This window comes from Odocoileus virginianus, chromosome 6 (genome assembly GCF_023699985.2).
Source record: "Odocoileus virginianus isolate 20LAN1187 ecotype Illinois chromosome 6, Ovbor_1.2, whole genome shotgun sequence".
Classification (NCBI taxonomy): Eukaryota; Metazoa; Chordata; class Mammalia; order Artiodactyla; family Cervidae; genus Odocoileus; species Odocoileus virginianus.
In genome coordinates this window covers 71,794,496-72,015,103 of record NC_069679.1, presented here as the reverse complement: position 1 = coordinate 72,015,103, position 220,608 = coordinate 71,794,496, and the positions used below count along the sequence as shown (strand labels likewise).

The window sequence follows — 220,608 nt, the reverse complement described above, 5'->3', positions numbered from 1 at the left end:
CCATGTCACAGGACTTTCATAAGAAAGCAGAGTCAGTACAATATTTCCCGCCTTGTATTGTGTGCATGGGTGTGAACACTTTTAGATCGCTGTGAAGCATTGCTGCAGTTTCACAAGGCTGATCAGCAATTCTTACAAGCCTCAGTGTAGTCAATGCTTGAAAGATTTAGATATCATGGGAGAGTTACAAACTGTATCTGTATCCTAAGCTGGGATCCTCTAAGAGCACACAGTACCCCTAAACTTGCCATGGAAGAGGAAAGATCCAGAATTCACAGTAGTGTGAATCCAGCTTTCTTTCCAAAATATTGATTGCTATTTACACCCTAAATAGCTTTGGGACATTCAGTGATTATTGTAAAATAAAGGCAATATGAATCTCACTCTATTTTTCTTCTGATCAGATCCTCTCTTCTGGTGCATTATTATAATCAGAAATATGAAAAGCAATAATTTCCACTATGAACCCCTAGCAGCTATGGAACATGGAGGGAAAAAAGAACTTTGGGGAATGTCAGTTAAGTATGAAAAAGAAAATCTTCCCTTTTCTGGTTTCATGTAACCCATGTTTTTATTTGTTAATTTACACACTTCATTCCAGTGAAACACTAATCCATTAAGCACAACCACATATAGCAAATTCATTTCTACATCTATCAAATCTGAAGATCCCAAGATCTGGCTGCCATGAGACATTTGAGACAATAAATAATTCTGTATGAGTACTTTTTTAGCCCCTGTATCTCTGACTTTCACTTCATAATGAAAGGACTTTATTGTGCCCTCTGCATCACTGGCAGGAACCAGAGGACAGAACTGAACTCTTCAGTAGGTCAGCAAGGCCAAACAGAGGGTCTATTAGGTTATCTGTACTGTGGGAAGGGCAGCAGCAGAAATCACCCTTGTCTTTGAGTGATTTTACAACATACATTGAAGAACCTTTCACAGACAATATGTTTAGTCTAGTAGGAACTGTGTCGTACACTGCAGATGTGCGGTGGGAGGCCAGGGGAGGCGGCTGCTGCCATAGTCTTGGATCTCAGAGACAGCAAGAGCCTTAGAGAGGGGACAAGATCCTCCAGGCTGCGGAAAGGACAGGAGAAAGGCTGGAGGAAGGAACTTGGCAGGGGTGCTTGAAGACTCCATTTTCAGCTCCTGTCTCCAAATCGGTTCACTTGTTACTTCACAGTTAAGAAGCTGGACATCCATCTCCTTACCCTTGTACTTTGTGTGTGTGTGTGTTAGTTGCTCAGTTGTGTCGGATTCTTTGTGACCCCTTGGGGACTCTAGCCCACCAGGCTCCTCTGTCCATGGAATTCTCCAGGCAAGAATACTGGAGTGGGTTGCCATGCCTTCCTCCAGGGGATCTTTCTGACCCAGGGATCGAACCTGGGTCTCCTGCATTGCAGGCAGATTCTTTACTGTCTGAGCCACCAGGGAAACTGAATCTAATCATATTAATAAAATGTTATAATGACAAAATACTCCAGAGGTCCCACAAATCCTTGCCTGTCCTTCCAGACTGAGGCTGTTGTAAGACTCTCTTCCCAACCAGAATGTCTCGGCTGTCTCCTTTCCATTGCTCCCATTTTCATCTTTCCTCTCCTTTCTTCTGCCACAAACATTCACTAACTCCATAGGTTGAATTAGACAAAGGACTGCTGCCAATCCTACTGTAAAAGGAAGCTTCTGCTTAGTCCAGCTTGTTCAAGAAACACCATGCTGACCTTCTCCTGGCCAAGATCTAGAGAAATTTTCCATTTTTCCATCAAGATTCATGTCTTTACTAGTTTACACATACCATCTGTTAGCATTCCTAGTGAACTACATCAACAGAAATTTCCTGAGCAGTGAAAAGGGGTTGGTGACTCAGAAAGAAAACACCTGTGTTAGAATTTATTCTCTTGCCTCCCACAGCCTCCCACTGATTATCACTTAATCCTCCCACTCCACCCTATCATTTCTAGAACTATACTGTCAGCAAATAGTTACCAAATGCATGTATTATTGAGGCATCATGGATATCCCAAGAAGTACAAGACAGTTTTTCTGACTCTGAGAAATTTGTTGTCTTGGTTGATAAAATGAGCTCATTTGTTGGAGGCAGCATCAGAGCCTCTCAGAAGTCAAGAGTGAGCTGGATACTCCCACTTTTTTGATACTTCAGCTATATTTTTAAAAATTAAGTACCAGAATGATATTTTTTAAAATATGGTAGACTTTTAAAGTGTACACTTAAACTATTGTTTTTTAACACAAAATTTACAATGACAAACTTTTGAAACAATGTCAAAAATCTAAATTGACATGAATGTTTTAGCAATACTATTCATAATAGCCAAGAAGTGGAAACAACCCAAATGTCCATCAACTGACAGATGGATAAATAAACTTTGATTTATCCATACAATAAAATATTACTCGTCAATAAAATGTAGTGAAGTACTAGTGCGATGACAGATGAATGGATAAAGAAGATTGAGATATGCATGCACATACATATACATACAATGGAATATTACTCAGCCATAAAAAGAATGAAATGATCCATTTGCAGCAATATGGATGGACCTAGAGATTATCATACTAAATGAAGTTCGGAAGACAGAAAAATCAAATATCATATGATATCACTTATATGTGGAACCTAAAAAAAAAATGATACAAATGAACTTATTTATAAAACAGAAATAGACTCACCAGACATTGAAAACAAACTGATGGTAACCAAAGGGGAACGGAGGTGGCGAGGAATTAGTTCAGAATCTGGCATTAGCAGATACACACTACTATATATAAAATGATTCCCTGATAACTCAGTTGGTAAAGAATCCACCCACAATGCAGGAGACCCTGGTTCAATTCCTGGGTCAAGAAGATCCTCTGGAGAAGGGATAGGCTACCCACTCCAGTATACTGGCCTAGACTATTCATGGACTATACAGACCAAGGGGTCACAAAGAGTCAGACACATCTGAGCAACTTTCACTCACTCACTCACATATATAAAATAGACAATAAAAACTTATATAGCACAGGGAACTATATTCAATATCATTAATAACCTATAATGAAAAAGAATCTGAAAAAGGATATATATATGTATAATTAATTGACTTAGCTGTATACTTGAAACAAACACATTATAAATCAATATACTTCAATGTTTAAAAAATGATGAAGTACTGATAAATGCTACAACCTGGCTGAAACTTATGCTAAGTGAAAGAAGCAAGTTACAAAAGACCATATATTGTATGATTTCATTTATATGAAATTTTCAAAATAGACAAATTTTGTGTGTGTGTGTGTGTGTTCCTTCTTAAACCAGTTGTTTGCTGAAGGGCACTTGGGTTATTTCCATGTCCTGGCTATTGTAAATTGTGCTGCTATGAACACTGGAGTGCATGTATATTTTTGAATCAGTTTTCAACTTTTCAGTTGCACACCCAGAAGTGGAATTGCTGGATCTCGTGGCTGCTTTATTTTGAGCTTTTTGAGGAACCTCCATACTGTTTTCCATAGCAGCTACACCAATTTACATTCCCACCAGTAGTGCAGGGGGGCTTCCCAGGTGGCGCTAGTGGCACAAATGGTAAAGAACCTGCTTGCCAATGCTGGACACGTAAGAGACGAAGGTTCAGTCCCTGGGTTGGGAAGATCCCCTGGAGGAGGGCATGGCAACCCACTCCAGTATTCTTGCCTGGAGAATCCCACGGACAGACGAGCCTGGTGAGTTACAGTCCGCAGGTTCACACAGAGTCAGACATGACTGAAGCGACTTAGCATGCATGTGTAGTGTAGGAGAGATCCCCTTTCTCCAACTCTCTCCAGCGTTTGTTTTTTTACAGACTTTTTGATGATAGCCATGCTGGTCAGTATGTGGTTTTGATTTGTATTTCTCTAATACTTATCAGTGTTGAACATCTTTTCATGTGCCTGTCGGCCATCTGCATTTCTTCTTTGGAGTAGTGTTTCTTTAGGTCTTCTGCCCATTTTTTGATTGGGTTGTGTTTTTTTTTTTTTTTTTTTTAATGCATTGTATAAGCTGTTTGTACATTTTGGATGTTAACCTCTTGTCAATTGTATCATTTGCAAATATTTTTTCCCAGTTCATAGGTTGCCTTGTCATTTTGTTGATGGTTTCCTTTGCTATGCAAAAGCTTGCAAGTTTGACTAAGAACCATTTGTTTATTTTTGCTTTTGTTTCCTTTGCCTTAGGAGACAGGTCCAAAAAATATTGCTATGATTTAAGTAAGAGAGTGTTTTGCCTATTTCTCTTCTAGAAGTTTTATGGTATCATGTCTTATATTTAGGTATTTTAATCATTTTAGTTTATTTTTGTGTATAGTGAGGGAGTGTTCTAATTTCATTCTTTTATATGTAGCTGTCCAGTTTTCCCAGGACCACTTGCTAAAGAGACTATCTTTTCTCCATTGTATATTCTCCTCTCCTTTGTGGTAGATTACATAATAAGCAGTTTATAGAAACAGAAAGTAGATTACAGATTATTTATGACTGGGAGAGGTAGGATTTAGGGAGGGAGGGTTGGAGAAGGGAACAGGAATTGACTGTTAATGGGTGTTTTTTAGGGGGAACAAATACATTCTAAAAATACCTTGGTGTGGTGATTGTGCAACCTTTTGAATATACCAAAAAACATTGCATTATACATTTTTTTTGACCACACCTCGAGGCCTGTTGGATCTTAGTTCCCTGAACACGGATTAAATCTGTTCCCCCTGTAGGGGAATCTCATAGAGCCTTAGCCACTGGACCACATCATACACTTTAAATGGGTAAATTGTATAGTATGTTAATCATATCTCAATTAAGCTGTTTTTAAAATTTAAACCGAAATGGCTTCATGACTGTGAAAGGCTCACCAATGTAGGATGCTGGGCAGTGTGGAGCAGTGACCAGAACATTGATTTGAAAGTCGACATGCTTGAGCCAAATATTTTGCTGCTTATCAATTATGTGACCTTAGGTGAATTACTTAGTTCTCTGAGGTTTATTTTATTTGTTGTAAAATGGTGACAATAATTCCTAATTCATAGGTTTTTTTTTAAGAAATATAAATTTTAAAAAAATTAAAGAGTTATTCTGTTCCAGGCACTGTTCTAGATTCTGGGATAATAGTTGTAACCAGGACAGTCAAGGCATAAAACTTCTCCAGCGTAAAATATTGGCCATTAACTTAAAAATATTAAAGATTCTGAAAGCTAACACTGTGCCAAACACATTTATGAGCTAAATTTAGCCCTTGGGCTGACAGTTTGTGATCCCTGGTATAGGCTTTTCAGATGGTGAGTTTCTAGACTATTGCCCACTTGACTGAACCTCAGCACCCTCAGCCTGCTCCCATATGCTTCCAACACCAACTGAAGAAATAATCCTCATAAAGTCCAGGGAAATCATCCTAGCAAGTAATTGAGCCAGCTCTATAAGATGCTGCAGGCTTCCTCAATGAGCCCATTCATTTTCCAGGCTTGGACTGAGCTGGCACTTTCTACAGGGTAGGTTTGGAAAGGACATGTGCTTCCCATGCCTTTCAAAACCATCTGTCCTCTGAGAACCTCTTTGGGAGGCCAGTTCAGGACACCATCTCAGATGTTTGGATTTAACCCTTTCATTCTTCTTTACCTGCTGATGCCTAATACCTTGACTGTTTTTGGCCAGACATGTTAAGTGTGCAGTAGCTGCCTAGGAGGCTGTTTCCTGGAATGCAATAATGGATGATTAAACTGTTTCACTTCTCTAACATATCCCAGACCTCAGAAAAGAAAGAAAGCCTTAAATGTATCTTGTAGCTTTTCAATTCAGAATCAAGCAACCTCACATTGTTCATTTATCCATCAACAGAGAAGTAGAGTTTAAAGCTCTTGAGAAGAGGAATTCTATAGAGAGTATTTGGGAAGTCAGTGCCTTCATTGGGGTAATATTACCCCTTCAACAGCAAACTGTTTTTTGGAATGCTTCACCCTCATAGGGTCATGGAATTCCACAGGACCTCTGAATTTGAGTCTTTCATGGGCAGAAGCTAAGTGGAACACACCAGACTTCCAAAAGCCTCTGCCAAGTCAATGTGATGTAGAGAAAAATGGTAGACTCGTGTTCAAATTCCCTTCTGCTACACTAGTAACCATGTGACTCTGTGAAAATTACTTTATCATTCTGAATTTTACTTTCACATTTGTAAAATAGGAAGAATAATACAATCTCAAGGGTCTTTTGCAGTGGTTCTCAACCCAATTACATACTAACATTGCTTTTTAAAAATGTGACAGCCTGTCCTACAAATCCAGTCAGAATCTCTGAGGGTGAAATCAATAGCAATATATTATAAAAGGTCCACAGATTATTCTAACATACAGTCAGGATTGAAAAGTCACTGGTGAGGATTAAATGTTACTTGTGTGTAAAAAAAAAAAAAGGTTACTTGTAAAGCAGTTCGTATTAGTTCCTAGTTACTCCCTAACTTAAGTGTCAAACCAGCAATTGACTATCCTTTTGGTATAGGTTCTAAATCTGCACCACCAGGTGTCAGTCTGACCATACAAGTTGGTCCCTAGAAATTTTTATTTCCCTGTTCTCTTAACAACAGCCATGTACCGTCCCCATGAGCACTTGTTGAGTAGCTGCCTGTCTTATGCCAGCTACAGTGCTAGTGACCATGTGATTTCGAATCATATGACAAGTAGTCAGGGTAGTTATTGCCTCAACTATGAGGAATCAGAGGGTCAGAAAGATTCCTTTTCAGGATGTACAATAAGCAGCAGAACTGAGATTCAAGCTTTGTTCATTCACTCACTCAGAAACACTGACCCTTACTCGGCACAAGGTACTGTATGTGGTAATTCGGATCCAAAGGTGAACAAAACATAATTTTTATCTTCTGGAGGTTCATTTTATTCTTTACTTGTAGGTACATTTGGAAAAAAGGGGGCGTTTTATTTTATAGTTGTTTTTAGCCTCAGGTGAGCTCTATCTAGAACTGAAATGTTCTATTCCTAAGAGTAAAATTGCCCTCATAGGATTTCCCGGGATGGCTGTTCCACTGTACCCAGCCATTATAATAAAAAAATTTTTTTTGGCTATATGAAACTTTTAGTATTTTATTCATTTTCATAGTTTTACAGTATTAGTAAAAATAATGCCCATTATAAATAAGTATAAAATGGAAGTTGATGAAAAAATAACCCCAAGTCTTCCTTGACTCCCACCCTCCCACCAAAAAACTAGCTAGTATATGGCAAATATCCTTTTCACACATTATCTTTAGGCATATATTCACTTTGTAGTGGTGGATGGTTTAGTCGCTAAGTCGTGTCTGACTCTTGTGATCCCACGGACTGTAGCCTGCCAGGCTCCTCTGTCCATGGGGTTTTCCAGGCAAGATTACCGGAGTGGGTTGCCATTTCCTTCTCCAATAATGAGATTTTAAAAGTTAAGAGCTTCTTAGTTACTAATGAAGCTAGAGACCACGTTTGTTTCACATTTGTTTTACTACTCTCTCGTTAGCTTATTTATATCCTCAGCTTTCCTGGTGGCTCAGATGGTAAAGAATCTGCCTGCAATGTGAGAGACCTGGGTTTGATCCCTGGGTTGGGAAGGTCCCCTGGAGAAGGGAAAGGCTACCCACTCCAGTATTCGTGCCTGGAGAATCCCCTCCGACAGAGGAGCCTGGTGGGCTGCAGTCCATGGGGTCGCAGAGAGTCAGACACAACTGAGCTACTAAACACACATTAGCTTACTTACATCCTCAGCAGGAAACTATTAGCATAGATTATGTGTCTTAAGTTTTAGTAAATGGATATTTACTGAATGAATGAATGCCTAGTATTCTAAGCACTATGCATAAAAAAACCACAAGGGAAATGTTTAAAGAAGTCTGCATTATATAGTGGTAAGTAGATTTGAATATTTCCTTCCAAAGTTTGTTCTAAAAGTCTCCAGTTAATTCATCTCTGAGGTGGGAAATTCTCGAAAATCTTAAGGTTCTAAACGAGCCAGGGACTAGAGGACTATTATATTAGTACATTTGAACTGTGGCTCGAGTCTAACTGCTACTCTGGAGCTTGCTCCGTGTCACAAAGACATCAGCTGTTATCCGTCTCAGAGTTGTCATTCACTAACCAAGGAGTTTGACAGTTAGGACCATAAGGATTACCAGGGTGGCTCAGACCTATAGTCCATTTAATAGCCTCTTACCTTGGATGAAAGGTTATTCAAGTAGTGTTTCTTAAACCTGGTTAGGAATCAGAATCACTTGGCGGAGCTTTGCAAAAATAAAATACACCTACTCCAATCTAATGAAGTAGAATCCCTGAAACTAGGAGAGGACCCTGGGACATTGATATAGGACTGCCTGGTTCACTCATGTGTGCTTCTGCACTTCACAAGTTTGCTCTAATTGTTTCTGTATTCTGACTATATTCCTTCATTGGATATTGAGTTCCATGCGCTTCTTGCCTATAGCTTGAAATATTCTTTTTCTTTTGATCAGTCCTCATCTTAACAGTACTGAAAATTTGTCAGTTACATTGTAATCCTAGGATTTGGGAATTTGAGAGCAGAGTTCCTGTTGGTCTTACCCATGCTGTTTGTGATACTGTAGACTTAGCTTACCCCCTAAAGTATGCCTAGCAGTCACATGCCCATTCTTGAGATTTTTTGGTTTACAAGCAGCTCTAGCTTTATTGAGTGATCCTTCTGCATGAGTAAGACAGCCTTTGTCCACATAGTGCAACAGCAGAAAAATAATATCTGTTTCTGTGATGATTGTGACCTGGGATTATTGCTGCTTAGGTCATTCAGGGCAAGGAAAGCACTGTTGAAGGTTTTGGGTTAAAGTCCTGTTATGAGTCTAGTCAGCCTGTTAGCGTTGGAGACGCCAGGAAGGAGAATATGCTTTCATTTAAGAACTCAATGACTAACATAACCCTTTGGAACGGAGGTAGGGGGGCAGGAGTATTTACGTAAAGTGTACAAGGGAATGAATAGAGAAGTAGAATACCAGGGTCACAGACCAGCCAAGTAGAATGATAAAGGGTCTGGTTTGACCACTTCCTGAAAAAAGTGTGTGCGGGGCTGCTAAATGGTTATGTGGAGAACCACAATTGGTGTGTTAATTTTGGAATCTCTATAAATATTCTTTGATAAGTCAAAGTTTCCAAGTAGCCTTATGCACATGTAAAAAAGAACAAAGGAAAAAAAAAAAGAAGAGGAGAAAGAAGCTTAGGAGAGTGACAGGGAAGGAGAAGAGTTACCACGTCATAGCCTATGCATGCCTCCAGGCAAGTTAGGTCTGGCCAGGATCTGTTTGCCCAGAAAACTTACTGGGGCTTGGTTGGAAATTTGTAATACTCCAATGATGAGATTTTTGGTTGGATTCCTTGCGGACTTCAACAATGAACTTGCTCTCAGTTGAAGTTCTTAGAAAACAGATCTCCAGGGACTGCTCCACCCAAGATGAAAACACTGAGGCCTCTGATTCCAATACAGGAGCTCAAAGATGAGCTGGCTCCTCTATGAATCAACACTCAAAATAATGATAGCTTTTCCTGCCATTTCTTTTCATCTAGAGATTTCAAAGCATCTCATAAATATGTGCCCATTCCATGGTTAAGCTATTAAGCCACATCTCTGACAGTCATCTTAGGCGTGGGATCCTTCCATCAGTTGATGGCTGAGCTGGAAATAGAGTGTGGGCCTCCTGATTCAAGGTCTCATGCTAAACATTCACTCCCTGTCTTCACTACCCTGCCTGCAGCTGTCTGTGGTGCTCCCTTGGGGCACAGCTCTTTGTAGGGGCTGGGGTGTTGGATCTGCTCGCTTCTTTGCTGTCATCACCACCCGCTGATTGCATTTCTGGTTCCCTGTGTCCTGGCAACTGGGCTGTGCCTTGGTTATTTGGAATGTGAGAATTGTTGAAGAATCTCTAGGGATTCTTCATGTCTTAACAATCCTTCATCCAAATTCACAGCTCCCTGACAATCTCAGGCCCATCAAAGTGCTGTGTCCTGTGGTATTCCTCCCCTCTGTCTTCATCCTCACGTCCCCTCTGCAGAACAAGAGGAAGCCACAGACCAAGAGCTTTTGAGGTAGGAAAGAATGAGAAGGAAAAGTCTTGTCTTTCCTTTCAGCTTCTCCTCTTTGTTCCCAAGCAGGCTGCCGAGGCCATGAACCTTGACCCACAATGGGAAGATTAGCAGGCTGCGTCCATGTTTCCATCACTCACCCTGAGGGAGCTGACTTTTTAATTTTTTTTTATCTGGAGCAAGGGTGACTCAGTGCAGACCTGTGATGGGGAAATCCATCTCAGAACCTGAGAGGGAAGTAGCAGAGGGCCACTACTGGCCCAGCATTTTCATTTAATTTTCAGACCAGAATGGTTTTGCTCAATCAGAGGAAACTGAGTTCTCCCTCTCCCCATGGTTGGCAACTGAAGGAATGACCCTGTCTCTCTATGCGTCCAATGGAGACTGGAAATGAGATTTCAAATTCATAATGCAGGGAAGGCTCTGTACACACTGGTGGAATGTTTTATTTAGTCATATACCACCACTGTGCTTTTACCTACGAATTACTACTAACCACTAGTGATCATTACATGATAATTAACACACTTTTTTTTTTTTACAACTCCCATAGCACCACCCCAAAATAAATGATGGTGCAGGGAAGGAAGGCAGCTCTTAGAGACAACTCCTGACTCATTCATTCACTGAACATTAAGTGAACTACTTTGGGTCAGGCCCCATGCTAGGAACTGTGAGCAGGATGGATGGGTTCCTGATATCACAGTGCTGTAGGAGGATGAGTTCCATGCAAATTTACTCATGGGATGTGTGTATCCAAAATGGAAGTGCAATATATATAAGAGCCCAACCCAGTGGTGCCTGGGAGAGGAGACGTCAGCAGGCCCCGCTGTAGTTATCACTTTGAAAGTGAGATCTGTAGAATGAGTAGGACCCAGTAAAGGGAACCTAACTTAGGGTGTGTGTATGCTCAGTGTGTGTGCTCAGTCACACCCGACTCTTCATGACCCCATGGACTGCAGCACGCCAGGCTTCCCTGTATATCACCATCTCCCAGAGCTTGCTCAAACTGATGTCCGTCAAGTTGGTGATGCCATCCAGCCATTTCATCCTACTTAGAGTAAACCTATACGATTGGTATATGATTTCCCCTTTACATAATAGTAACCCTCCAAAGTAAATCCCAGTCTCCATCAAATACAGTGCCTCCGACTCAGCTTCTGTATAGTGTGATGCTTACCTTGGTAAAGTGTGAAATTCTACATAAGTGGAAGATGTAATTATTGTTACACTAGAGAGTATTTCAGGGAGGAAGATGGCATGAGGGAAATGGGAGTGAAAATCAGGTTCTTCTATTTCCATAGCCCAGGCTGCACCTTCTGGACCCTGGGGATGATCTAGGTCTGACTCGGGAAATACGCTTGTCTGCCTTCCCTTGAGCAATAACATCCTTTCCTATCAGCTGTGGCTCTGAGAAGACACTGATGTTCTTTTGCAGGAAACTAACAGGAAAAGAAAGAAAGCCTACTACTAAATACACTTCCTGAGGGCAAAATGAAATGACTGCTGCTCTGGCTGCCTGGAGGAAAAGGCTGAATAAATAAACACACCATCCCTATTGTGTAGATAGGTTTCCTGGGGGGCAAGTCTTCATCTTCTCAGCCCTTCTTTCCCTTCTAAAATTGGCCATCCTGCAAAACAGCAGACAGAGATCTTCTCTGGCTACTGAGAAGTGTTGAGACTTATAATTCTCCTCTTTCTCAAACCCAGAGGAAACACAGAGTTAGAAGAAGAGGAGACAAGTGACAGGAAGAGGAACTTGATGTTGCTACATACCTCTCCTTTAACCTCACAGATCTTTCCCCACGACTTCTGCTTTGAGCTCTTCTGTGCACAAATCTGGAAACACCTAGGAACATGCCCAGAGAAGCAGAGGCATCACAGAAAATCAAGGGGCCTGTTTAAATCCCACCTACACAGGTGTCTTGATTTGAAGGCAGAAGTGTAACTGTTATTATCTGTGAGTATTTACTGAGCGCTTATGGTCTAGCACCACAGAAAAACTGCTTAAGATGGTGACTTTGGATCAGAAAACAGCTCCAGTTGAAAAGATCCTAAGGCATTTCCTTGTAAGGATAGTTTTTTCTTCTGCCTGGAACACTGACAAAAGGAAAGAACCTGTACAAATGTAAAGAGAGTGGAGGGAGGAAGGGGGAGAGAATATTTGAGTAGATATTCCTGGCCTGAAAAGATGGGATGAGGTGAGCTATGCATTTGGACCTTTGTGTTTCTACAATGTTTTTGGTTTAAAGATCATTTATGCTTTAGGAGTTCTCGCCCTGCCCCTCCACCCCTTGCCACCACCACATTTTTCTTATAATATAATCATGTGTGAGCCCTGAGAAATGACTCAAAGCCAAAATAATGGGGTTTCCTTGATAATAGTTCCTCATTTTCTCTGGCTACAGGCCAGTCCTCAATATCCTCCTTCTTTATAAGGAAGCCACTCAACCCAGCCCTGCTGGTCACTCTAACCTCATAGTGATCTTTCGTTCATGTTGTAAACTGGGCTTTCTACTTCCAACTTTCTAATTGCAAAATTGCTATCTCTTCAGCCTCTTGATTCTGACTGCTCCCAGTTCAGGGATGCCATCTGCCCTTTGGATGCCCTCATGCCATCCACAGAGCCTGGTAGGATCCCCCTTTCTCTCATCCTGTTAGGGATTGACAGGAGACTGCAGAGTGACCAGTGAAAGGGGCAAAAGTCACACAGCCATGTCCTTGCTCATTCTGGGTACACCCCCTCTCTGTGGAACTTTAATGGAGCCAGGTTCAGACTTCTGAAAATTGGAGGTGCTGCCTTAATTACCTGATCTTGCTGGTTTTGAGCATGCCTTGCTTAATAAAAGGCAGGGAGGAAATTAGACTGGTCATGGCTTTGTTGCTCATATTTTCTGAGCCCCAAATCTGGAATTGTGGTCTGGCAAGTATAGGGTACATGTGGATAAATGAGACAAAATATTTGAAAATAAGACCATTCTGGACATTGCATATCTGCCCAGTAGCTTGGCAAGGGAACCAGATATCACACACTCATATAATGTTAATAACAATTAACATTAATAATAATTAATAAGAATTTACCATGCATCAGGTCCTTCCTGAACTATGTAGATTATTTCACTTATTGCTCATAAAAGTTCCCTCTGAGTAGCTAGAAGGGAGAGAAAACCAATCATTATATACTCAATAATGAAATTAATAGAATAGTATTGTATACACTAGGTACATAATACATGCCAGGCTCTGAATTGAACACATTCTCTGCTTTAACTTTTAAACAAAATCTGTAAGTAGGCATTACTATTATTATCATCATATGGTAGGCTGCTTCTGAAGTGACTCCAATAATCCCCCTCCTGGTATTTGCACCATTGTGCAATCCCCTTTCCTTGAGTGTGGGCTGGACCCAATGACTTGCTTTTGACTAACAGAATGTGGCAAGAATACTGGGATGTCACTTCTGTGATTAGATTGCAAAAGACTGACTTCTGTCTTTTTAGCAGTCTCTCTCTCATTGGCCCTCTCTTTTTCCCTCGTGCTGGCTTGCTGTGATGAAGTAAGCTGCTATATTTTGAGATGCTCTATGGAGAGATTCACAGGTAAGGCATACAGAGGTTCTGAGCCAACAGCTCATGAGGATCTAAGGCCTTAGGCTAAAGCTTGTGAGCTAAGGAATCCTGCCGACAATGATATGACTGAGCTAGGATGCAGGTTCATCCTAATTGAGCCTTGAGGTGACCGCACCCTTGTGGAACACCCAGAGCCAGAGGACCTAGTTAAGTTACACCAGGATTTCTGACCCACAGAGACAGAGGTAATAAATGTTGTTTTAAGTTACTAAATTTTGGGATAATTGGTTACCAGCAAGATATAGCTAATATATATTCCACTTTGTAGATGAAGAAACTGAAGTTTAGGTAAATGAATCAACTTTCCCAGAGTCACACGGCTAGAAATAGCAGAGCCAGGATCTGAACACATTTAGTTTCAGGGTCTGAGTTCAAGTCTACTTTCTTATGAGATTCCAAGTGATTAGGAAACTGGAGTTCTAGAAGGCATTTTACTCTCTGAAATCCTTGGAAGACAGCCAGGTTTCCAGGAAACTCTTTGTGTGTGTGTGTACGTGTAAAACTGGGATGGACAAAAGTTTAAACGGTGCTAAGTGCTTTGAGTGGTCCACTCCCTGTTGCAGAAGAATGGCTGGTCCACCCATAGATCTGGTGATAGTAACCAGGGGCTCCATTCAATAGAACAATGGCAGAGCTAACAGCTGCAACCTGTCCATTTTACAAGCACTCAAGCCATCTTACCTATGCTATGCAAGGTGGATAGAGGATGGGTAGAGGACTTTTCTTGAGGATGAAAATGCCTGCATTGAGTAATGAGATGGTATGGTGTGCTACTTAGAAATCACATGAGCCCTAGAATTGGAAATCAAATGGTTCTGCCTGAGAAGACACCCTTTTCCACTGACTTTTAAAAATTTTTTTGCTTCTTCCCATGCAAGGAACAGAGTCTTGAATTTTGAAACCACAGTGCTTTGTTCCAGTGTGGAAAACAACTTGGCACGTCCCTTTGTTGGAAGCTCCCCAGTTTGGGATGGCAAAAACATCTTCTTCCAGAAAATTTCCCTTTGTTTACCCAGAGCTTCATGCCAGTGGTCACCTTTATGAAATCAAAAGAAGATGCATTCACTGGCTGACTGCAGGAATCTAGCCTTCCTTGTCGGCTTTGCCTGGTGCCAAAGCAGCAGGCTTTGAGCTCAGGGCTATTTCCAGGTGGCAACAGAGCAATGATGCCATAGGGTAGAGTTCTGGCCCCATTCTCCTTTCAACCAGTGGCAGAGGCTGCACTTTGTTGGTTCCATTGTGCAACCTGGTGTAAAGTCCATATCTGGTTGAGGGTAGGACTCTAAGCTGTCTCAGCACTCTGACTGTGGTCTCTAGACGCTCTCATGTTCATTACCCTCTTCTCCAAGGGCTTTCTCTCTCTCAGCTCTCATTCTCTCTGTCTCTGTCTCACTTTTGTCTCTTTCCTCCCTTCTCTCCAACCCCTATATCCCTGTCAACCTCCACTTTCAGGGATCCTAAACTCACAGAACCATCTCTTGTCAAATATTATGACTTTGCCCCTAACTGCTAGCAGCAGGCAGCTCTGGCCCTCGTCTGTTTATCTGACTGATTTTCTTTTCCACTGTCTGTTTGCTTCTCTAATCCATTTGGAATTGTGTGCAGAAACCAGGGAGGAAAAAAAAAAATCCCCCCCAAAGCAAACAAAAACAGCCAAATGGAATTTTCATAGTTTGTCCTTCTGGACTAAAATAGAAATGTAAAGATACTTGGGTTTTGCTCTGTTGAAAAGTGGTATGATCAGAGAGGAGTAGCAAAGAAAAGAGAGCAAAATGCACCAGCACGTATGACAGCCCAAGGCAAACCCTACCACTCAGATATTGGGCCATCACTCTGAGTCCATCATTTCCCACTTAATCAGGATTTATAAAGGCTATTTTTGCCTTTAATACACCTGCCATGCTGGTTTTGCTCAAGTGGTTCTGCACAGATACCATCTGTACCACCTCCACAACCAGCCACGCAACACAGAGTTGCAGACTCCCTGACTCCAGTGTCCTTGCTTTTTAAGAGCGGGCCTTGAGAGTGGTGGAGAAGCACCTAACACAGGAAAGAAAAGAGAAGTTGGATGGAGTAATTGCATTATAAGATTACTTTGTGGACACAAAATCAAAATGTAGGGTACAAGCAATAACTTTTCCAGTTACTGCATGGGCTTCAATAACAGAATAGCCTTCTGCTGCATCAAAGAATGTTCCTTAAAACCTTCCTTCTTTAAGGTTTTCTCTCTTGTTTTGTATGTGTTTATATTACATTTTCCCTCTTAACTGATTTTCACAAGGAATGGGAGTGATAGAAGTGTATATGCACATATGAACAAAAACATATATGAATGCCTTTTTTTTTTCAGCTCAGCTGCTCAGTCGTGTCTGACTCTTTGTGACCCCGTAGACTGCAGCATGCCAAGCTTCCCTGTCCATCACCAATTCTCAGAGCTTACTCAAACCCATGTCCATCGAGTTGGTGATGCCATCCAACCATCTCATCCTCTGTCACCCCCTTCTCCTTCTGCCTTCAATCTTTCCCAGCATTAGGGTCTTTTCCAATGAGTCAGTTCTTCACACGAGGTGGCCAAAGTATTGGAGTTTCAGCTTCAGCTCCAGTCCTTCCAGAGAACATTTAGGACTGGTTTCCTTTAGGATTGACTGGTTGGATCTCCTTGCAGTCCAAGAGACTCTCAAGAGTCTTCTCCAACACCACAGACCAAAAGCATCAATTCTTTGGTGCTCAGTTTTCTTTATAGTCTAACTCTTACATCCATACATGACTACTGGAAAAACCATAGCTTTGACTAGACAGACCTTTGTTGGCAAAGTAATGTCTCTGCTTTTTAACATACTGTCTAGGTTGGTCATAGCTTTTCTTTCAAGGAGCAAGGGTCTTTCAATGTTAAGATTGAAGTCACCATCTGCAGTTATTTTGGAGCCCAAGAAAATAAAGTCTGTCACTGTTTCCATTGTTTCCCCATGTATTTGCCATGAAGTGATGTGACCGGATGCCATGATCTTAATTTTCTGAATGTTGAGTTTTAAGCCAAGTTTTTTACTCTAGTATATGCAATAGAAGGGTGACTTCCCTGGTGGTCCAATGGTTAAGACCTCATGCTTCCACTATAGTGGATGCAGGTTCCATCCCTGGTGGAGGAATTAAGATCCCACATGCTATCTTGTGTGGTGAAAATAAATAAATAGATACAATGAAATAAAAGGAATAGCTGGACTTTGTGGCAATTTTCCTAGTTTTGTGATAATAATTTTGTTGAGTTCCTGAACTTCCATGGCAAGTACTCTTAGTAAGGCTGGCCTAATTCTATGTTCAGAGTCACTATGACTGTGAAAGAGCCATTATTACCCAAAGTACCATAATAATGGTCATGCCCTCCTATGACGTTATTGTTTTCTATCTGCCAGGACATTAATTGCCTTCTAACTTGCTCTAAAATTGGTAGGTAGGACACACTGCCAAGACTAGAGAGAAGAAAGCTGCTGGTAATACATTCAAAAGCTTCGGACATACTGCTACCTCCTTTTCACTGGAGCATCTTCACATTTACATGTTACTTCTTTTGTACTGGGATGTTAGTTAAGGCTTACCTTATGTCTTGAATGCCATCTTATCATGGTCAATGTCTGATCTTTCCTTCAATTGAATGATTCAGACATTTCTGCAGTTATTTTGGCTTTTCCGCTTTCCTTTCACAGTCTTTTTATGAGTCATTGAATTGAAGGGGAGGTTATTTCTAAATTGGAAGGTGAGGATGAGAGAAGGGGGAGGAAAGTTCTGGGAAAAAACTAGGAAAAGACACCTTACTGTTATGTAGAGTTACTGGAGGAATAATTTCCGCTTAGTTTGGTGATAGAAGTATATAGTTTATTTAAATGACTAAAAATACATGTTAGAAAATAGACAACTTTTTCTTTGGTGGGGGGAAAATGAACCACACAGTTTTACACTTCTTGTAGCTTGCTGAAATAGGACAGAAGGGTAAATAGAAGATATATGGAACAAAGAGCAGGAATAAGAAAGGGGCAAGGTCTAGTCTTGGTGCCACAGGAAGTCCCCAGTCATAAAGGGATGCTTAAGGGGGAAGTACCCTTGAACTTTCCCAATCCATTCTTGAGTGTATGTTTCATGACCCATTGAGTTTATGTATGCTGGGTGGAGTTGTGAGGAAGGTACATTTATTAAAATCTGATTTAGAAATTCAAAGAGTAATTAGGCCATCATTTTGCCATTCAGGAGCAGGAACAGTGGGTGGAAGTGAAAAAGAAAAGCAAAAAGCTGAAATGAAAAAAAAAAATGGATATATATTTCTAGGAGCTCAAGTTTTTATAGCAACATCAAATTTCTCAAGAGTGCCTACTGTGATTTGTACCCAAATGAATAAAAACGCAATCATTTATTCTAGTGCATTGTGCCAATATGAGAAAAGAACTGCAATTCATTCAACGGTCCTAATTTAGACGGCTAGGAAGAGAGGTTTAGAAAAAAAGACAAATTGTTAAGTATCTGACACACATCTAGTAGGGTTATTTAAGAACTGCTGAGCATAAAAATCAAGTTGCAGAGAGCCGAATTCTCTTTTCCAGAGCATCACAAGGGTAATCTGTGGCCCATTTAGTCCAAACTTGCTGTTGGCTGCCTGGTCATTTCGCAGAAGACAGCCATGAGTGAGTCTGGAAGGGGGAGACCTCGTAACACGCCACCGCAATTTATTAACTGCAACCAAAGTGGACTGACTTCTGCTAAATAAACGGTTGTGCTTTGCCCTTTAGCATGGAGACTTCTGGAAAGAACGTCAAGGAAATTGGGCACCATAGGACCTCAAGGGAAAATTTTAATCTATATAGAGCGTTTCTCTCACCGAGTTGTAATCGATTTTTATACACAAATTCTAATGTTGCTGTTTTGTCTAAGTACTACCCTCTGAGTAAGCTGGCAGTGATAAGCTTCTCCTTATTGGGAGAAAGTTGGAGAAAGGCACGAGTTTACAGTCACCTCTACCACAAAGAGTTAATCCTTCCCGTCGGATTTGAGCGTCAGTCCCTTCCTCGCTTTCTACTGCGCAACCAAACTGTGCCCAAGCTCGAACCAACCGGAGCCGACCATCCTTTGCCAGTTGACTTAACAGATACTTGCGGTAGCCTATCAGAACTTTGAACTGTCCAACCATCAACCAATTACAACTAAAGTTTGGTCTAGGACGCTCCAGGTCCGGGAGGGGGCTAATACCGGGTCAGGAAAAGGGGCGGTAAGGAAGCGTTGACGGACGGGTAAACTAAACCAATAAGAGCAGAGAGCTGCCGCCCCACTATCCAATCGCGAGGTAGGAACTGTGAAACGGGGTGGGACTGTTGTCATGGGGGAGGTGGAGGCGCTAGGTGGCTACTGGCGCCCGAGGTAGAGAGGCAGGGACGCTGGAGTTGGTCGGCGGCAGCTGCAGGTGAGTTCGGATAATGCGGGCCTGAGGTCTGGGGGCCGTCGCGGCGGGGTTGGGGGTAGAAACTCCATCTCGGCGCTCCCGAGGCGGAAGCCAGCGGGAGGGGGGCCTCGACTGCGGGTCCAGCCCGGCCCCGGCGGGGGCCAGGGCGGGGGCGGCGGCGGCGACGGCGGCGAGTTCGCCCTGACTGGGCTGGTGCGAGAGCCGCCCGGCTCCTGCGGCAGAGTTCGTAGTGTGGCAAGGTAGGCTGCGGGGCCGGACCCAAGCGGGTCAGGCCAGCAGGTCCCTCGGGACGCCTAGCTGGTCGGGTATGGGACACTGACCGGCGACCGGTGCGTGTGAGGGGTAGTTTCTTGGGGGAGATAGGAGCATCTGGGGTCCCGGAGAAGGGGGTGACCGGCTACCACCTGGCCCGAGGGACGCGGTGACTCGGGAATACTCCGGACACCTTTAGGTGTGCGGAAGAAGTGGGGGAACCCGGGAAGTCCGGGAGCGGCCCGAGCGGAGAAAGCTGGGGAAGGCGTGGGGCGGGGGCGGGGGGGGGGGCGGTGACTGGGAGTGGCCCGGGTCCGAGGGAGAAGGGAGGCCTTGGGTGACAGGGATCCCCAGTGGGGGCATCGAGGAAAGAGGCAGGGAGGGGGCTGGGGGTTCTCCTGAGAAAGGCGGCCATCCGCGAGAGCAGCGCTGTGGGAGCGCTGTGGGAGCTCTGGCGGGGCTTCGGTTGGTCGGACCGCTGGAGACCTTGAACAGCCTGGGGAGGGACGGGAGCGCCCTGCCCCCCACCGCTGGTCTGCGATGGGAGATACTGGACTGGAACTGGGTGTGAGGATCCCCGGGAGAGCAGAGTTCTGGGGGGAAAAAACCACCAACAAAACCTCGAGGGGGTAGCTCGGGTTTGAGAAGTGAGAGGTTTAGCCGAGTGAAGTCCTCTCAGTTGAGGATTAGTCAAGCAAAATGACTCGGGGGGTAGGCGGGAGAAGTAGTTTCCTTGTAGGAAGGGAGTAGGAGATAGGGCTTCGTAGGAGGGAGCGAGAAAGTTGCTCAGGAAGAGACTAGTGGTCTTGCGGAACCTGACCAGGACAGTAGGTAACGAGGAATAACATGGGGGCCTTTAATAGGGTCTAATAACTTCAGAAATAGAAGAAACTTCAGCTGCATAATAATACTAACATGCCATCTAGGGCCAGAGAAAGGGTTCTCAAAGCAAGGTTGTGACTTGCATTCCAGTGCTTTAGGAAAGAAATGTTTAGGACGAGAGCAATCATGTTAGAAAATAAGGACATGGACAAGATGGGGAATTTGAATGGGAAAAAGGGAGTAGCTGAACTAAAGGAGTAGGACCGGGACTTGATCAGGAAGAGGAGAGGCATGAAGAGGGGGGCAGGCTTACTTTCTCCAAATTAGAAATAAGTTTGAATTCTGGTTCCACCACCTAGCTTAGATAGCTTAACCTCTCAGTGAAGAAGTTTCATCTGTATAATAAGGATAAGGATACTTCCTACTTCTTAGGGTTTTTTTTTTTTAATTCACGTGAATTAATATCTGTGGAACTTTGAGAATAGTAACTGGCAAAGAATAAGTCCTATATACTGGATTTTTTACAAATGTGTAGAGAATGAAGAAAGGCTTGAATTCTTTAATGTGTCGTTCTGGAACTTGAACTGGAATCACCTGGAGGACTTGCTAAAATACAGACTGCTGGTTCCATCCAGAATTTCTGATACTGTAGGTATCAGGTACTGTAGGTATCTGGTACTGTAGGGCCTGAGAGTTTGAATTTCTCTCAGGTGATGCTTATGTTGGTCAGGGGAACATTTTAAGAACCACTTGCTTTATTGAAAGTAGTAATAATGTAGCAGGGGATTCCTTGGTGGCTCAGTGATAAAGAATCCACCTGCCAATTCTGGAGACACACGTTGCCATCCCTGGGTGGGGAAGATCTCCTGGAGAAGGAAATGGCAACCCTCTCTGGTATTCTTGCCTGGGAAATCCCATGGAGAGAGGAGCCTGGCGGGCTACAGCCCATGGGGTCGGAAAAGAATCAGACACGACTCAGCGAATAAAACAACAAAATAATGTAGCAGCCTTAAAATACCTGTCTACCTGCTAGACAGGTAGAAGCAAATTGCAAAAAAAAAAAAAAAGTCCTAATACTCTGTAAGGGATACCCTGTTTTTTTTGTTGTTTAGTTGCTAAGCCGAGTCCAACTCTTTTCGACACCGTGGACTGCAGCATGCCATACTCCTCTGTCCTCCACTATCCCCCAGAGTTTGCACAGATTCATGTCCATTGAGTTGATGATGCTTGCTATCTAACCATCTCATCCTTTGCTGCCCCCTTCTCCTTTTGCTTACCCTATTTTAAGCCTGTGTTTTTTGAACTGGATGATACTTTATTAGTAACTATAAAGTCAATTTAGTGGATTACCACCAGCATTACAAATAAATGAAATAGGACAGAATTGACTACTATTGCACATGGCAAGGAAAAATATTGTTTTGGGAAATTTTGCTCATACATGTGTGTTAGTCGCTCAGTCGTGTCCAACTCTTTGTGACCCCATGGACAGGAGCCCGCCAGGCTCCTCTGTCCATGAAATTCTCCAGGTAAGAATACTGGAGTGGGTCGCCATTTCCTTCTCCAGGGGATCTTCCTGACCCAGGGATCGAACCCGGGTCTCCTGCATTGCAGGTGGATTCTTTACCATCTGAGCTACCAGGATGACGTACATGTGTGTACTAGGTTACAATGTAAAATGTATTTCTTACACTAAAAAGAGTTTGTAAAACTGTTTTGATCTGTGGAGTGCAGTAAAAGTGATGTTTCAGTAGGACATCCAGGAACTGGGTTTATTATTTGTTTTTCTTTTTGTGGTATTTCTTTCTCAGGTGGTGATACATTCTGTTAAATTTCTTAGAGTTGATGCTTTGGTTTCTCCTGTGTTTGCTTTATCATACTGTGTTGTGCTTCTTTTTAGAAATTAAGAATATTTGGCATGAGTACTGAAGGGTATTTGAGGCAGAGAGTTGAAATTGAATGGTGTTTCTCAGATGTGGTCCACTTTTGTTTCACTCATGCCCTCTTCTTTAGCTTTTCTTACCAGTATACTGTAAAGCACAGTCTATAAAAAACCTAAGTATACACAGACATATTGACAGTAAACAACTAATACTGAAAGAGACTGGTTTGAGAAAAGTTCATGTGTAGAAAGTAAGTAAAAACCAAATAAGACACATTTCAAAAGAGAAAAGCAAAAAGGTGTTTCCTTTTTAGAGAGTAAAGGAATTTTTAAGTTTTTCATGGCCATTCATACAAAATATATACTATAAAAGCATTTTTAAGAGAACCAAATATACTTGTGTATTTTAGATTTCTAGGTTTTTGAAGAAAAATGGTGATAATACTGGACAATTAAATGTACCTGGGATAGAGTTTTAACTACAAAGTAGTTTATTAAGTGGGAGCTTTTGTTCCGATGGTTTTTTCCCTTGAGAATTATCTTGATGTGGCATATGTTGTAAGTTTAACTTGTTTGAGGGACCTAAATGTAATCTACATACTTATTTAAAGCTATATTGAGAATATATACGTATATATTTTGCTGTTCTTGGTTTGATGTTTTTTCTATAAGACTAGATGATTTATATTTAGAAAGAGTTAATTTATATCTGTTTTAATGGATGTAAGAACAGAGAAAGCAGTATTGAAAACAGAGATTCTTACATCTCTCTTTATGATTTTTATTCCAGGAGATTTATGTAACCCTTTCATTAATGTTTTATGAAACTGTGAATAAACTTTTGGAGTAGCTTTGCATCAGGAATTTTAGATTTTTCTCTCTCCGAAAAATTTTTATTTGTATTTCATTTTTTAAATGTTTTATTAAAATTTCAATCTTTGAAAAAAATTTCAATCTTTGGAAAGTCACAAAACATGTAATCATTGCATATTTGAGTTGAAACACATAGGCACTCTTTTCATAAAACAAATTTACTAATTTTTGTGACAAAGGTTGCAAGGATGAAAGCTTTTAAATTCCTTGCATTGAGTTAAATGAAGTATCCCTGCCACCAGAATGGTTGTTCTTTAAGTTATTGTACAGTTGGTAGGCACTTTTATATAGATCATTTGGTTCTTTACTAACTGATGAAGAATGTAAAATCTTTAATAGAGTGTGGGAAAAATGTAAAATTCATTCTTCATAGTTGTGGACATTAGTTTGATTACTTGCTTTTTGATAAATGGACTTTATTCAGTTGACTTACTGTTTACCCATAATTTAATCATACTTATCTACAAATTGCTCTCATTGCTCAACCCTTTTTACAGTGAGATTTGTTAATCTGTTGTTGAAAAAAATGATGGTTTTTAAATCCCAAAGAAACTGCTTTTGACTGTACAATTTAGTGAGGCTCTTTTTCCCATTTCAAAGAATATTCATGTAAATTATTTTTACAAGTGGAAGTTCAATTAACACTAGTTAATTAAGTTCATTTTCTATTTCAGTAAAGTTTTGTCTTTTATATGTAGCTTATGATCTGTTTTCTCTGCTTTTTGCTCTCCAAATACTGATACAATAAATCCCAATGGAGATGTGCTACCTGAAAATCTGGAGTTCTGTGAAAGTGCAAAAATCCCAGTGTCTGGTTGCTGGTTTGCTGGGAGAATTCCTTTTATCAGAAAAGTTCCCTAGGTAAACTTACTGACTTAAAAAGAGGTCTTTTAATAGAGTACTTGGAAAGCTGCATTTTATTTTGGGCTTGCCAAAATACGTATGTTGTGTTTAATAAATTTTGATTTGTATGGAATGGATCTGAAATTCTGCCAATTTCTGAACCCTGATATATGTTTCATTGGTGGGGCTGGGGAGAAAGGATATAGTTGTACTCCTTACATTGAAAAACATTTTTTTTGCTATCATATTTCTTTATCTTGATATAATGATAAATCTTTTATTTACAAAGAAATACAATTTTTTGAAAATAAAGACCAATTTATTTGCAAAGAAAATTTATCTTCAGTAATTTAACGTATTAGAAATCTCATTAAAGGCAAATTCTGTATAAGGCATTTTAGGCTGTTTGTTCAGCTATGAAATAAAAGTACTGATAAATAGGATGTCTTATCATATTGCCATATATTTTTGAGAATATAAAATATGCACTTGGAAATCTTAGGGCAAAAGGAGGTTTGAGACTAAGCAGAATGAGGAGAATACTGACGTGTTTGAGGAGGAGTCTGGTGGATCTGCAGGAAGTGTGTCTAGAGGAGTGAGCCATTCTTGGCAGTTTTCCTAGCGTGACATATGTAAAGGAGGTTGATCCTATTTGCAACACTCTCGCATGGACATATTTTTTGTCCTGCTTGTTAGAACTCTTCCTTTGTTGTGTTCCACTCAGGAAAGCATGTCAGAATACAAATGAACACCCTGAGAATTGCTAGTCCTAGGATGGGAACCTGGGCAGGGCCATGTAGATTTAGCAGGCAGGATACTCGACTCTGCTTTCTGGCTCTTGGGAGTAGGGGCCCAGCCACACTGGGCCATGCCTTCCCACTCGTCCTTTCTGATGGAGCCTGGGCTTAGGCAGGAGAAGACTCCAGTCGTCTTAAATGGGTCAACCAAGGAGTTGCTTAGTGATTGACTTTCAGCGCCTTCCCTTTTTCTCCCTACCCAAACTCTTTCTCCCTGCTTGCTTGTTGCTACCTTACATTCACGAGCAAAGTCTCGAGTTTTCTGATTAGATAGCAAAATATTAATTATGGTAACCTGTTTATGTCAAAGTTATATAGTTAATTAGAAAAATGATTATCATCAGATTTTTCCAGTTTAGTTAGGGAGGAAAAGGGATTTAAAGCTGTAGAACACTTGCTTGGCTCCTGAATAAAGACGAAGTCAGGAACACAGAAAAAAGGCAAAATTCACATCTTTCAAGATTGACTGCCTTTGTCTTCAGAAAAGTAAAAGATGCTTCTGACTTTTTTGATCAGGAATTTTAGCTCCCAGTATTATTTAATAAACTTTTTTCAACCTAGAATCTCCCAGAATAGCCTGATGATCACAGAAGTACATTTGTAACTACCATATAGAGAAATTGAAAAAAGTATCATTTGTGTTCCGAGGAAGAATGATAGAATAGAGAAAACCCAAATTCTGTGATTGTTTGACCATGCTTTTGAACCCTGGCTCTGTCCTTTGCTAATTGACTAATTAGGCAGTAAGCATTTTATGAAATCTTTCATAGCCTTAGTTTTGTCATCTATAAAGTGGAGCTTGTAATATCCTCCTTAACCTGATAATGAGAATTAAACAAAAAGCATTTTATGTGGGCATAAAATGCATATATTATATGCATATAGTGGGCACTCAACACATGATAATGTTAATAATTAGTAATTATAGCAATCTTAGCCCTTTATTAATATCCCAGATACTGTGATTATAAGCAATGTGGTAGTTAGAAAAACAGGAATTGATTTTACAATTTTACATGTGTTTTAAGTATTTACAATCTTTGTTTTTGTGGTTGGTTTACATGGGGTAAAAGGCTAATATTTACATAGGGTAATGAGGCTAATATTTTTTTATGTGGTCACAGGTTGTATCTCCAAGCATATCATCTGATCTTCTTCTGTCTGAGTTTTGCTAACATTGTTGTTCAGCTGCCTGGTCGGTCTGACTCTTTGCGACCCCATGGACTGCAGCATGCCAGGCCTCCCTGTCCCTCACCATCTCCCAGAGTTTGTCCAAGTTCATGTTCATTGCATCGGTGATGCAGGCCAGCCATCTCATCCTCTGATGCCCTCTTCTTCTGCCCTCAGTCTTTCCCAGCATCAGGGATTTTTCCTAATAGTGGGTGCCATTAACCCTGCTACTGGAAAAAAAAGGTGAATGTTGTAGATTTAATGACTTAAAATTTGTTCTAAATGCTTGTTAGAAAGGATCAGTTTATCTTCCCTTATAGTTAATAACATTACTCTTCATGATTCAAGTTGAAGTAGATTTTATTTAAGTTAAGCCCTGTACCTTCCTTAGTTAAGGATTTGGTCAAAGGGAAAGAAAAATCTTTTTTCACATGTAGAAAGCTGTTAAAAGCTATATTATCTCTTAAATTGTCTCTGATGAAAGCAACTGTATAATTTCCATAACTTTCATGATGTTATAGGCTTTATTTTAATCTCATTAGTGAATATAGTTTTTGAATAGTTAACTGTTTTAAAGAGTAGCTTCATTCTTTTTTCTTTTTTTTGGCAGGGGGAGTTGGGGGGCTTGCAGGATCTTAATTCCCTGACCAGAGATTGAATCTAGGCCACGGCAGTGAAAGCACTGAGTCCTAGCTCCTGGATAGTCAGATTCATTCTTATCTTTGAAAATTATTTATTATTTGTAGTATGAAGGGATGTTTCCTATGATAGCAGAGTCTTTCTTACTCTTGCAGCGATTATAGTACTAAATACTGTATTGGGTATATTGGCAAGAAAATGAACCATAAATATCTATTTATATGACTGGTGGGACTTCCCTGGCAGTCCAGTGGTTTAAGACACTAGACTTCCACTGCTGGGGGTGTGGTTTTGATGCCTGTTCGGGAAATTAAGATCCCACATGCTGCACAGCATGGCCAAAAAAAAAAAATTTTTTTTTATGACTGGTCATCGTTTCTAAAAATGTTAACATATTTTATCAAAAGCTGTTGATTTCTTAATGATCCCTTCCTTGATATTCTAGCTTAATTTTAGAAACCATACGGCTTGGTATGTTATCATATTGGTGAGGATTTTTAAAAAATTTATTTTGTGATATTAATCTTCATAAAGTTGTAAAGTTTTTGAAGTCACAACTTTATCATTTTTGCTATTCTCTGGGATACAAATATACTGAGTGAATGATGGGGAGACTCTGACTGCGAGTTGAATTTATAACATCAATTAAATTAACTTTGGCCGAGTTCAAATCCAACTCTTACTTCCTTAGGCAAGTTAATTTAGCTTCGGTTTTCTCATCTGTAAAATAAATCACTTTGAGAATTATGAGATAATTTGTGTAAAGCATTTAGCAGTACTTAGCTCATAGTAAATACTTAGCAAACCACAGCTACTGTTGTAAGGATACAGGATTGCAGATAGGAGGTAAAGTGAACAAAGCAGATAGGAGGCAAAAGATTTTTCTTTTTTTTGCATGTACTGTAAAAGAATCATATATTGAATTGAACTATGAAACTTAAAACTTCGTTTAGACATTAAAAGCAATCTTGAATTCTTGGCTCTGTTGTCTTATTTTTAGTTCCGTCAACCTGTGGAAAAATTTGAATCTTTATTTTAAATCAGCTGTATTTTTTGCCATTATTATGGCACCCAGATTAGCATTGTTTTAACTAATCCCTAAATTTTTTGGATTATGAAGTGTAGCTAAGGAACCAATTAGACACATTTTTCATTAGACTTAAGTTTAAGATAACATTTAAATACTTTATCTCCTTGGCATTGAATTTTTTTTTTTTTTGACATTGAATATTTTTATTAGCAGTTCTTAATCTGTTGCCTGCAACTCTTTGGATTGAGGGGTGGGTGTTTTCTGTAGTTAGTAAAGTGCTCTCAAATCCATTTGCTCATCAAATATTATCTGTAGACAAAAGTAATAAGTTCTAAATACCTATATGCATTATACTTACATGTGCTGTGTACTAAGTCACTTCAGTCGTGTCTGACTCTTTGCAACCCTGTGGACTGTAGCCCACCATACTCCTCTGTCCTTGGGATTATCCCAGGCAGGAATACTGGAGTGGGTTACCATTTCCTCCTCCAGGGGATCTTCGTGATCCAGGGATTGAACCCAAGTCTCTTATGCATCCTGCATTGGCAGGCGGGTCTTTTACCACTAGTGCCACCTGGGAAGCCTTACATTTATACATATGTTTAACATTTATTACTTTGTATATCTATACATATGCATATACATTATATTTGAAGAATTGTTCTTCAGTAGCAAAATCGGACTCTTTGCGACCCCATGGACTGCAGCACACCAGCTTTCCCTGTCCTTCAGTCTCTGCTGGAGTTTGCTTAAACTCATGTTCATTGTGTCAGTGATGCCATCCAACCATCTTATCCTCTGTCGCCCCCTTCTCTTGCCTTCAGTCTTTCCCAGCATCAGGGTCTTTTTCAATGAGTTGGCCCTTTGAATCAGGTGGCCAAAGGATTAGAGCTTCAGCAACAGTCCTTCCAGTGAACATTCAAGGTTGATTTCCTTTACGATTGACTGTTTTGATCTCCTTGCAGTTCAAGGGACTCTCAGGAGTCTTACCCAGCACCACAATTCGAAAACATCAATTCTTCATCACTCAGCCTTCTTTATGGTCCAACTCTTCTATCTGTACATGACTACTGGAAAAACCATAGCTTTGACTCTATGAACTTTTGTGGGCAAAGTGATGTCTCTCGTTTTAATACACTGACTAGGTTTGTCATAGCTTTTCTTCCAAGGAGCAAGTGTTTTTCAATTTCATGGCTGCAGTCACCATTAGCAGTGATTTGGGAGCCCAAGAAAATAAAATCTGTCACTCTTTCCACTTTTTCCCCTTCTGTTTGCTATGAAGTGATGGGACTGGATGCCATGATCTTCGTAGTTTGAATGTTGATTGAGCTTAAGCCAGCTTTTTCACTCTTCCTTTATCACTCTCATTTAAGAGGCTTTTAGTTCCTCTTTGCTTTTCTAGAGTGGTATCATCTGCATATCTGAAGTTGTTGATATTTCTCCTGCAGTCTTGATTCCAGCTTGTCATTGATCCAGCCTGGCATTTTGCTTCATGTACCCTGCTTGTAAGTTAAATTAGCATGGTGACAATATACAACCTTGGCAAACTCCTTTTCAGTTTTGAAGCAGTCTGTTGTTCTATGACCAATTCTGACCATTGCTTCTTGACCTTAATAGAGGTTTCTCGGGAGACAGGTAAGGTGGTCTAGTGTTTCCCTCTCTTTGAGAATTTTCCACAGTTTGTTATGATCCACATAGTCAAAGGCTGTAATGTAGTCAATGAAGCAGAAATAGATGTTTTTCCGGAAACCTCTTGCTTAATTTGTGATCCAACGGATGTTAGAAGTTTGATCTCTGGTTCCTCTGCCTTTTCTAAATCCAGCTTGTACATCTGGACATTCTTGGTTCACATACTTTTGAAGCCTGGCTTGAAGGATTTTGAGCATTACCTTGCTAGCTTGTGAAAATGAGTGCAGTTGTACAATAGTTTGAATATTCTTTGGCATTGCCCTTCTTTGGGATTGGAATGAAAATTGACCTTTTCCAGTCTTGTGGCCACTGCTAAGTTTTCCAAATTTGCTTGACATACTGAGTGCAGCACTTTTAACAGTGTCATCTTTTAAGATTTTTAAATAGCTTAGCTGGAATTTTGTCACCTCCACTAGCTTTGTTCATAATAATGCTTCTAAGGCCTGCTTCATTTCACACTCCACGTTGTTGGCTTTAGGTGAGTGAACACATCATTGTTGTTATCTGAGTCATTAAGGCCTTTTTTGTGTTTTTTATGTTATTTTATGTATTCTTATGTGTATTCTTGCTACCCCTTCTTAATCTCTTCTGATTCTGTTAGGTCCTTGACATTCTGTCATTTACTGTGCCCATCCTTGTGTGAAATGTTCCCTTGGTATGTCCAGTTTTCTTGAAGAGCTCTCTAGTCTTTCCTATTCTACTGTTTTCCTCTATTTCTTTGCATTGTTCACATAAAGAAGGCTTTCTTATCTCTCCTTGCTATTCTCTGTAACTCTGTATCAGTTGGGTATATCTTTCCCATCTTTCCCTTTCTCCTTTGCCTTTCACTTCTCTTCTGAGTTATTTGTAATGCTTCCTCAGACAACCACTTTGCCTTCTTTCATTCCTTTTTCTTGGTCACTGCTTCCTGTACAGTGGTATGAGCCTCCGTTCATAGTTCTTCAGGCACTTCGTCTACCAGATCTAATCCCTTGAATCTATTTGTCACTTCTACCATATAATCATAAGGGATTTGATTTAGGTCATACCTGAATGGCCTAATGGTTTTCCCTCCTTTCTTCAATTTAAGTCTGACTTTTGCAATAAGGAGCTCATGATCCACAGTCAGCTCCAGGTCTTGTTTTTGCTGACTATATAAAGCTTTTCCATCTTCGGTTGCAGAAAATAAATCGGTCTGATTACAATATTGACCATCTGCTGATGTCCATGTGTAGAGTCATCTCTTGTGTTGTTGAAAGAGGGTGTTTGCTATGACCAGTGCGTTCTCTTGGCAAAACTCTGTTAGCCTTTGCCCTGCTTTATTTTGGGCTTCCCGGTAGCTCAGCTAGTAAAGAATCCACCTGCAATGCAGAAAAACCTGGTTCAATTCCTGGGTCTGGAAGATCCCCTGGAGAAGAGATAGGCTACCCACTCCAGTATTCTTGGGCATTCCTGGTGGCTCAGTTGGTAAAGAATCCGCCTGCAATTCGGGAGACCCGGTTCTATCCCTGGGTTGTGGGAAGATCCCCTGGAGGAAGGCATGGCAACCCATTCCAGTATTCTTGCCTGGAGAATCCCCATGGACAGAGGAGCCTGGCAGGCTATAGTCCATGGAGTTGCAAAGAGTCGGACATGACTTCAGTAACTGAGCACAGTGCAGCATTTTGTACTTTGAGGCCAAACTTGCCAGTTACTCCAGGTATCTCTTGACTTCCTACTTTTGCATTCCAATCCCTTATGATGAAAAGGACTTCTTTTTTGGTGTTAGTTCTAGAAGATCTTGTAGGTCTTCGTAGAACCATTCAGCTTCTTTAGCATCAGTGGGCATAGACTTGGATACTGTGGTGTTGAATGATTTGCCTTGGAAACGAACCAAGATCATTCTGTCATTTTTGAGATTGCACCGAAGTAGTGTGTCTCAGACTGTTTTGTTGACTATAAGGGCTACTCCATTCTATGGGATTCTTGCCCATAGGAGTAGATGTAATGGTCATTTGAATTCAGTTTCCTACTCCCGTCCATTTTAGTTCACAGAGTCCTAAAATTACATCCAATTTGAAGAATAGTAGTGAAAGTAGTGTAGTCAAAGTGTTAGTCTCTCAGTCGTGTCTGAGAGTCGTGTGACACCATGGACTGTATCCCATCAGGCTCCTCCGTCCGTGGAATTCTCCAGGCAGGAATACTGGAGTGGGTAGCCAGCCATTCCCTTCTCCAAGTGATCTTCCCAACCCAGGGATTGAACTTGGGTCTCCAGCATTGCAGGCATATTCTTTATCGTCTGAGCCACCAGGGAAGCCTAATTTGAAGAATATGTATATTCAAATAAATGTTGAGATGAATTTTTAAAATTTTCACTTTATAAGCCTAGAGTGAATTCATAGGTAGCCTTGGTTATTTTGACTCCTCCATTTTCTGGCTAAAAATTCAGGTATTACCAGGTAGGGATCAGTTAATATTTTGACTTTTAAAAAACTGCCATCATACTAAAAGCTCTCAGCCTACTTTTTCTACCCTTTTCTTACCCAAATATAGCATTTCAGAAACTTCTCTTCCCCCAAAATGGCATACACCTTTTAAAAAATACAGGTGTAATTGACATGTAATGAAATTGCATATATTTAAAGTAATAGTTTCATGAGTTTTTATCTATTTACATACTACAATCAAGATAAGGACTATACCAGTTTAAAAGTTTCCTTGTGCCCTATGGGTAAGGTTTACCCTTTGGTAAACCATCTCTCCCTTTCCACACTCAGAATAATAATCTGCTGTCAGTATAGTTTGCATTTTCTAGAATTTTATGCAAAGAGAATTGCATGGTGTATACTCTTTAAGAGGGAGGTCTGGTGTCTTTCACTTTGTCTAGTTAACTTGAGGTTTATCTATGTTATTTTTTGTGTATCAGCAATGTGTTCGTTTTTGTTCCTTAGTAGTGTTCCAATATGTGTCACAATTTTTAAATTATTCTGCTGTTGATAAGACATGGGATTGTTTCCAGTTTCTGGCTATTCAAATATAACTGTGAACATTCATGTACAGATTTTTGTTTTAGGAACATGTGTTTTCGTTTCTCTTGGGTGTATACCTAATAGTGGAGTTGATGGGTCATATGTTCAGTCAGTTTCCAAAGCTTCTATAATTTACATTCCCACTGGTAGTGGGAATGAGCATTCTGACTTCACATCCTCACCAGCACTTGTTATTATCTCTTTTTTGTAGTCATTCTAGTAGATGTGAAGTAATAATTCATTGTGGTTTTGTTTTGCATTTTCCCAATGGCTGTTGATACTGAGAATTTTTTTTGTGGGTTTATTGGACATTTGTATATCTTCTTTGAAATATTATCTATTTGGATCTCCTGCACATGTTAAAAAATGGAATTGTCTTTTGTTATTGTGTTTTTAGTTATGAAAAACTTTTATATTTTCTCCCAATATGGCTTGTATTTTCACTTTCTTAGTGGTGGCCATTGAAGCGCAGACCTTTTTCATTTTGATACAGCCCTGTCTTTGTGCTTTTGGTATAATAATCTAAGAAACAATCGCCCAATTCCAGGTCATGAGTATTTATGCCTGTGTTTTCTTCTCAGAGTTTATATAAATTTTAGCCCTTATATTTAGTTCCATTTTGGGTTAATTTTTGTGTATGGTATGGGGAAGGGGCCCAACTTAATTTTTTTACTTATGGTTATCCAGTTGTCTCAGCACCCTTTGTTGAGACCATTACTTTTTGTTTATTGGCTTGTTAGAAAAGTTTAATAAAACTTTCTGCTTTGTTACTAATTCTTCAAAATAGCAATTTGTTGACTTTTTGGTCTAGTGGGGCAGAGGGAAGCAGCTTAAAGTTGTAAGAATGGGTTATAAATGAACCCGCTAACTTAAATATATGATTGTCACTTTCATCCTTTCATTACTTTATACTTGAGTATTAAATGAAATTCAGCTGCCATTTTTCTGCTTACTGGGCAATTTTGTGCACAAAGTTCTACAGAAACTTCGGTGCTGGACCATTTAATGGAAATCGGGGTTAGATTTCAAACACGTGACATAAAGGAAGAAAAGCTTCTGTTACACCTTTTCCTTCTTTAACTCTCCTATTCTGTTGCCTTTTTTATCTTAAGAAGACTCTTCTTTTGGATTATTAACACATAGCCTTTTTCTGAGGGAAGATCAAGTACTAAGGCTTTTTTTTTTTTAAGTTGGAGATCGAAGGAATGTTCTATAATGACGATTGAAAACACTATAGAGAAATTATAAGTATTTTTATTAGCCTTGGTAAATTTAAAATTCAGAATTAACATTAGAATCCAAGTTTCCTTTTCCACGTAATCCTAGTTGAAGGTTAGAAACAACATGGTATTTTTCTTTCATTTAAAAAATCATGAAAATACAGTTATTTTACAACTTGTGAGATTACTTAGTGTTTTGAAAGAAGCTTATTCGTTACTTATAGAACATTTGACTCTAAACTGGGTTTTTAAGTTTTTCCCCTATGTTTTAAGAGGCATTAATTATTCTCTTTTGGAAGTCTTACAAGCAAAGGGAAAAGTATACATCTTTTACAGAGTATTTAAATATTACGTGTCTCATCTCTATTTGTAGAGTTGTGTTTCTTTAGAATATGAGGCCAGTATTTTGCCAAGTAAGAGCTAATTTCCTGGGAAATCTGGTTGCTGGCTTGACTTCTTGCTGTGCCTTTCCCTTTTTTGTTGTTTTATAAAAGAGCAGAACCCAGTCCTGTGGAAAATCACTAAATCATCGAATTATTTTCCCGAGTTCAAATTAAGCATGATTGATATATATCTGTATTGTATTGAATTCTGTAACTTTTTCTTGTTAGGGATTTGTTAGCATACCTTGAAGGACTTTGACTTCATTTAATGAGTTGGCTGCTCATATCTGAAATAACACTTATCAGTGTGTTCTTTTAACGAATGTTCTTATCCTTCTGTTCGGTTTTTTTTTTTCCTCTCTCTCCAGTAGACATAGTTAGTGAGGGGTAACACTGGTGTTCTTATAATAAAATCCAAACAGTTATGAACTGTAATAGTAGTTTCTATGATGTTGGCCTCTAATTATGATTTTTTAATGACATTGTTTCTAATTTTTCCTCATTGCATATTTTACTGTATACATACATTTGTAAGCTGCTTTCATTAACATACATTTTAATATTATTAGAATAATTTGAAAACAGTTTAAAACAGCTGAAGAATATTCTAATAATGGATGCATTTGTCATTTATGCAACCAGTTTCCATAGTGTTCACATTTAGCTTGCTTGTTGATTTCCAATTATTATAAACAAAACTTCAGTGAATATTGCTAAACCCAAATCTTTGTCCACATTTCTATATTTTTAAGATAAATACATTTGAATGGAATTATTAGGTCAAGTTATACATTTCTTAGAGCTTTTAGGAAAGCAAAACATTGCATTTTTGCTCTCCAGAAAGGTTGTACCGATTTACATTCCCCTTAGCAGTATGAGACTGAGGTACGGATTTGCCAGCATTGTTATTATTTTAAAATATTTTAAAGTATTTAAAATGTTAATGTAAGGAGAAAATAGTAACCGGTTTCTTAAATTTGTATTTATTTGATCTCTAGTAGACTATTTTAAATGTGATCGTTAGCTTTTAAGTATCTCCTTTAAGTGCAGTTATATTACTGTTCTTTGTCTTCTTTATTTTTTTCATTTTCTGAGTGGGCTCCAGTTTTTACATGGAATCTAGGAATAATATTCAAAGCAGGATAATTATTCAAAGCTGTGACTTAATTTATATAAATGATCAGTGAAAGTTGTTTAGTGCCCTTTCAGTTTAGTTTTACCCTGTGACTACTTTCTGATTTTGCCTGTTTTTGAATTTCATATAAATGGAATAATACCATATGTACTCTTTTTATCTGGCTTCTTTTGTTTAATGTGTTTTTGAGATTCATTTTGTTTTGTACGCTTTTATTATTAAGAAAACCATAACCAATAGAAAATTACAGCAGTGGTATACCCTTTTAAATAAAATGTCATTAAAGCATTCTCTAAAGCGCAATTTGTTAGCTATTTAATTTACCTCAAGTCCAGGTTGTATCTAAGACATCATTTCCATCACAGTAGCCATTTAAAGCCAGTCTTCTTTCTTCTTTTTTCCCTATTTATTTTTATTAGTTGGAGGCTAATTACTTTACAGTATTGTAGTGGTTTTTGCCATACATTGACATGAATCAGCCATGGATTTACATGTGTCCCCCATCCCTATCCCCCCTCCCGCCTCCCTCCCCATTCCATCCCTCTGGGTCTTCCCACTGCACCAGCCCTGAGCACTTGTCTCATGCATCCAACCTGGGCTGGTGATCTGTTTCACCCTTGATAGTATACTTGTTTCAATGCTGTTCTCTCTGAACATCCCACCCTCATCTTCTCCCACAGAGTCTAAAAGTTTGTTCTGTACATCTGTGTCTCTTTTTCTGTTTTGCATATAGGGTTATCGTTACCATCTTTTAAAATTCCATATATATGTGTTAGTATACTGTATTGGTCTTTATTTCTCTGGCTTACTTCACTCGGTATAATGGGCTCCAGTTTCATCCATCTCATTAGAACTGATTCAAATGAATTCTTTTTAATGGCTGAGTAATATTCCATTGTGTATCTGTACCACAGCTTCCTTATCCGTTTGTCTGCTGATGGGCATCTAGGTTGCTTCCATGTCCTGGCTATTATAAACAGTGCTGTGATGAAAATTGGGGTACACGTGTCTCTTTCAGATCTGGTTTCCTCCGTGTGTATGCCCAGGAGTGGGATTGCTGGGTCATATAAAGCCAGTCTTATTTCTATATGTGGGTAATTTCTGGAGGAGTACTCTACTCAGGATGAACATGCACCAAGAATGCATAAGAAAAAAGATTTATATGTGCAGCTACACTTAAGAGTTTCCATAGGAGTATCACTTAGTAAAACCCTGGGATTTATTTTCCTTTTAAAAGCAAGCAATGAAAAAATTTCTCAAAAAAGTTTATATTGTGGCAAGAAAACTCAAGAGAGTTATTAAAAAAAGTGAGGTTATTTTCAGAATAAAAATTATCTTCAACTAGGGATTGTTTAAAATGCAGTTTGAAATGAAACAGAATTTGAAGAAAATAAAAATAAGACATTCTGTATGCTATAGCTCCCTCAGTCATGTCTCGCTCTTTGTGACCCCATGGACTGTAGCCTGCCTCTGTCCATGGGACTTCCCAGGCAAGAATACTGGAGTGGGTTGCTATTTCCTACTTAAGGGAATCTTCCCAACCCAAAGATTGAACCCTGGTCTCCTGCATTGGCAGGTGGATTCTTTACCACTGAGCCACCACATGCTTTACATGCACTAATTTAATCCTCATATTAATCCCTGCTAGAGTAGGTACTGTTATTATCCTTACTTTCCAGTTGAGGAATCTGAAGCACAGAAGTTAAGCAACTTGCCACAAATCATAGAGCAAGTGGTGGACTCATATTCTTACCCTCAGTGCTAAAGAAATTAAATCAAATGCAGTGAATTTTGCATTCTTTATAGAATGTGTGGTAGTGTTGGTCAGAATTTAAACTGGGATTTCTAAGTTTGCAAATAGACTCTTCACCAGTCTCTCTTTCTTCACTGTCAGTACTCCTGTCATGTATCCCAGGAGGGTGATTTATGGAAGGAAAGTATTATCTGAATAAACAGATGGTGGACAACCCTAGTAACCTGAGATTGAGTGCTTTCCTAGAGAAGATGCCATTTCTCTCTGTACCTTAATTGAGTCTTGGAATTGGAGCAACTATTTTTGGATGGTTTTCAGCAGTGTTTGTTTAACTGGTCTTTGTGAAAATCTCTAAATGTAAATGTTTAACATCCTCTGGAAACAAACCGAGAAAGATATGAGGTAGATGGAACTTGTGCTTGAAAAATGTTGGGCCTAATAACAGTACTATTTAAAATACTTGATATTCATAGATATTTATGATATGTTGACACCAGAATCGCAGTTCTTAAAATTGTTTTCTTTCTTTCTGAATCCCTTGCATACTGACCCATGTAACTTTTCCTTGAACTCTTCTTTGTCATTGGTTTGGGTTTAGACAAGGTTAATCTTTGAGTGGAGGGCTGTATTTTTAGCCAGTTACCTTGAAAGGAGGTTTGGAGATGGAAGAAGATGAAAGAAGTATTGTTTTTTTCCTTCACTTCATCTTTTGTGGCTTCCTCCACTTTTGGCTTGTGTCTGTTGATATCATGGATAACTTGAAGTTGGATTAGATGGGAACTGTTTTGGTGTATTAAATGAGAGAATGTAAATTCTTGAATGAATAAATCATTAGATACAAGTTTTAATTCCTGTGTTACCACACTCTGTGATTTGGCTGCATTTTAATTTTTCTAGGTCTTTGTTTTCTTCTTTAATAAATTGAAGGCATTGAGGAATTCCCAGGTGGTCCAGTTGTTAAGATGCCTCACTTCCAAAGCAAGGTTTAGTCCCTGGTCGGGGAACTAGGATCCCACATTCTCCCGCCCCCACACCAAAAAAAAGTGAAGACATTGGACTAGATGCTCTGTAAAGTTTTTTTTTTTTTTTTGGGTGCTGAAATATTTAAATTATTCTAAAAATTACACCAAAGGACTTCTCTGGTGTTCCAGTGGCTAGGACTCTCTGCTCCTAATGCATGGGACCTGGGTTCGATCCCTTATCCGGGGACTAGATCCCACATGCCCCAGCTAAGACCTGGTACAGCCAAATAAATAAATAAAAAATAAAATTATAGTGAATAATACAAAGATTATAATTCAGTTTTTTCATATAGAAAATTAGTAGTACCAACACCACTTACTGAGTAGCATCCATTCTTCATTGATCTGTAGTGAGGGTCTTTTTATTCTTTGGCTATTCCTGGCAACCTGTGGGATCTTCGTTCCCCAACCTGGGATTGAACCTTGCCCTCGGCAGTGAAAATGCCGAGTCCTGACCACTGGACTGCCAAGGAATTCCCTACAGTGAAGATCTTTGAGTCATATGTAATGTTCTGTATATACATGGGCCTGTTTTTATACTCTATTTGCCTATCCCTGAGCCAGTACCACTCTGTCTATATTCACTGTAGTTTTGTAATAAATTTAGATATCTGGGATGGTGAGGCACCATAATTCTCCCACTTTATTATTCTTTAAAATTATCTTGATTCTTCTTCTCTCTGTTAGTGTTTAAAATTCTTTGATTTTTTGTATAGTACTGTGATAGACTTCCCTGGTGGTAATACTCTTGGTAATCAGTACCTTCATACTGAATGTGTGAAATGAACAACAGCCAGTTACATGCTATAAAGCTTACGGATAACAGTGTCACAAGTTAATGTCAGTAAAAATAATGACTCTTGACTTTTGAGACTTATAAATAAAATACTTGGCGTTTCCTTGTAGAAATGTTTAATTAAATTACTTTGAAATTTAGTCTAGGTCTAGTATTAAATATCTTGGATACTCCCCTCAACTTCCTGCCCCATTCCATGCTCCTTTTGATTACAGTTTTGAAAGAGTAAGCAAAATTTTTGAAAAATTGTTGTTTAGACAAATAGTTTAAAACCACTTTTAAAAAATCATAAATTTCGCATGAAATTGATAAAATATGCTTTATGAGCGCCTTTTACTTTAAAACTAATGTCTATATAAGCTCCATCATTTTGAATTAGTTTTCATTTACTTGAAAATGCTTCATATTTTCATTTTATAGTGGATAAAGTTGAGTTCTGTATCACACACTGAAAATTTTGTTTCTGTTTCCTAACTACCATCATCAAACATTGCAATAGAACTCTAGTTCCTCATGCTCTTAATCTCCTCTCTTTATATACTCTTTACTTTCTCCTTTTTTCTCTTTTCATTGAGGTGGTTTCGTTTGTTTTGTGTGCTTTTTCTCTGTTATCCTTCCAAGCCTAGTAGAGCCATCTTCTTACCTAAGGGCTTTCTTATGCATCACCTTCTCTACATTATATCTCTTCCTCTTTTGATTCTATAGCACTTTGTACCAGTGTTGTATGGCATATTGTCTGCTTTGCATTATAGTTTGGTATACAGTCCCCTCCTCCTACGCCCAGTTAGATTATGTACATATTGGGAACAGGATCCTAGTTACTTTGACTTACTCTTTGTAAGTCCCACAGTTTCCTATCATAGTTTCTTTTGTGTAGTGTGTCCTTAGTAGTGTTGGAATTGAATTAATTCAATAATCTGTGCTTTTGTGGAGCTTATGGAGTAGTAGAAGGAGGTGCACAATAAGAAGATAGATAAATACATAGAAAAATTGCCATTTGAAAATAATGAATAGTATGTTATTATGAGAGAATAATAGGGGAACCAGTTTTGGTCTTGTTGGTAAAGGCCACACTTAGGGTTGACATTTAAGTTGATATGAAGAATTCAAAGGAGCCACCATGAGGAGAGTTGGAGGAAGAGCATTTTGTACATGTGGGAAGACTAAAGCAGGAAGGAACTTGAATTTTTGAGAAACTGAAGTGAGGCTGGAACTTAATGAATGTGAGGAAGAATAGTTTGTAAGATGAAGTTAGACATAAAGAAGTCAGCTTGCAGAGTGCCTTGTAGGTTGCTGTAGGAGGGTTTGAATTTGTTCTAAATGAAATGGGATGCCACTGAAGGATTTTAAGCAGAGGATAATATAAATATGCTTTACACTTTAAAAAGATCCTTACGGCTACTATCTGATAATTGGATTGTAGAGGAAGGGAGCAAGAGGGAAAGCAGGAAGAGCAATTAGAATGGTGGTGGAAGTATAGTTAGAAGTGGATGGATTTAAGATAACATTAGAATTTTTAAGATTTACCAATGGGTTACATGTGAAGGAGAAAAGGGAATAAGACTCGAGGGTTATTCCAGATTTCTGGCTTGGTATTTGAGATAGAAGAGGAGTGGGAAAACAACTTTTTTTAGAAAAAATTATTAAGAGGATGAGAATCATTGTTATGGACCTGTAAAATTTCAAGAGACACCTAAATGATAACTTTGGGATATTGGAAACTGGAGTTTAGAGAGAGGTGCTAGTGGAAATTTGTATAGATGAAATTTAGAGCTGTGAGGAAAGGGTGAGATCAACTGTCTGGTTCTCAGCTTGAAGGAACTCCAAATTTAGCTATCTGGTAAAGAAGAAAAAGTGATTGTTATGTAGGGGGAAACCAGGATTTGTCATGTCATAGAAACCAAGAGAGGAGAGATTTAGTGCTCATTTGAATTACCAGAATGGAAATGATTGGTGATCTTGTGTTTCTTGTTCTCTGTATGTCCCTCCAGATTCACTCTTGCGTTTTTCTTTCCTGCTTTGTGCCTCAGAAGGCTGCCCTCTATTAATTGCATTACTCAGGCTTCTTTGCCTTCTGATTGCAGGTTGCATTCAACCAGGAGATGACTGGGTTCAGTTTGGTGGAATGTTACAAATTTGATTTTGGAAAGAACAGGAAGCTTTCATCTGATAGCTTCCATTTTCTTACTAAAATTGTCAAAAGAGTTGGGAAGAAATGGAGAGAAAGGGAGAAATGTTTAAGAACTGAGGAAAAAGTGTAAAGCAGCAACCCCAGCGAACTTTCAGAGCAAAATTGAAACTGGACAGGACCCTGCGGGGCCCTGTCAGGTGCAGAGGCCTGCCTGCCTGTGTCCCCGTTTCTTCTTTGTAGAAAAAAAAGCTTTTAGCCTGCTCAACCTTTCCTGTGTTCCAAAGGGCAGATTCAAACAGTTGCTATTTGGGGGATGAAGAAATGCAGAAAGAAGCCACAGTGCAGCAACGGGGCAGGGTCCTGGTTCCTCCTCAGGAGATGTGCATAGCATTTAGATCCATCTTATGTCTGAGTTCTGCAGGAACTAAGGTCCTCCACCCAGTGGAGTGTGTTAACTTCAGTCTAAGCGTAAGCACGTGGACCCCAGACTGATTGGAGCCAGAGGCTGATGACTGAGATTTGTGGAACACCACCCTGTTACGTCATCACCAACGAGTCAGAAGAAGTTCACATACCTGACAGCCTTTCCTTGTAAATTTTACTTACAAAAATTCTTCCTTGAAAACCATCAGGGAGTTCAGGCCTCTTGGGCATGAGCCACCCCATCCTCCTTGTTCAGTCCTTGCAATAAACCTTTCTTCACTCCAAACTCTGACATTTTGGTTTGTTTGACTTTTCTGTTTGTCAGGCACACCAACTTGGTTGAGGTTGTTAAGTGTAAATTTATGACAGTAACCATTCTGCCTGGATATATGATTTTCTTCAGTATTCCATTGCTCTGCTGCAATCACAGAGAAAGCTGGAGTTTTGCTAGGAGAGTGTGAAGGAGAGAGAGATCTGACGAACACTGAATTGAGTTCAGGGAGTGATTATATTGATGGACTGTGAAATCTAAGATAGATTAAAAAAAAAAAGAGGGACTTGCCTGGAGGTCTGGTGGTTAAGCCTCCACGCTTCCATTCTAGAGGGCGTGGATTTGTTTCATGGTTGAGGGCGCTAAGATGCTGCATGCTGCACAGTGTGGCCACACAACAAACAGAGCGTGAAGACAGGAGATTGATAGGGAGAAACTGGTGGGTTTTATGAATAGGTTCTCTTATTAATAACTAAGAATTATTTCTGATGGCCAGTTGAACAAGTGAGTTGGGAAGAGCAAATTTTTTTATTGTGTCTTTCTCATTTACGTTCCAAATGACCAGAATTTGTGCAGACTTAACCACTTGGAACCTTTTATTCTGTTTTAAAATATTTACTAATTTATTTGGTTGCACCAGGTCTTAGTTGTGGCACACAGGATCTTTGATCTCCGTCGTGGCTGCGGGATCTTTAGTTGTGGCTGCGGGATCTTTAGTTGTGGCATGCATGATCTAGTTCCCTAACCAGGGGTCGAACCGAGGCCCCCTGCATTGAGAGCATCAGGTCTTAGTCACTGGACTACCAGGAAAATCCCTGGAACCTTTCGTTCTAGGTAGACAGTTTAAACCTGCATTCTAGCCAGATTAAAGTATGTGCGCACGCACACACACACACACACACGTACACAGAGTTACTGACCTATGGAGCTTATGAATATGATTTCAAACATGACATATTTTAAAGTTTTTAAAATATCTTTTTTGTCTATTTGAGAAGTACAGATATTTTTCAATATGAATAATACTTATCAAATTAACTTCCTTTGTTTACTTCTACTTTCTATAAATAGGACACAGGAAGATACTTTTCCTCTGGTAAACATCTGAATCTATTTAGAATCTTTCTATGAAATTTGTGACATAAGATCTAAACTTACTTTTCCTTAAAACCTTTAAAAAACATATTCATTATTGGTATTTGTTTAGATGCTAAATTGTGACCAACTCTTTTGCGATCCCATGGACTGTATAGCCCTCCAGGCTCCTCTGTCCATGGGTTTTCCCAGTCAAGAATACTGGAGTGGGTTTTCATTTCCTTCTCAGGGGATCTTCCTGATCCAGGGGTTGAACCCACATCTCCTGCGTTAGCAGGCAGATTCTTTACCACTGAGCCACCTGCGAAGCCATTATTGATACATACTTTTGAAAAATAGTTTGGCAGGTTCTTTTTGTTCAAGCTCTAGGTCGTGTCTGACTCTGCCACCTTATGGACTGCAGCACAGCAGGCCTCCCTGTCCTTCACTGTCTCCTGAAGTTTGCTCAGACGCATGTCCATTGAGTCAGTGATGCCATCCAACCATCTCATCTTCTGTCATCCCCTTCTCCTCCTTCCTTTAATCTTTCCTGTATCAGGGTCTTTTCCAGTGAGTCAGCTCTTCACATCATGTGACCAAAGTATTGGGAGCTTCAGCTTTAGCCTCAGTCTTTCTAATGAATATTTCCTTAAGGATTGACTGGTTTGATCTCCTTGCTGTCCAAGGGATTCTTAAACATCTCCTCCAGCACCACAGTTCAGAAGCATCAATGCTTTGTCACTCAGCGTTCTTTATGGTCCAGTTTTTATATCCATACATGACTACTGGAGGCTCTTAATATATAGTTAAACTTACACCTACCATAATGATCCAATAGTTCCACTCCTAGGTATTTATTCAAGTGAAATAAAAGCTTATAGTCATGGAAACCTATATGTGAATGCCCCAAACTAGAAACAAACCCAAATGCACCAAATGTGAATTGATAAACTTTGGCACATTCATAAAAATGAAATACTATTTGGTAGTGCATACATCACCATGAATGGGTACCAGATACATTATGACCTTATGCTAAATGAAAGAAGCCAGACTCAAGGCAATATACTGTATGATTCCATTTTAATGATATCTTAGAATAAAAATAACTAAAGGGACAGAAAACTGACTAGTGGTTGCCAGGGTGTGGGGGGACAGTTTGACTGCAAAGGACAGAAGGGAGTTTTTGTGGTGGTCTCTATTGTCTGTGTATGTTAGTCACTCAGTGACTGACTGTGTCTGCCTCTTTGTGATCCCATGAACTGTAGCCCGCCAGGCTCCTCTGTCCATTGAATTATCCAGCCAAGAATACTGGAGTGGGTTGCCATTTTCTCCTCCGGGGATCTTCCAGACCCAGGAATCAGACCCAGATCTCCTGCATTGCAGGCAGATTCTTTACCATCTGAGCTACCAGGGAAGTCCACATTGTCTGTATCTGTTCTATATCTTGTTTGTGGTGGTGGTTACATGCCTATGTGTTTTTCAAACTCAGAAGTGCACACTCAGAAGTGAATTTTAGTATATATAAATTATACCTTAGTTAAACTTTTAGCATGTAAAATGTCACCATATTAACAGATACTTTGGAGAATATCTCAAGAAAATGTAGTTTGTTTTTAAGAGTTTGCTTATGTAACTTTTTGGGAGTAGAGAGTGGTGGACAGGCATCATTGGTATTTGTAAACTTATTTGAAGCTCTAGGAAACATGTACATGCTGAATTTGCATTTAGCAAACATTCTTACTGTAAGTGTAAAAGAATGAATGTTATAACTAGTAAAGCCTAAGGGACTTAGAGTGTCTTTGCTTTACAGATAAAGAACCTGAAGCCTTGTTTAGGTAGCTAAAGTCACACAGCTGCTTAGTGGCAGAGGCAGGTCTAGAATTTAAGTGGTGCGTTACTAATTTGATGCTTGTTTTACTAAAACACTTTTTATTCTGAGTTATTTTTTCTAGAGACTATTTTAAATTCCCTTTCAGAACCTTTCAATTGTGTCATCTTTGAGCTGGAAACCACTCCCTTCCTAGTGGTAGGAAAATCCTGTATCTGGTTGATAATAGGAAGGCTAAGTTTGAGGGATACTACATCGCTTAAAAGTTTTGTGTAGACATAGCAAACAGATTTAGTTATAAAGACACTTTGCTTTAACTGTGGGAAACTGGATGTAGATTTTGGGGTTTCAGGGACTACCGTTTAGAAATTGATTTTTGTAACCTCATTACATAAAACATTTTAAAAAATTACTATGATTATTGGTTTGTTGGGAAGTAGCAAAAGGTTTAAGAGTGTTAGGTTCCTTCTTGTTACCTTAAGTAATGAAGATTTATAAATACTGAGATGTAGGTGGAAGCCCTGGAGATGGTCTTAATAGTTACATTCAGGAAATGGATAATGGAATATCCTTCAGAATGTAACAGCAGGTTTAGTTGTTTTTTATTCTTGAGACTCAGCTAACTTTCATTGTCTGTCTTGTGTTTACCTCCCTACTTGTATAGTAGTTTCACATTTGCCACTGGATCTCAGTTCTAGAACCAGACTTAGAGTTCCTGCCCCTCAGAGATACTGGTGATATTGTAGGTATTGCAGACTCAGTCACAGACCTAGCAGGTGATTTCTTTCTTGATTTTGAAGCTGTGTCTGTATCCTGCAACCTTCCTAGGGATTATTTCCGGCCAGCCATAGCTCCAGGCGGAGTTGGCCATTGTTTTCTTTACACGGGAGCCCTAACCAGCCTTAGCTCTGCCCTAGCTCTGCTAAGTCCTCTTTCTGAAATGGAGTGCTTTTAGACCCTGATCCCCAGGGAAGCCAAACTCCCATCTGCCTCTGCTTGTTTATAGATCAGGAACCCAGTGGGCCCCTGGCTTCAGCCTCATGTCATTTTGCATCTGTGTTCCTTATCACTGCCTGAGACACATTATTTTTTGAGCCAGCATTGCATTGTTTTTTATATATTTGATACATTCATATGTTAATTGTTATTTGGATGAATTTACTGTACCATCTTGACTAGAAGCCTTTTACTTGTTGTTCAGTGGCTAAGTTGTGTCTGACTATTTGCCACCCCATGGATTGCAGTACATGAGGCTCCTCTGTCCTCCGCTGTCTCCTGGAGTTTGCTCATATTGGTCATTTGTCCATTGGTCGATGATGCCATCCAACCATCTCATCCTCTGCTACCTCCTCCTGTTGCCTTCAATCTTTCCGAGCATCAAAGTCTTTTCCAGTGAGTTGGCTCTTTGCATCAGGTGACCAAAGTACTGGAGCTTCAGCTTCAGCAACAGTCCTTCCAGTGAATATTCAGGATTGATGTCCTTTAGGGTTGACTAGTTTGATCTCCTTGCAGTCCCAGGGACTCAAGAGTCTTTTCCATCACCACAGTTTGAAAGTATTCATTGTTTGGTGCTCAGGCTTCTTTATGATCCCTCTCACATCTGTACATGACTACTGGACAAACCATAGCTTTGACTATATGGATTTTTGTTGACACAGTGATGTCTCTGCTTTTCAACATGCTGTTTAGATTTGTCATAGCTTTCCTTTCAGGGAACAAGCGTCTTTTAATTTAATGGCTGCAGTCACCATCTGCAGTGTTTTTGGAGCCCAAGAAAATAAAATCTGGGGGCTTCTCTGGTGGCTCAGTGGTAAAGAATCTGCCTGACAATGCAAGACACTCAAGTTCGATTCCTTACCCAGGAAGATCCCACATGCTAGAGAAACTTAGCTGAATTTTTCTACAGCTAAACAAGGCTCACCTGTGACCTGAGCACTACAAATCTAGCACTTAGAAAACAGCTTTGAAAAAGTGTCCAGACAGCCTATCACACAATTATACACAGCAGCTCTACTTGTTACAGCTAAAAAAAATAAAAATAAAATCTGTCACTCATTCCACTTTTTCCCCTTCTATTTGCCATGAAGTGATGGGACCAGATGCCATGGTCTTAGTTTTGTCAATGTTGAGTTTCAAACCAGCTTTTTCACTCTCCTCTTTCACCCTCATCAGGAGGCTCTTTAGTTCCTCTTCACTTTCTGCCATTAGAGTGGTATCGTCTGCATATCTGAGGTTGTTGATATTTCTCCCAGCAATCTTGATTCCAGCTTGTGATTGATCCAGCCTGGCATTTTGCATGATGTACTCTGCATATAAATTAAATAAGCAGGGAGACAATATGTAGCCTTTTTGTACTCCTTTCCCAGTTTTGAACCAATCCATTGTTCCATGGCCAGTTCTAACTGTTGCTTCTCAACGCACATGTAGGTTTCGGTGTCTCAGGAGATAGGCAAGGTGGTCTGGTACTCTGATCTCTAAGAATTTTCCATAGTTTGTTGTGAACCACACAGTCAAAGACTTTAATGTAGTCAGTGAAGCAGAAGTAGGTGTTTTCTGGAACTCCCTTGTTTTCTCCATGATCCAATGAATGTTGGCATTTTGATCTCTGATTCCTCTGCCTTTGTTTTTTTTTTTAGACATTCATATTTTATTGAAGTATAGTTTACTTACAGTGTTTCAGGTGCACAGCAAGGTGATTCATTTATACAGATACACATATAATATTTTTTAAATTATTTTCCATTATAATTATTAGAAGATATTGACTGTAGTTTCCTATGATATACAGTAGACCTTTGTTGCTTGTTGCATATACATTTTTTAATCAGAAATCTAGCATTTTATTCATACTAAGTAACACAAGTAGAATCAAAATGTCATAATTTTTTTAGTTAGGCAAAAATTCATAAGTTTTCTAACATATCTATATTATACATATTTATATGATGTATAGTTGCTAAGCCATGTTGACTCATGCGACCCATGGACTGTCGTCAACTAGGCTCCTCTGTCTGTGGGGTTTCCCAAGCAGGAATGCTGGAGTGGGTTGCCATTTCCTTCTTCAGGGTGTCTTTTGTATACATATATATTTCTACTTTTCTACTTTTGTAGTTTTCGTACTACACTTGATAAAGACTTGAGAAAGAACATAAAAAAAGAGAGCTGGAGAAATTGTGGAACATAAACTAAATGAGTTCTGAGCACTGAATATGAAATAGAAATAGTGAAACAAGCTAGATAAAAGATCATCATATAGTCCAGTTTTTTTTTTTTTTTTTTTTTATGAGATGGCCAGGGAAATACCAAGGCTGTGTATTGGATGACATTAAGGAGCTGTAGTTAATTTTTTGTTTCTTTTATTCGCTAAAGTGTGTCCAACTCTTTTGCGATCCAGTGGACTGTAGCCTGCCACAGGCTTCTCTGTCCATGGGATTCTCTAGGCAAGAATACTGGAGTAGGTTGCCATTTCCTTCTCCATAGTCCAGTTGTTTTTTAACATGAATGCTCATTAGAAACTTGTTTGGAGCTCTGGAGAAAAAAAGCAATACCTGAGCATTTGTATTTTTCAAAAAGTTTCAAGATAATTGTGATATGCATCTGAATTTTAAAAGTGGTTACAGATTTTTCTTTTAGATCCTAGTTTTGGTGATACAGAGTTCTGTTATTTTTCTGTTGACCAATCATGATATAGTGGTATTAAGTGAGTAATAGTTACATAATCACAATAGTGAGAGTTGAACCATAAAGAAAGCTGAGTGCTGAAGAATTGATGCTTTTGAACTGTGGTGTTGGAGAAGACACTTGAGAGTCCCTTGGACTGCAAGGAGATCAAACCAGTCAGTCCTATAGGAAATCAGTCCTGAATATTCATTGGAAGCACTGATGCTGAAGCTGAAACTCCAGTACTTTGGCCACCTGATGCAAAGAACTGACTCATTTGAAAAGACTCTGATGCTGGGCAAGATTGAAGGCAGGAGGAGAAGGGGATGACAGAGGATGAGATGGCTGGATGGCATCCCTTACTCGATGGACATGAGTTTGAGCAAGCTTTGTGAGTTGGCGATGGACAGGGAAGTGTGGCATGCTGCAGTCTGTGGGGTTGCGAAGAGTCGGACACGACTTAGCAACTGAACTGAACTGAATCAAGATCGTGAAAAGATGTTTATCAATTTTTGCAATCAATAGCCAGACAAGGGGGTCAAGCAGAGTGATGTGGTAAGTGGAAGTGCATACATGCTCATATTTTCATCCATCTAGCCAGTCTATGTTGGTTGGTGCATTTAATCCATTTACATTTAAGGTAATGATTGATATATATGATGCTATTACTGTTTTCTTGTATGGGGTTTATTTTCTGTAGCTCTTTTCTTTATCTTGTGTTTCCTGCCTAGGGACATTTCTTTAACATTTGTTATAAAGCTGGTTTGATGGTGCTGAATTCTCTTAACTTTTGTTTGTCTGGAAAGCTTTTGATTTTCCCATCAAATCTAAAGGAGAGTCTTGCTGGGTGTAGAGTATTCTTGGTTTTAAGTTCTTCCCTTTCATCACTTTAAATATATCATGCCATTCCCTTCTGGCTTGTAGAGTTTCTGTTGAGAAATCAGCTGATAGCCTGATGGGAGTTCCCTTGTATGTTATTTGTCATTTTTTCCCTGTTGCTTTAAATATTTTATCTCTGTCTTTAATTTTTGTCAGTTTGATTACTGTGTGTCTCGGTGTGTCCCTCCTTGGGTTTATCCTGCCTGGGACTCTCTGTGCTTCCTGGACTTGGTTGACTATTTCTTTTGCTGTTATCTCCAAATATTTTCTCGGGTCCTTTCTCTCTCTCTCCTCCTTCCAGGACCCCTATACTGCAAATGGTGTGTTTAATGTTGTCCCAGAGGTCTCTTAGGCTGTCTTCATTTCTTTTCATTCTTTTTCCTATATTCTGATCTGTGGCAGTAATTTCCACCATTCTGTCTTCTAGGTTATTTATCTCTTCTTCTGCCTCAGTTATTCTGCTATGGATTCCTTCTAGTTTATTGTTCATCTCTGTCTGTCTGTTCTTAGTTCTTGTAGATCTTTGGTAAACATTTCTTGCATCTTCTCAGTCTTTACCTCCATTCTTTTCCCAAGATTCTGGATCATCTTCACTATCATTATTCTGAATTCTTTTTCTGGAAGGTTGCCTGTCTCCATTTAGTTTTTTTTCTGAGATTTTATTATGTCCCTTCATCTGGGACATAACTTTGCTTTTTCATCATAATTAACTTTCTGAAATAGGATTTTTGTGTTGGCCACTGTGAGACTGTGCTTCTTGATCTTCTGTCTGCCTTCTGAGGGCTGAAGCTAAGAGACTTGTGTAAGCTTCTTTTTTTTTTTTTCTTTTCTTTTTTTTTTCTGTATTCATTGTGTAAGCTTCTTGATGGGAGGGACTGGCTATAGGAAAAACTGGGTCTTGCTTTGGTGGGCAGGGCCTTGTTCAGTAAAGCTTTAATTCAATTATCTGCTGATGGCTGGGGTTGCACTCCCTCCCTGGTAGTTGTTTGGCCTGAGGGGACCCAGCCCTGAGGTCTAAGGGCTCTGTGTTAGGGTTAATGGTGAACTCCAGGAGGGTTTATGCCAAGGGGGAGCTTCCAGTGCCTGTGTCCCTGTGGTGAGTCCCTGCCAACCCACACCTCCACAGGTGACCCTCCATAACTTGCAGGTAGTTTTGGATCCATCTCCTGTGGGGTCACTGCTCCTCTCCTTTGGGTATTGGTGTGTGCTAAATTTTGTTTGTGCCCTCCAAGACTGAAGTCTCTGTTTCTCACAGTCCTCTGGAAGTCCTTTAATCAAATCCTGTAGGCCCTCAAGGCCAGATTGCCTGGGAATTCCTCGTCCATTTGTCAGATCCCCAGACAGGGAAGCCTAATGTGGGGTACAGAACCTTCACAGCAGTGTGGGAACTTCTTTTGTAATACTGTCTAGGCTGTGGGTCACCCACCTGGTTGATATGGGATTTTATTTTACTGTGGATGTGCCCCTCCTACCATCTCGCTGCGGCTTCTTTCTTTGGATGTGGGTTATCTTTTTTTTTGGTGGGTTTCAGTGTCCTCCTGTCAGTGGTTGTTCAACAGCTAGGTGCAATCTTGGTGCTCTTGCAGGATGAGATTCCTCTGCCTTTTCTAAACCCAGCTTGTACATCTGGAAGTTCTCAGTTCACGTACTGCTGAAGGCTATCTTGAAGGATTTTGAGCATAACCTTTTGGGGAAGGAAATGGCAACCCACTCCAGTATTCTTGCCTGGAGAATCCCATGGACAGAGGAGCCTGGTGGGCTACAGTCCACAGGGTCGCAAAGAGTCGGACACGACTGAGCGACTTAACTAACTTTTGCTAGCATGTGAAATGAGCGCAGTAGTATGGTAGTTTCAGCATTCTTTGGCATTGCCCTTCTTTGGGATTGGAATGAAAACTGACTTGAGTTTTCCAAATTTGCTGACATACTGAGTGCAGCACTTTAACAGCATCATCTTTAAGGATATTAAATATCAACTGGAATTCCATCACCTCCGCTAGCTTTGTTTGTAGTAATCCTTCCTAAGGCCCACTTCAGGTCACACTCCAGGATGTCAGCTCTAGGTTAGTGACCACACCGTTGTGGCTAAATTCTTAGAACGATACCTAGCATAAAGTCAGTTCTCTATATATGGCAACTGTTGTATTTTCAATGAGTCCTAGAATTTCTTGTTGTATTCTGTGTTTAGATAGTATGGATAGATAAATAGATGTATGTACTTGTGCGTGCTAAGTCACTTCAGTCGTGTCTGACTCTCTGACCCTATGGACCGAACCCTGCTAGGCTGCTCTGTCCATGGGATTCTCCATACAAGAATACTGGAGTGGGTTGCTGTGCCTTCCTCAAATAAATGTCTACTTGTGTGTGTGTGTGTGTGTGTGTGTGTGTGTGTGTGTGTATTTATATACATGTGCACTATATATATCCACACTATTTAGATAGATATCTGTTTATAGTGTGCATATATGTATAGTATGTGTGTGTGGATATATTTGTGTATCTATATAGTGACCCCAAAACACTAGTTAGTCTTTATTTGAAATTTTAGCAAATGTGTCTGGGGGTTATGGCATGTATGGAGGCTTTGAGATGGGACATATTTTTGTTGTTGTTTTCATTTTTTCTTTATTATTACTATTATTATTACTGTTTTTTACAAACCCTTGTGTCAAGGTGGGTGGAACATTTAAACTGAATTTCAGTCTATGTCCTGGAAACCTTTAATTGGAAAATTTTCAGGAGAAATTGGAATTTTTTTTCAATATTGTAAAGTGCTGAGGCGCTTTGTTCTTTGTGGTATTCCAGTAATTGATAATTCTTTTAAGCTGTATTGCATGTACTTTACATTAGCTACTAATTAAAAAAAATCAGTGCAGTTTGTGTGGATATCATAAGAAATTATGGACATTGTAATGGAGTGGATTTTAAGTCAGGAAAATGGAATGTTGAAAGTATACATGAGGGGCTCCTGGGTGTCTCAGTGGTGAGAAGTCCACCTGCCGATGCAGGAGACACGGATTGTGGGAAGATCTCTCATGCCGCGGGCGGCTGAGCCCATGTGCCACAGCTGTTGAGCCTGTTCTCTAGAGCCTGGAGCCACAACTAGTGAGCCTCCACGCCACAGCTGCTTGAAGCTTGCGCGCCCTGGAACCCATGCTCTGCAGCAAGGGCAGCCGCCACCACGAGAGAGCAGCCCCCCTCGCCGCCACTAGAGAAAAGCCCGAACATCGACGAAGACCCAGCACAGCCAAAAATTAGTTAAATAAATACATAGTTTTAAAGGGTACATGAGTGGGGAGGAAAGGTGGTTTTGGGGTAGAGGTTTTGGCTTCAACAACCATAGTTATGCTGAGGTAAAAATCTTCTTTGGGAAAGAGGCACAAAAAAGAGGAATAAAGTATTTGACAAACTTCCAGTTTGTGTTTTAGTTTTCATATGCTTGTGTATTGTAACCCCTAAAGACTTCACTCTAGTCTGTTAAAGTTTACCCATTAATTCAGAAGTGTAAATTAAAATTTTTTCTTTTAAAATAGAAATGTCAAAAAATAAAATAGAAATGTCAACTATTCTTGGATGTTGGCCTTGAATTAGTGGAGGGATGAGTCTGATAGCTTATCATCTACTACTGTTTTTAAGGGGATCCTGAATCGATTATTCTACTGTTTAGAGAGATTGCTCTTAGTAATAAATGATCTTACTTTATTTCTTTGACTGAAATAATAAGATACACTACTTCCTTTTTCCTCTTACCTCAAGCCCTGAGTATGCCTTTGCTTTTATTTTTGTCTTATATTGTAAACTGCTGTGTTTGTCTAGGTGTTTGGAACCATGAAGGTGTATTATCAAGTAAGAAGCATGGCATAATGCCATTTAGAGTTTTAAAGTTAATCTACCAGTCATGAATAATAACTAATTCAATATGTCATCCCATCAGGTAGTCATTTTCAGGTGAACTTTAGATGTTCAGAGAGTACTGATCCATCCATCTAATGACTACATTCGTGCTACTTTGCTTAAGTTGATAAGATTTTAATGGTTGTGCATTTCTCCCCAAACTGAAAGGTTTTTTAAAAATACTTTGTTAACTCTTTAATTGTCAGAATCTGTGGTGGGATTCTTAATTTAAGTAGAGGATTCATTAGGATTCTGATCCAGAATCTTTCTGATATGAGGAAATAATTAGACACTATTTATCATGATAATTGTTAAAATTTTACTTTTTTATTATTTTTCTTCCTTTTTCAATGTGAGATGAGACTTTTAACATTTTAAATTTATTGAGAAATAACTGATATATGTAGTATAAGTACAACTGGTTGTCATCTATCAAAATAGATGGAAGCTTTATATTGAGCCTTTGCCGTTGACATTTTTGTTATACTGACTGGCAAATTTCCTTTGATCTGTATTGCCCTTTATTGGGCCTTTGTGAAGCAAATAGAGTTTGAGGGAAAGATCACAGTATTTGAAATCAGAGGATTTAAAGTCCTGTCTCTGTCAATTTATTTGCTCTGTGACTTCCACCTGTTGAGATTATTCTTTTCAAATTACTTGTAAAGAAAATAATGATATCTGTCTCATAGCATTGTTGTCAATATTAAAATTAAATAAAATACTTTGTGACCTGTATCATAACTCTTAAGGGTATTACAGGGTGTTTTTCAGTTGTGACGTTTGTTGTATTTTAGCAAAATAGCAGTGCTACGTGCTTAGTCACTCAGTCGTGTCTGACTCTTTGCGACCCCATGGACTGTAGCCTGCCAGGCTCCTCTGTCCATGGGGATTCTCCAGGCAAGAAGACTGGACTGGGTTGCCATTCCCTCCTCCAGGGGATCTTCCCAATCCAGGGGTTGATTGAACGTAGGTTTCCCTCATTACTGTTTGCGCCACCAGGGAAGCCCAAAATAGCAATACTGTCCTTAAGGATTTCCATTGTATGGGTGGTATACCAACTTTTGATTTGATGTATCAGTTTTATTTAGGGTGAATATCCCTTGGTTTTTGTCTGCCTTTATATTTTCCCTGGTGGTAAATTTCTTCACTGTGTGAGGATTCTTCCTTTGCCAAAGTTATAAATTGGTTAGACTTTATCATTACATTCAGCTTCATGATGTCATGAAAAATAAGGCCTGTCTAGAGTCTAAACTGGGACCCAGCCTTCCTTGAAGTCACTGGTTCTCAGTGGGGTCAGTACCTGCCTGTGTTGTGCTTGGATCTTTGAGGTGCCCTTGGCTGCCACAGTGACTAAGGTGGGGTAGGTTCAGCACTGGCGTCTGGTGAGCAGGAGTCACGCATGCCATACATCCCACAAGATACGAGGCGGTTCTGCATGGGTTTTGAACATTTCCCCAGACCTTCTTGTGGGTGAAACACCTGTTTGTACTCATCTGATTCTAATTTGCTTTTACATTTAAACACGAAGTGGTCTTTTGCCTGGCTTTAATAGATGCTGAATTTTCCAGGAATGTAGCTTCTGAGCAAACGGAGGGCAGATTGTACTTTGTTTTGTTCAGAAGCAGGAGTTGTTAACTGTGCTGGAAAATCTCATTACCAGTGGCATTGACGCTTATGGTATTTGATTTCCCAACACAAATCGTTTGTGCCAGTCTTCATTTATAACTGTCATGTTCATGGTATTTCTGTGTGTGGGAGCAAGTGTCTATTTCCTTATTAATATGAATTCTAGGATGGTTATATTGGCATATTTATGTATTAGAATATTTTAAAAATTACTTTTTCTCCTCTTATATTAGGCATTATATTAATTTTTCAGAACCAAAGATAGGTAAGTTACCTACTTGCATTACATTTCAGATTTATGCTTTTAAAATGAAAAACTTTTGTTTTAGTGGAGTTTCAGGATGGAACCTGTATTTAATGGAAGCCTATGTCCCCTTTCCAGGGTGAGAGAAGAGGTCCATGTTGGTTTTCATTATTGATGTCTGTTCTTCTCTTTCCTTTTTTTCCTTTTCCTTTCCTTTTCTGTTTTCCTTTCCCCTTATGATCTACTTGATATATAGATAAGAATATGGTGCTGTGTTTGTAAATAATAAAGCATATAATAAAATCAATACCTGTGAACCCACCACTCAAAAGAGAAGGAACATTACCAGTGCTGTTGGTATATTTCTCTTTGGTTTCTATCTACCTGTCTTTCCACCGGGGATGAAACTGTTGAGGATTTTGTTTTGGATATATGTATTTATCAATTCCCTTCCTTTTTCTTTAATTTTACCACATTTGTATATATTTCAAAAATTTTTCATTTCGTTTTATTTTTTTAACTCTAAAAATGGAACCATGCTGTATGTATATTCTTGTTTGCTTTGGCTAGTCAACTTTATAGTTTTTAAAAATTAATTCTTATGGATATGTGTAATTGTGGTTAATTTTCTTAGATGTGTGTATGAATTGTATGACTGTTACCACAGTGTATCTCTTCTTCTCAAAATGGACATTTTTTTTTCTTCCGTTTTGTTGGTATTATAGATCTATTCCTACTTATGTCTTCAGGTACAAGTATTTCTCTACAACAGTGAATTTTAAGCATTTTTGATGGTGATCAACCCATGCCCACCTCTACTTCAGTTCAGTTCAGCCGCTCATTCGTGTCCGACTCTTTGCAACTCCATGAATCGCAGCATGCCAGGCCTCCCTATCCATCACCAACTACCGGAGTTCACCCAGACTCATGTCTATTGAGTCAGTGATGCCATCCAACCATCTCATCCTCTATCATTCCCTTCTCCTCCTGCCCTCAATTTTTCCCAGCATCAGGGTCTTTTCAACTGAGTCAGCTTTTTGTATCAGGTGGCTAGAGTATTGGAGTTTCAGCTTCAACATCAGTCCTTCCACTGAACACCCAGGACTGATCTCCTTTAGGATGGACTGGTTGGATCTCCTTGCAGTCCAAGGGACTCTCAAGAGTCTTCTCCAGCACCACAGTTCAAAAGCATCAATTCTTCGGCGCTCAGTTTTTGTAGTCCAACTCTGAAATCCATACATGACCACTGGAAAAACCATAGCCTTGACTAGATGGACCTTTGTTGACAAAATAATGTCTCTGCTTTTTAATATGCTGTCTCGGTTAGCCATAACTTTACTTCCAAGGAGTAAGTGTCTTTTAATTTCATGGCTGCAGTCACCATCAGCAGTGATTTGGGAGCCTGAAAAAAAGTGTGCCACTGTTTCCCCATCTATTTGCCGTGAGGTGATCCACTGGCTATTACACAGACAGAAAAATGAGAATCAGTATTCACCCATATTACATGTGATGCATTCCTGTTTTTCTCTCTTTTTCTCTTTTCTCTTTATGCGCTGACTGTGCCCTAAATGACTTCACAGTTCATTTTCACAGTTCAGGGTCTTTGACTTGGTTTCCTTTGGAGAACAGGTGTGTTGATCTGGTTTTCCTTTACTTATAGAGTGTTTCAGGGATAGCATTTCATGAGGTAAGAGTGCAGCTGGCTAAGCAGGAGGACTGTTCCACACCTGGAAACATCTGGCTCTTGAGCTGTATAAAGTTTCAGCTAGCACTAAATTTGGATTTAGCCCTTAAGTACCTGCTATTCCTTGATGAAATGAATTCCTTAGGTATGCCTTAACTAAATATTTTGAGTTATCCCAGTGTTACACCATTCTCTGAGATGCAAGGAGCCGGGTTGCTTCTGGCTTTCTATTCTTGATATTTACTGTGATGTCAGGCTTGGCTCCCCCTATTTTTTACCTTAACCATAAACTGTATATTCTTTAAGGCTCAAATCTTAGTAGTTGATTCTTCAGTGGCTTGCTAGTGCACATTCAGATACTTCACATATTTCCTCTTTCTTGAAGTTTTCATTCTGCTTGCAGACTAAATAGTTAGAATTTTTTTTGCTGAAGAGGAAGAGAGTTAATTTATGGGAATTTATTTGACTTTAACCTTAAGTAATTATAAAGTTAAGCAGAGAACTACGTTTTAGCTCTGATTCAGTGTTTATAGTTATTTAGAATTATTAGAATTTTAACTTACAGAGCTATGCTTTGAATCTCAGAGGAAGAATATTTGCACTTGGTACTGTTCTTGATGACTCTTAACAGGAATAACCAAGGTACTGTTATGTGTATATACATATATATAGTTTTAGCTAGCACTAAAACTGTGTATGTATATAGTTTTAAATCTTGTTTTTATGACTGTAGGACTCAAAAATAATAAATAGGCATTCATTCCATTCTAGAAGTTGTGTATGGTTTGCATTATTGTTTTTTGTAGCAAATTATATGTAACATAAAATTTACTGTTTTAATCATTTTTAAGTGTACAGTCCACTGGCATTCAGTATAGTGACATGGTTGTGCAACTATCCGCACCATCCATCTCCAGAACTTGAACTTTCCTAAATGAAGCTTTGTGTCTATTCAAGGTTAACTTTCTATGCTGCTGTCCCCTCAGCCCATAGCAACCTCCATTCTGCTCTCTGTCTCTAGGAATATGACTACTCTGAGTATCTACTGGCCACCTGGATTGTTTCCATTTTTTGGCTGTTGTGACTAATGCTACTAGAACATTGGTGTACAAATATCTGTATGAGTTCTGCCTTCAGTTCTTTTAGGTATACACTCAGTAATGGAATTGCTGGATTGCATGGTAATTCTGTGTTTAATTTTTTTGGGGGAATGCACATACTGGTTTTCTTTTGCATCTGTATTATAGATATATTTTTAATAAATAATTACAGGTCTGTTTCTGTAATTTTTAAGTGGCTGCATAGGGTTCCAGACTATGGATATGTCTTGGTTTATTTGTAGATGTTTCTATCATTAACAATTCTTGCTATAATAAACACTATTATGGTTCATTTATTCATCAGATATTTACTGAACACCTGCATATGCTTGGCATGTGTAACGGCTCTTTTGTACAGACATATTTGCACACATCCATTTACTTAGGAGAAACTTTTTAGAAGTGAGACTGTTGGGTCAAAGGATGGGCATATTTTGAAATGTGATTATTTTCCTGAAAGTTTTTATACTTATAAACTATTTAAAAATATAGTCCCAAATAATGAATAGGAATGTCAGATGCCCCATGCTTTATGAAACACTGGGTATTATCGATCTTTTTAGTATTTGTTAATCTGAGATGAGAGTAATTTGCATCTCTTTGGTCACTACTAGTGAAGTTGAACATCTTGTGCTTACAATTTTGTTTCTTCTTTTGTCAGTTGTGTATTCATGTATTTTTGCTCCTATCTCTTTCTTATTAACTGGTTAGAACTCCTTATATACTAAGGATATTAAATATTTTACATATATTTTTTATATTATAGGTATTTTCCCCAAATAGTCATTTTTGTCTCTTATTTTTTCTTCATAATCTCTTTTGCAGTGTAGCTGCTTTACTTTTTATAGCCAGTTTTATTAGTCCTTTACAATTTCTGTTTGGTCTCTTTTTTCTGGTGGTCTTGGCCGACCCTGATTTAATTCTGTGTGTGTGTGTGTATGTGTGTGTGTGTGTGTATGTATAAGGGAGTGATTTGTAGAAAAACTTTCTTAGAAATCTCTGCATGGCACTGTTTATAATAGCCAGGACATGGAAGCAACCCAGATGCCCATCAGCAGACGAATGGATGAGGAAGCTGTGGTACATATACACCATGGAATATTACTCAGACATTAAAAAGAATTCATTTGAATCATTTCTAATGAGATGGATGAAACTGGAGCCCATTATACAGAGCGAAGTAAGCCAGAAAGATAAAGACCATTACAGTATACTAACACATATATATGGAATTTAGAAAGATGGTAACAATAACCCTATATGCAAAACAGAAAAAGAGACTCAGATGTATAGAACAGACTTGTGGACTCTGGGAGAAGTCGAGGGTGGGGTGTTTCAAGAGAACAGCATTGAAACATGTATATTATCTAGGGTGAAACAGATCACCAGCCCAGGTTGGGTGCATGAGACAAGTGCTCGGGCCTGGTGCACTGGGAAGACCCAGAGGGATCGGGTGGAGAGGGAGGTGGGAGGGGGGATCGGGATGGGGAATACATGTAAATCCATGGCTAATTCATTTCAATGTATGACAAAAACTACTGTAATGATGTAAAGTAATTAGCCTCCAACTAATAAAAATAAATGGAAAAATTAAAAAAAAAAAAGAAATCTCTGCATGAACTGTTTTGAATTAAATCTGACATTGAAAGTAGTTTGGGAAAATGAAATGTAAAAGGCAGGTGAAGAATCAAAAGTTTTAACTTTTTTTTTTTAATGAAAATCTTCGTAAAGATTGATGAAAACGTTTCCAAACCAATACTTATTTGCCATAGAAAATAAGTACATATTGAACCTAATTTACTTTTTATTGATCTCTTAAGGATTCGGGAAATATTTACTTGTTAATTTAGGTATGTAGGCTATAGTAGATTGGAGAAATGGTATATTAACTTCAGGAGATATTCCACAGTTTTTTACTTGTTTTCAAAATTTCTTTCATTATGTGTTGTTAGAGGTTGTTGAAAGGATGCTGCTTCGGTTGGTATTCTTTGTCTTTGTAACTGCTTATGCCTATGTCTCATTCCTTGAAACCTTTGATTACTTTTAATCCTGATCTTTTCTGTATCTTGTTGCTCTATCTGGCTCCTGACTTTTTTGATCTTTCAATACCTTTATTCTTTTGTTCCTATTCTTGATTTCAACTTGAGCTTTATAAGGATTGAAAGAACTTAATCATACCATGTAGTCTTTAATTTTTATATACAGAGTCTTTCTAGCATTGTGTACATTTTAAACTCCCAGTGCACAACTCTTCTGGACATTTGAGTTTGCTAACTACCTGGATGTTAGTGGAGGATGTATATGTAGAGCAAATATTACAGTCATTTGACCTAGAATATAATAATGAAGAGTGAAAATATAATAATGGAGAGTGGAAAAGTTGGCTTAAAACTCAACATTCACAAAACTAAGATCATGGCATCCGGTCCCATCACTTAATGGCGAATGGAAGGGGAAAAAGTAGAATCAGTGATAGATTTTTCTCTGCCATGAAATAGAAGATGCTTGCTTCTCAGAGGAAAAGCAATGACAAACCTAGACAGCATATTAAAAAGCAAAGACAATTACTCAGCCATTAAAAAGAATACATTTGAATCAGTTCTAATGAGATGGATGAAACTGGAGCCCATTATACAGAGTGAAGTAAGCCAGAAAGATAAACGCCAATACAGTATACTAACGCATATATATGGAATTTAGAAAGATGGTAATGATAACCCTATATGCAAGACAGAAAAAGAGACACAGATGTATAGAACAGTCATTTGGACTCTATGGGAGAAGGCGAGGGTGGGATGATCTGAGAGAACAGCATCAAAACATGTATATTATCACGTGTGAAACAGATTGCCAGCCCAGGTTGGATGCATGAGACAAGTGCTCAGGGCTGGTGCACTGGGATGACCCAGAGGGATCGGGATGGGGAGGGAGGTGGGGGGGGGGGGTTCAGGATGGGGAACACATGTAAATCCATGGCTGATTCATGTCAATGCATGGCAAAAACCACTACAATACTTTAAAGTAATTGGCCTCCAACTAATAAAAATATTTGTTGCTTAAAAAAACAATAAAAAGCAAAGGCATCACTTTGCTGACAAAGGTCTGTATAGTCAAAGCCATGGCTTTTCCATTAGTAATGTATGGATGTGAGAGTTGGAGCATAAAAAAGGTGAGTGTTGAAGAATTGATGCTTTCAAATTGGTGCTAAAGAAGACTTGAGAGTCCCTTGGACTGCAAGAAGATCAAACCAGTCAGTCCTAAAGGAAATCAACCCTGAATATTCATTGGAAAGACTTAGGCTAAAGCTGAAGCTCTAATACTTTGACCACCTGATGGGAAGAGCGAATTCGTTGGAAAAGACCCTGATACTGGGAAATATTAAAAGGAGAAGAGGGCGGCAGAGGATGAGATGGTTAGATAGCATCACTGACTCAATGGACATGAACTTGAGCAAACTCCAGGTGATAGTGGAGGACAGGGATGTCTAGCTTGCTGCAGTCCATGAGGTCACAAAGAGTCGGGTACAACTTAGCTACTGAACAACAACAAATAAGAATGAAATAAAATCATACTTAGAATGATTTGATGAAAATGTTGAGCCTTATGAACTTAATCGTGAACCTGCCTTGTGACCTTGATCAAATCCTTTAAAGTGGTATAGTTTTCATTTTGTAAATTTAGATGGTTTCTTATTTTAGCTTTCTTTGCTATAGAGTTTGCTTATAGCAAATGCAAGAGCCAAAGAGTTAAGAGTTCGAGGACTTAAGGGAACATCTGCCATCTAATTTGTTCTCTCTACAAGTATTTGCTTGGCACTGTCTTGGTTTTGAGGATACAGTGAAGTCCCTGGCTTCAAGGAGTTTATAGTCTTTCATGAAACGAAGGTTATAAAGAACTCTGTGATCTTATTTAAAGAGTCCTCATTTCATTTTGGTGGGTTTTAATATGCTTAAAAGAAAAAGGATTTGGTCCCTTATATGCCAGATAGGAAATGAGGAACTGTAAAGCAAGAGTTAGGAAAAAACCCTAAAAGGATGAACAAGAACAGTGCCTCTCAGATTTTTCTGTGTGTATGAATCACATGAGGATCTTGTTAAATTGCAGATTCTGAACCAGTAATTCCAACGTCGGGCCTGGGATTTTGCATTTCTAACAAACTTCTGGATGCTGCTTGTGGTACCAGTCTATGAACCACAGTTTGAGTAGCAAGGAATTAGTATTTCATTAAGAGAAAAGAATAGCCTGTTAACCTTTTTGAGAGGAGGGATTTGGGGCCATGCAGCATAGGCTTGGAGTTCTGAGCAACACATCACTCAGAACTTGACCTTGGTGAAATGAAATTATAAGAGCTATTAATTTCATATGTAAAGAGGGAGTATTAAGGAGGTAGTCAACATCTGATTTTTTTTTGGATGGCATCTAGAACTAAGGCTGGATGGTCTTAAAGGGTCTAAAACCTTTGAAAAGATACTAGGAGGTGAAAGACATGAGGATCTTCAGGTATGATAAAAATAACTAGCCAGATAAACAAAATTTATGAGTAAAGCATCATTAGCTAGGAGGACTTAGTTTGTAATTGGGAAGATTTTCTCTCCTCTTTATACTTAATTTAACTGGCATACTGATTCTAGTTTAAAAAAAAGTAAGTGCTGGTGGTTGTTTTTTAATAAGTATATGTATATTTTCCTGTAGGCACATTCTGTGTGGAAAGTATGTCAAATTTCTTTGTTACAGGTCTGAATAAAGCTTAAGTGTGCTTAAGTTGCCCTTTTCTGATCTGTTCCTCTAGTGTTAGCTACTTGAAGCATAAATAACCTAGGAGTTCATTTATCTTCATAGAATTAGTAGAAGACTCTTAATCTTGGAAGTGGTATAAAATGCCCAGTGGATATCAAACATTTACCCATAGGAAAAAATTTGGCAAGCCAAATCTTTGAACCAGCAGGCTTTTATTTAGTTCTGTGAATTCACAATGATAGTGTTTCCAATTATGTTTTTTACATTTCCCCCCCATTCTTATACTATTTTAGAAGTAATATATATTCATATATCCTCTTAATAAACACCTAATTTGTTACAGACTGAAGATGTTGGGAAATTACTGCTAACACCCATAATTTATTATGGCTCCTGTCATTGGAATATTGGTTTCCTCTGAAAATAGGTATAATATGGTAAGGAGACTTAGTTATTGTTTGTTATACAGGCAGAAAGATGTGAAATGTAATCATGGATTACACTGAGATAAATCTCAATATTCCTTTAATTGTATTAGTTCATTATGATTAAATGAACTCCATGTAATGTGTTTTTACTAGTTATGTATCCAGTCGATTTTATTTAAATCTACTGTATTTAAATCGACATATTTAAAAAGCATTTGCTGCACCTATTGTTATTTTGGTATTTAGTTCTTTTTTAACTTAATTGTTAAAACTGAAAGTAAAACATTAAAGCATTATAGTCTGTTCTAGAATCAGGCCAAGGAAAAAATGAAGTAAAACACATTGTATGCTAAAAATATATTTTGCAACTTACATCTGAAATTGTTTTGTTAGAGCATCTATTAGAAATGAATTTCAGCTCTCCTTATTCTGTAGGTTTTTTATAATGTAATTATCTGAAAGTGGATGTCCATATAAAATAAGTTTCTAGTGTCTTCCAATTTTTAACTCAGTTTAACTTTAGAACCATATGAGCCTTTCCTATATATTCTGAAAACTCAATGTAGTAATACCTGGAAATGTAATTGAAATATAAAATAAATGAAAAAGTAAAGTAAATGAGAAAGAAATTACAGATAAGCTTAACATTGAAATAATTAAATTTAAAAGAATAAAAGGATGTGTCTTGTTAATTTACACTATTGCACTGGTGTGTGGGGCTTTTGAGGGCAGGAGCTGTGCTATATATTTGTGTTTGCACACATATTAAAGGACTTTAGTGGTTTTTTTGTTTTGTTTTTTTAAGAGTCATTAGAGCAAATGTTCCTACTTCTGGTAAAATATGTTTTGTTTTTTCTTTATTTAATTAAAGAAAAATATAAAAGAGTAGTCTGGGGTCATGCAGCCTGTTTTGTTTGTTTTTTTTAATATCAACCCTCCTGCTTAGTAGTTTTGTGATGTTGAAAGTAACTTTTCTATGCCTCAGTTTTTCTAGTTATAAAATTATAATATTAATAGTCAATTTCATAAGCATTGTTATCAGGATTAAGTGAGATAATTAATCCATGGAAAATGTTTTGAAGAGTTTTTGGCAAATAAGTACTCTCAAGAATATTTTTTAAATAAAGAAGAATATTAATTGCTGCTAGTCTTTTTATTCAGGAACACTGCTATTGGCATTGTTAATGGTGAATTTATTTGCTTTTCAAAACAGGCATACATATCCAGGTTCCAGTATCATAGGTTTGGGTGATTAATATATACACTTAAAATTAGTTTTGAATAAAAACCTTAAGAATTTTTGCTTTCAAGCTACTGTAACTTTAATTCCTATGGGGAAAAAAGAGAGAAGTCATTCATTTAATAAGTCATTTTTTCCTTATAAACTATTTGATACCTGTTCTTTACAAGGCATTGTGCTATGTGCTAGAAATAGAAAATGGAGCAAACTTGGTTGTGTCCTTCCGTTGTTTATAGGCTAGTAGAGAAAGGTACCACTGAGTGTAAATCAGTGTTGAAATAATCCCTTTTGTGCCAGATCATTAATACATGATACATTTTTATTTTGCCTTCTGGAAGGTATATAAAGCCAAACTTTTGGGTGGATTGACTCTTTGTCCTTAACATCTTATCTATTTACCATAACTCAGTGGTAGCTGTTATCATTCCTGTTTTGCAAATATGGAAATTGAGGATCAAAGAGGTAAATTCTCACACAACTACAAAGGTCAGTCCAAAATCCTGCTTATTTAAAAATGCATTCATTCTGCTAGTCTACCTCCTATGTATATGTCATAGGTGCAAAACCTCTGTTTGAAGACTTAACTCATTAAATTGTATCTGAAGTTCATGTGTTGATTTCCCTGTTACATTGGGAGATTTTTTTAGAGCAGAGATTAGTCTGAAATATTTCTAGGGCTCCTCAGCCACTAGTAGAGTACTTGTCATATATTAAGTACATAATATTAGTTGAGTAATAAATGAATATTTAGAATGTTAGAAATAAAAGGAATTTTAAATTCATGTACATAATATTAGACACTAGAATTTCTAAAAATTTTTGATCATTTACATAGGGCTGTAACTTTAGATTTTTACTCTTTAGGGTATTTAAAGCACAACTAGTACTGTCTATCACATCATCTTATAAAAGAAGCCATTTTAACACCAAAATAGTAGGAAGGACGGTTTCATAGTAAGCAGTTTGGTAACTTTAAACCCATACTTTGTCATGGCTGGCACCTATTCAAGAAATGCAGTCCTCTTGTTAAAGGTAATGTATCTCAGAGAAGTATCTTAAGTTCTTACTGCAAGGCAGAATGGTCACTGAATTTAAAATCCAGGTCTTCTAAAAAAAAAAAAAAAAAAAAAAATCCAGGTCTTCTGATTCTCAGCCCCAAATTTTGATCCTGTCCGCTCAATCTTCATCACATGATGAGATTAAGTTCAGTTCAGTTTATTTACTCAGTCGTGTCCGACTCTTTGCGACCCCATGGACTGCAGCGTCCCAGGCTTCCCTATCCATCACCAACTCCTGGAGCTTGCTCAAACTCATGTCCATCAAGTCGGTGATGCCATTGAACCATCTCATCCTCTGTCACCCCCTTCTCCTCCTGCCTTCAGTCTTTCCCAGCATCAGGGTCTTTTCCAGTGAGTCAGTTCTTTGCATCAGGTGGCCAAAGTATTGAAGCTTCAGCTTCAGCATTAGTCCTTCCAATGAATATTCAGGACTGGCACATACAATTTATGTCTTCACTAAAATCCTATAATTGTTAAGAAGTAGAGCTGGATTAAATCCATATTACCCAAATTCATTTTAGTGAAACCTGTGCATTCACTTCTGTGTGATCTTACCCTCCTCTAACAGCCCCTGTTCAGTTGTAGAGATGGACTTATAAATGATTTTAAAAAGGCATCTATATTTAACATTTTCTTTCTTTGAAAATTTCAGATTTGGGACTTAAGCAACTTCTTCCAAGGAAGAAGGCCAGTGCAGCTGCTGTTATAACCCAAGATCTTGATCCACATCCATAGATTGGAATATTGGTGGGCCAGCCATCCTCAGATACCTCACTCAGGACAGGTAAGTGAAAGAGAAATCAGGATAAGAAAAGTAGGATGAATGTTAATAGTCTTCCTTCCTATTTCTTATTAGATGCAAACAGTTGACTTCCTTTAAGAATTTAACCCTTTAAGCTGGTTAAAAACATAGCATCTGGAATCTTAGGTGGTTGGGGCAAAAGATTCTCTTGTAAAATATGTCAGATGTTAACAGTGGTGAAACTTAGGATTATTAAAGTTTTTTTCTTTCTCGTTTTGTACATTTTCCAGATTGTATTTATGAACTTGTGTTATTTATTTATTATTGCGTAACAAACCACTCAAAACTTAGTGGTTTTAGACTTGTCAGTCATTTATTTTGCTTGTGTATCTGTAATTTGGGTAAGGCTCACTTGGCGGGGACAGCTTGTCTGTGAACAAGAGGAGCGAGGTGGGGTTGCTGGAGGAAAGGGGGTAGCTCATTCCCTGGGAGCTGTAATCGTTTGAAGGCTTGCTCACTCTGTGTCTGATAGTTAATGCTGGCTGTTGGTAGGGACCTGGGTTGTAGGCCAGAACACCTATATATGACCTGTTTTTGACTTTTTGGTTTCCTCACAGCATATTGGCTGGGTTCCAAGAGAGAGCATCCCAAAAGAACAAGGTGAAGTTGTATGGCATATTTGACTTAGTTTTTGGAAGTCACGTACTGTTACTTTGCTCTCTTCTAATGGTTGAGGTAGTCATGAAGGTCTCCTCAGGTTCAGAGGAGTAGCTGGACATAGAACCCTACCACTTGGAGGGAAGAGTATTAGCATAAGATTATAAGAGCGTATGGCATGGAATCTGCCATTGTAAGATAAAAGAATATAAACATGGGTGTAATAAATGAAAAAGATGAATATTTGGAGGAAATTATGGTGTATGAGTCCAATAAGAATTTTGTGTTCTCTTCTTGTTTACTGAAATATACTCAAAATAAGATGCCTAAACAGGAAGAAGTAAAATCAATTTTGAGTTTTATTTCATATCGACAAAGCAGCATGCTGCTGTACTCAAAAGTAGAGACAAAACTTTATAAACAAGATGAAAAATAAGATTTGTAGTTCAGGTTTTTTTGTTTCTAGAAAATGCTAGTCATTTTTGTTCAAAGTCTACTTGGGTGTTTTATTTTCTTGTTTATTTTAATAATTTGAGAATTATTTGGGAAACTGGTTTCTAATATAGTAGATATGAAATGTTTAACAAAAGTATTTAAAATTGGCAAGGAAGTGATTGTCATAGCATAGAATTGACCATATTAATCTTTTTTCTTTTTTTTGGCCGCATATGACATATGGGATCTTAGTTCCTTGACCAAGGCTTGAACCCTTGCCCTTTTCTTTGAAAATATGGAGACTTAACCACTGGACTGCCATGGAAGTCCCCATATTAATCATTTTTTAACTGTACAGTTCAGTGGTAATAAATATGTTCACACTATTGTGCCACCAATCTCCTAAATCTTGCAGAACTCTTAAATCTTGCAAAATTGAAATTCTACCCAATAAACACCTCCCTATTCCCCTCTCCCTTTAGCCCCTGGCAACCAGCTTTCTATATTCTGTGTATAAATTTGATCACTCTAGGTACTTCATGTAAATGGAATTATATAGTATTTATCTTACTGTGACTGGCTTATTTCACTTAGCATGGTGTCCTTGAGGATCACACATGCTGTAGTATGTATCAGAGTTTCTTTCATTTTAAGGCTGAATGACATTCCATTGTTGGTGTATAGCACATTTTATTTATCCGTTCATCCTTTATTGGACACTTGGGTTGCTTCCACCTTTTGGCTATTGCGAATAATGCTGCTACGAGTATTGGTATGCAATATCTCTTTAAGCCCATGCTTTCAGTTCTTTTGTGTGTATGCCCAAAAGTGGCATTGTGGTGCTTTGTTTAAGTTTTGAGGAGCTGCCATACTGCTTCCATGGCTGCTGCATTGTTTCACATTCTCACTACCAGTGCAGAAAGGTTCCAGTTTCTCCACATCCTCACCAACTCTTGTTGGTTTTTCAGTAAAGGTCTTTCTAATGGGTATGAGCTGGTATCTCATTGTGGCTTTGATTTGTATTTTTCTAATGATTAGTGATATTGAGCCATCTGAGCATCTTTTCATGTGCTCGTTGGCTTTTATACAAATATAGTTTCTTTGGAGAATATCTATTCAAGTCCTTCACCTATTTTCTAACCAAGTTGTTTGGTTTTTTTGTTGTTGCTGAATTGTTGGAGCTCTAGATGTTAACTGCTTATCACATACAAGATTTGCATTCTCACTATCACTGTCTTGCATTTAGGTCTCAGTGGAGTCTTTCACCTGTCAGATAGGCCCCCAGCCAGCCTTTTTTCTTCCAGCTTTGTTTTCTAGTCTGTTAGGAAGTTACTTTGCGTAGGTATCTGCGTTCATTTTCACATTACAGTCGATGCTTACCTCAGTTTACTGTGCTCTGCAGATGCTGCATCTTTTACACATTTAAGGTTTGTGGCCACCCTGCATGGAACAAGTCTGTTATGTCATTTTTCCAACAGCATTTGCTCACTTCATGTACCTGTGTCACATTTTGGTAATTCTCACAATATTTTAGACATTTTCATTTTCCTTATATTTGTTATGGTGTTCTGTGATCAGTGATCTTTGGTCTTACTGTTGCAAAAGATTATGACTCTGAAAGCTCAGATGGTGGTTAACATTAGTCTTAAATTAAGGTATGTACTTTGTTTTCTTAGACATAATGCTATTGTACACTCTAAATATTTAGACTACAGTGTAAGCATAACTTTTCCCCAGTTTTATTGAGATATCATTTAAGTGCTGTGCTGTGCTTAGTCGCTCAGTCATGTCCGACTCTTTGCGACCCCAAGGACTGTAGCCCACTAGGCTCCTCTGTCCATGGGGATTTTCCAGGCAAAGATACTGGAGTGGGTTGCCATGCACTCCTCCAGGGGATCTTCCCAGCCCATGGATCGAACCCAGGTCTCCTGCCTTGCAGGCGGATTCTTCACGATCTGAGCCACCAGGAAGTACAGCAGTGTATAAGTTTAAGGGATACAGCATAATGATTTGACTCACATATATCATGAAGTGATTATCACAGTAAGTTTGTTCAGTCACTAAGTCATATCCGACTCTTTTCCAATCCATGAACTGCAGCACACCAGGCTTCCCTGTCCTTCACTATCTCCTGGAGTTGCTCAAACTCATTTCCATTGAGTCAGTGATGCCATCTGACCATTTCATCCTCTGCCCCCTTCTCCTCTCAGTGAAACTCATCTGTCATCTCATAGTATAACAAAAGGAAAAACTGCAGCCCTCCAGGCTCCTCTGTCCATTCTCCAAGCAAGAATACTGGAGTAGGTTGCTATGCCCTCCTCCAGGGGATCTTCCCAGCCCAGGGATTGAACCCAGGTCTCCAGCATTGCAGGTGGATTCTTAACCAACTGAACCACCAGGGAAGCCCATAGTAAAACAAAATTAAAAGGAAAAAATTTTTCCTTGTGATGAGAACTCTTAAGATTTACTTTCTTAACTCTCATTTATAGCATACAGCAGTATTCATTATATTTACCATATTGTACATTATATCCCTAGTACATACTTATAACTGGAAGTTTGGACCTTTTGATTGCCTTCATGTAATTCTCCCCTTCTCCACTCCCCTCCCTCTGGTAACCACAAATCTTTTTTTCTATAAATTTTGTTTTTGATGTGTAATTGACCTACAGTCTCCAAAATTCAGTTTTAGAATATCTTCATTACCATCCCCCCATAAAATTCCTTGTGCCCATTTGCAATTAATTCTTGTACCTATGTCTAGCCTCAGGTAGTCAGTAATCTACTTTGTGTTTTAAAAATTTGCTTTTTCTGGAGATTTCATGTAGTTGGAATCATACAATATGTGGTCTTGTGTCTGGCCTTTTTCACTTGGCTTAATTTTTTTTTAAGATTTTTTTTTTTGATGTGGACAGTTTTTAAAGTCTCTATTGAATTTGTTATGGTATTATTTCCATTGTTTATGTTCTGGTTTTTTGGCTGTGAGTCATATGGAATTTAGCTCCTTGATCAGGGATTGAGCTCACACCCCCTGCATTGGATTGCCAGGGATGTCCTTAGCTGCATTGTTCTTTTTTATTAGTGAATAGTATTCCATTGTGTGGCGATACCACATTTAAAAAATTCATCGGTTGATAGACTTTTGGATTGTTTCTCCTTTTTGACTGTTATTATATTTGTGTTATTGTATTTATCATCTCATGCTTTAAACCTTTTCTACTTATGTGATTAATATGTGCCTATAGTATTGTCCAGATACAGTTTAAATGTACACACATTGAAGGATATGCTAAAAATATTTTAGTAATGGGATATAGGATCAAAAAAGTTTGAAAGTCACTGTTCTAGTCCAGAACAGCCAGAAAACAGAAAGTAATCAGAATTATCCTAAGTCACAGGTCTGATTTACCACTCATAATTATGCTCTACTACTTGTGAAATAAATTTCTAAATGTGGTGTTTAAGGAGCCCTACGTTATGGGCCTAAACTCTTATCTGTTTTCTAGCTACCACTTCAGTTTTATAGCTCACTGCTTCCTTTTAGATTATTTTCACCAAATTCATTGTAGTTCCTTCAATACATTCTGCCTTTGAGCTTCTGCCAGCTATTCCCTTTGCCTAGAATGCTGCTTCTTGCCCACCTCTTGGGGGTACTTTGATAAATTATTTAAACTCCAGATACATTGCCTCTTTGAATCACTCTGTGGCTCACCCAAGTCAGTGTCACCACTTCATCTTCTATGATACCTCTGTATGTAGTATCTACCTTTGTTATAGCAACTCTCAAACTAAATTGCAATTATATATTAGTGTATCTGCATCCTTCACTGGACTGCTACATCCGTGAGGACAAGGAATGGACCTGTTTATCCAATATGTGTTGAGTAAATGAATGAGTAGTAGTCTCATGGGGGAGTCGCATGACCCTGAGAGTGAGCACCTTCTTCAATTCTGTGCTGGGGTACCTACCTCACTGCCTCATCCTAGTTTAGACCCTGTGGTGGTGGTTTAGTCTCAAAGTTGTGTCTGACTTTTGTGACCCACCCACCAGGCTCCTCTTTTCATGGGATTTCCCAGGCAAGAAAACTGGAGTGGGTTGCCATTTTCCTTCTCCAGGGGATCTCTTCCTGACCCAGGGACCAAACCCAGGTCTCCTGCATTGCAGGCAGATTCTTTACCATCTGAGCCACCAGGGAAGACCTGTTAAAGTAGGTTAGGTTAAATTTTTTCTTTTTAAAAATGTGTAGTTGGGTCCTTTCTCCTATCCCCTTGATATGATTGTCCTAAATCCAGAGACTGTTGAGATTTGGATAATTACTTGTTAGATGCAGATTTTTTTTTCTCTCTTTTTTTGGTGGCCCCCTGAGGCTTGTGGAATCTTAGTTCCCTGACCAGGGGTTGAACCTGTGCCTTGCTATGACAGTGCCAAGTCCTAACCACTGGACTGCCAGGGAATTCCCAAAATTTTCTAATTTTATCATTTTGGGAATCGTTTAGAAATCTAGCTTCCCTCTGTATTTTCTAAATTAAGCCTTGCCTTTTTCAAAAAAAGAAAAAAATGATGCCACACTACCTGTTAGAGATGCAAAGTTTTGCATTTTCAAAAGGGTCATTAATTTAGTTGGAAAGGATAGTAGCAATTGTTAATGAAAAGCTTTCAGGACAGTCAAGGTGATATGTTGAGACTTCTGTCATAAGTACTGTTTGTTTCTTCAAAAGGCCTGCTGATGGTTTGATCTCAGGAACAGAGAAAGAAGACTCTTGATACTGAATCATTTTAGGAATTAAAGATTTTCATTAGTAAGCAGAATGAATGATATCAGAATTTCCTATGTAAAGCAGGACAACTGTGGTTTGGAGAAGCTGAAAAAGAACTTTTTCTCAGTGGTTATGACAGTGGTGAAATGATAACAATACCAACTGCTGTTTACATTTATTTGTGTACCAGATGCTGTTTTAAGCCATGCATATACTTTCTTCTTTAATTCGGATGAGGTAGATGGTTTTACAGATGAAGAGACAGGCCTAGACTGGTTAAATGACTTTGAAAACCAGAAGGAGAATTTAAATCCAAGATTAATTCCAAAGAGTGGATGCTCTTTCCACTGCACATGGTACTGATTTGAATGTCTTTTACTTATACTGAACTATCTTATTTTTTAGGCCAAAGGATAGATGTTCAAGTGGTCTTCTGGGAGGGTAGAATGGAAAGTTGATTTTATAATCACCTTCTATTCTTGTTTTATAGGGTGGCATTGTTGTATATAGATAAGAAATTTGAGGGCCAGCAGTAACTGATAGCATAACAGCTGTTTCTTTGAAGTTGAAGGTAGTTATTACAATTTTAAGTTAATCCCATTTTAAAGGATCAGTTTTAATTGTTTTATCCTTACAAGTTATAGCTAAATTCCCTTGTGTTCTATTTGCCTGACTTTGGGGGTACTAAATTTTAATATTTCTTTTAAAAGAAACTTTTATAAGAAAAGGATTAAGGAAATGTCTCTTGCCATATTACATGTTTCTTCGTTTTTTAAAAAACTTTAGTTGGTTTACAATACTGTGTTAGCGTAGGCAAAGTGATTCAGTTATATATATGTGTGTATTTTTTTCCAAGTTATCTTCCATTATAGGTTATTACAAGAAATTGAATATAGTTTCCTGTGCTATACAGTAAATGCTTATTCATTTTTATGTGCAAAAAATTGTCATTCTGTAGATTGTGATTCATAAACTAAAACACAGAAACAAAGTTTTGATGTAGCTCAAAGTTCTCGCATACATTTTGTTTGTAAGATCTTTTAATAATTGAAGTTCAATTCAACAACTTTGTACTAATCAATTCATTGAAGATGTTGAGGTAGGTAAGAAATGGGAGCCAAAACTTCATGGTCTTAAAGAATTTTAAATCTATTAGAATAGCTCTATTAGAAGAAATCTATTAGAAAAGATGGAACTTGTAAATAACCATAAAAAAGAAATTATGTTTCTTACATAGATGCCAAATTTCCGTGTGCAACTTATAGTACTTCTTGAGCCTTATAGGTGAGAAATATTCTTACTTGCTTCATGGATATGGCATTTGATCTGTGTCCTGAAGATTGAGTAGTAGTTTACCTAAGTTGGAGCCTGAAAAAAGGTCAGTTTACATTGAGGGGTTACTTAAAGATGAGGAAGAAGAGTGGAGGTGCCCCCTGGTTCATTAAGTGAGGTGTATGGTTTCTGAATCTTTTCATTCCTGTTTGATTTTTTTTTTTTTTAGACTGAACATAGTAGTTTGATTTTTTGGAAAACATTAAAATGGAAGAGAAAGAAAAAGTATATTTTAATTCAAAGGACATTGAAATCTTATTCACAACTTTTGGTTACTTTATTTTTCAGTTCTAAAATTTCTATTTGTTCTTCTTTGTCTTCTGTTTGTTTTTTTTTTTCCTGGTGATTTCTGACTTAACATTTATTTCAAGAATGTTTGATATTTATTTGAGCATTTTTACAATAGCTGCTTTAAAGTCCTTGTGGGACAATTCCAATATCTAAGTTCGTCTCTTCATCAATGTTGTATTTTCCCACATGAGCTGGGATTTTTGTGGTTTTCAGGCTGAGTAATTTTGGTTTGTATCCTGGACGTTCAATCTGAGTATTATATAATGAGATTCTAGGTTTTGTTTACTTTCTGTGAAAAATGTTGATGTTTTTGTTTTAGCATTCTATGGGTTGTGATTCCAATGTCAGTTCAGTATTCACAGCTCTGCCCGTGCTTTTCAGATCTGTCCCATGTGTGTTCCTCTCATTGGTCAGTCAGGGATTTGGGTGTAGGTCTACTCATTTTCTCAGTTTTCAAAGATTATATTATGTTAATTGGCATCAGATTCATACCTTCACAGGTTGAGAGGGAGCTCAGAGCTCATGAACAACTTTGTGGAGACATTTTCTTGAGAATAGGGAGAGAGAAGGAAAAAACAGTGGAGTTTCGCCTGCCCACTTGGCAGCAGGGTTCTATGGGACAGAGAGTAATAGTCCCCTCAAGAGTTTTCGCTCCTGGACGTGTTCCATTCTTAGTTGATTTTTCTGTTGTTGCTTTGCATCCACCACAGAAGGCCTAGGGACTGCGACATTGAGAGTATGGAGAGAAAGGAGAATGAAAAAATACCCAAGTGATTTCCCTGCTTTCTTTGCACTTGAGGAGTTCCTTTTAGAGGAGCCATGGGCTACAAAGTTGCACATGACCAAATGACCAAACACTCCTATTTCTTGTCCTTGATACAAGTTCTGTTGCTTTTCTCAGATCTACCTGTAATGTTTACATTTCAGTCTTCACATAGCTGTTCATGCATTCTATCCAGGTTTTATAGTGTTTATTACTAAACTGTTAGAAATTCTTCCAACATTTTTGTTTTACCATTTTGTTTTGATGTAATTTTTAATTAATGGGAAGTTGTAAAAAGATGACAGGAAGGTTCCTTTACCCAGTGGTTACATCTTATATAGCTAAAACACAATACTCAAACTAGGAAATTAACATTAACACCTACTTTTTATCATGGAACTTTCAAATGCATAAGAATGTTGAAAGAATAGTACCATTATCTAATACCATTATCATACCTAGGAATATTAACAGTATTGAGTTTTTTTGGACTGTAGTCCAGGCGTCTGTTTTGACGCTTGAAAGCTTAAGTTATTGTTCACGGAGATGACTCTCCTGATGAATACACTTATTGATTAATTTGAGAGTCTGGGCTCTTCCAATGTGTGCAATTCAAAGCCGAGAGAGCTGCTTTTTTTTTTTTTTAAGAGAGCTGCTTGATTCTACATTCTTACTCTGTCTCATTCTTCCCTCAGCTCAGACTTCTTGCAGTACTCTAAACAGATACTCATTACAGTAGTCGTTATCAGAAGGTTAGAACTTTGTCAGGCTGATTTATTACTTACATAGAGTTTCTGATATGATATAAAAGGATTGTATAAAGTGTAAGTAATTGAAAATCTGACTACAAGGCTTAAACAAAGAGAAGTTTGTTTTCCTTACATAAGCCTGGAAAGGCAGTTGCTCATGTTGCTTCAGTGACTCAACTAGTGTTGGGGCCCATATCTTTGTGATTTGCTTGGCCTTCATGGTCCTAAGATAACTGCCACAGTTCCCCTACCCACAGTTACCGAGGACAGCAAAAGATCCAGGCCAAGAAAAAGCTTTCCTGGAAATGACTTGCTCAGAAGTGCTGCTAATGTCTCATGGGCCAAAATGGGTTTTATGGACACCTCTAAGTGCCCTCTATAGTGAGAGGCAAGAAGGAAGGAAGGATTGGGAGTGGCTTTTTGGGTAGCCAATAAATATTGTCTGTCCCAGTTGTATGATAACATTCATTTTACTTTAGAAACGCATTCATGTTGTTTCAGTATGCTGTTCAACACATAGGTACTTTATAGTTACATAACATCTTTCTGGGTACTGTGGGAAACATGGAAACAAAATGAATTTTAAATATAGTTGTGAGATTTTGGTTATGCAAGGTGAAACTGGCTTGAATTCTGGGACTTGGTATAATGGTTTTGTGCTGGGAATTTCAGTTATTTTTTGCTCAACATTATTTTAAGATTTAAACATAATGTGTAAATCTAGTTTATACCTACTGACTGTTGTATAATATTGCATTTTATGTGCATTTCTACATTTTACTTATTTATCTGATAACGGATTTCTAGGTGTGGCTTAAAGATTACTAATATAATAGAATTGCTCTGAACTTCCTTATGCATATCCCGTGTTGACTTGTACAAAGGCTTCTCTGTAGTCTACACTGAAGAAAGGAATTCCTGACTTATGATACATACACATACTTAATTTCACTAAATACTGCCAGATTGTTTTCCAGAATGGTTGCCCAGTTTATGCTCCCACCGGCAGTGTATTGGGGTTCCCATTTCCTTAAATTCTCACCGGCATTTGATTTTATTCATCTGTTTAGTCTCTTCAGTCTGATGGGAATAAAGTAGTATTTTATTTTAATTTACATTTCTGTGATTGTGAGGTTGAGCATCTCTTTACTTAGACATCGTTTGTCTCCCTTGCATATTGACTAAAAAAGTTACCCAAATAATACTTGTTAGTTGTATTTATTTTTGAAACTACAAATAGGCAAATATAAAAAGGTTATCTCTAATACTCTAATACAGAGGTAGTTGCTATTAATATGGCTATATCGTCCTGACCTTTAAATGATGCGTACATATACAAATTCATATATACATACACAAATGCATATTTTTGTTTATTAATAGGATCATATACACACTTTCATAACTTAAATTTTCACTTGCCGGTAATTTATGACCATTATGTTTTTCTAAATTATCAACTCACCAGAACCAGTAATTAAAGAATTATGCAAGCCCGTATTATTGGTAACTTGGTGTTAAGTATGGTGGAAGTAGTTAAACTAAAGAAACTGGCAAATGCTACAAATCAGGGCCTCCCCTTCCCTGCTCAGTACCTTCCAGAGCCATTTTATCAGCACACTACTGCTTATGTACATTATATCAGTATAAAGTCCATTTCTATGTATCAGTGGTTCTCAGTATGGTTCTTGGACCAGCGGTATCAGTGTTAACTGGGAATTTGTTAGAAATGCAAATTTTTGGCCTCTACCCAGGCTTACAAAATCAAAAACTCTCCTGTTGGGTCCCAGCTGTCTATGTCTTACAAGCTCTTTAGGTGGTTCTCATGCATGCTAAAACTTGAGAGGCACTGTGTGTGCAGATGTACTGTAAGCTACCTGATTGAGGTGATGACTTCTATATGGTCAATTCCTAGATAAATGTTCATTTAAAAGTCTTTGGATTTGTATTGCCAAATTGAATTCTAAAAAGGCTATATTGGTTTCCATTCTCACCTGAAGGCTAAATCAACTTCATTTTAGATTCTATTCCATGTAGAGAAAAGTAGCTGTATTAAAGATCTTACTTCTTTTTTAGCTGTGTTTGTATCCTTTTATACATCCTAAAACTCAACTCACCTGCATTATCATCAGCAATAAAATACCTTTTGTTATTTATACTTTAAAAGAGAACAATTGAGACAGAAAAAACAAAAACTATGCTTTTCCTGCTGCAGAACACATCTAGCATCACATATGGCTATATTGGTGAGTACCTACCTTTAATCCCTGTTGTGCATGGTTAGTTGAGGCTTCTTTCCTTACCTCTGGTACTTTACATCATTCTGAAACACAACTTTAAAATATATGAAGACTTGCTACTGATGGTGCCAAGCTGTTAAAATGGGGAAAAGATCCCAGCAAGAACTTGTGATTCTTCTTGGCCCACATAGACAGTGAGCTGCAAGTACTTTATTTTAAAGACTTTTATTAGATTTGGAGCCAGTATTGGGAATTTTTTCCTATATAGCCATTGTATATTTTGACATTCAAATTCTAAAATTTTATTCATTTACTATAAATTTTATTTTATCTACTTTTACCATCTGACATTGGGGAAGAGAATGGCTAGCTTCTTGACTGAAACTACTTTAAGAAAATAAACAATCTAGCAGTACATTTATTTCATTTCTTAAGTAAAGATGAATATGAGTGAATTTCTGGCTTTTTTCTGGAATACATATTATATCTGGAATGTTGTATATATCTAAATTTTGTTTCTAACAGTGAGTGAAATATGATAAAGTGAATGTAAATATATTTTACAGCAACATGAGTGTTGACTACAAAGCATTATTTTTTCATGTAATTTATTCCTAGGGAGCTTAAATGTGTTCCATAGTCATCAATGTAATCTAGCTTGCAGGATTTCCTCTTTTTTTCTTCTAGAATTTGTCAAAATTCTTGAAACTTTCTGGAAAACAAATTCAGTGAATAGAGTTTTTTTTAACCTTTCTTTCATTTGAACCACTGTTTTTTTTTGGCACTGTAGCTTGTGGGATCCCAGTGTCCTGACCAGGGACTGAACCCAGGCCACCGTAGAGAAAGCCCAGAATCCTAACCACTAGGCTACCAGGGAACTCCCTGAAGCACTGTCCATAATAGGAAATAGTAATCTTGCTTCTGCAGGAACTTTTGGTCTGATACAAAATAAATTAGTTGACAGAATGTGTATCTGTCAGTTTTCATTTTTAATATTTAATTTACAAATGATTAAAAATGAGTTTTCAGAGCCACAATAGACAATATTGATTTTTAAAAGAAATAAGTTAATTATGATAAATCATTTATTCTAATAAGCTTCTACCAAATTTGCTTTCGTAATAGAATCATTAAAATGTTTTAAGTCATTTCTCACTTAAAAAAAAAGTCCTCACAGGAAGTATGTCTTACAAGGGAGAAGTTTTCCATAATTTCCATTTTAGTAATAAGATTTTTTCTATTCAGTTCAGTTCAGTTACTCAGTCGTGTCTGGCTCTTTGGAACCCCACGGACTGCAGCATGCCAGGCTTCCCTGTCCATCACTAACTTCCGGAGTTTACTCAAACTCATGTCCATAGGGTCAGTGGTGCCATCCAACCATCTCATCCTCTGTCACCTCCTGTCTTTCTGCCTTCAATCTTTCCCAGCATCAGGGTCTTTTCCAGTGAGTCAGTTCTTCGCATCAGGTGGTGTTTCAGCTGGATCAGGTTGGAGTTTCAGCTTCAGCATCAGTCCTTGCAATGAATATTCAGGACTGATTTCCTTTGTGACTGACTGATTTATCTCCTTGCAGTCCAGGGGACTCTCAAGAGTCTTCTCCAATGCCACAGTTCAAAAGCATCAATTCTTCAGTGCTCAGCTTTCTTTGTAGTCCAACTCTCACGTCCATACATGACTATTGGAAAAACCATAGCTTTGACTAGATGGACCTTTGTCAGCAAGGTAATGTCTCTGCTTTTTAATATGCTGTCTAGGTTGGTCATAGCTTTTCTTCCAAGGAGCAAGGATCTTTTGATTTCATGGCTGAAGTCACCATCTGCAGTGATTTTGGAGCCCAAGAAAATAAAGTCTCTCACTGTTTCCATCGTTTTCCCATCTGTTTACCATAAAGTGATGGGACTGGATGCCATGATCTTAGTTTTTTGAATGTTGAGTTTAAGCCGGCTTTTTCACTCTCCTCTTTCACTTTAATCATGAGGCTCTTTAGTTCTTCTTCACTTTCTGCCATAAGGGTGGTGTCATCTGTGTATCTGAGGTTATTGATATTTCTCCCAGCAATCTTAATTCCAGCTGTGCTTCATCCAGCCCAGCGTTTCTCATGATGTACGCTGCATATAAGTTGAATTAGCAGGGTGAACATACACAGCCTTTACGTACTCTTTTCCCAGTTTGGAACCAGTCTATTGTTCTGTGTCTAGTTCTAACTATTGCTTCTTGACATGCATACATATTTCTCAAGAGGCAGGTCAGGTGGTCTGGTATTCCTGTCACTTGAAGAATTTTCCACAGTTTGTGGTGATCCACGCAGTCAAAGACTTTGGCATAATCAATAAAGCAGAAATAGGTGTTTTTCTATTAGACTGATTAACAAAACATCTGATAGGTTATCATTTATTACCTTTGGTTTGTAATCTCAGTAACTAGAATTGGGCTGATAATATATGTTGTTGTTCAGTCACTCATTCGTGTCTGACTCTGCGACCCCATGGACTGCAGCATGCCGGCCTTCCCTGTCCTTCACCATCTCCCGGAACTTGCTCAAACTCATGTTCTGTGAGTCGGTGATGCCATCCAACCGTCTCATCCTCTGTTGTCCTCTTCTCCTCATGCCCTCAATCTTTCCCAGCATCAGCGTCTTTTCTAATCAGTCAGCTCTTTGCTTCAGGTGGCCAAAGTTTGGAGCTTCAGATCAGGCCTTCCAATGAATATTCAGGATTGATTTCCTTTAGAATTGACTGGTTTAATCTTGCAGTCCAAGGGACTCTCAAGAGTCTTCTCCAACACCACAGTTCAAATGAGTCTCAACAGAATCTTTGTGGATTGCTAGATACTAAGGGCTTTTAAAGTATTTAGACTTCATTAGATAGGACCAATTTTGAGTTGAAATTTTCTTTACTTCTGTTTTATTTTGTTGTCAGAATTTCCTGGTAGTATTCAGTTAAGACTCGGGGATTTTCTTCTAGAGATTAGGCAGCCTTTCTTCCCTTAGGAGAGTTATTCAGTCTTTTTTTCCTTTGTGGTATGTGCTTACCAGGCAGAGTAGCCACTGTATTCTAGTAAGAAAACCTTTTGCCAAAATACCCAATAGAGCAGAAAACTGACCTACTTAATGCTGACAAGTTTAAAAAAATGGAATTGTACCAGTATTGAATCAACTTCTTCCTTCTCTTGTGGTAGATAGGGTGGGGCAAAGAAGAGGGTAAAAAAGGAGACTGAACTGCTGTAGGGGAGTAAATGAATATTTAATTACCTGAAATGATTTGATTAAAAGCTATTCATTTTGTACTATTTGAAGGCCTCTAAAATATAACAGTTCTTTATAGATCTCTTTAAACCTTAAAAAAAAAAAAGAGGCCCAGGAAATTCCTAGGGCATTCATGCTAATAATCTAGAAAAGCTCTGTAGTTAAGGTTGTCGGTCAGCATTTCCTGAATAATTGTTTGTTTTTGCAGGATATGGTAAATTTATTTAAAAATTTCTGTTATAGTTTTATCAGTATAGTACATTTCAGAATTTATAGATACTGAAATAACAAAAAAAGAATATTCAGAGTATTTATTTGTAGCAAGTGACTATGGGCATTAACTTTATCAAACTCATTTCAACTGTTATCCAATCTAATTTTAACTAGTGTCCATATCACTAGCTTTTAATTTTAGAGCTGTGCTGTTTAGTACAGAAGCCACTAGCTGATGCAGCTATTTAAGTTTAAAGTAAATGCATTAAAACCGAATACAATTTAAAAGTAGTTCCTCCATCAAAGTAGCCATATTTCAAGTGCCCAGTAGCAAATGTGTCTAGTGGCTTCTATATTGGGTAGCACAGATACAAAACATTTTCATCATGTAGAAAGTTCTGTTAGATAGGAATTGTTCTAAAGACTGCCTCATTCTATCATTCTTTACTTTTTTGCTTCCCAGTCTAGGCACTGTTGACTTTTAAGGGAGGATAATTTTTTATTGTGGAGACCTTATATGATTTTTATCAGCATCCCTGGTCTTACTATTAATAGATGCCAGTAGCACCCACTGTCACCCATTGTGACAATCAGAAATGTTTCCAGATATTGCCACATGTCCCCTGGGTGCAAAATCAGCACCAAAAAATTGTTTTGAGAACCACTGATGTCCTTACATGTATTAGCTCTATATCAGTTAGTTATCACTTCATAAAAGGCTTAGTAGCTTATAGTTTAATAGCTCATGGATTGGCAGTTTGGCTCGGGCTGTATTGGTCTCTGTAATCTGGTGGTGGTTTGGCTGGGACCAAATGGTATTATAGCATAACCTCACTTAAATGTATGTTGGTGGGCAAGCTTTTGGTCAGGGTAGGGTTGGGGAGTTTGTTCTTTTTGTGGTCTTTTTTAGCAGGCACATTCATTCACTTGATGACTAAAAGTTCTAAGAGAGGCAGAGATTGAAATATTCAAGCACTTTTCAAGTCTTTGCTGTATCACATTTTTTTAACGTCCCATTGGCCAAAGCGAGTTATATGAGCCAAAGCTCAAATTCAAGAGGTAAAGAAAATGAATTCCTCTTGATGGGAAGAGTGGAGTCTTGATAGGAAGAGTAACAAAGTCACATTGTAAAGGAGTGTGCATAAGGAATGGGAGGAATAACTGGCCATTTTTGTAGACAGTCTACTGCTGTTATTTTCTGGATAATACAAGTACCTTACAGCTCTTTGATTTCATTTACCATTCTGCTTTTGGTTTTTGTTTCTTTGTTTCGGGTTTTTTCTTTTGTTTTTATTTTATTATTGTTTTAAATAATTCATTTATTTAATTTTACTCACATTTTCTCTTTCTAGTATTCTTGAGTCTTTCCTGTGTTACTATGCTTTCATCTGAGATTATTTTCTTTCTTCACAGATAATTAAAAAAAATTTTTTTAATTGAAGTATAGTTGATTTACAATATTGTGTTAGTTCAGGTAGTGAATATTCACTTTTTGTCTGAAAGCACTTTTTATTTTGTCTTCACTTCTAAAGGACATTTTCATTGGGCACAGAATTGCGGGTTGGTAGTTATTTTCTTTCAGCATTTTGAATATATCATCCCATTACCTTTTGATTCCATTGTTTTTGTTAGAGAGGTAATGTCTTTGGTTTTCATGTTTTTATTAAGGCTTTTAGGTGGTTTTCTTTATATCTAAGGTGCTTGAGTTTCCTTTGTACTCTTGAGTCTTTTGTCAGGTTTGGCATATTTCTTCTGATATTGCTTCTGCCCCTCTCTTGCACTCACTTTCTTCTGGGAGTCTAAGTATGTATATATTAGATCTTTTATAGTTTTTCTTGCCAAGAGAATTGGTCTAGTACAATCTACTCTATAATAATTTGTAATGGATGTTAGATCTTTTTTTGCATCCCAAATATCTGTCATATGCTGTTCAGTATTTTTCATCTTTTTTTTCCCATTTGTTCTTCATCTGTTTATTTCCTATTGACCTGTTTTCTATTTCATTTAGTGTCCAATCTGTTGTTATAAGGATTTGTTTTATCATTAATTTTATATTATGTATTTTTTATTTCTAGAATTTTAGTTAGGTATTTTTCTTTTGTTACTGTAGATTCCATTTCTGGGGTGAAATTCTCATCTACTTTACTGAACATATTAGACACAGTTATTTTAAAGTCTGTGTCTAATAATTATAATATCTAGATCCCCTTTTGATCTTTTTCTCTTGTCTTTTTCTTGTGGCTTTCAGTTATTTGGTCTTGTCTCCTAGGATTCCTAGTAATATAAAAATGAATGTCAAACATTAAGTATGAGAAATGATAGAGGCTCTTAATGGTGATATTGTTCACTGGAGAGGATTTAATTTTCTTCTGGTAATAGTTAAAAGTAGGAGCAGATGACCTTGATTCAGTACAGGCTTGAGATGACTTGAGGCTTTGTTTTAGGCTTCTTGAGGGTTGGTTTAAATCCAGTTTCCCCTTAGTCCTGTCCTCCAGAGGTATCAAGTAGAGTTCTGCAGTGTTTGCCAGGGCCTTTCCGTCTTGGCAGGCTCTGAACTATAATTTTTCTTTTCCTAGTATTGTGAGACTACCAAAAGTTCTACTTACCTTTTTTGCTTTAAAATAGGCACTTTGCTTGGTTTTTGGCCTCTTGCCTCCACACAGGTTAGGATTCAGTAAATACCCTGAGGGCAAAAACAGTACAGCATGTTCAGACTTGATTTTCTGTGATTGCCTTTTCTCTGAAATCTTAGCCCCTCAAATCCTGCTTGTCTTGATAAGCCCTGAACTCTGATTTCTGTCTCTGCAGGTCTGTGAGACTGCTAAACATTTTAGCTTGCAACTAGTTGTCTCAAGAGGAAAAATTAGTGGAGAATGTTAGGCTTAACTCTGCATTTCGTTTTTTTGCCTGTATTTTGTCTTCTCACATCCTGGCTGCCTTTCTTGTTTACTTCTTGTTTTTAAATTCAATTTTTAGCTTTTCTTGCCGAGAGAATTGGTCTGATACAATCGACTCTACAATTTGTAATGGCTGTCTCTACTTATTATTAAATCATTTATCAAATAATTTATAATAATACAGCATTATTATAAACAATTTAAAGCATGTATTAATCATTGCAGTCAACTTGATGTATGAGTATCCTGCCTTTATGTACCTTATATTCTTTAGGGAGGAGAGCTACCAAGAACACATTTATTTATATTGTGATAAACAGTAGAGGAGACAAAGAAGGTATTATGAGTTTATTGTAGAGTTTTAGTTCTATAGAGTTTATTATAGGGGTTTAGTTCAGATGATATGGGTGATCAAGGATAGCTACTTTGAGAAAGTGATATTTGAGCAGAGCTCTGAAGTATGAATAGAATTGTTCAGTATCTCTGAACCAGAATTTTCTTATGTGTTAAATACCAATAATAGAAGAATTAAATGAGTTCAATAAATGAATGGTAAGTGAGCTCAATAAATGATGAATGTGCTTAATAAATGATGGGCCTTTTTTACTATTATGGGCTTCCCTGGTGGCTCAGATGGTAAAGAATCTGCCTGCAATGCAGGTGACCTGGGTTTGATCCCTGGGTCAGGAAGATAACCCTTGAAGGGAATGGCTACCCACTCCAGTATTCTTGCCTGGAGAATTTCATGAACAGAGGAGCCTGGCTAGCCACAGTCCATGGAGTTTCACAGAGTCAGACTGAGCAACCGACACTTTCACTTTTTACTATTTTACAACTGTAAACCGTGAACTTTGCTCTCAAGGTATCTGAACTCTATGGGGCACGATGTACGCCAGTAATTACAATACATAAACGGTAATAAAGGCTGTAAGCAGTGAAAAAAAGTGGTGATTCAGAGGGAGCAGATGTTACATTCAGTTTTGGAGATTAGACTGTTTAATGATGAATGTAATATATGTACTAGACTTGAAGCTAGCCATTTTCAAAAGCGAATTTAACGTATAGCTATCTCATTTGTAAACGTTTACATTTTATCAGGCATAGCAACCAAATTTCTGATTTATTCCCTTCAACCTACTCTACCTTGTGTCTTTCTGTGTCTCGGTAAACAGCAACTCTGTCCTTGCAGTTACTCACCCCAGCAACCTTAAGGTCATTTTTCATTTTTCACTTTCTCTCACAACCTTCATTCAATTCATCAGCAAAATCCTGTCACCTCCATTCTTGAGATACATCTTAAGATAACATGTCCTGGAAAATGACTGTTGCGTATTGTGAATTTATTCATTTGGTGGAAGTGTTGCAACTGCTTCTCCAGGTGTGGTCTCTTCTGGAGCTAGGGGCACAGATAGAGTGGATCACACACCTCTCTGACCTCTCTTATCTCCACTGCTATCAGTCTGGTCCAAGCCACTCTCGCCTCTTACCTGGTTTAGTTTCAGTTCAGTCGCTCAGTTGTATCTGACTCTTTGCAATCCCATGGACTGCAGTATGCCAGGCTTCCCTGTCAATCACCAATTCCCAGAGTTTACGCAAACTTATGTCCATTCAACTAGTGATGCGATCCAACCATTTCATCCTCTGTTGTCTCCTTCTCCTTCTGCCTTCAATCTTTCCCAGAAGCTTTCCCTTCATTATTTTCCCAGGGTCTTTTCAAATGAGTCAGTTCTTCCCATCAGGTGGCCTAAGTATTGGAGTTTCTGCTTCAGCTTCAGTCCTTCCAATGAATATTCAGGACTGATTTCCTTTAGGATGGCCTGGTTGGATCTTCTTGCTGTCCAGGGGACTCTCAAGAGTCTCCTCCAACACCACAGTTCAAAAGCATCAATTCTTCAGTGCTCATCTTTCTTTATAGTCTAACTCTCATATCCATACATGGCTACTGGAAAAACCATAGCTTTGACCAGACGGACCTTTGTTGGCAAAGTAATGTCTCTGCATTTTAATATGCTGTCTAGGTTGGTCATAACTTTTCTTCCAAGGAGCAAGTGTCTTTTGATTTCATGGCTGCAGTCTCCATCTGCAGTGATTTTGGAGCCCCCAAAAATAAAGTCTGACACTATTTCCACTGTTTCCCCATCTGTTTGCCAAGACGTGATGGGACCAGATGCCATGATCTTAGTTTTCTGGATGTTGAGCTTTAAGCTAACTTTTTCACTCTTCTCTTTCACTTTCATCAAGAGGCTCTTTAGTTCTTCACTTTCTGCCATAAGGGTGGTGTCATCTGCATATCTGAGGTTACTGATATTTCTCCCGGCAATCTTGATTCCAGCTTATGCTTCATCCAGCCCAGCATTTCTCATGATGTACGCTGCATATAAGTTAAAAAAGCAGGGTGACAATATACAGCCTTGACGTACTCCTTTTCCTATTTGGAACCAGTCTGTTGTTCCATGTCTGATTCTAGCTGTTGCTTCCTGACCTACATACATATTTCTCAAGAGGCAGGTCAGGTGGTCTGGTATTCCCATCTCTTGAATTTTCCAGTTTGTTGTGATCCACACAGTCAAAGGCTTTGGCATAGTCAATAAAGCAGAAGTAGATATTTTTCTGGAACTCTCTTGCTTTTTCAATGATCCAGCGGATGTCAGCAATTTGATCTCTGGTTCCTCTGCATTTTCAAAATCCAGCTTGAACATCTTGGAAGTTCACAGTTCCTGTACTATTGAAACCTGGCTTGGAGAATTTTGAGCATTACTTTACTAGTGTGTGAGATGAGTGCAATTGTGCAGTAGTTTGAACATTCTTTGCCATTGCCTTTCTTTGGGATTGGAATGAAAACTGACCTTTTCCAGTCCTGTGGCCACTGCTGAGTGTTCCAAATTTGCTGGCATATTGAGTTCAGCACTTTCACAGCATCATCTTTTAGGATGTGAAATAGCTTAAAAACTGGAATTCCATCACTTCCACTAGCTTTGTTTGTAGTGATGCTTCCTAAGGCCCACTTGACTTCACATTCCAGGATGTCTGGTTCTAGGTGAATGATCATACCATCATGATTATCTGGGTCATGAAGATCTTTTTTGTGTTGTTCTTCTGTATATTCTTGACACCTCTTAATATCTTCTTCTTCTGTTGGGTCCATACCATTTCTGTCGTTTATTGTGCCCATCTTTGCATGAAATGTTCCCTTGGTATCTCTTAATTTTCTTGAAGAGATCTCTAGTCTTTCCCATTCATTGTTTCCTCTATTTCTTTGCATTGCTCACTGAGGAAGGCTTTCTTAGCTCTCCTTGCTATTATTTGGAACTCTGCATTCAAATGTGTATATCTTTGCTTTTCTCCTTTGCCTTCAGCTTCTCTTCTTTTCTCAGCTATTTGTAAGGCCTCCTCAGACAACCATTTGCCTTTTTGCATTTCTTTTTCTTGGGAATGGTTTTGATCTCTGTCTCCTGTACAATGTCATGAACCTCTGTCCATAGTTCTTGAGGCAGTCTGAAATTTAATAGACCGAACTAGTTCCAATTTCATGATTTGTTTACCTGCAGTAGCCAAAATGATCCTTTAAAAATATAAATCTCATTATTCCTCTGGTCAGAAACTTCTAGTGGTGCTGATCTTGTTAAGAATAAAAGAATAGATTTATTGTACACCTCAAATAGACCAACTATCCTATGAACCTCTTTGAAGCACTTGACTTCTTTCTGACTTCAGTTTCTACCCTCCCTTCACTGGGGGAGCTATAGCCACATCATCTCCTTGCTGTTCCTCCTGCACATAAACATAGTCCTGCCTCCAGACTTGTGCACTTGTTCTTTTGACCTGGAATGTTCTCTCCCACCTCTCTATTTGGACTTGTCCTTTCACTAAATACCTTGAGATCTTTCTGTTCAAAGGTAGTCTAATGAGTAAAGCCTTCCTTTATTACTTTATCTAAAAGAGAGTCCTCCTTTCTACCTACCTTCCAATCTTAGCACATAACTTTCGTCTCACCCTGTTTGATTTTTCCTCATTATATATTTGTTTCCTTATTATTTTTATAGTCTCCTCAAATAGCATACACCAGAAGGGTAGGGGCTTTGTTTTGTTCTCTGCCTTATTCCATAGTCTGGAAGAGTATCTGTCCTATAGTTGGTCCTCAATCCATAATTTGTTGAGGTAATGAAGATACGTTTTCTGGTTCAAACTACAACGGTTTTTTCCACAAAGTACATTAAAAAATTCCAGAATTAAAAAAAAAATAGAATTAAGAAGCAACATATAGATATTTTTATAGATATTTTTTTCTAATATGAGAAGAGGAACTATAACTGTTTTGAGACATGTTTTTGGATAAGATTTAGAAACATGGATTTCTTTTTTTATCAAAATATAGTTGACATACAATATTACATTAGCTTCAGGTGTATTCCATTGCCATTTTATATTTGCATACATTATGAAATGATCATCACAATGAGTCTAGTCCCTATACACAGTGGTTATGTTATTGACAGTGTTCCTTATGTTGTATGTTACATCCCTGCAGCTTATATATTTTCTAACTAGAGGTTTGCACTGCTTCATCCCTTTCACTTTTTTCTCCCCCTCCATCCGTAATGTGGGTTTCCTGATAGTTCAGATAGGTGAGTTAACAACTGGCTAAAATTCTGTACACAGAGGGCAAACATGTATGTTTCCATAACCCACTTGATTCTGGAGAGAAGTCTTTTGGGCCTGTTCCCAATGTCTTTTTATGGCTTGATAGCTCATTTCTTTTTAGTGCTGAATTTTATTCCATTCTTTTGATGTATCACAGTTTACAGTAATACGATCCTTCAGGTTGCAGACTTGCAAAGATGCGAACGTGCATTCGCATGTCCAATCACGTAAGTTAGCTCCTGTGTCTAGGGCACGTTGCCATGTGTATGCATCCTCTACAGGTGGTTGTGGTTTTGTGTACCCTCCTGTACAGTACTGTTTCTGTGTAACAGGAGCTTACTAGTGAAGACCTGATGGAGTTGGAGGCACAGAGAAAGGACAGTCTGAGACAAGAGGAAGAAGTAACTGAAGGACCCAAGAGACGGACAGTGCAGGAGACGGGAAGAGGGTTTTCTGTGTTTGAGGAGGCATTGTCAGTTTCTAGGCACAGGACCTGGATGTAGAACAGTCTGTGAAGGTTGCAGCAGCCGTTCTGAATGCAGTCCAGTGCTACTGTGAGTGTCATCTGTGGTGAGAACAGGTGACACTGGATCGAGGAGGGTAGATAAAATTGGTGGCACTAGTGGTAAAGAACCCACCTGCCAGTGCAGGAGACGTAGGAGACGCCGGTTCAATCCCTGGGTCGGGAAGATCCCCTGGAGGAGGGCATGACAGCCCACTCCAGTATTCTTGCCTGGAGAATCCCATGGACAAAGGAGCCTGGTGGGCTACAGACCATAGGGTTGCAAAGAGTTGAATATGACTGAAGCGACTTAGCACAGCACAGATAGAATTGGATCCAACAAGGAACCAGAACGAGCAAGTTGCCATTATTGTCAGAATTGCAGCTTGCCCTCCATCTCCTATAGCTGAGGATCCTTCAGCTCTGTCATCTCCCACCTCCTCTCTCTCCTCCAGTCACTAACTCTTCTTGCCTGTTCACCCAGTGCCAGCCCCTGTATGCCAGTTGTTGACCTGTACTACTGTACTTTTTAGGGTGTACTATACTGTAAGATTAAAAATGTTTATTTTTGTGTGTGTGTTTTATGCATTATTTGTGTGAAAAGTATTATAAACCTATTATAATGCAGTACTGTAGAGCTGATTGTGTTAGTTGGGTACTTAGGGTGACTTTGTTGGACTTAATGAACAAATTGGACCTAGGAAAACGCTCTCAGAACTGAACTTGTTAGTGTGTAGGAGACTTAACTGTATTTATTCATTCATCTACTGAAGGACATCTTGGTTGTTTCCAAGTTTTGGCAGTTGTGTAGTAAGTTTTTATAAACAATCATGTAGGATTTTGTGTGGAGTTTTTCAGATTCTTTGGGTGAATACCTAGGATTGCAAGGTAATAGTATGTTCAGTTTTGTAAGAAACTGACAAACTCTTCCAAAATTGGCTATACCATTTTACATTCCCAGTAACAATGAGTGAAAGTTACATATCCTTGCCAGAATGTGGTGTTGTCAGTGTTGTGGATTTTAGTCATTCCGGTAGGTGTGTAGTGGTATTTCATTGTCATTTTAGCTTGTGGTTCCCCAGTGATGTGTGATTTTGAACATCTTTTCATGATCTTTTTTTTGCCATCTGTATATCTTCTTTGTTGAAATATCTGTTCAGGTCTTTTGCCCATTTTTAAATAGAGTTGTTAGTTTCAAGAGTTCTTTGTGTATTTTGGATAACAGTCCCTTTTCTGATTTGCCTTTTGGAAATATTTTCTCCCATTCTGTGGATTGTAATCTCTTGACAGTCTTATGCAGAGCGGAAGTTTTTAATTTTAATGAAGTCTTAACTCATCAGTTATTTCTTTCATGGATCATGCCTTTGGTCTATTTTTAAAGTTTTTATCACACCTAAAGTTATCTAGATTTTTTTTTGCCCCATGTTATCTTCTACAAGTTTTACAGTTTAGCATTTTACATCCAAGTCTGTGGCCCATTTTGAATTAGTTTTTGTGAAGGATGTAAAGTCTGTGTCTAAATTAATTTTATTTTTCATGTGGCTGTCCACTTGTTCTAGTGTCATTTATTGAAAAGACTGTCTTTTCTCCATTATATTGCTTTTATTCTTTGTGAAAGATCAGTTAACAATATTCATGTGGGTCCATTTTGGGCTTTGAATTTTAGAATGAGTTTGTCAGTATCTGCAAAATAACTTGCTAGAATTTTGATTGCAATTGTGTTGAATCTGTAGATGAAGTAGGGAAGAATTGATACCTTGATAATTTTGAGTATTCCTATCCATTAACATAGATTATCTCGCCATTTATTTAGTTAATCTGATTTTGTTCATCAGAGTTTTGTAGATTTCAAGATCTTTTATGTATTTTGTTAGATTTGCCATAAATTTTACCCAAGTATTTAATTTTATAGGTGCTCATGTAAAATTCGTTGTTTTTAATTTCAAATTCTTCTTTATTGCTGGTATATTAACTTTTGTACCTTGTATCCTGCAACTTTGCTATAGTTAATTGTTTATTAGTTCCAGGAATTTTTTGACCGATTCTTTTTGAATTTTCTACATAGATTATCGTATCATCTGTGAAAAGACACTTTTATTTTGTTTTTATATAATACACAGTTTTATATAGAATATAACTATTCTCTTTATCTTTTATTTCCTTCTCTTATCTTACTCCATTAACTAGCATAATGGATGCTGTTATGATATGTTAACTAAGGGTGGTGTTTTAAAAAGCAGTGGTGAGAGGAGACATCTTTCCTTTTTCTTTTTTTAAAAAATTATTTATTTTTAATTGGAGGATAATTGCTTTACAATATTGTGTTAGTATCTGCCATATATGAACATGAATCAGCTATAGGTATACGCATATCTTTTCCCTCTTGAACCTCTCTCCTACCTCCCACCTCATCCCACCCCTCTAGGTTGTCACAGAGCATCAGATTTGAGCTCCCTGTATGTTCCTAATCTTATTAGGAAGTTTTCCAGTTGCTCACAATTAAGTAAAATGTCAGCTGTAAGTTTTTTGATATTCTTGGTTAAGCTGAGGAAAGTCCTCTTTATTCCTAGTTTGCTAAGAATTTTTATCAGGAATGAGTGTTGGATTTTGTGAAATGCCTTTTCTGTATCTCTTGATATGATCATGTGCCTTTTCTTTTTAACCTCTTAATGTGATGGATTGCATTAAATAATTTTCAAATGTTGAATCAGCCTTGACTAACCTGAGATTAATCCCACTTGGTTGTGGTGTATAATTCTTATTATACATTGTTGGATTTCATTTGCTACTATTCCTAGTCACATTTTTATTAATAGTTTCATTAGACCCCTTCATGGCATACTGTTCAAGTACTCAGTTGAAGCTTTGAAAAATAGCCATATATATTAGATGACAGCATTGAGGTCAGATTTTTTTCCCCCTCCATAGGCTGAATTGGTTAAATTTAACAGGATGGAACTTAGAACACATTATGAAAGATTTTTTGAGAATCAGTTTAATATGCACAGTTAATGGCACAAACTGTTTTTTAATTCCGGCTCTGTCACTTAGACGCTGTGAAACCTTGAGCAGGTTATTTCATCTCTCCATTTCTCAGTTTCTTCATCTATAAAAGGAGGGTACTGATGGTACTTATCACGTAACGTTCTTAATGTTGTTTTGAAATCTAAAGTAATATACATTAATCATTTAAGACAATAGCTGGGACATAGTAAGGGCTGATTAACTGTTACCTGTGGTTATTATAAAGTTCTGCACTTAGGTTCAAACTCAGTTGTTTAGGATTTGAGTGGTATGATTTAGCACAACTGAGAAAGATTAGGTATCTTAGTCTTTTGTTGATTGTAAACATAGGGAAATGATAGTGTATTTAGATATGATAAAAATTAATGTACTTTTAAGTTCTAAAAGAGTGGTTAACAGCCCTGATTTTACCTCGGTCATTTTCCCACTAAAATTGTCTAAAATAAAAACAAAAGAAAAGGAAAAACAAAAAAGCCCTTTGCCAGAATCTAGGAGAAGTATGTAATTACTTACAAAGTAGAGGATCTGGATTGAGAAAAACCAATCTAAATATTGGTTAAGATTCAATGAAAGAAGGAAGGAAAATGTTTCATGACTTTTTTCTCATGTTCTGACCTGAAGACACAGTTTAGCACCAACTGAAAAATTGATCGCTGTTCTCTCTTCATGACTTCAAGCTTAAAAAATTATTCATATAAAAGTAACCTTTCCTTTCTCAGTGAGACCTAAACTGAACATGCTATCTAATACTGCAAACCATTTTGATGAATTATTTCTATAACTTTTGTTTTGTAAGTGACTATACAGTTTCCGTAGGTTTATAGTTTCTCTCTCCCACAACTAGAATTCTAAGTCTCATAAAGTCTTTTTTCACTGAAGCACCTAGAACAGTGTGTGGGACAACATAGTTACTCAGTAAATGTTTGCTGAATTAGTTAGATGAACAAAATCTCAGACTGATGCTCAATATATTATACTAGTAAAAGCAATAGCAACTTTAATTCAAGTCAGGGCAGGGGCCTGGAGTTCTGCCTCCAGGTCCTGCCCTTTTCCACCCTGTGGCATCTCTCTAAGTAGCATGGTTTGAAAACTGTTTTGCAAGTAATGATCTATGAAGTTGCTGGAGTAGGAGTTGCCCATTTCATTTTATCCTTCTTTCTATATCTTGAAATAGTAATTCCCAGAAAACATCTGGCCTCAGTGGAATGGTGGTAGATACATGTGATTGGCTACAGAATGGCTCATTTCCTATGGGAAATATACTTTCTAAAATATAAAGCTCTATTACAGCCACTGGTTGAGAGAACTCCTGGTAACTTTGCATACGACATCAATTCAGAATATCAGAGAACATTATCATGCTAACGTTTTAGATACTAAATAAAAGAAAACAAAAAATCAGCAAAGAAAATCAATAAAGTTGGGCTAAAACCCTAAAATATAAATAGAAACAAATCTAGAGTGCTTCAAATTAATAGCATAAACACTCTGACGGGGGAAAAATAAGTATAAACACAATGAAGGGGGGGAAATAAGTAACCCAAGTAACTTTTGAGCATCCTGTACTTTGAAATTCAAAATTAAAAGAGCTGTAAACAAATAATAAACCCTAATTTGTAGGCTATTTTTTGTAATGATATGAATTGGCAACTTTGAAATGATATTTTCTATCTATATTAGGACTCAACAAATGAATAAGTGTACTGAGGATCATGGGAGCCAGGTTTTTCAGTTGTTGGAGAAGGTAGTTTTATATATATGGAAGAAAAGACTCCAGTAAAATCCTGTGATGTTGGATTTAAATGGGAAGTTATGAACTCATGGTTTTTAACATTTATTTATATAAAGACAAATATACATCTTTGCATGTATACACTTACGTATCTTTCTCTTAGGGATGTGTATAATTGTATGTATACATATATGTGTATGCATATGTGTATATGCATACACAGACATGTATATATGTGTCTATAATTCCAGCTTTGTTTGCTAAGAGGCCTTGAAGCAATTGCAGTGAACACACCTAACTCCCACATGCTGGTTTCTAAACCATTCTCTACTTAAAGGAAACCAGAGCTCCTTGGAGAAATGGCTAATCCCAGGAAGAACTGGGTCAGAGAAAGTACAAGAGGAGTCTGGAACATACTGTTGTTTCAAAAAGGAAGGAAGGAGGTAGTCAAAGAATGGTGGGGATGTGTCGAAAGGAGCAGGAACCAGCGTGGAGAAGCATCCACGGGCCAAATGAATGACGATAGTTATAGATTATAACCTATTGAAAAAATAAGAACCATACAAATAAGTAAGTGAATGAATAAATGACTTAAGTTGGGGAGAAGGGAAAGTACTTCATTAAAATGGTTAATAAGTATAGAACTATTGGAATTAGAACAATTAAAATAGTACTTTTGGAACAATTTGGGACAATTAAAATAGTACTTTCACACAAGAATCCTCTGCAGTTACCAAAACTGTGGAGTAGAGTTTGATGAGGAGTATGATATTTACATAGTCTTGAGGCAATTCCTAACAATGTATTTACTTATTACAAAGAGAAAAGCAGTAACTTCAAGGTGGAGAATCTTGGCAGATACTCATTAACCAAGTGACCAAAGTTAGTATCACTGGTAATAGAACCCATAACTTCTTGCAGCTTCTCATGTGATGCAGTGAGAAGCACCCAACATTAGTTTGTGACATTCCTACAAAAAAATGCATAGCCTGAATTTAAACATGAGAGACCATCAGACAAACCTAAATTGAGGAACATTATACAAAATAAATGGTCTGTGTTCTTTAAAAATATCAGTCTTATAAGACACAGGCTAAGAAACTGTTCCAGTTGGTAGCATTCTGAAAGAGACATTACCAGTAAATGCAGTGCATGATTCTGAATTGACTTCTGGACTGGGGAAATAGGTAGCTTTAAAAGACATTTTTTAAAGCAGTTAATAATATTTGAATATGGGCTGTAATTATATAGTAGCAATTTTAACATTGACACAGTACTGATTTGGTTAGGTATACTGTAGTTATCTAAGTGAATGTCTGTGTTCCTGGGAAACTATATGAAAAAAAAATATTGAGGGCTGAAATGCTAAGTGTCTACAGCTCACTCTCATGTGGTTCAGAAAAAAAATTTGTGAGGAAGAAAGAGACTGACAAAGCAAATGGGGTAAAATGTAAATAGTGATATTTGCAAGTTTTCTTGAAGTTACATAAATTTACCTAAAAATTCCTGAATTAAAATACTTGAGTTGTGATTGAACTGACTTGATCTTATTAATGATTTGTAGAATTCATGAAAAGGACAAAAAGTTATTCTCATCGTTTAGAGAAAGTAGTGAAGCAAATGCTGATCAAGTAGAAAAAAAACTCTAAATTATTAGGATATAGAACAGAAGGATTTTTTGGTTTGGGTTTTTGTCATGGCTTAGTAACCTTGGGCATCTCACGTCCTATGTTCATTTCCTTGAGCTTTTATTTATGAACTAGGTACTTTAAGGACTTCTTAAATATCTCCTATTTGCTAATAAGTTTTCTTTAAAAAAGTGCTTTGTAAAAAGTAAATGACCTTTGTTCCAGACAGATCATTTTATAATTTTATTAAGAAAAATTGAAGGCCATTTTTGCCGTTATTTGTTAAAAGGGGGTATTTGGGGGGATAGAAGTTGTTTCTTTATTAAATCTTTGAGCTACAATGAATGCAGTCTTTTTAATAATTATTTTTATGTAATGTACCATTTTAATAATATAATTTACTTTTTAAACTAATAACATTCATAGAAATGCACCTTGGTGATAGTATTGATGAACTGTTTTAACAAAATTATCCTGTAGGATTTTATCCTGTATAATTATCCTGTAAAATTATCCTGTATAATTTCTATTTTTCCTATTTTAAATTGATTTTTGTGTTGTGTTGCTAAAATCACCCCTTCAAAGAAACACCTAACCTTATCACAGATAGATGTATTATTGGCAAATGCAGGTATTGATAGAAATCTCATTATTCATTGTAAAATTATTTTATTGAGATTCTAAAGACAGCCATAGTGACAGTTTCAGTTGTTTTGACTAGTGTAAAATTCCAGGTGTAAACGGATGCAATTATTCTTCAGTGGTAATGGTAGTTCTAACCTATTTTGATGATGTGTCTGCTTCTATTTTTCTCTTATAAAAATTCCTTTCTACTATTGGTGGGAATCATTCTTTCTTGACACCCCTCTTCCTGTTTTGGGCCCCTTGAATATTACTGGTCTTAGAAAGTGTATGCCTGCAATGGGATTCACGGGAGTTGTTGTCAGTAGACAACAGTGTCTTTTCTGTTTGTCTCTTTCTCTATGTACATATGGTATTTTATATTTCAGAGGTTCAGTAGTGTACCTTTAAGCATTTGACTGCTATTCAGAGGAATGATTTATTATTAATTAGAGGAGATTATGTTTCTGTTTGTGTGTGGATCTTAACAGTTGCCGTGGTGACTTGAAGTGGTCATCTTTGTTATATCATCATAATAAAGCTCTGATTCCTGGGGGAAGTTATGAGCTTCCTCTTTTTATTTTGTGTATCTGTCTTTTGATTTATCATATCCATGTAATGTAGCAATAATTATGTTACTAACAACAATTTTGTGAGATGTTTATTATTCTCATTTTACAGATGAGGAAACTGAGGCTTGGTGAAGTTACGAAAGTTGTCCAAAGTCACACAGCTTGTAAAGGGCACAGTCAAGATTCAGAGCCAGGTCTGTCCAATTTCAAAACTCTTAATCATGGCCATGAAACTTTGCAAGAGCTGTGAAGTATCAACCTGTGATAAATTGTATTGATATTAATATTGCTTAACTGTCATTTAACTCATTGATAATTTTTGATGGTTTTTTCATCTATAATAATTTTGTGTATCTTTTTAACTATCATGAAAAGAAATACAACATAGTAATGTGGGTCTGGGCTCTGGAGACAGCTACCTGGGTATGAATCACTAAGCTTCTCCACTTAACTTGTGTGACGCTGGGAAAGTTACTTAACTTTTCTGTACCTCAGTTTTCCTATCTGTAAAATGGTGATAGTAACATAGTCCGCCTGATGTGGGTTGTTGTGAAGATTAAATGATAAAGTATGCAAAGCACTTAGGCTTCCCTTGTGGCTCAACTGGTAAAGAATCTGCCTGCAGTGTGGGATCCCTGGGTTTGATCCCTGGGTTGGAAAGATCCCCTGGAGAAAGGAAAGGCTACTCACTTCAGTATTCTGGCCTGGAGAATTCCATGGACTCTATAGTCCATGGTGTCGCAAAGAGTCGGACATGACTGAGCAACTTTCGCTTTCACTTTTCATACAAAGCACTTGTAACAGTGCCTGGCACACACTAAGCATTCAATAAATATTAACTACTAGTATTATCATCTCTGAGCAACGAATAAAACAGATGATCATTATTTCTAATTCTCTGTTAGGAAATTTAGATGAAGCAAAGTTTAAGCAGCACATGAAACCTACATAAACCAAAATTAAATTGAATAAATTAGACCTAAAGACCTAAAGAAAAAAAAGACAAAAAGGAAAAAAAAATTTGATCAAATTCAGATCCATGGTAAAGCCGACTGGGAAACTGCTTCTAGGTCTTACATGTATAAGGACCACATACAGGTCCATAGGGGCTCAATATGACCATTGTGTCATGAATGTTTTGTCTGTTTTCCTCTTGTAAGTGAAATTTGTATTCAAAATAAATGTTTACGATTTTAGGTGACTTAAGGAGATTGTGTTTTGGCAGTGTTCACAGATAATTATGAAGAATGAAAACTTTACATGTTGTGTAAAATGTTGGCAACGTTTCATCACTTGCAGGAGTGGTTGTTAGAACTTACACTGTGGTGATTGTCCGCACCGATTGAGCTTTGAACCAGTGGGAGCGCAGCACATTCACCCAGAACTGAGCCTTGTACTGATCACATGCTCTTCACTCTTACTTATTCCTTGTAGCTGTCAGAATTCTGAAGTGTGATAGCAACTCTTGCTACAATTTAGTAAAGTAAAATACCTGTAATTAGTACCTAGTAAGTTTATACCAATTGCAAAAATATCTGTCAAAGGGAGTAATTTGAGTCACGTTACATAAAAGTTCAAAAGCTCTTATTAAAAATAGGACTTGCTTTGTATATGAGCCCAATACTTTAGAGGCTTTAATCTACACATGCATTTAATTTATTCTTTTTATTATATTGAGCCTTCCTCTCCTCAACCATAGTGTCTCTTTCTAGCTAATTAGATATTTTTATTTATTTATGGCCGTGCTGGTTCTTCATTGCCGCTCGCACTTTCTCCAGCTGCAGTGGCCGGGAGCTACTCTAGTTGCGGTGCGCAGACTGCCTGCTGTGATGGCTTCTCTTGTTGCAGAGCGTGGGCTCTGCGGTGCGAGGGCCTCAGCAGTTGCAGCCTGTGGGCCCGGCAGCTGCAGTCCCCAGGCCCTGGAGCACAGGCTTGATAGTTGTGGGCATGGGCTTAGTTGTTCCAGGGCATGTGGATCATCTTGGAACAGGGCTCCAACCTGTGTCTCCTGCATTGGCAGGTGGGTTCTTTACCATTGAGCCATTAGGAAAGTCCCTTAGATATTTAAAAATGTCTTTCAATAGTTTCTTTTTCTCATAAGTCTCTCAAATCTTCTCTTAAATTTAATTATTATTGTTGTTAAAATTTTAAATAGTAAGTTTTTCCTCTTTTTTTTACATTTTCAGTTTACTGATAGCAACTGTTTTGGTGTATCCTCTGTTCAGCCACCTTAGCTGAAGTATGATGATTGCAGTTGTGTCTTTCTTTCCAGTGCTTATATAGTTTCTTTCTCTTGCCTTGCTATGCTAGTTAGGACTTTTGAGTACAGTGTTCAATACAAGTGTTAAAGAGTGGGCATTCTTATATTGCACTTAGCTTTTAAAAAGAAGTGGTCCATTAATAATAACACAACAAAGATCCTGCATACTGCATCTAAGACCTGAGGCAGCCAAATAAGTAAATAAATATCTTTAAAAAAATAAAAGTAGTTGCATTTTAAAAAAAGAAAAAGAAAAGGGATGAGTGAAGATATACAAGGCAAATGGAAACAAAGCAATCACAGAAGAAAGTGTTGCTGTGTGACCACTCCTTTCAGTGACTGATTTTTCTCCCTTTCCTGATAGCAAACTTTAGTAAAGAACTGATATTCCATATTATTGAGGTGTTTTGAGGAAGTCTCAAAAAGATTGATTTTGTGTTAATCATAGAATAGTCATTTTCTTTTTTTCCCCTTCTCTTCCTCCTTTTTCTTTTCCTTCTTTTCTTCTCCCTTCTCCTCTTTCTTTTTCTTCATTCTTGAATAGGGATATATCTGTCATATTGGGGTGCTTGTTACTTTTGATATTTCACAGTTAATGAACAATTATTAACAATTTTGGCAGCATTTCTGTTTTGGAACATAAAATAATGATATATCTTGCCATCAGTTGATGGCATCTTAGCTTTGATGAAACATACATTTTTACATACATACCATGACTCTGTCCTACCCCATCCTCTACGAAATGCCCTGTTTTGTTTTGTTTTTTGTCTCTCTCATCCTGTGCTTATATCATTCAAGATCTTAATGGAAGAAATAATCCTTATTTTGTCATCCTGGCTCCTCTTCATGCAGCACTTAGCACAATACTTTGTTGGGCACAGGGTTGTATTTAACAATTAAGGGAAGCATGTAGATATACTGAATCATAGCACAGACTGTGACACGTTTATATTAGTGACTGGTTTTTTAGCTTCTTGGTGAGAAGAGATTAATACCTACATTAGTTAAGATTATTTTAAATATAAAGAACAGAGCCCAGTGCTTCCTACATTAAGCAAGTTAAAGAATTTAGTGGATGGATATTTAGTCATCTGATGATGTTCAAGAAAGTTTAACCGATAAAGGAAACAAAAAAAGTGATTAAAGGAAATTCCCTCATGGTCCAGTGGTTAGGACTCCACACTTCCACTGTAGGGGGCATGGGTTCGACCCTTGTTGAGGAACTAAGATCCTTACAAGCTACACAGGGCACAGCAAGAAAAAGAAAGGAAGAAAGACAGTTTAAAAACAGAAAGCACTGTGAAGGAAAATGAAAAGACTAATAACAGTAAAGAATTAAGGGGACTTCTCTGGTGGCCCAGTGGCTAAGACTCCGAGCTCCCAATGCAGGGGGTGATCCCCCGTTGGAGAAATAGATTCCACATGCCACGACTGAAGAGTTCACATGCCACAACTAGAAGATCCTGTATACCACAACTAAAGATACCCCGTGCTTCATCTAAGACCTGACACAGCCAAATAAATAAAAATTAAAAAATAAGCTATACTGAGATATTTTTTAAAAAGAATTATAGAGGATGGTATTTAGAGAGGAAAAGAAAGCCTCATGAATGGAGGTAACATTTAGGTTGAGACTTGAAGTGTGAATGGAAGACAGGCGTTGTTGAAGTTTTTGAGAGAAAAGCATTTTAGACAGAGGGAAATAGCAGGCCCGGAGTGGGAAAGAGCTTGCAGTTAACTGAAAGAGAATATTGGTTAGTTGAGGAGAATGTCCCTTTGAGGTAGGAGAGGCAGGCAGGGGCTGTACCATAACATGTTAGTATCTGCTCTGCATTTGTGACAAGCTGGCCACTGTTCGAAGCACTTCCCAAGCAGTGTTAGTTATTATGCCATATTGACTCTCTGAATGCTGAGAGTTTGGGTTTAACTTGAAGATGCATCGGGAAGCCATGGAACTATTATTCAGTGCCCTGATCCATTTTTAAAGATTACACTGAATGCTTTGTTCACAGTTGGATCAGAGGGGGACAGCAGAGGAAATTGAAATAAATATTAGTCGATGGCTTATACTAGTTCAGGTAGGAGATGTAGTAATCTTGGACCATGGTCCTTTATGGTAGAGTTGGAGAGCAGTGGACAGATTTAAGGTACATTTACAAGTCTTGCTGATGGCTTAGATAAAGGGAGAGGGTTGTGAGGGGAAGGAAGGAGTCAGATTGGAGAAAGTTAAAGAGCTGAAGAGATGATGTGTGTAGATAATTTGTAGTTATTTGTCAGAAAAGGAGAGCAGAACTGTTTTTAACCTTCTTATTTCCATCATTTTTCCAGTGCCATTTCTGTCTTTCTTTTTTAAATTCTTGGAACCAAATATATTTTTATTCTAGTCTGCCTCTCCAGATTGCAGCACCTTTTTCTCATCCCACACTTGACAGATGCTTAGAGGAGGAAAGTCAGTTAAAAAGTAGGCTAGCATTCTCAGCAGTTCTGCCCTTTTTCATCAAGATGTTCCTTGCTAAATCAGTCCTTGCTATATCAGAGCAAAACCATTTTGTTCTATAAGTAAAGGTTTAATTCTTGAAGGAACAGCATCTTAGGAAGTCAGTCTCTGTATATATGTGTTGCGGGATTAGGGGTGATGGTCCTACGTACTTTAACTGTTGAGTCTCAACATACCTTAAAAGATAAAGTTGAGAATAGCTGAATCACCAATTCAGTTCAGCGGTTGTTTTCTCAGTTGAAAGGCAACTGATAAACTAAAAGATAAAATTGGTTGTGTAACTGAAAAAAACTCTCAGAAGAAATAACCTTTTTTTTTTTTTTATGTTTCTTAAATATATATAGGCTCAGCTTTTGAAACCACTTTTGACTGCAATTTTAAGTAGACAGAGTCTTTCCTTATTTTTTGAAGCTCTAGTTTTCCATTATTTTTAAGAAGTGAATAAAGAAGCCATGTATCAAAACAAAAGAATTTTGTGGATAAGATGAAAATTAGTAAGGCAGAAATCTTAAAGTCAGATAATAGATAAGGATCATAGAGTACTATTTAAATAAGTGTTTCTAAGTTTTTAGGATTAATAGTTACAGAATCCTTTGAGATTCCAAAGGAAATTGAAGAATCTGGCCTCAGAAAATGCACAGACACATGAGCATTCAGATTTGAACATAATCTTAGGGCATCGCTAAATCTGAAGAGCCTGTGGGGGTACATGCTGCCCTGGTCGAGAGCGTGTGGTCCGAGTCAGGGCTGAGGAGTGGTGGCTAAGCATCAGCACTCAAACTGTGGCAGTCATCTCTTCTCAGATACCAGCCTTTCAGGCAGCCTGATTTGCTGTTGTTTTTTAAACTTTTGGTCTGACAGCTGATAAAATAATTTTTAGTTTTAGCTGTTGAAACTCTATTATTAAATTTTTTCTTTGAAAATGCTTTAGAAAAGCAGTTACTGTATATGTGTAATCTAGAAAAATGATGTAGGTGAACTTATCTGCAAAGCAGCAATAGAGACACAGACACAGAGAACAAACATATGATACTGTATGTGGTGGTGGTGGTGGTGGTAGGATGAATTGGCAGATTGGAATTGGCATATATACACTACTATGTGTAAAATATATAGCTAATGAGAATCGACTGTGTTGCACAGGGAACTCTACCCAATGTTCTCTGGTGACCTAAATGGGAAGGAAATCCAGAAAAGAGGGGTATATCTATATATACTTATATGTGGCTGATCCACTTTGCTGTACAGCGGAAACTAACACAACATCGTCAAGCAACTACACTTGAATAAAAATTAATTAAAAAAAAAGAAAAAAAAGTCATAGATGGCAGGGTTTTCTGAAATAAGGCAATATAGTATTCAGGATACCCTAAGAAATGAAACTTACTAATAAAGTCAAGGTGAAATATAGACAAATTTCAAATGTACTGATACCTAAGATTATACAGAAGCTGAATAAATGTTTCCTTTTAGAACTAGATTTTTAAAAGCAAACAAACCAACTCTTTGTTCTCTCTCTTTTTCCACGAATCTGTTTGTAACATAACTTTCTCACAAAACTGACCATGAACTTTTAAAATGAACTTTATTAGTCCTATAGGTTAAGTATTGGACCTATTTCCTTCACTGTTGGTGATGAAGCTGTACTTTGTTACTTTTCGTTTGGCTCAGGGCCTAAGTGGAACAATAAGCTAGTGATACAACTTAATTAGTTATAAATTATTTTCTGTTAGGCACATTATGCCAATTAGACCAATATTTAATGAAATCCAAAATTCTTAGGATTCATTGATTGAGTAGGGGATTGACTAGATGACCTACCTCTAAGTCTTTTGGCCATGCTGAGAGTCTAGGATTCCTTACATTTTTTCACTTGATCAAATAAAAGGGTTTTTTCCATCACTAAATCTTGAAAGCAAGTTCCACATCATAAGAAAAAGTAGAAATCAAGGAAAGAAAATGCAAAAACAAAATACTTTGTCTGGAGTATAGTATTGTAGTTGTTTGGTTGCTAATTCTTGTCTGACTCTTTTGTGACCCCATGGATTGTAGCCTGCCAGACTGCCCTGTGCATGGGATTTCCCAGGCAAGAATATGGAGTGGGGTTACCATTTCCTTCTCCAGGGGATCTTCCTGACTCAAGAATTGAACCTGTATCTCCTGCCATTGGCAGGTGAATTCTTTTCCACTGTTCAGTTCAGTAACTCAGTCGTGTCCAACTCTTTGCAACCCCATGGACTGCAGCCAAGTCAGGCTTCCCTGTCCATCACCAACTCCCAGAGCTTACTCAAACTCATGTCCATTGAGTCAGTGATGCCATCCAACCATCTCATCCTCTGTCGTCCCCTTCTCCTCCTACCTTCAGTCTTTCCCAGCATCAGGGTCTTTTCAAATGAGTCAGTTCTTCCCATCAGGTGGCCAAAGTATTGGAGTTTCAGCTTCAGCATCAGTCCTTGCAATGAATATTCAGGACTGATTTCCTTTAGGAGTGACTGGTTGGATCTCCTTGCAGTCCAAGAGACTCTCAAGAGTCTTCTTCAACACCACAGTTCAAAAGCATTAATTCTTCGGCACTCAGCTTTCTTTATAGTTCAACTCTCACATCCATACATGACTACTGGAAAAACGATAGCTTTGACTGGACGGACTTTGGTTGGTAAAATAATGTCTCTGCTTTTTAATATGCTGTCTAGGTTGGTCATAGCTTTTCTTCCAATGAGCAAGCATCTTTTAACTTCATGGCTGCATTCACCATCTGCAGTGATTTTGGAGCCCCCAAAAATAGTCTCTCAGTATTTTCATCTGTTTGCCATGAGGTGAAGGGACATGATGCCATGATCTTAGTTTTCTGAATGTTGAGTTTTAAGCCAACTTTACCGCTGAGCCATATAATGTTATACTTTAAATGATCACTTGATATATGGCATTTTTAGCTTAGATTTTTTAGTGATGGAACAAATTATTGTTATTAAGATTATTGTTAGCAGGTGTACAGTCAGAACATTTTTTTCTTGTCCCTGATAGCTCAGTTGGTAAAGAATCTGCCTGCAATTCAGGAGACCCTGGTTTGATTCCTGGGTCAGGAAGATCTGCTGGAGAAGGGATAGGCTACCCACTCCAGTATTCTTGGGCTTCCCTTGTAGCTCAGCTGTTAAAAGAATCCGCCTGCAATGTGGGAGACCTAGGTTCAATCCCTGGGTTGGAAAAATCCCCTGGAGAAGGGAACAGCTACCCACTCTAGTATTCTGGCCTGGAGAATCCCAGGGACAGAGGAGCCTGGTGGGCTGCTGTCTATGGGGTCACAAAGAGTTGGACACGACTGAAGCGTCTTAGCAGCAGCAGCAGCATACACAGTGTGAGCTTACTGTGTAGTTCTAGTTCTGGGTATTAATGCTAACAACAGTGAACACTCAGGAAACACCGCCTGTGTACTGGGCGCCATGTGTACTGTACACCATGCAGTTTGCATATAATGATTCATTTCATTCTCACAGTAGCCCTATCACGTAGATTCTATTTTTAATCTGTGTTTCTTGGATAAGGAAACAGGCACTGAAAAGTTAAACAATTTGTCCCAATTACACGGTTAATAAGTGGCAGATTTGCCTGGTACTAGAATCTGTGCACTTAGTCCCTCACATTACCTCTCAAAAATATGCCACACTAAGCATAATAACATTTAGGCATATGTGTATAATTAACGGGCTCCCCTGGTGACTCAGATGGTAAGGAATCTGCCTGCAATGCGGGAGACCCAGGTTTGATCCCTGGGTCGGGAAGATCCCCTGGAAAAGGGCATGGCAACCCCAAACAAGAAAGAAAACCAAGAGAACGATAAACATAATTAAGGTTAGTGTTACTTCCGGGGGAAAAGAAAGGGGGACGTAATCAGCAAAGGTTCACATGGGGACTTCGAAAGGTTTAGTAATGCTCTAATTCTTAAGCTAAGTAGAAGATACACAAGTTTTCATTTCATTATGTTCTGTAACCTACATATGAATGCGTATATTCTTTTGTATACATCAGCTATTTTATAATTTAATTATGTGGAAAGCAAGTCACCTAAAATCCTTCTGAGGGTAGAGATGGGGAGTGTAGAAATATAAATACATACATGTATAATTATGAGACATCTAATTAAGGGGTAAGAAAAATAAGTTACATTTAATTATAAAATTTATATCTCACTTTTTGGTCAACACCAGATGGTCAACATCAAAATCAGATTGATTATATTCTTTGCAGCCAAAGATGGAGAAGCTCTATACAGTCAGCAAAAACAAGCCCAGGAGCTGACTGTGGCTCAGATCATGATTTCCTTATTGCCAAATTCAGACTTAAATGGAAGAAGGTAAAGAAAACCACTAGACTATTCAAGTATGACCTAAATCAGATCTCTTATGATTATACAGTGGAAGTGACAAACAGATTCAAGAGATTAGATCTGATAGACTGCCTGAAGAACTATGAACAGAGGTTCGTTACACTGTACAGGACACAGTAATCAAAACCATCCCCAAGAAAAAGGAGTGCAGAAAGGCAAAATGGTTGTCTGAGGAGCCTTACAAATAGTTGAGAAAAGAAAGACGCTAACGGCAAAGGAGAAAAGGAAAGATATACCCATCTGAATGCAGAGTTTGAAAGAATAGCAAGGAGAGATAAGAAAGCCTTTCTCAGTGATCAATGCAAAGAAATAGAGGAAAACAATAGAATGGAAAAGACTAGAGATGTCTTCAAGAAAACTAGAGATACCAAGGGAACATTTCATGCAAAGATGGGCACAATAAAGAACAGAAATGGTATGAACCTAAGAGAAGCAGAAGATATTAAGAAGAGGTGGCAAGAGTATGGAGAACTATACAAAAAAGATCTCCATAACCCAGATAACCACGATGGTGGGGTTACTTGCCTAGAGCCAAACATCCAGGGATGTGAAGTCAAGTGGGCCTTAGGAAGCATCACTACAAACAAAGCTATTGGAGGTGACGGAATTCCAGTTGAGCTATTTCAAATCCTGGAAGATGACGCTGTGAAAGTGCTGAACTGAATATGCCAGCAAATTTGGAAAACTCAGCAGTGGCCACAGGACTGGAAAAGGTCAGTTTTCATTCCAATCCCAAAGAAAGGCATTGCCAAAGAATGTTCAAACTACCGCACAACTGCACTCATCTCACACGCTAGCAAAGTAATGCTCAAAATTCTCCAAGCCAGAGTTCAACAGAACATGAACCGAGAACTTCAGATGTTCAAGCTGGATTTAGAAAAGGCAGAGGAACCCGAGATCAAATTGCCAACATCCGCTGGATCATTGAAAAAGCAAGAGAGTTGGAGAAAACCATCTACTTCTGCTTTATTGACTATGCCAAAGCCTTTGACTGTGTGGATCACAACAAACTGTGGAATGTTCTTAAAGAGATGGAAATACCAGACCACCTTACCTGCCTCCCAAGAAATTTGTATGCAGGTCAAGAAGCAACAGTTAGAACTGAATATGCAACAACTGACTGGTTCCAAATTGGGAAAGGAGTACATCAAGGCTGTATATTGTCACCCTGCTTATTTAACTTATATGCAGAGTACATCATGAGAAATGCTGGGCTGGATGAAGCACAAGCTGGAATCAAGATTGCCAGGAGAAAGATCAATAACCTCAGACATGCAGATGACACCACCCTTATGTCAGAAAGCAAAGAGGAACTACAGAGCCTCTTGATGAAAGTGCAAGAGGAGAGTTAAAAAGCTGGCTTAAAATTCAACCTTTAGAAAACAAGGATCATGGCATCCGGTCCCATCACTTCATGGCAAATAGACGGGGAAACAATGAAAACAGTGACAGACTTTATTTTGTTGGGCTCCAAAATCATTGCAGATGGTGACTGCAGCCATGAAATTAAAAGACGTTTGCTCCTTGAAAGAAAAGCTATGACCGACCTAGACAGCATATTAAAAAGCAGAGACATTACTTTGCCAACAAAGGTCCATCTAGTCAAAGCTATGGTTTTTCCAATAGTCTTGTATGGATGTGAGAGTTGGACTATAAGGAAAGCTGAACGCCAGAGAATTGATGCTTTTGAATTGTGGTGCTGGAGAAGACTCTTGAGAGTCCCTTGGATTCCAGGGAGATCAAAGTCAATCCTAAAGGACATCAGTCCTGAATATTCATTGGAAGGGCTGATGCTGAAGCTGAAACTCCAATACTTTGGCCATCTGATTCGAAGAACTGACTCTTTGGAAAAGACCCTGATGCTAGGAGAGATTGAAGGCAGGCGGAAAAGGGGATGACAGAGGATGAGATGGTTGAATGGCATCACTGACTCGATGGACATGAGTTTGAGAAAGCTCAGGGATTTGGTGTTGGACAGGGAAGCCTGGCATGCTGCAATCCATGAGGTCGCAAAGAGTCAGACATGACTGACTGACTGGGGAAGCCTGGCATGCTGCAATCCATGGGGTTGCAAAGAGTCAGACACGACTGACCGACTGAACTAAGTCTCATTGTTACTGAAGAGAATAAAGTTATTAAAAATTTAGTTTGTCCAACCCAATCCAAAATGAACCAGATGTGAATTCCCTGGCAGACCAGTGGTTAGGACTCCACGCTTTCACTGCTGAGGGCACAGGTTCAGTCCCTCATTGGGAAACTAAGATTCTGCAAGCCGCGCAGCACAGCCAAAAAATAAAATGGACCAAGAAAGAAAGAGAAGGAAAGAAAGGGAGGAAGAAAAGAGAAAGAAAATAATTTTAAAAAGAGAAATTTTAAATGAACCAGAGGCTTTTGTAAGGACATTAGAGAGCTACAACTCTTAGGAAAGTGGGGACTTGTCTCTCCAGAGTTTTTTTTGTTTCTAAATTATGCTTGTTTGCTTTACTTTTTTCTCTTGTCACAATTGCACCTCTAACTTTAGGCCCCTCTTGTATGTAAATTATAAGGAAGATTGGATAAGACAATGCTTTAGAAAACTCACTGTGAGGAAAAAAAATTCACAAACACTATATAGCACACACATGATGTACATAGGATATAGACACATTCAGAAAACTTGACCTTGACACTTAATTATGAGTTTCCCCTTAAGAAAGAAAAAGAAATATCAAAGTTAGCAAAAATGGTAAAATTACTTACAACAATATTAGTTGGTTCTGAATGTAATAATATATAAACTAAAATCTGAAACCATGAGTACCATTCTGAATAGCTGAAAAAAATTAGTAAACTCACAGATTTCTTTAGTTTAGCTAAAGAGTCCTTTTCCAAGAGACTCTAATCTCATTAAAAGTGAAAAATCACATCATTTCAAAATAACATTGGGAGTACTTTAAATCATCCACAAAGTACAGTAGTATACTATCTTGCAATAAATCCAGCACAGCCAAGCATATTTTATAATGTGGAACAGTTCGCTGTTTTCAGCTGAAATCAGTTGAAGTAGCTTGCTTATATTTAGGAACCATGCTGTGAGAAAAATATCTATAATATTTGTATAAAGAAATCATAGACAATTTGCTTCCCTCCTCCCTCAGCATTACAAGATTCATCCTTGTTGATTGTTATAACTGTAGATGATTCACTTTTATGTTTTCTCTTGATTATTTTTTATTTTTAAAAGTGTGTAATTTGAGGTATTATTTTTATTTCTGCATGGTATTCTAATGTGTGAATATACTGTATTGTGTTGATGGATAATTAGATTCTGGTGTTTGTTATTTTATTGTTACAAATACTAAACAATGCTGCACAGATACTATCTTGTATACCTTCTTGTAACTTTCCTAGACAATGGTAAATTATTTATTAAAATGGTTGCACCAGTTTATGCTCCTTTAAGGGTATGAATGCTTGATGCCCCATATTTTATTGTCTGATTTTTTAATATTTGCTAAACTGACAGATGTAAAATGGTATACAGTGTCTTGATTTGCATTTTCCTGATTACTAATGGGTTGCGCATTTTTTTCACATTGTTGGCTGTTTCTGTTCCTTTGTAAAGTATTTGCTCTGTTTTGCCCATTTTCTATTGATATTTTATTTTAAACTAATGTTTGTTTTGCTTGTTGATTTTTAGAAATTCTTTAAAACTAGGGTACTAATAGTTTGTTTATGGTATGTAGCATATATACTCCTAGTTTGTGCCTTATCTTCATTTTCAGATGAGTGATTTTTCATAAGCATTTAAAGATTAGGGGAAATGTTTTTGTTAGACCAGTTTCTTATTTGGAGTAGATAAAATATAATTTCCAGAATCTTTAAACTATACTTTAAAAAAGTGAGATTTTTATAGTCTTTCTTAAGTAATCCATTCCAATGTAAATAACCACTATGAAGAAAAAGTTTTGTTATAGAGTTATTGACCAAAAACTCTTATTAAAGCTTTACTATTAAAATAATCCAATTTTATAACCATAAACCTAACTGCATGGGCTACATTGATTAGCCATTTTAAGAAATGGTACTTTTTGTCCCACTAATTCTTGATTCTTTTAGTTTTATTATGTTTTTCCAACAAGAAGGACCATTTTCAGTTTGTAGCTTACCATATGAAACATGTTTATTGTTTTTTACTTTTTACTAGAGAATTTTTGTTTGTTTCAAGGCACGGTAGTAGTACACCCTACAGTGACTGAATAGGCCGCATGTGGAAGGAGCTTCTTTCAGGGACTTCAGCCTCCTTAGTTGGTGAATGTAACAAATCAGATACACTTTTTAGAGAGATTTCGTTTAGAAAGCTTTACTTTATTTGGAGTTGTATTTTGCCATTTTTTGTAGTGTATTATATATATGTGTGTGTGTGTATATATATATACATATATATACATACATTTATACATATATATACATATATACACACATATATACACACATATATACACACATATATACATACATATATATATATGTAGCATTTAGGAACTGACCCTAAATTGGTTGTCTTTTCCCTTAGATGTGGGCTTCCTGTGGCTGGGGGCAGTTATTTCTTAGACGTCTGTAGACTCCTGTTAAAGTACCATTCATGGTAAATGCCTAATACTTATTATTCTTGTTCTTTTTTTGTTCTTTCCTTGGTAGAGCAATCCATGTGTGTTTGTAATCCTTCTTACACTCATATACTTAGGCAGTGTTCAATAAATCTATGTCTTGTCAAGAATTAGTTTAATTACCATGAAAGTATGATAATTTAGCTGACTTTTTGATTAATTTTATAGATAAGATTTTCTATTTGAAACAGTTGAGCCAAATACTTTGAGTAAAAACTGTCTTTAATTCCAGCAGTGGAATTTAATACACTTTTCTCCTATTTAAATACTCTAAATCTGATTTCAACAGATATTATATCAGCAAGTAGTGCATTCTCTAGAGCAGGTATGAAAAAATTCAGGAGCATTTCTAGTATTAAGTGTCTGAATCCAGTTCACTATCATTTGCTAGATTATTGTAATAGCCTCCTAATTGTCTCCCTGCTTCATTCTTGTTACCTTCAATCCTTTCTTAAAACCAGCTGCCAAAAGTAAAATGTTAAGTGCGTTCTTTTAGAATCCTCCAGGAATCCTCCAGATTCCCCATTTCTCTCAGAGGAAAATTGAAGTGTTTGGCCTACAAGGTTCTTTATTAACTTGTTCTGTGTTACCCATGTGGTCTCATCTCTCCTAGTCTCTTGTCTTCATTTTGCACTGAACACACTGACCTCCTTTCTGTTTGTCAGACACTCTAGGTAAGACCTTTAGGACCTTTGCATTGATTATTTTCTTTTTCTGGGACATTTATCCTACAACATGACTCAACTTTTTTACCTACTTCAATTATTTGCTCAAATGATTCTTTCTTAATTTAAAATTTTATCCCTGCCTCAGTACTTCTAATCCCCCTCTTAACCCTATTCATGTTTTTCTCTATAGCATTTACCATCTGCTAATATACCATAGAGTTGGTGGTGTTCAGGTAAATGCTTTACAATTAGTTTTCCAGATACAGTTCCTACATGAATGATGGTTGATATTTTTGCTTGTTTAGTGAGTAAGATGAAAGTGAAGCAATGAAGTGTGTGTCAGAATTTCAGTCATTTGTCAATGACATGAGAGGCTTCTTTGCTGAATTGGATAATAGTTTTCAAATAGTAGAAGAGTATTTTCTCAAAATTCTTGTGCTATTCATAAGGTAGTGCTTTAGACACCACACACTTTTAAGTTCAGTCTGCATTGTAACATTTTCTCCATCGGTTTCTTAGATCTGGACAAGCACAAAACAATAAATCAAGCAGTAATTGGTAATTTTTGCCAGATTTCACAGTGTAAATATTTCCACTGTGGCCAATTTCAGGTTACCAACATGAAGTCACTGAATACGATATTTGGAAGAGATGTACAGTAGCCCAGCATTAGGCATTATTTCTACCATACAGATACAAAATCAATAACAGCAAGAGCACAGATGATAGTATAATGTAATGTAAAAATAGGAAGTAAGATTTTAGTATTTATCTTTGTTTTAAAATAACTATGTTTATATAATTTAATTTGTAACAAAGGTTATGTTTGACACCAAGTTCACAAACTTCCTGAAAATTTAACAGTTGTATCTTGTCAGTCAGCACGTAGCTATGAATAATCTGGCTATTTATTTTCTGTTTATCTCCTTCATAGAGGCAGAGGTTTTGCTCTGTATTGTTTACTGCAGGCTGGAATGGTAGGCAGTCAATGAATACTTGTTAAGTGAATTTTAATTAAAATAAATGTACTAGATACTGAATGAAAAATAAATTTTGTCTTCAAATAAATTGAAACCTTTTTCATCTTTTAGTATGAAATTTTGATTATAACAATAGCATAATATTCTTACCTCTCTGAATTATTGACCTAGATTATAAATAAAAGCATGCTACTCTGAAAGGGATAGAAGATTTTTAAATTTTCCTTGCTGAAAGAAAGATAATCAATCATGTGACCTCTCTTTTATAAAAAGAAAAATATGAAGCATATATGCACAGGAAAAACCAAAGGAAAAAAACTCTGAAGTGTTGATGGAGGTTATTTCTGTTTGGGATTACAGGTCATTTGTATTTCATTCTCCAGATTTTTCTGTTTTTCCTGTTCTTTACAAGTCACATCTATTATATGATAAAATTATTTTAAAATCAGCTTCTTTATCATACCCTGGTATATAGGATTTTAGTTGAAAGAGGAGGAAAGTAAAATATTACAAGTAGAATATACAGGGTAAAGAAAGAGAAAGAAGTGAGAAAGCCATTGCATATTTGAAAGGCCTGATCGTCATAAGATTATGCAGGGAAGTACTGGGAGATAAGGCTGGAAAATGTTGGGTTCAAGTTGTAGAGGCTTCTGAATGCCAGACTCAGACATCTTTAGAATCTTCAACAGGTTTTGAAGATAGTCAAGGGAAAATTCTAGGAATTTAATCTGGCACAACTCTGTAGGAAGATTATAGGAAAGAGGGCTTGGAGTCCAGGGGTTGTTGCAGAGGTCATGGATGAAGTGATTTTTCTACCAGGGCAATTAGGAATAGAAGTGCTGAATGGCTGAATACCAGAGATAACTGATACCTGTTCCCATCCAGTAGCATCTATTGATGAACTTTGTACGGAAGAATTATAGAAAAGTGTCAGAGATGAACCTTAGAGTATGCTGTTGGCATTTTAAAGCTTTGATGGGTGTAAAGGTGTTTTGTAGAAATACGAAAGTCAGGAAGAAGAGTTTATTTGAAAGGAAGAAGATAAATGGATTTGGAGATATTTGAATTGGAGTTGGAAGTACAAGACTAGAATTCACAAAGAAGTCAGGACTAGATACGAGCTCTTTATGGGAGATAGAAAAAGAAGAAATGTATGTTTATAATTAGTTGAATTTTAACCCATTTTAAAAAAACTGAGTTCAGTATGTAATCTTTTCGTGAATTCAAAGAAGGAAAAGTACAGTTCATCATGAACTATAAACTTACTTATTGACAGGGACATTTTTAGTTTACTAATAAGGTGACTTAACGATTCATTTTCGAATGTTAGCTAAAGTGAAGTTGCTCAGTCGTGTCCAACTCTCTGTGACCCCATGGACTGTAACCTACCAGGCTTCTCCGTCCATGGGATTTTCCAGGCAAGAATACTGGAGTGGGTTGCCATTTCCTTCTCCAGGGGATATTCCTGATCCAGGGGTCGAACCCAGGTCTCCTGCTTTGCAGGCAGACCCTTTACCGGCTGAGCCACCATCATTTTTTTTTTTTTAACCCTGCATTTATTAGAAAAGCTCCATGTGGTCATGATATATTTTTAATATATTGTTTGGTTTGATTTGCTAAATTTTTGTTTAGAATTTATGTATGTTCATCAGAGATATTGGTCTGTCGATTTAAAAACCATAAATAGTGTCTTTGGTTTTAGTATCAGGTAATATTAGCCTGATACAATGGTTTAGGAAATGTTCCCTCCTCTTCAGTTTTTTGGGAAGAGTTTGTAGAACTGGTATGATTTCTTCCTTAAATGTTAGGCGGAATTCACCAGTGAATCCATGTAGCCCAGGAGTTGTGGAAAGATTTTAAACTATAAATTGAATTTCATTAATAGATATAGAACTATTGTGCTGTGCTGTGTTTAGTCGCTCAGTCGTGTCCTACTCTTTGCAGCCCCATGAACTGCAGCCTGCCAGGCTCCTTTGTACATGGGGATTCTCCGGGCAGGGATACTGGAGTGGGTTGCCATGCCTTCCTCCAGGGGATCTTCCAAACCCAGGGTTCAAACCCAGGTCTCCCACATTGCAGGCAGATTCTTTACCAACTGAGCCACCAGGGAAGCCCAAGAATACTGAAGTGGGGAGCTTGTATCTTCTCCAGGGGATCTTCTGATCCAGGAATTGAACCAGGGTCTCCTGCATTGCAGGCAGATTCTTTACCAGCTGAGCTACCAGAGAAGCCCATAGGACTGTTAAGGTTATCTATTTCTTCTTGAATAAGCTGTGAAAGTTTGTACCTTGAAAGGAATTTTTCCATTCCATCTGAGTTGAATTTATTGGCATAAACTTGTTTATAATATTCCCTTATTATTTTTAATATCTATAGAATCTTTTAGAGATAACACCTCTGTCATTCTTTTTATTTATTTTTGGCTGTACTGAGTCTTCGTTGCTGCCCTTGGGCTTTCTCTAGTTGCAGCGAGTGGGGGCTACTGTGCAGTTGTGGTGCATGGGCTTCTCATTGCAGTGCTGTTGCAGAGCATGGGCTCTGGAGTTCGTGGGCTCGGTGGTTATGGTGCCCAGTCTTAGTTGCCCCTCAGCAAGTGGAATCTTCCAGGATCATGGATTGAACTTGAGTCCTCTGCATTAGCAGGAGGATTCTTAACCACTGGACTATCACAGAAATCCTCTCATTCTTGACATTGGTAATTTGTATCATTTTTCCCCCCCTAAATAGTCCAGCTATAGGTTTATCAGTTTTTCTTCAATCTTCTCCAAGAGCTAGCTTTTGGTTTCCTTTTTTTCTATATTTATATTTTCCTACTTTACTGCTTTCTGCTTTGATTCCTACTGTTTCCTTTTTTTCTGCTTGCTTTGCATTTCTTTGTCCTTTAGTTTCTGTAGGTAGAAGCTAAGGTCATTGTTTTAAGTTAAGACCCTTCTTGTTTTCTAATATAGATGTTCAGTGCAGGGTCTCTCAATGGTGCACTATTGGCGTTCTAAGCTGGACAATTCTTTCTTGTCAGGGGCTGGCCTGTGTGTTACAGGATGCTTAGCAGTATCTCTGGCCACTATCCATGAGATGCCTGTAGCATCTCCCCTAGTGACAGCCAAAAATGTCTTCTCCAGGTATTGCCAAATGCACAGGATTCCTCCCCACACCTGGTTGAGAACCACTGGTTTAGTGCTATAAGTTTCTAAGTTCTGCTTTTGTGAAATCCCATAAATTTTGATATATTATGTTTTCATTCAGTTCAAAATACTTTCTGAATTCCTTTTTTATTTCTACTTTGACACATGGGCTATTTTGAAATGCATTATCTAGTTTCCAAGTATTTGGTAATTTAATTCCTTTGTGGTCAGAGATCATATTTTGCATAACTTGAAACCTTCTAAATTTGAGACTTGTTCTATGGCCCAGAATATGGTCTATATTGGTAAATGTTCCATATGCACTTGAGAAGAATGTGTACTCTGTTATCATTGGGTAGAATGTTCTATAAATGTCAATCAGGTCTTGTTGATTGATACTATTGTTCAAGTCTTACTGTACATCTCCTTGTTGATTTTCTTCCTACTTATTCTGTTAATTATTGTGATGGGAGTATATAGCCACTCCAACTTTCTTTTGATTTGTATTAATATGGTATATTGTTTTCTATCATTATACTTTTAACCTGTTTGTGTCTTTGTGTTTTAAGTAGGTTTATTACAGGCAGCATGTTGTTGGGTCTTGTTTTTTTATCCAGTCTAATGAGCTAGTTACTCTCTTTGACTACTGGGGCAGCTAGTGTCACTAATAAAGGTGCTGCCTCCCCTAACAAGTCTATTCCAGATCTCATTGGGGGAACATTGTGGCCATGAAGCCAGCCTGCAGGACTGTGGTGGACAGGGTGGAGGGCTGGTGAATATGGTTATACCATCCTTCCTGTGCCTATCTAGGACCAGGCAGAGGCACATGAAGGCAGACCAACCCTCTGGGGACCCTGGAGGAAGCCAACAACTGTGCCTGAGAGAGATGGAACTTTTGGAATTTGACTTGCATTGTTACTGACCAATCAGAATGTTCACTAGCCTTCAGTTCAGTTTAGTTCAGTTGCTCAGTCGTGTCCGACTCTTTGTGACCCCATGAACTGCAGCATGCCAGGCCTCCCGGAGTTTATTCAAACTCATCTCCATTGAGTCGGTAATGCCATCCAACCATCTCATCCTCTGTTGTCCCGTTCTCCTCCTGCCTTCAGTATTTCCCAGCATCAGGGTCTTTTCCAATGAATCAGTTCTTCACATCAGGTGGCCAAAGTATTGGAGTTTCAGCTTCAGCATCAGTCCTTCCAATGAATATTCAGGACTGACTACCTTTAGGATTGACTGGTTGGATCTCCTGGCAGCCCCAGGGCCTCTCCTGAATCTTCTCCAACACCACAGCTCAAGAGCATCAGTTCTTTGGTGCTCAGGTTTCTTAATAGTCCAGCCCTCACATCCATACAAGACTACTAGAAAAACCGTAGCTTTGATTAGATGGACCTTTGTTGGCAAAGTAATGTCTCTGCATTTTAATATGCTGTCTTGGTTGGTCATAACTTTCCTTCTAAGGAGTAAGTGTCTTTATTTCATGGCTGCAGTCACCATTTGCAGTGATTTTGGAGCCCCCCCTAAAATAAAGTCTGCTACTGTTTCCACTGTTTCTCCATGTATTTGCCATGAAGTGATGGGACTGGATACCATGATCTTTGTTTTCTGAATGTTGAGCTTTAAAGCCAACTTTTTCACTGTCCTCTTTCACTTTCATCAAGAGACTCTCTAGTTCTTCTTCACTTTCTGCCATAAGGGTGGTGTCATCTGCATATCTGAGATTATTGATATTTTTCCCAGCAATCTTGATTTCAGCTTGTGCTTCCTCCAGCCCAGCGTTTCTCATGATGTATGCTGCATATAAGTTAAATAAGCAGCGTGACAATATACAGCCTTGACGTACTCCTTTTCCTATTTGGAACCAGTCTGTTGTTCCATGTCCAGTTCTAACTGTTGCTTCCTGACCTGCATACATATTTCTCAAGAGGCAGGTCAGGTGGTCTGGTATTCCCATCTCTTTAAGAATTTTCCACAGTTTGTTGTGATCCACACAAAGGCTTTGGCATAGTCAATAAAGCAGAAATAGATGTTTTTCTGGAACTCTCTTGCTTTTTCAGTGATCCAGCGGATGTTGGTAATTTGATCTCGGGTTCCTCTGCCTTTTCTAAAACTAGCTTGAACATCTGGAAATTGTCAGTTCAGGTACTGTTGAAACCTGGCTTGGAGAATTTTGAGCATTACTATTTTAGTGTGTTAGATGAATGCAATTGTGCAGTAGTTTGAACATTCTTTGGCATTACCTTTCTTTGGGATTGGAATGAAAACTGACCTTTTCCAGTCCTGTGGCCACTGCTGAGTTTTCCAAATTTGCTGACATTGAGTGCAGCATTTTCACAGCATCATCTTTCAGGATTTGAAATAGCCTAAAAACTGGAATTCCGTCAACTCCACTAGCTTTGTTTGTAGTGATGCTTCCTAAGGCCCACTTGACTTCACATTCCAGGATGTCTGGCTCTAGCTGAGTGATCACACCATCGTGATTATCTGGGTCGTGAAGATCTTTTTTGTATAGTTCTGTGTATTCTTGCCACCTCTTAATATCTTCTGCTTCTGTTGGGTTTATACCATATCTGTCCTTCATTGTGCCCATCTTTGCATGAAATGTTCCCTTGGTATCTCTAATTTTCTTGAAGAGATCTCTAGCCTTCCCCATTCTATTGTTTTCCCCTATTTCTTTGCACTGATCACTGGCCTTACTACTTTGTTAAACCAGTTGTTAGATTGTGGAAGGTCACGGATTGGATCCTAGGCAAGGAACTTAGCACAATGAATGTTTACTATCTAGAATGTAAGCATCGCAAAAACTTATCACTGGTATGGCTATATCAAGTACATACTGGCCAATTACATGGTGTGTGTTTCTCTATTCATGTTTGAATGTGCTGGGTTTAATTCTGTTTATTATATACTAATACCTATTAGAAAAATTTAGGAAAATAAAGAGATCATCACGGGAAAATTTTCACCTATCCTAACTGCTTATGATTGCCCTGGTCTTTCCCTGAATTTCAAGCTTATACACATCTCCGCCTGGCATCCTGATAAACAGACCCCTCAAATTCAACAATTTGGTTCGCTGAATTCTTCTATCCAGCTTACTGAGGCCTAAAACTTAGGAGTCATATTTTTATTTCATTCTCTTCCTCACCTTTTATAATCAATTCCTGCTCTTGACTTTCCCCACAAAGAAAATTCTGTTGATCAACCAAAACTGAGTCTATTAAACTTACTGCAGCAAGGGAGAGCACCACTATGATAGAGTCTTACCAGTTAGGGGAAGTTAGGAAAGGTTATTTCTGGGGTTTTGAGATCTGGACTCAAGATGGTTTAAGGCAGGTCCTTGAAGGTGGGGAACTGGTTGGGATGGGCAAAGTTTGCAACACAGCATTTAAAATTAATGGACATAGCAAGAAGAGCAATCTGTTACCATGTCAGGAGAACTGTTTGCCCTGATGCACAAATTGTTTGTCCAGATAAATTAGTTAAACTTTCCTGACAAAGTGTAGCTAATTCTTGGCTTACAGTCTTATCCTCTTAGGCAGAATGCTTTCCTGAAGCACAGTTACATCATGTTGACTCAGTTAATTCATAGATTTCCTGAATCTATGTTTTGTTGATGTTGTTGCCTCTGCCTGAAATAATCTTTTCCCTCCTATTTCCCACAGTATGTGACTGTTTTTTGTTCTTTAAAAACCTAACTCAGGCAGTGTCTCCTATAGGCAATGTTTCCTGAACCTAGACTGCTTCTAGGTGATACTGTATATAGTGCTATTATTACATTCTCCATGTTGTGCAGAAATGAAACTTTTATAAAGGGAGAGAGCCATCTAAAGGCTGGTTGTCTTATTAATTTCTGTATCCACTAGCATTCATAACAGGGCCCAGCACATGGTACATTTTCAGTTTTTACTCACCCAAACAAATTGGGTCAGAGGAGGAAGACCAAAGGAATAGGAGATAAGAGGTGATGATATAACTTTAAATTAATGTGATTGAGGCAGTATCAGTGCCCCCAAATACAGAAATTTAAGTAAGAGAGGAAGAGGTAAGAGTACATTTAGGAAGTGCTCCTAATTGGGATAATAGTTTGTGTTGATTATTTCTCCAAGAGTGATAATGCAAAGAGAACACCAATGGAGGATTAATATTTGAGGAGTATCTACAGTGGGTGGGAGAAAGTAGAAGAAGCCCTCAAAGGCATTGGTAGAAACAGAGATGAGGAGGATAAACCAGAGGATTTCCTGATTTGGGCAATTAAGTTGTACACAGTGACCTCTGAAAATCTGGTAGAATAGGGATATCATTTTTAAAAAATTTAGTTTGTAGGACAAAATAAGTTTGTTCTCAGGTTTTATACTTAGAAAAATATATTTTTCACCTGTATTCAACCAGGACTTCCACAGAGGGTGTGGTTTTCTTTATTTGGGAGTCAAGTTTAACTTTATTGAGGACCAGTAGGAAACATTACTTTGAATTAACATTTTCTATTTTTTCTTGTTATCTTTTTTTTTCGGTAAGCAAAATCATTATACATAGATTACCTGAAAATAGAATGTTTGGTCTCCCTTGTATTAATTATTATCTTAATTGCTAGATTATTTTGTAGGCCAGTGGCAGCAAGCAAGATATTATGATTATGTATTTTCTTTTTACCAAGTTCATTTTAGAACAGTTACAGATATATCACTAATTTTCAAAAAATTTCCAGCTGTGAAACCTTTTCCTTAAACTTGAACATGGAGCCCCAACATGTAAATCAGAGAAAGAGAAGCTTGTCTGTTTGAAGCTGTGACAGGAACTGAAATGCCTCCTGAGAGTTGTGTTGGTCTTCTAACCTCCTCCTCTTTCCTTCCAAACACCTGTGGTACCAGGGACTCCTCTGTGGAAATTCTAGGGCCAGCTAAAGCATAGTTCAAAAGTCACCGATATGTAATTCTCCTTGTAGAAACGCTGATGTCAAGCCATTTTAATACTGAAAGTGACATGATATTTAGACCCCCAAATCAGATGATACTTTCAGTCTGCTATCCTTATTGGTCAGTAGAATGGTACAACAACAAAGAGCAAATAAATTTGTACTGGTGCTATTTAGACAGAGGTTGGATATCAGGGCTTCCCTGATAGCTCAGTTGGTAGAGAATCCACCTGCAATGCAGGAGACCCTGATTCGATTCCTGAGTTGGGAAGATGTGCTGGAGAAGGAATAGGCTACCCACTCCAGTATTCTTGGGCTTCCCTTGTGGCTCAGCTGGTAAAGAATCCGCTTGCAATGTGGGAGACCTGGGTTGGGAAGATCTCCTGGAGAAGGGAAGGGTTACCGACTCCAGTGTTCTGGCCTGGAGAATTCCATGGACTGTATAGTCCATGGTCTCGCAAAGAGTCAGACACGACTGAGAGACTTTCACTTCACTTCACTGGGTGTCTTCCTTTCAGGGAAGTTGTCCAAGTAGTTCCTTTGTCAGTAGGAGGTTGGCCTACTATTAAATGCAGTCTCTTCCAACATCGATGATTCTCTGGTCTTACTGTCTACATTTATCCTACCTTGCAAATACCATCTAATAGGATGGGATCTATTGTATCTTTCATTTCTTCAACTTTGTAGTGTGCTGTATATATGACAGGCACTGTATTAGGATGCAAGGGTACTATGTAAACAAGTAAGTGTAAACAAATTAAGATACAACTTTCCATAAAGGAAATAGAAAATTGCTGTAAGGTTTGAGGAGTACAGTTATAGAGGTAAGCAGAGGGTATTCATGGGACTCATGAAATGAAAGGACCCGGACCAGATAGGGGCTTTTCAGAAAAAAAATGCTAGCTTCTATGAAGACTGAGCTAACTCTTCGAAAATGAGTAAACTTGAACCAGAAGCAAATAGAGAAAGGTCTTTCTAAGCAGAGGAAGGAACATGTACAGAAGCTCTGAAAGATAGCCAGCCTTGTTTGAAGAGCTCTGAGTAGTTGAGTATGCCTGTGGCTTAGCATGTATTGAATGGAGCTGGTGGGTGAAGCCAGGAGAAAAAGAATATTTGCACCATACTTGGGAATTTGGACTTTACCTTAAAAGTGATGTGAAGCAATTGAAGGAATTTAAGCAGAGTAATGGTCAGATTTGTGTTCTAGAAAGCACTCTGGCATTAGTCAGGAGAACAGATTGGAGTAGACCTCTCTTGGAAGCAGAGAGACCATTAAGTTATTAAGCTTTTGCAATGATCCAAGCAAAAATGAGGATAGTAGAACTTACATCGTGGGTGGGGAAATTAATTCAGGATATACTAAGGAAATAAAATCCATAGTTATTAGTCAGATAAAGAATAAAAGTAGAGGTGACTTTCAGGTGTTTGGCTTGGCCAGCTGGGTAAGTGTATAGCCTTTTTTTGCTAAGAGAAAGAAATTAAAAAGAAAGGCATCATACAGACTTTTGCCTCAAGATTCTTAGAGTGCCACCTTAAGCAAGGATATGGATGCTTTTTATTTTCTTATATGTGTATTTGTATGAATTTTTGAAATGTGATATGAAAGTATATAACAGAATATATTATCAAGGAAGGTAAAGGAATTGTTTTTGGAAGTCTATTGAATTACGGTAGACTCTCATTTAAAGTAGTTTAGGAATAAGTGATCTACTTAAAAGCAAAGGAATGGATTACCTTTTGTCCATCCAGTCCTTTGATTATTTAATATCCACCTTACCTACTCTATAAATCAACTTTGAATTGAGAAATAATAAATTCATTTTTAGAAAATCCAGAGATTTTTATCATTCATCTCTCAGAATTTTTACCTTTTAAGAAAATGTGTGGTAAGATTGGCCTGTCTGTGTGAATTAGCTAATTTGGTAATAGTTCTGCTGTGGCATTATGCACTTTAAAATACAAAATGATTTGCCTCTGAATGCAGACTTTGATTTTCAAGTCTTTCATCGGTGTTATGTGGGAATTAATGTTCCATCCCTTGTTATTTAACATTCCTGGCAGAGATGTTTCCTTTATATAGCTTTGTCACATCGTTTTCTCAAGTTAAGATCTCCTTTTAGGCTGGTTGAAGTGCTTAAATCCCTTATGGAAAGAATGAGCAATGCTTCTTAACAGAAAACTGAGGTATTGGTTTCAGATTTTGAGATTTTCTCTATAAAGGGATACATTCATTATATTTATTCACTGACTCTTAAATGCTCCATTGTTTCTTACTAGGTAAGTCTTCCTTCTCTGTAGTTTTGTGATTTCTTCTGTACCTTTGAAAGCATTAGAGAAGTGCCTCTTCCAGTAACAAAACAAAAACACTGACTGTAGTTTAAACCAAAAAGATTCCCAAATTTCAGTGTTTCAGAATGATTTTTTCTTGATGAAGATCAAAGTTTTCAGAATATTTTCAGAAATTGTTAGCAGTGTATAATTTGGCCTACATGTACAAATTCCTTATTCAGTAGTTAAAATGGATTTGAGAGGTAGATCAGTAGAAATAGTCATTGGTTTATTACAATTAAAGTGCTTGAAAGTTCTTAGAATAACATATCTTCAGATCCTACAAGAGGTTATTGTTGTTTTACTAGAACTAGTATTATAATTGTCCTTGCAAAAAGTGAAATGATTTGTTTGAACTTAGGGTTACTCTAAAAGGAAGTATGTTAATTGCTCATTTCCCCCTAAAACAAAACCTTTGATTTGGGATAACAGTTTTTTTATTAGTATCGTAATCTAAACTTTAAATATGTGAGAAGGTAGTAACTTCCTTTTCATATTTCTTTTACAGCTTGTAAAAATTAAAATGAATAAACTACGGCAAAGTTTCAGGAGAAAGAAAGATGTTTATGTTCCAGAGGCCAGTCGTCCACATCAGTGGCAGACAGATGAAGAAGGAGTTCGTACTGGAAAATGCAGCTTCCCAGTCAAGGTCAGACCTCATGTTTCTATAAATCTAGATGTGGAAAAGAACTGACAGTTTATTGTATGTGAAATTCCATTAATTAGGACAGTTAAAAGAATACACTTCAAAAGCGAATCTCTTTATATTCTTCTTCAATGACAGAATTAGTAAGAAGAAAAATAGATTATAATTAATGATTTTTCTCCTTGTATTTATTTATTTTTAAATATATGTGTTTTATTGACTTACATTGTTTCAGGTACACAGCAAGGTGGTTCAGTTATACAAATATGCATATAGATCTCTAATAGATCCTAGTTTTGGTGATACAGAATTCTATTATTTTTCTGTTGACGAATCATGATACAGTAGTATTAAGTGAGTAATAATTATATAATCACAGTAGTAAAAGATTTGTTTATCAGTTTTCACAATCAGTTAAGTTAAGTCGCTCAGTCGTGTCCGACTCTTTGCGACCCCACGGACTGTAGCATGCCAGGCCTCCCTGTCTATCACCAACTCCCGGAGTTTACTCAAACTCATCTCCATGGAATCGGTGATGCCATCCAACCACCGCATCCTCTGTCATCCCCTTCTCCTGCCATCAATCTTCCCAGCATCAGGGTCTTTTCAAATGAGTCAGCTCTTCGCACAGGTGGTCAAAGTATTGGAGTTTCAACTTCAACATCAGTCCTTCCAATGAACACTCAGGACTGATCTCCTTTAGGATGGACTGGTTGGATCTCCTTGCTGTCCAAGGGACTCTCAAGAGTCTTCTCCAACACCACTATGCAAAAGCATCAATTCTTCGGCGCTCAGCTTTCTTTATAGTCCAACTCTCACATCCATACATGACTACTGGAAAAACCATAGCTTTGACTAGATGGACCTGTGTCAGCAAAGTAATGTCTCTGCTTTTTAATATGCTGTCTCAGTTAGTCATAACTTTCCTTCCAAAGAGTAAGCGTCTTTTAGTATATGTGCTGCCGAAGCGAGCACAGAGTAAGCGTCTTTTAATTTCATGGTCACCTGAAATTGGAGTCACCTGCAGTGATTTTGTGAACCCAAAAAGATAAAGTCTCTCACTGTTCCCATTGTTTCCCCCATCTGTTTGCCATGAAGTGATGGGACCAGATGCCATCATCTTTGTATTTTTAATGTTGAGTTTTAAGCCAGCTGTTTCACCCTCCTTTTTCACTTTCTTCAAGAGGCGCTTCTGCCATAATGGTGGTATCATCAACATATCTGAGATTATTGATATTTCTCCCGGCAATGTTGATTTCAGCTTGTGCTTCATCCAGCCTGGCATTTCTCATGATGTACTCTGTATATAAGTTACATAAGCAGGGTGACAGTATACAGCCTTGACATACTCCTTTCCCAATTTGGAACCAGTCAGTTGATCTTTTGAACTGCATTCAAATGGGTATATCTTTCCTTTGCCTTTAGCTTCTCTTCTTTTCTCAGCTCTTTGTAAGGCCTTCTGAGACAACCATTTTGCCTTTTTGCATTTCTTTTTCTTGGGGATGGTCTTGATCACTGCCTCCTGTACAATGTCATGAACCTCAGTCCATAGTTCTTCAGTCATTCTATCAGATCTAATCCCTTGAGTTTATTTGTGACTTTCACTGTATAATCATAAGGGATTTGATTTAGGTCATACCTGAATGGTCTAATGGTTTTCCCTACTTTCCTCAATTTAAATCTGAATTTTGCAAGAAGGAGTTCATGATCTGAGCCACAGTTAGCTCCCAGTCTCGTTTTTATTGACTGTAAAAACAAGTCCTGTAATCAAGGAAATCCTATAATCAAATCCAGTTGCCCTTAAGACCAGTTTACCTGGGGATTCCCAGTCTCTGTCAGATCCCCAGGCTGTAAAGCCTTAAGTGGGGGTTTACAACCTTCACAGTGGTGGGAGAATTTCTTTGGAATTATTGTTCTGCAGTCTGTGGTCACCCACCCATAGGATATGGGATTTGATTTTATTGTGATTGTGCCCCTCCTACCATCTTGCTGTGGCTTCTTCTTTGTCTTTGGATGTAGATTATCTTTTTTTTTAGTTTCAGTGTCCTCCTGTTATGGTTGTTCAACAGCTAGTTGCAGTTTTGGTGCTCTCGAAGGAGAAGATGAGCACATGTCCTTCTACTCTACCATCTTGCACCAGAAGCCTTCTCATTATATTTAAATAAGAATTTCTGGTATATAACCTGAAATCACTACAAGTAAGACCACTTCTGATGAAAATACTAATCCTGAAATACCTAAAAATTCTGAATTATCAAGAATCAAGTAATCAACTTTTTTTCAGCAGAACATGCTTACTAATGGTGGAACAAAGGAAGTGGATGTCTGCTTTCTTAAATACAGGCCTGGTATCTTCTATAAAATCTTAAATCAGAAGAGTTAAATCAAAAGGGATTTTATCCTTAATCTTTTTTTTTCTATTTGAATAGATGTTTTTATTTATTTTTTTTTAATTGGAGGCTAATTACTTTACAATATTGTAGTGGTATCCTTAATCTTGTAACTTTTGAGTTCATTTAAACTAATGCCTTCATTTGTCACATCAGAAAATGGAAGCTTTAAGAGGTTAAGAACATAGTGAAGATCTGGAGAAGGGGGTGCCTTGTAGGTGCTTTTTGTTACTGCTACTTGAGACTGAAGAAGAATCCTCTGTATTCAAGGTCATAGAAGAAATAAATGTACGTGCTACACTGTTTAATGAGAAGAAGCAATTAATAGTTATATATGCTATGAGATGTGTGAGGAGGAAAAAATGGAACTACACCAAAATGTTAATATCTTGAAGAAGAAACTAGTTTAATTTGAAGTGTTAGCATTTTTCTCTATTTTTTTGTATATTCTTACTTTTTTTTTTTGTATATTCCTATGTGTGAATATTTTTATTGTGATTTTTTTCTCCTCCTTTTTTACTGCCTTGGTACTATGCATGAAACATGGACTAAAGCCTCAGAATGAAAAATAGTCAATATGATTGGAAAAGTGATTTTGAGAATCTTTGGGAACTTAATACATGACTCTTAAAATACACAAATTTTCCACAGTCTGTCAATGATGAAACATTTTCCTAATCACTTAGCTTTGTCTATGCAACTCATTTGCTGAAACTTCTTTTATAGCAATAGTAAACTTAATGTTTAATTTTAAGTGCTTAGTATGATATTAAGATACAAAAAAAAAAATACAACCCCACTTCTCTTACATAAAACCTGACACTCTACTGCCCCACACCCAGCCAAACAGTAGATTATGATTATATAAATCAAGTATTAAGTATTGGGTTCCTTAACGTCTTACAGAAAAACCCAAATGAACTTTTTGGCCAACCTGATATGTTGAAGTGGGTCCTCTTACACATTGCTGATTGCTTGGAGGATACTTTGCAACCTCTTAGGAGGGCAGTTTGGAAAATATCAGTTAAAAATTTCAGTGCACTTTTCATTTGACTAGCAGTTTTACATTTGAGAATTACATCTATAGATATATACTGGCATGAGTGATCATTCTAGCAATTTGTTTATAATAGTGAAAATCTGGAAACTCAGTTAAACATCATTCTGAGATTAGATAAAGAAATTATGACATCTGTTGAGGGGAATTCTTTGACACTTAAGGTAGATCTATCTTCACATATTTATAAATTATTTTGAACTCCTGCTATGTGCCAGACAGATGTTAAGTGGTAAGCAAATAAGACATAGTTCTTGCTCTGTGGCGTTTATAGTCTCCTTGTGGGGGAGAGAGTTTAATTTGATATCTGTGTTAATAATACATGATTACAGACTGAGATAAGTGCTTTTTATTTACTTTTTCTCTCTTTTCAAAGAGTTTTTTTTTTGAAATATAGCTGATACACAATGTTATGTTGGTTTCAAGGTGTACATCTATGTGATTCAGCTATACATTCTTTGTTTACATTCTATTCTATTATAGGTTATTACAAGATGCTGAATATAGTTCCTTGTGCTATATATACAGTAGGTCCTTGTTGTTATCTGTTTTATATATAGTAGTGTGTATATGTTGATCCCAAACTCCCAACTTTTCTCCCCTTCCCCTTTCCCCTTTGGTAACGCTGTTATGGCAGAGTAATACTCCATTGTGTGTAAATATCACATCTTCTTTATCCATTCATCTTTCGATGGAACTTGGGTTATTTCCATGTCTTGGCTATTGTAAATAGTGCTTCTATGAACATTAGGGTGCATGTATCTTTTTGAATTATAGTTTTCTCCTTATATGTGCCTAGGAGTGGAATTGCAGGATCATGTGGTAGCTCTGATTCTAGTTTTTTAAGAAACCTCCATGCTATTCTCCATACTGGCTGCACCAGTTTACATTCCCACTAACAGTGTAGGGTGGTTCCATTTTCTTGTGCCCTTTCCAGCATTTATTATTTGTAGACTTTTTGACATGGCTGTTAACCAGATTTAGAAAAGGCAGAGGAACCCGAGATCAGATTGCCAACATCCATTGGATCATCGAAAAAGCAGGAGAGTTCCAGAAAAACATCTACTTCTGTTTTATTGATTATGCCAAAGCCTTTGTGTGGATCACAACAAACTGTGGAAAATTCTTCAACAGATGACAATATCAGACCACCTTACCTGCCTCCTGAGAAATCTGTATGCAAGTCAAGAAGCAACAGGTTAGAACTGGATGTGGAACAACAGACTGGTTCCAAATCAGAAAAGGAATACATCAAGGATGTATATTGTCACCCTGCTTATTTAAGTTATATGCAGAATACATCATGCAAAATGCAGGGCTGGATGAAGCACAAGCTGGAATCAAGATTGCTAGAAGAAATATCAATAACCTCAGATAGGCAGATGACACCACCCTCATGGCAGAAAGCGAAGAACTAAAGAGCCTCTTGATGAAAGCAGAAGAGGAGAGTGAAAAAGTTGGCTTAAAACTCAAAATTGAGAAAACAAAGATCATGGCATCCCATCACTTCATGGCAAATAGATGGGGAAACAGTGAGAGACTTTATTTTTGGGGGCTCCAAAATCACTGCAGATCATGACTACAGCCATGAAATTAGAAGGCGCCTGCTCCTTGGAAGAAAAGCTATGACCAACCTAGACAGCATATTAAAAAGCATTACTTTGCCAACAAAGGTCCATCTAGTCAAAGCTATGGTTTTTTCCAGTAGTCATGTATGGATGTGAGAGTTGGACTATAAAGAAAGCTGAGCTCCAAAGAATTGATCTTTTTGAACTGTGGTTTTGGAAAAGACTCTTGAGAGTTCCTTAGACTGCAGGGAGATCCAACCAGACCATCCTAAAGGAGATGAGTCCTGAATGATCATTGGGTAGACTCATGCTGAAGCTGAAGCTCCAATACTTTGGCCACCTGATGTGAAGAACTGACTCATTGAAAAAGACCCTTGATGCTGGGAAAGATTGAAGGCAGGAGGAGAAGGGGATGATAGAGGATGAGATGGTTGGATGGCATCACCGACTCTATGGACATTAGTTTGAGTAAGCTCCAGGAGTTGGTGATGTACAGGGAAGCCTGGTATGCTGCAGTCCATGGGGTTGGAAAGAGTCAGACACAACTGAGCAATTGAACTGAACTGAATTGAGTCTAACCGGTGTAAGGTAATACTTCATTGTAGTTTTGATTTGCATTTCTCTAATAGCTAGTGATGTTGACCATCTTTTCATGTGGCTTTTGGACATCTGTATGTCTTTGGAGAAATGTCTGTTTAGGTCATCTGCTCATTTTTGATTGGGTTGTTTGATTTTTGATATTGAGCTGTACAAGCTATTCGTATATTTTGGAGATTAGTCCCTTGTCGGTTGTACTGTTTGCAAATATTTTCTCCCATTCTGTAGGTTGTCTTTTTTTTGTTGTTATCTGTGGTTTTCTTTTCTGTGCAGAAGTGTTTTTAGTTTACCTAGGTCACATTTGTTTGAGATAAGTGCTCTTTAAAAAGGGAATCTGGTTCTGTAATAGCACATAACAGAGCAACATGACCCAGACTGTAGGATTAGGGAAGGCTTCCTTGAGAAAGTAAAGTTTGACCTGATATCTAAAGGGTTTAGTAGGAATGAATTAGGTGCGAAGATAGGCAGAACATTTCAGAATGATGGAAAGTATATGTACATAGGCATTGGTGGTGGGAGGAAAGAATGATATCAAGAAACTAAAGGAAAACTATAGTGTTGGAAGTTTAGATGATCCTGGAAAAAAGGAGGGCAAAGATTTGTAGGCCATGTTAAGGATTTGGGACTTCTAGAGTAATGGAATTTTTAAAAAATTAAAAGATGCTAGTTCCTTGAAAGAAAAGCTATGATAGACCTAGACAGTATATTAAAAACCAGAGACATCACTTTGCCGACAAAAGGTCTGTATAGTCAAAGCTGTGGTTTTTCTGGTAGTCTGGAAACTGTGGTTTTTCCAGTAGTCTGGAGACTGTGGTTTTCCAGCAGTATATGGATATGAGAGTTGGACCATAAAGAAGGCTGAGTGCCAAAGAATTGATGCTTTTGAACTGTGGTGCTAAAGGAAATCAATCCTGAATATTATTGGAAGGACTGATGCTGAAGCTGAGGCTCCAATATTTTGGCCACCTGATGCGAAGAGCCAACTCATTGGAAAAGACCCTGATGCTGGGAATGACTGAAGACAGGAGGGGAAGGGGACGACAGAGAATGAGATGGTTGGATGTCATCACCAATTCATGAATGTACATGAGTTTAAGCAAACTCTTGGAAATGATGAAGGACAAGGAAGCCTGGCGTTCTGCAGTCCATGGGGTCACAAAGAGTCAGACACAACTGAGCCATTGAACAACATAGTGTTTACAAAGAGTCTGGTGAAAGATTACTAATCCGGAGGGTAGATAATGGTAGGCTGGACTAGGGTAGTGACTGCTGAGATGAAAAGAAAAGTAAATTGAAAGATAATTGAGATAAAGTCAGCAGGAATGGGAGACAGATTGCATCTAGGAAATGAAAAGGGGTAATATTAAAGAGGATACCTAGTATCTTGTCTCAAACTGATAGAGGTGGTGATCATTGATACAGGAAATACTGAAAGAATGTTCTGTGCATGTGCTTATGCAGAATATTTTAGGCTATCATTAAGTGATAAAGGCAAGGTACAGAACAGTTTATATGGAATGATTCTATTTATAGTTAAATAGAAAAAAAATTAAAACTTCCCTGGTGGTCCAGTGGTTAAGAATCCACCTTCCAATGCGGGGGACGTGGGTTGGATTCCTGGTTGAGTAACGAGGCTCCCATGTGCCGTGAGGTAACTAAGCCCATTTGCCACAACTAGAGAACCCATGTGCTGCAACTAAAACCCAGTGCAGCCAAAAATGATTAATTAATTAGTTTTAAGAAAAGAAAATATGTATATGCTGACATATATGTAAGAAATATCTGTAAGACGATGACACAGGTGATTCAGAACTCTGGTAGTAAAGAACTGGTGATTTGTTCACTTTTGAATATATGTCCTTTGGAATTAGTGGCATTTTTTTATCATGAACATGTATATCATATTTATAATTAGCATATATATATATTTTAAACCTCATTCATAGGATTCTGAGAGGTTAAAATAATCACAGTAAAGTTAATTGAAGCACTTTTAATTGGCTACAGAATACATAGCTTTAAAATATTTTATGTAAGGTAAATAAGGCTCAGTATCTTTCCGTGTAGTTATTATTTATCATAAGAAATTGCTGGTTGGGATGTATTTTAGAGGTAAGCACAGAAGATATAAAATTTATATCTTAGAAGGACTTCCCAAGTGGCGCTAGTGGTAAATAACCCACCTGCCAGCAGGAGACAATCCCTGGGTCGGGAAGACCCCCTGGAGGAGGAAGTGGCCACCGTCTGCGGTATTCTTGCCTGGGAAATGCCATGGACAGAGGAGCCTGGCAGGTTACGGTCCTTAAGGTCACAGTCTTACACGGCTGAAGCAACCTAACATGCACACACAATATCTTACACAGGTAGGGCAGCTTATTTAGAGTGCTCTTGTTTGGTCTTTTTCAAATGGCTTTTTGAAATCCTTTCAAGATATTCATCTTCTCTGCTGTGTGTGCCTCCCTTACCTGCCTTCCTTCCAACCCATCCCATCCCACCCTATCCCACGCACTTACATGCAGGTGACCCAGGGTAGAATGGGAGAATCAAAACCTAAAATTTTTCCCCCTATCTATTTCTAACCTAGAAATAGATGCATTTTCTCAGTCAGATACAACTGGGCAAATGATATCTGGGCTTGCCTTAGAAACCGTGAATTCTAAACTAGGATTGGTATGAAAAGTTTCCCATGTAGGCAGCTAGTAGGGTGGTGGGCATGTTCACTGAGAGAGAACGTATTTGGGGGTAGAGGTCAGTTCCTTTTGAGGTACATATGGGAGATGTACATGCAGATCCCCACTGACCAAAAGCACCATGAGCTTTGATTTTGAGGTTACAAATTTTAGTGAGTAGGTGAGTTTGCAAATATGGAATCCTGAAATTATATATATATAGCTATATATAGCTATATATAAATTATCATTAGAATCATGTGTCAGTGAGATTGCCTAAGTGAAAAGAGAAGGGGGCCTGGGACAAATATAGAAAGGACAGGCAGTATAAATGAGTATCTTTAAAGGAAAATAAGAATGAGAAGCCAGAGTGAGAGACGAGAAACCAGGATAATGTAGTCTCAGACACCAAGATTTTCAAGGAAGAAAAAAGTGGTCAAATGCTGTAAAGAAATCAAGTACGAAATGAAACTTCATTAGATTAAATATTTGAAAGTGTTGGTGAGTTAGAATGGAGTCATGGGGATGGAATCTATGTTGAGTGGGCAGATGCAAAATAAGGAGACAACAAATCTAGAGATTACTAATCCCAGAAGTTTGTCAGACAAGGTTCTGTGATGGGAGAAAGGTTCAAGGGGGAAGTATTGCAAGAGATAGAAGAGAACTTTTGATGGGAATGGCTGATTGTGATGATGGTTTCTCAGTTATATATATGATTAAAAGACTCAGCAGATTGTGTACTTTAAATGTGTGTATTTTGTTGTATGTCTGTTATACCTCAGTAAGGCAGTTAAATTTTGTTTTTAAGGAAATTTGTCGTCAAAGGAGACTAGAAAGGCAGTAACAAAAGGAGTGTGAGGTTGAAAAACTATGTGTGTGTATTTTGTTTTGATTTTTTAAAACAGATTTATTAGGTATAATTTGCATAAAGTGAAGTTTACTCATTTAAAGTGTGTAAATCACCAGTGGCTTGATTTTGTGTTGAATTTTGTTTTTAAAATGGTAGAGACGTGAGCATAAAGGTCTCTACAAAGAAGCACGGAGAAGAGTGGATTAGTTCTAGAGTAGAGGAAGGATACTGCTTCTGTTTTAACAGTAGCAAAGGTAGAAAAGAGGGCAAGTGCACTTAAATTTATGGTGTTGGTGGCCTGAGATTGATGAGATTCTATTCTAAAGATATATTTTCTCAAATAAGAAGTGAAGGCATCTGTAGAAGAGGGAGAGAGAGATTATAGAATTAGATTTTGAAGACTGGCATAGCTACTCTAGAGAACAGGCAATACAGACTATGCAATTACTCGAAATAGAAATGCAGTTACTATACATTAGTCAAATGAAGCTCCAGCTGGTTTGATCTCTGCCATGTGTTTTTAAATATACTAGTGCCTGTGAAAGTGTAATAATATTAGAGTAGTGATTAAAGTAGGTTTCAAAGCTTGTCTTACAATTCTATCTGCTAATAAAATAAAGATACTATTAATAAACAGAACCCAGCAACCAAATTAAAGAATAACTTATGTCCTCGCTCATTATTATCAAACAGTAAAGACTGAGGGAACAAATGCATTTTGTATCAGAATAGAAAGGCTCTTTACAGACAGATACATGGAGACTTCCCATTACTTTCCATTGGCTAAGATGGAATCAAGTCAAATCTATAGTTGAAAGTCAAGAAAACAATTATTTGGTATTTCCAGCCTGTACCAAGGAGGCAAGCTCTTGCAGGGAAACCAGTTGAAAGGATGGCTGTCATGTAGGCAACTAACAGTGTCAGCCACAGTCACTATATCGTATATGATCTTCACTATCCTCTCATTTTGTGTTATTTTTTCTTACTGCCACTGCTTTAATCAAGTCCTCATCTTTGTTTTCTCCCTCAGACCATAATAAGAGCTCTTGACTTTTTTTTTTTTTACTTTGGATCTTGTTTCCCTTCCAAACTATTGTCTTAGTACATAGTAGTGATCTTTCTAAATTGTAAATATAGTTATGTCACTTTCCTGCTTCCTGTGCTTCAGTGGCTCTGTAATAAAATTCTGGAGAGCTATCTAGCCTTTTGTAAAAGTGTGCATTTTAAAGCCAAACTACCTGAATTTGTGTTTGATCTATGCCAGTAATTATTAACTGTGTGATCTCTCTTAAAAATTACTTACCCTGTGATGAATGGATAAAGAAGATGTGGTATGTATATACAGTGGAATATTAGCCATAAAAAAGAATGAAATAGGGACTTCCCTGGTTGGCCCAGTGGCTAAGACTCCACGTTCCCAATGCAATGAGCCTAGGTTTGATCCCTTGTCAAGAAACTAGATCCCACGTGCCACAAATTAGAGTTCATGTGCTGCAAGTAAGACCTGGTACAGCCAAATTAAAAAGAAAGAAAGAAAGAGAAGTTACCTGTTGACACAATGGATAAGAATCCGCCTGCCATTGTAGGAGGCACAGGTTCGATCCCTGATCCAGGAAGAGCCCAAATGCCTCGGAGCAGCTTAGCCTGTATGCCACAACTTCTGAAGCCTATGTGCTATAACATCTGAAGCCTGTGAGCAGAGAGCCTGTGTTCCACAGCAAGAGAAGCCACTGTGATGAGAAGCCCTTGCCCCACTCACTGCTCCTGGAGAAGGCACATGCATAGCAATGAAGACCCAGCACAGCCATAAATAAATAAAGAATGAAATAATGCCATTGGCAGCAACATGGATGGACCTGGAAATTATCACACTAAGCCAGAAGTAAGCCAGAAAGAAAAAGACAAATAACATATTATATTGCTTATATATGGAATCTTTAAAAAAAAATGTTTTTTAATGAACTTATGCATCAGTGCAAACTAGAAGTAGAAGCACAGATACAGGTAACAGATTTAAAGTTACCAGGGGAAGTGGGCACAAGGTAGACGAGGAGTTTGGGATTAGCATATATACACTACTGTATATTAATATAAGAAAGATAACCAACAAGGACCTGCTTTACAGCTCAGAGAACTATACTCAGTATTTTGCAATAACCTATGAGGGAGAAGAATCTGAAAAAGAATATATGGGGGTGTGTGTGTGCGTGCACATGCACACACAAAGTCATTTCACTTGTGTCCGACTCTGGACTGCAACCCGCCAGGCTCTATGGGCTTCTCCAGGCAAGAATACTGGAGTGGTTGCCATGCCCTCTTCCAAGGGATCTTGCTGACCCAGGGATCAAACCAGCATCTCTTACATCTAACCTTCATTGGCAGGCAGGTTCTTTACCACTAGTGCCACCTGGAAAACTGGGAGGCCAGGAAGCCCCCATATGTGTGTGTGTGTGTGCGTGTAAACTGAATCACTTTGTACTGCACCTGAAACAGTTTAAATCAACTATCTGTCAATAAACAATTTAAAAAGAAATTACTTAACCTCCCTGTGCCTTAGTTTTTTCATCTATAAAATTAGAACTGGAATTAGTCTAGGTTATGAAAATTAAGTTAGGGCTTCCCAGGTAGTGCCGGTGGTAAAGAACCCGCCTGCCAATGCAGGAGACGTAAGAGATGTGGGTTCGATTCCTGGGTCGGGAAGATCCCCTGAAGCAGGGCACAGCAATCCACTCCAGTATTCTTGCCTGGAGAATCCCATGGACCAAGGGGCCTGGTAGGCTACAGTCCATGGGGTCACAAAGAGTCGGACAGGACTGAAGCGACTTAGCACACGTGCAAATTAAATGAGTAGATACATTATATGAAAAACACACCACTAGCACATAGTGCTGCTGCTGCTGCTGCTAAGTCGCTTCAGTCGTGTCTGACTCTGTGCAACCTCATAGACGGCAGCCCACCAGGCTCCCCCTTCCTGGGGATTCTCCAGGCAAGAACACTGGAGTGGGTTGCCACTTCCTTCTCCAGTGCATGAAAGTGAGAAGTGAAAGTGAAGTTGCTCAGTTGTGTCTGACTCTTTGCGACCCCATGGACTGCCGCTTACCAGGCTCCTCCATCCATGGGATTTTCCAGGCAAGAGTACTGGAGTGGTTTGTCATTGCCTTCTCCAAGCACATAAGAGTACACAATAAATACTTGCTGCTGCTCTTGTTGTTGGTTAGATAACTACTGAATGTTGAATTTTTTAATCTGCATTTCTTATTTCTTGGGTGTTTTCCTTAATTGACACTGCAAGTTAAATATCTTCTCTTGAAAAGGAGTCAAGTTTTTGATAGATGTTTGGTGCCTGAGGACTTACACATTGGTCATACCAACCTCTCTTAGCTGTAAAAATTCTATCTATCCCAGGAGATGAGCTATTTTCTGTTGCTTACAATTTTACTGCCTGAGTGTGACAGTCTTCTGCATACTCAATGTTCCATTTCAAAGCTGATTCACACTGTAAAATTTAATGTTCAATCATGTATGATACCAATGAAATAAATCAACTGAAGTGACAGTTGGTTGAACAGATACATTATATTCACATATAAGCTTGCTAGGATGCTGGCAGTGGCTAGTATGTCATAATTTGCTCTTCTTTCTGAAACATTAGAAATTTGAAAAAAATGTGTCTTTGCATTGGAGCAATGAGATATTTCAGATAAGTTTTTAACATAAATTGTGACATGTTCTCCTACCTTCAAACTTAGGTCAGCTATGCTTTTCTTTTTAACCTTACATAGCTCGTAACATTTGCATTCTGTCCTACACCATTGATTGTCTGTCTTAAGTTTATTGTAAAAGTTTTCATTATTGTGACTTCTTATTGTTTAAGATGGCACTAAGTAATGTGTTACATTTCCTTCTCTGTGAGTCCAGTAACCCACTGACATAGTCAAAAGATATTCACTGAGTGCTTGCTGTGTTGCAGACATCTGGGCGCCGTGAACACAAGGGAACAAAACAGACATCTTTGCACAGTGTATACCTTCTAGTGTATATTAACAACAAACAAATAAATATATACACAGTACCTAACATATAAAAAGGGAATAAGGTGTTAAGGAAGTGCAGTGGAGGGTGATAGGATCGTCAGGGAAGCCCTCATGAAAAGTGATTTTTTTTTTTTTTTTAACCAAAGACCCAAAAAAAGAAAGCAAATTCTCAGGTGTCTAAGGAACCAGATTGTAGACAGCAGGGCAGCAAGTACAGAGGCTCTGGGGCAGGAGAAAACCTGGTATGCTGGAGACACAGCAAGGAGTCCAGTGTGTTTAGAGCTGATGGCATAAGTAGAAGTGAAATCAGGTAAGTAGCAGGGTACCCTGATTATGCCTGTAGTTTAGTACTTTTCAGTACTATCAGACCTATTACCTGTTAGTTTGCTAGTTATATGGCCTTGTCTAAAGCACTTAACTTTTTTGACATCTAGTATCTCATTTGGAAGGGGAAGTTTTTTTTAATCTCTTTATTTTAAGCTTTAAATTTAAGTGATTAGATTTAACCCATATGCTTAAGTTTTTGTTTGTTTTTTTTTTTCGGCTGTGCTGAGTGACTTGTGGGGTCTTAGTTCTGTGACCGGGGATTGAACCCCAGCTCTCAGCAGTGAAAGCAGGAGTCCTAATCACTGGACCGCTGGGGAGTTCCTATATATACTTAGCTTAGATCAATTGTTCAAATGTAATTGTGCTCCAAATTTATACATTAAAAATAGTCCATTTTAATTTAGCTACTTCTTTTTGATTAAAGCCCCTAAACAAGGTTTGATGTATATTGTGTGCATCTGCATCCTGTATTTGCTATATAACATGGGCTATGTGCATGTGATAGTGTGCCTTATAGCTTCTTATAAATTAATGACTGTCACTTTGTGTTAATGTTGAGAACTGCTGACTATGTAGTCTCTTACATCAGAGCTCTGCAATTCTTATGGATAACAATATGAAAGCAGAGGGATAATCTACTTTTTAAATTTTTTTTTTTCAAGAAAATGAAAAATGACATAATTCATCCAAGAATGAAATTCTACATACTAGTTTTTCTTAAGCTACATTTTTGTGAATAAAAGTCCCTGACTCAGAGGGAGTTTAGAAAAGGCATACAGACAAAAGAAGTCGCAGTGTCAAATATTTTAGCCATTAAAGCATAAATCAGCTGCAGTTCTTCAGTCAGATAGTGTCTCAGAGAGGAAAAGAGACCTTTTTAATAATTTTTTTTCATAGACACAAGGCTGATTTCCATTTCCACATTTCTAAAATAGATTATGTGACTGAGTCAGTCCATGTGAGATACTTTTATTTTCTTCTTTTTACCAAGTCTTTTCATCAAGTCTTCCCTCCTTTCCCCCTCTCCCGCCCACCCCCCCCCCATCATAAATACCTGTATGTGACCAGTTGAGTTGATCAAGGTGATAGAATAAAATCTTTCGGAAACACTTTGAAATCTCTATTCATTTCTCCAAATTGGAAGGGAAGAGGTTAATATTCATCATATGCAGATGACATGATGCTTTATATAGAAAACCCTAAAAACTCCACACAGGAACTTTTAGAACTGATAAATGAGTTCAGCAAGGTGCAGGATACAGTGCTAACATACAGAAATCTGTTCCATTTGTTTACACTAACAATGAAATAGCAGAAAGAACAAGTTTAAAAAAAAAAATCCTGCTTAAAATTACATCAAAAAAGATAAAATACCTGGGAGTAAACCTGACCAAAAAGGTGAAAGACTTACATGATGAGAACTGTAAAACATTGATAAAGGAAATTGAAGACAGTTCCAAGAAATGAAATTATATCCCATGCTCTTGGGTTGGAAGAATTAATATTGTTAAAATGGTCATACTACCCAAAGCAATCTACAAATTTTGATGCAATTCCTATCAAATTACCTATGACATTTTTCACAGAAGTGGAACACATACTCCTAAAACATGTGGAACCACAGGAGACCCAGAATTGCCAAGGCAATCCTGAGGAAAAAGAACAAAGCTGGAGGCATTAACCACGACCCACCTCCCAACTTCAGACAGTATTACAAAGCTACAGTAGTAGTAGTTGTTTCAGTTAAGTTCAGTTCAGTCGCTCAGTCGTGTCCGACTCTTTGCGACCCCATGAGTCGCAGCACGCCAGGCCTCCCTGTCCATCACCAACTCCCGGAGTTTACTCAAACTCATGTCCATCGAGTCATGGTGATACCATCCAGCCATCTCATCCTCTGTCTTCCCCTTCTCCTCCTGCCCCCAATCCCTCCGCATCAGGGTCTTTTCCAGTGAGTCAGCTCTTCACATGAGGTGACCAAAGTATTGGAGTTTCAGCCTCAGCATCAGTCTTTCCAGTGAACACCCAGGACTGATCTCCTTTAGGATGGACTGGTTGGATCTCCTTGCAGTCCAAGGGACTCTCAAGAGTCTTCTCCAACACCACAGTTCAAAAGCATCAATTCTTCTGTGCTCAGCTTTCTTCACAGTCCAACTCTGACATCCATACATGACCACTGGAAAAACCAGTTAAAACAACATGGTATTGGCGTAAAATCAGACATATGGATCAGTGGAACAGAGTAGAGAACCCAGAAATAAACGCATACACCTATCAATTAATCTTTGACAAAGGAGGCAAGAATATACATTGGAGAAAAGACAGTCTCTTCAGGAAGTGGTGTTAGGAAAGCTGAACAGCCACATATAAATCAGTGAAGTTAAAACTCCCTCACACCACACACAAAAATAACTCAAACTCAAAATGTCCTAAAGACTTAAGTATTAGACATGACACCATAAAACTCCTAGAAGAGAACATAGGCAAAACATTCTCTGATGTAAATCCTAGTGATATTCTCTTAAATCAGTCTCCCAATGCAAAAGAAATAAAAACAAAATAAACAAATGGGACTTACTCAAACTTAGAAACTTTTGCACAGCTAAAGAAGTCACAGACAAAAGACAACCTGTGGACTGGCAGAAGATACTTGCAAACGACATGACCAACAGGGGCTTAATTTCCAAAATATATAAGCATTTCATACAGCGTAATATAACACAAAATAGAAGTACCATATGATCCATCGATCACACTCCTGGGCATATATCTGAGGAAAATTATAACTCCAAAAGATATATGCGGGTACTTCCCTGGCAGTCCAGTGGTTAAGACTGCATGTTTCCACTTAGTTCCACTTAGTTCCATCCCTGGTTGAGGAACGAAGATCCCACAAGCTGCGTGGTGCGGCCAAAACATAAAGATGCACACACATACACACGAAAGATACATGCACCAGTGTTCATAACAGCTCTGTTTACAATAGTCAAGACATAGAAGCAACCTAAGTATCCATCAACAGATGAGTGGATAAAGGAGATGTGGTGTACACACACACACACACACACACTCTAGAATATTACTCAGCCATAAGAAAGAATGAAGTAATGTCATTTGCAGCAACATGAGTGGACCTAGAGATTATCATACTAAGTGAAGAAGTACTAAGTGAAGAAGTCAGAGAAGACAAATATATGATGTCTCTTATATGTGGAATCTAAAAAAGATGATACAAATGAACTTGCAAAACAGAAACAAACTCACAGACATAAAAGATGTACTTACAGTTACTAAATGGGAAAGGGGAGGGAATGGATAAATCAGGAGTTTGGGACTAACAGATGCACACTACTGTATATAAAATAGATAACCAATAAGGACCTACTTATAGCACAGGGAGCTATATTCAGTATCTTGTAATAACCTATAATAAAAAAGAATCTGAAGATGAATATATAAAATATATATAACTGAATATATTATTTGATTCACTTAAAAGTGAATCTTGCTGTTTTATATTTATTCAGAATTACAGCAGTTACAATTTTTTAGACATTTAATTATTTTGCCCTTATGATTGATACCTCAGGTATTTTGTTCCCTAAAGTCCAGCAGTTTCCTAAATTGATTTTAATTATGTAGGTTTTATGCATTCAGTCAGTATTGGAAAGATAGGAGTAAAAATGAAAAATTCAATATGTGAGCATTGTAAGACTATTGTGGATCAGCTGCTTAGGTTTGAACATTCAATGGCTGAAGGGTTTTGAGCAAGTTACTTAAACTCTCTATGCCTGTGTTCCTAGGGCACTAGTTATTGTGCCCATGAATTGCTACTGTTTCACCTTCATCAAGGGCCAAATGGTGGGAGATTCTGGGAGAGGGTAAGAAAGCAGAAGTGGGGATTGGGAATGTTGACTCCACCTTTCTGGAATCACAGTCTGTGAGAGGTGTGTGACTCTTGCAGGTTTCCCTTGCTGCTCCCACTGACACCACCACAGGGTTTCCTGGGGATTGGGGTGTGAAAGAACAAAAATAAGTAAATAAATAAAAGGGATGGGGATTCCTGTATTTGAGGATAAGGTATTCCCATACCTGGTCCTTGAGCCAGAGATAGAGTGCTTTTCCCAGAGTTCTGACTGTGCCATAGCACTCCCTTTTGGATATCTGGCTGTGTTAAGTTCAAGCTGGAGGGACCAAAAGAAGGAGGAGGGGCATGGGAGGTAAACTCCCTGCCAGTTCAGAAATACCTTGAATTCTGATATTCTCTGATTTATCTTACACTCTTTACAGAGAACTCAGATAGGTGCTACATGCATTCTATTCTGGTTTTATGATTTCATTCAGAGTGTGGGACAGGATGCCGTGCTATGCTAAGTCACTTCAGTTGTGTCCAACTCTGTGTGGCCCTATGGACTGTAGCCCACCAGGCTCCTCTATCCATGGGATTCTCCAGGCAAGAATACTGGAGTGGGCTTCCATTTCCTTCTCCAGGGGATCTTCCCAACCCAGGGATCGAACCTGCATCTCTTTAAGTCTCCTTCATTAACAGTGGGTTCTTTACCACTAGTGCCACCTGGGAAGCCAGGACAGGGTAAGGCGTGTCTACTCCCATCTTACCAGAACCAGACTCTAAATTTCCTTTTAAAACAGCACTTATGATATTGCCATCATCCCTTGTACTTTCTAACCCAAGACTATTCCCATACTAAGATACAATTTGAATAATATTACTACCTTGCAAAAAAAAAAAAAAAGCTTTTTAGCTCTCCATTGTCTCTGGGCTTCAGTACAGACTCATTTTAGTATTCAAGTTTCATAGCTGCATATACCTCATATTCTTGCCAGATGAGGAATACTTGCTGATGTATTGTTATTCTAGTCCACACCTATAGCTTTTGTTAAATTCTCCCTGCCTAAAATAGTTTTCCAGCCTTTCCCATACGGCTTCTTCAAGTTCTATACATATTTTAAAGCTCAGATGTACTGTCTTAAAATTTTAGTTTTCAGCCCTCTTCTTATGTGCTTCCCATAGAAAGAGTATGTGATCTCTTCAGGCCTTGAATAGCTGTTATTTTTCTTTGTACATTTTCAGTATATGCACACACACATGCTTTGTTTTAGGATTATTTTTTATGTCTAGAGATAGAGTGTCTAGCACAAGCTTTTATGCCTCAGATTCAGTAGATTCAGGTAGCATTTACCTGAATGTTAGCTTGACATTTACCTTTCCTTATCATATTCTTTTTCACCTACTTCCCTTTAACAACTCTTTGAGACCTTTATTCTAAATCTCATTCATATGAGGACACCAAGGATAAGTAAAGTCACATTATCTTAACTGTTCTGTAACGCTATGAGTTTCTTGAGTGGAATTTTGGTATTCAATTTTCTACCACATAATGTCTGCCATATAGTATCCACTCAGTAAGCACAGCAGTATCCCTAACTGTCCTCTTCTTTCTACAGTACCTTGGGCACGTAGAAGTTGATGAATCAAGAGGAATGCACATCTGTGAAGATGCTGTAAAAAGATTGAAAGCTGTATGTATTGGATGGTTGCCAGTGTTGCTCTATATGCCATAAACACTCTCTCAAAAGATTTTGCTCAGTAAATTTCATTGACCCACTATCCAGTAAGATCAGTGTTCTTTTAAGGCAAAAGATGTGCGCTCATTAATAAAGAGCATTTTACGTTGTCCATCCAAAGACGTAAGTTTTAATGACAAGCTTCTTCAGTGTAGGCCAGACATTATCTAAGATAGTTTTAATTCAGAACCCATGTTAAACTAGTGGTATGAACTCTTCTAGATGAACTCTTATAGATATTCTGAAACCAGGGTAAAACTTTTTCAGTTAGTCACTTAACCTAACTGTGATAACTGGGTTCTCAATAAGTAATTTTAAATCTGTAGGAAACAGCTTTCCAGGAAAAAAAGTATAAAATAGAGATATCTGTTAATGGCTAGTGAGGTTTATTTTGAGGAGACTTACTATCGTTACTGCTCCTCCCCAGTTTCCTTCCCTGTATTCCTCTAACATTAAGTATTTCCCTGCCTTTTGCACAAACTTCAGCATACTTGAAGTGGAGAGTCCTTTTCAAGGATCAGTAATGTCTATTTTGCCTATTATGCCATAGAATACATCCCAGGCACATACCTGTGTGTTTAATAAAAGGAGTTCAGAGTTCATAAAGATTCAGGTTAAGGTGTTAACTTCATAGTTTGGATAGGTTTGAAGACTGTTTCTTAGATTCTGACAGCCCTTTTCACAGCCTTCCTTTTCTCCAATGTGTGGCCTTTCCCGCCTTTGCTATGAAAGCTTTAAGCATTACTTCTGCATGCCCTTGCCCCAGACAGCATTAAATACTTGTTGCTTTGGGTTTGCTGGTATGCTAGGCTGCCACAAGTTTGGCTACTAATGAATGAGTGCTTTTTTTTTTTACCCCTCAATTTGCTTAATCAAAACTTCTCTGCTTCTTGGTATATTTTATATGACCTCTTATATGTAATTCCTCAATATAAAAGATATAAAATCAAGGAAGCAACCAACTCGTTGAAGTGGATTGTGTTTTCCAACAAATGTCTAAATCGATTATAGAAAGGAAAGGAGGAGAAAAATAACTGATTATGGTATGCAAAAAAACTTAAAAAAGGACAACCCAGAACAATATACAGATACACACACATATCCTTTACCTCAGATTTTGGTTATTTAAATTCTTAAATGTTTGAATGCCGTCTTAGTTTTATCTGTGCTCTTCATTTAATCATCATTCATGTTAAAGGAACTTCATAGTTTTATAGACTTGCCATGTCCACCTAAATATGTTCCCCAGTTAAATTGCAGCCTCAGATAATACAGTTTTCCAAGAAACTTAAATTCAGTCTCTTATTTAACAAAATAATTCTAAGTTCACTAAGAGAATAAGATTAGGAACACTTTTAAAACTTTTTAATTGAAGGATGATTGCTTTACAAAGTTGTGTTGGTTTCTGCTGTATAGGAACATGAATCAGCCATAAATATACATATACCCCCTCCTTCTTGAACCCTCTAGGTTGTCACAGAGCACCAGGCTAAGCTGTCTGTGTCAGTTTCCCATTTGTCAATACTCAATGAAACTTCCCCTTCTACTAATACCCTTTCTAATGCTGTATGGAAACAGTTGCAGAAAGTTGGAATTCTTCAGATGTTGTTCATCCTCAGATCATATCATGTTAGTCTAAAAAAATACATGATTTTAATTTTTTCGTATTTTTACTACATAGAAATTTCTAGATGCCTTTTTTCCTTCTTTTACCAAACATTCATCTAACAAACATCTGTAATCTACTGTGCTCTAGATGCTTATGTTGTGCCAAAAGCTGTGTCTGGAGATGTGTTTATTTTCATAGATGATAGATACTCTTCTTAAGAGTTTCAAATAAATGGAAGCAAACATAAAAATGTACAAACCTACGGACTGAAGAAGAAATAACATATCTGGAACAAGTTTGAATGCCAAAAAGTTTTAAAATTTAAAGAATTACGTAGCTCAGATGTACCAGTTAAATAGGAAAACAAACAATCTTAAACCTATCACTCAAATGATTATTGAACTAAAACTATAGTGTTCTAGTGCTTTTTAAATTTGTGGGAGATTGAAGAAGCAAGATAATTTTCAAATATAGTTTTTTTATTTCCTTCCAAGTGATTCCTTAAAATTTAGGATTACTTTAACTTCAGTTAGAAGTTATCAACATGCTTAATATTCTCATATGAAAAGATATTGTAATTAAACAACATATACTACTCAGAGCATAGATATGTTTAATTTTTTTATATTTTATTCATAAAGTTAGGTATAGTATTTTCAATTTATTTACTTTGTGGCATAATTTACTTAGCCACTTCGGGGTATAGATTGTATAAGATAAAAGACAGAATCAACTGTTGCCTATTTTCAGTGCCTTTATGACATAGTTGCAGAGTAAGAAGTACTAATTTTGTAAAAAGTGTTTTGGGCCTTTGGTTATCTTGCTTGATACTGGTGCAAGATGACCTTTTAAAATGTCTTTTCTTCCCATTGTCTCTGTAAATGTCTCTCCCACTCTGTCTTGGTTTTAAACTAGTTTCATTACACTACCAGTTTCTAATATGTTGGTTTTTTATTCACTATTTGATATATTTGTTTTAATATATGTTCTTATTTTAGCAGGTAAAAGAATCATAATTGTTTTTTAAATTAGTTTTATTCTCTAATCTAATAACTGTCTCTTGATGCATTTTGCACGTCATCTTTTTTCATTAACATCTGAGGTCTTTTATAAAAAGAAGGCAAACTCCATGTTTAACAGGAGCTTTTCTGGGAGCTAAATTAAATATTAATGAATCTTCTTCTGATACCGTCCTGTTCCTAAAGAATGGTGAATCTTTTAACATGGCCTGCATCTTTTAAAAGCTGGTGGTTACCTAAAAGTCTAACAAAACTAGAGTCACCAAACTTGGCAGCAGAAATAAGCTTAGTCTTACTGTGTAACTACCCACTCTCCTTATTATATTTCTAGCTTAAATTGAAAACATTTTGTGGAAATACTTGATGCTGTTTGTGATTTTTCAAAACCTAGAGAAAAAGCTATTTAGTGTTTGAGAATACTGAATGAATTTATAAATTATATGTTGTTGTTCAGTCACGTCCGACTCTTTGTGACCCTGTGGACTGCAGCTTGCCAGACACCTCTGTCTTCCACGATCTCCCGAGTTTGCTCAGATTCATGTCCATTGAGTTGGTGATGCTATCTAACCATACCGTCCTCTTAGATAAATTATCTCAGAGAGTCAAATTTCTGTACAGTTGTCTTTTTCTAGGCATTTGTTCACTGTTAATAACAGTTTATAAAAGGCAAAGGCTTAAAGTATAGTTCAGCCAAAATGAAGAAATGTTAAAGTTAAGCTAGCATGGGTGAGTTAGAACTCATCTACTTTGCATAAATTCTTCAGACTTTACATGGTGGCCAGTTTTCAAAATTTGTATATGCTTAAAAATTTTGTGCTGGGATCACAAACACTTGTCTCTTTTTTACCTACACATACTTCTAACTGTCAATGGGAATTTTTTTATTCTAAAACAGAATTTTAGAAGAAAATACGACCATATTCCTCAGATTTCAGCTGTGGCTCACAGATGTGGTTTGGTTCTCAAATATATTAGTTTTCTCAACTCCAGTGAAAGCATTGGTCTTGTGTTCTTTATAGACAGTTTATTCTGTGTTTGAAATCAAAGATATCTATTAATTCCCCATGATTGCTATGGAATTGATCAGCACATACATACATATAAATCAGTCCTAATGCATTAGTAAGAATTCTTTAACTCAGCAAGAAAAAGTCTGACAAGGACCCTCGCTGCACACTTATAATTTAAGTGTAGCATTTTTTAGTGTTACTGTGTGATCATTTGAGTGTGGTTTTTCAGTTGGTGACTTCCGCATATTCAACCACTGATTTTAAATTGAAAAATGTATATCTATCAATATATTTACCACTTACTGTTATGAAAATTTAAATGCAAATCTCACCAAATCAGTATGTCATAACCTTTTTCTCTGCTGCCAAATTTGAATAATCTGTTTTATAAGTCAAAAGAGAATGCTAAAGTAACTAGTTGCTCTGCATGAATACAGGTTCTGATTTCATCTCTTTCTGTGGATTCTTAGGCCGTACAGTATGTTTCCCTGCATTTTCATGCACCCTTCCTTTTTCCCTGTCACTCCTGGTATGGATAACTCTTTAAAACTCTCACTCCCTCCCCTTCTCCTACTTTGCCCTTCACCTACCCTCTGTGTGTGCTTATTGCTGTGAAACCCTGGGACATTTAGCCCATACAATAATAGCGCTCGACTTGTCCCCCTGTTCCTCCAGGAAAGGAAGTTCTTCAAAGGCTTCTTTGGAAAAGTAAGTTTGATGCCACATTCGTGCCTTGCTTTATAAGGAGTTACACCCCTAGTATAGCATTGATGTATTTTTTAAAAAGAAGTACAGCTTTGGTTTCTTTATAATACAGGAACTGATTTGATGGAATATGGAAATTAATGAATCTGGAAGCTGCTGTCTATATTACCTGTGTGTTTGTTGATACTAAATCTCATAATTCCTAGGAAAGTCCAATAAATAAATCAAGTAGGTTAAAAAAGAATTGCTTTCTCAAAACTAGGTGTTAAATTTAATTTGATTTAGCAAAATTGTTCATATTAGAATATTTTTGAACAAGTAGGCTTTACTTAGTGCTCTATATTGACAGAGAAGTAGGAAGAAATACTAAATTCAAGTGAAAATTAAGTGTATCCCCAATTTTACATTCATTGCTATTACTTTTTTTCAATTTAAGTTAAATTTCAGGTGAAATAAGTAAAGTATGTGAACTTATCTTTGGGGATCCTATGGTTTTTAACCTGGGATGGTAATTTAAGAAAAACTATCTTAATTAGTAATCTATCAAATGTATATCATATGTGTAATGTTCTTTATGTAGGTGCTTTTTAAAGAATGATTGTTCAGTGTTCATATTTCCTTATAATATATAGGATGACAATACAAAAATAAATTTCTAACATTTTTGTGTCTAAGCTTATTGTTTTAAGTGCCACAAAATAATTCAGACTGAGACAGTATAAGAAAAAACTACTGTCATTTTTATAACTCAGTGTACATTACTAAAAGTTTATGTGTTTATGTGAATATAAAATATAAAAATCCCATCACAGTTAATTTTTCACTGGGTGGTTTTGTTACTTTAAAGAATAAATTTTTTTCTTTTTGGACACACCACATGGCATGCTGCATCCTAGTTCCCTGACCAGGGATCAAACCTGTGACCCCTACAGTGGAAGCTCGGAGTCTTAACTGCTGGCCTGCCAGGGAAGTCCCTAAGAAGACTAGTTTTTTAAAATCATTAGTTTCCATTTCTTTCTCAGTTAAGTATTTTAGTTGTAACTCCCCCCCCCCCCGCCGCCGGCATGTTCTGGTTTAAGTTGGGCTTCCCTGGCGGCTCAGATGGTAAAGAATCTGCCTCCAATGCAGGAGACCTGGGTTCGATCCTTGGGTCAGGCAGATCCCCTGGAGAAGGGAATGGCTACTCACTCCAGTATTCTTGCCTGGAGAATTACATGGACAGAGGAGCCTGGCATACTCCATGAGGTCACCAAAAGTTGGACACAACTGAGCAACTAACACTTTCACTTCACTTCTGGTTTAAGCTACTATTATACTAAAGTAAACAAGTTGGAAGGATTTTAGATTGAATGGTTTATTCAGTAACTGCTATCAGTCTGAAATAAAAAGTCATGTAATGTATCCACACATGTCACAGTAAAACTTTTAGTAGGTATTTTGAGCCTGAATCAAATTAACAGGTCCATAGAATGTGAGTCACATTAACAGGTCCATTGACTATGGGATCTATATCTAGAAAGAATTAATCCTGTAGACATTTGCATACTTATAAATAGGCATCCTGATTGTTAAGTGAATTTTTTGGTGGAGCATTTTTTCTTTTCCAAATATCATTTCTCAAAGCAATTTTACATGAACCCAATTAAAATATAATTTTAAGTATTTTCTAAGTGATCAGTTTTTAATGTACCTACTTTGGTAAAGCAGTCTTATCTATGAATGCTAGGATGTAGAAAATATCAATATGGTTTATTAAAAAATATGTTGAAGTGTGTTTTTTTTTAAAGGTTATAGCATCATGTTGAAGAACAAAAATAGCTATCATGTGAGAATCAGTTCCCAGGTGACAATATTCATTGCTGTGTATAATGAGGTCATTGCGCATCTAATGTCACTGAACTGGGTCACACCATGCTTCTTTGCTATTTTCACTGCATTTTGCTACATCGCATATTTACATGGTATGAGAAAGAAAACTATGAATTATCTCACTTAATCCTTGCGGTAAGCCTGAAATTATTATTTTCTCCTGTCTTACAGTGAGAAAACTGAAGTTTACAGAGGGTTAAGTGACCTGTCTGAATTCACAGATATAATAAGTGGTAGAGTCTAGGATTTGAACTCAGATAATCTGATTTCAGAGTCTACATTGTTAAATCACTTTGCTATACAATCACTCTATTTCCAGATTATTTACAAGCAAAGTTTAAAAGATTTAACCTTAAAAAGATGTTAGTAAATAAAGAGCTTCTTAAAACTTTCTACCTTTCTTCTTTAAAGATAGCAAATTAATTTTGGATTTTTGTCTCTGGTCAATTTACTTTATTATTAAGGCTTTAAAGAATCTTTTCCAGTGGTTCAAATAACATTTTATTTATCTAGAGATGTTTAAATCGTACTAGTGAGATGTTCTTAAAAGATACTAATCAAAAAAAAAAAATACTAATCTGTCCCATAATGTGAACAAATATGACCCTTAGAATTCTTTTTTTTCTTTTTTAAAAAATTTACTTATTTTTTAATTGAAGGATAACAGCTTTACAGAAATTTGTTGTTTTCTGTCAAACTGACCCTTAGAATTCTTTTTATTCTTCAGTTTTATTGAGATATAATTGACATACAGCACTGTATGTTTAAGGTGTACACCATGATGATTCGACTTTACATGTCATGAAATAATTACTAGGATAAGTTTAGTGATCCTCTCCATCTCATAGAGATACAATATAGAAATCATGTTATTGTGGGGAGAATTCTTTTTATGGCCAGGCAGTTTATTCTTAGGTACAATTTTCTTTTAATTACAGTTAATTCATTCAAAGAGTTTGGAAACCAAGGTGGGGGAAAGCATCACCCATAATCTTTCCAGAAATTTACTTGTAAATGAAAACTTGTCTTGAATTTGGAGCCTTTTGTACTTTCCAAGTTGCCATCATTTAACTCACTTTCAACACTAATCTACAAGAAGTCATCTGGTGAAAGAGATTTGGTTTGTTGAGTTTGCTCAGTCATTTGTGTTTTGATGAAAGCTAAAAATGAAGAATCTCATAGAACAGTATGTTAGGGAGTGTTTATCTAGTGCAGCTCCTCATAAATTTTGATACTTTCTTAGCCTTCATGTTACATGTGTTTTAATGGTCCAACAGTTATCAAGAGTTTCCACCAAACATATTTGCATAACAGTAGATGGGTGAAAGAATTATTAGCCCTAGTGAATTATTACTTCTCCTGATGACCAGGAGAACTGCCGCTGCTTTTCCCTTAGTTGTCCTGGACCTGAATACTCTGTCCTGTTCCCGTCGGGGGCCTGACCTCCCTGTTCCTCTGTCTAATGGAAGCAGTACTTTCAAAAGCTTTATTAATGAGGAACAGATAAACCTGGGTGTCTTACAGATCTGTGTTATTAACCCATTGTAAGATTACATACATCTTAGAAGGGGGAGAAAAAAACCTAAGACTGAAATATCTTTTTCTAAACTTAGCTACATTAAATTGCTTATTATTTTAGGAAAGCCAAGAATATTCTCAACTTTTTAGAAAGTACTATGCACAGCTCTTAGTGTATTTGGCTGTACTCAGCAAATGTTTTATTAATATTAGCAAGAAATTACATGGCCCTTAACATTTGAAAAGGATCTTAAATTTTAATGTATTTGAGGAAACTCATGAGCTAAGTAAATCTGTATTACCATTTTATGAGGAACTGGCTGAACATAAAGATATAAAATGTTTTTAGGCCACCCTGTTAGGTCTCTCTTTAAAGCCATTGTATTAGAAAAACTCAGTTTAATCTGCCTCCTGTTAGTCTTTGTCCTGTGTATCTCTTTACTGCTGACACAAAACACTTTACTTTTAGTCACCGAATGTATAGAGATTTTTCTTTTCTCTACACAAGCAATTTTCGGTGACACCAGCTGAGACACTACAGTTTAACTCAGTTCTAACCCTGTCTACTTGGAGATAGTGTCAGACCCCACAGATTTAAGGATTCAATCTCATAAGACTGGTCCCACTAATTTAGATGCCAATTGCAGGTAGCCGATCCCCAGGTTACTCATAATAACTTCTGTCTTTGACTACGAATTGGAGGTTCCCATGACCACCTCCTCAGGTTTCATTAATTTGCTAGAACAGCTCACAGAACTCAAGGAAACAGTTACATTTACCAGTTTATTAAAGGATGTGATAAAGGATACCATTGAAGAGCCAAATGAAGACATACATAGGGCAAAGTCTGGGAGTGCCCCAAGGGCAAGAGCTTCTGTCCCTGTGAAATCGGAGTATGTTGCCTTCTCCATGTGGATGTGTTTGCCAACCTGGAAGCTCTCGGAACCCTGTACTATTAGGATTTTGTGGTGGCTTCCTCGTGTAGACATAATAGATTATTAATTCCAATTCCGTTTCCTCTTCCTTTTTTAGAGGATGGAGGAATAAGACTGAAAATCCTAAGCTTCTCATCATGGCTTGGTGGTTCTGGTGACAAGTTCTTATCTAGGAGCCCACCCAGGATTGTATCATTGGACAAAAGATACTCCTAGTAGTCTTATCACTTAGGAATTTATGAGCCTTGTGTCAGGGATGGGGTCAGAGAACAAAATATCAGGACAAGAGATGCTCTTTGTGTTCTTATTGCTTGGGGAATTTCAAGGATTTCAGGAGCTCCATGCCAGGAACCAGGGGCAGATACCAGTGTATATTTTCTAGTATCTCACAGCCATCTACTTGTATTTATATGAACTTTATACTTAGTGATGTGTTTTGACCTACTTTCTAACTTGCTGCTCAAAACAGTTCAGTGAACTAGATATGATAGTTGATGAAACTACATTTTACAAATGAATAAACAAGCTCAAAGAGGTCACGCAGCTAGTAGTAAGTGGCAATGCCTACCCTGAAACCAAGGTTTTCTGAAACGTAGTGCTGCATGCCTTCTCTTGCCCTTTGTTGGCCTCTGCTTTCCTCAAGATGCTTTCATTACAGTGAATGGAGAGGTGTCAGATGCAGGGGACACTAGACTGCTCAAGGGCCTGAATGCTTCCCACAAACATATGTTGTATGGCCTGCACACAGTTCATAAATTTAAATTAGTTGCCAGTATTTCAAACATTGAAAGCTTTCAGATTGAAGCTATTATATCTATTTTAGGAATGGCAGATCTGGCAGAACAGCTAGCTCTGTATGCGGTAACAGTGGCCTGAGCTGAGGAGCCGTTACGCCCTTGGTTGCCTGTTGCCACATCACTGTAGCTCCCTGTCATCATCCTCACCATCTGCTTCATTTTGTTACCTGCTTTTAACCCTATGGGGATTTGAGTTTGTGAACTCCTCCCTGGGCTATTATTTAATTTGGGGGAGGGGGTTAACCACTTCTAACTGTATAAAAATCACCAAAAATATTGTAATATCTGTTCTAACAGATACTGTTAATGTACTGCCAGATATATTTTTTTCAAGTTTTTATGCTGTTACAGTTGTCAAATGGCATCATTTGAAATGGTTGTGTTTTAGAGAATACATAGTTGAAAAGTAGCGCATGGTTATTTTGGTTGCAACTAATTCTCAAGAGTAAAACATTTTACGACCACGTTAAGTCAGTGTGCTGACATCTACATTCTATTTCGATTTCCTGTGTTTTCTGCTTAATGGCAGATTGTACTTAGACCACTCTGCGTCCTTTCCTCTGCAAGTGAGGGAGTATCTACTGCCTCTTTCCTTTCCCTTCCTTTCTGCTTTTTAAATTCCCATGCCCTTTCTTCTATAAAATTTACCTTCTCTCATATCTTATTAGATGCACCTTTTAGGGTTTGTTTTTGAAGTGTAATATAACAAATTTCTAAAGAAGGAAAAATGAAAAAGATAATCCCAAGAGTCATTAGAATATTTCCATTTGATCTTGGTTTCAGTATTTCCTGTAACAAGATCAACTAATATGTCAAATGCCCTGGTCACTGATCTTTTCTAGACTAAAAAAAACAAAACTCATTAACCTTTGAAGTTGTTTAATTTGTATTCATAAAGAGTCAGTGGTTCTCAAGCCTCAGGTCGCAGTTGTGTCCAAAACATACTAGGAACTGTACTAGGCTATCCAGATCAACGATGAGCAAGATGGTCTCCATTTATTTAGTTCAGTTTATGCTCACTTTCAGATGACTATTTGGCTATGCCTTCCTTTTCCTTAAATCTCCAGAATTTCTTACTCTGTTCTCTCTCTCAGTTGATGACCTTGCTTCCTACTTCACTGAACAAATAGAATCAGCTGGAAGAGAACTCTCAAACACAATAGCACATCTTCTCACCTACATTCATCCGTGCATATATACTCTGTTTTCCCTCCTAGTCAAGGGATAAGCTGTCTGTGTTCCTAGCTGAGGCCAGCTCCTCCACAAGATTCTTATTCCAGCTCTTACTTACTTAAGTATTGCTATCCCCCATCCTCCATAATCAGTTTTTCTTTGTCTAGTGGATTGTCCATTAGCATGAAAACAAACCTTTTTAAACGGAGGTTTCTTCTTGGTACCTCCAGTTTCTGCTCTCCTTTCCTCTGTTGAACACTCTTTATCAGACTTTTACCCTCACCACTTGTCAAGTCATCTGTATTATTATTCCAGTGGTTCTATTTACTCAACCTATCAACAGCATTTGACATCGCCCATCCCTTCCACTCCTTGAAACACTATTCATTTGGCATTAAGGGGTCCTGCTCTCCTGCTTTTCTCTTATATTGCTGCCTACTTCTCAGTCTGTGGACTCTTCTCTACCTACGCTTGTGCCTTGATGGTCTCATCCAGTGTCATGGATTTAAATACCATCTCTATGCTGATGATTTTGAAGTTTCTATCTCCAGACATCTCCCATAAATTCCAGAGTGGTATTTCCATCTTAGAAACAGCATAGCATAGGAGTCAAAGACAGACTTGGGATCTGGATTGCTTGTATTTAATTCTGGCTCAGCTGCTTATTAGTTTTGTGACCTTGGGAGATGTTTTTAACCATTTTGTACCTCAGCTTCCCCATCTGTTACCAAAAAAAAGGGGGGGGGGATAATACTAATTCCAACTTCATGTGATTGTTCTGAAGATTAATTTAGTAAATACAAGCAAAGTGTACAGAATAGCTTGCTGTATGAACAAGTGTCAGTATCATTAGCATCAAACATTTCACCCTAAGGCATTTCACATAATGTGTCACAAACCAAATTCCAAAACTCTCCCCCAGACTACTCTTCCCTAGTCTTTCCCATCCCAGTCCCTGTGCTTTAGCCACAAATCCTGGATCTGATCTTGACTTCTCTCTTTCTTTTACCTTATATCATCCTGTCAACAGTTCCCGTCTGACTACCTCCACCACTACCCTGGTCATGCCAGCTCCTCTGCTCACCTGAATCATTGCTTTAATGTTCTACTCAGTCTGCTTTCATCATTATCCCCCTGTCATCTGTTCTCAAGATATCAGAGTGATCTTTTTAAGACAGATCTGATTGTTTCCCTACAGCGCTTGATCCTCCAGTAGCTTCCTGACCTACCCAGAGTAAAAACCAAAGTCTTTTGGGCCTAGTGGGCCGTTGTGCATGAATCCCCTCTGTCCCTTTTCCTGTCATCTCCTGTTCTTGCTTCTTCTGTTTCAGCCACACTAGCCTCCCTGCTCTCCCTTGAGCATACCAGGTCTGCTTCCACTTCAGGACCTTTGCACTTGCTCTGTAACCTCTAGTCTGGAACACTCATCATCCAGACAGGTGTGTGGCTCACTTCCTCATCTCTTCCCATTCTTTGCTTAAAAGCCCCATTTTCATTGAGGCAGTCACCAAGAAAACTTTATTTTAAATTTCAAATACCACCTTCTTCCATATATAAACACTCACGGTTCCCCTTCCTAGTTTTATTTTCCTCTGATAGAAGTTATCACCATCTGTCGTAGCATCAGTTCAGTTCAGTCTCTCAGTTGTGTCCGACTCTTTGCGACCCCATGGACTGCAGCACACCAGCCTTCCCTGTCCATCACCAACTCCCGGAGCTTACTCAAACTCATGCATTTTACTAATTTGGTTTTTTATTTCTTCTTCACTAAAACGTAAACTTTCTGTGGACAGACCTGTTTTGTTCACTGCTGAATCTTTAATACCTAGAATAGTATGTGGTCCATAATGGCTGCTCCTAAATGTCTGAGCTAGTGAATGACAAGTGCACTCCTTGCAAGTTCTCCCTGTAGTAAAACCAGACAGGTTAAACACAGTCAGCAAATTGTGGAACAATAACAAGTTCTACTGGAGCAGAGAGGGAGAATGAATGCAAGAGATTGCGTTTAAGGCTTCTGAGAGGAGATGATACTTAAGGCTGAGACTTAAGACTGTGAGTTCCAGTTAAACTAAGAGGAGAAAGGCATAGAAGGAGCATCATTAACAGAGCTACTGGGATGAAGAGAACCTGCTCCAAATTATTCCTTCATTCATTCACCCTAGGGATACACGAAAGGAGACAGAAGGTAAGACCTAAGTTTATGGTAAAGACGACCATGGTGGTGGGGGGTCTTTCACTGTGAGAAGAGGTATAATGAATTTGGTTTCAGACAGGTTGAATTTTAGGTCTCTGTGGAATTTCTTTTTCTATTATATGTTTGAAATATGAACAATATTAGAATAATTTCTGTTCTAGGTTCCTTCTTCCCATCAAAAAGTGATTCAGTATACTGGAAGAGCTCAATTGCCTCAAAAAATCTCAGTTTTGTTGTTTGGTTCATGACATGCTATCATCCTTATTTTTTCCTGAAAGCCTTTAAAGGCCCTTCTCACTTAAGAAAGTGCAAGATAAAAGTTACTGTACTTTTAATAAAGTAGCCATTGGAGATAGTACCAGTCTCAAATTCTATAGAAAGTTGTGTTTCTCTTCAGTGCTCTTTCCTTTGAAGATACATACTGTATCTTGGAATTTTAAGACAAAATTTGTTCACGACACAGTCTGTTCAGAAATTCAGATGTCATCTAATAGATTTGAAGGCCCTTCTCAGATTTTTTTTAAAAAGAAGTCTTCTTGTTCACTCATTACAAGGCACTCTGTGCCATGGTTGCTTGCTAATATGTTATTACACCATAATGACTGGGTTATCTCTGTGTGTAGGTGTGGCAGAAAGACTGACCAGAGATTCTTTACACACTGGGTACCCTTGAAGACCTCTTTGGTGTGTAGCAGAAAGAGCTCTGCACAACAGAATGGCAAAACACTGTTGCTCAGAAAGAGTGACTTGCTCTAATCTTCCTGCCCAAATTGGTCTTGTTTGCTGCTGTTGCTTCTTAACATTTCATAGCTAAGCCAAATTATGCTTCTATGTGTCTGTAGCATTCCTTTGCTTTGGCTTACATTAGAACACCTTTTGCTCTTACTGTATTCCCAGCACAATTGTTTTGCCCCCAATATTACTTCTATTTATGTTGATTAATTGCATGTTTTTATCTCATTGGTGGCCTTGGGAATCACAGAACTTTACAGTTGGACTGCACCTGAGTTCAAGTCTCAGTTAATAATAATATAATAATATATATATAATATTATATATTATACTATAATATAATAAACTAGTGGGATATAAGGACATTTGTTTTAAAAAATAGAAAAAAAAAATTCAGGGGCAATTCCAAATAGATCTAATATTTCAGTATAATGAATTGTCCTTCCAAAACCCTTTTATAAAGTTGTATTGTTACAAATCCATGTCCATTTGTTTACATATTGTCTGGCTGCTTTTGTGCAGCAAGGCAGACTTGAGTAGTTGACACAGACTATATGGCTTACAAAGCCATAGCTATTTGGTATCTGGTCCTTCACAGAAAGTTCCCTAATCTGTGCTTTAAACAGTTTAGAAACTTAATTCTCCAACTAGAAATCTGAAGTACTTCCCCAAATAACAATATGTATAACAAAAGAGTGACTGTAAGGATCTGTCAACATCCTGAGAACCCTACCACCTTACGATCTCCATCTTTGAAAAAAACTTTCTGACGCTTTATCGATTAAAAAAAAAAACAACAGCTGGACATAAGTAGGTATGGCAGTTCTTTATTGTAATTAGTTATTTCATTGCCCTTTATTATGAGTAGCTTTGATATTTAGGAGAAAATGATCTTACAGTGTAAGATTTGTGTTTCTTCACTAGTATTTTATGTTAAGATTACTTGTGCATTTCTGTTACTTGCAAGTACAAGTTTCCTGACTTAGTAATTTGTAATCAACTGATTTCCTGCTATCCTTTTCTCCAATGTCAGAGGCTGCTTAATTTCTGTACTGGTTTGTATCTACCCATAATAAAAGGTGTTTAAGGGAAATGTTAGTTTTAAAATTCTAAATTGGATATTTAGAGAGTTGAGTGGTTACTTGAAAATTATACTTAATTTGACATTTTTCACTCATAGGATAGCCTGATCCTCCTTAGATTTCACCAATTTAAATTCTCAGTTACTGAAGTTCTGTTCATATTAGACCCATTTTCTTTCCTTTAATAATAAGCAGCTTTCTCTTTGTTATAAAATTGTAATTTTTTATGCACTGATACTAGTCAGTGTGAATTCTACCTATTGCCTTGAAATTATTATTAAAATAGAAAGCACTGGCACCATGGTGATGAAATAATTCTTAATTCTCACATATACATTACCCCTATCACATTTTTACTAGTGTCTGAAGTATTATATAGTCTTTTTACAGGTTGTTTATGTAACAAAGATATATGTATATTCTACATTTCATACTTATTCTGGGTTATCTCTTTTTTTAGTCCTGTGGTTAGCTAACTTTAACCTTATCTCCTAAGGTAATTTGCTTAAGTAGACAGTTTCAGGGCATACAAAAGGAAAACTTTCATATTCTCTCTATGACTTTTATCATTTTCTACAAAGTGATTAGGAATCTTAGTTTATGTTATCAGAATGAAAAACTCTAAAAAGTTGACGGATAGTTTAGAAGCACTGCTGCTATAGAATTTGTGAGAGGAAGTTTGGACTTAATTTCAGCTGCAGATGTGTCTTTGATTGTTAATATCTCAATCCCTTATTGAAGTAATCGTAATGTGGCAAACTACTGGCATTCAAGAACTGGCACTCAAATGTATGAACAAGTGGAAAAATTCATATTATCTGTTTTCATCCCCTGTTTCAAGTGGTCAGTAACAATGAAATATGACAAATACAATGCTTCACTGATAAATTTAGTACAACACCATAAAGATTATTATAAAGACATACCTCAAAAAGCAGAGATATTTTCATAGAAGTCTAATTGGGCCGAGAAAATATTTCCCTGTGTATGATAAGGAGGTTAAATAGGGAGCAGTCCCATTCTAAAATGATCTTTTAGTTTTCCCACCTTCAGTCTCCCAACATTGAAGTAGTTCTGTCTGTTGCATCAGATGCTGCAGACTGTAGGCTAGCGTTGCACAATGAACATATTGAATAAATTACAGATTCAAATTTCTTACACAGGATTCTCAGTACCATTTGGCAGCCTTATATATCACTGATTTAACTGTCTCCTCTTTCCTATAGCAGATATTTAGCAAATTTATTCCTTCAACAAATATTTCTTAAACTCCTGCTCTGTACCAGGCATTGTTCTAAGTTCTAAAGATACAGCAGTGAACAATAAGGAAAAAAACCTTGCCTTCGTGGAGCCTACCTTCCAGCAAAATACTAAATACTACCTAAGCATTGGTTAACTATGGGCAGTTATAGTTGTTGTTGGGTATATCTGTTTGTTTATTGAATCCTCATCATAACCCCATGAGGTATGTGACATTGCTGACATCGTTATGCAGATGTGGAATCTGGAGCATAGAGAGGTAAAGTAATTTGCCGTTGGTCATACTAATAAGTGGCAGACCCACAATTCACACTCAGACGACAGCCTGGTTCCAGAGTCTGTGCTGAGTCGTTGTACTGTACTGCCCCAACACTGCTATTTTAAGTCTTTATGCTTTTAAATCTGCCTACCTTTCTCTCCCTAGCAAAGTAGATCATCTCATCTCCTGAACAGATGAATTTGTGGCTCTTTGAAGTAAACTTCCTCAACTTGTCACTCACTCCTTTACTCAGCTTCACTTCATCCCTCTGTTTCAAGGAAGGGACATTCCCCTTCCCATCTAAAATTTGTATTCTGGCTTCATCCTATTTCGCCTCCTTGGGGACTTTGTTCTCTACATTAGTCTTCTCTTGGGGCTTTAGTCTCCATCTTTCCACTGACTTTTGTCATTCAGCAAATAAGCATTATCTGTTGTCGTTGTTGTTGAAAGTGTGTCTTACTCTTTGAAGAAGCTTTGTTGTTGGGAGAAATTTTTAAGTTTATTAATGTAACGATAAATGAACACTAATTGTTTATTGCCCTATTTAAATTCCAGGTGCTTTATATATCTCTGGTCCTTTTACCAACCTCACAGATCCTTTACAGATGAGGAAGTAGAAACTCAGACGACTCTGTAACTTCCTTAGCTTATGAATAGTGGCATTGAATTCAGATTTGTATCTGTCTTACTCCAGAATCCATTCTGTTTCTAGTATAGCACGTAAGTTTACCACAGTTTTTAAAGGACCTCCCTTGGTCCTCTGCCCGTCCCCTGTTGCTGTACAGCTCGTTTTTGTAGGAAAGCTTTTTAAAGAAAGTATGTAACATATGTAGACTCTTCTTGCCTTTCATTTACGTCTCAACCGAGTCTAGTCTGACTTCCACTTGATTAGATCCTCCAGAGAAGCAGAACCACCATCTGTCTCTCTCTCCCTTCCTCCTCTGTCTGTCTGTCTCGCTCTCTCTGTATATACACACGGACCAGTAGGCTGGAAATTCAGGCAGAATTTCTTCTCAGGGAAACCTCAGGCTTTACCCTTATGGCCTTCAGCTGGCTGGATGAGGCCCACCCCCATTATCAAGGGTAGGGTTATCTCGTTTACCTAGAGTTGCTGCTGCTGTCCAGTCACTAAGTCATGCCCAACTCCTTGTGACCCCATGGACTGTAGCCCGCCACACTCCTCTGTCCATGTGATTTCCCAGGTGAGAATACTGGAGTGGGTTGCCATTTCCTTCTCCAGGGGGTCTTCCCAACCCAGGGATCACACCTGTGTCTCCTGCTTGGCAGGAGGATTCTTAACCACTGAGCCACCTGGGAAATCCTCACCTAAAGTTAGTTGATTGTAAATGTTAATCACATCTGCAAAATACCTCTATAGTAACATGTAGGCTAGTGTTTGATCAAACTGGGCAACCATAACCTAGATAATCTGACACATAAAAATAACCCACCATCTCAACCTCTATCACTCTGTGGTGTCTTACTCATCACTAAATCCAATGGACATTTTTCACATCTTTCCTTCCTTGGTCATTTTACATTTGACATTTTGGACCACAAATTACTTCTTGAAACTCCCCTCCATTGGTTTCAATTATGCTAATCTCTCTTCATTCTCCTCACTATTCCTTTTCTGATATTTCATTACTTGTCTCCCAATTCCTTAATTATTGATATTCTCTCCTATCCTTGGCCCTCATACTGCTCCCACAATTGATGTTTTCCAAAACTAAAATTCCATCTTAAAGACTTCTCTTCCGAATTTAGATCTGTATATCCAATTGCCTGGATGTTGCACACACATCTCAAAGATTGCTTGTCTAAAACTGGAATCTTAGGGTCCCCCTCTCAAACTTGCTTCTGCATCTCTTCTATTTTCTTAGTTTGTGGTACCCTCTCCACCCAGTTACCCAAGCCAGGAACCAGAGAGGGGTGTCTAACATTTCTCCTATATTCACCATTTCAGACTTCTCATCTCCAGCCCTGTATCTCACCCAAGAGAGCTCAACCCTCATTTTCTCTCACCTGGAATCTTGTTTTGGTCTTTCTACCTCTTAGCAGTCTCTTTCCAACTCCTCTACAGTGCTGCCAAAGTGATATTTTAAAAATGCAAATCTGTTTAATCATGTTCAAAATTCTTTTAGAAGCTCCTAATTGCTCATAGAATTAAGATAGAATTCTTCAGCAGGCATACAGAGTCCTCCATGTCTAGGTCTTTCCTGCTGTTTATATCCCACTGTGCCTCACCACTTTCAGGCCGCACTGAAATGTTTATAGGGCCCAGATTTGCTCTGTTGTTTGCTTCCATGTCCTGTACTGCTGTTTCTTCTGCCTGGGATGTCTGCTACCTCTGTTACTTCCCTACATTCCTACCCCTACCTGGGGCATCTAGAAAAATTATTTTAGTACCCAATTCAGTCTTCAATTTTAAAAAGCCTTCCCCTAATTCCATAAATAGATTTGACCATGCATTCTTTCTGACATTGTTACAAACTGTTTTCAGCTCTACTATAGCACTTGAAAGCATTAATCACTCAGTTGTGTCTGACTCTTTGTGGCCCCATGGACTATAGTCCGCCAGGCTTCTTGGTCCTTGGGATTTCCCAGGCAAGAATACTGGAGTGGGTAGCCATTTCCTTCTCCAGGGCATCTTTCCAACCCAGGGACTGAGCCCAGGTCTTCTGCATTGCAGGCAGATTCTCTACTGTCTGAGCCACCAAGGAAGCTGTAGCACTTACTACTGTATTATTTATTTTTTATTTGAGTGTCACCTTTCAATGGACTGTGAACTCAAGTATTTCTATTGCCTGGCATGCAATAGGCTTTCATCAGATTTGAGGTGATGGTGGAGATGGAGCCCAGAGTGGATTACACATTTCACTTAAATAAGGCCATGCTTTATTGAGGAGTGCTGGGCTTGGACATGTAAAGTGGAGAACGGTAGACATTTCTTTATCCTCCTTTGTCCCTCCCAGAGTAGTACCAGATTTCTTTTGATCTATACTTTCTTATGATGTTTTGATACCTATTCTGAGCCTTCACTTTGCGTTTATTTTGTTTGTATCCTTGGAGCAGGTAAAAAGAAAGGAAGCTGCTAAATTGCTATTACAAACTCCCCTGTCCCATTTTCATTCCATCACAGGAGAAATCATTCATCAGCTTGTTCTCATGTGACTTGCGTCAAAGCCTTTTCTCAGCCAGCAAAAGGAATTTACGTTATAATGACAATATTTTTCCAAGTTTTTTAATCCTCCTATGTCCCCAAAATGTCTGTCTGCATTTAACATCAAATTAAAAACTAAAGCAGTTCTGTGTTAATCCTGAGAGAATAAGTAATGCTTTTTAAAGATTGCTAAAGGAATCATGAAGATTTCTTGGGTTTTTAATATGAAAATTTCAGGTGACCAAGGGCACTGCCATACACATTGGGGTCAAAGTATAGTAGAATGGTCAGCATCTCAATTTAGACTTACCTATTACTTTCTACTCTGAATACACTCGTAGAAGCTACTTGTGGTGTAACTCCTTATGTATTTAATATTTATCTAACTCTTGGTTTTTGTGGTTGAGTTTTGAAATGGGTGAAGAATCTACTTATTCTTTGCCCTTTACGGAATGTGATATCTTGGTTTTTATTCCATTTGTCCTCCTTACCCTTTACTTAATTTTACCTTATTGTTTTGCTTTGTGTTTCTAAAATAATGGCTTTGGCTTGTTTTTTCTTGAATGTTTCTGCAGTTTGATTTGAGTATCTGGCTTTGGGCACCCCTCCTGAACCTTGGACTCCATCTGTACTTGTGACTTATGGAAGGCAGAAGTCAGTGTTTTCTATGGAATATGACCTTTTTTTTTTTAATATTATATATGTGTGTGTCTCTCCCCCCACCCCCTTCTTTTTTGGTTTCTCTTAAAAGACTGGAAAGAAAGCAGTTAAGGCAGTCCTGTGGGTATCAGCAGATGGACTCAGAGTTGTGGATGAAAAAACTAAGGTAAAAGTTTGATAAGCTTAAATGTTACTGCTCTTATGTTTTTTTATCCCTGTGATCAAACATAATGCCGTTAAGACGTTGTAGTCTCTCTGTATCCTTCCACTTTGTCCAAAGTACAATCTTCTGAGAGACTGGTTAATGTTCAGAAAACCAATTTAGTTACTCATTTACCTTATGAAAAATAGAATTCTCTGAGCATTTTGTTCTACATGATATAGCATGTTTAGCCTACAGTGTATTTGCATTTAATGTTAAGATCTGAGTTCTATTTTTGTTTTGACACATTAAAAAAAGTTTACCCCCACAAATTTGATATAAAATATTATAGGCCTTTTGCCACTGTTAAAAAGAAAAATAGACCACATCTAAAGTTGCTTCTTGTTCCTTAATAAAACACTATTTTTAGTAAGTTATATTTGAACTCATTAACCTACTATTTAACTGAAGACTCAATTTAAGTGAAATCTTAAGGACTAGTAAATTGCTCATGAGTTAACATTTATTTAAGAGTCCACACAATATCTTAAATATACATAGCATTTTGCATTAGAAAAAAATGATCCTAAGTACCTCAATAAGAATAGACATAGACTCTGCCCTTAGCATAAGGTGTTACTTATACACATACATTTAATCATTAATTAAAACTTTCTAAGAGACCTGAAATCTGGAGAAATTTTAACAGAAGGCAGTTTTCAAAAAACAAAAACTCAGATGTCACCTGAAGGAGAAGAAAGCCTAGCAGGCAAAGAACAGTTTTCATGGGTAGCTTACCTGATATACTTTAAGTGATTTAATTTAGCTACATTTTAATTCTTTTGACTAAAGAGAACTGGTGGTCTTAGATGTACATTACATTTGGAAACAACTATTATTTAGCTTTTTTTAAAAAACGTGTCTAGTTTTCATTCCTGCTTTGGATGAAATTTGTTGTGTGGAGGCTATATCTTTAATTGCTGTACATAGTAGTTATTACTAGAAAGTGATGTTGCCCCCTGGTGGTTACTTGTAGCACAGGAATTAATTAATTCTCCCCACATTGAATGATAATAGGAATGGACCACTTGTTACTGTGGGACCCATCTTGGGCAGAGAAGAAATGTTGCAAAAATGCGAATGATTGATAAAGGGCTCGTGCTTAGACTGTATCAGTAACTCCTGCATAGCAAGAGATACTGAAGAGGAAATGCATAGTAATCAAGGTTATGCAAAATAAAATTAGAATGAGCCAACAAAATTGCAGAACTTTTAGATGATTGGCAAGTTTGTTTGTGTAACAACAGGAATTCTCATAGTTATGCTTTATAAAAGTCATTTTGTTTGTATGCTTCAGCACTTCCAGCCACCACCTCAGCATCTAGGGATTTTAGGCCATTGGAATATCACACAGAAGTGCCAGAGAGCCTCAATATTTAAAAAAAAAAAAAAGACATTTTGCATGATGTTTACATTATATATATACTGTGCCATTCAGCAGTATTCAAAATTAAATGATAAGTTAATAAATACATAGAATTGTCTGGAAATGATGTTATTGAATGTAAGTTATATGGGGATTGGATTAAATTTATTGTTTGACATATACTATAAAATTGAACATGGAATTTACCATCGTAAAACTAGAATCAGCAAGCATGTGTATTATAGAACATGAAGATGAAGTGAAGGAAAGAAACATCTGTGGAGAGTGCCTCTGGGGATCTCTTCTAGGTCAGATCCTTAGTATTCCGACTTCTGGCTCAGATTAAGCTCTTCCGCAGCCCTGATGCATTAGATGTAGGGATTCTGTGTTGTGAAATGAACATCCTGTGTTTCTTCTGAGAAACTTGATTGAACTCTAAAGTCCACTGTTCCTTTGTGTTTCCCTTTTTCTAGGACCTCATAGTTGACCAGACAATAGAAAAAGTTTCTTTCTGTGCCCCAGATAGGAACTTTGATAGGGCCTTCTCTTACATATGTCGTGATGGCACAACTCGGCGCTGGATCTGTCACTGCTTCATGGCCGTCAAGGACACGGTGAGTGCAGTAGCCTGAATTGCATCATGACTAGCCTCAGTCACCAAGCTTCTTCCAGGTTGGCTCAGCCAGTTTCCACTACATTTTTGACAAGTGTATGCTGTTACAGTACTTGTAAGCGCCTAAACGAGCCTGCTTTCACTCCTTTTATTCAAGTAGTTCACACTCTTGATGTAACCCTACCACTCACAGAACAAGATGATTGGCTGAGATCCAAGATCATTAAAGGAAAGTAAAAGTGCTCTGGTGATGGTGACTGCTAAACTTTACAGAAAACTTTTCATTATTAGAACTGTTTTCAAGATCCTTACATGTATTTGCTAATTTGTCTGGGTAGAAGATATTGGTATTTGAAAGATGCTTATGAATTTATTTGCAAAAAGACTCTACCACAAGAACTGAGTTTGAAGTATATTTTTAATTAAAAAGAAAAAAAGAAATACTAAATTATGGTACAGTGAGCTGTGCTAGAAATTGTTACATAGTAGAAATTTTTGGTTTTGTTTAAAAGTAGAGAATAATCAAATTTGTTATCTTTCATCTAAATTACCCAAAATTCTGATATGAAAAATGAGTCTCTTAGGTGATGAACTTAATTATAGTATAGCATTGAGTATGTAATTTCTGAGTTTTTAAAAGTCCAGACAGAGTAAGGCAGTGTAGCTATTCATAAAGGCTACAACTCAGTGAACTCTTGCCAAGGTTTAACCTAGAAGGGAAGTCGTGGTCATACTCTAATATTGACCAAAAGCTTTTTAAAAAGCAGTTGTAAAAACAAGTATTAGAAACTGAGGCTCCGAATCAGATATAGGTTCCAGTCCTGTTTCTGGTTCTTATTAGCCATGGGATTTGAGCAGGTTATTCAACATTTTCTAAGTGTTGGCATCCACTTCTATAAGATGGAGATAACAGCTGTGAAGACTAAATTAGGTAGCAAGTGTAGGCACTCTTAGCATAGGACCTGGCTCATGCTAACTGCTCCAAAGTGGTGGCTGATGTTGTTAAAGCTGCTCCTCCTCGATTTGACACAAGTGCTTGAAAAATGGGGTGAAGTAACTAAACTACACTTCCTTCCTCTCTCAGACCGTAAGTCACAAAGCAGTGTATTTTGCTATCACTGCACTTGTAAAATCAGAAGAGTTTTGCTGTATTTTAAAACCATTCTGTTGACAAATCATAGTCCTCAGGCTGTTTGACTCTGGTATCAAACAGTGATTCTTCTGTATCAGAATCACCTGGACAGCTCATGAAGTTAGATGGCTGGGGCCCACCCCAGAGTTTTTCCTCAGTGAATCTGGGATGGAGTTTGAGGTTCAGTCTGTCTTCAGGAACTTCTGCCATAAGGCCTAGCAGAAATAGTAAGCTGCTTTGGCCGATAGCTCTGTCCTTTTACTAGAGCTGTGCTCAAATGCAGATGGGTTCTAAAATTCTGCTCTCTCCTATTTCATGCTTCCATGCCTACCCATTTATCATCCTGCTAAGAAGTTACATGGAAACTCATGTGGATTCACAAAGAATGAGTCTGTCAGTCTGTAAATGAGACTTGATGGTTTTCCATCATGTGAAATCCTAGGGACAAAAGCGTCTCACACATTTACCTCTCCTTATGATATCTGATATTGGCATATAAAATGCAGTGAAAATACTTACTCAGAGCCATATGTAGGAGCAGCTGCTTACATGGTATGATCTTGGAAACTCCGCAGAAGGTTCCCTGTTCTCAGATATCTCTCCTCACTGTTAAAAGATGCCAGCAGTTATTGTATCACCTCTAACCCTTTTATTCCACAATAAATTAGGGATAGTATTTAAAATACAGATAACCCTGATTTAAAAAAAAAAAAGAATCCATTGAATTTATTAAATTAACTCTAGATAATCCAGTGTATCTTTAAAATAGTATTTAGTTTACACAAACCTTCCTCTCCTCTCACACACCAAAAATTCAGGTTTATCTGTTTAATTCCTTTACAAGTAGAAAATGTGGCTGAAAACATGGTTTTATTTTTACCTGTGTGTGGTTGGAAGGTAGAGTTGGGGTTTGAGAGAGCTAAAAAAAATAGGGGTGATGTGGGAGAGAGCCTGTAAGCACTGAGGGCCTGAACAGGGCAGAGGAGAGCATTCAGAAAGGGAGAGGGAGAAAGCTTAGCTTTCCTGTGCCTGATTCCTTCTCGTTGCTGGAGATGATTTATCTGACATTTTAAGTCTGTTCCTTTTGTTCCTAGACATATTGGCAGTAAATTTAAGCTCTGAAATTTGCCCTGTCTTTCCAGTTGTTGCTTAGAAAAGCATGGTAAATATTCCTATTATTCCCCTGCATGGCAAACAGAGGTTTGGGTGTCAAGACTTAGGACCTGGAACTTTGAGCAGTGTCTTCTCAGCTGACGGCCAGAGCTGACACAAGTGACAGGGACCTGACTATGATTAATGAGAAAGTTTCGGTGGCTGCTGACAGGGCCCAGGTTACCAGTGGTCACTTTACCCAGTGCCCACTGTGGTAGAGGATCATAGCATTACCTAAGGTATTATTCACTTAGGTTCATTTGGCATAGTAATACACTAAAATCTGGTAAGCTGGAGTTCCTAACATTTTGCCTATGTGAAAACAGACTTATTCATGGTCCAGCTAATTTGTAGTTGTTGATACCATAACTCTAAAAATGTTTTTTAAACCTTCTGTTATGTACAGGGTGAAAGACTGAGCCATGCTGTAGGCTGTGCCTTTGCCGCCTGTTTAGAACGTAAGCAGAAGCGGGAGAAGGAATGTGGAGTGACTGCTACTTTTGATGCCAGTCGGACCACTTTCACGAGAGAAGGATCATTCCGTGTCACCACAGCCACCGAGCAAGCGGAAAGAGAGGAGATTATGAAACAAATCCAGGATGCCAAGAAAGGTACAATCTGTTCTACTACAATGTGTGTTTAAACAGCTTTTCCCAACAGGTTAATATTTGGAAGCTGTCAGGGGCATAGAGAACTCTTAGCAGTATATGAAGACCTTAAGAACAAAGCTGAAAATCTAAACAGAGGGGCTTGTTTAGTGGCTTCCGAGTATTTACTCTATGCATTCATTTTAACTACTTGGGGAAGCTGAGAGTACAGTTGAAGAAGCTGCAAAGACATTTAAAAGCAAAATTGGGAAAACCTGTATCCTGGAACAAAAATTTTTTTTTTAATTCTGATTTAAATTGATCTCTATGAAAAACATTTGATCTCTATGAAAAGCAAATGCTATCAAGGACCTACATCCTGAAGGAAGCACAAGTCCCAGGTTTAGCCTGCAAAGGACCCACAGATGGTGATGCCAGGTGGAAATGCAGGCAGAGACATCTCAGTGATACTCTTATTAGATTATAACTGTTTAGTGCTTTCATGAAAAAAGGCCACAGATTTTGAGAAGTTGGCCCCTAGCTATTTTTTCCATAGCCCCATTAATTTTAGTGTGTGGTTTTGCAGAATGTGAGTTTTTTTAAGGTACACTTGGCAGCATAGCAAAAATGCCTGTCCAAACATTCTAGTTACTCAGGAGGCTGTTGTCTGAAGTTGAGTCCAGTGTATTTTAGAACTGAGTCATAGGACTTAGGGAAAAAATGCTTTGCATTCTTGTGTACAACTTGGGCTGAAACCCAAAACAAGGAGTATTTTGAAATTAAAAAGTATGGTTTAAATATACATTAATAAAATTTTGCTAATTTTTTACTATTTTCTTTTAATTCTAAACCTGCCATTTTAGGTAACATCAGCTTCCCAGGTGGCACTAGTGGTATAGAACTCGCCTCCCAATGCAGGAGCTTTAAGAGACAAGGGTTTGATCCCTGGGTCAGGAAGATCCCCTGGAGGAGGGCATGGCAACCCACTCCAGTATTCTTGCCTGGAGAATCCCATGAACAGAGGAGCTTGGCAGGCTACAGTCCATGGGATCACAAAGAGTCAGACATGACTGAAGCGAGTTAGCATGCACACATTAATACCCAAACAGCTCTTAATTTTTAAGCCAAAAAAAGAATATATGTTTTTATTTGTAATTATTGATTATGATTTTTTCATTTCTTATCAACATTTGTGCCAGGATACCAAAGAATAAAAAAAACATAGTGCTATTTTAATTAGACAAATGAATGTGTATAGCTGTTATTTAATGTGCTTCAGTGATTTTCAGACCAGAAGCATATTTTTTGATACCACCAAATAATACTTTTTGCTACATACATCAACTGCCAAGATAGATTGAGTCCTAGCATCTACAGAGGATAGTGAGGAGTGGGGGGGGGGGGGGGGGGGGGTAGAGATTGACCGCAATGAGAGTGTGATATGGCAGGTATTCACATGGAAACAGTCTTGTATTTGTTTACTCCAATTTAAAATTTGACTTCTGTATGCTTTTATTCAAAAGAGCCTGTTGTCCATGTCTGCTTTATGTCAGTCTTTAACATCTAATCACACTTAAGCTTGTTTAGACCCTTCTGACTCTGCCACTCCTAAAGTCCTCTATCCCCCCCACCCCAACCCCCACTGGCCAAAAAGCAAACAAATATTGAAAACTATGCACTATTGTTCTTTAAAAGACCTCACATTAAGAGTTCATAGGTACTGGGGTTTTTTGTTTTGTTTAGTTTTGTTCAGTGTTTTAATTACTACATGGGAATAAAAGATCTAATATTTGTGTTTTAGAAGATATACCATGTGACATGTATTAGATTATTAAACCTTTTACTTATCTGAAAAACAGGAGATCTGAGCCCTGCTGCTAACCTGTCTTTTGAGATATATAGGGAAGTAGATGGGTAAAATGACCTAGGAGGTTTTTGGGGTTCCTCAGTGGTGTGAGCTCAGATTATTAGAAGACACTGCCCTAAGGTCCTCGTTCTCCTCCTTTCTTGAGCTGATACAGATAAGACAGCTGTTGGTTCAGTGGCCCCTGGCAACACTGCCACCTCTCCATCCCCTCCCACCTCTCCCCCTCTGGATGCCACTGCCTCTCTGGAGATGAACAATCCTCATGCCATCCCACGCCGGCACGCACCAATTGAACAGCTTGCTCGCCAAGGCTCTTTCCGAGGATTTCCTGCTCTTAGCCAGAAGATGTCACCCTTTAAACGCCAACTGTCCCTGCGCATCAACGAGTTGCCTTCCACTATGCAGAGGAAGACCGATTTCCCCATAAAACACACAGGTAACGTGGCGTCTCCGACTCCCCAGGGCTCAGGCACTGAAGTGTCACATCACCTCCAGTGGAGTCCCTGATCCCATCAAACTAGCCACCCCTCTTCTGAGGCTATTTGGTGGCTGTGCATATTTCCCATTGGCAGAAAATGGAGGTTCACGGAGAGAGATGGGAGTTGTTCATTTCTGTGCAGCAGTAGGTTAACAGAGCCACGATGGGAATTCCTAGTCCGAGCTACACGGTTTGTGATTTGTCCTGATGAAAGTGTACCTGCTTTCAGACATCAAGGGTCTCAGGTTTCCCTCCTTATTCTGCCATTTGGGACCCAGCAGGGAATTAATTTAAAAGGCTTTGGAAACACATCCAGTTTAAATAGCACCACTGTCAGATGTACCAGAAGAAATGGATAAGTTCTCTTTGTCCTTGTGGCTGGTTGGCTCCATAGGGAGGAAACACTAAACGGGTCTCCAGTATAAATCTAAGATCTGTTGTTCATCAGAGACAGTGAGATTGCTCACACATATTCATTACCTTTCAGAGCTGTCACACAGGCCTTTGTGTGGCCTCTGTACAGCTGAGACAGCTCCAGTAGCTCTATCCTCATCATAAGATCCGGAGCTGCAGTGTCAGATCTGGTCAGTGCTTTTATTGGGCCCTATTTTACTTTGCTCTCAGATATGTTGAGCCAGTGCTATAACAGAATCTGAGGAAGCTGTGTCTCAGTAGGGCACTCTCACTGCTGGTGGCACAAAAGCACAGAGATTTAAGTTCTTTGATGGATAAAACTCTGCCTAAAGAACAGTTAAACTAGATCATTACTGAGGGTCTTACCCCCTCTCAACTCCTATAAAAACCAAAACTCCAGATGCTTTCAAGTACCTCATTTTCAATCTCCCTCTGGAGCAGGCGGGAAACAAAACCATTATTCTCTTTTCACAGTTGAGCAGACAAGAGGTTCAACACACATAATTAGCTTCCTCCGTGACACAGAAGTATTCCAGAGTCAATATTAAGAACAAAGCCTTTAGAGTCCTGGACCTCAGTTCGCTTTTTCATGTTAACACTTTGGAGAAAAATGACAGTGATGACACTGTCATAGTTTATGACAGAGAAAAGGACTGAGTGCCCTTTTCTGGTGCACTGACTGGTGCTCCTGACTTTAACCCGTTTTCTCAAAAGAGTCACTGGGGGCCTCTAGAACTTAACTCACATCTCCGGCTTGGGACCTGGTTGGAAGACAAACAGGTTGAATGTGTCTTCTAGAAAAATCTCACTGACTGAATGTCTTGGCACAAAAAAAGAACAGCGTATTCTCAACAGTGTCACACAGGAGAGGAAATACAGGAATCTGGGGACTTGCAAGGGAGGGAGGTAGACTTTAGTACAGGAATTGTTACCATTCTGTACCTTCTCATGCAAAAAGCCAGTGAATAAGTGGTAAGTTTTTTGAAGCTGCTTTTATAGCCCCACCTGACAGTTGAGTCTTTTTCTTCCACAAATAACAGAGGCAGTGTAAAATGCCACCTCATGTGACACTGTTCTGTTCCAGACTTGTTCCGTGTTTCTGTCTGGAGCCGTCTTCTGTTTGTCTTACAGTGCCAGAGGTAGAAGGCGAAGCAGAGAGTATCAGCTCCCTGTGTTCACAGATCACCAATGCCTTCAGCACACCGTGCGAGGATCCCTTCTCATCCGCCCCGATGACCAAACCAATGACGGTGGTGGCACCACAGTCTCCTGCCTTTCAAGGTTGGTGCCCACTTAGCCTGCTCAGCAGTTCTCTTTGAAACTAAGACTTTTATGACACTGATCACTAATGTAAGTTGGCATCCTGAGCTTCCCAAGACCTGGTCAGACCCACTGCATTTTCCTGTTTGATATTGTCTCAGATTCGTTAAATTGCCCTATTCGACAGTGTCTTTGCGCTTTATTCCCTTCCTGTTTCCTGAGATTGTCTGCACTTTGCACGTACCTACCCTCCTTTCATTCCATCCTGTCAGGAGCATCAGTAGTCCCAACCCACTGCTTTATTTGCTACTTACCTGTTAAGAGACAAAGCACCCAACATCAGAGTTGGTTCTAGCTTCATGCTTTCTTTACTACAGTAAAGAAAGCTGGGGTGATTTTGCCCCCTTGGGAAAAATTCAGCACCCATTGTCTGGAGATGTTTTGGGTTTTGCGGTGTGGCAGGGGGTGGTTACTACTGACATCCCTGTAGAGGCCAGGGAGGCCCGTAAACATCCTTCCATGTACACAGTAGCCACCCTCACAACGGAGAATAATCAGGCCCAAAATATCAGTGGTGCCAAGACTGGACTCACCTAGACTTTGCCCGGTCACAAGAGTCCCATAAAGAAAAAGGCACCTCTCTCGGCTCTTCAGTTCATCTCATCTTCTATAATGAGTATCCTAAAACTAGTCTTTGTGGTATTGAAGAACTAGTAAAAGTTGTTTCCAGAGATACTGAATTAATAGTATTGACTCAAAGGTCAACAATGAGCCTGTATAACTTAAATTACAGATTTTAGAATTTGAGCTTATATAATTGATCTTTATTTCTTTTGGGAGAGAGCTCAGAAGTTGTTTTGCTATGCAGACTTTTTTTGCCTGATCCTGTTGAAAAGCTGCAACATGATTTTCCTTCAGGAGGGAGTCTCTTTAAAAACAAAACCAAAAAACCCTTAATATTCATATGCATCAGGTGGCTTTTCATTTCATCTAACAGATATTTATACTGCCAATAATAATAGGGATGTTTATTGGGCACTTAGCACCATGTCTGCCACATACATCATGGTAAAGACTCATGCATTTTCCTCATCTCATTTAATTCTTACAATAGTCCTTTGAGATAAGCATCACAGCTAAGGAAAATTAGGCTTAGAAAGGTTAAGTAAATTGCCCAAATCACACAGCTAGGATGTAAACCCAAGTCTTTCTGAATATAATTCCTATTACATTCAGCTGACTTTGTGCCTATTTACAGGGTAGTGGGTATACAAAACTATAAATAGAATATAGTCCTTTTCCTGCCTTTAGAGGACTCACAGTTTTTGGATAAGCTAGTCTTTTAGACAAGCCCTGGGTTAATAACACCAATGCCATAAGCATGGTTTGCCAAGTCCTACCTAAAGAGAGAATGATTGTGTTGTAAGGCAGGAGAAGGTGCCTGCTTGTCTGCTCTCTGCCCAGTATAGAGAGCTGGACAAAGGAGTAGAAACTGATGGGACAGCCGTCTAGACTAAAGGAGCAAGGGCTGGATTTTACTGAAGGGAGACAGGAAAAAACAGGAAGTGCCTTAAGACACACAAACATTACTGACGGGGAAAAAATCTTTTAAAAAGATGAAATTAATTCTGTAGCAAATTATAAATTAAACAAATGAAAACATGTACCACGTTTGATTTCTCAACTGTAATATGAGGTTTTTGAGAGAATTTATTGAGATGATGCACACTAAAGCACTATTATAGTAGTGCCTAGCACATAATAAGGATGATTGTATTAACCATTGTTGGCATAATTTGCTCTTTTGAAATAGTGATAGATGATACTTTATCATTATTGCAAAGGCTAAGCTATGTCTGGAATAGATTTTTGCTGCTTGTAATACAGGTAGTTCTTTTTAACTTAATTTGAAATTGTTTTTCTGGTCTTCATTACCTCTCTCTCCATAAACATGTTTTTCTAAAAGAGTCATTTAACTTTATCAGTACACCCATTTTAATTACAGCCCCTGATTCCGTCTTTGCCAAAAGGTTTGTGTATTCATTGCAGATGGCATGGTTATCCCACACCAACTTTTCTGTCTTATCTTTCCACCAGTATTGCATATTGGCCTGACTGACCCAGCTCCAAGGGGTCACCTTACACCCTGCATGAATTAACTCCATCAATGTTGTCTGCTCCCATTGTAGCTAATGGCACTGACTCAGCCTTCCATGTGCTTGCTGCTAAGCCAGCCCCTACTGCTCTAGCACCCGTAGCAATGCCTGTGCGTGAAACCAACCCTTGGGCTTATGCCCCTGATGCTGCTAACAAGGGAATTGCAACCACACATTCGGGTAAGGTGACCACAGATGGTGGTGAGGATTCTGGGATCAGATAAGTGACCTTGATATGAAAATCAACCATTCACCTTAGTGGCAACCAGGAAGGAGTCCTTTTAGGGAAAGTGGGATCCCTTTTGGAAATAAACTACTATTAAGGAAGGATGGTGTCAGAGAGGAGCTCTTAGAGGTTAGATTGATAGTTACCCTAGAGCCACCCACAGAGCTTTCAATAAGACAAAGATTCCTGGGCCCTTCCTCGCAAGAGCCTGGGTCTGGGTCTGGGTCTGTGGACATGCCTGTAGGAAGAGAAAACTCGGCCTCCTCCAACAGCATGCCTACAAAAAAGGCTACAAAAAGGCAGTTCACCAGGGAGACGTGTGTTTGGAAGGTGGGCAGCAAGTCCCTGGTTATTTTCTTCTCATTGTGTTAGAGCAGAAGGTGAATCCCCTCGGCTCTTTAGAGTATGTGCAAGCTGGTTTCTGGACCACAGATGAGCCACACCAGTGGGGGCAGGGTTCTGATGCCAGCCAGCAGCTTTGGTTTTGTGCAGTTGAGCCATCTCTAGCAGCTCCCCGACATGGCTGAGGTAGACCACAGACAGGCTGAGGTCTCCTGGGTTCTCCCTGTCCTCCCACAAAACCTTCTCAGCTGGTAATAGAGACTTTCCTCCCACCTATCAAAACCACAGACCATCCCCCTGGAGGGGCTTGTTCCACGTTACGATCACTCAAATAACCAAGATTATCAGGTGAAGAAAAAAGCCCCTGAAGATTCTGATTCTTCCCTCTCTTCCTCTTGTGCTTCCAGGGACCGAGTGGGGTCAGTCTTCTGGTGCTGTATCTCCAGGTCTCTTCCAGGCTGGTCACAGACGCACTCCCTCCGAGGCCGACCGCTGGTTGGAGGAGGTGTCCAAGAGCGTCCGGGCTCAGCAGCCCCAGGCTTCAGCTGCCCCTCTGCAGCCAGTCCTCCAGCCGCCGCCACCCACTGCCATCTCCCAGCCAGTGCCACCTTTCCAAGGAAATGCATTCCTCACCTCTCAGCCCGTGCCAGTGGGTGTGGTCCCACCCCTGCAGCCAGCCTTTGTCCCTGCCCAGTCCTATCCTGTGGCTAACGGGATGACCTATCCAGCCCCTAACGTGCCTGTGGTGGGCATCACTCCCTCCCAGATGGTCGCCAACGTGTTTGGCACCGCAGGCCACCCGCAGGCTGCCCAGCCCCATCAGTCTCCCAGCCTGGTCAAGCAGCAGACATTCCCACAGTACGAGACAAGCAGCGCTACTGCCAGTCCCTTCTTTAAGCCTCCTGCTCAGCACCTCAACGGTTCTGCAGCTCTCAATGGTGCAGACGACGGCAGGTTGGCCTCAGGAGACAAGCAGACCGAGGCTCCTGCAGGCACCTGCACAGTGGATCCCTTCGAGGCCCAGTGGGCGGCCTTGGAAAGCAAGTCCAAGCAGCGTACTAACCCGTCCCCCACCAACCCTTTCTCCAGTGATTTACAGAAGACTTTCGAAATTGAACTTTAAGCAGGCCTTATGGGCTTATGTGTTTTGTCTGTACTTAGGCCCAGGTGGGGGGTGGAGGTCAGAGGAGAAAAGGGGACTTTGCATTCCCAACCTGTATGCTTTTCACTAATCCAAAGGTCCCCAAGGGCATGTCCAGGCATAGCATGTGGAAGTGGGCAATTGAAAAAAGTGGAGAGACCCATTCCTAGGGAAGAGCTGTTTTGCAGTTAGACTAAGAAAGTCAAGGAGCTGTCATCCTCTGCCCTGCCTCCTCCCTCAGCCACTTACCAGTCTCTGGCAACAGAGAGGCAGAAGTATCTGAACAGGAATCTGTATTCAAAGCACATTTACTGGAATATAAAACAATGGGAAGCGAAACGATCTCCTTTTGTTTTTCAGGCCTTTCACCTGCCTGCTTTCAGCACTGGCCTTCTTAAAGATCGAGAACAGGGAGGCCAGTGCCGGGGCTGGGGACGAGAGTCAGGCTGTGCTGCTAGAATTCCCAGCAGGGCCCGTCAGGAGCTGCCCAGCAGAGCTGTATTTTAGGGGTAAAGTTGAGCTTCCATTTTGAGTAAGAATAAATATTATAAATATATATATCAAAAAGCCAAAATCTTTATTTTTATGCATTTAGAATATTTTAAATAGTTCTCACTATTAAAAAATTGTATGAGTTGTAAGTAATCTTGCCAAAGGTAAAAGGGTTAGCTGTAAGAAATTGTACATAAGATTGATTTATCATTGATGCCTACTGAAGTACAGAGGAAGGGCTGGTAGTTGCAGGTGGGATCCCTAGCTCACTTGTTATCATTCACTGTAAGGAGCACACTGCAACAACAATCACGTTTATGACCAGTATGGTCAGCTTGGTAGTAGTTTCAAATAAAGAGCAAGCAGTATTGTCCTGGTTTTACATCTGTAATGAAATTCTAATGTCATTATTTTAATGGGTTCAATCTAAATAGAAAATGTATTTTCTTTTCTATACTGCTGCAGTTTATGTTAATCCTTTAACACTAAGGTGACTGATGTAATCATATCCATGAGACGGGAACGCAGGTTACCGTGTTGTCCTGTAGGTCTTGGTGGGTTTTGTTTTGTCCTTTTAAGTTTTGTTCCCACGAGTTTTGTGGGGATGGAGGTCCTAGTCTTGTTAGCACTGCGTGTGTGTGCGTGCGTGCGTGTGTGTCCATCCCTCTCCTTGTGGTGAGCCGAACATCCTGTTGCCAGTTGTAGCCACTTGACCTCTGGTGACGACATAAGATCCCATCTCATTTTTACTTTTGAACGTTGGCCTTACAATCAAATGTAAGTTATATATATATATTTGTACTGATGAGAATTTATAATCTGCTTTAACAAAAATAAATGTTCGTGGTAGAAGCTTTTGCCATGAAGAGCTGTTCCTTGCCCTTTTCTCTATTAGCAAATGGGTTTCAGTTCCTTGTGGTCTTGTCCTCTTCTCCATTCTACTGCTGCCGCAGATCTCTAGTCTGATGGCTAGAAAATCTTTCACTGGGGCTGGCATACTCTTAAAGTTCCTATCTATCTGTATTCATACTCGAGCCTCCGGTCATTCCTAAGCACACCTCTGATGTCAGGTTCTTGCTGCTCCAAGTGCAGACTTGAACCTGGCAGTTGTGCAGACACAGAACCTCCGCCCCAGCCCAGACCTGGTCGTCAGAATCTGCATTTTAACAAGACTCACAGTCTGAGAAGTTGGGTTGCAGCAGTGACTCTGAACTGTGGATATGTATTAAAGTCATCTGGGAGCTTTTAAAAGTCCTCATATCCAGCCCAATTAAAATCTCCAGGGAGGAGACCCCCGGGTTCAGTTCTTCAGAAAGCTCCCAGTGTGAGAACCACTGGTCACCTTATCCCACCACTCTGACTAGTTCCAAGAGCTAGCTAAGGTCTGGAGTGTGCCACCAATTTGCCAAATACTGATTTAACTAGAGAACAGCAGAGTCCAAGAAAGTGGCCCTTACCTTCCAATTTCTACAGCCAAACCAGCCATGGTACATGGAAGGGGATGCACCTCAATGTATTTTAAAACTGGAAAGAAGAAAAGACCTCTGTCCCGGCCCATGTTTCTGTTGCTGAATGAGAGGTAGACCAAGAAGTATCACTCACCCATGAAGCAATCGTTTCTTTTCCAGCCAGTGTTGGTAATAGAAATCACCTGTCCCAGTAATGCTGGTTTTTCCTGTGTCCTAGAAAGACCTCTGTTACTAGGCCCAGCCTCTCTTCTGGGGGATTGGTAGAAGGTTAAAGGGGAAAAGAACTCGGAAGCTCATTGAAACCAGGCCTCTTGTCTTAGCATCAAGGCCTTAAGAGGCTGAGAAAGGAAGAACGACCTCCCCCAACTCTGAGACCACTTCCCTCTTCCGTCTCAACACCGCTCTCCCTTCCGCTGGTCCACCTGGTCCTGCTGGTGCTGTTTTACAAGAGCCTGGGTTTTAGTTTTCATTATCTCCCACTTTGCTGAGGGCTTTCACCAACTTTGTGCAGTTAACCATAGGCACAGATGGGATCTGAAACTGGTCGCTATGCTCCCTAGGAAGGGCTAGAGACTGGAGCAATGAACCACATCTGGACCCCAGATGGGACCTAGTTCTAGCAAAGAATGTTTCCCTAACACACACACCAGGAGTCAGTTACCTTCCCCAGACAGGACACACCTCCCCACCCAGCTTTCAGCAATGTGAGAACCCTGGTAGCTGGCTTTAAAAACAGTGAGCTGATCCTGGATAACAAACTGGAGAGAGAAACTGTCAAGTGAAAGGTGTCCTTATTGCAAACAAGACGCCACTTCTTGACAGCCCAGCAGGCACCGGTGGTCGGGTCAGAGAAGCCGACACCGCTGGCGCTCCATGGCGAAGGGCAGATCTGACCAGGCCGGTGTCTCTGGAGAACTCCCTCCTCCAGCCAGAGAGGGGAGACCGAGAGCCTGCCTCCTCCTCCCAGCGCTATGAGCTGTGTCCCTGCTGCCAGATGGGCCGCGCAGGCGGCTGGACACGGGAGCAGCTGGCGCAGCAGAAGCTGGAGTAGTACTCGTTGCCGCAGAGCCGGGCCTGCAGGATCAGGTCACAGTTGGCCAGCTCCGGCTGGTCGACACAGTCCCTGCTGGGGTCCCGGGGCTGGGCGGCCAGTGCTGCGAGAAACCGGTGGGGAGAGGGTGGTAAGAAAGCTCCGTGTGGCTGGAAACTCACCTGCCTTGTCATTTCCCTAAAGGAAAGCAGCACTGTAACCGCCAGGTTCCCAAAGATGCTGGGTCACTGTACCCCGGTAACACCTGTATGTCCAGCTGAGGCCCCACGGTGTTCACTGCTATGGGCCCCGCTTCGGCGTGCAGTGGGCCTCCTGTCACTCTTTCGGAGCCCTCTTCCCCCTCCACCCCCACCACTCGCCCCAGTGCAGCCCATCGCAGACCCCCAGATACTGACTCTCCAGCTGATTAAACATCTCTGGAAGTCAGCCGCCTGCTCTGACTACTGAAACCTGAGGAGCCACATGAACATGGCCGTGGCCTCGACAAGGAGAGTGGGGTCGGCCCCAAGCACAGTTTTGAGTTGGCGAGAGCAGCCTGCTCGCTCTCACTGCTGATTTCCTCCCACTTCAAGCGTTTTGCTTTCAGTGGCCCCAGCTCAGTCACTTAGCTCCCCAGCTTTCCGGCTGTTCCCACTTCCCCAGAGACAGCAGAGCCTGTCAGGCCGGTGACGGGAGGACAGGCTGCGACCTGCGGCGCTGACGCAGCCCTGAGCACAAACCGCTGGGTGCCTCCCTCTGAATCTGCTCGGCGCTTCCGTAGCTTACAAATCACTGTGGGCGTTTCATTCCGCTGCTTCGTCTCTGGACTGAAGTCGCTTTGTCTAGTTAACCTCCCTTTTCTTTCTGGGAGAAAGAAACCTCCTTCTTCTTTCTGACCTCCCCAAAGTCACCCCACGGGGCTGCGGAAGCCCCCCTCCACGCCCCCTCCCCACATACCACTAACAGACAACACCCAACCAGCCTACGGCTTTGTGAAGGCTTGGCTCATCAGTGTAACAAGAGTATGAACTACCTACATTTACATAAAGAGCAAGCCACTTTGGTTATCAACCTAATCTCAGCCATCACAGCCAGAGGAGAGCAGGTGCCGGGCATGGTAGTGCAGGCTGGGCACCATCCTGGCTCTGCCCCTTCCAGCCGGGGGACTTGGGGCAAATGGTCACATAAGCTCTCCGTGTTTGCCATCTCATCTGGAGTTAATGATAGCAACTGAAGCACACAGTAACCACGGCTAAAGTAAACTAGCACGTAACTGGGGCATTCCCATTCCGAAAAGTGAGTGACCCCCGCCTTCCCATGTTTTAACCTTACAGTATTTTCTGTTTCTCACCCTAAACCTTTAGGTAAAAAGCTTGACAGCACTTTGTTGTATAGCAGAAACTAACACAACATTGCAAAGCATTTACACTCCAATAAAGAAAAAAAAAAAGGAAGCTTGCAAGATGTCCCCAGTAGAACTATGTTCCTTACACCAGAGTGGGACCAGCTCAAGGCCCCTCCCCCTGATACTAACACTGCAGTTCCAGCATGCCACCAGACCATGAACCCAGGGCACAGTGAGGCAGCCTCAAGCAGTGAAATGCCACAAAAAGCTTAGATGGGTGATGGCAGATACATACGGCTTAATTGACAGAACGAGCACAGTTAAAGGAGAGAGGAAGATACCTTCTCCTTAAAGGTGCCCTCCTCCCCCAAAGAAAGTGTCTCAGATTACCAACACTCATCCAACAGGGGGCAGAAGAAAGAGAGCCGGACTGAGGCCATAAGTGTGCTGTCCCGGAGGCAGTCCCATCACACCATTTCCTCTTGGTGACCATGCATCATTGGGAGCCCCACCAAACTTCAGCATCAGCTGAGCTTCTGGTTCCAGCTTGGCTTCCCACGCAGACACGCCACTACCTAATCACAGACATGCCCATCTGGGGGGCCTCCCGACAGCGATCTTTCTCACTTAAATCTGCACTCTGGCCTGTCTCAAGTCTTGTAAGTTTGGTAAGTACATGGATAAGAGATCTATCTGCTGCACACGATCGAGGTGAAAAGCGACCCCTGCAGGATGGTGCCTTCGCCAAGGTATCACCTTCACGCACATGCACTCAGGCTGAGCGCCCAGTGATGCCAAGCCCTGTGCCAGGCCCTGGCTGGGTCCCAGTCCCTGTCTTCATAAACTGGAAGCCCCCCATCAGTCCCGCTCACTAAGCTACATTTCTACCAGACTGCAACCTCTAACCTGGCCAGTTCCACACTCAGCCTGGCAGACAGGAGGCAGCCAGGCCCGACGCCCTGCGTGGTCCTGGTGAAGTGCTACAGCCTCGACAGCTGTGACCGTCCAGGCCAACCAGCATCACTGGGCCCTGGCGGTTCCCTCCCAGGGCTGTTTTCAGGCCACATGACAACTGGCCCACCCCAAGTCATGCAACCGGGAATTGGCAGAGCCCCTCCAACTGCAGAGCCCATGCCCTCCGCGTCCAGCCACACACGGCCAGCTCCCGAAGACAAGCAGGTGCCTGGGGTGGGCCTTCCTTACCTGGCGGGACCACCTTCACCTCGGTGCTGCGGCTGACGGCCTGGCTTCCACGGTAGGCGCTGCACGTGTAGGAGCCCTCGTCCCTGGCCCGCAGGTTGTGGATCAGCAGCGTGCCGTCCGGGGACTGGTGCACGCGGTGGCCATCGGCCCGCACTGGCAGCCCGTTCCTGGAGGAGAGAGGATGCTGGGAGAACCTCCAGGCCCTGGGGGTGCTGAGCTGGTTCTCCCGGGGAGGAGGCAGTCTAAGGCCTGCTCCAGAGCCGCCCAGTGACCCAGACACACCCAGGGCAAACCTCCTGCGAGCCTGGGGGACACTGGGCCATTTCCTGCTGGAGTGTCGGGGTTGGGGCTCAGGTTACCCCAGGATCCCCAGGGCCTGGCCTCATCCTGACATACTACAAGGAGGAAGGGGCATCAAACTGCTGAATGAATAAAAGCCCAGCAGACTTGGGGTAAAAGACCACCTGAAGCCCCCAGAGCTGAGTGGAGCCCCATGTTTCTCAGCCCAGCAGAGCATCCGCCATGCAGGGGACGTCTGGCAACACCTGGAGACTTTCTGTGGCCATGATGTGGGAGGAAGTGCTACAGGTACCCCGAGGCTGGATGCGGCTGAACATCGCCCGATGCACCCCAACAACCAAAACTGTCAGCCCAAAACGTCAACAGTGCCAAGCTTGAGAAGCTCTGGTGTGTAGCCCGACCAGCAGAGAAGAGAGTGGTCCTGGGGGGGCTTCCCCATAAAGGGAGGAGGGTGCTGTAGCCCCTTCCCCTGACACCAGGCCAGGAGGCGGGAGTAGAAAGGGGGAGGGGTGCTGGTGGCAGCAACATTCTGCACAAAGGTGGACCCCCCCCACCCCCACCCCCCGTTTGGGCTGTATGAGTCCAGGTGTGAGGGCCTGAGGGCCAGGAACAGCCTCACCTGGACCATCGGATGTTCACGCTTTCTCCCGCCACCACACACAGCAGCCTGGCCGTGTCCCCTTCCGGCACGGCCATCGTGGAGGGCAGCCCTGTGATGGTCAGCTCTCCTGGGCCCGAGGCGGGGGGACAGTCTCAGCCACGGCACGCCCACGGTGCCCCTCCGGACCCCAGAGGCCACTGGCCACACGCACCCGCCCACTCAGGCTGCGCCTCACCCAGCACTCGAAGCTGGACCCAGCGCTGGTCTCGGTCATGCCCGTTGAACGCGATACACGTGTAGAAGCCCCCGTCCTCCACAGCCACGCGGCTGATGACCAGGGAGCCGTCGGACTGCAGCTGGTGTCTGTGGGGGCCAAGCACAGTCAGTGGCTCCACCCCAAGGGCCCGGGTGGGTGAGGAGGTGGTAGGCAGGGTCTCCCATCCCCTGGTGAGAGGCTGAGTGGGCCCTGCTGGTCAGCGGGGTCTGACCATCCTCCAGCTGCTGGCACTCTCGTTTACTTAAGGATACCTGACTTTAAAGCCTGGCAACAAGCAGATCATTTCATTTTCGGGTACAAAGTGACTCTGGTTTGGGTTTCTAGTTTTTTTCCTACACTCGTTCATTAGGCTCAGTCCTGGTTTGGTCACTTAGGAGCTGGGTGGTGTTGAGCTTCTGTGTGTCACATGGGGATAAAACAGCACCCCTTTAGCTCTCCTGCACGTCACGTGAAAGAGATTAAGCCTCAGCACGGGCTCTTAGGATCACAGTCAGTAGGGTTTCTGCCTCCGCTTCCTCCCTCGGCCATCACCTGTTGGCCGGCCTCTTAAGATTGTCCACTAGCCACACTCTGGAAAGGCCCAAAGACCCCAGCGTGGTCTGCCCAAGGAGTCCTCCGCCCAGCAACCCCGTCTCTCAAGAGGCCCTGGGGTCCCGCTCAGGTCTGACCAGGGGACGGCATCTGCCCAGACGGGGCGTGGTCAGAGGCAGGACAGGGGAGGGGAGCTGAACGAACCTGGGGGAAGAGAGAGGCTGCCCGTCTCTCTGCCACTCGATGGTCGGGGGTGGGAAGCCCTCAGCACGACAGGTCAGCCGGACCCGCTGGCCCGGCTGGGCGTCCAGCACCCCGGGCTGGCTCCGGTCCAGACGCACCCTGCAGAGTAAGCACTGCTCAGCCGTGAGGGGGCTCCTGCCCTGCCTCCCCCCCGACCACCCTCCTGCCTGGGGACGGGACCCCGACCCGGCCTCATGAGCCCCTTCTCCACCCAACCCTGACCAGATTCTGCTCTCCAGCCTCAGCCCTTTGTTCTGGTTGGGAGACACCGCCAACCGTCGGGGATCCAGGCTCAAAGCCAGCTCCGGCTTTCTTATCTCCACCACCCAGAATTTCTGCGTTCTGCCCGCCCTGCACCAGGTCCTTGACGTGGGCCCTCCAGCCCCTGCGCCAGCTCTGTAAACTCCCCTCCTCAAGGCCGGCTCAGCCCTCTAGCTCCCGAGGCCGGGGCCAGCACGGGCTCCACTCCCCAGTGCTCACGGTGGTGGGCAGGACTCCCCACCCCCGCCTCAGAGGCCGGGCTCCGGAAGCCACGTTCACCTCGCCATCCCCTCCCAGCGCCCTGAGTAGGCGGCCGGCAAGCCCGGTCACAGCACACGCCGGCCCGGGGACTGACCACCTCGCCCTCCTCTCACCCACCGAGCCCTCCCCTGACCCTGGCCCTGGCCCTTGGTGGGCCAGGCGGACGGCAGACAGCGCTGAGCACCCGCACCTGGTCAGGGGCCATGGGTGCGAGGCGGCAGCGGGGCCCCCGAGGCTGGGGTCCTGAGGCCTGTGGTCCTGGGCTGGGTCCCTGGTCTCGGGGAAGGGCCTCGGTTCAGCCTCAGAAGGCACGGCCACGTCACCCCCTGCTGTGAGGCCAGAAGCAAGGGGTGAGCTGTGGGGAGAAGCGGGTGGAAGGGAGGGTGCCCATGAGGCTGGCAGGGGAGGGCCACACAGGGCAAGACACCCGCCCCAGGCGACCCAGAGCGCGGGGGCTCCACCGCCAGGATGCCATGGCCCGCTTCCTGCCCTAGTCCTCCAGTGTGGGGGGCGCCCCAGCCGGGACTCCTACCCAGGGGCCCAGAAAAACCCACATGACGTGGTGGTTGGGATGAGACCTGTGACGCGAAGCTGGACCTCCTGAGAGTGATGGTCCGGCCCAGGGCCGCCACAGCTGTAGGTGCCCGCGTCCTCCGCCCTCAGGGGGCTGATGACCAGGGAGCCGTCGGACTGCAGCTGGTGCCTGAGGGCGGGCAGGGGGCTTGAGCGCTGTGTCCCGAGGCAACAGCGAGCCTGGCTCCCCTGACCCTGCTCTCTCACCCTCCCATCCTCGGGAATTGGAGGGGCTGGGCGGGGCAGCGGGCTGGCTGCACCCACCTGTCAGAGGAGACGGGCCGCCCATCTTTCTGCCACCTGGAGTGGGGGCCTGAGGAGCCGTCCTCGGAGCAGAAGAGCCGCACCAACTGCCCCAGGGCCGCCTGCACCACGGAAGGCTCCGAGCCCGCCAGAGTGATCCTGGGAAGGTGGGACAGAGGGTCACATGAGGGCCAGCACCAGGGACTATCCCTTCATCAGTGCATCCCCACAGAAAGCCCGGTACCCCGTCATGGGTACCAGAGGTACTTCTCACGGAAGCCATGCTCCAGAAGCCTGCAAAATCAGGAATCCACCCTCCCCACTCCACTGCGAAAATACCCACAGGCATTATGCCCTCAACTTGTTTCCGCAAGAGCACAGAATATGGACCTCCCTCGTGGTCTCATGGTTAAGAATCGCCTCCCAATGCAGGAGACACAGGTTCAATCTCTGATCCGAGAAGAACCCACATGCCAAAGGGGAACTAAGTCCATGAGCCACAACTATTGAAGCCCGCACACCCAGAGCCTGTGACCCAGAACCAGGGAGTAGACCCTGCTCGCTGCAGGCCGAGAAAACCCTGCACAAAAAGACCCAGCACAGCCAAAAATAATGAGCACAGAATAGGCACAGAACCCCAAGATGGAGAGTCTGAGAGAGAAGCAGCTGGAGAACCAAACACATGCCTGATCCCTTGGGAATTCAAAGTTTGATTTATCGTTTTTAATCTTCCCACCTCTCATGAATATGACACAGCCGAAGAGTGACGACGAACGGGACCCACACTAAACCTATGGGACCATGTCACCATTTACAGGCCGAGAAACTGAGGCTTCGAGAAGCTGGATGACTTGCCAAAGGGCATGAAGCTCTTAAGCTTCAACTAGACAGGCCCCGGATCATACCAGCAAGATCTGCTGCAGAATTCAGGTGCCACCATCCACCCGGCCCTGGCAAGCCTCATGTCTCCAAAGCCTGAGGTTCCCCACCTGTGAACGATGGTAGCAAAGCCCCCCAGGCTGGAAGACTCCAGGTGAGAGATGGAGGGAGGCCCAGCTGATCTCAGGGTTTTAGCCCTAAAAGGCTCAGCCCCTGACCCCAGGCCCCATCCCACCCGGAGAAGGGGGGCCTCACCTGTAGGAGACGCCACGGGAAGGAGGCGCTGGTCGTCCTGCGTCTCCGCTCAGTCCAGGGGGACTGGGCCCAGTCTCCTGGCCCCAGGGCCCCTCTCCAAAGGCCTGTCTGTGGTCTGTCACCCCCAGCCCAGGCTCTTGGTCTCGCCACCGGAGGCCACCGGAAGGCAAGGGTCTTCTCTGGACCACAGGCCCCAGCCCATGCTGGCCAGCCTCCTGCTGGCCCCCAGGACCGCTGCCGCCACCATCTCCGTGGGTGCTCTGGCCAGAGGCCCTGGCCCCAGGCTGGGGTCCCCGGCAGGCGCTCACACACTCTTCTTCTGAGGCAAAGTTGTTGGCGTTGCCGTGGCAGCCGCCGTACCAGAAGCGGTTACACTGGCCCACGGAGGCGACAAAGTACCAGCGGGCAGCCCAGTCGGTGCAGGAGCCATGGGCGCTGGGCAGCAGGCACCGCACGGGGTACTCTGAGGGGGGCAGGAAGCACGCAGGTCACCGGGACCCAGTAGGGAAGCTGCAAACGTGGCCCGGGAACTCAGGAGCGAGGCCCTCCCCAGCTTCAGCGCACATCCACACTACTGCCGGGGCCCTTGACAGGCTCTGGGGACAGACTCTGCTCACTGCCCTGGGACCCCCAGCAGAACCAGCCTGTTCTGCACCCCCAGAGCTGGAGCCCTGCAGAGGATCAGGGCTGTGACCTCCCTGGACGGGCTCCCTCATGCTCCTCCCCACCTGACCCAGGCCCCCCGCGCCCCCCCAGTGCACACAGAACAGTCCCAGAGCCAACCCTTGACGTGCTTCACGCAGAAGCACCAGCTCTGAGCCCCCACAGGCTGCCAAGATGCCCAGGGAGGGGGCCCACCCTGTTCCTGGGCCCCTGAGCAACTCAGAACCTTCTCCAGCCCCCAGCCCAGCCATCCTTCTCCACACTCAGATGTGACCCTCCAGGCCCCACACTTAAAGCCCCCCCACCCAGGTGCCCAGCTCCCTGCAGACTCTGCCCCCTGGCTTCCGGCGTCCCCGACGGTCCTTGGCACATGGGCACCCGTGCTGCCACGTCACAGGCCTCCCTCCAGGAGCATCCCAGGCAGGGTGGGCACCCCATCCATCCCAGCCCTGACCCCCGCCACACCCCGCCTCTGGAGGAGGCTGAGCCCCAAGGGGCAGCACACTCCGTGGACTCCTCACTGACCACGCTCCCGGCTCCCACAGGCAGCCAGGCGGCCGCGAGTGCAAACTCATGGGGGAGGATGACCTGTCGGGCAGGATAATCCAGCACCGTTCTCCAGCCCGGCACCTGACAGGTGCCAGCAAGTATTGGTGGAAGAAACGAGTGATAAGCCAGCCAGGAGGAAGGTCGGGGGCTCTGGCGGGGGTTGGGGGGGAGGGGAGCAGAGTGGGAGGAGAGCCTTCCCACCAGGAAGGATGAGGAGGATCAGCCACTCACCGGAGCTGGGCTGGCCCACACAGCCTTCCCCCAGGGGGCCCGCCGCGGAGGCCACGTGATCATAGCAGCAGCCAAACTGGGAGCCCCGGCACTCGCTGGGCTCATTCTGCTGGGCCTGGTGCCGGTGGGCACTGGGGACCTGGGGAGAGAGCCCAGGATTGGGAAGTTAGATGGAGGTCTGCCTCTTGGTGGGAGGACTCCAGGCTGCCCGGGGGAGGATGGCAGGAAGAGAGAGGGACAGAACTGTGACCCCATCGAGCAGAACCCCAGCCCTGGAGATCAGACCCCGGAGGAGGTCGGGTGAACCCCCAGCCCGGGCCTGTCGCGGAAGCCTGTGCCTTTGAGAGGACGAGCCAGGCCAGCGAGCTTCAGGGACCTCCCTCCTCAAGGTCAAAGCTGCCACGAGCCCCGGTCACAGCGGCACCGAGCAGGCCCGCGGGCTGGACTCGTGGCCCTGGGGTGAGCAGACACTCACTGCAGAGGCCGCTGCTCTCGATCCTGGCCTGCCCCCGGCGTCGTCGCGTCTGTGAGAGCTCATGCAGCCCGCCTGATGGGGCCCCTCGGCCACGGTCACCCCGTCAGGGCAGCACCCGAACCTAGACAGACATCACAGCCCTGACTCCCACCCCACCAGGGACCCTGAGTTCCAGCACCCCAGAATCCAGGCCCTGAGGCTCCCTGAGCCGGGGGAGGGCTTGACCAAGTGAGGATCCGAGTGGGGAGACTGGGGTCCTGTGTGCAAGGAGAACCATGTGGCGAACCCCAGTCTCCGCCACGTCCACTCACCACCTAGGAGCTCCCGGGGGGGGCAACAGGAAGACAGTAGGCAGAGCTGAGCCCTTAATAATCGACAGATGCTCAACTCACACATCCCAACACAAAATCCAGAAGGTGGAAAGTCACCGGAGCTGTCCAGACACCAGGTTCCCAGGGAGGTTTTACAGAACAGAGGCAGCTGGGAGACGGGCCAGCAGAAGGGGTCAAAGGAGCCCCTGGCTTACTTCCCCCTCCACCAACCAGGAGGCGGGGAGGGAGGTGAAGGAAGGAACGTGTTGAAGCCCCTGTGTGCCAGGCACCATGTGATCTAGCCCAGTCTCACAGGGCCCGTCACTGGCTGTCACTGTTCCCAATGCTCAGCAGAGAAAGCCAGGACCAGAGAGGTTAAGTGACTTGGCCCAAGTCACACAGCTGGGTTGCTGGCTGAGCTGAGGCTCACCCCCAGCTGCTGACTCCAGAATCGTGGCCCTTAGCACCCCAGCCCAAGAGAGCTGATTTGAATCACAGAGCTAGAATTCACACCCTACTTGCCATCCCTGAGCCTCAGGCTACATCTCAACAGGCTGATCTCTGCAGAGAGAGCTGGGCAGTTGGAGCAGTTGGAGGTGGGGGGGCGGGCTTTTACCCCCACCCAGCAGGTTAGGGAGCTCAGTGGGAGGGGGAGGAAGCCAAGTCCCTAGTTCTGCCCAGACTGGGCAGCTCAGGCACAGCGGCCCTGGAATCCCGCTCCTGAGTTCTGCTAACCCACCCCACCCGCTCTGAGCAGAGACACTGCCCCGCCCATCAGACACCCCCCCTGAAGATACACCTTCCCTCTCTGACCTGGGGAGAGGGGAGAGGCACCCACCTGCTCTGCTGACACAAGGAGGCCCCAGGGCAGCCCTGCCACTGTGGCCCAAGGGAGGCAGTGTGGCCGTCGGGGCAACACCCATGGGAGCTCTGTCTGCAGTCGTGGGGCCCCGAGCCTGGCTGCAGAAGCTGCCCATATGAGGAGAGCTGCAGAGATGGGGCGGGGCCCGGGGCTGACAGGGGTGGGCTCTGGTCTCCTCTGGGGTTACCCCGCGCTGAGGGCTGCTCCTGGGGTGCCCACCACTGGTCTCTGAAATCTGAAAACAGGAGGAAACAAAAGACCCGAGATGTCTTTGCCTGCCTCCTCACCCTCCGTCTTTGTCCATGTCAGACCCTCCTCTCCACACCCCTTCCTCCCAGAACCACTTGCCCCCACCCTCAACATCCACCCCAAAGGCCCCTGGGCTTGGGGGCTTCCACCAAGCTTCTCACCTGAGGCAGAGGCCTCCCGTGGGCCCCAAGACATCCGGGGGTCCCTGGGGCTGGTGTGCACCTCCGGCATGCTGGGGACCTCTGCAGGGAGACGGGGCGTCAGGGCGCAGAGGGAAGGCCACCCCCCAACATCTGCTCCCTCCCCACCGCTCAGGCGGGACCCAGCAAACTCAGGAGAACACAAGTGAAAAGGAGCAGGCTTGTGTATTTGTCAACACCCTTTCTAGGTTTCAAGAGAGTCTCTCATCACATAGAAAATGCCCATTTCACGTGTTTGACAAAGAGAAAAGCTGCACGTAAAGAGAGCATTTATGTTTAATACCAACCACATACAAAATGGTAACACAAAAGTTTTTAATTGGATTGAGGAAAACATAATCCAATTTTTAAATGGGCAAAGAACTTGAACATAAGACTTTTCCAAAGAAGACACAGGGATGGCCAATAAGCACATGAAAAGATGCTCGATACCATCAGCCACTAAGGAAAGGCAAACTGGAGCCACAAGGAGACCCCCTTCGCAGGTACTAGCATGGTTCTAATCAGAAAGCCCAAGATAACAAGGGTCAGCAAGGATGAGGATGAGGATGGACCCCTCACGCAACTGCTGGTGGGAATACAGAATGGTGGAGACACTAGAAACAGTCTGGCAGTTCCTCAAAACAGTTACACGGTAGCCTAGAAATTCCACTTCTAAGTATAAACCCAAGAGAACTGAACACATACACCCACACAGAAACTTCCACATGAATATTCATAGCATCATTATTCACTAAAGCCAAAAGGCAGAAACAACCCAGATATCCATCAACAGATGTGTAGATAATCAAACTGGGTACATCCATACGACTGAATGTGATTGAGCCATAAAAAGCAATGAAGTGCTGATTATGCCACAACTTAGATGAACCTCAGAAACATTCTGCTCAGTGAAAGAAGACAGATGCAAAAGGTATGCTATTCCTTTTATCTAATGTATCTAGAACTGGCAGATCCATAGAGACAGAGAGGTCTGGCTACCAGGGAAGGGCATCAGGGTTAATGGGGAGTGATTAATTGATGGGTACAAAGTACTTTTATGGGGTGGTGAGAATTTTTGAAACTAGAAAGATTGAAGGCAGGAGGAGAAGGGGATGACAGATGAGATGGTTGGACCGCATCACCGACTCAATGGACATGAGTTTGAGTAAGCTCTGGGAGTTGGTGATGGACAGGTAGGCCTGGCGTGCTGCAGTCCATGGGGTTGCAAAGAGTCAGATGCAACTGAAGTGAACTGAGACAGCTGGTGGTCATACAACCTTGAGAACATAACAAATAAGAGCACACGGTACACACTAAAGCGTGTACACACCTAACTGTGTGTTATTGAATTTCACCTCAATAAAAAATTCCATATTAAAAACAACTGAACTGATAAATGAAGAGATAGAGGGTAGATGATGAAAATGTAATTACAACAAAATATTAATTGTAGAACTTGATGGTGGGCACATGACTGCTTGCCACATAGCTCTTCATCTTTCCTGTGTGATTCAAGTTTCTCCTCATCTCTTGTCCAACTTGGCAAACTTACTCGACATCACGAACTGTACCATTAGAATAGGTGAATTTTATGGTGTATGATAATTAACCTCAATAAGGTTTTTAAAAAGATTCTTCATCAAAAAATCTTACAGAAAAATGCAAAAGGCTGTAGATAAAATGAGGACCCAAAATGATGCCCAAAATAATACTAGAAAGATATGGCCAAAATGCTCACAGTGACTACAAAACAGACTCACCGACACAGAGAACAAAGCTGTGGTCGCCAAGGGGGAGGGTGGGAGTGTGGGGTTAGCAGACCAACTATTGCATAGAGAACGGGTAAACAGCACGGTCCTACTGCACAGCACAGGGACTATATGCAATATCCTGTGATAGACCATGCGTGCCAATTCGCTTCAGTCATGGCCAACTCTCTGTGACCCTATGGACTGTAGTCAGCCAGGCTCCTCTGCCCATGGGAGCTTCCAGGCAAGAGTCCTGGAGTGGGGCGCCATGCCCTCCTGCAGGGGATTTTCCTCACCCCAGGGATCGAACCCGGGTCTCCTGCACTGCAGGCCGCTCTTTACCGCTGAGCCCCCAGAGAAACAAGAGAGAAAAGAATACAGAAAAAGATGTGTGTGTGTGTGTGTGTGTGTGTAAAAAACTGAAACACTTTACTATACAGCAAAAGCTAACACCATATTGTAAAGCAACTCTACTTGAATAAAATAAAAAACCAAAAATGCTCACAGTCAAAGTTTCTGCATGCTCTGTGTATGTGTTTTGCCAGGTGGTTGGGTGAGGTCGGGGGCGGGGGGGGGGGGGGGGTGGTGCTTCCTTCTATTTGTTAGTGCTTTTCAAATTTTCCACAATAAACATATCACTACATAGTGGAACAAAGTTACAAAAAAATAAGTGAAAAGTCCATCTCCATAGGGACTACATATTGCCAGTCCCAGGGAACTTTTAGAAATAATAATTTAGAGCTGGAAGATTCCAGTAGGTCAAATCTTTGTTTTCCATGTATTGCCCGTCCTACCCCTGGGTCAAAAGCTCGGATGAGGTTGATTCAAATTCTCTCACGGGTTCTGGTCTCCTGTCTACATTTGGCCATGGGTTCACGGGCCCTGGGCCAGCCTGGGAATTCCGGCTGTCCCTCTGTGCCAAGCCCATCCTGCCTCTCTCACACGTGAGGACTCCCATGATTCTCTTCTGCCACGTCTCAGGCCTTAACTCAGGGTCTGGGGTCCCTTCCCACACGCCAGGGGCGTCAGGCTGTGCTGGCCAGTACCCACCCCTCCATTCCTCAGACTCTGAGCCTGCATGTCTGTAGCCTGCTCCCCACTCTTTCCACTTCAGCCTGACCCTCAGGCAGGCACCAAATGTCCTAAACATCTTTCAAGGTGTCACTTCAAGCCCCCAAACTTTCAACAGCTCCCCTGAGTCTATCAGACAAATGTATGCCGTAGCCAGAGGCCTGAAGCCTTCAGCATCCCCCCAGCCTTAAGAGCACCCCCCTGAAAAGACCTGCCACAACCCCCCCTCCCCACCCTGGGCCAGTGCCAGGCCTGGGTCCTGACTGGTCTCACAGTTACTGAGCACTGGAGATGGGGCCAGAGTGACCGAGAAACTGAGTTTCAAATTTTGTTGAATCAGAATTAAATTTACAATTTAAACACTGACACTTGATTCACTTATCGGAAGATGTTTCAGTATGCCTGGGACGAGTTGGGTAGGTGAATCTGCTTTTTCAACTGGACACCTCATGACATCTAAATTGAGACCGACTACACGAGTGGGATTCCAGCATCTGAAATGAGATGTGCTGTAAGTGTAACCTACACAGTGGACTTTGAAGATTTCATTAAAAAAAAAAAAAGTCTTGTGAAAAAGAGAATATAAAATATCCTACAATTTTTATACCGATTCCAGGCTAAAAATATTTTATTGAGTCAAATAAAACATTATTAAATGAAGATTCACTTGTTTCTTTTTACTTTCTATAATGTGGTTCTTAGAAAAATTTTAATGATATCTGGGCTTTATTTCTACTGGCGTGTGCTGCTCTAGAAAGAGGGGGAAGCAGAACCGTCCAGCGTGTCGGCTCTCAGACGCCCACCCCTCGGGGGAGCCCTCTTTGGACATTCAGCCCCTCCTCCAGGGCACTTGCCAGTAGGAGCTACAGCACTAAAGTACCCAAAACAGCAGGAACCACCTAAATTCCAAATTCTCACCCACAAGTGGACTTCTGTGGAGCCCCTAGAAATCACAAGATGAAAATGTTCACACACCAAATGTCACTGGGGGAGGTGGGGGGAAGCAGATACAGAAATCACAGATACAAAGAAACACTAAGGATTCATCCAGTAATGGCTGGGATCAAGGGCAATGTAAGTTTCTCTGTATATACTACGTTTCTAACTTCTCCAAACTTTCCACAATGAACACACATTATTTTTATAATTATGAAAACAGCAATGAAGGTTTCTTTCTTTCACAACTCACCCTGGCCTGAAGCTCTCATTCCGTTTCCTTCCTTTCTGCATGAATGCCTCTTTGGGGCAGGCTTAGGGCCACCTCTTCCAGAAAGGTGTGCAAGGTCCTGGGACACTGAGTGGCTTGAGGGAGCGGGACTTGTAAGGGCCTGAGGATCCTTCTGCACATGTAGCCCAAAGGCCAGGCCCAGGAGCCCAGCCCAGGGCCCCATAGGGCCTCACCACTACTGCAACCCACTCTCCATACAGATGTGAGAGCTGGACCATAAAGAAGGCTGAGTGCCAAAGAACTGATGCTTTCAAACTGTGGTGCTGGAGGAGACTCTTGAGAGTCCCTTGGACTGCAAGCAGTTCAAATCAGCCAATTCCAAAGGAAATCAACCCTGAATATTCATTGGAAGGACTGATGCTGTAGCTGAATACTTTAGCCACCTGATGCGAAGAGCCGACTCATTGAAAAAGATCCTGATGCTGCGAAAGATTGAAGGCAGGAGGAGAAGGGGACGACAGAGGATAAGATAGTTGGATAACATCACCGACTCAATGGACACGAATTTGAGCAAACCATGGGAGATGGTGAAGGACAGGGAAGCTGGCATGCTGCAGTCCATGAGGTCGCAGTTGTACACGACTGAGCAACTGAATAACAACTTCATTTACGGAGCATTGTGTGTGCACAGTATTGGGCACTATGCCAAGAGATCACCACAAGCCTGAAAAGTCAGTCTCATTAACCCCACTGCACAGCTGGGCCAGCAGAGGGTCAGAGAGGAGAGGGCCTTGCCAGGGTCACAGGCTGGTCAGCAACGCAGGGGAGATTTGAACCCAGTTAGCCGCTGACTCTGGGCCACCAGTTCTTGGCCACCTTGCCACGTGCCTCCACTGGCATCCTACCATTTCCCCGTCATTGGCATGTCAGGGCCAAACACACCTCTCTGTGGTCTCAGAAGACCACTCCGCCAGCCACCCCTGCGCAACCCCAGCCCACACCTTCCCCCAACAACACTTCCTCAAACCCATGTGCCCCTTGCCCTACAGCTCCTCCTGACTCCTTTCCCAGTGGGGATGGGGGCAAGGGGGTCAGGAAGGCAGAGACAATGTGAAGGACATCTCTCCTGGACCACCTCCCTCTCTGCACTCAGCCCTTCAACAAACATTTACTGAGGACGGACCATGTGCCAGCTAGATTCTGTAGAGGTATAAACAGGAAGAAAGAACAGCAAGAATAGTTCCAAAGAATAGCAAGGAGAGATAAGAAAGCCTTCCTCAGTGATCAATGGAAAGAAAGAGGAAAATAATAGAATGGGAAAGACTAAAGATCTCTTCAAGAAAATTAGAGATACCAAAGGAACATTTCATGCAAAGATGGGCACAGTAAAGGACAGAAATGGTATGGACCTAACAGAAGCAGAAGATATTAAGAAGAGGTGGCAAGAATACAAAGAAGAATTATACAAACAAAAAGATCTTCTCGACCAAGATGACCACAATGGTGTGATCACTCACCTAGAGCCAGACATCCTGGAATGAAAGTCAAGTGGGCCTTAGGAAGCATCACTACGAACAAAGCTAGTGGAGGTGATGGAATTCCAGTTGAGCTATTTCAAATCCTAAAAGATGATGCTGTGAAAGTGCTGCACTCAATATGTCAGCAAATTTGGAAAACTCAGCAGTGGCCACGGGACTGGAAAAGGTCAGTTTTCATTCCAATCTCAAAGAAAGGCAATGCCAAACAATGTTCAAATTAATGCACAATTACACTCATTTCACATGCTAGCAAGGTAACACTCAAAATCCAAGCTAGGCTTCAACAGTACCTGAACCAAGAACTTCCAAATGTACAAGCAGCTGGACTTAGAAAAGACAGAGGAACCAGAGATCAAAATGCCAACATCCGTTTGATCACAGAGAAACCAAGAGAATTCCAGAAAAACATCTATTTCTGCTTCATTGACTGTGCTAAAGCCTTTGACTGTGTGGATCACAACAAACTGTAGAAAATTCTTCAAGAGATAGAAATACCTGACCACTTTACCCCCCTCCTGAGAAACCTGTATGCAGGTCAAGAAGCAACAGTTAGAACCAGACATGGAACAACAGACTGGCTCAAAATTGGGAAAAGAACACGTCAAGGCTGTATACTGTCACCCTGCTTATTTAATTTACATGCAGTGTACATCATGTAAAATGTCGGGCTGGATGAAGCACAAGCTGGAATCAAGATTGCCAGAAGAAATATCAATAACCTCAGATATGCAGACGACACCACCCTAATGGCAGAAAGCAAACAGGAACTAAAGAGCCTCTTGATAAAGGTGAAAAAGGAGAGTAAAAAAGCTGGCTTAAACCTCAACATTCAAAAAACGAAGATCATGGCATCCGGTACCATCACTTTATGGCAAAGAGATGTGGAAACAACGGAAATAGTGACAGACTATTTTCTTGGGGTCCCAAATCACTGTGGACAGTGACTATACCCATGAAATTAAAAGACACTTGCTCCTTGGAAGAAAAGTTATGACCAACCTAGACAGCATATTAAAAACCAAAGATATCACTTTGCCGACAAAAGCCTATCTAGTCAAAGCTTTGGTTTTTCCAGTAGTCATGTACAGATGTGAGAGTTGGACCATAAAGAAGGCTGAGTGCTGAAGAATTGATGCTTTTGAACTGTGGTATTAGAAAAGACTCTTGAAAGTCCCTTGGACTGCAAGGAGATTAAACCAGTCAGTCCTAAAGGAAATCAGTCCTGAATACTCATTAGAAGGACTGATGCTGAGACTGAAGCGCCAAATACTTTGGCCACCTGATGGGAAGAGCTGACTCATTTGATAAGACCCTGATGCTGGGAAAGATTGAAGGCAGGAGGAGAAGGGGACGACACAGGGCAAGATGGTTGGATGGCATCACCGACTCAATGGACCTGAGTTTGAGCAAGCTCCTGGAGATGATGAAGAACAGGGAGAACTGGCGTGCTGCAGTCCATGGGGTAACAAAGAGTCGCACACGACTGAACAAATGAAAAAAAGAAGAAGGAAGCGGACCTGGCCCTCAAGAAGCTTACAGCTAGCAGACCTAACAAGCCACAACCAACCACTGCAGCGCCTAAGCGTGAGAGCCGTCAGAGAGCTCTGGGGGGTGGGGGAGAGGTGCTGCCTTCCGGGGGACACACGCTGCCTGGTGAGGCTGCCGAGAGCTGGCCTTTGTGGACGGCAAAGGCCTCACACACAGAGACCTGAGAGGAGGGTGGTCCTGGGGGCTGAGGGCACAGGCAGAGGTGCAAGGGCAGGAAGTTCTGGCCAGGTTGCCGGCAGGGCAAGAGGCTGGGCCAGGCTCCAGCTGCCCCTCCCGTCCTTACCTGGAGGGAGATCGCAGGGCTGCGTGTTGCAGGCCTCCACGGCCGCGGGCTTGGACAGCTGCAGGCTCCCGCAGTGACCAGGGGGCCCAAGGGCACAGACCACCTGGCGCCTCCGAGTGCCCGAGCTGCAGCTCTTGGAGCACTGCGGACCCCGGGGAGGAAGTGAGAGAGAATGCCGCGTGGGGGAAGAGACCCTCAGGCTGGGGGGTGCCCATAACGCAGCGGGGAGAGGATGCCTGGTCCTACACATCAGACCCAGGGACCCGGACTCGACAGTGGGGAGGGGGAGGGGGAGGGGGGAAGGGGGCGGGGCAGTACTCACTAGACCCCAGGCGCCCACGTGCCAGGCCTGGTCACCGAGTGGGGGACAGGCGTCATGCACACAGGGCTCAGTGAGCGGGGGGCGGTCCTCCAAGGAGCATGCCGTGGTGTGGAGCAGAGACCCCTCGTCACCCCGGCAGGTGACACTCCGCCTCCGGACCCCCGCACCGCAGCTGACAGAGCACTGTGAGGACCTGGCTGTCAGTGCGAGCTGGTCCTCGCCCAGCTGGGAGCCCACCAGCCTGGCATGGAGGGCAGAGAGCACTCCATGGCCCCAGGCCCAGAGAGGGTGAGTCACCCTCCTGAGGTCACGCAGCCTGAACCACGGCGGCAGACACCCAGCTGAAGCGCGTTTTCCTTTATTTGCAACAGCTACACACGTAGCTGGCCAGAAGTAGTGACCAGCAGCCTCTCCCTCGCCCCCCAAACAACGTGCCTGGCTCCTTCTCTCCCGCCCGCCCTGGACCCTCAAGGGGGAGGAAGAGCGCTGGAGCAGGGATCCAAGCCCCTGCTCCTAGACCCAGCCTTAACCACAGCCTCCGGGACCACCCGGCAGGTCCCTTGTCTCCCAGGAGCCGCTTCCCCTGAGGATGACGAGCCTTCCAGTGTTGCTGGCGGCAGCCCAGGCCTGGCACCCAGCTCCTGATGGCCACCCCGTCCCAGCGGGGCCGGGCCTCACCTCGCTCCAGGGCTCCACGCTCCAGCCTGCGCAGCGCTGCAGGTTGCAGGCCCGCCTGCCTGGGGGCTTCTCGGGCAGACCCTCGCACTCAGCATCCTCAGCAGCCTCCTGGGCACCAGCCCCATCAGACGAGACGCAGTAGACGGAGCGGGACTGGAAGCCGCCCCCACAGGAGGCTGAGCAAAGCGTCCAGGGCCCCGTCTTCCAGCTGGTGGGGAGTAGAGCGCAGTGTCGTGGGCCCTACAGCTAGGTCTGAGGTCCAGGCGTGGGGTGGGGGGGGGCAGAAGCAGAGTGGGGACCCCCCCTCCCTGGCCCATCCTCTGAGCATCGGGCTGTCCAGGTGAGGGGCAGAGAGCCCTGCTCAAAGGCCCAGGTTCAACCCTGCTCACCCATTCCCACCACTGTGCCGGGTCCCTATAAACACAGAGCCTGGCTGCTTCTCTCCCAGGGCTCCCGTCCTCACATGGACCCCTTTCTGCTTCTCACCGGGTCACCATCACCTCAGCCAGACTCCACTCCCTCCAGGTCTAATCTTAGCTGAGGGGGGCATCTCCCCGAGGGGCCATGCTCACCCACGTGTGCAGTGGCCCTTCCTGGCCCTGGGCCCCAGGACCTGGACGATAGGGCCACCTCCACCACACATGCAAAGCCAAGCCTACCACCACCCCAAGAGACCAGCTGCCTGCCACCAAGGCCACCGGGTGGAAGACGGCACAGCCCTGCAGGGAGCCGGTGGCCCGAGGATTACCTGCTCCTGCACACACGCTGGGCCCCGGCAAGGTGCCACGCTCTGGGCCAGTGCAGGTAAGAGGTCCTTCGTGCACAAACAAAGGCATCACCGATGCCCTCAGGCCCCTGGGCCCGCCCGAGCCCTGGTCCACTCCTTGGCATCCGCCAAGTCCCTGCCAGCTCACACCAATGGGGCCTCTGGTACCCATTCCCCCCCTGCCCCCCCCCCCGTCATTAGCCTGGACATTCTGGGCACTGTGTGGGCTCACGAGGGTGGACAGAACCACCCAGGGTCTCAGGCTCAGGCCTCCCACTGCCTCCTCCCCACGCCAGCTGCAGCTGTCAGGAGCCCCCCAGCCTCCTCCTTTTCCCAACACCTAAAGCAGCTAAAGGTCTCCACTCCCTTCCCACAGAAGAGCTTGGGCCCTGCCTGGGCCGAGGGGCTGGCAGGGCCTCACCGCTTGGTGTGCGGGCAGGGCTGCGGGCTGCAGGAGCGGTGGTCAGCCGGCCGCGGCTGGGGCTGGCACAGGTGCTCGGGGTAGACCTCGTCGTCCATGGTGCAGAACACCCAGCGGGTCTGCTGACCTGCAGAGGCCCGGCCACGGCGGGCAGCCGATCAGCCCACATTCTCCCAGAGCCTTCTCTGGGCCAGATGCCCTTCTGGACACATCCCGAGTGTCACCTTGATCGAGCCTCAGTGACCCCCCTGGGTAGGTGGCCATCTCTGAGGCTCAGAGAGCTCTATCTGTGGGTGATGGAGCCCCTCTCTGACACTTGGTCACTGGCTCCAGGCCCACCCTCTGCCGCCAAAGGAATACCGTGTCCTAGGAGATGCCACTGCCTCCAGGAAGTCCTCTGGTTCGCTTAGCTAAAGTGGGGGCCCTTCGTCGAGTCCCCCCACTCCTGGGTTTCCCCAAGGTGGCCCCCCGTGACATGTAGATGCTGCAACTACTTGTCCACCTCCCACCCACGGCTGGAGTGCCTGCAGGAGAGTGCCGAGCCCTGCACACAGCCACGCGTCCCCCCACCCCCAGGCCGCTGCCCTCACCTCCACCACATTCAGCGCTGCAGTCGCCCCACGAGCTGTGGCCCCAGCTGAAGCCGGGCTGGGGGGCGCCCAAGGGCAGGTGGTACTCAAAGCGCACGCCCGGGTTGGGCTCCTGGCTGATGAGCTGTGCAGGAGGGTCCCCATTGAGGCCGGACGCCAGGTGGCTGCCCCTGCTCACCCCGAGGCCCTCCTGCCAGCCTCTCGGGGGCCAGGTGCTCGCCTCCCCCTCACCTCAATGACCAGGGGCTCCGAGGTGGGGCCGCGGGCGTGGAGCCGCTCGGGGGCCAGGTCCCCTTCCGCTCCCCGCTCGTAGTGCAGGAGGGTGCTGGCCACGGGCAGGGCGCGGGCGTCCTCTATGGTCCAGTGCCCATTGAGGTAGTATTCGCCACGGATGCTCTTCACCGCTGCGCCGGGGGAGCGCCCCAGTCAGCTGCCAGGGCAGGACCCACCTCCTGGCCACGGCCCCACCCCGTACCCCTAAACTGTCCTCACCCAGGAAATTCCTGCTGGCAGCCGCCTCCTCGATGCGGATGCTGGTGGCCCCCACGGGGACGATGAGGATTTGGTTGTAGCCTGGGGGGCAGAGACACTCTGGGACCACCAGCCACCGGGAAGAGTTGGCCCTGAGGCTGCCCAGCGCCCGGCCGCACAGGTGGGGCCGCCAAGTAGGACACAGCAGGGCCGGGGGCTTGGGAAAGAATGTTTCGGAAGGAGGAAACAGCTGCACAGAGGGTGGATGGGAGCACCCGAAATGATGGGAGGGGAGGGGAGGGGACAGATGGGGACGATTGGGGGAGGGGGAGGACACGCCCAGGCATCACTGGAGAAGTGGGCAGAGATCCTAGTGTGAGCCCACAGGCTCCTGGACAAGGGTTTGGTCTCCACCCTGAGGCGGGACCTCAGGCCTTTCATGACCTGAGCACCAGATCACATCTTCTCAGGGCCACGCCAGAGAACAAGACACCAGGAAGGGGCAGGCGACAGACCCCGGTCTGAACCGTCTGCAGACCGCATGAGGACCCCACCTCTGCTGAGGTCATTGGCCTCAAAGACGCCCGTGACAGGGTAGCAGGTTGTGCCGTCACCCCCACATCGCAGACACTTGTCCTCCTGCTTCGAGGAGTCCAGGTGGTGGTCACAGCCGACGACCTGCCAGGCGGAGATGAGAGGAGACGCGAGAGACCCGGTGGAGTCACGGTCACACCCAGACTGGAACCCTGGCTGCCGCGGAAACCATTCACTAGTCTCAGGGGCCGAGTAAGCCCTGAACCTGGCCGGTAGCTGATCATCCACTCTCCTGCCTACACGGCACCCGCGTCCCCTTCTCCAGCAACAGCATCTCATTTTCCTTCGGGAGCCACCTCTCTCCCACAGCGTTTGGACACAGCTTCCGGGCAGCAGCATTGGGCCGCTCAGCAGATTGTACACTGTGCTCAAGGCGTTCGGGGGAGCCCCAGGTGAGGACAAGCCAGAGGCAACCCCAGGTCGCTGGAACTCCGGGGAACAGCGCCCCCTGCCCCAGGGGGTGGCCAGGCTGGGACGACTGAAGCCTGGGGCTGCTGGGCCATCTTCACACCTCACCAGAGGAACTTGCCCAACCCTCAGCGGACCCAGAGGAGGAGAAAGCCAAGGGAGAAGGGATTTTCCAGAGCATCAGCCAGGCCCCCGCAGCCAGCCAGCCCCTCCCTCAACAGCTTTTTTTCCCCTCAAGTCACTTTTAGTTGGGCTTCTCTAACTTGCCACCCAGAAGGTTCCTCTTATTGTTGGATTTTCAAAGGGCAAAGGTAAGAGGGCCTCAGGACATCAGTGATGCAAGGCACCTTAGAAGCTAGTCTTGAGAAGGCATCACGGTCAGGAGAGCCTCTGGTTGGGGGGCAGGTGGACAGCCTGCAATGAGCCCCAAACCAGCTGGTGGGGGTGGCGGGGACAACTCACCCGGCAGCTGCCATCCACACAGATGTCCCGTTTGCCAGGTTCACAGGGTGTCCCGTCTACAACGGCCTCCTTGTGCTTGTAGTAGAAGTTCTCCCCCTTGGGGATGCAGTTCAGCTCACATTTGTTGGGGGCTGCGGTAAGCAAGAGGGGAAAGGTGAGAGGCTGAGCGAGGTTCGAGGCCTGTGCAAGCAACAGCGAAGTATGGGCAGGGGCTAGAAACAGACACATACGTGTGTGCGCGCACACACACACAGGGAGAGGAAGTCCTACACCATCACACCCCCAGTGGCTCAAAATCCCACCACCATCACAGGGGGAAAGGATCTTCTCCATGAAACAGATATATCTCTGGGAATCAAGTCAAGGGAAAATCCTAGAATAAGGAAAAAGCTAGACACTTGAAGTGGTCTATCTCAGCATTACTATTTATAATAGCCTAAGTGTCAGCTACTCTTTTTCTTTAATTACTATCACTAGATTATTACACCTGTGGATTGTGCTATTAAAAACTGTGATTATGAAGACTAGCCAGTAATGTGGTGAAATGTGTATAACAGAATGCAAAGTGATACCATGTAACAATCACAAATACATAAACAGAGGGAGAAAGTAATGTGAAAGGGGATAGAAAGAAATGCTAGCAGCGATCCTATGAAAGAGGTGGGTTAAGGTAATTTTCTTGTTTTTTTATATTTATCTATTTGAATAATGCTAACAGGATTGTAATCACCTCCACCACAAAGAAGGCATTCCTCAGCAACCCTTTTTAAACTTTCCTCTGTTCTAATTTTTCTGTCATATTTTGTTGTTGTTCAGTTGCTAAGTTGTGTCCAACTCTGTGACACCACAGACTGCAACACTCCAGGCTTCCCAGTCCTTCACCATCTCCTGGAGTTTGCCCAAACTCATGTCCATTGAGTTGGTGATGCCATCCAACCATTTGGTCCTCTGTCGCCCCCTTCTCCTGCCCTCAGTCTTTCCCAGCATCAGTCTTTTCCAATGAGTCGGTTCTTAGCAAATTATTTTCAACATACCCTCACCTTAGGATCCAGCAGGAGCAATGAATGCAAACTACTCCACTGGGGCCTCCACCGCTAGGCAAGACCCCTCCCCAAGCCCACAGCACATAAAATATTCACCGATTTGGAATCCAGAGAGTGCCAGAGAGTTTCCAGGAGTCATCTACAGTGAGCAGTGAAAACTCATACTGGGAAGGATTATCCTACAGCACATCTGACTCATCGAAAGAGTTTTATTACACCATGTTAGTGATTTTTGTTTTTGTTTTTCTTGAACTGTATCACTCTAAAAATTAATGACCTACACCCTCCTCAAAGTTACCCAGAGCATGGCCTCCAGCCCCAGAGATTCTGAGTAAATGAGCTCTTGCCACACACCAAGCCCGGGGGCAGCCCAGCCTGCAGTTTGCCCAAACTTGGGCACAGGTCTCAACCCCCGCCCCGAGATTCCTGCCAGTGAGGAAGGCTTCAGCGAGCAGGCCAAGCAAAAGGCCGCTCAAAACTGCACAGAACTGGCCAATGCTTGGCCTGAAACATTGTATACCCAGGGGGAAAGGATGGAAAAACCTCAAAATGGTCACCAGTGTTATGCCCTGCTGGGAGTACTGGAGGTTTTTTTAAAAATATATTTGACAAGCATCTAGAATATGGTGAGGGCTTCCCAGACGGCTCAGCAGTAAAGAATGCGCCTGCCATGCGGGAGATGCAAGAGACACGGGTTGGATCCCTGAGTCGGGGAAGATTCCCTGAAGTAGGAAATGGCAGTCCACTCCAGCATTCTTGCCTCCAAAGTTTCATGGGCAGAGCAGTCCATGGGGTCTCAAAGAATCGGACAGGACTGAACGATTGAGCACCATAATATGGTAGTGGGAATTGTGAAATGCAAAGTCAATGTAGCAAAGAGATTCCCCAAAGAAGGGGCCCACCGCAGGACAACGCAGGGTGGGGCAGCAGGGGCACCCAAGGGACCGCGCACTTACCCCCGTAATAGGGCAGCCACTTGTAGCGCCGCCCCTGGAACTCGTGGCTGTCGAACTCCGCGCACTGCTCCGCCCTGAAGTCACGGGCGCCCTCGGGGCAGCTCTGTGGGGAGGAGGGGGCTTGTGGGTCCACCATTGGGGTCCACCGTCCCCCTGCCGCAGCTTCGGGGAGGCGGGGGCCAGCCCCCCTCCAGGGGCCTTGGGCTAACGAGGCGAAGGTATCATTTCAGGCGGCGGGGTGAGGAAGCAGCTGCCGTGCACCCACGTGCGGGGGTAGGGGGCTTCCCAAGGCCACTATGTCAGCTGAGGAGGGAGTCCGGGAAGCTGTCCTCCACCCCCAGAGGCTATACCTTACCTCCGTGCGGCAAGAGCGGTGGCTTCGGGTGGGACCCACGCAGCTGGAGCCGCCATCTCTCCTGCAGGGCGAGAGCACTGGGAAAAGCCGAAGCCCCACGACCCAGCACCAGCCCCCTCCTGGGGCCCTCCCACAGATCCCCCCGACCCCCAGTTTCCGCGGGCACTGCTGGGCCAGAGGGGTGGCAGTGAGGCGGGAGCTCACAAACCCCCTTGCTGCTGCTAAGTGGCTTCAGTCGTGTCCGACTCTGTGCGACCCCAGAGTCGGCAGCCCACTAGGCTCCCCCGTCCCTGGGATTCTCCAGGCAAGAACACTGGAGTGGGTTGCCATTTCCTTCTCCAATGCATGAAAGGGAAAAGTGAAAGTGAAGTCGCTCAGTCGCGTCTGACTCTTAGTGACCCCATGGGACTGCAGCCCACCAGGCTCCTCCGTCCATGGGATTCTCCAGGCAAGAGTACTGGAGTGTGGTGCCATTGCCTTCTCTGCACAAACCCCCTTAGGCAGGTATAATGAGCCCTGTGTTGGGACCTGGGAGAAGCCCCACCCAGAAGGCTAACTAGCCTAAAGCTTGGCTAACTTGGGGCCACTCTGCCTCTTAAAGCATATTCCCAGAGAAGACTCAAATTCTGTCCTTGGAGATACAATAAGATGCAATATATACCCACTTGGTAAGGTTATTCTGCCATTTAAGGGGAGTAAATGTGGATAAGACACTTAGAACAGTATCTTCTCTCTGCCTCTTCGGGCAAAGTTTTCAGGAACCGTTAACTCCGACAGGCAGAGCATCATCACCCCTTCTTTTGCGCCCTATGGTACTCATCAGAGTGCAGGGCACACAGCAGGAGCTTAATAAGTCACTTAGAGTGAGAAACATCTATACTCGACAAAGGGGCTGACGGCAGAGAAACCGCACACGTTAGGAATTTTTGAAGATTATTCGTTAATTCAACAAGAATTCATTACACCTGCCGTCACTGCCAGAGAAGCTAGAGACTCAGGGGTGGATGAAGCAGGAATGGCACCAGCTCCCTGAAATAAGACTGTCGTTGCAATCAGAGTTTCAATATGCGGAAATGACTCGATTTCAAGTTCTCCACTAATGTTGCTCCCAGAACAAATCTGTCGTGTGGTAGGTTTTGCCCTTGTGGCCTTGGCACTGGCCCAGGACACCCAGCCCTTTTAACAAGCTGGCCCATCCCCGCCTTCCTACCTCTGGGTGTAGCAGGGGCGCTCCCGGAAGCTGACGCCCCCTCCACAGGTCCGGCTGCAGGGGCTCCAGTTACCCCAGGAGCCCCAGGTGTCACTCTGCCGCCTCACCTGGGGAGCCTAGAGGAGGACACGCTCAGCAGTGGGACTCAGCACTCAGAGCCCCCACAAGAGTGCTCTGGGCTGCCCTGACACCCCGGCCTTGGAGCATCGCCCTCCCCTACAAGGAGCCTGAGACGGTGTCTTGTAGAGCCGAGCCTTCAGGAGTGCAGCTCCCCCAGGCACCCCAACATCCTCATTTGTGGAACAAGCCAGCTTTCACCATAAGGAGCTGGGAGCCAACCCAGCCTTCCAATCCATCAGTGCCACCTCCCCCAGCAGCCCCTATGTGCCCAGTACAATGGGCAAGCCGCGGGCAGAGAGCTCTCCCCTGATCGTGTCTGACCATGACATCCCCTGGCTGGGCAGTCTGATCTGAGAACCAAGATGTCTACAAGCATGCCCTTGAATGAAAGCCCCCGGACCAGCAGAGCATGCCCTCCCAGGAGGAGATATAAAAGCGCAGGAGGAACAGCGTGTCATCACGTAGAACGGGTTCCACATGTGCGGGAATGGCGTCCACCCGCAGCGCCATGTTTTTGTAACTCTGGCCTAGTTAGAACTTAATCTAATCGTGTGCACATATGTGTTAAGATGGGGTGGTGATTTCTTCCTGCCAAGCTGTGGCAGGGTCCCCCAGGAATTCCCCAGTATCCATCCTCCCCTTCTCCCATTAAGAGAACTCTTGACTCCTAGCTGGATAGCTGGCTGCCCTCCCACCCAAGTTCATTTCCCAGGTTTCCTGCAGCCAACCACAGCTATGTCACTAAATTCTTGTCAGTGAGATGTACATGAAAGATGCTGGGTAACAGCCTTCCTTGTGGCTCAGCTGGTAAAGAATCCGCCCGCAATGCAGGAGACCTGGGTTTGATCCCTGGGTTGGGAAGATTCCCCTGGAGAAGGGAAAGGCTACTCACTCCAGTATTCTGGCCTGGAGAATTCCATGCATTGTATATACAGTCCATGGGGTCGCAAAGAGTCGGACACGACTGAGCAAGATTTCCTTTCCTAGCAGTCTCCAGTACAGGCATATTTCAGAGATACTGTAGGCTTGGTTCCACCAGAATAGATCAAATATCGTGATAAAGCAGATCATACAGCTTTGGGGATTTCCCAGTACATGTGAAAGTTGTTTGTACTATACTAGAATCTATTAAGTGTGTGATGGCATTAAAAATAATGTTATGTACCTCAATTAAAAAGTACTTTATTGCTAAACAAATGCTAGCTATCACCCAAACTTTCAGCAAGTCATAATCTTTTTGCAGTGGTAACATCAGAGATCATTAATCAAACATCACCATAACAAACATAATGATTGAAAAGTTTAAATATTTTGAGAATTTAAAAAATGTGACAAAGTGAGTAAATGCTGTTGGAAAAATGACATTGATAGACTTTCTCAACATAGCAATTTGTTTAAAAAAAAGCAGTAGGTGCAAAGCATAATAAAACAGTGTGCCTGTAATCTCCTTAAGAGATAGCTTGCGTGTTCATTTGTCCTTTTTCTTAGTCCTCCTATACTCCTTCCTGCTGGTTGGAAATCAGATGGATTTGGAGCAGCTGGAATTGAAGCAGCCTTCGAAACTATGTGGTAATTTAGGAACAGAAGTTTCAAACACTGAAGCAAAGGTACAAGAATCCTGGAGCACTTGGTGAGACAGAACATCCCTAGATTTCTGACCATGCGTGTTTATGAGAGAGAGGAATCGGGTCTTTTTTTGTTGAAGGACTGTCATTTGGGACTCTAACAGGAAAATAATCCTAATGGATACAGGTTCCCGCCAGAAGGATCTAGTACCCTGCAGCTGACTTCAGAAGTCCACATGCTACACATATATTCTCTCATTTACTCCACAGAACAACCTGACCGTCCCGGTGCATGGAAGAGAGATGCAGAAAGAGAGGGAGCCTCCAGGGACAAGTGGACACAAAGGCAGGCTGGCTGCACTCCAGGCCTCTGCTCTTGTACCAGGTTCCCACCAACCTCACCTGGGGAACCAAGGAGGACACTGGATGAGGCCTGAGGATGGACGGGTGTTAGACTTGCTTTCTTGCTGGGAGGCAAAACGTGGATTGGAAATATGCCCTGTTTGTTTGAAGGGGACTTTATTTTAGGGCATCACAACATAATAATCTCTAGAGGAAAAAATCCCTGCCATTTTCCCTAGAAAGAACTCAGGTTCTCATGCGGAAAAGCAAACTGTTCCTCACATAGTGAGCCTCCCGCCACGACCCAGGATCTCAGGTGAGAATGGAGGTTTGCACACACGCAGACTACGCCCAGCGCTCTTCTAGCGCCCCGGTGCCAAACATCTAGTTATCCTTGGTTTATAATAAAACCATGAACCCTGAATCAGAACAACTCATACACGTTTGCTGAACCACATACAAAACCAAGAAGGAAGGGCCAACCAGATCAAAGTCTGAGCTTTCACTCTTCCAATCATTTACCCTTCACTTCTAAGTGGGCCAGATCTCCGAGCTTCTAAAAACCGGGATATAAAAGTGTTCTGTGAAATTTAAACTGAAATTTACTTGATCAGTTCCTATTTTAAAGGGGAAGGTATTGAGTGTCGGGGGTAGAGGGTGACTTTCCAGGGATGATAAGAACCTCCCCCCAGACTTATTGCTGTAAAAAGTGAAAGTGTTGGTCGCTCAGTCCTGTCCGACTCAGCACGACCCCGTGGACTGTAGCCTGCCAGGCTCCTCTGTCCATGGGATTCTCCAGACAAGAATACTGGAATGGAAAGCCATTCCATTTTCCAGGGAATCCTCCCAACCCAGGGATCAAACCCAAGTCTCATGCGTTGGAGGCAGATTCTTTACCATCTGAGCCAAGAGAGAAGACTCATCACTACAACATAAGAATTCTGGAAGCGGTCCATGGGAACTGCCGCTTTCTTATCCTGCCGGCCTCGTCCTAGCTACTAACTACCTCTGACCAAGGCCTGCTTGGATGGCAGGCTCACTCCTGAAGCAGGAGACCTGAGTCCCCCCATCCACCCTTCTTTGCCCCCGGGTTGGGCCCGCGGGTGTGCACAGGCAACAAGGGGCGCCCTGCCATCCAGAGCGGTCAGGACAGAGAGAGGCAGGCATCCGAGAGCCAGGCCCGGTCCTGTAGTCTGTCTGGCAAAGGGAAGCGCATTCAGCCAGGAGCAGCACAGACACATCGCGTTTCTCTGTAATTACCTGAACCATGAGCGGCATGATGGTGTGAAGCCAGAATAAGCTGGTCCGGTCCACCCTCACTTGGGCCTGTCCTCACCTGCCTCCTGCCGCCCTCCACGCCCCACCAGCTCCTCCTCCAACCCCCACCTGGGCAACTCAGGAGCCCCCCTTCCTGCCGCACTGTTCCCGGGGGATCACCTGCCCAACGTGCTGGGGTGGGAGTGGAAACAGAGCGGAGGCAAGGAGAATGGAAGACCCCTGTGAAGCCTCCCCTGACCACCCTGGGGTAGGGGCAGCGAGAGGCGTGATGTGTCAGTCCTTCTTAACTGACTATTCATTCTGCTCCAGCTGATCCTGGTCAGCACTGAGAATGATCCCGTGAAGGCTTGGGGATGGTGGAGAGGGGGTTCCGCCACAGCTAGAATCAGCCTGGGTCTTGGGGGGGGGTCCTGCCCCCAGTTACAACCAGCCTGGGCTATGGAGGGGAGGTGGGTCTCACCCCCAGCTACAAACAGCCTGGGCTACAGGGAGGAGGGCATCCCACCCCCAGTTACGACCAGGTTGGGCTATGGGGGAGTAGGTATTTCACCGGCTAGAACCAGCCTGGGCCATGGGGCAGTCCCACCCCCAGCTAGAACCAGTCTGGGCCACACCCTCCCCCAGACAGTGCAGCGGGTAAGGAGGGGTCCCAGCCCCACGGACCCAGGTGTTTCTAAGGGAGAAAGCACCTAACAGGCCCCAGGTTACTTCGGATCCCTCATTTCACCTGCATGCAACCTGTGCGTGGGCGTCATTACTCTCCAATTTAAAGGAATCTAAGATCTGATGATTGCTAAGCGTCACACAGCTGCTGGAGGTGGTTCTGAGTTTCATCCTGGTGTCCTGACACTCACCATGCCCCCCTCGCCCCCTGAACCGAGACCTCAGTGCAGCCAGGCCCGAGGAGGAAGCCTGTGGCGAGGACCTCAGGGTGTGGCTGAGGAAACAAGGACCCCGGCATAGCAGAGGTGACCTGGGGCCGCCAGAAGGTGGTGAAGGGGACATGACGAAGGGGGCTCTAGCCCACTCTCTGCTCTGACTGAGGCCCACGCCAAACCCACTGCCCACTGCCCACTGCTGACTCCCACCCCTGCCTGCCCCCTGGTTGGAGGAGGACTTCTCAGTCTTCACTCACATTTCCACAGAGATGGCATCACCCTGCCCTCTCCCCAAGCAGTGAACAGTGTGGGTCCTTTCTCAGGGGTCCTCCTGCGGGGCTCAGGAGGCAGGGCTGTGAGTCTTCCCCCATGGAGCCCTCTCTAGGGGCGGACGGAATCTGTGCCCTCCATCCTGTCAACGCAGGAGAAGCCGAGCAGGAGCAGCTCCAGGAACAAGCCCAGCTCAGCACACGGTCCCCTCCCCCAAGGTGGGGCCTGCGATCTAGAAGATCCCCTGTACCTCCTTGGACCAGGTAGGTTCTCCAGGGAGCCTTGTCCCTCAGGCCCCTGGTAATGAAACAGTTACTGTGATCACCAGCTGCCTTCCTGTATCCACTCTGAATTTCCACTAATGCGGTAGCTGCTAACCACATGAGGCTGTTTAAATTCATGTTCATTAAAATCAAATAAGGGCTTCCCTGGTGGTCCAGTGGTTAAGGATCTGCCTGCCCAACACAGGGGACATTGTCTCGCTCCCTGGTCTGGGAAGATTCCATATGCCACAACTAAGCCCGAGTGCCACAGCTTCGGAAGCCTGTGCGCCCTGGAGCCCGCGCTCAGCAATGCGAGAAGCCAACGCAATGAGAAGCTCACGCATCGCAAGTAGAGAGCAGCACGCACGTAGCAACAGGCTCAGCCCAGTTAAAAATAATTTTAAAAATCAAATAAGATTCAGTTCCTCCATTGTACTGACCACATGTCACGTGCTCAGTAACCACATGAACCCAGTGGCTCTTTTTTTGGACAGCACAGATGCAGAGCATTTCCATCATCTCAGAAGGTTCTATTGAACAGCCCTGCTCTAGATGCTCCAGGGGCATCTAGATGCCCCAGTGGCAGTGGAGAAGGGGCCTGGCAGACCAAATCTCTAGGTCCAAACAGCCCCCACTGAGAGGCAGCAGAGTTTGGTCAATAGGCAAGTGGCAGACGTCTGGTGGGATGGCCATTTGGCCTTGCTCCTTAGCTGGTGCCAGCAAGGACCCCTCTTCCTTCCACCGTGATAGACCACCCCTCTGGACCTCCGCAGCATTAGAAGCACGCCCAGAACCTTCTGAAGGAGGGGTGGAGCTGCTGGGAAGTTGCCAATTCTGAGAACTGTTCCCTAAAGCCCAACGGGAAGTTCTGGGCACCAGAGGTTGCAAGGTCCCACCCGTCTTTGAAGGCGCTCAGGCCGAGGGTTCTCTTCCCGCCCCACCATCCAGACAGTGGCCTTCTCTTGGGGACGGCGCCGCGGCCACTGGCTCCAGCCATAGGGGGCTCCGACCCGCGACGACCCTCGGCAGGGTTGGGGGCGGGAGGAAGGGTCGCACTCACCGAGGACCCGGGCGCTGGGGCCAGCAGCAGGGGCAGCAGCAGCAGCAGCCGCATCTCGGTCTGGCCTGCGGGAGAGGCGGGGATTGGAGCGGGCGGGGCGGGAGGAGGCGCCGCCCCACCCATCCGAGCCCCGCGCTCCCCGCCGGCTCCCGGGCCAGCGCGGAGGTGGCGGCCCGTCCTCTCCCATTGGTGACCCGCACACCCGCAGAGGGACTGGAGGGGACGCTGTGGGTCGCAGTGGAGGGACTTATACAGTGAGGGAGGGCAGGCCCGTCTACAACTGGCTTCTAAAAGTTCAAGAGTAACCTGTTTCAGGGTTTCAGAGGGAAGAAAGAGCAATTCAAGAGCAGTGGTTAAAAGACAGGAGTTCAGAATCAAAGCATTCAGACTCACTGTTTTCATTTAGCAAGAGATCCTTTTTTAAAAGCCATTACATCACTTGTTTAAAAACTCGTAAAGACTTTTTAAAAAGTCTCTGCAGGTACTTTAAAAACTTAGCTTAAAAGCTTTGAATATGTTGATTGTATCTTACTTTAAACCCAAGGCAGCATTTCTCTGCTCCGGAGAAGCTCCACAAGCAGGCTCCCTACGCCCGTGGGTGGGGGTGGGTGTGTGTACAAAATGCCTGTGTGATTTGGCGTGTGCGAGTGCAGTCTGGTGCGTGTGCGCAGTATGTGTGCAGGTGTGTACATGTCACCGTGCTAGAAAATGACATCCTCAATGTGCCCCTTTCAGTACCAAACATTAAGCAAGTACTGACTTGTATGCTTAAGTTTTAAAATCTGTAACTCCACCATGGTTCTCTTTAATTTTCCTTAAGCATAAAATGACTTCAGTTTACAAGAATAAAATAGAGCGTACTAAGCCAAGTTCAGCCAAATATAACCTGGCACATCTATACTGCGTTAATTTAGTACCAAGAGTGATTCATGTAGGCATCATTTTCACTGCAAACCAGGGGTTCCCGGGGCTGGCGGTGTGAGGGGTGGAGGCCCCGCCTGGGCTCTGCGACCCCTCGTGGAAGAGCCGCGCGCACGAGGGGAAGCCGGGGTGCCTGGGAAGCCGCGTGCTAGGGCTAACGACGAAGATGCTGCTTATCTGAAGTAGAGACTGCCTTCGCCGGGCGGGGACGAACGCAGCTAAAGGAGAGACAGCAGGGAGAACAGCAGAAAAGAACTTAAGGAATTGCTACTGGGAGCGGCGGACGTGCGCCGAGTGGTCTGAGGCCTCGCACCGGACGTCGGGTCCCCGCGCGCCCTTCCCGGTCTCCACGCGAGGATGTCCCCTGCGCCCGCCTCGCGGGGGAACGGGCCCGCTGCAGCCCCCGAGGCGGAGAGGGGCGGCACCCGGCTCGGGCGCTCCAGGCCCACAGCCGCGGCAGCACCAGGGAAGGGGGCGCGCGGTCTCCGGGACTCTGAGCTCCGGAACGGCACCCGACGGAGGGAAGCGCAGAGGGGGCCGGAGGGTTGGCGTGGGCCGCCCGGGGTTGCGTCTGTTTCAGCCCGGCGCTCTGCCCTCTGAGGCTTCCTTTTCGCTCACGATGTCCCCTATCCCGGCGCGAGGGCCGCGGCGCGGAGCGGGCTCCGCCCCAGCGACGAGCCGGAGGCAGGTCTCCTCCCAGGACCCCCACTTCCTCCGACACTGCTCTCCCCGGCAGCCGGGTTGGGGGTGGGGGGCGGGCAAATTCCTGCAGCAGCCTGGAGGTGAGCCGCCCCGGGCCCACGGGTCCTGTTCCTCCGCCTCCTACCTGTCTCCAGGAGCCTCTAGCGCGCGGGACCGGCGGGGCCGCTCCGTCGGTGCCCGCCCAGCCCCAGTCTGGGAGGTAGGCCCGGTCGCCTGGAACGCCGGCGGAGGCTAGGCTTTCTCTCTTCGCCGCTGGCGGGCTTCCTCCCCGCCCATCTCCCCCTCATCCAGCTCTGCTGTCATCCATCCCCGGTGACCTGCGATGCCCAGGGCCTCCGTCCTTCGGGTCTGTGCCGAGGGTTTGCCCTTCATATTTGCTGCTGGCACCAGTCCCATTTCCTCTGTACCCGAGTCTTCCCGGTGTGTGCCATCCTTCCTCCGCACCCGCCTTACAACACAACCCTGTGTGCAGCCGCCTGTCTTCTCCCCCTGAATTCTATGCATCCTCACGACCATTTCCCACTGCCTACAATGCCCTCGGGAAACCCCCTCTGACCAGGCAAACTCCTACTCATCCAAGATCTGCCCAACACCATCCTCTCTAGAAGCCTCCCAACACCACCCCAGGCAGCTGGTGGCCCCTGCTTCCTCAATCTCCACCTCTGTCTGCTGCAGTTCTCTGGTGCAATGCAACACCCTGCCCGGCTCGGAGTCTCCCGGTCAGCTCTGAGGTCCCTGACGGTAGAGCCTGCGTCCCTGTCACCTGTGTTCACAGCACTCGTTGGGATCAAGTAGGAGCTAATTTTCCTTCCTACTTGTCTTTCTTTTTCTTAACCAAGGCACTCTGTCTTGTCTGTCATTTCTGTCTTGGAAACTGGAAATCATCTATCCTCAGAAAACTAGCCCTGATCCTGGGACATGTCAGAGGTGGGGTGATCACGAGGCTGGCTCCTTTTCCCTCATCCTCTTCTGCCTGCAGCCCCTTTCCTAACCCAGCTGTTGGGCATTTCCCCTCCTGGCCTTCTGAGGAGCAGGGAGCTTACCCCCTCTTCAGACCTGCAGCTCCGGCAACTCATCTCCTTGGACCATCACGGATGCTCAGACAAAATGCTTAGTAAAACCTAAGCATGTGAAATTTGGCCCATTACTTACCTATCCTGAAGAGAGGAGATGCAGCCGCTGTGCAGCTGGGGCCCCCTGGGGACGTGTGTGAATTCTTACACAAAGATAAAGCTTGGCAGAGAAAAGGAAGTGGGATTACCCCAAACCTCTCTAGAAAAGGAAAAATCGTTTCTCCCATTCAAAAAGCCCCACTCCCTGCCTGCCTCAGCCAGGAATTTTCTGAGCTTGGTCAAAGGTCCCTGTTAAGAGGGAGGCAGCTGCTTCTCTTCCTGTGGGGGGTGGGCGGCCAAAGCACCTTCCTGAGCTGTTTATGCGTTTCCTCTCTGATCCCTTCTGCTCAGAGGCCCAGGTTTCTTACCCCACACCTCAGCTGCAAATGAGACCCAGAGGCTGGACAGGCAGGTCCCTGGACCCACCAGCCGGGCTCTAGCCGTTCCTGGTTAGGGCAGGCACTTGCCTTTAAGGCTTGAGTCCCACCACCTGAGGGACTTGGTGACCACAGGGCCCAGCACACACAGTCCTTTTTTTTTTTTTTTAAGAGAGCTTGGTTTTATTTATTTATTTATTTTTAACATTTATTTTTATTCATTTGACTGCATAGAGTCTTACTTGTGGCATGTGGGATCTAGTTCCCTGACCAGGGATCGAACCCAGCCCCCCTGCATCAGGAGCGCAGAGTCTTAGCCACTGGACCACCAGGGAATTCCCAACACACAGTCCTTGTTCAATAAAAAGAACGGTATGCACAAAAATGTGGTGGTTTAGAAAGAAGATTTTTTTTCCAGGAAAAAAGTGTAAGGCCTCTCCCCTAGTAAACCCCCCTCCGCCCTGGTCCTGTCTCACCCTCTGTGGCTGCAGCCTGGGGTGGCAGAAGGAGCACCGCCCTGAGAGGCAGACAGCTGGGCTGGGAGCCTGTCTGCTTCTCACTGTGTGTGAACTCAGGCAAGTCATGTCACCTCCTTAAGTCTCAATTGCTCACTTGAGCTCACGTCGAGGGTGGTGGAGAAGAAAAGTCACTGGCTTCTATAAAGCCGCTACTAGGTGCTCAATAAGAGTGAGTTCCTTCTGTCCCGTGCTCGCTCCCTCCACCTCTATCCCGAATTCCCGACATCTTGATCATCCTTGTAGATTGCAGATCCAGGGACACAGCCAAGAAATGAGTGGCCAGACCTCTCTGTGAGGCTGGGTTGGGATGGAAAGCTGGAGAGGAGGGAGATGGCAAAACCCCAAGAGCTCCTGCAATGCACCTCCTCCAGGAAGCTTTCCTTCCACCCACCTGCACTCCCATGATGCAGGGTTCTCCTAAGCGCTGTGAACCACTGCAGTGACACATTTGTCTCTCCTCCTCCCTCTAAGTTGTGAACTTTGCAAGGGCAGGGGTCTGTGTTTTTCCTCTTTGGACCCTGCACCAGGGCTCCGTAGTGCTCCTCCAGAGAGTGGTGCAGGAAACATGGTTGACTGACAACCTCCTGCTGCCACACCTCAGGTCTACACCACTCTCTGAAGGCTCTCTTTGCCCTGGATCCCTTCTGTTTATCTTTGCTGCATTTCCCCCCAGTAGATCTCTTGTGCATCTAACCTGACCTGACACGTAGGCCTCTTGGTTACAAACCACAGAAAAGGACATAGCTAACTGAGAAAAGTTCGTCAGAGGAAAGATACTGGGAGCTCATAGACTTGACAAGAAGCTGGAAAATCAGCACAGAAATGGGTTGGAATCACAGAAGTGGTCACAGATCATGGCCCAGGACCAGTGCTGGTTAGGACATCCCGCTGGATACTTGACTGCTGCCACCACCACTTTTAGGCAACACGGACCCTCGTTGCTCCCAGAAAAAAGCCCCAAATGGCCCTTGCAGACTCTAGCCCCAACAGGAGCATGCTGGCGCCCCGACCTCCAGGACCTGGGAAACAAGACTTGGCAGGTCCCCCAGATGGCATTTCAGGCGCTGGGTTACCCCAGAGAAGAAATGTGGCACCAGCACTCGGCTAACCTGAACGTAGAGAACACTACTTCTCTCCTTTCTGCTCTTTTGGATGGTGGTTTATTAATTTACTCATTCCTTGAATACCTGAGTGCCTACTCTGCTGGAAGCTGGGGAGAATAAACATCTAGTGGTGATAAACATTTAACAACCAGCTCCCTGGAGGACAGAAAGCACTGCTTTGTAGCACTGATCAGTTTCCATGGCGTAAACACCCCATGGCTCTTTTCAAGCTACTGAGGCAGTGTCACTAAACATAGGGTTGCACTGTCAACTCTCCCCAGCCATGGGCGCCAACACACAGACTGTCCTGCCCTTGGGGACTTTACCTTCCAGTGAAAGTGAAAGTCAGTCGTGCCCAACTCTTTGGGACCCCATGGACTATAGGGTCCATGGAATTCTCCAGGCCAGAATACTGAAGTGGGCAGCCTTTCCCTTCTCCAGGGGATCTTCCCAACCCAGGGATCAAACCCAGGTCTCCCACGTTGCGGGAGGATTCTTAACCAGCTGAGCCACAAGGGAAGCCTGTCCTTCTAGCAGGGCACTGCCTTCTACCCTGTGTGTTACCTTAGAATAAAACAAATCTTACAACCTGAATATTCAAATATTTCTACTATGAATGTCACAACCAGACTTCCCTGGGGGTCCAGTGGTTAAAAATCTGACTGCCAATGCAAGAAACATGGGTTTGATCCCTGGTCCAGGAAGATCCCAGATGCCACAGGGCAACTCAGCCTGTGCACCACAACTCCTGAAGCCCGAGCCCTCTAGAGCCCGCAAGCCACGAGAGAAGCCGGCACAGTGAGAAGCCTGTGCCCTGCAACTAGAGAGTCACCCCTGCTCACTATGACTAGAGAAAGCCCACACTCAGCAGTGAAGACCCATCACAGCCAAAACAAACCACAACACAACCTATGCTACAGCCCACCAGGAATCCGAAAGGAGAAAAGAACACTTCACATTTGAGGGTTTTTCTGTCTCTCTTCTCCCCACCCTCCAACACATGTATCCATTTCCCTTGATAGAGTCATTCAAAGTTGGGGGGTGGGAAGGAGAATGTTCAAACCCTCAAGTGCCAGTCTGCACCCACTCCGCCCCCCAACCCCACCCCACCCTGGTCCATGGGAGTGAGACGGGCAATGCTTACTGTGGCTGACGGGGGCTGTCATACACCGCCTGGCCTTGGAAGGGAGTTATATCCTCAGAGCAGGGACAGAAATACTGCTTCCCTGACCCTTTCACTGACACAAGGGCCATCCAGAGACAACCGAATTCCTGGGATGTCCTTCCGTGCCCTGAGGCCTGAATCCAGGTCCTGGGATAGGAACCCAGGAGGAGGTTGAGGCCTTGTGAAGACCCCAGGGTGTGGGCAGGACGCTGCCCGGGGTGGAAGAGCCCCAAGAGCAACAAAAAGCAGGACGAGAAGTTTTCCAGAAAATTTGTCCTGATTGGCTCCCATTCAGCAGCTCTGTTCTCAAGATCTCATCCTCTTCCTTCCACATGGACATATCTCACACACACGCACACACACACACCTGCACACTGCAAGAATCTGGGCTACAGTCTCCTCTGGAGAAGCCACTTGCCTGAGCTTCTGGAGACATGCAGGGAGCTGGTGTGAGGAGACCCTCTTGTCCACTGTCTGCTACCTGAGGGAGAGGGGCTTCAGCCCAGGCCCCTAAAAAGGCCAACGTGGGGTGTGGTGTGGGGCCAGCCCCAGAGCACAGGCCTGGAGGGTCCCTCCAGCCTCTTAGGGGTGGCCTGGCCTCGAGCACAGCTGGCGTCTCGTGGCTGAGCAGGGTGGCCTCGGTGCCTCAGTCGCTGCAGAGAGGGCGAGGTGTCATTCTCTGGGTGTGGTCCTGACGTGGGCTGGGCGTCCCCTGCTCCGTGCCTGCTGTCCCTGTGGGCTGCTGGGGGGGGGGGGGGGTGGTCCTGGGTTGGGACCCCCCAGAGGCCAGCGGCTGAGACTCCTGCAATCCTCTCCCCGTGGTCACTCTCCACTTCTCTCCCAGGGCACTTACCTCCTCTGCTGCTTCAGCTGCTGTGTTTGGATGATTCTCACCCAGAAACTGAGTGATGTCTGTGCCTCGTGCCAAAGTTAGAGAACCAGCGCCCTGCAATTCAGAAACAGCCTTTCCAACACTCAACTCATCGAGGGGAAAGTACTAACTTTTATCTTCTTGCTGTGCTTCTCTAACCAGTACATTTCAGACCCTTTACCTTGGACTCCTCTTTCAGAGTATAATGCTATTTAAAGATAAGGGGTGGTGTGGTTACTTCTGTATTAAAACAAGCACACAGACATACAATGTGGATTAAGCTTGAGAATATGATGCTAAGTGAAATAAGCCAGAAACAAAAAGATAAACATCGTGTGATTTCACTTCCATGAGTTACCTAGAGAAGGCAACTTCCCAGGTGGCGCTAGTGGTAAAGAAGCAGCCTGCCAATGCAGGAGACTTAAGACGCGGGTTCCATCCCTGGGTCAGGAAGATTTCCCTGGAGGAGGGCATGACGACCCACTCCAGTATTCTTGCCTGGAGAATCCAATGGACAGAGGAGCCTGGAGGGCTACAGTCCATAGGGGTTGCAAAGAGTCAGACACAACTGAAGCGACTGAGCCTGCACACAGAGAAAGCTATTCATGGAGACAGGTGGTCACCAGAGGCTGGGGGCAGGAGTGGGGGAGGTATGGGGAGTTAGTGCTTAACGGATACAGTTTCAGTTTAGCAAGATGAAGAGTCCTGGAGATGGATGGTGGTGATGGTTGCACAACATTTTGAATATAAATACCACTGAATAATACCTTAACAAATGATGAAGGGACTTGCAGGGGGCTTGAATTCAACTCCTGGGCAGAGAACTAGATCCCACATACTGCAATGAAGAGTTTGATCGCTGCAACTAACACCCAGCACAGCCAAACAAATATTTTTTTAAGAAAAGATGAAAGGCATTCCCTGGTGGCCTAGTAGTTAGGATTCTTGGGCTTTCATTGCTGTGGGCCGGGTTCAATCTCTGGTTAGGGAACTGAGATCCTATAAGCCATGCAGTTCGGCCCCCCCCCCCCCCCAAAAAAAAATTAAGATGGTAAATTTTATGTCATCGGTGTTTACCAGAATAAAACAACAAAAAAATGCGTTGTGAAATAAAACTAAAACTTTGATTTTCTTAAAACTCTGGAGACATTGCTGCCTGTGGCTGCCACTCTGGACTGCCCTAGACCTGCAGGGTCTCTCATGATCCTCTGTTGCTTGAGCAACTTTAGTTAGAAAATTTGAGAAAACTTGCCTGCATTTTACAGAAGAGAAACCAGAGGCGCAAAGCGGTGCTCCAATTCACAGTGCCCTTGTCCTGGAGGTAAGAAGCGCAGGCCTTGACGCCAGACCTGCCAGGGAGGGGGCAGCCTCTCCCACTTTCTAGCCATGCGTACCTGTGTGGTTCCATTCTCTCACCTGTGAAATGAGGATAACCCTCCTCACTGGTGAGATGAGGAGGCCCGAGACAATGCTTGTGATGGGATCTGTGAAGGGTCAATAGTAAATGCTCCAGGGACTTTGGTTTTATGGGGCCAGTACGGTTCTCTGGGGCTTTTTTTGTGTGTTAAATGAGGGGTAAGAAGAAGTATCAAGAACCACACTGTCCTTTAGTCCTCCTGCATTCAATGTGGTGACACTGACCGAGGAGAAACCCGTAGGTTTCTCAAGATGTCACAAATGTGCCCTGGGGGAGGAATCCTGTTTGGATTCCACCCCACCACCTATTTATAAATACTGGATCTTTTAAGCAGATAAGGCCAACTGATCTCAGGCTTCAGAATCTCCAGCACAGCCTTATAAACAAGGGCAAAAGTGGTTCATGTTTGTTCTTACTTAAAACACATTCCCACACATGCGCCTTGTTTATGTATCATCCTGCATGGAAATCCCCTCCTGTGGGCCTCTAATCCACCCATTACTTCACTTATTCAGCAAACATTTATTGAGTCATTTCTAGGAGCCCCAGATGGGTGGGTGAATGCACGCACTCAGCTCCCTCTTACCACCTCGGCCAGCTCTTCCCCTTACCTGGGGAGTGGGAGGGCTTGAGCAGCTAGAAGTCACACCTCTGTGGTCTAAGTGAAGGTGCCCACATTGGTTTGCTCAGAGGCATCAGGGTGCATGAGACAGTTTCCTCTGCTGGCTTCCCTGTCTAGAGAGCCAGTCTGCAGACAAAGGCTGCTCTGAGAATAACAAAGGAGGGTGTCGGGGAGACTGGGGGGGCCACAGGAACGTCAGCCCTCAGGGAGATGGCAGGAAGAAGCAGGTCCTGGCCCCCCACCAGCCAGAGACAGAATCCTGGAGCAACACTGTCTGGGAGCAAGGGGCTTGTCTTGTGAGAAACTGGCTGGGCAGAGGTGGGTGATCAGGGAGGGGCTGCGGGAAACAGCTGGGTTGGCTGAGCTCCCAGTGGGGAGATGAGGCCAGGCTTGTCTTCAGTCCTGGGGGGCAGGGCCTGGGGCCCTCTGAAGGGGCGGCCAGGCCTCTCCTGCCAGAAGGCTGGAGGGCGGCCAGGAAGATAGGCAGCGCCTTCCAAGCACCCAGGGGCCGATGGGGAGGGGGTCCAGATGGCCGCTGGCCACTCCACTCGGCTGCCAGCTTGGCAGAGCCAGCTCCCAGGCCTGGTCCCGGGTAAGCTCCAACTGCGACAGGGCCACTCTGGGCCAGATCACCTGCCTTCCTTCAGGGAAACGTTCGCCAGTGCATTTGACTTGAAAACAAGAATCAATTTATGCCGCAATTAACAAATGCTTGGTTTGCCTTGGTGAATCATTTCTTTAATGACAAAAGTTGCATAATCACTTGTAACAAGTCTGTGACTTTATTATTTCCTGGTTTAAGTCATGACTCTATTGCGCAAGCAAGGAAAAGGGGAATTCTCACCCTTGCTGTTAGAAAGAATTCTCCAAAGAACGATGGGACAGTGAGAGGAGCCGGGTCCCTGTCGCTCCTGAGGGTGGGCCGCTGTGGGCTCACTGCCATGTATGCATCAGACACCAAACAGGTGTCCTGGCTTAGAGGGCAGGATCCTACATCACCAGAGTCAAAGGGGTGAGGCCACCAATAGCACATTAACCCCTAGGACGGCTGGCGGCACCGTGAAAGTGAAAAGTGAAAACGTCACTCAGTCATGTCTGACTCTCTGCGACCCCATGGACTGGAGCCCTTCAGGCTCCTCTGTCCGTGGGATTTTCCAGGCAAGAGTCCTGGAGTGGGTGGCCAGTCCCTTCTCCAAGGGGATCTTCCCAACCCAGGGATCGAACCCACGTCTCTTGCATTGTGGGCAGATTCTTTACTTTCTGAGCCACCAGAGGCTGAAGGCCTTAATAAACTGCCATGGAACCCAGCTCCAAATGCCAGGGAAGTAACCCAAGAAGGCAGAGTAGCCACATTTAACAAAAGTGAAGCCTAGCCCAACTCTCCCAGTCCTGCCTTAGAGAGAGCACAGACATGGAGGAAATCAGTGTGAAAGCAGATAGCCTCCTGGAGTCTTCAGACCTTGCACTCAGACCCCTGTGCAGGTTACCCAGGATAAAAATGCCCTTTCTCTCCCACTGGAATGTTACTCAAGCCTGATGACCTTTTCAAACTGGATGACCTTCTTGCTGGACTATTCCAGAGAGGACCCCTGAACTGGGAGGGAAAGGGGCAGGGAGGCTGGATTAGGGGGTCTCAGAAACAAGACTTCCCAAGGAGATACCACGATGGCAGAAGGTGGCATGGAGGTCATTTTCAACATCTCAGAAAATCCGAAGGAATCACATATTCACATCTATCTGGCTCAAGCAAGTTAAAACTCGGTCATCTCATTAAATATCTATGTATCTTATGGCAGATGTACGTAGATCCAGTGAGAAGACAGAAAAACAAATTATTTCCTAATGAGTTAGTCAGTGTTTGGTGGATAAAATCTCTGAAAATCTAAGCACAAGATAAAAGTTCAAAAAAAATCTCTTCAGTTTCCTTGACAGATATGTGATGACCACATCGGGAGAGGATGTACCAACCCTTAAAACACTCACTTAAATTCAGGTATTTAGGTATAGTATAAATACATTTATCTAGCTGCTGGTGTTGTTTCCACTTTTAAATCATCCCTGGATGTGTATCTTGGAATTTAGTGGTTCTTGACTAGCTCTGCTACACAAGAAAACAAATGTAATCAGAATTTTACCTTTACTTCACCTTGTGCTGTTCTATGGTAAAAGGGTAACAAAACCCTTTCCTTTTGCAAAAGGAATTGACCTTGGGTTACCACAGAATGAAAACAGTTTTAGAAGAAAAAAAAAAAAAAGACTAACTGAGGCAGCAAGAGAACTTCACCTTCTCGCCTCAGAATTAAAGCCTCCTACAAACCTGGTTTCTGAGGCTCTTCTGTCCCCCGCCTTTAGAGGGCACAGCATAGCAGGCATGGAAGGGCCAGCCCATGTAAGAGAATCAATTTCTGTCAAGAACAAGAGGCTCTGTTGTTGAAAGGTCCCTGTGGTAGGTCAGTCATCATCCTCCACAGTTTCTACAAATCATTTAGTGAAGGAAGTATAGTTTAAGTAAATACAGAAACAGATTTAGTTAGTGAATTAGGTTTCCCTCTGGGAAACCAACACTTGAATTCAAAATCCAATTATCCTCGGGTATCTCCCACATTCTTCCTGATTTTGTTTTTCATGTACGCTCTTTGTCTTCTTGCCAGTTCGAATTCTTCCAAA

The 220,608-nt window shown here is 41.6% G+C and overlaps 2 protein-coding genes across 19 annotated transcripts; one reads left to right on the top strand and one right to left on the bottom strand.

Moving 5' to 3' along the window:
• Positions 1-19,084: 19,084 nt before the first annotated feature.
• NUMB (NUMB endocytic adaptor protein) lies at positions 19,085-175,584 on the top strand. Of its 11 annotated transcripts, none has more exons than XM_070469601.1 (13): positions 19,085-19,178; positions 65,404-65,535; positions 95,902-95,986; positions 122,107-122,247; positions 141,200-141,274; positions 145,633-145,665; positions 161,396-161,470; positions 163,346-163,486; positions 166,176-166,380; positions 168,378-168,659; positions 170,247-170,396; positions 172,565-172,711; positions 173,507-175,584. In XM_070469601.1, the coding sequence occupies exons 4-13, from the start codon at positions 122,122-122,124 to the stop codon at positions 174,220-174,222; spliced, it is 1,950 nt and encodes a 649-aa protein (XP_070325702.1). In that variant the 5' UTR covers positions 19,085-19,178; positions 65,404-65,535; positions 95,902-95,986; positions 122,107-122,121; the 3' UTR covers positions 174,223-175,584. The 11 variants fall into 11 exon arrangements, with proteins under 11 accessions (XP_070325702.1, XP_070325698.1, XP_020766863.1 ...); XM_070469597.1 differs by having other exon boundaries at positions 168,369-168,659; XM_070469598.1 differs by lacking the exon at positions 19,085-19,178 and adding an exon at positions 19,349-19,417 and having other exon boundaries at positions 168,369-168,659.
• PAPLN (papilin, proteoglycan like sulfated glycoprotein) lies at positions 174,797-212,064 on the bottom strand. 8 transcript variants are annotated; one of them, XM_070469591.1, is made up of 29 exons: positions 211,909-212,061; positions 209,134-209,198; positions 203,358-203,473; positions 202,148-202,208; positions 201,793-201,895; positions 199,794-199,924; positions 198,884-199,007; positions 198,351-198,431; positions 198,090-198,262; positions 197,859-197,982; positions 197,269-197,395; positions 196,830-196,895; positions 196,082-196,289; positions 195,404-195,586; positions 195,082-195,223; positions 187,705-187,785; positions 187,271-187,529; positions 186,122-186,242; positions 185,647-185,785; positions 184,204-184,666; positions 183,091-183,228; positions 182,832-182,956; positions 182,444-182,582; positions 181,693-181,830; positions 180,916-181,043; positions 180,699-180,807; positions 179,780-179,946; positions 178,967-179,151; positions 177,266-177,355 (listed from the first exon to the last, which is right to left on the bottom strand). In XM_070469591.1, the coding sequence occupies exons 1-28, from the start codon at positions 212,054-212,056 to the stop codon at positions 178,973-178,975; spliced, it is 4,038 nt and encodes a 1,345-aa protein (XP_070325692.1). In that variant the 5' UTR covers positions 212,057-212,061; the 3' UTR covers positions 177,266-177,355; positions 178,967-178,972. The 8 variants fall into 8 exon arrangements, with proteins under 8 accessions (XP_070325689.1, XP_070325690.1, XP_070325695.1 ...); XM_070469588.1 differs by lacking the exon at positions 178,967-179,151 and having other exon boundaries at positions 174,797-177,355; positions 211,909-212,060; XM_070469589.1 differs by lacking the exon at positions 178,967-179,151 and having other exon boundaries at positions 174,797-177,355; positions 182,444-182,579; positions 211,909-212,060.
• Between the last annotated feature and the right edge of the window lie 8,544 nt (positions 212,065-220,608).

Excerpts from the sequence above, each read along its gene's own strand:
- NUMB (XM_020911204.2), top strand. The coding sequence starts at position 122,122 with ATGAATAAACTACGGCAAAGTTTCAGGAGAAAGAAAGATGTTTATGTT. Across the intron at positions 166,381-168,368 it reads AATCCAGGATGCCAAGAAAG|CTGATACAGATAAGACAGCT; the intron begins GTACAATCTGTT and ends TCCTTTCTTGAG. Across the intron at positions 168,660-170,246 it reads TTTCCCCATAAAACACACAG|TGCCAGAGGTAGAAGGCGAA; the intron begins GTAACGTGGCGT and ends TTTGTCTTACAG.
- PAPLN (XM_070469588.1), bottom strand. The coding sequence starts at position 212,056 with ATGGGAGAAACGATTTTTCCTTTTCTAGAGAGGTTTGGGGTAATCCCA. Across the intron at positions 197,983-198,089 it reads CGGAGCCCCTGGTCATTGAG|CTCATCAGCCAGGAGCCCAA; the intron begins GTGAGGGGGAGG and ends CCTCCTGCACAG. Across the intron at positions 184,667-185,646 it reads TGTGGGCCAGCCCAGCTCCG|AGTACCCCGTGCGGTGCCTG; the intron begins GTGAGTGGCTGA and ends TGCCCCCCTCAG.